Genomic DNA, 288,358 nt, shown 5'->3' on the forward strand with positions numbered 1-288,358 from the left:
GCCATGCAGGCCATCACATCTGCCATGAACATCGAGACTCTCCTGGTTCTTCATTTTGAGTTCTCTGCATGATCTTCTGCAGCCACTTATTCCTCCACTTACTTAATTGTTCCCTGTCCAAGTGGGCAGATTGAATTTGCTCCTTAAACATGGCATCCCTAGTTCATTTTCACCCTTGGATTTGTGCTAGCCAGACAGTTGGAGGAGTCAGGGGAGCGTGCAGCCTATTAACTTCTGCATCTGCTGTAACAAAAAGTGAAGGGAAGACTTTACAGGAGATAAACAGTTGAGCATAAAACCCAGTCTCTTAGCATAAAGGAAGGTCTATCTAAAGAGAATGGGGTTGTGTTATATACCAGGCTACAGTTATGCTTTTAATAACCCACTATGAAGCAGGTACACCACAAAGATCTTAAGGGAAGAACTGTTCTCGGTTGGTGGCAGACATGGTAAAGGACACACCTGGGCTTGAGCCTGCAGTAGCAAGGGTCCAAGTGTGGCAGCAAGGCAGAGCATGGGCTCACATAGTGACCATCTATTCAGCATCACATGTTTGCTGGAAGAGTGCAACTTTCCCTACCTGCAGGAGCATGTGTGTGGGAGAGGGCGGAGGTTCAGGTATGGTGAAAGGTCAGGGGCTCAAGCCAGGCTTCATTAGGAATGAGTAAATGGAGGTTTATTGTTGAGGCATCAGTTAATAGCTTCACCTGTTTCATCCAGGTTGCCATGCACAATATTGGTCTTCTCTGAATCACACCAAGTGATAAGGAACAGACACAGACTGTATATGTCCAGAAACCTAGAACTTACGTCTCAATGTTTTGTGCTGCAGTGACACCAGACAACTTACACTTGGCTTGACATAGAAAGGTGCCCTACTGTGTAGGACAGAATAAGATAGGCCTGCTCAGAAACCTTGTGAGAAGGATGAAAGAGTTACACAATAACAGAATTATGGAGACATATGGGGATGATTCCTGCTCCATTTCCAAAAATGTTAACAAGATGTTTTGGTTAGCCCCCCACTATGTAGGCAGAGTGGCTGCCACAGATCACACTCAATTGCCTTACCCCACTTTTAGTATGAACTCCCCAGTAGAGCCCCTGATATCAAGGCCAGGCAGCCAGATGTTCTGGGAGTTATAAAAAGTTCCTGGCTTTCAGTGAGATTGATTGCCCTGCTAGCCTGCTGACCGTTCTCGTCTTTCTCCTCCTCTTCTTCATCCACGCTGTTCTCCACTCTGCTGCCTGAGGCTGCTTGAGAAGTGTCTTGGGAGGAATCCACAGATTGGCTTGGGAAGCTGGCCATGTCCTCCTCCTCCCTCCCCACCTTAGGACCCAATGCATCTGTTCATAGAAGTGGTATGTTCGCAGCAATGACCCAGACTATCTGTTTGCTTCCTTGTTTTCTGGTGTGCCTGACTCAGCTCTTTTATTTTCATGCAGCACTGCTGGGTGTCCCTGGCATATTCTTTATCTTCCATGTCTTATGTGATCTTTGTATAGATATCTGTGTTTCTTTTGCTGCTTAATAGATCTCTCTGAACAGATTCCTCTCCCCACACAGCAATCAAGCCCAGGATCTCCTGCACACTCCATGCTGATGCTCATTTGCAATGCTAGCATTCATGGTCAGGTGTGTTACTGAGATGTACTACCTTCTCTGAGGTATGCTCACCACGCTGGCCACACAGGAAATGAAATTCAAATTTTCCCAGGGCTTTACCTGTGAACCTGGAGAGCAGCAGAGTTGAAGGACCAGGCCAAAACAATCACAGTGGGGGATTGTGGACCACCTCCCGGAGGTCATGTCCTGTTTCTTAGACAAAGTATATATTGCACTGGAGCTACATGAGTTACACTAGCCATTGATTGAGTTTCATATGCCACTGGAGCTGATTATTTCCACCTTTTAATTCCTGAAGACCTGATATTCAGATGTGTTTAGTGCCCCCGATTCCATTGACTTCCACTGGCACTGCCTTCTGACTAATCAAATAGCTTGTGTCATAACTCTCTTGGAAAAAGTCCTCTTTGCAAATGTTACCAAAGCCATTTACATAAACATGAGAAGGGTAAAAACCCTTACCAAATACAAACTTACAAAGTAATTCTAGCAAGCTGTTGCCAGGAATAGATACAATGATGGAAAAACTTCATGTCAGGGTGATTAAGCACTGGAATAAATTACCCAGAGAGGTTATGGGATCTCCATCATTAGAGATTTTAAAGAGCATATTAGACAAACACCTGTCAGGGATGGTCTAGATGTTGCTTGGTCCTGCCATGAGTGCAGGGGTCTGGACTTGATGCCCTTTCAAGGCTCTTTCCAATTCTATTATTCTGTGATTCTAAGAAATGTGAATCAATAGATAAAGTTTGGGTTACCTCAAGACCTGATCCTAGAAATTTTCATTTTTACTCTTTTCTCATCCTTTGTATGCTTGTACTGATCAGAGTTCTACCAAGGATTAATAGGCTTTATTATAAACCTCAACACCAACGTAGCTAAAGGCCTCAGTTCTTCCAAGGAGTACATCTGGGTGGGCCCACTGCAGCCACATAAAGCCTCCAGTCACCCGCACCATTTTCTTTGAAGTGTTGAGGAATAGAGCTATACTATGTCTTATGTCCATTGACGGAGCCATTTAGATGAGTTTACTAGACATAGGAAAATGAAACGGCGATTTAAATAATCGCTGCTTCATTTACATCAAAATGGCCGCCGCACTGTGCCGATCAGCTGTTTGGCGGCACAGTGGGGCAGTCTGGATGCGCCGCAGTCGACAAGGGAAGCCTTTGTCAACCACTCTGGTAAACTTCATTTCACGAGGCATAATGGAGCAGTCGACAAAGGCTTCCCTTGTTGACTGTGGCATGTCCAGACTGCCCCACTGTGCTGCCAAACAGCTGATCGGCACAGCGCAGCAGCCATTTTGATGTAAATGAAGCGGCGATTATTTAAATCTCCGCTTCATAATCCTATGTCTAGTAAACTTATCTATATGGCTCCATTGACAGAGCCATGTAGTCTAGACATACCCATATTGTGAAATAGATAAATATTTAGATTTTAAGCCATCTGAGCAGAGACTACTTTTTATGTTCTATGTCTATACAAAACTTAACATATTTGTATTCCTTGTCTTTGGCTAACGTTTCTAGATTATAAAAATCCACATAGGATAAAACATGGCTACATTCAGATTGCTGTAGGAAATGTATCTTCTGCATATCCTTCCTTTAAAAAATGTTATATTGTTTTCACAACATTTTTGCTTTCTTTATTTTAGTTGGTTTGTTTTGCAGAAAAAGATTTTTTTAAAACTTTAGCTGGACTATGTTTATTATTTGCCAAAGCAGTTTAAACATGGCTGCCTTGAACACCTTGGAAAATTGTCATTAAAATTTCAAAAACTCAGAATATTTCAACCAGTTGTAATGAAAGGATATAGGATTTGACCTTACACCCATCGAAGTCAATTGCAAAGAGTTTCACTCACTAAAAAAGGACTGATCTTTTAACCAGTCTAAATCAGGCTTTCCAGTTCCTATCTCATAGAGGTGAATAAGATAACTTTGTAGTTCACAGAGGTGAATTTGACGAGGTGACAGGTTGGGACTTTTTTTTTTCTTTCTAGTTGATATTAATTTTGTTCTGTAAGGAGATTTTCTATGGAGATGACTTTACACAGCCTTCTTTATTTTCAGGTACCTTTGAGTTTGACTTGAAACTAACAAACTGAATTTGAGTGCTAGAAATTATTTAAATTCAATGTGTTACAATTTCTTTGTTCCTTTTCTCCCCCTAAACAAATGGTTAATTCATACAATAATATGTCACTGATATAATTAGTTAGTATCACTAATAATTGTTGGCAATAACGCTATTATTATTAATTGCCAAAAATATATCTATAGCCATACAAAAATAGAACTAGCTTAAAAATACCATTAGGCCTGTGTCAGAGTCCTGATCAAATGAGCTTAATTATGACTTCCAGATAAGAAACTGCCATTAATCTCAGAGGGGTAGCCATGTTAGTCTGTCTCAGCAAAAACAACCAGGACTGCACAGCATCTGACAAAGTGGGTTTTACCCATGAAAGCATATGCCCAAATAAATCTATTAGTCCTTAGGGTGCCACAGAACTCCTCATTGTTAAGTCATTAAATTATCACCAATAAGAGAGTTTCAGTCATTGTCTGATAATAAATCACTGCTAACAACAGCAAGGAAATCAAAGTTTAAACTGCTAATCCTTTTGAGGTTTCTGATGAGCACCAGTTCTACTAATGTTTTGCATCTATTTATATTGCACTCAGAACCCCCAGATGGCCTCTGCTTATCTACAGCTGTAGATAATTTATGTTTTCTGGTGTGTCACCTCACTGTGGTAGTTATTATCAGGAATGAAGGGGGTTTAGGATATCTGATCCACTGAATGCTAATCCTCTGGAGATTACTGCACATAAGCATGTTTTCTTCCTTGATTTACTTTTGTTTATTTGGAACTGGAGACTGTAGGATTGCACTTTGAGACAACTGATTAGTCCAGTTAACAAAATGATCATTTAATTTTTACTTTTGTCTCTTTTGAAAGTAACTCATGTATAAAATATTTTAATTCAAAAGGCTAGAATTTCTATTTGAATATCAACTATTAAATGAACTTGTAAAAACTTTTATTCTCTTGCAAATGCTGATCTTAAAAGGATCTTCTTTTAGGCCCCTTTACCGCAAAGCCCTGAAGCCCTTGTGTAACTTGAAGCATGTGAGTGGTTCCATTAACTTCAGTGGAACTATTCTTGTGCTTAAATTTATGCACAACTTTCGTGCTTTGCTAGAACATACCCTGACAATGATGGGTTTCTCTCTGATGCATTCTTTATTTAGGTTCCTATGTTGATCTTTAACACTGAAATATGAACCTTGACTCAGAATTTCATTAAATAAGCTTTTCCATTCCCTAATACTTTTATGACATCTTATCTTTTAGAATTTGATGAGGTTGTTTGGCTTGAAATTAAATGTTTTTCTTTTTAGTGTTATAGACCATTCTAGATGAATAACTACCACCTCTATAAAATTCACATGCCTATTAGCATAATATAATGAAAGATTGAACTGCAAGTTTATACTGCTGCTGAAGATAAGTGGACTAACCAAATAGACGTGAAGATGTCTATTTACTTTTTTGCACTCTTTCTAAAATTCAGTAGTTAGATTGGATGAGATCAGACAAACTGACGGGATTGATTAGTAATTAACCAAAAGGTCTAATAGTAGCTGTTGGTGCCCATTATTGAGATATAATAGTGGTTGATAAGGAAAGCTGAAAAATTAACTTGACCTTGAGATTTCATTACATTAAATAGTATCAGATATTTTTATATGGTTGAATTCTTTCCCAAGTGCATTTCTTTTGGCAGCCACAATGGAAAAGAAAAATGTCTGACTTTTAGAATTTTGCTCTGGGAATATCTCCTCATAAAAATATATCTGAGTATGCTTACTCTATGATTTTATGGATCTTCTCCAGAGATAGGAAAGAAAAAAAATCCAGAAGATGTATTGAGATATAGAATGACAAGAAGGCAGATTATATTTCTTTGTGCTCATTTTTGCTCCAGGATTCCAGAAAACTACCTCCTCATCCATAATTAATATAAGGTTTTGGTGTAATTGCAAAGAATGAGTAATTCCCTTACTCATGCCAATGGTGTTTTCTACTATAATGGCCTATTGACTTGAAAGGAACAATGGGAGCAGAAAGGCATTTTTAAAAAAACAGAAAAGTATTGGAACATAGCCTTTGATAAAAAATGTCAAAAAAAAAAAGGAAAAAGAAAAAAGGAAAAAAGGAAAAAAAATAAAGCATGAGCATTTAACAGGCATGTAGCCAAAACTATAGTTGCTGGACTCAAATCAGAATAGAATTTAAATCAGCTTAGTCTGAGTTTGGTCTTCATTGAAATACAGGTTGACCCTCTCTATTCCAGTGCCCTGGGGACCTGCCTGATGCCGAACCAGAGAATTTGCCAAAGCGTGGGAGGTCAATATCGTCTAGCAGTATTCCAACACTTCCATTGCCTGCTGGGCTCTTAGAAGACATTGGGAAATTAGAGCTAAATAACAGCACAGAAGAGTGAGAGCTAGGACTGGTGGATGTAAACAAACTTTATGGGACCAGGGAAACTTGTCTATACCCATGATAAGTGGACATCTAGCTGAAATCATGCTGGACCACAGATGTTGCAGAACCAGAGAGTGATGTACTAGAGAGGTTCAACCTATACAAGCAATGGTTTGTAAGCATTCTATGTCTCGCTGTCAAATCTATTGCAAATTATACCTGATTTGTAAAAATATTTCAATTATACATACCCTCAGCACTACATAGGTGCATTTCAAAATCTTGTAAAATAAAAGGACTACTAGATAACTACAAACAGTTTGAAAGCTGCCGTTCAGAAGAAAATGTTGAGGTTGAACTTTGTTTATTTGAATGCATTAATTAGAAATCAAGGTTGACCATTGCACAATTCTAAAGATTAAGTGAGTTACTAAACAATGAACCTAAAGAAAATTAGACTTGTATTTTGTGTTAAATGCACTGTTTAAATATGAAGCTATACATCCCAAATACTGTTTTATACTCGACTTTAGCATATTTAGCATATAATATTTGTTCTTTCCTTCCTCCAATTGTATTCTGTTGTAAAATAAACAGGTTCAGAGACATGATTTTTAAGGAGTGAAGGAGGATTATCTTGTTGGAAAAGATGAAAAAAAAGAGGATTTGATTCATGACAGTTCTCATTCTTCTGACATTACAAAAGGCAGGAGAACAAAGTAGTCTGACAGCTCAAGGAGAGATCAAACACAAAGATGTGGCTATTGTATTTTATATATAGCTGTGTTGTCTCATCCTCTTCTGGTTGGTCATCATAAAATAAACTTACTGCTTCTGCCCATTGGGAATTATTATTCTTTTAGTTCAAGTGGTAGAGCCTTGGTTTTTTGGTTGTTATGTTATTAAGTTCTTTTACCACTGATGATGCAGGAAATTGTTACAAGTAGGAAATATTATTACAGTAGATTTAGTAAACCCAACCACCTGATATTGATATGTGCATCAGCACCCTCTCCTGCACTGTTTCAGATGTGGTTTGTTGCTGACAAATGTAGCAGGATTTGATATAATTCAAAGGGATCTTATGTTATGTTCAGTACGGTTAAAGGTACATCTGCTCCTTCATAGGGCTGTGCTAATTCAGACTACCTTAGGTTTTAAACCTGCTCCTCCCCCATCTTTCTTATTTGTAGTTCAATCATTTTTCTTCTTGAGCTGAGAAAGGTCAATAGGGTTTCCCCTGCTGGTGTATCTCTTCTTATATGAGAAGACACAGGAAACAAGCCTTCATTCTTGCTAGGATTCATTCTGGTTAGCTGGAAGAGAGGGAAGCCTTGCCCCTCCTCCCCACGATCCCAAGACTTCTGGACCCAGCCCCTTAATTTAAGAGTCCCCAGACACTAATTATTATCATGTGACCCCTTCCTCTTCCAGCTACTGCTTCTGCCACACCTTAAGACTTCATGTGTTTCAAAATTTTTGGACTGAGGTAACCTGCCCCTTCCAGACTTTCTCATCCTCTGTTTTAAAAGGCAAATATGCCCTATTAGAGATACTTAAAAGCAGACTGCTAAGTAGCAACTTCTTGCAATGCTCTCTGAGCCCTGGTCTACACTAGGGAGTTATTTTGAAATTACTCCCCTTATTTTAAAATAACAAGCTGAGCGTCCACACTACCAAGCCCATTATTTTGAAATAATAACTCTTGCTTCCCATGAGGAATAACTTTCATTTTGAAATAGTTATTTAGAAATAGCGGTAGTGTGGATGTTCCACTGCTGCTATTTCAAAATAACTACTCCCCAGAGTCATTTCAGAGTAATTACTCCCCAGTGCTTCCTGGGGCTCTAAGTCAAGGTGGTGCACCCACATTAAGGGAGCCTGACTCTGACTAATTTCAAGGCTTCCCTGTAGTGTGGACACACTATTTTGATTTTGTTATTTTGGGAGTTATTCTTTCAAAATAATTCAGTACAGGCAGTCCCCGGGTTTCATGAATCCGACTTTCATTGGATCCCTACTTACAAACGGGGTGAGGCAACTCCGCACTAGCTGCTTCCCCCCAGCAGACCAGGGAGACGCGAAGCTAGCACCCCGCCTCCAGCAGACCAGGGAAACGCGGAGCGGCTTTTCTCAGCAGACACCTCAGCTTGAGAATAAAGGACTGAGGGAAGTGAGGTGGAGAATAAAACTGAGCTCTGGAGAAATGTTTGGCTAGAGTTTCCCCTACAATATGTACCAGTTCCAACTTACATACAAATTCAACTTAAGAACAAACCTACAGTCCCTATCTTGTATGTAACCCGGGGACTGCCTGTAGTCCAGATATGCCCTGATTGATACCAGAGCTAAAATGAAGAGACAGATTGAAAGAATCCTTATGTAATAGTTTGTGATTATGTTACAGTTGAAGTCAAGAATAAGGAGGGGAAAAGGCTTTCATGATAGTTCATGCAGCCATCCACTACTTTTTTCAAGGACCTTTTTGGGAAAATAAAGAAAATCTTTCAGCATGTATCTGAATAGAGTGACAGTGGTTCTCTCTCTAATATTATCAAAATAATGATAGTAAAATACTCTTTCTATATTTGAACTACTTATCTTGTATGTTCCTGATATATGAGTGAGATAAATGTATCTGAGCAGGAGTAATTAGAACTGTTATCAGTGAGTAGCAGATTAACTACCACATTATTTATTAGTGAGGAAATTAGGCTGTACAGGGCCAGCTTTTGTTCACAAAAACTGCATTTTTCCTCCTGTTTGGTTTAGCAGCATATTTATTTGAAGTTTGACTTGTTTTCTAGATTTTAGTCTCACTTCCTTTGTGCATTACACAACCAAAGACGTAAGAGTGGACTCATAGATAAGAACTATTTTCCCACATGGGAAGAAGAAGAAATAAATCTCAGCATAAGGAGCAATAATGGGCTTTGCAAGTTAGGCACTAAACTGGAATACAGGAGACCAGAGTTCAGTTTAGCTCTACCACAGACTTCCTGTGTAACTTTAGGTATGTCATTTAGTCTCTCTGTTCCTCATATGTAAAATGGGGCTATTACTTCCCTACCACAGAAGGGCACTATGAGGATGAATTCTGAGCTTCACAGATTTTATGGCCTTGTCTGACTTCCTCTATAACATAAGTCATAGATTTTCATGCAGTCAGTACTGTAGAAAGCCCAATCACCTTTGTACTTGTCTAAAGCATATCTTTCAGAAAATCATCTATTCATTCAGTAATATTGTAAGGAACTTGGCATCTATGATAATAGGGACCATAGAAAAAGATGGGGTATGTCTACACTACCCCGCTAGTTCGAACTAGCGGGGTAATGTATGCATACCGCACTTGCTAATGAAGCCCGGGATTTGAATTTCCCGGGCTTCATTAGCATAAGCGGGGAGCCGCCATTTTTAAATCCCCGCTGCTTCGAACCCCGTGTAGCGCGGCTACACGGGGCTCGAACTAGGTAGTTCGGACTAGGGTCCTATTCCGAACTACCGGTACTCCTCGTGAAACGAGGTGTACCGGTAGTTCGGAATAGGCACCCTAGTCCGAACTACCTAGTTCGAGCCCCGTGTAGCCGCGCTACACGGGGTTCGAAGCAGCGGGGATTTAAAAATGGCGGCTCCCCGCTTATGCTAATGAAGCCCGGGAAATTCAAATCCCGGGCTTCATTAGCAAGTGCGGTATGCATACATTACCCTCCTAGTTCGAACTAGGAGGGTAGTGTAGACATACCCATGCTTCAAAATTTTAGATCATATCAAATTAGTAGGCATTAAAATAAGGAGTCGTGATTGTCCTACCTCTGAACTTCCTTGTACTGTTTTCTGAACTTGTTGGTGCTGGCCACCGCCAGAAACAGGATACTGAACTAGATAGACCATATATCTGATCCAATCTGGCAATTTTTGCATTCCTAAAACTCATTTAGTCTCTGGTTATTGTTTATAAAATTTATGGTCAAACTGACTTTTCATGGAATTTAGTACTATAGGTGATGTTTTCAAAAATATAAATCTACATATCATTGGTTCTAAATTTTCACAGAATACTTGGCAAGTCTCTGACAGGTTAAATATTCTAAAAATTCAGACTAAATTTTCTGCAGGAGGCCTGTTGGCTCTGGCTGTTGGAATAAAATTATGAAACAAATAGTATTGCATTATTTATGCATGGGAATAGTAGCTTCAATACTGGATCACAGAAGGTTTGAAATACTGTTAGCCAAACTAATACTAATTGTGGTTGAAAAAGGTGAATCCTCTTCTGGAGTTCCACAGTTGATCAAGTATCTGATAAAACATAAAGATATCCTTGAGAATGGTTTTGAAATCCTGTCTCAAAACAGCCATCTCAATTTGTTTTCTGGATATCCCAGCTTCGTTATAATACCTAACCACTGGCTAAAATTTCATATGTAATGTTAACAAAGTGTATGTGGGTTGGGTGGAACCACGCCTTCTGTTTTCAGTGGTGCAGAAATATACATGTGTTTATAAGTGTATGTACGAGAGCATGTATATGTTGCAATTAAGCAAGGCCACGACAGTCAAAAGTAATTAGCGATTTTGGGTAATATATTTTTGAATGCTTACTTTGTGGTACCTTGAAGAAGCCTAATTTCCAAGGATTTCATAAAAAGACATAGCCCTTTAAAGAGTCTCAGGTTGGACATCCAAATATGGAGACACCCATAATTGCTAGTCACTTTTGGAAACCATGGCCCGAATGCATATTCCAGGAAATATAAGAAGAGACTTATTTGTTTTTGTAATCCTAGAGGAAAACAATTATTTACTTCAGATATTGAATCACTTCATCAAATCCACATTCTGGTAATCAAACAGTGAATTGAGAATGATGTTCATCTTTCAGTGACAGAGATACATTTCAGACCACAGTTGTAGGCTAGGCTATTTGGAATCTTATTCACTCAAAACACAGAAACTTGATACTAAGGTACATAAATATCAACTTTATTGATCATTCTTCTACTGCACAAAGTTCCAAAGTTCACATTCAATACACATAAGAGACAGACAAATTGATTCAAGTCTTCTTTATTTTGAGTCTCTCTCATTCTCTTTCTCTCCCCCGTATCTTTATACTTGCATTTTTGCTGCACTATTTATTTGTACCACATTTAAAAGTTGGGTGAGCTATATCAAGAAGAAAAACAAAATGCAGTAGCAGCATTCAAACTGAGACAATACATTCCTATAATAAACTGAGGAGATACAAGATTGTACTGAATGTCAGACTTACCCACACTTAAGCATTTATATCTATACACTTAAAAGATAATTCACAGTTTAAAAAAAGGAAGGCACATGGCTGTTTAATGACCTGTTAGTCTGCAGGGTCATCAGTTTTTTGCACATTACTTTGCAGAGTTCAGGTGAATTCAAACAATGAATATAGCTATTTGTAGTGTAGTGAAACAGACCAGAATTCATAATGCTTCGTCTAGCAAAGTCTAAGATCTCCCATGACAGCTAGTCCTCTTTTGTTACTAGGCAGTGAAGTTGTTGCAGTTCTTGAAATATAATTTTTGTAACTAAGGGGAAATAAACCTACTACTACATTTCTTGTTTTACCTTTTAGTCTTAATAAAGGAAAGGGTTTCTCTTCACTGCTCACACCAAATATCCAAGACACAGCTCAGTAAACTCAGAATGTCAGTCACCATCCACTTATGTTCCCCACTTTGTATTTTAAATACTGCATGGACTCTTATTTCCTGGATGGAATTATGCACTTTCAGGGTTTTTTATGTGGTAACTAGGTTAGCTGGGTATATTTAACTTGGAGTGAACAATTAGGTCTTGGACAATTACTACTGTGGTATTTCAGAGTAAATAAGATATTGGACTAAGCTGATTTGCCAGGTCAAGGTTCAACTGTGTTTTCACCGTTTTTTATAGGTTAACTAACAAGGACTTTCCAAGAGAAAATAGAATGGTGTTCATCTATTAGGATAAGATGGGCAAACATGTGACAAATTTCTTGCAATTGCTGAGTGCAAATATTGATAGACTTTGATCTCTTCAATTTTCCTCTTTTGTGTTGTATTGCACTATATTCTAGGCCCATTAAAATCAATGGAGAAACATTAACTGCAGTGCAAGTCAGATAAGGCTATTAGTATGAATATAGCTGAACAGTACAAAAATATATTTATGAGGAAAGATAACATGTTTTTCAATGGCATTCTCTTCCCATGGCATGGACTATCGTATGATGGATCTACATAAACATAAAACTTCTACCCACAATTCAACATTCCCAGTGAAGTCTTGTGTCCATTGAAGTCTCTAGGAATTTTGTCACTGACTCACCTCTTCCTTGGGTCACTTAGATTTCTCATCTTAAAAATAGTAGATAATTATATTTACTCGCTTAACCTCAGAAGAGAATTGAGGATTAATTCAGTAATATCTGTAGATTTTCAGTTAATATCTGTAGCGTTTGATCATATACAGTGCTGCATACATGGTAAACAATATCACTATACGTTAAACTAAGTAAAGTGGGTTCCTTCATTACTTGTTCTGAGATCTCCTTAATTAATTAATTATGCAGCTGTTCTACAGCATGTGTTGTTACCAAAGAATCTCTGATAACACTTTCAAGTAGGAAAACTCTGCACTTAAACATGGGAGTAGAAATCCTAGGTCTACTGATGTCAATTTCAAAATTCTATTGACTTCAATGGACATAGAACTTCACTGGGAATGTTGAATTGTGGGTAAGGACTACAAAAGGTGGTAGAAGTTTTATGTTTATGCAGATCCATCATACTACAGGAAAAGGATGCCATTGAAAAGCACATTATCTTTCCTCATGCATATATTTTTGTACTGTTCAGCTATATTTAGACTAATAGCCTTATCTGACTCGCACTGCAGTTAATGTTTCTCCATTGATTTTAATGGGCCTAGATTTAGTGCAATGCAACACAGAAAAAGAAAACTGAAGAGATCAAAGTCTACCATGGGGCTCAGTGGAGGCAACATTATACATTTCTTGTCTAAATATAATTGGCAGAAATGTTCAAAATGTAATATTTCCTTATGCTAGTTCTGTTATTACAAGCATTGTTGTTATAAAGCAGATATGTTAATAGGTTCCTGTCAAGTCTATAATATTATTAACTGCATTATTGTGACATGTTATGACATTTCCTTGTCATCTTTTTTTCCAGGATATAAAGACTGTAATGTCCTTTTGGGTTTCTGTGAATTGTAAGAGACAGGAATTTGCTAAGGTAGATTTTGCAAAATAAGTCCTCTCCATATGGTTTAACTCAAATACCCTTGCTTGTTTCAATAATACCTTTTTGGAATGCCTCATTACAAAGGAGGTGGTCTCTGTCTAGGGGCCTGGTCTTACAGCACTACTGGGTGCTGTGCATACTCTCTGAGGGCATGTTGTACACAGCAGGGCTAAAGCCAAAATAAGCTACGCAACCTGAGCTATGTCAATTGGGGTATGTCTACACTACCCTAGTTCGAACTAGGGGGGTAATGTATGCATACCGAACTTGCTAATGAAGCCCGGGATTTGAATTTCCCGGGCTTCATTAGCATAAAGGCGGTGCCGCCATTTTTAAAAGCCGGCTAGTGCGAACCCCATGCCGCGCGGCTACACGCGGCACGGACTAGATAGTTCGGATTAGGCTTCCTAATCCGAACTATCTGTACACCTCGTTCCACGAGGCATACAGATAGTTCGGATTAGAAGTCTAATCCGAACTATCGAGTCCGTGCTGCGTGTAGCCGCGCGGCACGGGGTTTGCACTAGCCGGCTTTTAAAAATGGCGGCGCCGGCTTTATGCTAATGAAGCCCGGGAAATTCAAATCCCGGGCTTCATTAGCAAGTTCGGTATGCATACATTACCCCCCTAGTTCGAACTAGGGGGGTAGTGTAGACATACCCTTGCATAGCTTAAGCTGAAATAGCTTATTTTGGCTTTTGGCACTGTCTACTACACAGCAGGATGTCCAAATTAGAGAACTCTTCCTCCAAATTCCCTTACTCCTCATACAATGAAGGTTACAGGAGTCAGAGTAAAAGGTTAACATTATTTTGACATTATGTCGAAATAACTGCGTGTAGTGTAGATGTGGACTATGGTATTTTGGAATAATGTCAGTTATTCTGAAATAACACTGTTGAATAGATGTATTTACTGTGTATTAGCTTCAGTTCCTGAATAGTTTGAAGGTATTTGTCCCTTCATGAATCTCACTGCTAGACTCACACCCTGAAGTGACAAGAACTTAGACAACAGTGCTAAAGTTCAATCTGCAGGGGATAAAAAGTGTTCTTGGCAGCTGCTGCTATCAGGGACTCCAATAAGCTACCATTTTATGACACCTGAAACAAATGATAGAGAAACATAGTTATTCAGGGGTCAGAGGGTGATATAATTTCAGCCATTTTTCACCTGTTATCCCCAATCTGTAAATACTGAGTCCTATCTGAATTGAGGTTCAGCCACCCAGTCTTTATCTAAATGCTAATGTTCATTATACAGTGGGTAAGTTGTTCTACTCCTAGAAGATATGTATGTTTAAAGATGGGCATCATATGCATGAACAAACACGGCAACCTGTAATTCTCCTTCAGTCACCATCTATACACTGAACAAGAGGAATGAGTGGGAGAAAAGAGCAGCTGCCCAGTACGACCTTCTCGAAATACTGAGGAATAAAAGAATGGAGCTATGCATTTGACCTCACTGTCCCCTGCTATGGTCCACAGGAGCATAAACACTTTGAAGTTGATATCAAAGAAATCTGTGACAGCTACTGCAGTCATCATGGACACACATCTAACAGTGGAAATAGATCTTTAACCACCCATCCAGGGCAGTTTCCCTATTATTAAAACAATTTGACTTGGGACAAAGATGTGAAGATTCCCAATGTCTCATTTTCCCCACCCAAAACTTGTGACTTGAGATGGGAAGGTAGCAAAGAAATGATCTGTGACAGTAAGTATTTCATTGCGCAAAGATCTAAGAAATGCTCCTGTAAGAGGCTGGCTATTTGCCTTTCCCCATGAAGACATTGACCATATACTTCCCAGCACCCACCATCTTAGAGTGGGAGATAGCTCCTTGATAATTCCGGAAAAGAACACATTAAAAAAGCATGGGCAGGATTGGGTGGGCTTGACTGTTATGGGCTCACTCACTTTTCCCCATGGACCTCAGAAGGCTTATCTTCTAAGTAGAGCTTGGCAAAAACTGTTCTGACAGAAGAGTTTTCTGTAGGAAAAGGCTGATTTGATTAAATCAAAGTGTTCTGTGAGAGAGTATAGTTTTCAACAGGAAATGATCAAAAACATTTGCATACAGTTAAAATGTTTCATTAGGATATTATTATTTTTGACTTGTTATAACTTACTTAATTCTGACTATACTGGGTCATACCAATGGTCCATCTCGCTCAATATCTTGTCTTCCAAGAGTGGCCAGTATCAGGTGCTTCAAAGAAAATAAACAGAATGGGGCAATCGTCAAGTGACTCATCCAGTCAGCCACCTCTGTTAGTGAAAGGATTAGGGACACCCAGAGCATCGTATTGCATCCCTGATCATCTTGGATAATAAGTTCAGGAAGCATAGGTCCATCAAAGGTTATCTCATTCTGAATCCAGTTATAGTCTTCAAAACATTGCTTGACAATAGGTTCCACAGGTGCATTGTGAAATACTTTCATTTGTTTGTTTAAACCTGCTGCCTATTGATTTAATTTGATGATCCCTGATTGTGTTATGGAAAGGGGGTAAATAACAGTTCATTTTTCACTTTCACCATGACAGTCTTGATTTTATAGACCCCTATCATATGTTTTCTCTGTTACAAGGTGAATAATCCCAGTCTCTCATATAGAAGCTGTTCCATGCTCAGTCTAGTTTTAGTTGCTTTTCTGTCTCTCTACCTTTTCTATTTCTATTGCATCTTTTTGAGATGGGGCAACCAGAGCTGAAAGAAGTATTCAAGATGTGGGTATGAAATGGCTTTATATAGTATCATTTAAATATTTACTGCTTTTCTAGATATTCCTTTCCAAATAGTTATTAACATTGTTAGCTTTTTTACTCTTGCTGAATATTGAGTGGATGTTTTCAGAGAACTATACAAAATGACTGCAAGATCTCTCCCATGAGAGAGAACAGCTAATTTAGACTCTATCATTTTGTATGGATACTTGGAATTATGTTTTCCAATGTATATTTATTTGCTTTTATCAATGTTACATTTCATTGCCATTTTGTTGCTTAGTCACCCAGTTTTCTGATATCCCTTTGTAGTTCTTCAAGGTCTGCTCTGGACATAAATATTTGGAGTATATTTGTATTTTCAGAAAACTTTGCCATCTCACCTTTTCATGGACATTTTTAAAATATATTGAACCACATTCATCCCAGTACAGATCATTGGAGGGGGAAGGGGCACTGTTATCTCTCTCTCTCCATTCTGGAAATTATTTAATCCTTTGTGTCCTCTCTTGTAATGATTTGCAGATCCCTAAGAAGACCTTTATTCGTATCCCATGACTGCTTAGTTTAACAACTTTTGGAGAAGGATCTAATCAAGACTTTCTGAAAGTCCACTGTATCACCCTGGTCCACCTATTTGGTCACCACCTCAAAAATTATATGGATTCCTGAGGCATGATTTCCCAGTTGTGGAAATTATAAATGAATTATTTGCTTTACTCTTCACTTCAGATGATGTGAGGGAGATTCCTATGCCTGAATCATGGTCGGTCTTACTATTATTATATAATCATCTATTGGACCAGATACTTCATTTAGGACTAAATCACAATTTAACTTTCCCCTTGTGTATTCCAGAGCTAGCTGCTCCAAGAAGCAGTCATTAAGGGTGCCTAGAAATTTTATTTCTTTATCATGTCCAGTCAATATGGAGATCACTGAAATTCTTTATTATTATTCTCTATTATTATAAATTCTCTATTATTATTGAGCCTTCTGTTTTTGTAGCCTCTTTAATCCCCATGAGCATTACCTACTCACCATTACCATTTTGGTCAGGTGATCTGTGCTATTTTCCTACTGCTACATTCCCATTATTCAGACATGGTATTTTTATCCACAGAGTTCCTATGGTACAATTTGATTCATTTAAAGTAATTATATTTAACTTTATAGCTTCTTTAACATAGAGTGCTACTCCACCACCAACACAATCTGTTTTGTCATTTCTATAGATTTTGTACCCTGGTATTACAGTATCTTATTGTTTATCATTCCACCAACTTCCTGTGATGCCTATTATGCCAATATCTTCATTTAATGCCAGGAAGTCTAGCTCACCCATCTTAATGTTTAGACTTGGTAGCATGCGTCTACAATAACATATAAAATGTGTCCCTTTTATTTGTCTGCCTTCATATGATATAATTGAATAAGTCTCTCTTTTTTTTTCATTTGGCTGTTTCTCTTCAGTTCCTACCTGTACTTTAACAACTTCTCTCCTCTTTATTAGGATTTAGAGAAACCTTGTTAATAAATTCTTCACTACGGGACATCTCTGTCCAAACCATGTGCTCCTTTTCACCTTTAGGCTTTCAGCCCTTAAATTCTTATATGATCTTTTTAATTACTGTATACATGTCGGCAATCTGGTTCCGTTTTGGTTTAGACAGAGCTCATCCTTTCTGTTTAGGCTCCTTTTCTCTCCAAAAGGTTCCCCACTACTTAATAAACTTACATCCCTCCTTCTTAAATCGTTATCTCATCCACTCATTGAGATCCTGCAGTTCTACCTGTTTCACTGGCCATGCACATGGAACTAGAAGCACTTCAGAAAATTCTACCATGGAGGTCCTGGACTTGAATCTCTTGTTAGCCTGAATTTGGCCTTCAGGACCCTCTCCTATCTTTGCCAACACCATTAGAACCAACATATACATACATATGACCACCAGCTTCTTCCCAGCACTGCACATAAATCTGTCTAGATGTCTTGAGGTATGCAGCCTTTGCACTTAGCAGGCAATTCACCACGCAATTCTCCCAGTGCTCATAAATCCAACTATCTTCAATTCTATTCCTATTGTTGTCTCTTCCTAATAACAGGGTTTCCCTCCTTTCAACTTTAGTGTCAGAGACTACCTTGACATCATCTGGAAGGAGGGCCCTAAGGCTATGTCTAGACTATGCTTTATTTTTGAAAGAGAATATGCAAATTCCATGGGAATTTGTATATCTTCTTTCAATCTCACTTTCCAAAAGCGAAAGTAGTCTGGATGCATTTTTTCGGGAAAAAAACATTTTTTTGAAAAACCGAGTAAGCCTCAATTTTAAAGGAAAAGCATTTTTTTAAAAAAAGTTTTTCCCCCCAAAAAAATCGCATCCAGACTACTTTCACTTTCAAAAGACCCGCTTTTGAAAGTGAGATCGGAAGAAGATATGCCAATTCCACAGGAATTGGCATATCCTCTTTCAAAAATAAAGGGTAGTTTAGACATACCCTAACTAAGGAATCATTTCTTTCCACTCCAGTTTGATGTTCTCCTTCCCTGAGTCTTTCTTCCACAATACAGACACTCTCAGGGTATGTCTACACTACCCCCCTAGTTCGAACTAGGGGGGGTAATGTAGTCATACGGAGTTGCAAATGAAGCCTGGGATTTGAATTTCCCGGGCTTCATTTGCATAAAGCCGGCCGGCGCCATTTTTAAATGCTGGCTAGGTCGGACCCCGTGCCGCGCGGCTACATGCGGCATGGACTAGCTAGTTCGGATTAGGCTTCCTATCTGAACTAGCTGTACGCCTCGTGGAATGAAGTGTACAGCTAGTTCGGATTAGGAAGCCTAATCCGAACTAGCTAGTCCGTGCCACGTGTAGCCGCGCGGCCCAGGGTCCGACCTAGCCGGCATTTAAAAATGGCGCCGGCCGGCTTTATGCAAATGAAGCCCGGGAAATTCAAATCCCGGGCTTCATTTGCAACTCTGTATGACTACATTACCCCCCCAGTTCGAACTAGGGGGTAGTGTAGATATACCCTCAGACTGGGTTTGGAAAGTGTCATCTATGTTCCTCCATCTCCCATAGCTCCTCCAGTTCACCGCTCTAGTCTCAGGAGCCCATACTCGGTCTCTGAGGGATATGAGCTGCCTGCCTCAAATGCACAACATATCAGGGGATCCATATTGAGGTTTCTCAATTAGGGAGAACCACAAAGAATGGGTCAGATAGCCCTCAAAGGAACCTTATAGAAACCTAGCATTGGGCTTCCACCCAGACACCCATGTCATATAGGAAAATTCTACCAATCCCAAAGGATCAGACACATCATCTCTCAAATTAATGAAAATGTCAGATGTTATGCAAATACACACTTATAGCCAATACTTATTAACTAACCAGTGTTTATTATAAATGAAAAGAGAGTATTGGTTGAAAGATCAGTATACATACAGATATGAGAGCAGTTCTGAGATCAGATTCATAGCAGACATGGTGAGCTTTGTAAATTAATGTTGTTCTAGAAATAGTCTATATGTTATAGCCCAATGTTCATATTCAGGATGCACCAGATGGGACTAGAGATCTCAAGCTTACAACTCAAGTTTCTCCTGCATAAAGAATGAAGCAGATCTGAGATGAAAGAATTGAGTCTCAAGAGTTCTCTAGCAGACTTTTGACCATATAGTCTTGGTTAAACAATAGGTTTTTGTTGTAACCTATTTCATAAACGTCATCCATAATCAATGGATTCACATAAAGTAGTTTATCCATTAAGCAGCTTATCACAAACTTCATAGAGACATAGAAAACTACAGTATCTCACTCAAGCTTCATCTAAATGTTAACATTCACTTTTGATCTCTGAATCAATAGCTATAGAAGTAGACAGAAACTCTTTACTTGGCTAACAGCTAACAAGATACGTAAACTTGTTAGCTAACAGCTAACAAGATATGTAAATTAGTGTCATCCCTAAATCTCTGGTTTGTATCTCGGGTTTGTATTTCAAAGTTCTATCTTTTACATACTTTTCTAACATATCTCTAAAGGTTGAATATGGGTCTGTCAGCCTATGAACTGCTTAAACCTTTCCAGCCATGTGTCTCTCACACACACATGTGTGCACCACCTATCAACAAAGCAGGTAATCTGCTATATCTAGTGCAATAAACTGGATAGCCCCTGCTCTGCTGCTGGAATTCTGCCTGTATTCTTTTTTACTCCCCTACTTTTTATTTGGTTGGTTGAGGTTTTTTTGGGGGGGGAGGGGGGGCGGAGGCGGAGAAGAGCTTTAGGCCCACATTTAGGGAATGTTTACTAGATGTATCCAGCTCTCATGTTCCCTCTATAAACTGCCCTCTTTGCTAGCTCTTCTGGTGGCTTAGAAGCTGGCTTTCTTAACCTCCTGTTCTCTTTGAGTAGGCGCACCCTTTGGTTAACAGTTAATGATTCTTGAAGGTGTTAGGGAACAAAGCTTTATTAAGAAGCTCTCTGCCTTGCCTAGCAGACTTCTAGGCTCAGCACACAGACTACCAGACAGACCACAGTATATACTATTGACAAGCAGCAAGTCCACAAAAGCAGACCGCCAACTAACCCCAGTCAATACATCATCAAATCAAAAAAATTCAACATATAAACAAAATGTTTCAGTAAGGGCATTTGGTGCTTCCAAAATTAAATATTTCAGAACTGCAGCAAATTTCACAGTATGTTTCAGAAATTCACCTTTTCATTCTGATTTGGGCAGAAAGGGAATTTTGAAATGCTAGAACCTTCCTCCAAGCAGATTCTGTTGTCCAGCAGCCAGCTCTTTTTGTAAATAACCTCAGTGACTTCACTTACACTGTTTGCAAGACTAATATGAGCAGAATATGATCTACGTGTTTGTTGCAGGAGTAGCAGCCGGGCATGAATTCGTGCATTGCACAACAGACCCCCCCACTTGCTACCCACCTGTTCATGTGGGAGCTGCCTACAAACACTAATCCAGGAGCTTCCCCTCTCCCTTCCAATTTGCAACCAACATGAAAGGAGTAACTAAACAGAATGAGTCCCAGTGACAGCCTTAAAAAACCAGTCCATTGCATCTTTTCTCTCTGTCATCAGCAGGGGATCACACCTTTCACAGGCGCTGACTTCCTGTCTAGCAAGGAGATGCTCAATCCCCCATTCTGCCCCCAACCTCCCTTCTCTTCCTCCCCACTCTGCCTCTATCCCACCTCTTCTACACCTTTTTCAAGCCCCCACTATGCCCCGAGTCCTGCCCCACTCCATCCCTTCCCCATAGCACGCCCTGTCCATGTTCTTCCCTCACCTTCCTGAAGCCTTATGCACACTTCAAAACAGCTGTTTGCAGCAGCTGTTAGGGAAGGAGAGGGGAGAGCTTGACTGCCTATGAATACTGAATACCCACTAATTTTTCTCTATGGGTGCTACAGGACTGTGCCCCTTATCTGCTCTCTTTGGCATCATTTTCTGTCATCATTTTATCTCTATTTGGGCTGTCAACTCTAGAAATGGATTTTTTTTTCATGTTGTGCAATGCACCTGGCATGCTTTTGGGTGCTGTCAAATAAATAATAATAGATATGATACTGGCAGCCTGGCAGACTGCTGATGTCAGGAAGAAGTAAGAGCAAATTACATTATTTTTGCCATTCCCATGCACATATCTCCACTCACCAATTTTGGTAAATCAACCACAATTTTCTTTAAAAGTTCTCATTGATTTACTGGATAAATATTGCTCCCCACAGATCCCCAAATAATTGATGCTAATATTTATATATTGTATATTACATGAGACTTTAATGAGTCATATGGCTGAAATCTCACATGACACTTTGAACATTTGAAGAAAAGGATATCTATCCAGTTAGGAATGTTTTTCAAGTGTGTATTTAATAAAAAATGCAATAAAATTAGTCTATTTTACCATCCTCCTTGCTTTTATGTAGTTGAACACTTTTATCGTGTCTTTTCTCAATCTTTAATTCTCCAGACTAAAAAGAAACTCATATTCTTCAATCTTTCCTCATGGGTCATGTTTTCTAGACCTTTAATAAATTTTGTTGCTTTTCTATGGACTTTATCCATGAGTCACATGGCTGAAATCTCATATGACACTTTGAACATTTGAAGTAAAGGATATATATCAAGATAGTAATGTTTTTCAAACATGTATCTCATAAAAATGGGATAAAATTTGTCTGTAAACTGTGTAGTAGCTACACTAGACCACACTTTAAAACACACATACACTATAGGCAGTTAGTAGTACACATTTGCCAAAATGATGGAATCTCAATTTTCGTGATGACGTGGTCAGAAATTCATAGTATCACTGAAGAGTGCTATCAAAAACCTTAACAGACTGACTTGTCTTGTTACATGATATTACATACTGAGAACTTTTTAAATGGCTTATTTTGCCAAAAGAAACAAAGCCCAAAAAAGAAGCTGATTTTATTCTGCTTCTAGTGACAGGTCAGCCATATGAAATCTTTAAAACAATATAGCTCAAGGAGAGATGGATTCAGGCCAGAATTTAATAAAAAAATTATACATATGGTTAGCAATCCTCTAACTAAATTATTTGCAAATTCCTGGGAGAAAAGCAATTTATTACAGACTTGAGACGAGCCAATGTAACACTAATACTAAAGAAAAATAAACCAGCAAAGGAATGTCCTCCACTTCCCCCTTCATCATCCCAACCAATGTGCTTAGGATTTTTTCCAAAGTATTGGTTGTCATTCTGGCTCACAGATTAGAAGATGATTTAAGGGTGTGAATCAAAGGGAAGATCTTCATTCAAGAAAAGAAAAGAATATTATTAATATATTATAACATGCCATACATCTCAATCAGCAGACTGGACAAACGGAAGCAGATGTTTCATTAAAAGTTTAGAAGAGAATGAATAGCCATATATGTCTGAGATTCAGCAACAGCCGTAGGAAGTGATCTGAGGAAGAGAGAACTTTTATGTACCCAGGTGCCATAATTTCAACTAATTGTACATTAGAAGGTTGTAGTTAAGATAAATTTCTCTTCTGTTATTTGTTGTGAACCTGCCCTTGAAATACTGGCAATATAGAGAATGAATTGGAAGAAAGTGTGGCAAAGAAATCATAATCACAACATTGCCCCTGACAGTGAAGCTTTCTACTTATTCTGAAGGCAAATGAGTTACTCCCTGAATTAGTAAAGATGATTGATGAATAAATTTATTCGCGAAAAGAGTAAATGAGGTACCCAGATTCCACAATGCTGGCCACAGGTACCAGAACAAAATGAAAAAAGTAATACCACTTTCTTTGAAATAAATGGAAACCACATTGTTAGGGAAATAGCAAAGGAAATCTAAAGATGTACAAAAGCAGAGATGAAAAAGAAGAACAGCTGTACACGATATTACTTGTCTTGTATATATCTCTATTCTTCCGCTGTTGTGGGGGGATATTTGAATTTGAATAAGGTTGCCCTCCCTCAGGGCCTCATTTCTCCTACTGTTTGATACTTCATTACCCTCCTGAATTTGTAACACCAAGGTCTGTTTACTTGAAAACAGCTAACAACACATGCATAAGATGAAGGCTTCACTACAAGAGCAGAAATTTGAATAAGAAAAATAATTTTGATTTTAAGCAAAATTGAGGGGGGAAGAATGTGAATTAAAGACACTTCTCCATGTATGAGACTGAACAAATACATCTACTTTCTCATGTGTTTACAGTGAAAAAGATCCTCTTTAATGATCACACACTTGCACAATTAAAAAAGACAGGACTATGCAGCACTATAAAGACTAACAAGGTGGTTTATTAGGTGATGAGCTTTCGTGGGCCAGACCCACTTCCTCAGATCAAATTGTGGAAAAAAATTGGCATGACCATATATACCAAAGGGATACAATCAAAAAAAAGTGAACACATGTCAAATTGACAAATCAGATTTTAGAACAGAGGAGGGGTAAGGGGGGGAGGTTAGTGTCTATGAGATAATGATATTAGGGGTGATAATTGGGGTGATTATCTCATAGACACTAACCTCCCCCCCCCCACACTCCTGTTCTGTTCTAAAATCTGATTAGTCAATTTTACATGTGTTCACTTTTGTTTGATTGTATCCCTTTGGTATATATGGTCATGCCAATTTACTTCCACAATTTGATCTGAGAAAGTGGGTCTCACCCACAAAACTCATCACCTAATAAACCATCTTGTTACTCTTTAAAGTGCTGCATAGTCCTGTCTTTTGTTTCAGCAAGACCAGACTGACACGGCTACATCTCTACTACAATTAAAAAAGTCTTTTATCTTGCTGCAGACATAGCTTAATGATAGAGCTGTGATATCACATATCTACTGCATAGTCCTGTCTTTTTTAAATTTACGGGAGAGAAGTTTGGGATACATTTCTTGAGGCAGTGCAGTACTAGCAGAGTAACCAAAGGGCAAATAAGTTACAAATCCAAGTGATACTGAAGAAGTCTTCTGAATTATGAACTCTAGACAAAAACAGCCTTCTGCCAGTTCTAAACATGTCTCTGATGGACTGGCGAAAGAAGATCAATTTCCTTTTTTTTTCTTGGCAAGGAAACTTAATTAAAAATTCCCTAAAAATTCCGAGTAGATTATATACTTCTAAGGCACAGTGAAAAATGTAGCCACTTGCCAAACATGTTTATGTTGAGCTTTTTGATTATGGGTGTACAAAAAGTATGTCCTTCCCAACCCCAAATATGGAGATCATTTGAATCCTGAGCATGTCAACAAGATTCAATAGTCAGACACCTGAAACAGAATTCTCTGTTGTAACTCAGACCCATTTAGTGTCCCATTGCCAACATTAGGAATTTCTGCTACTAAAGAATGCAAATGGGCAACATACCTTTGTTGACAGTGTCTTTATACCTTTCTTCCCATACACACTTAATAAACTCAGCCTTGCAGCCAGTTAGGATTTTTGCCCCCACTGCTCCCTGTGGAAGGCTGTTGCAAAACTTCATTCCTCTAATGGCTAGAAAACATCTAATTTCAATCCTAAAATTGTTGCTGGTCAGTTTATATCTGTTTGTGCTTGTGTCAACATTGGCATTTACTTTCCCTTTATCCTCTCTGATATTTATCCTTCAGCCTTTGTAGGCTAAACAGGACAAGTTCCTTGAGTGTCCTCTCATGTGGTAGGTTTTCCAGTCATCTAGTCATCCTAATAACTATTCTTTGTACCTATTCCAGTCTGAATTCATCTTTCATAAATATGGGAAATCTGAATTGCTCATGAGAGCTTGTCAGTACTTTGTACAATGGTAATATTACTTCCCTATCTCTACCAGAAATACCTCACCTAAAGCATCCCATGTCTACATTAGCCTTTTTCACAGCCATCTACTAACTGTAACGGCTCACAAATAAACAAACCCTGAATTATTAAATTATAGTGTGATCTTTTTTGTGCAACCTGAAATTTACACCCCGATTTTGTATTTCCCCTCACATGTATAATATATTCTAAACTAGACAACAAAGTCAGTGGGGGCATGGAGTGGACACAGAGTTTATACAGTAGGATTCCATTACGGCCAGAAATTCTGGACTTTTTGGGACAGGATGCATTCTGTGGAATGTATGTGGGTGGGGTAGGGCCATCGGCTCTGTTGTTGTACTCTGGATCTTGTACAGGCAGTCCCCGGGTTACGCAGATCTGACTTATGTCGGATCCGTACTTACGAATGGGGCTTTTCTCGCCCCGGAGGACGCGGGTGGCAGGACTGCCCAGACGCTCCGCGGTCCCGCTGTCCGCGTCCTCCGGGGCGAGAAAAGCTGCTCCGCGTCTCCCTGGTCTGCTGGCCTCCCCTCTCCCCCCAGCAGACCAGGGAGACGCAGAGCAAAGCAGCGGAGGACCCGGGCTAGCTGCGCCCCCCCCCCCCCCAGCAGAACAAGGAGACGCGGCACTAGCTGCCCCCACCCCAGCAGAACAGGGAGACGCGGGCGGTGGGACCGAGATGCGCCGTGGTCCCGCCGCCCGGGTCCTCCGCGTCTCCCTGGTCTGCTGGGGGACCCCCCCAGCTGACCAGGGAGATGCAGAGCAAAGCCGCGGAGGACCCGGGCGGTGGGACCGTGGTGAATCTGGGCGGTCCCCCCACCCGGGTCCTCCACGGCTTTGCTCCTCCTCCCTGAGGGCCCCCCCTCCCAGCAGACCAGGGAGACGCGGAGGACCCGGGCAGCGGGACCGCGGCGTGTCTCGGTCCCGCCACCCGCATCTCCCTGTTCTGATGGGGGGGGAGAGGGGCGCAGCTAGTGCGCCCCCCCCCCCCAGCAGACCAGGCTTTTCTCGGGACGCCTGTGGTAGAGCAGCTGGGGCGCTACCGGTTGGTCCCGCAGCGCCGCTTTCGGCGCTACTGGACCAACCTGGCAGCACCCCAGCTGCTCTGCTCCAGGCATCCCCAAGTCAGCTGCTGCTGAAACTGAGCAGCCGCTTCCTGGAATCAGTCGCTGATCAGTTTCAGCAGTAGCTGACTTGAGGACGCCTGGGGTTCTTAAGTTGAATCTGTATGTAAGTCGGAACTGGCGTCCAGATTCAGCCGCTGTTGAAACTGATCAGCGGCTGATTCCAGGAAGCCCGGGGCAGAGCAACTCTGCCTGGGGCTTCCTGTAGTCAGCCGCTGGTCAGTTTCAGCAGCGGCTGAATCTGGACCCCACTTCCAACTTACATACAGATTCAACTTAAGAACAAACCTATAGTCCCTATCTTGTACGTAACCCGGGGACTGCCTGTACCTAGAAATGGGAATTCAGCTACTGGGCAGAAAAAACCTTCATGGAATGGCTCTGCACTTTGAATGGGAGGATTCCACTGGCTACAACCCCCATTCATCTGCACCATATGGAGCCCAGTGAGATGGGATGAGGACTTTGACTCAAAAAAAGGACAATGGATATTATATTAAATGTGACAATAATTAAAAATTAAAACAAGACAGAAATCAGGGAGAGGGGGGATAACCAAAAAACAGGAGATGGAAAAGGATTAATGCTAACTAATATAAACCTTGCTCAGGAAAAAAATACTGAGATGGTTTAATTCTACTTGAGGGATATCACACAAGTATACATAATAACACTTCCCTTATATCTAAAGTTAAACTCTGTGAATTTAGAAATAGAAAAATCCGCCTTAAGCAGCATACACCTCTTTGAACACGGAAGAGAAAATATCCAACTGTCTAGGATTTTCAGTTTAAATTATTTTGTAATATCTAGCTTAAACAATTCTCCAGGTTTACATGATTCTATTCCAACTTATTGCTATTAAGAAGAGTACTGGATTCGTTGCTGACTTAATTCATAATGATTTGCTTCTATGTTTTGCATAGTTATTAGACCATTTTGATCTCCATAGCATATGGGCTTTTCTATAGATATCTTCAAGCTAAAAAATAATTTTAGTGCAAACTGATTTTTCGTCAGAAAATAATTCAGAAAGAGATAACAGAGGGAGAGAACTAGTTTCCATAGTTTTCATTAATCCAGATACATATTATGAAATCATAAGTAATAGGTTTATGATACTAGTGCAGGCCTAGGGGAAAAGAATTAGAAGGATCCCCCCCACACACTCTACAAATGTGGTGTTCGGTAAAGTATAAAAATTAAAGCATTTTAGATAAAAAACCACCACCCATGATGTCTGTCTTTCTTCATTTCAGCACTAAGTAACGTGAGATTGTTTTGATTTTGTGTTAAACAGTAAAATTTTCAGATTGAGTGTTATTTCTAAAGGTGTCATACTATCTCATCCTATCAGGACTATTATTGCTATATGATTTCATTTATGTTCATTGTTGTTTTAACTATTCAATATCCACCTGTTCCCATCATTGTCTACTCATGTTGCCAATCTACTAACTATTACTGCTACTTGTTAGGACTATACCATCTTTCCCTTCCTTGACAGACAGACACACATAGTATTTTCAAGAAAAGGATGATGGACATGTAAAGGGGGCCAAGTAGTAATATACCCCTTGTCCAGAGATGGACATCACACTGAAGAAACCAGTCAGGTCTGAGAGGGGCCAGAGCTGGTACCAAAAAAAAAATCTCTTTTCAGGGTAACAGTGGAATTAACTCCACCACAACTGAAAGTTTCTATGATCAACAGATAGCAATTAGCAAATATATCCTGCTTGGTGATGATAGCATTCTTTATTCTGATCAGTGAACTCCTCTTTCTGGTCATGGTACTGCCATTCTGTTCAGCAACCTGTGACCCCTGCAGGCTATCAGCCTGCCTCAGTGGAAATTCTGTGCTTGACCTTCCAAACAAGTCAATATAGGGTGAGTAGGTGCCCAATTTTTCTGGAAAATCCAGTTGGAACGGGGACCTGACAGATTTACAGACCAGACCCCAAAAGTCTGTTTACTGTGAGCATGGAGGCAGGGAGGTACTGGCCCATCATCACCAGCTCCAGCTCCTACTTAACCAAGACTGCTTTCTAACTCCATGGAGTGACTACAGCTCCCAGCCCCAGCTATGTACCCAAGTCCCTCCTGAGCTGGGCAGTGGAAGGTGTAAAGGGAAAAGCAGTGAGTGATAGGGAGAGTTAATGGAAATTAAAAAATATTAATGCCATAGTGAGCAGCAATACTATTTCCCATCACCATGGCTCCTACTCCTAGCCATAGGTTGTTCTAAGTAATGCCAGTCATGTCACCTAGGGAAAAGGAGGACCAGAGAGTGGTACAAAGAGTTTATAGTCCTGCTTATGGAGCCCAATAAAAATATTCCAAAGCACATAGTATTGATTCAGCAGGAGAGACATATTCAGTTTGTTGGCCATGGTCTCTTTCATTTTCCTTAGAGGAGAACTTGAATTTAAACTCAGTGGGCTAACATTCACAGAGAGTGGTGCCATGTGCCTCAGCTGTGTCTGAGGAGATACTCACTCCAGCTCTTTCACATGCAACCTCAACTGCAGTCATGGCTGCAACTGATCACCACTGATGAAACCTAGCTGGCAAATGAACAGAATCTGTGTATTGTGGATAAACACTCTCTAAGCTAGTTCCATGGCCCCCTAGTCACGGCATTTGAGTGCCACGTGACCTTTATTTGTACAATACCTCTGTGAGGTAGGGAAGTGATAAAATCCCCATTTTACATACTGGAAACTGAGGCACGGAGAAGCTAAGTGACTTGCCCAAAGCCAGCCAGTCAGTAATAGAGCAAAAAACTGAACCCAGCTTTCTCAAGTTGTAAGATGATCAGCTATCCTTGGACGTGGGTCACTGATTGGCAGTAGTTGCTTTGTTGGTGAACCAGGAGTTTGGTGTCTTGAGCCAGTGAAACTTGCCTTCTGATAGACTTAGCTCCAAAGACAGCTTGGAGATAGCCCTGTAATTAGCAAATGGAAGCCAGCAGAATAGTAGGATGAATAAATACTAGTTTCCTAAGTAATACATAGGAATGCTGATCATTAAAATAATCATGAATTTCTTTCTTCTTTGTTTACATATCTATTCTCTCCAGGCTAAATCTTGATCCCATTAAAAAAAAAACAGCAAAACTCCTGTTGAGTTCTATAGGCGACATATTTTGTGCTATGTATTAGACCGGGTCTTTGGGACAGTGACCCTGTCTTAATGTAATACGTAAAGTCAAATCTATATTTATTATTCTAAATAGAACAATAAGGAGTCCTGTGACACTTTAAAGACTAAGGGTATGTCTACACTACAGCACTAATTCAAACTAACTTAATTCGAATTAATTAATTCGAACTAAGCTAATTCGAACTAGTGCATCTAGACCTAAAAACTAATTCGAATTAGCGTTTTGCTAATTCGAAATAGCATGTCCACATTGAGTGGACCCTGAACCGGAGTTAAGGCTGGCCGGAACCAGTGCCAACAGGGCATCAGGTTAGGACTTAGTGTGGAGCTGCTGCCTCAGGCTAGCCTGTGCTTAAAGGGACCCGACCCCCACCCCGGACAGACAGTTCTCGGGGTTCCCCGCTTGCTTGTCTACCTCGATGAGGGACAGCAAAGCTTTCCTCACTTGGAGTGCCCTGAGTGCCCACACTCGGCACATCACAGCACTCAGCCATCAGCCCAGCAGCACTTGCTGCAGGCTGCCATTCGGCGGGGTCAATTGGGGGCTGTCAGGATCCAGGAGGCCCTGCAGGAGAGCTTCCACCCTGAGGAGCCCACAGAGCCACCCCAGTCCTCCCCATCGGGGGCTCATGCCCCATTGCCCCATTCCTCCCTCACCTCCTTCCACTTACCCCTCCCTAGCTCCCCTTCCTGATGTAAAAAATAAAGACACGTGTGTTCAAAAATAGAAACTCTCTTTATTTAACAAAACTGGGATGGGGGTGTAAACCTCTGGGGAGACTGGGAAAAGGAGGTGGGAGAGGGGAAAAGAGAGGGTGGGAGAGGGGAGGGGGAAACCTGTGAGGAAGGAGCTGGAAAGGGGAAGCCAGGGGGAGAAGGAGGAGGGGAAGTATAAAACTATGGTACGCCATATCTTCCATACTGTGTACAGATGTGGTCTCCTCACCTCAAAAAAGATATTTTGGCCTTGGAAAGGGTTCAGAAAATGACAACTACAATGATTAGCAGTTTGGAACAGGTCCTATATGAAGAGAGGCTAAAGAGACTGGGACTTTTCATCTTAGAAAAGAGGAGACTGAGGGGGAGATATGATAGAGGTCTATAAAATCATGAGTGGTGTGGAGCGGGTGAATAAAGAAAAGTTCTTCATTAGTTCCCATAATAGAAGGACTAGAGGACACCAAATGAAATGAATGGAGAGCAGGTTTAAAAGTAATAAGCAAAAGTTCTTCTTCACACAGCACATAGTCAACCTGTGGAACTCCTTGCCACAGGAGGCTGTGAAGGATAGAACTATAACAGAGTTTAAAGAGAAGTTAGATAAATTCATGGAGGTTGGGTCCATGGAGTGCTATTAGCCAGGGGGTAGGAACAGTGTCCCTGGCCTCTGTTTGTGGAAGGCTGGAGATGGATGGCATGAGACAAATCGCTTGGTCATTGTTTTTGGTCCATCCTCTCCGGGGTACCTGGTGCTGGCCACTGTCAGCAGACAGGCTACTGGGCTAGATGGACCTGTGGTCTGACCCAGTACAACCATTCCTATGTTCTTATGTTCTAAGCTCAGGGCTCAGGGTCGGGGGTCTCACTGGACCAACTTGATTTTCATGCCAACCTGCTCCTGGGGTCGCATGTGGCCTTTGTTGGCCAGGCTGGCAGCTATCCTGCCCTAGATGGCCGCATTCCTGTGCCTAGTGCAGAGGTTGTGGACGTTGGAGGCCTCCCCACAAACCTCGATGAGGTCCACAATCTCCGCACTAGACCAGGTGGGCACTCACCTCTTGCGAGCCGCCAGCCTGGTCCTGGGAAGAGGCGGAGGTCTGGGCGGCAGCGAGTGGCTGGCTCATGCTGTGCCAGGTCCAGGGTCTGCTGGCTGTGTGCTGGCAGGCTTGCAACTGGCACAAGCACTGTAGCCAGACCGTGTCCCTTTAAGGGCTCCGGGGCCGGGAGGGGGGCTGAAAATTTTGCCTGGTTTGGCCCAGAGTGGCCACCAGTGCAACCTGGGAAGGACTAACCTCCAACTAGTTCGAATTAAGTGGCTACACAGCCCTTAATTCAAACTACTTAATTCGAACTAGGCATTAGTCCTGTAGAATGAGGTTTACCTAGTTCGAATTAAGCACTTCGCCAGTTCGAATTAAGTTCGAACTAGCGGTTTGTATGTGTAACGCCTATGAAAGTTAATTCGAACTAAGGGCTGTTAGTTCGAATTAACTTTGTAGTGTAGATATACCCTAAGAGATTTATTTGGGCATAAGCTTTTGTCAAAACCACTTCACCAGGTGAATGAAAGCTTATTCCTACATAAATCTGTAGGCTATGTATACACAGCAGCATTATTTCGGAATAACTCATGTTATTCCAAAATAACAAAGAGTGTGTCTACATTGCAAGCCATTATTTTGAAATAAAGGCAAGCTGGATGACTTCTTACTCTGACTCCTGTAACCCTTATTTCATGAGGAATAAGGGAAGTTGAAGGAAGACTGTTCTTCCTTCAACTTCCTGCTATGTAAACGGCGACAAAAGTTGAATTAAGCTATTTTGACTTCAGCTACCCAAATGATATAGCTCACGTTGCGTAGCTTAATTCGACTTTTGCCATGCTGTGTAGACGTATCCTTAGTCTTTAAGGTGCCACAGGACTCCTCGTTGTTTTCATAGATACAGACTACTACAGCCACCATTCTGAAGTCTGAATAAATATATTTGCTTCAGAGCATTAGAAATTACTTAAGTGTGCTCATCATGGGTATGTCTACACTACCCCGCTAGTTCGAACTAGCGGGGTAATGTAGGCATACCGCACTTGCAAATGAAGCCCGGGATTTGAATTTCCCGGGCTTCATTTGCATAAGCGGGGAGCCGCCATTTTTAAAACCCCGCTGGTTCAAACCCCGTGCAGCGCGGCTACACGGGGCTCGAACTAGGTAGTTCGGACTAGGCTTCCTATTCCGAACTACCGGTACACCTCCTGGTGTAGGAAGCCTAGTCCGAACTACCTAGTTCGAGCCCCGTGTAGCCGCGCTGCACGGGGTTCGAACCAGCGGGGTTTTAAAAATGGTGGCTCCCCGCTTATGCAAATGAAGCCCGGGAAGTTCAAATCCCGGGCTTCATTTGCAAGTGCGGTATGCCTACATTACCCTGCTAGTTCGAACTAGGAGGGTAGTGTAGACATACCCCATGTAACAAACATACACACTGATTATTTTATTGTTGACTAACTGGGTATCTCACAGATGTGCAACTAGATTAAAATATAAGAGAGCTCTGATATCCTGCTTTAATATCAGTGTGTCAGGCAGACTTTTGGATGTAACACAAGCAATAGAATCACCACCAGGGCCGTGTCCACACTCAGGGGTTCTTTCGAAAAAAGTACCCTTTTTTCGAAAGAACTTCCCCTGCGTCCAGACTCAAGCCGCGTTCTTTCGAAATTAAATCGAAAGAACGCGGCTTTTCTTTCGACGGCGGTAAACCTCGTTTCACGAGGAAGAACGCCTTTTTCGAGGGAGATCCATCGAAAGAACGTGAGTCTGGACGGGGGGAGCCCTTTCTTTCGAAAGAATTGGCCTCCAGGAACAAGCCCTGGTGGACAATCTGGGCCATGGGTTGCACGTCTGTGGTTCCTGGCTGCAGCCATTCCTTAAAGGGACAGGCGCACCCTCACAGCCACTTGTTGCAGACAAGGAGCCAGAGCACACGGCGACCTTGCTGCAGCATGTCACAGCCCCAAGAGCGTCCTGGCCCTTCCTCCGAGCCTTCTGGGGACCCAGACAAGGGCTCCAAGCGCCGGGCACCATCCTGGTCCGGCGCAGAGATCAAGAGCCTGCTGGAGCTGTGGGGAGAGGAGGAGGCCTTACAGGCCCTCAAAAGCCGGCGGCGAAATGCCGACATTTATGGCCGCATGGCTGAAGCCCTGGCCCAGAAGGGCCACTACCCCCGCACCCAGGACCAGGTGCGCTCCAAAGTGAAGGAGCTGCGGCAGGGCTACGCCAAAGCCAGGGAGGAGAGCTCCCGGTCTGGGGCAGCCCCCCACTACTGCCCCTACTACCCCGAGCTGGACCAGATCCTGGGTGGCAGTGCAGAAGCACGCACACCACGAAGGTTCGTGCAGTCCGGACTGGCAGACCCGGTGGTGGACGCTCCAGAGCGGGAGCTACAGCACTCTGGAGACGGGGACATGGGCCCAGAGGAGGAGGACACCGAGGAGACGGCAACCCTCACCCTGGAGCCAGTGACCCAGACCTCTGAGGCCTCCCAGGCGTCATCTGGCGCGGGAGAGGAAGCAGCAGGTGAGTACAGTGAGGTTGTGTCACACCCGGGGGGGGGGAGGTAGGTGGGTGGGTGCACAGTGGGTGATGCACAAGGGAAACCTGTCATGCTCAGGCTGATGCCCAGGTCACACACACACACACACACACACACACACAGTGTGACCTTCAGAATGTGTGCTTCCCCTGTCTCAAGGGAGAGGGCATGCCCTTTTGGACAGCTGTTGCACACATGACTGATTGTGATAGAAATGTAGCCGTGTCACTCTGATCTGAAGAAGTGGGTCTGGCCCTGGAAAGCTCATCCCCTAATAAACCATCCTGTTAGTATTGTAAGTGCTACAGAGTCCAGTTTATAGGACTGATTGTGTCTTCTTCTTTTCCTCCACAGCCGGACCAGCCGTGGAAGAGGGCCGCAGCACCCCAGCCCCACCTCCATCTCCATCTCCACCTCAGAGACATGGGAGCCGCAGACACAGGCGTGTCTACGCCGACATCCTCCGGCAGCACGTCGAGGCTGTGCAGGAGCAGAATGCCATCCTGCTACGGAGGGCGGAGGCAGAGGAGCGGTGGCGTGATCGGCTCATGAATGAGCTGGTCCTGCAGCGCACGGTGCTGTACGCCACCCTGAGGGAGGTCAGCGGCTTGCCTGCTGCTGTGCCAGGTCCTGCTCCTCCAGCACCCCATGACCCCACCCCACCAAACCCCCCTTCCACAACAGCAGCCCTTTCCCCCCTTGGACCTCCCTCTCCCCCAGCCCCCCCAGCTCCCCAGCCCCTCTCTCCCCCTGGCCCTCCTCTCCCCCAGGCTTCCACGTCCCAAGAGCCCCCCAGCAGCCAGCCAACCGACAGGTACATCACCCGATCCCGTAGCCGGGGAGCACCCCAAACACGAGGCCCAGGCAGGAAAGGGAAATCTGCCAAGCCCCGTTCAACCTGATCCCCTTCCCCCCTCCAGGTTTCCAGTCCCCTTCCCCCCTCCAGGTTTCAATGACCCCCATCACCCCACTTATTAAGCACACACAAAGGGTTAAAGGAACTGTTTGTTTATTGTATATAGTTTGGCAACAACAAAAATGAAAAAAATTTTTGTTCTTTTGCCACATTGTTGGATAATATGTACAAAATTTTAAATAAGTAAAGAGAACATTTTATTTTGAAACACACCCTGGTGTAAGTGATGTGTCCAAACTGGGTCAGGAGATGGGTTGTGGAGGGAAGCTTCTATTGGGGGCCAGGGCCCAGTCCCCAGGCAGAAGCCCCTCAGTGCACTCAGTGGCCTCCACTGGAGAATTGCTCCCGGAGGGCCTCCCGGATGCCAACTGCAGACCGGTGAGCCTGGCGGATGGCAGCTGTCCGGGGCTGGGCAAAGAGCCTCTCCTGGCCATCAGCAGCTCTCCCCCACCCTGGTAGGAAGGCCTCCCCTTTCCTCTCCACGAGGTTATGGAGGACGCAACACGCGGCCACCACCTCGGGGATGTTGGTCTCCCCCATGTCGAGGCGTGTGAGCAAGCACCGGAATCTGCCCTTTAAACGTCCAAACGCACATTCCACCTGGTTGCGAGCCCGGTTAAGGCGAGCATTAAACTGCTCCTTGCTCACATCCAGGTGGCCGGTGTAGGGCTTCATCAGCCACGGCATCAGGGGATAGGCGGCATCGGCCACTATGCACACCGGCATGTGCACATCCCCAACCGCAAACTGGCGATGGGGGAAAAGTGTTCCTGCCTGAAGCCTCCGGTACAGGTACGAGTTTCTGAAGATGCGGGCATCGTGTGCCCGCCCTGACCACCCAACACAAATGTCTGAAAACTGTCCACGATGGTCGACCAGGGCCTGGAGGACCATAGAAAAGTAGCCCTTTCGATTGATGAATTGGGCTGCTCGATGGGGCGGTGCACGGATGGCAATGTGTGTCCCATCGAGCGCTCCTCCGCAATTGGGGAAGCCGAGGGCAGCAAAGCCGGCCATGACGCTGTCCAGATCCGGTAGACAGATGAGCCTGTTGAGCAGCTCCGAATTGATGGCCCTCACCACCTGCAGAACGAGACAGACAACAAAGTGTTAGAAGGGGTGCCTTATGTCTTAGGAGGAGAACCCACCGCCCACCTTCCCTCTCAAACAGCCCGGGAATCCCCTCCTCAGAACCCCCCCCCCCACAATTCAGGGTGAGTGGAGGAGCTCCCTCCCACTCCCACTCCCACTCCACTTGGCCCTTCCTGACAGTCTCCCTTCCCCCCACCCCAAACTGTGACTGTCCCCAGACATTGACTTACCTCCATCAAGACGGCCCCGACAGTAGATCTCCCCACGCCAAATTGGTGTCCCACGGAGCGGTAGCTGTCGGGGGTTGCCAGCTTCCAGAGGGCAATGGCGACCCTCTTTTCCAGGGGGATGGCGGGCCGCAGGTGGGTGTCTTGCCGTTGCAGAGCAGGGGCGAGCCAGGTACAGAGCTCCTGGAAAGTGGTCTTTCTCATGCGGAAGTTCCGTAGCCAGTCTTGGTCATCCCAGATCTCCATCACGAGCCGGTCCCACCATTCAGAGCTGGTGTCAAACCTCCAAACACGCCTGTCCACGAAAAAGTTCGGAGGCAAGGGCAGTGTGGCTGCTGGACGGGGGAACCCCTCGTCCCTCTGGTCTGGGTCCAGCTCGGGAAGGAGCCTCATGATTGTCTCACGAAGATGCAGCAACAGCTGCAGTATGGTGGTGTGGGGCCATCGCCTGCCCAGGGGCAGCTCTGGCTCCATGCCACAAATAAGGGTCTGCAAGCAGAAAAACCTCAAAAGAAAAAAGCTGCTGGGGTGTCCCAGGAAGCTGAGCACTCCAAACAAGCACTGCAATGCCTTGCAAAATTCCTCAAGGGACAGCAAAGGCAGCTGCAGGAGCAGAGCAACGGGTGTTCAGGAGTGTCCCTCTCACCACGCGTCTCTGCAAAGGGCAGGCAGGCAGCACCCGGAAGGAAATGCTGCCCCCATGCCCTGGCAGAAGCAGTTCCGGGTGGCTTTCAATTTCGAAAGAGCGTCCGGCAGTCTGGACGCTCTTTTTCGAAATAGCGGATCGATCTTTCGATCCGCGCATTGTAGTCTAGACGCGCTCTTTCGAAAGAGCCTCTTTCGAAAGATGCTTTCGAAAGAGGCTCTTTCGAAAGAAGCCTGCAGTCTAGACATAGCCCAGGTGTGACTATGTTAACCACATTTTAGATATTACTTATTAATTAGAAACACTTATATTTCTACAATCAGGTGCTCAGTTAAATTTACCCCAGGCAGTCCTGCATTTACCAGTCCTGATTTAGCTTCTCCTAACTAGAAGTTGTAGAAGTTGTAGAAGTTGTTTTTGTCTCTTCATCCAATATGCATTTGGCTGACTGGACTAGGTTGGCATAGCCATATCTCCTCTTCTTCATTCTTTGTCTATGATGACTTTGATTGACTCCTCCTTTACTAGGGTTGTTTCCTGGTCTAATCAAGTATAATCAAGAGTTCACTTTGCCCAATTTGCATACCATCAGTGTTGAAATCTGCTATCATTATACAAGTCAAAGAAATCCATTCTAGACTCCTCAGAGAGGAAATATCATCATACTTCACATTTTACTTTCATGCCTTTAATGTAACATTTTCCTTTCATGTCTTTTTCAAGTCTGCTTCAATGGACTATGTATCACCAGTTGCTTTCCCATCTGTCTCAATTTAGTTTCTTTGACAAATTCCAATCTGGCCTTCAGAAAAATCACAGTATTAAAACACTCCACTCAAGGTTATTAGCCATATTTTATTAAATATGAGAATTTAAAAATAAATCCTGATGCTTCTTGACCTCCCTGAAAGCCTGTGAAACATTACACTATAGAACTCCCTGCCTTCAGAGTCACATATTCTAAACATCTTCACATTTCCACTCATTTTCTGGTTCCAGTCAAATGCAGGACAAGGTTTTCCTTTTTAATGCGTTTCATGATCTTATTGCACATAACCTACAAGGTCTCAGTCTCATAAACTTCAAATAGTGTCCTTCACTCTCATACTTTGCACCATTTATCTGTCCTAAACACCCTCCCATGGTTTCATGGATATCATACATTGGTCCTTAGATTATGGAAGCCTGTGTCTTTACACAGCATTCTAAACCTTTCCAGACCCCTTTCAGGAATCTGATTTGTTTTGTATAGCTCCATATTTCACCTCCCTTTAAAACAACCTGCTTACAAAAATCAGACATAAAAATACAAAAGTGTCACAGTATATTACTGAAGAATGTCTCTCATTTTTACCATACAATTATAAATGAAATGACATTTAAATATTGTAGTTATATTTCAGTGTATAGAGCAGTATATATGAGGCATTGTATGACATTTTAGTTTGGACAGATTTTTCCACTGCTTTTTATGTAGCCTGTTGTAAAACAAGGCAAATAGCCAGATGAACTGATGTACCTCCTAGATGACCTGGTTAAGAGCTACTGCCTTAACAAGTGGAAGCTTTCCAACCTTAACAAAAATTTAAATATAATCTTTAAAACAAAACAAAACAAAACGAAACAAAACCCAAAAGCTGTCTAGCTTGCTTTCTGTTTCCCCTCAGCTCTAGGGTACAATTCATTTTTATATGTTTTAATCTGATATGTTATGCTTCAGTAATTATGCACGTTTTGCAAAGCACTTTATAGAATGCATTACCAATGATGAGAGAAGAACCCAATAGTGTTTTGGGTTTCATGACATTCATGGTAGCTTTTATTTGTCATACTTTCTGAACATTTACCAACCACTTTCCCCCCCGGTAAGACACTGTTTTTCAAGGGAAATTTAATTTAAAACTGTATATTCCTAAGTAGATGGAAGGCTGCATTATGCAAGTAATAAAGATTATTGCTTGAAAGTAATTGTTGGCCAGCCTCTGATTCTTAGGGGAATAATGGGGAAAATATGCTGCTGCCCAGAATTTGTGTTTTACGGGAACTAAAATGAGACTAAAAGAGCTTGGCTTGTCTAGCCTAGTAAAATGATGGCTGAGAAGGGATATGACTGCTCCCTATAAATACATCAAAGGGGTAAACACCAAGGAGGGAGAAGAGATATTTAAGCTTAAGTATAATGTTGGCATAAGAAGAAATAGGCATGATCTGTCCATGAATAAATTTAGGTTGAAAATTTAAACAAGGTTTTGAACTCTCAGAGGAGTTTGGTTTTGGAATAGTCTTTCAATTGTTGTAGAGGCAAATAAACCTACTCATTTTTGCTTGAAATATTACAAACAGGATTTATGACCAGGTTGCCTGTGATACCAAGGGCCTGGACTTAATAACCTCCTAGCCCTCTGCTCCTAACTGAAAGCTCAGACATTCCGAGTTGTCTCCTAAACCTAGACTCTACCATCTTCAGGCAGCTACCAAATCTGATAAAAAAAACACTTTTTCTGTCACTGTGTATCAGTATTATTTAATTCATCCACAATAACCTTCCCAGGCCTATCACCTGAAATGTGGTATTACTGCAGCCTTGATATGGTTGCTAGAGTTGTGGTTAAGCAAGTATTTGCATTATACATTTCACAGACTGGAACTTCTAAACTTGTCCTGGGAACTGTTCTTTTCCCCTACTCTGCTCTATTACAGTAATTCTGAAATAGAAAAACCCTAGACATTTGTGAAGAGTTATATCACCAATTACTCTAGAAAAGGTATCGTTGGCTTACAAAAAACATACATAAAATGTTAGAGATTAAAGCCTACATTTAAGTGAAATGATGAAGGGCATATTCTTATTTGGGTCAGGAGCATCATGCTCCATATCTAGAGACAATGATCCAATGATAAGTAACCATTTTGTTCCTTAGAGGTAGATAGCCTTTTGAGACTTGCCCTGGGCTATTGTAAGTCTTTATCACTTCTAATTATGGCCTATGTGTAAACATTTCTTCCTTCCGGAGAGATTTAAATGGCCATGCCAGGGCTTCAGTTAAGCATGATTTTATCCAAACAATAACGACCATATATGGCCAAATATCCTCTTCACTAAGGTGATATGTAAATGAATATAGAACGGCAATTTACCAATGAGCCAGCTGGGTCTTTCATTGGAACATCAACAGAAGTAGAGCATTAATTAATATCATACTTAAGAGTTGTGGTTAGATGATCCATTGCATGTTGTTGGAAGAGGAAAAAACCTCCAGTGACAAATGTGTTTTAATAAAATCTGGAAGATATCGTGATGGAAAAGCTTATTTAGTTATAAAACCAAAATTTGAATCATTGGGAAAAATACCTTTCTAGCAGTCAAACGTGAAAACACGGAAAAATTCTAATCTGATTTAGGCCCTGTGGACTTCAGTGTCGTAGGATAGGTGTAAGGTTAGAATTTAATCCAAGTAATTTGCTTTATTATCTAACCAATCTGAATCCTCATTCTTTTCATTTCTTCTTATTACATTCTTCTCTAAATGCTTGTGTCTCAAAACATTTTAATCTTTTTCTGCCATTGTTTTCCTTGCCTGGTTCCATATCTTCTTTGAATATAGAAAACTGAAAGCTACATTATAATGTTGATTCTATGCCAGTTAAAAATTGGATATGCATACTTAGGCTCCTAATTGCAATAGTGTTATAGACAAATAGATAGACTAGGTATCTGAATATTGATTGTGCTTTGAAGATCAGTCCTACCCCTTTCAAAGACATAAGAATATATAGCAACTTTAAGGCAGTCAAGATATATAGATGAACAGTCAATGTTATATCAGCTACTCAAAGTGGGTATAACTGTAATGGGGAAAGATAAGGTAGACATAATCAATGTTATGAGCTTCATTTTAAAATTTCATTGCCTAAAGTTAAGATTACAAACCTGCATTGATGGCTTCATGCTGCCCAGCAATTCTGAGGTGTGCAGAATGGCCCTTAACTCTTATTTAAAAAGAATAGCATTGCATCTTGCATGACTGAACCCTTAAACCCCCAAATTTTCAAAAGTGGGGCTTGAAGTTCCATTCCTAAATCCATAGTTAGGTGCCTAAGTGGCTTGATATGGAATAATTGATCATCCTACAGCTTCTAGACTGAGGCCGCAGTATAGCAAGCACATAATCACATTAACCCTTGTTCAGCAAAACATTTAAGGTGCATCTACACAGCAGCCTTACCTCAAAATAAGTTACACAATTGGCACTATGCCAATTTTTGATATAATAGGTTTGCTCTTAAGACATGGAATAGCTATTTCGGGATACTGCAGATATCCTGAAATAGCTCCACTGTGTAGACGTAGCCTTTGATATGTATTTAAGGTGAAGTATGCTTTCAAGTCCCAAGAAGAGTTTATAAAATGAAGCACGTGATTATGTTTTGTTAGTAAAACACTGGCTGTTGGAAGAGGCTCAACACTTTTGAAAGTCAGAACACTTATGTAGAAGTACTTCTTATGTAGGGCTTGTTTAGGTAGCAATGATTACAAATGTGTATCTTGATGCAATAGCCTTTGGTGAAAGAGCAAAGGGGTACTCTGATATGATACCCTCCATCCTGTGTGTCTGTTGAACACATTTTGTATTGGTGTTTGCTTGATTTTCCTTTTAAAGAGGGCTTGTCCACATCTCCCATGACATGTGTATATTTACAACTGGGGCTTTCAAAAGGGCCAGTGGATGTTACGAACCAAAATGCCACTGCAATACAATGGGGTGTCCTGCAGATTGGAGGCAGATAGGCAAAGAGGGCAACTATATCAGGGCCTGGAGATTCAAAAGGGAGGGTCTCCCATCCATTGCTGCAGCTTCTGTGGCAGCAGAGGCATTCAGAGCTCCAGACCCTTTAAATTGCTGCTGGGGCCCTAGGTAGCACACTCAGGGCAGCTCTGAGAGCTGGCGGGGCATGGCAGGATCTGGGCAGTGCTGAGGGCTGACTCTCCCTGGCCCTGATCCTTCCAAGCATATGGAGCTGGCTTCCGCCACCTTGCCCACAGGTCCAGCAACTCTGTCAGTTGCACTGGGGTATGTTAGGCCCCTTTGAAAAGTCCAGACTAAGTTTCTTCCTATGGAGTTAGTGTCAAGATTTTCAAAATTGGCTTCCTACACCTAGCCCTGGTCTACACTAGAATGGGCAGGTTGGTTTAAGTTACACCACCCAGCTAAACAAAATGCGTCACTGGATTTGACTTACCTTAAGCTGAGCTGTCACAGCATCTACACACACTCCCGTTGGCTTCCTTTATTCCTCACAGAATGAGGAGTACAGGATGCCACTGGGGGTTGCCCTCAATGTTCGATTTGGGGGTCTACCCTAAATCCACAAAATCGAATGCTAGAAGATCAACCTCTGGAGTGTCAATCTTCTTCATAGTGTAGACATGCCCTTAAATTTCCATTTGCTAACTTAAATGCCTGAGAGTTTGGATATATTTGTTTGAAAATCCTTTTTGTTTGAGATCCTTTTTGTCTAATATTAATTTTTAGTTAATGAACTATAAAAAAAGCCTGTTGATTTGTGTATATGCAAATAATTCATTTTTTTCTGAGTTGGTAATCTAATAGGAAATATAATCTTTACCACTCTTTCTTACAGCCAAGCCAGGCCAGAAAGTATGCTTCTCAACATACTGCAAAATTTTGTGAACTGTATAAATCATCATATACTGACACTGAAAAATAATCCTTGGTCACCAATGTGTTATAGTTCCAAAAATATATTTACAGTCTATTACAAAGATTACAAATGGAAGTGTCTATGTAACAGGATTATGCTAATTAAAAGCTTTTTACAGATTTTCTTCAACAAAGGCAGAGGATGAAAAAAATTGGTATAATCAAACTGATTTTACTAATCAAACAAATAAATAAAATGGCAAATGTAACACTGTAGAGTGATCAAAAAAGGTGTGTGGGGGGAGAGGAATGATCCTTTTGAGATTTCGGCATCTGTCTTTGGTCCTAAATGTGGGAAAACACATTATGTAGCACTGAAAATACATGTTCTTTTGTGATGCTCTGCAAGTAAAATAGAAAAATATAGTGCATTTTCAATGTATTCAGAGCTCACTACACAGAAATGTGTGTACAAAACAAGACAGTATAAATAAAATGTACAAGTTTTACAAAGGAACATTTACAGGGTTTTTTTTGTGGATGCCCACATTATCAAACAAGACCAATTTATGACTGATCCCTGGGATCTTTCTCTATCAAAATCAATAGAAGCAGCCCAACTCTCTTTGGAAGTTCAGCATTTCACTGAAGGGGTAGTTCACAATTTTCATAATTTTTGAAAGCATTTCTTCTGTGATGAATATACATTCCTGCAATAGCTATAGCCACACTTTCTTATTGCTTATGGTAGTTTAACATTTTAGTTAAATAAGGTAGATAGATAAATAAAAATGGCGTAAAGTTATTTAATTGAGCAAGTACTTTTGTGCTCAAGTTCCCAAATGAATGAGTGTGTGTATTGCGTTTGTACTGAGAGAAGTGAAAGCTAATAAAAAAAACCTGCGAAAAGTCTGAACTGCCCCTTGCTTCATGCTCTACAGTTCTTATATAAAAGGTAAACCCTTATTCTCTCAGCTGGCTAGCATTCAACTGAAATGCATTTAAAATATATGCCAGCCATTTCTTTCATATTTGCTAATGCGGAGCATTAAAAAAACATGATGTGCTCAGATTAAAATAGTTAGGTAACATTGGAGAACTGCATCTGACTTCCGAGGCACTGCTATTATCATCCACTCTATGAAATGCCTCAGTAGGTTTACAGTTCTGGAATTACTTTGTAGAAAATCTCACCTTAAATCTAGTCCATTAAAATCATCTTGCAAACAATTTGTTAAAATTGCCTATGACTACTTAGGGGTCATTATTGCTTTTTTTCCTTTTTTTCCTTTAAAAGATAATATATGTTTAACCTTAAAAAATTCTTTAAAAAATATCAGAGCTCTTAGCAACTTGCATTTTCCTGACTCCCTGCCAGTTAGCAAACCATGTCAATACAGTGTTGATTTAACTAAATAAAATGGCACACACACACACACAAAAGGATACCAATGTTTGGACATACATATGTTGCTCAGTTATGCTTCTTACATTTCTAAAACCTCTAGTAACCTTTCCGAGGTACCCAGTGTAGTAATGTGTCATAGAATTAGCCCTAGAAAGGTCCAGAGATATAAACATCATACTAAAAGAACATCTTTATGAAGAATAAACACAAAATGATTAAAAAAAATCTTAAATCAAGATTTAAGGAAAATATTTTGCTGAATTTAACAATATCATGATTTTATCTGACAAATATATTCTTTTTTAAATTCTTTATGTACATTTTAAAAAGTCTATTAGATAAAAAGGAGGTTAGAGAGCTCAAGGTGTTTGTATGTGTTTCAGGTAGTACTTTGTTTTATTGTTACTGCAGTTTTCCTTGCCATCAGTGGTGGATTCCATTTCCCTTTTAGAAACTTCTGGTGGCACTTAGGAGTTCAAGTCTATAGGTGCTTCTAGTAGATCTTCTCTTCATTGCAGGAAGGACCCAGGAGATCAAATGTCTTCTAGCAGCACTTCATGTATACTGAAGGCCAGCACTATTCTCTCAGTCTGTCACCTCCCTCATAAGGGAGAAATTGTCTATCACACTTGGATGCCAGTGCCATGTAAATGTAGCATTTGTGCTCTCATAGTCTGAATGCTGCTCATTATTTTCTTTTGATGACCCACCAACGTGATACCTAAACACATAACATCACTGGGAAAGATAAACGTGGACAGCATTATTTAATGCAGAGTGCGCTTGTCTGGAATAAAGCTGTCATTTAAAACTGAATAGTCCTCGGAGTGCCTATGTTTGAATAGAACAAAACTATTCTAAAGCCTTATATCAATACTGTGAACAGTGCATAAAACACTACTTACTTTTCATCAGAAATGTGCATACTGTACATGTTTCCCTAGTGTTATGCATGAGGCAAAATTACTTTACATCTCACGTGCAAAATGGTAGCTATGAAGAAAACTCAAGTGTAGGAGAACACATACAGTCCGAGATGCTTTCAAGATAAAGTCACTGTATAAAGGAAAAATCACTGTGACACACTGTCCTCTTTAGAGACATGCATGGAGGAATCTTCTGCACACAGTTCTATTCTTCCCATTTGTTAAGTGGAAAGTTGGGTGGAGCTGTCTCCATACACCATCCCCATTACATTCTCACTTGCAGAAGGCTCTCTGGGAAGAGGCTGGAATGGGCAGGATTAAAGGTGAGGGTGATGATTTTCATATAAATTAAAAACATTTGTACTACTCAGGTGGACCAAAAATTTGAATACTGGCCATATTTGGGAAGATGAAAATTCCCCTTTTAGGGGGAGTTCTGAGCTGACCTAGCCAGCTTCCAAGCCTTCCAACTCCTCAGCCCTGTAAGGGAGGAAAAGGCGTTTGTTTGTTCCTGTTTCACTGATGTCCTCCATCAATTTTCAGTTGGCAGAAATGCTCTAGAATGACTGCTACCAGCCAGGTCAGGTTAGCAATGCTTCTGGGCTGCTCTAAACTACACTAATGGTGCAGGACAGAGAATCAGGAAGCCACAAATTGCTCCGTGGACTCACTCTTCTGTGCTGAGTAAAACTTGGGCTAGGGCAGAATCTGGCCTTGTGAATTGAGCTTGTACTTGGCCCAGTATTTTGTAGTTTAATATAATTTGTCTTTTACCTAGAAGGTTGCTAAACGTAGGTCAAACATGCCCAGTGCCAACTTACTCAATAGTCATCCTGGCTACTGATTCAAGTGAGTTGTAGCCGGCTGCTGTGAAATTATCCTTATATCTTTCCATCTTAATAGCTTGTAACCATTCTCCTACAGAGCAGAACGTGGTGAAATCGGGAGTGTTCTGGTCCAGAAGAGGGCTAATTGGTCTGGGCAGAAGAAAAGAGTAAAGTAAATTGTTTCCAAAAATAATAAAATATAAGGAAGAATTTGGCAGAGTCAGAAAGGGTGGAGGTATTCACAGTTCCTAAGGAGTGAAAAATAATCGGGTCAAATATGCAGTGTCACTTGATATTTTAATTGCTCTGCATGGCTAGCAAGAGTATTTTGCAGTTTACAAAAACTATCTCCTAAGCATATTGTTAAGCATGACAACAGTTCATTTAAGAATTAAATAAACCTGGTGGGGTACTGGTCTCTACTGGAAAATCAACATTAATCTTTATTATTAATATTACAGTAGCGACAAATAAGATAGGGACCCACTGTCCTGGGCATTGTGCAGACCCCACCCCAAACTGCTTGTGACTCAAATATATAAATGATGAAGGAAACAGAGAAAGATACAGTGACTTTCCTAAGGAGACATACAAGGTCAGTGCCAGAGCTGGGGACTGACTGCCTGTCTCTTAATTCTGGGCATTAGCCACAGAGCCACAAGGAATTTGTGACTGAGTAACTCCTGGGAGCTGGCAAGTTATAAGAACAAAACACTGAGTCAGACCACGACATTACATGAGATTAAATGGTTTAATGGCATTAAAAAAGAGTTGCCATGGTTTAAAAAGACAGAGAGAGAGAGAAAGAGAGAGAGAGAGATATCACTCTGTAGGTCAGTACAAAAAAGTTGACTATATAGACACTGATGATTTCAGCTATTTAAATCTGAAGTAGCATCGTGATGTAGTTACTGGGTTCTTGACACACAAAGGATTTCAGGGAAGGGCGTCGCAAAGTTATTATAGAGGGTATTGCAGTACTGATAACCTTACTCCTGTATTGTTGCTGGTGGTGGCCCTGGTGGTATGGTATTGCCACTCTTACTTCTGCACTGCTGCCCACAGAGCTGGGGCTTCAGTAAGCAGTTGCCACTCTTCTGGCTGCCCAGATCTTAAGGCAGCAGCACAGAAGAAAGGATGGCAATACCTGTAAAATGTACACTTGTACATTGAATCACAGGAGAGATTCAAGTACTGCCCATCTGGGGTGGGTCTACACAACACCCTTACCTCGAAATAAGCTATGCAATTTGCGCTACACTTATTTCAATGTTATTTCAAAATAAGGCGCTATTCTGAAACAGCCCTTACTCATCATACAATGAGGTTTACAGGGACATTGGAATAGTGAGCTCATTATATTTTGATATAACAGGCTTGCTCTTAAAATGCAGAATAGTTATTTCAGGGTACTCAAAATAGCTCTGCTGTGTAGGCATAGTGCTGATTAGCAGGGCTCCCATAGCTGGTGGTGCACAATTGCACATGCCGCCATGTATATAAATGTTTTATTCTGCACATGGATGGAAAAGAGGGACAACTGATCATTATGACCCCCCCACAACTCCCTTCTGGGACAGGACCTCCAATTTGAGAAATGCTGGTCTCTCCCCATGACATCTATATATCAGAGAGTAAAAACACACAAAAGACCAGATTTCACAGAGGAGTGGGGGGAGGAACAAGATTTTTCAGTCCATGATGCATTTTTTCATGGCTATAAATTTGGTAGGCAGTCTTTTTCTTACTTTGCTTTTGTAAATGTTGATTATTACTGGTGGAAATACTTTGTCATCTGTTTGTGTGTGAGCATGGTGGAATCAAAGTTTCCCAACATTTTACTGTTAAAAATCTAATTCTTCTAAGCTTAACAGTATTATTACTATTATGTATATTGCAGCAGTGCACAGAGGCCAGGACCCCATCATGCAGCCACAGCTATGAGAACGGTCCCCTCCCTGAGGAATTTATAGTCTCAACAGACAAGATAAAGAGTGATAGTTTGCCAACAGGAGTATTAGTGGCAAGATTTCTCTCTCTTTTATTTGGCATTTTTGTTTTAGTTAAGTCATTTTTGGGTGGATTTTATTTTTACTGAATGGCATGTAGGACAGGAATGGGGAAAGGTGGGGAGGGAAGGAACAAAAGGGAAGGAAGGAAAAGAGTAGCCCAGTGAGCAGCTGGAGGGAGCTGGAGCCAGCAGCTAATCAGAACACATCCAGAATCAATATCTGTTCAGAGAATCATAAACCATCACTGACAGTTTTCTTACCTACTGCAAGTTCCCAGAGGGGTTTTCAAACTATTTGGGTTCCGAATCATTTTGTCCAGAATACCAACTATCTGCTCAAACTTTGGCCTTTCACCACGTTCCTTTTGCCAACAGTCCAGCATGAGCTGGTGAAGACCTGCTGGGCAATCCATGGGTGCTGGCAAACGATAGCCTTCTTCAATTGCTTTTATAACCTAATGGCCAGAACAAGAGGATTTCATCAAGGCAGAAAAATTTAGGGAATGAATTTTAATAACTGTGGAAAAAAATCAAGCAACTAAATTAAGCAGTCAAAGCATTATGAAAGTAGAGTCTGTTGTTTTAACACTAGCATTCTTGTTTTCATAAAATACCCTTGATTTTTATCTTCCATGATTATTAAACATATTATTCTATGGTGTGCAGAACATGGTTGCATTACCCAGTCAAATCAGCAGCAGGGAGCAACAATTACATTCACCTAGGGTGCAATAGATAAATGGGTAGATGGAAATATTCTAGAAAGCAATATAATTTGCCCAAAGGCCTTTGAGAGAGAGTATGCAGTAGAAGCACTGAGTTGTAAATGGATATACTTTGTGCATTGGTCTACAAAATCCGAAAAGCCCATAGACTTAAAAAAAAATCAGAAAATATTTAATGGACAGGAATTATCAGGACAAAGCATTTGTATTTTATTCCCATCCATGTTGTTAGAAGTAAACAAGCAAAATATGTCTGAATACAATGTGATATGGAGAAGTGAGGCCTGGCTGAGTGGTATCTTAATGTAACAGTCTAAAGCAAGGTCAGACTTAATATGAGAAGGTGGCACATGGTGATATGAGTGAGGACAATGTCTGAAGCAAAAATTACACACACTGTTAGACTCTCTCAGCCAAGTGCATTTGGATTTAACAGAGATAGAAATGGTTAAAGAAAAATTACTATGGCTATGAACCTTGTGGGCAGGATAAGAAAGCATGTCAGGAAGCAATGCAGATAAGAAAGGCTTGTAAGAAAGGACTAAAACACTGTTCATGGGAGATTTCAAGCACACTGACATTGACTGACATAACTGTATTAGAATTGCTAAGGAAGGGTGTTGATTCTTGAAGGGCAGTACACAGGACTGTTTTCTCTCAGTTTGCAGAGAAACCAAGATCAGTTCTGCGCTTAACCCTATGAAATAAATCTGCCATGATATGTAAAGGTTGGTGAATAGTCAGGGCTTAGTGAACATAATTACTTCAGATACAAAATACTCCATGGGATGTGTGAGAAAAAGCAAGAGAACTGGGTTGCAGAATGAAAAGCAACTGCAAAGATTGAAGAATGAACTTCAGTAAGTTGGTTGGAATCAATGGTTGTATCAGAATCTTCCAGAGGGGGGGAAAAGTCTCATAAAACTTGGTCTAGTGGAAATGGCCCTCATCTGAGAAGTATTCAATATATTGCTCTGCCACACACTTCCTTTCTGGCACTGTGGAAGTCACCCGCTCTCTGTCTGCTTCTGTAAAATAGTAAGTGGTACTTCCCTACCTCACAAGGGTGTTGTGAGAATAAACACATTAAAACTGAAATGCTCAGCCCCTTGTGTAATGGGATCTACATTAGTGACTAAAGACAGACAGTGATGAAGAATTGTCAGAGATAGTACAAGAGCCACACAAATAACAAGGGGGGGGGGGGAATACAAACAAGGAAAATATTTTAAAGAGTAAAATGCAAGATCAATTAAGTAAGGTTCAAAGGGAAACTCCTCACATTTAAAAGCAATAAACAATTCAAAATGAAAAAATAGCACTATTCTGATGTGCTGAAGAATGAATATAGGAATTACAAACACATCTCAAAATCTTTTTTTTTTAAATCTCATTATAAAAATGCAAGCTTTAGGTAAGGCTTGTAGAGACAATCAGTGAATAAAAATAATGCCTCCAGTATCATTAAAGGGATTTTAAACTGACAAGACACCTAGGAATGATAACATCCATCCAAGAGCTTTAAAGGAAGTGACAAATGAAATGAGAGGCACATTAGTAGGTATTTTTACATGCTCAGTGTGTTCTGGAGAGATCCCAGAAGATAGGAAGTGACTATGATAATGACATTATTTTTAGAAAGCCCTTAGGGATGATGCAGGACCAGTTTCTTTAGCATCTGCTGTGAGTAAACAAGTCTGAAGGATCAGATTGGGCAACAGAAAAGAATAGATCTGGCTACAGCCAAGAACGTGGGATTTGGGAAGAGTGACTTCCAAAAGATTAAACATGCTGTCTGTTCATATTCAAGATTCATGGAACCAAACTGAAGGTTAATAGCTAAAATTTTTAGCACCTTTGATACTTTTAAAATATTACTAATATCTAAGGGAGAAAAGAGCAGTTCTAAACTAGATAACAAGTGGTAAATAAAATAAATGAAGGGATTCTCCCCCCTATAAACTGTAGGATTACAGTTTATAGAAAAAATGAAGCTGATTGAATACAGCAAGGATTCATGCTAGTAGCACAGTTTTGTATCACTTACATTTGGCTCAATTATCTCTTCTTCCATTTCTGTGGTTTGCCCAGAAATGGAGAGGCCATTATTTCTTTTAGATACCTTTGTTGTTTCCTAAATTCCCGAGGCCTTGCCTATTCCTAACGTAAGTTAGAGCAGCTCTGGATCTGTTCCAGTGCATGCGCTGGCTGTAGATAAAGAGCTACTAGCTCTGGGGACAGACCTGTGTTAATTGGGTACTGCGATGCTTTGTTTGCTGTATCAGGTCACTGCCAGTGACACTCCTTTGTTAAAAATGCCACACCAGTAACTGAAGGAAAAACATCCATTTGCAGGGCTACGTCCTGTCCTGTGTGAAACACAAACATCGAGAAAAGGAAGTGTAGTGAACTCCTCCTTTCACATAAGTACAGGGACCTTATGGACACACACACAAAAGCTCTAATAGTTACCAGAGAAGTAGTTGAGCTAGTTAGTGACTGTTTGCCAGTTTTGGCAGCAAGTGTTAGGAACGCATGGACACTTGCACCTACAGAAAAGGCAATAAGCAAGGTTCTGTGTCACTCACCCTGAGCCATCCTGCTCTGCAACTGCAGGATTGCTCTTGGGTTTAATGTTCAGCTAATTCTCATCAGCTCTGTATGGATGTTTCTGCTGAGAGCAGGAATGTGCTTAGACAGTCACAATGGTATCACTATGCTCACATCTATCTGAAGGCACTTGAAAGGTTACTATAGGATAAAATAGTATAGTAGAAGATTAAAAAAAAAAAACCCACGCTTCAAACTCAGCAAACTCAATGAGGCAATTACAGCATGGCCTTCATCCACATTCAGTTGTAAGCAAAAAATGATGCATTTAAATTTACAGACCGCTGACAGTGCCTCCGAGTCTGGTAGAGACACATTTAAGTGTTGTCACTTGTGTCTCCAATTAATTGCAACAAATTCATTGTGGATAATTAGAGGCAGTTTTTAAATTTTGCGATGGGTCAGTCTCCAGGGTTAGTTTGTGTGTGTGAGCATGCGTGTGTTCATTCTAGGGCACACCTGCATATCACAATACACATGAATGTTTGAAATTATTTAGCAGGAATTTATAAATCCTTAATCTATATGCTAATTGGATATTACTTGTAGTTTTATTTCTTTTGTCATAATAAGGATTTGAGATTAGTGTTTTTATGAACAAGGATAATTTACATGATTCTCTCAGCTGTTTACAACACAAGAAGATAAATTAAAAACATTTCCAAAATTAAGCAAGGGGATATTGGATTTTTTTTTCAGTTTCAATGTTTTCCTTTATTCTTCCCTGAAAGATAGGTAAGCTTTCCCTTAGAGGCATCTTATATTCCTGTCAGACCCCTTTTATGTTTGACTTGAGTACAGAAGGAAGGTGTCAAAAGAAATGAAACTCTACTGGGCATCAAGAGAATGTAAAATATTTCTCTTTCTTTGCCCCAAGGACTTGTTTGCCCATATTTTGACAGTCCATGAAATCTTTGACACTGAGACCTGTCAAATATTAACAGCTTTGCACTCTGCCAACCTGACTCATCATTTACACTTTTATATTCTTTTCATTTAAAACTCTGATGTTGAACTTTCGATTACAAAAAAAGAACTCAAAATGAGACTCTTTCTGGTATGTATTTATGTGTGTAGTTCATAGGAACAAATATCCTTGGAAGAAATTCAGGATTAATACTATTCTATGCTATTACTGATGACTTGCTGCTTTAGGTCATATTTTATGCAAACAAGAATATTTCAAAAATATAGTGACATTGATAGAGAGTGTCACTATCTGCTGCTTTTGACTTTGTATAACTTTTTCATTTGACTAACCATAATTATGAATTCAAGAAACTAAGATTTCTTATTTGACTGAAAACTTGTCATTCTTACAAAACATTATATAATAAAAAAAATGTTTTTTTTGGTTATATTATTTTGAAGCCCCCAACCTGTTTGATAATCATGATATAACCTTAAAACCTATGCTTGTGTCAAAGAAGTTTTAGTGTTGTTGGCTAAATAATCCTCTATTTAATTTTTCACTTTATAAAACTCCAGGAATATTTTTACAAAAATTATTCCACGTTAAAGCAAAATTACGTGTGGAAACAAAAACATTGATATGAACATTTATTTATATATATATATGCACATGCATACAATCATGCAAATAAAGCATCTGTATAGCTTACATCTTGATTTGACATGTCCCAATAAGGCCGCTCTCCATAAGACATTACTTCCCACATAACTATTCCATAACTCCATACGTCACTTGCTGATGTAAATTTGCGATACTGAATAGCTTCTGGAGCAGTCCATCGTACTGGAATTTTCCCACCCTATTGAAAAAAATTGTTTACAAATAATATTTCCATAATGGTTTTTTTAGTAGCATTTTACAATTATTTCCATTATTTGTAGCACAAAAATGATGCAATTCTCAACTGTTGACCAATGTTGGAATTTTCAGAGGAGTTTAAACATAATCTGATTCTCAAGGAACTAGGTGTTCAAATCCCACGGAAAAACCTTAAGGCTCCTTTGAAATCCACATCTGATCACATAGGGCCAGATTGTCATTAGTCGTAATGTGGAATAAATGCTAACATTAGTCCCCTGTGCATTCCCTCTGGATTGTTATTCCACTGACAGACCAGGCTGCATGAGGCATCTACTGTCTACACTGTAAACGAGGCAGATGCAGATAGAGAGGATGGGAAGGGGAGTAGGCTGGGGAAAAGAGCAGAGGAGTAACCCGTGCCCTATGAACAGCTATGGCAAAATAATACCACCCAGGAATAAGGGAAGATCTAGGAGAGTAATTGTTACCCCTCATGTAAGAATAGCAGCAATGTTTCAGTCATGTCTTACATTAGTTAGCTTTCAAGCGAGATTAATTCCACTCTGAAAAAGTAGTAGCCCTGGATTTCCGTGTAAATCCTTTGAGTGAGCTCAAAAAGGAGTTACACATTTTATAAATCAATCATCCGTATTTATTCATTCACGGAAAAAAATATGACACACTAAAACCAGCAAAGACTTGCAAGAATTCTCCCCACTAGGTGATAGTTATTAGACATTTAGGCTGTGTCTACACTGGCCCCTTCTTCGGAATAGCCATGCTAATTTAGAACTTTGGAATAGGGAAATTTGCGGGGGAATTGAATATCCCCCGGGGGATTTAAATAAACATGGCCGCCGCTTTTTTTCCGGCTTGGGGAAAAGCCGGAAAAGAGCGTCCAGACTGGCGTGATCCTCCGGAATAAAGCCCTATTCCGGAGGATCTCTTATTTCTACTTGAAAGTAGGAATAAAGCCCTATTCCGGAGGATCTCTTATTCCTACTTGAAAGTAGGAATAAGAGATCCTCCGGAATAGGGCTTTATTCCGGAGGATCGCGCCAGTCTGGACGCTCTTTTCCGGCTTTTCCCCAAGCCGGAAAAAACGCGGTGGCCATGTTTATTTAAATCCCACGGGGGATATTTAAATCCCCCGCGCATTTCCCTATTCCAAAGTTCTAAATTAGCATGGCTATTCCTGAAGAAGGGGCCTGTGTAGACGTAGCCTTACTGAAATTATTTTAAACCAGATTCCTGAAGATGACTTGTGCCACTCTTGGACTACTAAACAGCTTCCAGCCATTAATGTATTTCCCTTAACTGTGTTTTCAAGATGCTATTGCCTGGTTGTAGTAAGATCTCCTATCCACTGAGAAATAGTGTCAAATGTCTATGTTTCTTACTGTAGTGGTGTAGACAGCTTCTGGATCATCTTCTATAACTCTAGACAGGCCAAAGTCTGACACTTTACAAACAAGGTTGCTGTTGACAAGAATATTGCGTGCTGCTAGGTCCCTGTGTACATATCCCATATCAGCCAAATATCTCATTCCGGCAGCAATTCCTCTCAACATTCCCACTAGCTGAATGACTGTAAATTGCCCATCATGTTTCTGAAGGGAAGACAGGAGCAACACACTTGTTAATGAAGTTGAGGGAATAAAAGAAAATCAGATTTGCACACTTTCTTCACTCTAGTTACTTATTATCCCAAAGGCAATGCATCATGGGACAAAGCTACATATTTTAAACAAAATTATTTTAACCACAAAGCAGGATACAAGGTTGAAAAAGGCCTGAATAGCCAAACTTTTAAAATTAATGGAACTTGTTAAAAGTTACAAAATTCTAATTAACTTGTGACACTACAAGTTTAAAAAAAATCCAAAAACTTCATATAGCATTGTTTGTAGCTTGCCCCTATATTTTATGTTTTTCATTTTTTACACTGATCAATAGATATAAAAAAGAAACTGTATAACACTTTTGGGACCAAGACCTCTGTTTATTGTAAACAATGAAGGTTTATTTACAGCATATAATTTATCAAGGAAACATAATCTTTCTGTTTTCTCTACAGTCTTGCAAGTTGTTCTGCATTTTCTGGCTTGTATACATGGAATGCTAAAATGGTAAAGACATTGCTTGGCAGTTCTGAGCACTCAGCAAATTCTAAATTGTTATAAAATATTTTTTTTCTTTTTCCTCCATTCTTTTCTGAGGTACTACTGTACTTTTAAGAATTACTGTGCAGTGACGTCAATCATGCTAAAAATAATAACTGCTATTCTAAACAGCCATGTTTTCACATGTCAGGGCTTCAGCTATCGTGGTATTAACCTCCATCTACGACAGTAATCAAAACCACGATTTCTGCACCACATTGAATCACTTAAATGCCAAGGAATGTATCAGTTTAATCCCATCTGGTCTTCTAATTCCTAATCTGATTCTGGTGGGACAATTTAAAGATCTATTGGTGTCAACCATGTTCACATTTCAGACTGAGCAAAAGTTTTACTATGCTAAATTGGTAAAACATATTGTATTTTGAAGCACGGCACATATTTCCCCTTAGGTACTCACCCTAAGAAAGGCATCGAGGGCCCCATTCTCCATGTATTCTATTACAATCATGACTGGTTTCCCTAAAAGAAAAGAAGGGACATTTTGTTTGAGAAACTATGAACTGAACTGAGTGCCTTTTTTCTGACAAAACATGTTGTTCCTATGAAAGGGCTGAATAGTTGTGACATAAATAAACTTGAAGTCTCCAGCACTGTTACTGAGCTCTAAATCCTGAAATGTCTGCATGGAGCATGGTCATGATTCGCAAAATTAAACGGTACAAATCAAAATGTCAGTGTGTCCTCCTGACTCCTGCTGTGTGACTCGGACTGGGAGAAAATGACACTTCAGATAATAGGAAAGGACATAAGAAACCTTATCTTTTGGCATGGTCTTTTAGGATAACTGAAACTAGAAAAATAGTGTATTTCAAAGCACTTGATCTTTTAATCAAGTGTGCATCTTAATTTTTTCCTCAGGTTGCAGCATAAAGTGAGTATTGTTTTAGTTAGTTACGCCTCAGGACAAAATCCATTAAAAGTATGCATTTCTAATTTGCATCTCTGACCAGGGATAAATTACAGCAATTTCTATCAGTTACTTTATTGCCTGAATGAGGCATCTAGCCACTTCTTACCTCTGGTAACAACCCCTTCTAAATGAACAACATTGGGATGGTCAAATTGTCCCATGATGCTTGCTTCACACAGGAAATCTCTCCTTTGTTTTTCTGTATAACCAACTTTCAGGGTTTTTATGGCTACTGAAACATCTCGCTTGCCTGGAAGTTTCAGACGTCCACTGCACACTTCACCAAACTCTCCTAAAATAAAGCAGATTGACTATAAATGACACTTCAGATATAGAATATACACATATAATATACTCGCTGGGGCCCTGGTTCAACATGGTACATAAGTACATGCCTAAATTTAATCCCATGAATAGTCACATGGATTTTGACTGGACTACTTAAGAGCTTAAAGTTAGGTATATGTATATGTTCTTTAATGAATCAGGACCCAACCAACAAACACTTTTATGTCAGCCTCCACCTACCCCTAATATTTATGTCTTTACAAAACTATTTTATTTTACTTTACATTTAATTAAAGAATACTGATATTTTACAAAGGATGTTGGATTTCCCTGATTTTTTTTAGGCCTGATTTTTAACTCATACTTGTTTTTGGCTTGCTTTATACTGGTGTGAGGTCAGAATCAGACAGTAAACAATTGTCAAAAACAGAATAATCACATTGAGGTTTATGAAATGCATGATATTAATTTAATTGTTCAATGAACTGGGTAAATTTTCTCTCCCATGCCCCAACATCAAAACCATCCTAATGAAAGTTTCATAGAAACTAAAATGCTTTGATTAAATTATGGGAATGTCTATATGTTCCAAACAGCTCTTCCAACCCTGCACAACAGAGAGACAAACTCACATCGTAAAACAGCATAGGCTGGCAAAGTCCAAATGCATTCACAAACATTGCTTGTCCACTCATTCTGATTGCTAAAGTTGGCCATCTGGCATAGGCATTCAAGGCTATGCCCATAGATGCTCCCAAAAGGTACTCACAGCCGAGCATCTACTGGCTCAGCATATTATCAGGGAAATGGGTAGAAATAAAAGGCTGTAATGTAGAACAAAGACTCAGCACAATGGCACCAACCCCAGCGTATAACAGGTGGCCTCAGCAGAATGGAAATGACAAAGTTAGCAAGAAAAATCACATCATCCTTGTGAAAAAAATGAAACACAGGCTCACACCCCAACATATCCAAGACAGGCTCAGTATCCCTTTCCACCATAATAACTGAGGCACACATTGAGAATTCTATGCTGCTTTTTTCTGACTGTCCCTAGCAGACATTTCATATTCTTCTTTGGTCTGTAGTACAGCAGTTCCATTTTGTCTCTCTCTGCCTGCTGTAAGCACAGTATACTGTCCCTTCCATTCTTACTAGCCAATCTTAATCCATTTATTTGGAGCGTAGCTAAACCCAGCAAAAATGACACTTGCACTTTACAACTCTGCTTCCAACTTACATGCTCCAGTTTTGCATACTGAAAACAAACTGATCTTGCACATGTGTCTATTTCAGCCTTAAATTCTACCACATTTACATGTGATGTTTTTCAGGGTTTTACTCAAAGTGACTTGACAAATAGTATTTCAGTCTAATCAAAAGAGAAGCACATGCGCCTTTTACTCTAAACTGTTGATATGGTAGTCTCTCAACTCAACAATTCATTAGCAAATCAAGAGAGACCCAATTTTACTGATTTTACTGTGCCAATCCAGAACTGAAAACATAAAGAGAAATGCTGTACTGAAAGAGAGATTTTTTTGTTCCAGTATCAGCCTAAATGTTGCTTAGTTAGGCAAGACTAATGAAGTGCTGTCTTGGCACAGCAGCATATAAATCCACCCCCGTGAGTGGCAATAGCTATGCTGGCTGGAGAAGCCCTCCCACTGACCTAGGGCTGACCATATAGGCGCTTAGGTCAATGTAACTTTCGGCACATGGGTTAGTTACCTCATTCACCTACCAGAGTGAGCTAAGTTATACAAAAGTAAATGGTAGTGTAGACCTGACCTAACAACCTGAGACTGGGTTGATGCCTTTACTCATTCTGAGTAGCAGCATACAGCAAAAAGTTGTACTAATTTAAAAAGGGCTACACTTGAAGTAAGGTAACATTCATAATGAGTAAGGGCCTTTAAAATAAGCAACATGATTCTGAGAGTAGAACATTAGCTAATTCTAAGCGCTGCCATTTATTTTTATAACCTAAAACTAAATATTTGTAGAGATTTTTTTAAAATATACATAATTTACAGTGCTTGACAAACCACAGTAGGGTGATTTATAAAGTATCCTAACAATACTTGATAAAAAAGAACAGGAAGGCAAAGGAATGTTTCCTCCAGGAATCCAAAATATTTGATATTTTTCTTACCCATGGAAACTTAATTTCACAACATGGCCCAATGCAATAAAAATGTCACATATCTCGTTAATGCAAACAAACGAAACTGCTTTTTTAGAGTATGAATACCACACTGCTTAAGTAGGTGGTAGAGAGTTCAAGAAGAAGAAAAGTATTGTAATGCCAGTACAATTATAATCTAGCACGAGAGGTAAAACAAGAATATTTTTGTACCAATAATATATACATATATTTAAAAAAGCAGAATGACAACAAAAAGTTTTAAAGGAGAATTCTTTTCTATTAATATACAAGACCTCACTAGACTATATATTACAGGCTGTGTCCTCTTTTCTGAATGCCCAGAAGTCAAGGGAACTACTTCTGTGATTAATTAAGCAGTATTTACACTTAACATCAAACCTCTTTACTTCAACAATGAGCAACAGGTAACAACATTACAGTACTGTTTTTCAAGAATGTTTGCAACTTTTTAAAATGGTTCTGGAATTAGAAGCATGCAAGCTTTTAATGCCACACAAGTCTCTTTTTTAATATTTATTTTTCACATTTTACAAGGAAGCATAAGCTTCATCGCTCTATCTTCTCTGGTAAATGCAAAAAAGTTCTATACTTGAAGTATAATTATTTGCCTGTCATTATGATGTATGAGTTTTGATCCCAGCTAAATGGAACAGTAGAATTCAGAAGCCACAAGCAGCCTTACCTGCTCCAATCACACGCTCAATTTTAATACAAGAGGCATCCAGCTCCTTGGCAAATTGATGGACAGCTCTATTTGGGTCTTCGTAGGTTTCAGGGTCAATGTAGGTTTTGGTGCCTGGAAATTTAACTGTAATGATGTAAGAAAGCATGACTGTGATGAAGCAAAGCACTTATTGTGCAGTCAGCCCAGGAATTTCATTATGCAGAATGCTCCGTGGAACACAGGACCTGTTTCCTTACCATCTGTATCAAAGCAGCTTTAAGAGGCAACGTTAGTCTGAAGCATCATCAGTAAGTTTCCTTACACAAGTGTATAAACATTTACCATAAGAAACTATATCTCTCTAGAAGTGTAAAGTCTTTTATGAAAGCCATGAATATTCAAGTAGTTCTCAATGGGTGATATGTAATCAGGGATTAAAATAAGAGAGAACAGGGAGGAATATAAGAACATAAGACCGGCCATACTGGGTCATACTAAAGGTCCAGTCTACCAACAGTGGCCAATGCCAGATGCCCCAGAGGGAGGGAACACAACAGGTAACCATCACATAATCCCTCTCCTGCCATCCATTTCCAGACCAACAGAGGCTAAAAACACCATTCCCATCTAACGTCCATCAATAGCCATTGATGGACCCTAACCTCTATGAATTTATCTAGCTCTTTTTTGAACCCTGTTAAAATCCTAGTCTTCACATCCTCTGGCAATGAGTTTCACAGGTTGACTGTGTGCTGCATGAAGGAAAACTTTCTTTTGTTTCTTTTAAACCTGCTATCTATTAATTTCATCTGGTGACCCCTAGTTCTTATATTATGTGAACAAGTAAATAACTTTTCCCACACCAGTTTATGATTACAGAAACTAACCATAATTTCATAGCCACATCAGAATGCTGCCTATATTCCTGAATTGATGTGCAGGGAAACATTAGGAAAGTCCTTACTTTCTGTGGGCTATCCACCTCAGTGGAAGAAGTACAGAATGAGTGAGTCTAATTCTGTGAAATACTCCCCTTCCTGAACAAGAGAGTAAGTGGCCTCTCCCTATGCACCAACTATCCCAGTTGAGGAAGTGGAGTACACCAGTTATATGGCTGATGCAGTTTGCTTCCTTCCTGGATCAGAGTAGGAAACTAAGGGACCAACACCATTACATGTCACCTTATGTTTGAGACTTGTGGTAAAGCCAAAGTAAGTCTGAATGTCCATACTGAATAGCTGTTAAGCAAATTATTGTTATTGAAGATATTTGGATCCTAAACATTACAATCAGGTGTTGCAAATCCACCTATTTAAGATGATATAATAAATGTTATCTATATGAAATTAAGGAAGAATGTTCTTCAAAAAATTGCTGAATTGTTGAGGTGTAGGAATTGGATCAGAAGTAAATATAAAAGTCAAGATAATTTAAGGGTGCTATACAACCTCTTCATTATTTGTAAATCTATTGTGTATTTTGAAATGTAAATAACAATAGCTCAGTTAGTAGTATGTGTTTGTTTCAAATAAAATCATTAAAATCACATACTGGGAAAAAAACTAGAGAGAGTCAGTTTGAAGAGCCAAAAGAATACACCAAATTGCAGTAGAAATTATTTAAGATTTCACCTATAAGTTAATTTTAGATATAGGCTATATTTTAATAGATTTATTTCTAATCATAATGACAATGTTTCCCATTTCTGAGCAGATAAACAGTTATTTGTTATTTAAATGAACAAGAAGATCAGAGAAAGAAAGAAGAAAACAATAGGTTAAACTCATATATTGTGCTTTCAGGCAGGCAGATGGAGAATGAGCCATCCTCTTGTGTCTGTGATAAGGGCCTGGATTGGAGGTAACCTTGTGAATCTCAAATGGGGCTCTGATGGTTCTTTATTCAAGCTGTCATAAAACATTTTGACAGGCCAAAGCTATCTTGGCATACCAACGTGAAATAGTGCTGGCGTGGATTCGAACACATTGTTAGAAGAAAATGGTAGGAGGAAAGAAAATGTAAATTGGAATTGCTTGACAAAACTCCTCCATTGTGCTTATATCTTTAAATGTAGCACTTGGGGCCATGGAAAGTTGAGGGGAATTGAAATAAAAGATTGGACATTCTATTAAATGCCATGCTCTAAAAGCTAGTTAAATGGTTGCTTTCAAGTCACTGTGAAAATTGAATCTGTGTCTTAGCACATAAGAAAATTGTCTGGATGCTAAAGGAACAAAAGGACACCAAATTGTAAATAGCTGGTGACCACAGTGTTGTATTTCATATAACTGGGGATAAAGTTGTAAAATCATATTATATACCAAACTTCCCATCAAAAACATTAAAAAGTAGCTTGGTAAAAGAGTAATTTATAATATTTCATGCTACAGTATAAATAAAGGTAATGTAGGTTTACTGTTCTGACAGATTTTTCAGTTACTGGAGAACTAGATTTAAAGAAAGAAAGGAAGAAAGAGACTTTCCTGGCCAGCTGCTGAATATTAAGCACGAGCTTCCCTTATAAACCTATTTAATCTCAACATGATCATTCATAATTTATATTGGGGAAAGGAATTTTCTAGCTGGCATATTCACTTTGTCTTCATAGGCAAATAAAAGAAAATGCAATTGATTTCTTTCCAACTAGATAACAAAAAGAAGTGGATCTTTTGGAGATGTATAAAACCTATATTGTAAATGAAAAGAGGCAATTTTCAAATCTGTCACCCTCCAGAGTAGCTGCATTTAAACAGCAGCAGATTTCTGATGCATTTTTTAAAAATAAGATAGAGTGCAGACTGTGTGATAATTAATCCTTTTCCCATTTCTGTTTTTCACTTCTTATGTACAATATAATAGGTAGTCTAAGTCTGTAATGATGTCACCATTCAATTTAATACACTCTGCACATAAATGAAATGACTTAAGGTAGTGATACATCCAAAACTTAAGAGTCCTGGCTGATCTAATTTTGTTAGGCTAAAAAGGTCAGACGGAAATCTTGAAACAACTTTGACATGAGTCTTGGCTAGCTTTACTAATTTAAAGAGTTCTGCATTAAGGAGATGCTAAAAAGTAAGCTATAAATGCATAATCCACTATATGATATCAGACTCTGATAAACTACCAACACAATAATTTTAACACAAAGCAATACAAGATTAAAAATTAATTTTTATAAGCTGTCATTTGTAAGAATTAACCTATGGCTTTAGTTAGCGCTGAAGATAATTGGTGGCACGGTAAGAATCAAAAGCGTGCTCTATTAATATTTAAATTATAATGTATGAGAAGGTGCTGGCATAGTCGACAATTTGTTTGCCATTGCAAGTTACAAATTTGAGCTGGGTAAGAAATTGTTTTCCTAAATTGTAACAAAAAGGCAAAATTGTAATTAAAAATTATGAATGGAAAATAATAAAAGACAGCTTTTTTTCAGTTGTAACATTTTGTTTCAATTTTGATCATTATTTAGATGTCGAATTTATTTCTACTACATTTAGGTTATTTTTAAAAAATTAAATTGACTCCTACACTGGAATTTTTTTTAAAAACTAGAAAATGTTGAAACAAAGCATTTGGAAAATGTCTACACTTTTTCAGATTTTTTTTAGTTGAGAAATTATTAGAAACAACTATGAAAAGCTTTGGTTTTGATAAACTGGTATTTTCTGATGGAAATGTTTTTTAATTGAAAGATTCCTGAAGCCGCTACTGAAAAGCAATTATGCTTGGAGCATTTTTGAGTGCTAATTTTTCAACTATGTAAGTAACTCACTTTAGAAGTTGGGAATGACAGATGATCCTTCTTTTCACATTATTTTATTTCTTATGAATATATTATCTACACAGTGATAATATATTGTCAGTGATGCAAAAGTTCACAGTAGCAAAAACAGTTTTTGACCAGAATTGTTGGGGTGAAAAAGTGACCTTTACTTTCTTAATCAGAAGCTTGCCTTAGGGAATGCTCTTACAGCCCCTTGGCCAAGGACCTATCATTACAGCATCTCCAGGGGGATCATTAAGATTGTGTGAAACAATTATTCAAAAGAAAAATAGAAGTGGGAACAACAGTATATCACACAAATGTACAGAAATAAAATGTATGGCATGAACAATGTTGATTTTAATGTCTCCTTTTTTGTGTAGGTCATTATATTTTTATGGTTTTTAACTTCACACTTGCTGTTTACACAGTATTTCAGATTTATTATAGTCCGTTCTTTATAGGAATGTTGTTTTGGTATTGTCTATATTCCAATACTGCCAGTCTAAATGCCTTATAATTGGACTAGGAATTCCTGAGAGTAGGGGGGAAAAAGCAAAACACTTACAATGAAAGTAAAGTTCTTCATCCCCTTCTTGATCAGCTTTGCTATAGCCACAGTGCCTGAAAAATATAAAATAAAATAGGTCAGTTTGACAGGAAAATAATGATTTACTTCCTCATATTTAAAGGTCGACCAGACTGGAATTTTGGAAGTTAGCAGCCTAACTCCAGAAGGCATTTTAAAACTATCCCAGCAGTAATTCTTTCAACAACAGAGTTGAAAACAAAACATGAACAGTTCTAAATAAAAGGCTTTTGTATCTAATAATTGCTGGGAAGGGTCCTAAAGGCTTAACAAACAAAATTGCAGTCCTAATTAGAAACTTTCTGTGATGCTCTGAGCAAACTAGCCTTAAGATTAAAGAGTCTGAAAAAGGAGTGGCAAGGCTGGTATTTTTGACAGGATGTTTCACTTAAATTTACTTCTCTGCCTCTTGTCTCCAAATCCAAGTGCTATTTGAATGGCTGAATAGGTAAAATGTCAAGCTTCTCCACATGTGAACAATTCAACAGAACTGTAAAGAGACTAGAGAAGCTGCAAATATTTAGAATACACCCAGTATAAGACAAAAAAATAATTTCTTAAGCTAATAGAGTCCTTCTAAATGTAAAATGAGTGGGCTAATTTGTCACCCTAGAATGGAATTTAAATCTAAATTGTCCATATTAGATTATGCATTGCTTTTGTTTCCATTTACAGATTCTAAGATAGAAGCTGGGATAATTCCAAGGAATCTACAACACTGAGGCCAGAAATGCCTACAGTACCTTCGTCCAATGATGAATCCGAACACCATGAAGACCAGTATGATGGTGCCTGCCACAGCAACCACAGCTATGATAATGACAGGATTCTGCTCGCTAGAAACCGCTGTGGCTACAAACAGAGCAAAGTGCTACAGATTAACTTGAATGTATATTGTATAAAGGAACTGCAAAAGGTTAAATAAACCCTCATAAATCACAGACAAATAGTTTACCTCTTCTGTAACCTGAAACTTTGGGCAGACATTAAATGTTAATGATAATGTTTGTCTAAAGAAAGGCATCTATCCTAAGTTCACCAGAAATTGTAGGTGAGTTAATGAGTATCTACGGAGCCTTATGAGTAAGACTGTTTTACTTGAAAGCACACAATAACTATTTCCTGGATTGTACCCAACCTAAAGGAGTCCCATGTGCACGAACTTCTGAATCGTGTTTTTGTTCCTTGCTGATCATTTTCATGACTATCATTATTGTCACTATTATTTAACATTTGCTTCCAGATGCACCACCATGCTAAGTGTTTTCCAAATGTAAGAGAAAGCACAGTCCTTGCTTCAAAGGATTTACCTTCCAAGAAATCTACACATAATTCCATTTGTTTGTACTCAGTGACTCTGCTATTGTTAATATATATATATATATATATATATATATATATATATATATATATATATATATATATATAAATATATATATATATATATAAGTAATGTAAAGGGAGGATATAAATACGCTGCTTGGGGGACCTTTATGTTTGAAAAATATATATAGCTAGCTCATCAGATACTGTTCAGATGTTCAGAAAGGATAAACCAAGAAAGCTCCACTGAAGTCAATGGAGCTGGCTGGTTTACCCCACTGAGGTTATGGCCCATAAAGGTTAGGATGAAGAAACAGACATCAGGCAGTGTTATTGAAAAAACATTTTAGAAGCAAGTCATTTGGAGGCAGTGGAAGAATCAAAGCAAGAATGTGTGGCAATGACTCATTAAATAAACCTGAGGTGGTACTTTAATATGATTAAGACTTGTGCTGTTAAATAAATAAGAATGGCTGGAGCAAGGGTCATGTGAATTCCACAGGTCTCGGGACATGGCCTCAAAATCAGATTCCTGTTCCACAATTCATAGGGTCCCCGAGAAACAAAACCCACCAATTTCTTTGCTGTTTTGCAGTAGGCAAGCCAATCACCATGATTCTTCTGCTTCTTCAAGTGAGCAATACCAGTTGCTTTTAAAAGGAGATGCAAGAATCCACTCAATATGCAGTTATGGAATAAACTGCCAATAAAGGAACTTTCTTCCTAACTTACTTAAGTTTGAAGAATATTTATTCCCTGTAACAGGAGAATCCAACTCCCCTTTCTGAACTGTATTTTTCAAACTTCCTAGCTGATATAATGGTGTAAAGATCTAATTCATATAAATGACTGCTCTTTAAGCTGGAGCACATGAAACATCTGCTGCACAATGAGGAACTTTTAAAGAAAGGCAATTGGTCCTCATGGTGAGAGCACTGCTTTGGAATTCTGTTAACCTGGGTTCTCTTCCTGGCTCTACAACTGCCCCATTGGTTGAGTCTTAGCAAGTCACTTTTGGTCAGTGGGCTTCACTATTCCCATCTGGAAAATGAGAATGATGACACTAACCTCATTTGGAAAGCAGTACTGGCAAAAAGGCCTCAGTATGGACAAGGTGTTATTAAAGGTGGTCATGGATAACTATGATTCGGATTAGCTTTGACTAGCCAAAGAGTTTAATAGCTATACAGATATCTGACGAGCTTCTCTTCTTCTGGACAATGGGAATATATGGAGATGGACTCAAAAGTCTAACCAATAATTATGAAGTCATTATATATGTGAGACACTCCCTGATATGAAGTGGGTAGCATTTCCTATCAAAGCCCCATAATTTTTAAAATGTTAATTTTAGACCAAATAGATCTCACTTGGCATGTGTGTGAAGTAATTAACTCATTCCAAACTAGATTTGTATGCTTAGAGGAATAATTGATTCTGATTCCAGATTAGCATGTGCATACCCGCACACGCACACACACATACATATTCACACAAAGCAGAATCATGTGTAAGAAGGGTTTCAAGCAGGTTTCCCACAAAAATATTTTTTGACACTCAAGTCCTCCAGTGTATACATGCCCATCTAAAAAAAGATATTTCTATCTAATGCTCTGTCTGTGGTGAAGGATCCCTCAAACAGTGGGTCGTCTGATAAAATCAGGAAGGGTTTTAGTTCTACTTTACAGATGTTTGCACACGTTCACAAATATTTTGTTTTTCCCTCCTCAAAATGTTATTAAAAATATCAATATATCCTGTTTAAAAATTTTTCAACCAGCTTGCTACATACTTCTATTTGAATTCAAGAATACAATTCAGGAGCACAACGTATTTCATAAACTTACTGGAATAAATAGTGTGCATGAACCTCTTCAGAACCAATAGATGCAAATGATTTAACCCATCTTTCAAATAAATCCAACTAATCATAAAACAAAATGATCATTTGAGGGACATCATTTGGATTTAAAACACTCCCTAGGCGACTTTTGTCTCTATAAATCAAGGAATGAATTACAATGATTCATATACTTTGATCTCTGACATACAGAATACACATCTTACTATATAAAAAGTCTTCCACTGCCAATAATCTTAAAGTCCTTTTATATAACTGTATACATCACAAAAAAAGTGTGTGTTTATATAGATGGTCACTTTTTCCTAATACTGAACTGCTATCTTCTGGAGATGAAGATAATATCTGTTTTGATGAGTACAGTACCAATACTCATGTGACTTTGGGATATAAAGTAAAAACATTTCAAACTCAATGGAAAATTTAGGTGGGCAAAATATATGTATTCGTCTGAATTTGGATGCTGAATGCCCATCTATTACCACCACGATTTTAATGTCACAATGTCATTATGAGATTTGATCTTTTTGGTTGGTTCCAAAAACTAGATCTAGAAATCATATGGGAGAAGGAATCATCAGCAGTAGAGTGGGTAGGGTGACCAGATATCAAGTGTGAAAAATCAGGGACACTTTTTTGGGGGGAAGCATGTATAATTGTCTATATAGGAAATACTGGGACGTCCTGACAATGGTCCATCCACAATATTACAGACCACTGGTGTGCTTCTCTCTGATGGGAGTGAATCACATACAACATTATCTACTCAGCTCTCTGAGGCATTGTGAATTTTCTTGAGAGGTGTCCCTTCTAAATGTTCCCCAAACTTCAATTAAATTAAATTATTAATTAAAGTCACAGGCTACGTCTACACTGGCCCCTTTTCCGAAAGGGGCATGTTAATTTCACAGGTCGTAATAGGGAAATCCGCGGGGGATTTAAATATCCCCCGCGGCATTTAAATAAAAATGTCCGCCGCTTTTTTCCGGCTTTTAGAAAAGCCGGAAAAGAGCGTCTACACTGGCCCCGATCCTCCGAATAAGATCCTACTTCGAATAAGATCCTACTTCGAAGTAGGAATAAGATCCTCCGGAAAAGGGCTTTTTTTCCGGAGGATCGGGGCCAGTGTAGACGCTCTTTTCCGGCTTTTCTAAAAGCCGGAAAAAAGCGGCGGATATTTTTATTTAAATGCCGCGGGGGATATTTAAATCCCCCGCGGATTTCCCTATTACGACCTGTGAAATTAACATGCCCCTTTCGGAAAAGGGGCCAGTGTAGACGAGCCCACAGAGTTTAAAGCCAGAAGGGACCACTAGATCATCTATGGCCTTTCTGTACATCACAGGTCATGAAGACCAAGGGGCAACCACACACTATACCTAACATGAAACAAAATGAAATTAAATCAAAGTGTTACAATACACAGGAGATTAGACTGTTCTGTTTACAGAGAGGGAAGAGGAGAGATTAAGGAACACCATGCTCAAGGCTTCCACAATGGTAGGGAAATTATTAGATATACCCAGATAATCCTTGCCAGTGATCCGCATGCACACACTGAAGGGAAAGGTCATTGTTAAATCTAACTTGGGGATAATTCCTTCCCCAGCCTATGTATGGCAAACAGTAAGACCCAGATCATGTGAGCAAGAACCTGCTAGCCAAGCACCCGAAAGAAATAAAATGCTCAATGCCACTTCAGATCACTGGTCTACTTCCCTCCCAGTGTTCCATGTTCACCTATGGCTATCCCTGGTATTTCACAGAAAGGAGATAAATAAACCCTAAATATATTTGGGGAGAAAAAATTCCTTGCTGACTGGTGCTGGTGGCTGTCTGAAACTCTACAGCATGTATAATTGTCTTGAGGTCCCTCTTGAGGTCCCTTCCAGTCCTATTATTCTATGATTCTATGAGCTTTAGGAATATGAGACATGAACTAGAAATAATGTAAGGCCAGTAGTATAAATGCATGTGACAAATGTGTATTCAGTGTAAATAACTAATATTAAAAATATCCTCCACTGTACTTTATTAAAACCATATAGAGAAGAGAAGATGCTTAAACTTGATGAGAAAAAGAGCGAACTGAATCCAGAGGCATTTCTGTCATTGTGAAAACCATGTTTTTTTAACTGAGGAATGAGGCAACTTATGTGGAATGTCACAAAAGAAAGCTACTATGTGTCACGCTCTGCCTACACTAACTTCAAAATTTTGCAGTGCATACTGTATTGCTAGACTGTCTGTAATTTTCCATTATAAGTATCCTGAATGGGGTACATAAAAGCCTATACAATATTTAGACAATTGTATTTCCAGGTCTGTGAGATGTTGGCATACACAATGATACTGGGAGATCCTGTCAAAAATGTATAGCATAGATAATTTTAGGAATAATCTCAGTGGCAGTGTCTAGACTGCATCCCTTTTCTATAAAAGGGATGCAAATTAGACACATCGCAATTTCAAATGAAGCGGGGATTTAAATCCTCCCTGCTTCGTTTGCATAAACATGGCTGCCACTTTTTCTGGCTCGGAGCTTTGCCGGAAAAAAGCGCCAGTCTAGACGGGGATCTTTCGGAAAATAAAGCCTTTTCCGAAAGATCCCTTATTCCTTTTTTTTTTTTTTTTAAGAAAAAGGCTTTATTTTCCGAAAGATCCCCATCTAGACTGGCGCTTTTTTCTGGCAAAGCTCCGAGCCGAAAAAAAGCGGCAGCCATGTTTATGCAAATGAAGCGAGGGGGATTTAAATCCCCGCTTCATTTGCAATTGCGATGTGTCTAATTTGCATCCCTTTTACGGAAAAGGGATGCAGTCTAGACACAGCCAGTGAGTATTTTGATCTACAATCTGGACAATAAACATGGAGACCCTCTTTATGCTTGGTCAGCCAAAATGAAACAGATTACAGATAATAAACTATAGACACTGATCATTAGAACTCTGAAACCAAGGTGATGGGTGCCTAAAACAGAGAGAATCATAAATAAGGACTAAACATTGACTTTATTTGCCAGAAATCTATTCAAAGCAAAATCTGTCAACAGGCTGGCTAAAATGAAAAGAACAGGATGTGCTATAATTTGGACTGAAATTCATTTCCACAGTCTGCCGTTTTTTTCAAATCAAGATCAGGAGCAAGACCTAACAATGAACTTCCTCTGTCGCATGGCTGTAATATGTGAATACAATTAAAGTCAGGAACTGAATGTGTATCTTGGGATGGAAATTCTACAAAAAGTCTAAAGAAATACCACATTTAGCATACAAAATATTCATGGCCTTTTCACTTTGTAAGCAATGGTAGGGCTACATATTCTGGCTCCGCATCAGGCTGAGCTGTTTGGCACAGAGGTCTGCCTGAAGCAGATAACCCCAAACAGGAAAGCCTTTACTACAGAGGCTGCAGAGTTGTGGACCTGCTAGGTAGGTAGTTCGTATAAGGGATTTCACTGTTTCTAGAGCTCATTGGCTAACATTCTCAGGCTCTTCATCCTTTTGCTTCCTTTCCCATTTGGTCCCACAAAGCGTGCACAGACTGCATGTCTTCACCATATGTAGTTATGTGGTAGTGAAGAGTTAGGGGGAAAAGAAGGCTATATGCATCTTAGAAAACAATTAAATGACCTGGCAAAGAGTGTGTTTGTAGAGGCACATTCTTTTTTCACACTCCTATTATTGGAAACTCCTATAGGGTCCTCCCTTGTTCCATCAGTCCCCTTTTATGTGAGAATTTTATGAGAGGGCATAAGGTAGCATTTGGACCATACATGTCTTCTCTCTATAGAACGAAGCCATCAGACAGGGGTAACCAATTGTTTACAATTCTTCCCCGGCTGAGTATAGTACTATAGTTAGTAGGGCTGTGGTAAAACTCAGTAGCTTATTACCTGTACCAAACTACAATTTAGTAATTCATGTCTTGACAACGTTTAAGATTTCATCCACAAAAAAATACAAATTTGGTACCAACTCAATCCTTTCTAGTTCAGATAACACTGTAGCATATTATTTTTTCTACCAAAAATGTTAATTGTCTTCAAATGCAAATACATTTACCTGTGGCTTCCTCTAGTGTGGCAACATCTAGTCTGGGACTATAATTTCCATAACCAGCAGCAGTAAAAGCACGAATTTGGAAAACATACACTGTTCCTGGTTTCAAGTTATTAATGGAAGCTGAAGTAGACTTGGTTTTTACTGTTGAATAGGTCCTCTCCCTTTGATCCTAGAAAAAATAAGTCAAAGAATGAAATTATATTTATAGGTTAGATTTTATTATAGTAGCACACAAGCAACTGACAACTTAGTCCTGGTAGTTTATTTCAATTTGCTGTGTTTTTTCCCCCATATAAAGAATGTAGTACACTCTGTGGAGCATTTCAACATAGTGTCATTTCATTGAGGGGTTCTTAAAATGACATAAAATGTAAATGGGAAGCACATGCTGTTTAGTCATAAAAATACAGAGATAAAATGACTGCCTTTGTGCCTCATTTCCTCAGATTTTGATGTGTGAATGATATGATTGTCAGTGAACTCCAAAGATGTTCTCTTTTGGTTGAAGAACAATATTAAAATGGTATCATAACAATTCAGCTCCTGCATTTAACAAAATCAATTTCTCTTATTGTTCCACCGAAAATAGGTTTTAGCCTGAATCCTTTTTTCAGACAACTCCCACTGTCTCAAAAGATATAGGAAGCTCTCTTTCTTCATTAGAGCAATGCTACTTACTTTCCTTTCTACATATTTCTGTTTCCAAAAACAGTATACCAGGTATTGGGCCAAACACTGATCCTTGACTACATTTTAACTCAGATTTCACTCAGGCAGATTCAAATTAATTCTACTGCATAAGGTAAAACAGATGAAAAACGGAATAGGGAATTCAGGATCTGAACCAGAAAAAAATATAACATAAATAGCAATATCTATACATAATCATTCACTTTTTAAATGCTACATAAGCTGAAACAGAAATGACAAACAAATTCAGATGGCATCCGATACAAGGCATTTGTTTGGCCAAATTTTCTTTCTGTGTAGATATGGGCGGCTCTGTTGATTTCAATGGCATTTTGCCCAGTTAAACCAGTGGAGAATTCTGTCCACTGTGTTTCAATGTAATAGCTAAGCTCTTTTTCTGAAATATAGCATTTCATATGATGTGTCAGATTTCTTGTATCAGATGTGATAATGCCTTCTCCCATGGTTTGTCCACTCTGTCTTTTGAGTGAACATGTCAGTTAGTATAGAAATATTTTTCATATCTTCCCCAAGAGAGAACGAGTCATTTTATAAGCAAAAAGGATTGCGTATGTGGAGAGAAAAGGGGATAAAAGGAAGGAGAAGGAAGCAGAAATACAAGGTAATGGCAATAGTTCTGTAACTCTAGCACAGTAAACATCAGTAGAACACTAGAAGTTTGGGTTCAAATAGATAAATTAATCTTATTTGATCTATGCCAACCTCTAGTATTAGAAGGGAAAAGAGGGCTAAAAATCTCAGAAGAACAGACTTGTCTGAGGGGTAGCCATGTTAGTCTGTATCTGCAAAAACAACAAGAAGTCATGTGGCACATTAAAGACTAACAGATTTTAATCTTGAAGCTTCAGGGAGTAGACGAGTTAGTCTGTACAGGATAAACTTAAAAAACAACAAATGGTCTGGTAGCACTTTATAGACTAACAAAACATGTTGTATCATGCGCTTTTGTGGGCATAGCTCACTTCTTCAGATGACCGGAGTTTTGAGTTTAGGATGTACAGACCCAAAATAAATAGGGGAGAAGGGAAAGGGAGGAAGGAAAAAACCCTCAAGATTTTGAATATGTTAGGCTTTAAGGTGCCACAGAACTCTCTCTCTTTCTCTTTTTTTTTAAGACTCGTGAGATTTCTGAACATTTCAGAACCCCAGAAACTTTTGATAACAGTTTGGTTCCAAAACAAGGTGAAAACTCAGGAAGGTTTTTTTTTTTTTTAAGGATGTACATTGTGCAACTCTTTCTGTAAAAAAAACCCAAAACAACCATTTCACAATTAAAATACGTAAGGGCATGTACATGAGCAGTCCCACTGAATTCAAAAGACTACTCATAGAGGCAAAGTTTAGTTTCTGAGAAAACATTTGTAAGATCAGTGCTTTAGTCTTGAGTTTAAGGATGTTAAGAGGCGGGTCATTGACTAATCATGTAGTCGATACAATTTGTATCACTACACAAGTAGTCAATAAGGGTAGGTGCCAGTCCAGGAGCTACCTCCGTTGCGGCTCTGAAGTTTAAATGTAGTAAGAGCCAGGCACTCAGCTGGGACAGAGCTGGGAATGCTGTAGCTTTGCTCTCTCTACATCTAAAATGCAGAGCTGCAGCAGTCCCAGACCAGAGTGAGCTGGGCTTTCTCAGTCCCAACTTGCACTGGTGTCCAGCAGTCCCTGTCCATTAGGGGTCTCAACAGGGACTAGCCTCTGCCCAGCGCAGGTCCAACACGGGCAGAGGCTGCTTCACAGCAGCCTCTCCTACCCCCAATTCCACTGCTCCCTCTGATATAGGCAGAGGCGTGGGGGGGGGGGGGTGGCAGGCAGATTTTAAGCTGGCTCTCCCCAGCAATGGTTCCTGTCCCGCCCCCAACCCTGTTGCTGCCTCTGATACAGAGGCAGTGGAGGCGGGGGGAGAGAGAGTAGTTGAGTAGTTGACTACCTGGTAAGCCTAAACTTATTGGGTAGTCGACTACTTGTCTACTCGCTTACATCCCTACTTGAATTTTCATTCGTTTGATTTTAATTGATGCCTGGCAGATATTTCCATCATAGCAGTGTTTTAATATATTGATTACGAATATCCTATTATCACAGCTCACTAAAACAAAATAAATATATCAAATAAATAACAAAAATCATATTCTCATAAGTCTTACTCAAAAAAGCTAAATGTTTTGTGATTTTATCCAGCATTTTCACTGTCTTACAAATACAATGATGATTTTTATAGACGAAAAACTATTTTGTATATGTAAAAATGGCCTTTATTTGCAAAAAAAAAAAAAAGTACTGTTAGCCATTGCTAAGCATGTGAAGACTTGTAATTTATTCCAGAGTAGAATTTCGCTATTTTGTGTGCATGAACATAATGAATTAACTTGTAGAAACAATCATATTTCTATTGCAAGATATAAAAATCGAGATATGCAGCTCTGACAAGTGTTGTAATAAGAGTAATTAAACCATTTAATTCAGAGATATGATCATTCATCTCTCTATATTTTTAATCTTTCTAATTCATGTAAAAATCCATCAGAAATTTGTGTTATTCAGGAGAGAAAACTAGATGAGACTTTTGAAAATGGATAAAATCTGTTCTGAATTTACCTAATTGTATGTTACCTAGAAACTTGACATACTCAGCTCTGAAATAAATATAATCACTGGCTTGGCCATGGAGTTAAAATACATCTTTCAACAGCGATCATGAAAGGACTCCATTCTTTTGTTTATCCTTTATTATATCTTAATTCAGCCTTTTAAAATAAGTTTTATAGCACTAATTAGTATCTTGCATGTATAGGGCATATTTCACTCTAGAAGATTCAAACTTAAAAAAAAAAGCCCCAGGTTGTGGATGAATTCTTGGACTCACTGGTGTCAATGACAAAACAACCATTAACTTGAATGAGACCAGGATTTCACTCTACATATACAAAGATAACTTCACTCACCGTGGAAATGCAATCCCCCACTACCAACACATTATCAAAAGCTTCTAGTGGGGCAAATGAAAAATAATGTATCCAATTGAAATTTCAGGGAAAACAGATGAAAACTGAAGACATCAGTTGTAACTTGCCCAACTCTGGAAAAGCGACACAGGACATTTTATGACCACAAATGATCAGGAACTTTATGTCTGATCTCAACAGCATACTTGCAACAGCCTAGAAGTATTAAATACAAGGGATAAGAGGTCACAAGTCTCTTGCAAAAACATTCACATCTCTGCTTATTGTAGTCCTATAAAAATGGGCAAGATCGTGTATGCTATCGAGTGGATGTTTTCATTTGTGTAATATACAAATACAATATACAGTACCCATGATGATAATAAACTAATGGGATAGGAAGATGGTTATTAAAAATCAACTACAGCCTGAAATGACACCAAGAGATAATATCTGGTGTAATTATCACGGCATTAACATTTGCCCATGGAAGAATGGGATGACATGATGCAAATAGCACACCACTATGCATTTCACCTGCACTTACTTTCTCGTAATACTTGATTTCATATTCAGTGATGACTCCATTAGGATGTTCTGGTTCCTGCCAGGAAAGCTCCACGCTCCTTTGTAGTACTCTCTCTTTCATTACTTCACTAACTTGCGAGGGAGCTGTTTGGACGAGACGCGTCAATAAACAATGAGCAAATTTGCTGGATGTCTCGAATCAAATGTCACTGCCAATCAGTCCCATGCTGTGATGCTTTCATTAACGTAAAGGAAAGCACCTTTTCATAGCTCACAATTCAAAAGTTAATGAATATTCAAGCAGGACCTTATTACTGTTCATAAACTATAATACAAATCTAAATTAAAACGCAAACAGCAACAAGATAGCATTGTTCAAGCTACTGCAAAACTGGAATTGATCGGATCAGAATGACAATTAAGCAAATGAATTCTAATTAAGCCAGGAAAGTAAGTTTTCAGATTGATCTCCTGTGGCAAACTAGGAGTACAAATATTTATTAAACGTGTTTTGACAAATTTAAAAAAAAATCAAAATGAAGAGAAAGAAAGATAAAGACTATCATACCAGGGCTAATTTCAAATGGATGCTTCTAGATCTAGTTCAAACAATTACCAGCAATATTCTTTTACCCATTTGCTTTGTATTGAACCTTACATAGTAAAGATTGCAAACCTGTTTCAATTATAAAACTTTTTTTCCCCACTCACTCAAATCTTCCTGAGACATTCCTTTTGGGTGAAATTTTCAAGTCTTAATCTCAATGCTTGGTGAAAGTTTGACAAATTAATTAATACAGCATGTTCTTGTGGGGGTTGGGGAGAAAGAGGTAAAACAAAGGAAAACAAACCCCGTTCCAACCTTTCCCGCAAAAGCAAAAAACAAAACATAACAAAACCCAGCCAACAAAAGCTATACCCTATGTTTTTCCCTCCTGCATGATTCTTTTGATGCACATACCACAAAAAACAGGTGAATTCTGGAACTTCAAGCATGGTGTGCAAAGAGTATGACAGCAGCGTCTCATTTAAAAATATATTGATCAGATAAAGTGATCGTTAAGTTATAAAGTGATTGAATAGGTTAGTGCACAAGTCATTTTGATTTTTCTTAATAGGGATCCAAGTTCTGGGTAAAACGAATAATTTTCTAATGCTAATCCTTTCTAATGCTACTGAATGGTGACAGATTTTCATTTTTATTATTGAGTGGATCTAGTGAAACCATCTTTCCAAGGGGCATTTCCAAAGATGAGGAAAGGACAAGAAAAAAGTAAATTACAACATGGAACAGAAAATGACCCAAATATAAGCATTGTGCAAATGTGAGTTGTATAACATGTATAACCTGTTTGGTTATAACCTCTTGTCCTATGGAAAGAATTCCATAGAAGAATTCTGAGCTAGACAGGAATACTCATGAATTGTGATACCCTTCCAAAGGAGTGCATTTAAGGCTTTTTGTTTTTAGAAGATCCTCATGAAACCCATCTGCTGCCCAGTTGAAGTGATAAATGTATCATGAAATGCACAAAACTCAACCCTTATAAATGACTGCTTAATATCAGCATCAGGAGAAAATCATGAGTGACAAAATATTGTGGATTCCATGATTCAAACGGTCTTTGAAAAAGTTCTCCTCCATTTTGTGAGAGTCTGTAAATCATAACTCATCAGTTTGGGGGGAAAAAAGTGAGACTTTTTTTCAGAGATGCAGATCATGCATCATGTCACACTGTGGTGGCTGTATCTCATCTAAGACAAATAATCGGCCTGGTGACAGATTTAGGCTCTATCCAGAAGGAACCCAAAAACAGTCTGGGGCCTTTTGCTGCAGCTAGTGAGTGAATTCTGTTTTACTTTACCTAATTTGAACCAATTCCAATATTAAGCATTTTTCTCCTCTTCATTTAAAAAATATGTGTAATATTTATTTAAATGCAAAATTAAATGCTGTACAAATAACATGAAAATATGTGCAGCGTGGCCAAGTTAATGTTGCTCTAAGAAACTCAATTTCTGCATTCCCCAACCTCTTTTTATTTTAATTGTGCATTAGTATACCTTTTAAAATGTAACCTATTTATGTTTCATTAGAGAATCCTGGGAAACAAAGGATTCAATCCATGCCTGATAATTTTCATTATGACCTATTATGTCATTAGTCAACAAATCAAAGTTGAAGTCCCCTAACATAGGCTGCTGAACTGATAACATCTTATAACTGTATCATACAAACTTCCTGGTTTAGTAGAAGCATTCCAAATTCAAAATCAAGTTCTCTCTCTCTCTCTCTCTCTCTCTCTCACTCTCTTTCTCTCTCCATGCTTGGAGTATTTTCACTCTAATTAGTGGCATATACTCCTTTGGTAGCTAAGACTCTGGAATGCAGCAAACCAATTTACTCTGTCTAATTTTCTTTATGATGATTAACCAGTTGTCTTCTTTGTCTAAATGAGTAGCAACAGCATGTTGGTTGAATTTCAGAGGGGGAATTGTGTTTCATGTATCATATTCTGTTTCACGCAGTAAAACATTTTCAGTCTGTTAATTTAAAACTTTAGATGTCCAAAACTGTTAATGTCAACTTAATCTAATACAATTATGCATTACTGAGGCCATCTGAAATTGTTTCCAATGTTCACTCCCTTTGGTTTTCATCCTATTTACTTTTTATATTTTTAACCAAGGAACACTTTGGGATTAGTTAACCTTGCTTATCTAGGATATTGTGGAATAGTGTGAACTATGCATGGCTCCCACTTAACCCCTGCACAAAGCATACAACAACAAAGGACTATTTAATCTTTTCCTATGAAGAAAACAAATTAAGAGGAGGAAAATTTGACTGTTTTGCAAATCTTCCAAATTATATTGTAGATGTGCAAAACTACTTTGAGTTCTTAATTGGCAGCTCCTTCCAAAATTGATTTGATTTAAAAGTAAAGTAAAATATTTTTCCTAGTTAAAGGGAACACTGTTCTGTGTATTAATGCTAACAAAGGCCACAGTCAGTAATTCCCTTGGTGTAAGGTGGCTCGAGGTTGGTGTAGGTGACCCTAAGACACATTTTAGCTGGCTTGAAGCCTCTGGTGGGAGAAGAAGAGGAGCAATGTTGGCAAGAGATTGATTGTGACCCAAGTGTTCTACTCTGGCTATTTGGACAAGCAGATCAGTTCATGGGTGCCTCTGCGAAACTACTGGGAGTTGAAGCAATAAGGTAGATTGCTCCAACTTTACCGGTTGAATTGTGGAACCAGTGCTCAGACACAGAGGTGACTTTATGCCACTTTTACCATGCCTCCTGGGCTGCATTTTCTGAGGTTCTTATAAGAGGTGCAGCTCTGTATTTTTTTTTTCATTAGAATTTCTCTCTATGGTAAGCTTACCCTAGTCTCTGTCTCTCATAATACTGCTTTGTATCATATTTTCATTGATGTTTTCCTCTGACTTTTCTGATCCTTACATCCATGTCAGCCACCTCCCCACAGGTTTCTTGAAGGTCATGAGCATACTTAATAAATCATTAGAATTATTGAATCTATAATGTTTTTGTGAGTTCAAAAAAAATCCAACCATGTTAATCCATTCCATAAAAGGAACCAGTAGAGCTAAAAAACAGCATAAAAAATCATCCCATAAACAGCCTTAAACAACAACAAAAGCAAAACTAGAATTATGGCTACATTGCTAAAGAAATGCTGCTGTATTTCTCCATTCCAGTAAACTGGTAGCTGTGGAAGGATCTATAGCAAAGATGCTTGAGGTAGAGACAGTTCTGACAGCATTCCCAGTCAGCTATGAACCTGATGGGGAAGGAGGGTTATATTCATTCTTCAGCTCCCCCTGCACCAGTGCTCCCAAGAGATACCATTTCTCAGAATCCAACTAATTATTTCTATGATGTGCTCTGCTGGGGAACACGGTCTTCAGAACACTCTCTGCTACCAACTTCCTTTCTGACGTTCCTCACCTCCCATTTCCTTCCTTCACACTGACACAACAACCTGTGCCTCATACACTCACAGCCAACCAGAGCTGACAGGTGGATGTCCTTACACATGCTGCAGAAGAATGCACTGCTAGCATGACAGGCACTCTGCCTACCCTTTCCCCTTTTCTAAGTGCTTCAAATATACCATTCAGCACAAGAAAAAATTGATTTTTCACCAGGTTTCAACATCGTGGCCATAAAGAAATATAACTCTGCTGGGCTTTACTGATAAAGCCTTCAAGTTTTATGGATTTCAAGCTGGTCATCATTTTTAGATCAGGTTGTAGAGTAAATTAAAATGGAAGTGTCAAAAGGAACAGGATATTCCAAGGAAATACTTTGCTATGAAGAGAACATTGTATTTGGTAGCGCAATATGTTACGTCCACCTCCCTAAACCAACCACATCACACATTATTAATAATATATATGAGTACTTAGATAAAAAAACTGCAATGACAGTGTTAGAAATGAATCCTTTTTACCGAACTTTTTGAACACTTTTCAAACCCACTCCTTGACCATGTCTTTAACCTATATCCTGAGCTAAATAAATGTACTTAAGTCTCCACAGTTCTCAGTCCTAGAATTTTCCTCAATACAGTGTGATAACATTTCCAAAGTACAGTGACGGATGTGAAATGAAATGCTTTCCTCTTTGTATTAACTTGAGACCAGAATGGAAAAAAAAGTGACAGCTGAAAAACTAAAAGTATGGGAAGCTGGAGTTTGCTGTATATCAGCAAGTAAGGCACTTTTAGCACAAAATCATCTGAAATGCAGTTTTCATAAAAATATTCAGCAAAAGAGAGCTACTCAGCCATTTCTCCAAGATTTGTTAGACTTAAAAGTTCCATACATCAAGGCAGTGCAATTACATCCAGCAACATCTGTCATGGAAACTTTTCATTTGATGTGCTTTGTGAGAAATCTGTCTTGAAATAACATTTCCAAGCAGAACATATTCATGTAGAAGTGGTATTTGCATTAAGGAAAATTGCTCAAATCCTTAAGGAATGAGAGGCTCAATACTGCAGTCCTAAATTAGGCACACACACACAAAATATCCCATTGAACTGATGACAGTAAACACTGCAAGACTGGGGGATCCCTATTATACAATGATAGCAGAACAATGGATGCAAACGGTGTTTTCTCATTAACTATCAGTGTTGCCATAGTAATATTATGTCCAGTAAGAGAACAGGGTTGACTGTTTACTTATTTTTCATATATCTCTTTATTTTATAAAAAGACATGGCAATTAGGACTTGATTCTATACTCTGAAATCAGTAACAAAGCTCCCATTTACTTTAATGGTACAGCATCCTAACAGCATTTATAGCGTGGCTTTTGGCCTTGTAATTTGTTGCCTCTCCAAAATATGCTGCAATTATTCAGTAGATTTTTCATAATGCAGTGTTCAGATCTAGTTTTATATCACTGTAAATATTTATTGTAGGGTACAATAAAATTACATGAACTACTAGCAACATTTTTCCATAAGGGTATACTGTATCAATTAACAATGCTTTCAGCATTCAGGTTTACCTCCTAAAAAGTGCAAATAATAAATGGAATTACTAGTCATTCCATTAACTATATTTATTTAAATAATGTCTCCTTCAACTATATATTGTCTATTTTCTCTGAAGATTATAGTAGCCTACAATTGCTCTAAATTTACTTCCATTTTAACTGAGCTTAGTATATGGCTCATTATGTACAGTACATGCAAAAGTCTACATAGAAAGACACCAAAATAGGAAAATATTAGCACTAGTCTATTATCAGCCCTTATGTGGCTGTTCAAGGAGGTAATAAAATCTCTCTGTTTCTCTATTATCAGTCCTGCGTAAGGGCGGAAGCAAATTACTCTTCCCCCTGGTGTAACTAGGGAGTTTGGGGAGATGGTGCAGCTCCACACAATATCTTATACTAGACCATCACAATTTAACCCAGAAAGTGTATGTTGGTACTGACTTCAATAGAGTCTCTCTGGGTTTACACAGGCATAGCTAAAATCAAATCTTGCCCCATATCTTTGTATACATTTGCTGGTGTAAATATTTCCCTTAATTGTTTACTGCAGCATTATTTGTGGAGCATTTTTGGGAACAAAGTCTGTGCTGTGTGATGGAATGGATACTCAGCTTCTGATAGTGATCTGGTCTACCTCTCTTTCTAAGGGAATTTGGCTGTTCTGAAACATTTGTGTATATTCATTATTGCACTAAGGTGCCAAAATTATAAAGTAGTACATACAAAAATGGCAGAAGAAACCATGACAGCTTTTGAAGTGAATATTTTAAAGTTGAGACAAAAATGTACAACAATAGCTTTTGTTACAGTGTATATCTTTGGCCCTCAGTTAAGTCTCCACAGGACAAAGCAGCCTGTGATAAAAGGTTATTGAGTACCACTGTATTATGCCATTAGTACCTATTGCTCTGGATCAATGACAGAGAAATTCCCCACTGTGATTACAAGCTGCAGCATACAGAAACATATCCAAATAAATCAGTTATTTTACACTAACAACATCCTACAGAGAAGCCACTTTAACTTCCCCTCTGACACACTTTTGCTTTCTGGCTCATAAATATAACACTGTGTGCTTACAATGCTCTGTAAACTGTGGGTAGAAAGGCAACCAGCTCCCTGAATCACTTGGGAATTTTTAAGTAGTGATGGTAAAAGGCAACAAACTCAAGTAATAGCTGACTGCACGACTCCATTACAGCTTCTTTTCATTGTTTTTGTGGTTGAAAAGCTCCTAAATTACCTGCTGATCTATGGGGAGCAACAGTAACAATGGCTGTTTGAATACCTCTGCAAATCAATTAAGGAAAACCAGGAGTCAGAAAAGGATTTAAAGGAATCTACATTCTGATCAGCTGGCTTTGATTCACTCCCACCGAACATATTGAATATTCACACTGTTCTTACTAAAATTATGCAGTTTAAAATTTGCCAGTAATACACTTATTTAGTATTGAATGCAGGGCCAGATTAAGACCTTTAGAGGCCCTAACCACTGAAAAGATTATGGTGCCCCCCATATGTAATTCAAAATAAAAACAATACTATATAATAAAATAAAATTTTATTTTTCGAAATGACACAAAACTTACATGTATGCTGAAATTAAAATAGCTTCTTTCTAGATTTTCTGATTGCAAAATTCTGGATAAGTTCATTGAAGCTGACCCGACGAAGCATGTCTGCTTCCATACACAATAGGGAAAGTGAATCAAGTCTGTCCTGACACATTGTTGTTCTCTGAGGGTATGTCTACACTACAATGTTAGTTCGAACTAACGGACGTTAGTTCGAACTAACATTCATAGGCGCTACACTAGCGCTCCGCTAGTTCGAATTTAAATCGAACTAGCGGAGCGCTTAGTTCGAACTAGGAAAACCTCATTTTACGAGGATGGTGTGTAGCCCCTTAATTCGAACTAGTGGGAGGCTAGCCCTCCCCGGGTTTCCCTGGTGGCCACTCTGGCCAACACCAGGGAAACTCGTATGCCCCCCTCCCGGCCCCGGACCCCTTAAAGGGGCACGGGCTGGCTACGGTGCCCGTGCCAGGTGCAAGCCTGCCAGCACCCAGCCAGCAGACCCTGCACCTGGCACGGCACAGAGCCACCCACCTGATGTCCCCCAGCCCACCCCCTCTTCCCGAGACCAGGCTGGCGGCTCTCGGGAGCTTGCCCGGGACCGCAAGAGGGGGCACCTTCCTGGGCTAGTGCGGACATCGTGGACCTTGTCCACGATCTCCGCACTAGGCACAGGAAAGTGGCCGGCTAGGGCAGGAGAGCTGCCAGCCTGGCCACCCAGGAGCAGGAGTGCATGAAAATCAATGGGGTCCACTGAGACCCCTGACCCTGAGCCCTGAGCTTACAATGGCCGTCCTGGGTCAGACCAAAGGTCCATCTAGCCCAGTAGCCTGTCTGCTGACAGCGGCCAACCCTAGGGACCCTGGAGGGGATGGACCGAAGACAGTGACCAAGCCATTTGTCTCGTGCCATCCCTCTCCAGCCTTCCACAATCCTTGGGCAGGGACACCACTCCTACCCCCTGGCTAATACCACTCATGGACCCAACCTCCATGACTTGATCTCACTTCCCTTTAAACTCTGTTCTAGTTGTAGCCTTCACAGCCTCCTGCAGCAAGGAGTTCCACAGGTTAACTATTTGCTTTGTCAAGAACAACTTTCTCTTACTAGTTTCAAGCCTGCTACCCAGTCCTTTCCTTTGGTGTCCTCTAGTCCTTCTTTATGGGAACTCATGAAGAACTTTTCTGTATGCACCCTCTCCACCCAACCCCTGCTTTTAGAGACCTCTATCCTGTCCCCCCTCCTTCTCCTCTTTTCTAAGCTGAGAAGTCCCAGTCTCTGTAGCCTCTCTTCATCTGGGACCTGTTCCCAACCCCTGATCATGTTAGTTGCCCTCCCCTCTCCCAGCCTTTCTCTTCCCCTCTCCCACCTCCTTTTCCCAGTCTCCCCCAGTTTTGTTCAATAAAGACAGATTTCATTTTTGACCACAATTGTCCTTTATTTTGTACATCAAGAAAAGGGGCTAGGGAAGGGTAAGTGGAAGGAAGTGAGGGGGAAATGGGGTACGAGCCCCCAATGGGGAGGACTGGGCTGGCTCTGCGGGCTTCTGGGGATGGAAGCTCTCCTGCAGCCCCCCAATTGTCCCCTCTCCCCAGTTGGCAGCCTGCGGCAAGTGCAGCCGGGCTGATGGCCGAGTGCTGTGATGTGCCCAGTGTGGGCACTCCGGGCACTCCAAGCCAGGACTGGTTTTCAAGTGGGGCACCCCTGAGAACTGTCTGTCCGGGGTGGGGGTCGGGTCCCTTTAAGCACAGCCCTCGGCTAGCCTGAGACAGCATCTCCACGCTCTAAGTCCTCCTCTGATGCCCTGCCGGCACTGCTTCCGGCCATCCTTAACCCCGGTTCAGGGTCCACTTAATGTGGACATGCTAGTTCGAATTAGCAAAACGCTAATTCAAACTAGTTTTTAGTTCTAGACGCGTTAGTTCGAATTAGCTTAGTTCGAATTAACTAATTCGAACTAAGTTAGTTCGAATTAGCGCTGTAGTGTAGACGTACCCTGAGGGTTTTTTATTCTTTTCATATGAGAAAAAGAGCGTTCTGCGGAGTTCTGATTTTTTCCCATGATGACTACTTTGAAGCTCTTTTTGAAATATCAAATATCAAATTAAAAAAAAATCTCATGTTTTTTGGTTCCCCTGCTTTTCTGGTGCCCTAAGCACGTGCTTAGTCTGCCTATTGGGTAATCCAGCCCTGACTGGATGTGAAATAATGTGTTATTGCTGATGTGTTCAGAATAATTAAAGAGTTCATTGATAATTCATATGATCAAACTTTGTAAGTCAGCCTTGGCATCTATTGTGTGAGCCATCTACAGACACAACATTGTGGGGTGAAAACAAATAAGGACAAAAGAACAAAAAAATGCAACTTGCAAAAAAGACTAAGTCAAAACCAAAACCAGTTTATGAAGATAAGGGTTGAATATTTCTCTGTCATGTTTCTCTGGCCAGAAGTTGCTCCAAAATCTGTTGTATGAACTCCTGTTTCTTTTGCCTGACATCTGGCACAAATATTATTGTCATCTGTGTGTTCTATTTCTCTCAAAACTGCTGACATGGATATCGGTCAGCACCCAACTGATGCAGAGTTGCGTAACAAGTGACAATATAAGTTCCCAAGGCATCCACAATTTTTGCTTCCCAAATGAGTTTTGACATGTCAGGCAGAAAGCTGATTCTTACAAATGTGTTAGAATAATAAACTAGCCTTATAAGTAACACAGAGAAGCTTTTGTTCTCTGGTAGTGTTTGTTTTCTTCCACAGAAGAAATATTTTATATTAATTATGCTTTTTATTTTTGTTCTGAATTTTTAAGATTCGGCTCCTATGTGGATGCTTCTAAAAGCAAAACAGCTGGTTCTGGAAAAAAAAAACACCTGACTTACAGGTACTGAAATGTATAAAAAACTTCCAAAGACAGACACATTGTTTTCCTGGTGGGCTACTCATCTACTTTATGTTTTCTTTCTCTTGCTATTCATCTCCAGTAACAAGTGTCAATTATGGACAAAAGATTAATGGGAATGAAAAACAAAGCACACTTTACAAATCATTTCCTGTGGAAGTGGACAGGTGTAATGACAGAGACTGTTTACTGTAATTGAATTTCTTGCTCTACTCAGTCGCAAGAAGATGTCAACTTCAAGGATATTCGTTATGGAAAAAAAATCTCTTAATATATGCTGGTTTTTACTGTACAGTTGGTAAAAAAGTAAACTATACAGTAAAAAAGTCATTCAACCTTAACTTGTCCACAAACAAGAATTATATTTTCTGCAGTGAAATATGAAGACTGATGAATAAAAACAATGTTTCAGAGGCCTGCACACTGGCATGATTATGTTAATTGCAGTAGGATGTCTAAGCGATACTTGAACAAATTCCAGTCGCAGGAAAAAAAAACCCATATTTTGTTTCAGACACAGCCAACAAAACCCCAGAGATGAGTGCCACTGAAAAAAAATCACTGATCAAATATTAACCGCAAAATGTATAAATATTCCATGAAGATGTCAATGGAAAACAATTAGTCCCTTGCCAGAAGTTGGATGAAATCATTACATAAAACGACATAATTGTGTGCTTGGATAAAAAAAATAATTCTTTGCTAGCACTTTAAAACGTGTACCATTTCTATTTCATCCTTCCAAATTCACATGAAACACATTATAATAGTAATGCTAACAGCACATTTATACAAGCATAGTAGGCTGCAATCCCAGAGACTGCTGTTGAGAATTCCCAGAACAGAGGGCTTACAAATACATATTATGGACTGATTCGCCTCTCCTTTATAAATCACAAGTAACACTACTGAACATAATGAACCTACACAGCTATAAAACTGGTGTAAATGAAGCCAGACCATGAACTCCTTGCTGTCGAAAGACGCAAAGTTAATCATAACAGTAGTTCATTAATGGAAGGGAAATTACTGTTTTAAGTAATTGCTCACTAGTGTGACTAAGGTGATCAGCATCTGTCCTTATGTCTATGAATGTACAAACTTCCTGCCCACTGACACAAATTCCATTTGATACAATATTACTCTGATGTATCCCTAAAGCAAAACATTAAATGAAAGTCATTTCAGGCATGAGATTCTTTCTTCCATAAACTACTCCATAAATTAGATCAGGCAAACCAAGACAGAAAATGTATTTTTAATCTCTATTTATAAACAGAAAAATAGATATTTCAGAGAGAATAGATATATTCCCTATTAAAGTCATACCCAAAAGATATGCTGAAGTTTATTATTCTTACAAATAATGTTCAACAAATTATACTGATTTAAAAAAAACACGTTTCCAGGGTTTATGTAACATAGCAGGGGCTAGTTTACGTAGTCCTAAATACACTAGGAAGGGATTTCCAAAGCATACCAATGTTTTGTGCAATAATAGATCCGTATTAATGTTGTTAAGGAGCACAAGGGCTAGTTTTACATTAGGAGATAGGCGTGTGATTCCAGTCTACATACATGTTCCTCATCGAACTCTCCTGAGGACCAACAGCAGTGTAGCCAATGTTGCATGGGCAAGGGCTGCATGGCTTAGCTGTTCTAAGTATGTACCCAGTGGTTTCAGGTGGATTTGTACTGGGCACAGCTTTGTTATGCTACTATTTATACTTGAGATAGCTGTATGAGAGTTAGTGTGAGCATGTGCACAAGAGCTGAGAATCACAACCCTAGTTTCAAATAGCATTGCATTGAAGCACGTTAGGAAATCTTTAGTGCATTGTTTTTCAAACTTTTTTTCTTATGACCCAGTTGAAGAAAATTGTTGATGGCTGTGACCCAACATAATTTGATTAAGTGTGGGCTCCAGAGTGCAGCTGAGAATAAGGGGGTGGAGGGACAAGGCTTTGGCATGAAGGACGTACCACAAGTGGCTTCAGGTCAGCGGCACAGCAGTGGTGCTAAGGCAGGTTTCTTGCCTGTCCTGGCACCACAGACTATGCTGCACCTCACAAGCAGCCAGCAGCAGGTTCCCAGCTAGTGGGAGTGCGGACATAATGCTCAGGGCAGGAGCATTGCACGCAGCCCTGTGAGCCCTCACCTAGGAGCTTGCCACTTCTGGGTTGCAGCACACAGTCTGCAGTGCCAGGACAGGCAGGAAGCCAGCCTTAGCACCCCAGTGATCACCCTGCAGCAAAGGAAACCATTGACTGCCATTCTGCGACCCAGTATTGGGTCTCTGCTATTCAGTTTCTGCTTATAACACAAGTTAACACATGGACTTGCATGATGTTGTAAAAGCATGTATGACCGGTACATGAAATCAATCATGAAGTGAAAAACAAATGATTTTAGGGTGCTAGGAAATTGTCAAATTGTTACCCACCTCTTATTGGTTACATTTCCCTATGCACTACTGTCGCATATCATGGATTTAAGAGGAACCTAAATATGTTGCCCTAGTTAAGATTTTTGTGTAATTAGCCAAAGTTGCTGTTGATATACATTACACAGTGTCAATTGTGCAAATTATAAATCAATTTCCTTTTTTGATTAGTTCCACACTTATTAGAGAGAGATTCTGATCTCACATCAATTATTTACTAGTTCAGTTACATTGATTTTAACTAAGTTATTCTTCATTTATATCACTGTAAACAAGAGCAGATTCTGGCCCTCAAAGTGAAATAATGCTTTATTGCACATATGCATTTTTTAAATTAATGAAATATGAAGCATTTCTAAGCCATTAAAAAATGTATTATTGCAACTGATCATGAACCTGGCTGCATCACTAATCAGCTAGCCTCTCATTTTTCACAAGCAGATTAAAATGTCCTTGTGAAAGGTATGATTATGTTATTATTCTGTAAGTAGTTTTGTCTACAACCTTTACCTATTATCTAGAATTCCCTGCCCTCTTTTAGAAGACTTTTTTCTATGTAGACTGTATAGTTTTCCAATTACCAGCTTCTCACACAAAGAGGCCCCTAGGCTACAAAACTGTAGTATTTCTAAATCTACAAAAATGTATTATATAAGGTTGTTTCTCCCAGTTATAGAAACAAATAATATTTAATGCTTCCATAATTCTCATCCATAGATCTCAATATGCTCAACACATTTAACAGAAGTAGAAGCAAGAAAGAATAAGTGTCTTTTGTCAAGGTCACACAGTAACTCATAGTAACCCAGTGCTCTTTGGGATCACACTGCAATGGAAATCCTTTTTTTCTACACCAATGGAAGTGTGATCATGCCCTGTATCATAATTCATGCACAAACATGGGTAGACTTAAAGTTGCATGGTCAACTTTAACTTTTAGCAACTCAACTTGAATTTAAAGTACTGAAGTTCAAGTTTTCAATGTTGCTCTTTGTATGAAATGGAAAAATTAATTATTTATGGTTCCCATTGCAACACAAACTGGCAACAAATATAGCATGTTAATTCTTTTCACTTGGATACATATGTAAAAATCTCTGCTTAGAATGTTGCGATGCTAAATAATGTTCTTCTCCATCTATTCCATTTACATGATAAAAATTTTCATTGACTCATTAACTCAGGGTGCAGTGTTCTACTGAGGCCATCTTTATCTTTTTCATAAATCCTGATGAATTCAGAGAGAGACATTCAGCCACTCACTGAAAGCTTCATTGCATACAAGCATCAAACATAATAAAAGCAGCAAAAGAATTCACTTTCTATTCCAGTGATGTAAAATATAACTTATAATGATAAGGACAAATCTTGTTGTAAATCTGGATTTCCCCCCTCTTCCTCCTCCCCCATTTTCTTCCTTTCCTAAGTGAATTAAGAGTTTTGTAAAAGGTGCATCTAGAATCTGATAACACTGGAACTTGAAGCAGTTTGTTCAAAAATAAAACAGGTACTTCCTGGGTAACAACAAAGAAAGCTTGTTACAAATAGGATGTGGCTACTTTGCTTGAAATATCTGCAGAACTTCTTTCCAGCACAGTCCAAAGTGGCCACAGAACATCTGGAAATCCAGCAAGGAATGGGAGGAAGACAGCAAACAAAAGTGCTGGTACCTCTTTGTGGCAGGCAGATGTCCATTGAAGATACTTGTTATGGAAGAGATGCGGTTATTGACAGAGTAGATTGGAAAAGAATTGAAGAGATATCACTCTTTAAGTGAGCTCTGGAAGTGTGGTTCTAGGCTCCCACTTCTGGTACAGCGTGGAGCCAAATTCCCTCCTCTTCTAGGCCCCTTAAACCTTTTAAGCAGTCAGGGAGACAGGTGCCCATAATGGGTTGACAGGGACCAGGCTGGGGATTGTGTGGAAATGATTAAGAATGTAATAACCACCTGCACTGTTCAATTTATTATAAGGTACTCTCAGCTATTTTAAGTGAATAATATGGCCCAATTAAACCACATCTATTGCCTCCTATCTTCCAAAGTAGATGGACAATGTCACTTTATTAATTCGTCACTGAAAACTCCATCTACATCTTGTCTCTCTGAGGTCTGTTGAAACAACTGGCATCGAGGGTTGTCAGGTGTCTGGTATTGACAGTCCAGTATTTTTGCCTCCTGTCTTGTAAAAAAAATCAGAAAATGCTGGACACTTAAAATGACCAGTATTTTCTGATTTTTTTTCCCTGCCAGGAGGTGAAAATACCAAACACCTGGAAAAAACACTCAGCAACCGGGCCCAGCTCCCGGTCCCCTCCCGGACCTCCTCCCAGCCCCCCCTCTGACCTTCCCCCAAAATCCCTACGTACCTGGTTTCGCAGAGGAGTTCTCTTCCGGCACAGAAAAAAAGATGGCCACCATAAAAAAAAAAAGCCGCAAAGGTCTTAAAGCAGTCATGCATACATGCATGGAAAAAGGTCTCCCCCTTTTTTTCTCAACAGTGTTTTTTTTTGGGGGGGAGGAAAGGGGTGTTCAGTATTTTTGGTTTAATCATCTGGCAACCCTACTGGCATCTCTTATACTCAAAATCAATCAAGCCCTGGAAAACTATTCCATAGGAATTTTAAAAATATGTATGATAGTATTGTGATTACTGTAGCTGTATGTGATATAATGCAAAAAAAGCAAATAATTAGCATATCTAGAGCACATTATCAATTAATATAGGTTAAATTGCAGTCACTGTCCTTACTCACAGAGTACTAATGTTTACCAGAGGAACCTTGCCTGTGACTCAAAAGTTTAACAAGTCAATCTTGTACAAACATGATAAATAAATGACGTCTTTAAATTCTAAAGTTACATAATGGAATTTCTTTTGAAGAGCTGGCAGTTCATGGAGGGTTAGCAAACTGTCCCTGCAGGCACTGGTAACATTCAGCAGCATGTAATACAGTATTCACTTGAAGCAGATCTGACTCATTCTGTTGGCCTAAACATCACGTTTAGTATTAACAATTTTTACAATCTGTTTTATAAATACTGCCTTGTTTTCCTTTCCAAAGCCGACTTCTCCTTCACTTTGTTGTGAACATTTTTGCTTGTCATCTTCATCTGTGACAGCTTGATGGTTATTACCTTAAGACATTGCAGGTGTTCTTTAGTGCTTTTCAGAGAACAATCTAATTACCTAAATAATTTAACACATTAACAGAGCATTAATTTCAAGGGTTATCCAAAAAGGAATAAAGTCCCCAGGGTGAAAGCATCAATAAAAAATGTGCATACTAGTGTATTTAAAATTCTTTTAAAATGGCAGTAATAATTTTTAAAAGATGAAATAAATAATGTAATTAATATCACTTTAATACTATGTATGGTATTGAGACAGATAAAAAAATTGAGCAAATTAAGAGTCTACTTATTGTTGAAATGAACAATCCAGATTGCTTGACTGTCACTAATTATCCATGTTGTGGCATATTTTCAGGAATGCTGTTTATGATTAGAGAAGCACCCTTTGTGCCACTCATTCTCATTAAAAGAGTAAATCTGTTTTTCTCCTTCCCAAGACATGGAACTGTGATGGAAGAGAGGTTCATTTAAAATAAGAACTGAATTCATAGCTTCGAGTTTAAAATTTCACTAGGGACCCAATGCTGATTACTGAGAGTTATCCCATGTACTTCAATGGCAGTTGTATGTAGATATGAATCCTCCCCCATCTTCAGAAATATGCAGACAAGATAGAAGAAGATTTTGACATAGCTCTTCCTTTTTCACTTCCATTTTCTGTCACTCTCCAATAGGATACTTTTGAATTCCTTGCAGTTTTGTAAGTTCCTCCCAGTTTTGTAAGTTCCTCCCGGAAATTCAATTGTAGGCATTATTTCTAGCCACCTCTCTATGGGTCTTGACCCATTCGCACATGCTCATATGCATGTTTCACTCTGACAGTATGTCTACACTACCACCCTAGTTCGAACTAGGGTGGTTAAAGTAGTCATACGAACTTGCAAATGAAGCCCGGGATTTGAATTTCCCGGGCTTCATTTGCATGTTGCCGGGCGCCGCCATTTTTAAATGTCCGCTAGTTCGGACTCCGTGCTACACACGGCACGAACTAGATAGTTCGGACTAGGCTTCCTATTCCGAACTATCTAGTTCGTGCCACGTGTAGCCGCGGGCACGGAGTCTGCACTAGCGGACATTTAAAAATGGCGGCACCCGGCAACATGCAAATGAAGCCCGGGAAATTCAAATCCCGGGCTTCATTTGCAAGTTTGTATGACTACATTAACCACCCTAGTTTGAACTAGGGTGGTAGTGTAGACATACTCTGAGGTATAACAGAGTAAGTGGGATTTTATCTGGGTGACAATTGGGCCCAACCAAGAGGCTGAATCCCATCAACACCATGACACGATTTGAGAACAAAGGTTTTAGGCTTCTCCCCCTCTTGAGAATTTGTTAAGATGGGAAAAGAGTTTGAGTTCCTGTTCCTCCTGCTCTACTAAGGTACCTTTAGAATGAAAACAGATCTTTGCCTTAAGCTGCACTATTACAAGGGCAAGAGGAGGCCCAACCTACAATGAGACAGAGAAGTGGAAAAGTCTAGTCCTGGTTCTCCTCCAGTCCCACAGCAGGAGAGAAGAGCCATGAGAAAAGTGAGAGAAGAGGCTAGAATTCAAACCAAATGAGAATAGGTAGCCAGAGCTGTGAGGCAGGTCATTACGGAGAGAGTTTCCAAAAGGGACTACTTTGCACCTTAGTCAAAACTGAACTCTATTGTTGTTTTTCAACCACTCTCACTTGTAGTCCTCATTTCCCTTTAAAAACTCACTACATTCCTCAAAGCCTGGGAACCATTTTTTCAGTAACTGTAATATCATTCTAAGCCAAGCCATAAGATGTTCTAGGATAGGGCAGTGTTTCTCAACCTTATTGATATCAGGGATCAGCTTGATGCCTTCCTCAACTGTGTCAGGGAGATCTCAGGGACCGGCACTGGTCCAGAGACTGACTGTTGAGACACATGGGCAGGGGGATATCTGCCAGCCTTCCAGAAGGAAAATGAAGATGGTGTATATTGGTGAAAAGGAGGCAGGCTCTGAGGCAGGAGTGTCTGCCAAGCACTGAAAAACAAATTCTGGTCTTTTAATCACTGGAATCAGCCAACCTAGCCTTAAACCATAGATTGAAAAGGCTGAATTGCACATATGGTATGAAATGATAATCCTAAAAAATTGAATTCTGTATCCCTTCTTGCTTTTCAGTCTGTCCCTTTTCTCAGTTTGAAAAAGAAAATGTGATAAGATCCAGCATAAAGCAAAGTCTCAAAGGCTTTCTTTTGTCCCAAATTAGAATTCTATAATTTTCAAGATTTGAAAGCAGCTCATTTAATTTGTTCTCTATAACCATTCTTCTCTCTTTGTGACATATACATTTATTTATTGATTTGGACACTACCTTTATTTTAAACTTTTTACATTACTTTGCTTTTGTATAGAATAAATTAACTAAGGATCAGGATGTTTTTTAACTCAAACTTCCAGCACAATGGAGCTAATACAATGTGCTTCCATATAAGACATATGGCCTGACCCTTTTTTATGTTTACTTTTCATTTAGTTTGTTATCCAATCTCATTCACTGAAATGTCAACCATGCATGCAACTTGGTTCTTCTGCTCTATTTTGTATTGCTGCCCAGCATAAGTAATCACAGCTACTAATGACATGTGCTTTCATGACAAAGAAAATGGTGTAAAACTAATAATCTTTTTAGACCTTACATCCTTGTAGAGATAATGACAAATTAGTTTATTGGTAAGGGTTGCCTGACTTTTCTATTGCCAAGGCTTTGATTTCAGCAATTAACAAGAGAATATCTGTGCTCCCGACAGCCTGGGAAACATCACTAGCTTTCTGAGGTGGAATATGGTGTGATGTTGCACAGTAGGGACAGTCCTTACAAAAATCCTTGATAGGATATGCTCCATCCCACTCATGTAGTGCCAATTAGGTATACCTGCAGAGCATGCTCTACCTAAATGGGGGAAGTTTATAAAGATGAAGGTGGCCACAGCACAGTGGGGAGAGGGTAAATTTGCTCAATTTAAGGATCCCTGAAGTCAGGGGGGCCCAGCCCAAGTCAGTGACCAGCCTTTTGCGCATCCACTAGCTTCGTTTAGGACAAACACACATTGCAACCCAAAGAGAGGCTATGGATGCCTGATCTCTATCAGTGCCCTAGAGCTGGACCTGAGGAAAAACCTTTGGGATTGGAAATAAATGGACTAAGAAAGGACTGAGGAGTGAGTTCAGCTGCCAAAGAGAATAGTGAGGGGTTCCAGAAGGGACCCAAGTATAAGAGATGTACAGAGATAATTGACAAGCCTAGGCTGAGACCTGACCAACAACAGAATTTCCTTCTATTTTAATATCTATTATGTACAAGAATTTTAATCCTTATAAAACTTCTTTGAAGTTTACCAGCCTACAAAAAAACCATCTACTCACCCACCCTCATCAGGATGCTGATACAGGTTGAACCTCCCAAATCCATGATTCTCTGGTTTAGCAACATCTGTAGTCCAGCAGGGCCATGGATGGTACTGTACCAAAGTGCCCCGGAGCAACACAGGGGGTGGGGAATCCCGGCTGGGCCAGGCAGAATCTGAGGAGCCACCGGCCTGGCCAGGAAACCTCAGTATCAATGGGGCAAGATGGTAGCTGGGGTGCCCGTGGCATCAGTAGGGCCAGGTGGCAGCCTGGGAGCTCCCGCTCTGCCTGGGGAATCCCCAGCATTAGTGGGGCCATGTGGTCAGGGGTCCCCAGCCTGCGACACTGCCTGTGGCTGGGTGGCTGTGGCCAGGAATCCTGGCAAACCCCCAGTGGCAATGGGATCAGGGTGACTGGGCAGTCTCTGCCTGGCTGAAGTGGGGCTGGCAGCCCCGGCCAGGGAACCCATGCAATTCCCAGCATCAGCAGGGCAGGGCAGCCAGGCAGCTCAGGCTGGGAAAATGCTGTTGGTAGCAGGGCCGGATGCACCGGAGGCACCAGCCAGGATCCCTGGGGAACACCCTGTGGCAGCAGGACTGGTAGCAACCAAGCGGTCCCCGAACCCTGGTAGACCCTGGGGCAGCAGGTGGGTAGCAAGGTGCGGAGCTCCTGCTGGGCCAGCTTTAGTGGGGTCATCAGCAGGGCAGGAGCCCTAGGGGAGAGGAGCCTAGGAGCAGGGCAGTCAGCAGGGGAGTACTGAACTCCCCTGATCTGACAAACTCTTTGGTCCAAGATAGCTCAGGTCCCAAGGGTGCTGGACCAGGAAAGTCCAACCTGAAATACAACACAGTGAACTGTTTTGTTTCCAGGTCAAAGAAAATATTTCCCTGGGACAAAGGGGCTGGTAGAATTTTTCAGTACTGAAGTATAATTTCAGTCCTACTATCAAAACTTCATGAAGAAATTTTAAATTGTCCCTTCCAGAAATAAGTGAAGGAGAAAACTCTGGAACAATTACTCACCATGTTGCTCTGGTTAAGAGCTGTGTTTGCTGAAATACCAGCATCAACCCAGCAATTTATTGTGGAGAAAGGCACAAAAAACTTGACTGTGGACTTCAATCTCTCTTTCAAATGGTTCTCTCTTATGGAACAGCATAAAGAGAGATGGTCAATCCATATCTCAGAGTTTTAAAAAGGACATTCATGTGACTGAACCTGGAGAAAACAAACTGTAAGGATTATAATCTGGCATCGACTTCTGCAACCTTGCCTCTAAAAGTCCATTCAAAATGCAGATGGATCTTTGTCCTGAGAATGACATCCCTCTCTGTCGCCAGAGCCATGTAGATTAGTTTACTAGACATACCCAAATGAAGCGGCGATTTAAATAACCGCCGCTTCATTTCAATTAAAATGGCTGCTGCGCTGAGCCTATCAGCTGTTTGTCGGCTCAGCGTGCTAGTCTGGATGCTCCGCGGTCGACATCAAAGGCATTTGTCGACCGCCTGGGTAAACCTCATCCCACGAGGCATAACGGGGCGGTCAACAAATGCCTTTGATGTCAACCGCGGAGCATCCAGACTAGCGCGCTGAGCTGACAAACAGCTGATTGGCTCAGCGAGGCAGTCATTTTAATTGAAATGAAGCGGCAGTTATTTAAATCGCTGCTTCATTTGGGTATGTCTAGTAAACTAATCTACATGGCTCTGGCGACAGAGCCATGTAGTCTAGACATACACTTAGTGTCCCTTCACTGGTTTCCCCTTTTCCAACCTTAGAAATAAATAATACTCATCTTTATCTCAGTGATTAAAGACTCTACTTAAACTTCCTTGACAGTACTTAAAGAAATTCTCATAACTACAAAAAGGTAACTACAAAAAGTAGTCTATGTTAACCATTCCATTTTTACCCTCAATCGTCACACAAGATTATTCCGCTTATTTCCTGTAGAGACACAGTCCTGCTCCCACTGAGATCAGTGGGAGTTTTGCCAAATAGTGATGAGAGATCTCAGATATCTGTGTGGTGACTGTGTAAATAGCATCTGGTGAGGGCAACCATAATTACCTTTATTATTCAAAATAATAAGTCACTGCCTTTGATTCTGTATGAATTGGATGCCCTGGGGAGTAAGGGAAAGTGGTTTGGGATGTGGTCACGCCTGTTTACTTTTGGATGGCTAGGTTGAATAAGAGACCCTTCCTGTACTCTTCCCTTTCACATTGTACAGATTTAAAGCAGACCCTCAGCTGGTGTAAATAACTCCATTAAATATTGCAGATTATGAATACATCTATGTTAATTAATGTGTGTGAGAGTGTCCTGTTTTAAGTACAGAAGCCAAACTGTGGTCTCTGTTATACTAGTACAACTCCACTGACATAATAATTGAGACAAAAATATACTCCATCCCATGCTATGATTAAGAGATTTTTTCTTCATTATAATTTCAATTGTAATGCTATAATCCATTTATTTTTAATATAATCCAAATTTGCATCTTTAACAATATCTATGATACATACATATGCTAAAATGTTAAAATACTCTGTGAAAGGAACAGAGCTACATTAATGTATCTGTATGCTCTATACCCACTTAAAACAGTCAATTGCTAAATTTAAAAAAAAATACTCAACCAAAAGCTGTAAGCACTTTACTAATATCTGATTTTTATACAATAGAATAATTATTCTATATAATAGAATGCCTAAAAAGTCTTTATAAATACTCCTATTTCAATATTCCCTGTTTTAACCAAAAATAGAGATACAAGCAATATGTCAGTGCATTTTTTGTAATAAGCTTGTTTGTGAAAAGAATTAGAATAATTGTTCTGAGAATACGTATCTGGTAATTATTACTGCTCATACTATCCAGAAATCTCAAAATAGGTCAATAATCTAAAGAGTTAACAGCACAGAATTTTGTAGAAAAGGCAAGCATATTTCTGTATTCTAGTCTATGATGATGTTATCCCCGGAGCTGCTAAATGCATCAGTTTAAATCCTGCAGTGGAATGATGTTTTCACTTCCCAAATTCTATGTGGACATGTTAAATCAAATGTTTCTGACCCATAATGCTTCACATCACAGATGTGGTAATATAGGTAATCAGGGCTGGTTTAAGGAAACCAGTGGTTACCTAGAAAGCCAATGATTGGGACTGCCTACAGCAAAGTCTAAAATGTGTGACACTTTCACTATCTCGCCTGAAGGGATCCAATACCATGGAAGAGGATAAGAAAGGAGGCAATATGTACTTAATGACAGGATGGAGATTTCTTCTTAATATGATGGAAAGAAAACTGGGGAACTTGTGATGTGCCCCAGACAGTGCCATAATGGAGGCACATATCAGAATTACTTATAGAGCTTATCTTCCCCATGTAAGTAAGACATCAGCACTTGAATATGGAATCTTACAAAAGCCCGGCATAATACAAATAACATATATCTAATAAATAAAAATAAAGGATGCCTAATCATGAACTTAGATTCTATCTCTCTGCAAGACTAGCAGTGTTATCTGATCTGTCCTTGCAGATGTGTGATATTTTAATTGGAAATTCAAACATAATGTGAAGAAGTTGCTTTGTACACACATTTCCATGGACTGAAAGAGGCACATTCAAAGAAGATTAAGTATCAGACTTAAACACATCTATTTATGTTTCACTTGTTTTCAGCTCTTTTTCCCACTTCCTCAATTTATCAAAGGCAATCGGGCTGAAACAAGACAGCCTAAATTTCTTCCTATCTTCTTTAGCAGGGCTTTAGCCTGCTGTGCAGTCCCCAGTAAAATCTTGGATATACTATTCATTTTCCATAGTAAGTGACCATAAATACTTGATTATGACTATCCTGAAGAAACCCAGTAGGAGATTATGATGTAAAGCACGTACATAAAAATACCTGAAATACTTGTAGATGGAGTATAGAAAAATAATAATTAATAGTCAGCTGAAATTAATTCCAATACATATTTGCTCTACTAAATTTTACAGGAATCCCAGTGAAAGATTCCTTAAAACTGGCATGCCTTTGGGATAAATCTGCCAAACATTTGCTTTTGGTATAAATTGGCAAAACAGCCATGTAACAAAACCATACTAGTATACTTCCTTGACTTAATCTATCACCAGCAAAAACAGGTGTCCAGTAACACAGGTGATAACCTAGAACCAAATATGGGTCTGATTATTATTATTAATGATTATTTTTTTCTACAAGTTGGACCTCCCTGGTTCAGCACCCATGGGACCCGACCAGTCCCAGACAAAGGTGTTTGCCATACTGGGTGAGCACTAGCTCCTCTTCCCCCTCCCCCTCCCGCTAGGCTCATCTCCCTGGCTGCCAGGCTCCAGAGGTCCTGCCAGACCTGTGGGTCCTACTGGGCTCTCAGCAGGTTCCACTGGGCTCCAGCAACCTCTTCCACTGGGGCTTTCTGGTCTGGCAACAGCTATTGTCTTATATGTAGAGTTATGAATTCCATATGTATGATGTTACTACAACATGTTTAAGAACAGCTTAGCCTAGGTAAAGGTGATGAACAGGTCTGTCCCAACCAAAGGAATGCTGCTTCATCTCACTTTTTATATACTAGTCATAAACAATGCCATCAAGCCAAACTTGAAGGAGTTATCCTGATCTTCAACTGAAGAAACAGAGAATTAACATGGCTCTTACACCCTAGTGGGACAGAGGAGACTAAGTCCTCAGGAAGCCCTTCTAGTCCGTAAAACAAAGACATCATTTTCAGAATATAAGAAATAGAGACAGTCTCCAACTGGATCCTTTGCCTTGGGAGATAAAGGAACCAAGGAACTCGGTCTCTGTAATGTGTCGAGGGTAGGCTGGATAGCAAATGCTGGAAAGATCACTGTGGATGATAGAAACTCTCTTGAATGAAATGTATCTTGCTAGATTAAGGCTTAGTCTTTTAGATGTATTTTTGCTTTGAATGTTGTAACCATTTCTACCTTTATCCCCTTCATTTGGTATAATTAAGCCATGTTCTTTTGTTAAGAAACGTGTTTTAGTTTCATAATAAATCATCAGTGCTATGTAAATTCAGTCAAAGTGTGTGTGTGTGTGTGTGTGTGTGTGTGTGTGTGTGTGTGTGTGTGTGTGTGTAAATCTGACAGCCTAGAGTGTTTTCCTGTCTCTAGAAAGGCAGCAAATTTAGTATTTTCTCTGGGAGGGTACTGTCAGAGGGAATGGTCCTTGCAGTCAGATGATTGTGGGGTAAATGCGGAGCAGGAAGAATACTAAGGCCATCCTGCAAGGAGTAACCAGACTGGACAAAGCCAGGGTGAGGCTTGAGATGTGCTGGGTCAGAGCTCTGGAATGAAGGTGCACGGCAGATGTTACAAGGCAGATGGTGACCAAACCTCTTACTGGTCTGGGTGAGCTGGAAAACAACATAATTGTTCCCTCCTGCAGTGATCCTGATTTGGCCCAGAAGCATAGGTCAAGACTAGGTTCCCTGCATTTTCTACCCTACTACATCCCCTACCCAGGCAGTGCATAAGTAAGCACATAGAATCATAGAATACTAGGACTGGAAGGGACCTCGAGAGGTCATCGAGTCCAGTCCCCTGCCCTCATGACAGGACCAAGTACTGTCTAGACCATCCCTTACAGACATTTATCTAACCTACTCTTAAATATCTCCAGAGATGGAGATTCCACAACCTCCCTGGGCAATTTATTCCAGTGTTTGACTACCCTGACAGTTAGGAACTTTTCCTAATGTCCAATCTAAACCTCCCTTGCTGCAGTTTAAGCCCATTGCTTCTTGTTCTATCCTCAGAGGCCAAGATGAACAAGTTTTCTCCCTCCTCCTTATGACACTCTTTTAGATACCTGAAAACTACTATCATGCCCCCCTCAATCTTCTCTTTTCTAAACTAAATAAACCCAATTCTTTCCACCTTCCTTCATAGGTCATGTTCTCTAGACCTTTAATCATTTTTGTTGCTCTGCTCTGGACCCTCTCCAGTTTCTCCACATCTTTCTTGAAATGTGGTGCCCAGAACTGGACACAATACTCCAACTGAGGCTTAACCGGTGCAGAGTAGAGCAGAAGAATGACTTCTCGTGTCTTGCTCACAACACACCTGTTAATACATCCCAGAATCATGTTTGCTTTTCTTGCAACAGCATCACACTGTTGACTCATATGTAGCTTGTGGTCCACTAGTGGACTAAATGCCCAAGACACAGCTAGCCTCTATGGTGGGAAGTGTCAACAATATGTGATTCTTTCCTTTATTCTCTCATGTAAGTCACAATATACCCTTAGAAAATACAGTTTGCTATAAATTAACAGAGTATTCCCCTGTCTTCACTTCAGTGTCACACATGAATTTTCACATTTCCATTATTTCTTCTAGCCCCATAAGTAATACTATAAGGGAGGGGAGTCTGGTGTAATGTACATTTTGAGCACAGTATAATCATTAAAACAAACTGAAACACATTATGACCATATTATGTTTGCCCTGTGCTCCTTCCCTAGGATCACAATAACCAACTAGAGCAAATAGAGGAGAATTATGATTTAGGCTGATTGCTGTGAAACTAGTCAGTTTAGACTAGTTTTCTGGTGCCCGTCTTCAATGAGATCATATTATCTATCATGTTGATTTATGTACTTTGAGATGAAGGGAAGGAATGAGAGGATATGAAAAGAGGAAGAGGACATTATTCCCATGAAAATATTGTAACCCTCTACTTAGATCTTGAATTTCAATATTACTTTCTTATGAATATGGATGGCTGAGCTTTTCTATAGGCTCTCATTCCATGCTGTATAAAAGAACAGCATGAGACAGAAGTCTTCTAATTGCATTGTTTTAAGAGACAGATGAGAAAACACCACTGGAGGCACAGAAAAACTGAAAGGGTCCTACTAAGACAATGTATTCTTTCTCTCCTGTGAAATAGTCACCCTTTTGAAGCCTTTGAGGCTTAATCACTACTGAGTGATGTGCTACTTGATAACTCAAAGCTCCATCTCAGGATCTAACCAAACTGAACTTTTATTGCTTCTGAAAACTACAACCTATTCCTCAATGGCTTGCTGAACTGAGCTCACACAGTTCCTTCATCACCTGCTCTGGCAAGTGCAAGAGGTTTCAATAAACCCAACGAAAGACCTGTCAAAGGATAGCCCTTTATTAACAGCATGCTTTAGAAAGAAAAATGTGGCTTCCAATGCCTCTCAAACTAAATCAAAACTAATTCCGCCTTTAAAAAGAAAGCTGCAGCAAAGCTCACAGTTTGTGGAATACTGAACTATGGATTAATCAAGCCTAATCCACAATAAATTCAGGATGTGATCCACTTCAGCATCATCAATGAAATCTGTTTGAATGCTACTTTACAAATCAGTCATTCTTTAACAGGATGAAGGTTGGCAAGATCCGTTCCCCACCTCCTTTCAGGAACAGATTACATTTAGAAAAATTAATATTTTCTGAAATTTTTCAATATGCTAAAAACACAGGCTGCTCAGAAAAGCAGTGTTAGCTCTTCATTTCAACAAATGAAGTGAGAGCAGAAGAACATGAAAAGAGGGTGACATTTACACTCACTTTCTCTCCTAGAAAACACAATTTTCTGCACAAATATTCTTTTGTTATTTCTATTGAAATGCTAATTCTGAAACACAAAAATAATTAAAAAATCAAAAGTAATACTAAAGTAATGTTTAACCATTACTACTTAAAGCAGTGATGCTTTCTATTTGCAGCACACTTGGCCAAATTCATCTGTGATAAAATTCTGGGTTACTCTAGGAAAGAATTCAGATGTTGTGTCTACTCAGACAATTTACCTGTACAAAATAATTACTCAAATGCAAGTGCCATCTGTTTTTCAGGGCATGGAAGTGCAGGAGAAAATGAATTTTCAGACAGTGGCTAGATTAAATACGCATAACTACACTGTTCAGCTCATTATTTAAGCATATGCTTAACTTAGATGTTTTGCTAAATAGTTCTTCTTGCTGTTTTTGAGCTAAATAAGTGTTTGATATTTAATTATCTATTTCAAATATACCCCATCAGAATCCCAAACTCATGACAATTAAAAGAATTACTATAAAAATGTATCTGGCAGACTGAAGATATTAATGGTCAAGAGTATGTTCTGACAAACTGCATTGACTTGTTTACCTCTGATTTATCCATTTTTAAAGGAGTCAAATTATATTCAGATCATCAGTAGAATTACTCTACATCTATATAGGAATCTCCAGCAAACTAAACATCCAAAATTAATGGATGCTTTTGATCTCGAGCTCTCTCTAAAGATACAGATAGGCACCAAGTGGAGTTTTCAAAAATGCACAGGCATTTAATTACTTTGAATTTTTTTAAATACCTATCCTTAGGTGCCTAAATACGTTTACAAACATGGCTTTTGGCACTGTAGTTTCAGGTCTGTAAATTGGGGATAATAAAATCATTTTCATACAACAGGGATGTCAAGAAAATAAATTCATTAACATTTGTAAAAAAAGATTACACTGATGAGGCTGCATGAACATTTCAAATGTTCAGTTATAAAGCAAACGAACAAAAGGAAAAAGGAAAACTTAGAATTGTATTTATAGCAAAAAGTTTGACATAATGCAAACATTCTGAAAAGAAATCATGCTGTTCCATCCCTTAAATCACTATATTTAAATAGGAATGAGAGACAAATGAGGTTCAAAGCAAACATGTTTGATTTTGAGTGCAGCTCTCTGAAATTTCAGAATGACATATTCAGCATATTATTGGATGTCGTAGAATCATATAATACTAGGACTGGAAGGGACCTCGAGAGGTCATCGAGTCCAGTCCCCTGCCCTCATGGCAGGACCAAATACTGTCTAGACCATCCCTGATAGACATTTATCTAACCTACTCTTAAATATCTCCACAGATGGAGATTCCACAACCTCCCTGGGCAATTTATTCCAGTGTTTGACTACCCTGACAGTTAGGAACTTTTTCCTAATGTCCAACCTAAACCTCCCTTGCTGCATTTTAAGTCCATTGCTTCTTGTTCTATCCCCAGAGGCCAAGATGAACAAGTTTTCTCCCTCCTCCTTATGACACCCTGTCAAATTAGTTTTTAATGATACTTATGTTCTTGTTATCAATGAAGAAGTTAATTGTAGAAACCTATTGTGCTCTTTGATAAGAAATGGCTTATAAATTTAGGATATGAGATGATAAGAGAAACAGGTCAATTTTAATGTTAAACATAAAACAATGAAACAAAATAACAGAGTCGCCCCACCACAATCTTCTGGGCTGTCAACGTCCTGAACTCAGCAGGACTCATGCAGGTTCACTCACTGCCTGTGATGGATGCATGTTACTCAAGCAGCCCACTATTAGGGTCATGTGTGTCTGTGCACCACATGTTCCATGGGAGAGGCTCAGCACTCTGCCTTTGCCTGCTGCACAATCCTTTGCAGCTCCCATTGGCCAGAAGCCAGCCAACGGGAGCTGCCTGGACTGTGCTTGCAGTGCAGGCAGCACACAGAGGCTCCCCTCAGAGGCACGTGAAAGAGACACACATGACACCAGCAGTGGGATGCTTTGAGTGGCATGCGGCTGTGGCAGGCAGGAAACAAGCCTGCACAAGGGTCCCATTGGGCTGCTGGTCAGGAGCCACCTAAGGTGAGCACCTGGAAGACCATTCCCTCCCCCCTTGCCCACCCTTATTCCCTGCCCCATGTCCCACCCTCTTCCTGAACCCAAACCCTCTGCTCCCTTTCCTGATCCAGGTCCCACCCCAACCCTCTACACTCGTCTCTCCTAGACAGAATACTCTCCTATATCTATATCCTGTTCGGGACCCTGCATCTACAGCTGCACCCCAATCCCCCACTCTAGGTCAAAACCACCTCCTTAACTTATACTTCTTCCTGGACCTGAAATCCCCTTCTGCACCCCAATTCCTTAACCTGATCTCTCTTCTGCACCAAACCTCCATTCCAGACTCTGGATCTCTTCCATTAACATCATAGAAGAGGTCCAGACCACTTACCCTGTTCTTAGAGTTGCCCCCTCATCAACTTATTGCCCACCCCGTCATACATTCTCTTGATTCCAGCAGTGGGAGCTTTAAAGGAAAAAGACCCGCTAAATATTGGGAGACTCACAGTAATAGTGCAGATGTTATCAACTCTCACTACCATTTTTGAAAGCACAAACAGTTGTTCTGTCTGGCAACTTTAACCAGAGTTTTTCACACTAACCAAGGCTTTGGAAGGACTTTTTTGCATTTTGAACAGCTAGAAATGGGAGGACTCGGTTCCAAACCTCAAGTTTACAGGATCTTTCAAAAAAGCCTACTGTTTTCGAAAGAACCACATCTAGACCATGGTTTGACTTTCGAAATAGTGCTTGATCGAAAGAGTGCCATGACACAATTATGCAAATGAAGCATGGAATATTTAAATCCCTGCTTTATTTGTACTTTCGAAGTGCCTCATTTACATCCCTTTGTCGACTGAGGGGTGTAATCTAGATGTAGCCTCAGGGTCATCATTGTCTGCCCTCAGCCTTGTGCTGATCTTCTGGAACAACTACAGGTTGACCCTCTCTAGTCCAGCACCCTCAGGAACTGACTGGTGCCAGGTCAGAGAGTATGCCAAACAACGGGAGGCTAATATTGACTAGCAGCATTACCAACAATCCTCCTGCTTCCTGGGCTCTTAGAAGACACTTAAGTGTAAATTAGAGCTAAATAACAGCATAAAACACTGAGAGCCAAGACTGGTGGCTGTACACAAACTTTATGGTACCACAGGAAACTTGGTCACATTTATGATAAGTGGACAGCCAGCTAACTAAAACCATGCTGGACTATGGATGTTGCTGGACCAGAGAGTGCCAGACTAGGGAAGTTCACCTAATTAAATCACATTTCATTAGTTAACCAGTTAAACAGGGGAGCTGTAGCTCATCTGGAGTAGCCTTCACCACAGACTGTAATCCAGACCCCACCAGTTAACTGTAACCGGTACACGTCACCTGTTAAGGGTGATGCTTACCGAGTAACCATTCATATCCCTAACCTGTATTATCTTTTCACTTAGAAAAGTCATATATATTGTGTATGACAACCCAGTGTGCCAACACAGCAACACAGTAGAAAGCAAGTTGCAAATGATGGCCACAGACTGTTATGAAATCACCCCAATATACAACAGTGCATAGGGGAGGGAATCAGCATTCATTAGCTCAAAGGATATTTAAACACTTTCCAGCAATAAGATGATTAGGCCTCAGCACACGGCACAAGGAAACACAATTAAAATCTCTTAAAAGACTTATTTAGTTCATGAAATGTAAAAAATGTGCACTCCACTTTGTGACTTGTCTATAGCAGCTTTCTGCATGATATTTAAAAGGAGGTAAACAAGACTTTTAAAGTGACATTGAGTTGAATCTGGAAGACAAAGATAAGTTAAACAGTAGAACTAAAATAAATGCAAACTACTCAGAAGGACCAAGCTTACTAAAACACCTTTAAATCTGGCAGTCTCCCAAGCTGCAGCCAATTATATTATAAATCAGCCCCTGATTTACCTTTATATGCCAGTGAAAACTGTGAAGGCAGCAATGCACATTAATTCCGGCCTGCACATGACCATCTCTTCTATGTTAAAAAAAAGGGCAGAATTAGCCTCCAATAATGGAGGATATAGACACTAGAGTGATGTCAAGGCTTGATCAATAAGGGTACGTCTAGACTACAGGGTTTTGTCAACAGAAGTTTTGTCGACAAAGAGCCGCTTTGTCGACATAACAGTGTGGATGCAAAGGACAGTGTAGATGCAATAACGCCTTCTATCGACAGAACTCTGTTGATAAACGGTGTTATTCCTCGTAGAATGAGGTTTACAATCATCGACAAAACTGCTGAGTTTTGTCAATGTTATGTCGACATAACTCAAAGGCAGTGTGGATGCAGGAATAGTTTTGTCAACAAAAGTCTACTTTTGTCGACAAAACCCTGTAGTCTAGACACACCCTAAGAGAAAGACTGGTGGATTTTACAAGAAGTATATCTAAAAATTAAGTTAGGGTTTTTAATTTGTAGAGCTTTCTCTTTTTTCACTCACATATTCATTAGGATGATCCACACAGACTGGATTACTCATTGGCATCATGACAATACCCCATAATGGTGGTAGATCACACATGTCTCTAAAAGTAAAATAAATTGAGTCATATGTTTTAGCTAAATTCCTGGAATCCTTTGAAATGTAATGATTTTTATGCAAAGTCCTTTTTTCTTAGAACATATGTATATTAATTTATTTACGTATGGCTTATTACATTTTAATCTTCAACTCCTAATCCTAACAAATGGATTATGAAGGGCCTTTTTTATTGTGTGTCTGTTTATAATGGTTAAGCTTTCCACCACACCAGAGCATCTTTCTTACCTACAATCATAGATTACAAACTATTAAGTGAAATACAAGCTTTGTCCTAATTGGAATAATTCTTATCTTTACCACACACTGCAATTTAAAATACTCTTTCTTCTGATCTCTTATAGTAATAGCCACATCTTGCAGGAAAGATATGACTCTAAATCTCAACATTTTGCTATATATTTTGACTTGAGTATTCACCACCAGCTGTTAGTGCAAAGCTGCATCTGGATTTAACCCAAGATCCATCTGCTGATTTCAACTTGACGTACATTGCAAGCTGCCATTAAAATAAAATAGGAGATGCATCCTGAGAGTGGAGAATAAATATTTTTTCGCACCTGCATGTTTTTTATTGCTCAACACTGGCTTATTAAATGCTAATTTTCATTGGAAAAGAGAAATGAGTGTATTTTAATATACTGCAGTTTTTAGTGGAGGTGCTTACTGAGCAAACCCAGTAGTGAATTTTTTTCTTCTTGAAAAGAGCCTTCTGGAAGGTGAATCTTACATAACTTTGATACGTACTGTGGCTGGAGACCACTTATATAGGCTTGGTGTAAAGGAACATGACCATTAGGACATATAGCATTTTAGTGCAAGTTCGTTACACAGGAGAGAAACATAACTCTCTCTACTTTATTATGATATTTACATTGTGGAACATGTAATCTAAAGGTGCTAGGTCAGCAATATATTTTTTCCTATTTTCTGAAAAAAACAGTCTGATCAAAAACTAAAAAATAAAAATGTGGGATATTCCTTTTCATTTAGCCATAATGTGCTAAATTACACAAGCATTAGTTGAAAATATAATTTGGCTGAGTTTGTATTTAAAGCTTGCTTATTTGTGCTAATGTTTCGTGCTCTGGAGCAGGCATGGCCCAACCCAATTAGCGAAGCTCAGAGACCACATTAAAAAGCTAAAAGGCAAGATAAGAAAAAGCTTCCTGAACCAAACGTTATAAAAAGAATCCAGATTTCCACTACATAAGAATCTCATTTTTAAAGAATTCCATGTGTTTCTGAATACAAGTAACTGGCTTCATGCTCTGTAAAAAGAGTAGAAGTTTGAACATTTGCTATATAGACATTGAATCAAAAATACCATGGCTGTTTACATGATAAAGTATCTCACTACCATTTGTCTTGTATAACTGTAACTTTAATGTATGCAATTTGCTATACTGTTGGATGAGTATGATGGATGCATGGTCCTTAAAAGGGACACTTTCAGTTTTAATTATTTCAAGCTAATTATTAATTTCTGATAGAGAAATAGCATTACTGAACCTTTTCAGTTTTTACATGTTTATACGGGTTTTCCTACTGCCTTGCACATGTTTTTTATAAAGGGAATTTTCAACAATGGAAAATCAAAAGCCCAAATCTCACAGATGCTTAACTTTTTAGAGGGCTGTCAAGGTGTCACCCTCCCAACCCTAGACTATTTCAGGGTCTAAAGAAGCCCCAAGTGTAAGTTTGATAGCTTTGCAGTCTAAGTAATAGCAGCCTCCCAGGGCTGGCCTATAATCTGCAGTGCAGTCTTGAATCTCCCCAGTACTGTACCAAACTTTCTTCAGCATGCTCCCTGACACTCTGGCTTCCAAGGAATCTGTAGAGGGCAGCCTTCTAGAATGCTTGGATTGGGGCTTTTATGACCCTTTATATGCTGCTCTGACCTTTCCCAGCATGAAGGGCCATATCACAGAATCCTAGTGTTGGAAGAGATCTCAGGAGGTTATCAAGTCCAACTCGCTGCCCAAAGGAGGACCAATCCCAACTAAATCATCCCAGTCAGGGCTTTGTCAAGCTGGGACATAAAAACCTCTAGGGATGGCTACCACTTCCCTAGGTAACCAATTCCAGTGCTTCACCACCCTCCTATTAAAATAGTTTTTCCTAATATCCAACTCTAGACTGCCACCACTGACTGTAGATATGTTAGTTGTCCCACTGACTTTAATGAGATTACTCACACACTTAAAACTAAATTGATGCATTAATTTAAGAAGGAGGGTGGCAAAATTGACTGTACAAGGGAATTGTGAAACTGAAATATACGTAGTTCTGTCAAGAAGTTGAAAAATAGAGAAAAATGCCTTTTACATTTACTTATCTCTCTGGCACTAACCAAAAACTAAGTCTTGTCAGACCCAGCTCTGCCTGCCCCTTTGTATTGAGTATATAACACAATCAGCTTCTGGTTTCCAATTTTTGGTATTGAGGGCATCCATTTTAATGTCACATTCATGATACCGAAAGTTTACTCCATCAACAAAGAGCAGAAGTATTTCAACTCCATCATTTACAATGTTGCCATTTCGGATGGCCAGACAGGCACTTGTCTTTGCTACCTATACTTTGGCAACAAGTGGAAGGAGTACATTCTGGAATTTCAGGTGTCAAAAGGAGGGGAATTAGCACAGCCATCTACAGCTAACGTAGCCAACTGTAGCTCTGGAGCCAAATGCGACTCTTCTGAAGTTAATATTGATCTCCTTGCATAGGTGCCAATGCCAGGGTTGGAGCTACAGGTGCTAACTTTGCAATGTACTGGAAGGTGCTTATTGCTCAATCCCAGGCACCACCTCTTTCCCCAAGGGCCCCACTCCTTCCCCAAAGCTTGCTGTGCCCTTGCTCCTACCCCCTTGCCTCCAGAGTATCCCACATGAGGCAAAACAGTTGATTGCAGGAGGTGTGAGAATGAGGGTATTGATTAGTGTGCCTGCCAGTGGATGGGCGGTCCTGGGAGAGATCACGGGGTGATGGCTCTTTAGTAATGTGCATTGGTAAATACTGTTTCCTTCTCAGGCTCACGTTGGCTACCCGTGGTCTACAGGATCAAGTATAAGAGGGACAAATCTGAGTTGCAATACATAACTCCTTCAATACAGGAATTATAAAGCAGTGACCTATATAAAATAGCATTATGGAATACAATCCCGTACCATTTCAACATTCTAGAATATTGTACCTAATTGAAACCAGGAAAAACCTGTCAGAAATTTCTTCTACACATCTTATTTTTGCAGAGGACCCAAAATCACACAGAAAGATAATTTTGTCTGAAAGAAAGCATGTATGCTTGATTTGGTCATCTTTAGTACAGTATTATTCCTGTCACTCTGTCAAAGTCAGTGATCCAAATTCAGATCAATAAATGGATGTAAATTTGGCTCAAATAGTTGTATCCACTTTTGCATGTAATTTGCGTTTACCTGGGGTAAATAAACATGGGGTTTTTGTTACTTGTATGTCTTAAGTTTGTCTTAAGCTTTAGTTGCACAGGCAATTTATAACAAAGTTTTCCATTCATGTACTTGGCCTCTATTAGATTATATGGTCTCCTGGACAAAAACTCTTATTATATATATGTAAAATACCTGGCACAACAGGGCATCGATTTTGGTGGAGGCCCTTAAGCACTATTATAATAGTGTTACTAATGATTGTAATTTACAATTGTTCAGTTCTTATTCCTTCCTGGTCACAAATCCTCTCTCAAGCTCCATTAGAATAATTTGCTGTATAATAAAATGACCATGCTGGTAAACATAAACTACTCAGATTGTGTATTCTGCCTGCAAAAATATATATGGTAATTAAACATTTGCAGATGCATGTCATTTATCATTTTAAGCCTTAAACTTCAGTGCACTCATGATTAGAATCCAAATGCCATCAGCTATTTATTAAGATATAGCTAGAATAAGTATCTTACTATTTTATTTCATATATTTTTCATTTTTAAAATGTAAAACTTATCCAAATTAAAACTATTCATCTAAATCTGGAGTACGGAAAATTAAAGAATTTTACTCCTAACAGATCAAATTAAGTATTATCTCAGCTTCCAGTCACTGCTGCTCTTTAGCATCTTTTAGCTTGATATCAGTTTTGGATACAGCTAAATGCCAGCTACCCTGATAAACATGTACACTACCAGCTGTAGCTCCATCTGCTCTGCTAAACATTTTCACACCAAATCTGCTGGGGTGGGGAGAAAAAAAACCCACACACTGCTACTGGAGTTAGTTAGTTACAACAAAATATTAAACTCTTCTCTCCAGGTGGCTTTTAAGTTTTCTGCTCCTATGATGAACATATTTAGCAAAGGCCAACAACTATTTATGTATTGATAATAGCCAGCCTTAAACTCTCAAAATTCAAGGAACTATATAAAGGGAAGAACTTACTGCAAGAATGAGCAGGTGTGCAAATGAAGAACTCCAGAACAGATTAAACATTTTCAGGCTGTCTCTTTTTAGGCCTCAAGCATACATATACACACTTGGTTAACTTTATTAACATGAAAAATTTTGTTGACTTTAATGTACAAATCTCAGCAGTGAAGTTAGCCAAGTGCAGGTTAAGTGTTTGTAGGATTGCGGTCTAAACCACAAGTCCTAGTCTCTTTTGGCACTTGTAAATTATATTTAACTGTGCAAAGAAATTCACTGATAAAAAAGTCCACTTTTCCTTTTCCCTAGACAAAGCAAAAAAGACAGTTACCTAAAATAACAGGTGTTTTTAGAGCTGTGTTGCTCATGACCATTGTACATTAGGTGTGTGTGCTTGCCACATATACCTGTCATGGACATTTTTCCCTTAGTTTTACCCAGGGAGACCCGAGGTCTTGTAGCACCTCCATGGCATGGTTTAAGGGTGCCGGTGGTTCCCCCTATTATCAGTGCCTTCTTCCCGGAAACTCTTGCAATGGAGAAGGGGGATGGGTCATGGAATGGACATAAGCAACATCTCTCAAAGAACACCAGTATAGCTTTTCTTTTTCAAATGATCGCTCATCTCCATTAGATGACTCCAAATAGTACCCACAGAGGTGGGAAGGATATCACGGCCACACTGATTGCAGCACAGCTCTGCCAAACCCAGCGTCATCTCTGGTCTCCTGAACTTATGATAACCTGATCTTGGCCCTCCTTAATCTGTACTTGACCAGGCTTATAAGAGAGATCGGTGGGAATGCATATGTCAGACTCTCAGACTACAACAAGAGAAAGGCATCTGAGAGGGAACTCCTGCTTAGTTCCCACTGGAGGCAAAACCAATGACATTTCTATTTTGCCTGGTGCTCAACAGGAAATCCCTGCCCCTGGAAAATGGCGTGGGTCACCTCCAGATGGAGTGACTGCTTGTAGTGCTCCTAATCTAAATACGCCAGGCACCTTTTGTGCAGTTCTCTAAGAGGTATGCACAGACACCCTAGACATAGTCTAAAGCCTGGGGATCAGGGCATGCCCCATCCTCAGGCGAAGTGCTGTCCAGGATAGTAGAAAATACAAACAACTGCTCTAAGAACTGAGAGAACTATATACATTAAAAAGAAACTGCATCACAGAGAAGAACAAACCCCACAAAACACGTACCATTGGGGTAAAATTTTGCACTCTCCCTGCCTCACGTAGACCTTGGTGATATGCTCTACAAAGTATCAAATCTACATCAAAGCGTATTAAGTGCCTTTTAGAAAGCATCAGGGTCTACACTGGGAAATTAAAGCACGCTACAATGTACACAATTCTGGTAAGCACCAGATAGAGAAGCCTTCAGAGATGTTTAGATCATCAGAAAAGTAGAGTTCTGCTTGAAGGTTTGTGTGTTTTATCCTGTGACTCACCCAAGTCTACTTTTTATATCCAGACTAAAACACATTTAGCAAAGTGACAGATAGATAAAGGACCTTTAGCAAAAATATTATCCTGTGAGATTAAAACTGATTGTCTGAAGATACAGAATTACCACACTGGAATTAAATTCTTATTGCTGTAATGTTTGTTAGATTACAGTTATTCAAGACAGAAAGACATACATGTTGACTCCTTAACGATTAAGTGCTGAGGAGGCAATTACAAAGAATCTAAGTTGCTATCTCACTCAGAGTCCCAGATATAACCTAACAATGTACATTAGGCACTTAGGGGAACCATGTGCACATACTCTCTCCGCCACCTTTCAGATTCTGAGTTTTGTCCAAGTAGAGAACCTCCAATAGACTCCTTCAGCAAAAGTGTACAGATTGAATCATGTATGAACTTCGGTAACAGAGAAACTGAAGACAAATATCACGAATAGTTTCTATAGGACAGAATTGACTACAGATTGGTTTTCAAATTCTTCCCTGAGAACCCAATATCTCTGCAACAGCAATATGATTAATACAGCAAAAGCTCTGTTAGGGTATGTCTACACTACCCCGCTCCCAGAGAATTGGTATTCCATTGGTTAAGTAGAACTCATAGGTAACCAGAATATTTGGTTAACCTCCATACTCCCAACTTACTCTGTAAGGGTATGTCTACACTACCCCGCTAGTTCGAACTAGGGGGGTAATGAAGGCATACCACACTTGCAAATGAAGCCCGGGATTTGAATTTCCCGGGCTTCATTTGCATAAGCGGGGAGCCATCATTTTTAAAACCCCGCTGGTTCGAACCCCGTGCAGCGCAGCTACATGGGGCTCGAACTAGGTAGTTCGAACTAGGATTCCTATTCTGAACTACCGGTGTACCTAGTTCGAGTCCCGTGTAGCCGCGCTGCACGGGGTTCGAACCAGCGGGGTTTTAAAAATGGCGGCTCCCCGCTTATGCAAATGAAGCCCGGGAAATTCAAATCCCGGGCTTCATTTGCAAGTGCGGTATGCCTACATTACCCTCCTAGTTCGAACTAGGAGGGTAGTGTAGACATACCCTTACAGAGTAAGTTGGGAGTATGGAGGTTAACCAAATATTCTGGTTACCTATGAGTTATACTTAACCAATGGAATACCAATTCTCTGGGAGCATGTCTACACTAGCCCCCTAGTTTGAAATGGGGAGGCTAATGCAGGCATTCGAAGTTGCAAAGGAAGCCCGGGATTTAAATATCCCGGGCTTTATTTGCATCTTCCCGTCCGAGCGCCATTTTTAAATCCCCTTAGTCCGAATTAACTGCCCACGGCTACACGCGGTAGTCAAACGTTAACTCGAACTAAGTCCTTAGTTTGAGTTAACAACTGTTACACCTCGTGTACATGAGGTGTAACAGTTAACTCAAACTAAGGACTTAGTTCGAGTTAACATTTGACTGCTGCGTGTAGCCGCGGGCAGTTAGTGCGGACTAAGGGGATTTAAAAATGGCGCCCAGATGGGAAGATTCAAATAAAGCCCGGGATATTTAAATCCCAGGCTTCCTTTGCAACTTCGAATGCCTACATTAGCCTCCCCATTTCAAACTAGAGGGCTAGTGTAGACATACCCTAGTAATTTATCTAATGACACTACATATCACTATGAATAGCACATAGCATTGTATTCATACAGCACTAAAGTACACTTAACATTAAAAGTGCAATGAACATAATTTAATCTTTCTTTGATGATTCAGAAGGCACTTCAGGATCTTCCATGCTTTAAGAGTCATCATTATCAACATTATCATTGTAGATGTAGAAAGTGTAGGAGCTTGGGCTGAATCTGTAAGGCCCCTATGACACACACTGGAAGCTGCTTTCTTGAATAAATCCCTGATTTCAGCTTGTTTACTTGTCTTCTGCCTCTTTTACATAAAAGAATACAGAATATGCAATTGCATAATATGTTGGGCAGAATACAAAGTCCCAGTTAGACTGAAGATTTGTATTGGAAGTTTCCAAAAATGTTGGATAACTGAACTTTCTGGTGAAGTAAGTGACTGATAACACAGTTTTCACTGTGTTATCAGTCACTCAAGCGAAATCCATTCTTCCTCTGTTTAAATTGTTGAATTATAATATATAATAATGTTAAAGATAATGTGTAAGGCATATGAAGGAAAGCCCAAGTTCTCATATGTGGCTTCTAAATTTGAGTTCTCAATTTCTGTGCCTAAAAGCCCAATTTTCATATATTTTAATCACCTACAACTTCAAGTCCCATTACTGAAGAAAATCAGGCCTTAGATATCAATATCTGGCACTGAAAAAATGAAACATCCACATTACCAGGCCAAATTTTAAAACCTTAGCTTAGATACTTTATTTTCCATCAGATGTTCTATATCCACAGCTTTCTGGATCTTCCAGCAGAAGTTCAGTACCATAGATCAACGATTTGCTCCTCTTACAATGGGATTGAAAGCTTCCTCACTTCAGTACCTAAATACGATGGACGAACAACAACAACATTCCCAGTATACTTCTTGTTCCATTGCCCCATACACTGCTAAGTCCTTGCTTTTCAGATATGAGATATGGTAACATTAGTAGCACTGACATACACTCCCCTTTAAAAAGTCATTAGACCTGAACAGCACATAAGACTGTACTATTAGTATTTATACCAAGAAGCTCTAACAGTAAGACGTTCCTGAGCACTATACAAGTAATGCCAACCCTATTAAAAACACATTAATAAGACAAACTCCACATTCAGACTTGTAAAATTCCCTTCTATGATTAAAGGGAGGAACCCATTATTGGTTTAATGAAACCCTTAAAGAAAGTTCAAAAATAAAGTCATTTAACGCTTGCCTAGATATGAAGTAATGCTTTCTAGATATTTCTTTTTACTGATTCCTAAAATAATCCAAGAACTTTCCTTTCTATATATTGCTCTAAAAGGCCTGTCTAGGAAAAAGGAAGACAGACTAGAGTCTGATGTATATTTCATATCAACAATGCAGAATTTGCATATCTTTAAAGGTTAACAAATGTAACATTCATCAAAACAAACTGGGAAAAATATTGTGATTCTTGTTCTGAATTTGTGCTGGGATTTGAAAACAAGGGAAACATATTTTATAGGTTTTGACATCCATATTAAACAGCAACTTAAACTCCCAACATTGTTGAAAACTATGTATAAATAGCCTTAATGTGATAAGTGTCTTTCTTTCTTTATATACAGTTCACTTGCAGTGGTAGGATACCTACACAGTTTTATTTAGACTGTTTTCTTCCTTTGCTTCCTATGTTCATCCTTTTAAAATACATTGTCTCTAATAGCGCATGTCCCATCTTTCTATGTAACTTGAAAATAGCATCTTATTAGAACGAGTGAATATTTGTGAAATTGGAAAATGGTAATGAGATATTTTCACAAATTTGTAGCAGTTAAAAGTTCTTGACATCTGCTGGATATCCAGTGAGCTTTCTAAAATGAGAGGAGGATGGAATTGAGCACAGTGCAATGAGGGGACAATGGTCTAGTGGTTAGGGCAATAACTCGGGACCCAGGTTCAAGACTCTGGTCTGCCCTTGACTTTCCGTGTAACTTTAGACAATCACCTAGTTTCTGTACCTCAGTTCTCCTTCTGTTAAATAGGAATAATTGCATTTCACTACCTCACAAGGATTTTGTCAGAATAAATACACTAGAAATTGTGAGGTGCTCCATAAAGTATGTTAAACAGATTGTCAGCAGTGCTGGTGTCCTGTTACAATTAGTAACCTGACTCATCTCAGCAGACAGGCCCAAAATGGAGCATGCCTGAGGATTAAGTATCCAAACTGGTGGAATCACACACGTGAAAATACAGAGAAGTTTGTATCAGTCCCCAGGTTGGCTCTATTCTGCATGAGCTCAATTCTCCTGAGTTCTGAAACCTTGATAATTCAGAGGAAATAATTTTATATTTGTAATTCCCCCCAAAACATAAGCATTAGCTTTTCTCATTTATCACACTAATGTGCAGTATTACTGACATTAATGATAAAACCATGTTTATGTTTGTAGTTGAAAAATTCCCTTCAATATTTTTTTTTAAATTCTAGCTCCAAACAACAAAACAACAATATCTCATGTCACAAAATTGTGAAGCATTTCATCAAAATCATATGAGTCTGAGCCTCTTCTATTTTATTTTTATCATAGCTAATCTCTACAGTCATTAAACTATATTAAATTTACACCAACAATATTTTGAGCCCTACTGTGTTATATATATATATACACACTGTTTAAAAGTAGGTATATATCTAGAAAGTAAACTGTAGTTATATATATACACACAGAAAGTAAAAAGTAAACAGGGGTTTTGTGCACTGAGAACATTTGAGTGGCAGCCAAGTTACTTCCAAAATTTGCTGCAGAAGATTGGAATGTGAGAGGCACAGACAGACAATCATCTACATAAAAACTAAATATTTCATCCAGTGTTAACACTTACATTTAAATTACTCTGGCTTAGTAAAACGGATTTGTAATTACTAATGCATTTGCTATAAATGGCTAGCACTAATCTGGCACCAGTTTAAATAAATTTAAAATTGTATATTTGAGCACATTTACTGTGCAATTAATTTTGCTACACCTCAATGTAATAATCTATAATTTTGTGTAGGAAACTTATGACTAGATTTTTAAACACTAGCCTGCATTTCAGTTCAATCTGTGGATTCAAGCAACTGTAGGCAGTTTTATGTCCACAATTTAGTGAGTACAATCAAATAATTACTAATCTAACTGGCATAGTATGCGCCTGCAATATCATGAGCACAAAAATGAAGACCTTGTAAAGCTGATCTGAAAGTGTTTGACTAAAGCATTCTTTGGTATTTTTAACATATTCAATTTCCTCTATATGCCCAAATCAGAATGACTGGATCCTAACAAATAATACTGATAACACTATCAAATAAAACAGAGTAAGGTACCTTTTGTGTAGTTGAATATATTTTGGAAGTTTTTTTTTTAATTTAAAACTCCTATCACCTGATCACAACCTACCAGTTTCAAGGTTGAAAGAGTAATGCAAATTCACCTGACTCCCCAATGATCGAGGAAGAATTTACATATTTTTACCTTCACTAGCACTGCTCTAGTGCCAAGCACATTGTTCTGCACTGTCATGATGCATGATTTGTATTTAGAAATCTGACAGTTTAAGAATGCATCATAGCATTACATTAAGCTGAATATATTTCTCTGCTGCAAAGAAAATAAAGAGGTCTCCATTAACAAAATAACGACTTTGCTCCATCTTCTCCCTTGTCTTGTGAAACCGGTATAAAAATGTTGTACTTACCACACTGGTAAAATACTATTTCCTTCATTTCCAATGGTAGGTGGAAATTTTCACTTTTCATTTAATATACACTCTAACTGCATTCATATGCTATATTGAATCCAGTAGTTCATCTTCATACTAGGAAAGTCAAATTTTTCTTCCCTCACTCACTGCTTATTGGTAACCCTCTCAATAAAGATGTATGAAAAGCTATACTCTATTTGAAACTGCAAAGCAATTTACCATTTGCTCCAACAGTCTGTCTTTTACTCTCATCTCTCCTCTCCCCAAGACATAAAGAATTAGGGGTTTTTTCGTGCACACCATGATTTCTTAAGCAAAACTTAATGATGTTTTTAACATAATGGTTAGTTGCATATGTACAGCCTGACTTTGCCACATCTTAGTAAAAGGAAAATTATAAAATTGTGCCCAAAATTTGCATTCTTGATTAATTAAACTAATTCTTAATTTAGGCCTAAGTGCAGCAAAAGCTATGCTTAAAGAGGTGAATATAACTGGTTCGCTTGATAATGGTGACCATGACATAATTACATTTAATATCACTGTGGCAGGGAAAACTCCACAACAGTCCAACACTGAGGCACTTAATTTCAGGAAGAGGGACTGTACAAAAAGGGAAAAGTTAGCAGAACAGAAATTAAAAAAGTACAGTGACAAAAGTGAAATCCTTACAAGCTGTAGGGAAACTTTTCACAGACACCATCAGAGGTTCAACACAAATGTATGCCCCCAAATTAACAAAAAAAGTAACAGATCTACAAAAGTGCCATATTGGCTACACAACAAAGTAAATGAAGCAGTAAGAGACAAAAAGGCTTCCTTTATAATGTGGAAGTTAAATCCTATTGAGGAAATATAAAAGAAGCATAAACTCTAGCAAATTAACTGCAAAAATACAATTAAGATAAAAAAAATAAAAAGAATTTGATGAACAGCTACTCAAATATTCAAAAAGTAAGAAAACATTTAAGTACTGTACATCAGATGCAGAAAGCTCACTAAACAACAGTAACATCAAGGAGATAAGACCATTGCAGAGAAACTGAATGAATTCTTTGAATCTATCTTCAGGGCTGAGGACGTTAAGTGAGATTCCCAAACATGAGTGATATTTTGTAGACGACAAATCTGAGAAACTATTTCTCATTGAGGTATCAAAAGAGGATGTTTTGGAATAAACCGATAAACAAAATAGTACTAAGTCACCAGAACTAAAATGGTATTCAACCAAGAGTTGTGAAGGAACTCAGATGTAAAATTGCAGAACTAACAACTGTGATCTGTAACCTAGACTTCAAATTAGCTTCTGTACCAAATGACTACAAGACAGTTAAGGTGAGGCCAACTTTTAAAAGGGGCTCTAGAGGTGATCCAGGAAATCACAGGCCAGTAAGCCTCACTCCAGTACTGAGCAAACTGGTTGAAACTACAGTAAAGAACAAAACTGTCAGATGAAAAAAACGTTGGAGAGAGTCAAAATGATTCTCATAAAGGGAATTCATACCTCCCCATGCTACTAGAATTCTTTAAGGGCATCAATATGTACATGGAGAAAGGGAATTGTAGTGTACTTAGATTTTCAAAAAAAGCCTTTGACAAGGCTGATAAGCAAAATAAGCTCTCATGGGATAAGAGGGAAGTTCCTCTTCCCATAACACAAGGACTAGGGATCACCAAATGAAATGAATAGCAGCAGGTTTAAAATAAATGAAAGGAAGCATTTCTTCACACAATGCACAATCTGTGAAACTTTACCAGAGAATGTTGTGAAAGCCAAGACTGTAAAGAGCACAGAAAAGAACTGGATAAAATCATGGAGAGTAAGTCCACCAATGGCTATTAGCCATGATGAGCAGAGATGATGTTCCTAGCCTCTGTTAGTCAGAAGCTGGGAATGGGAGATAGGGGATGGAACACTTTATGATTACCTGTTTTGTTCAGTCAGAAGGTTAGATGGATCTTTGATCTGACCTAGTATAGCCGTTATGTTTTTAATCATTGGAGCTGGTATTTCACAACCTGCCTCATTTTATCAGAGTAGTAGATATAAAGTTGAGGGACCTTACATTAACTAGGACAGAAGGTATTGATAGTATATACCATATCCTTGAAAAACCCCTTCAGTTTTAAAGACTTTGCAAATCAGCAGAAAGGGGATATGCATGTTATATCTGATTTTTAGGAATATCTGCACCTTTCCATGCAAAAGAAACAGCAACTTTTTTTTTTAGGGGAGTGAAACATGTAAGTTCACTTCAATGTGGCTAGTCATGTGATTTTAGTACATTAGGTGAACTATTAACCACAAGCTAAGAAGCACTTAAATAAAGTGCCTAGAAAGAATGGAGGAGAATATCAATATTTCAATTTTAATACACAGATTTTTCCCTTGGGAAACAGACCTAGAACAGTATAAAAATGATGAAACTGATTAATGATTAAAAACAAAGTTTGCATCATTTCAAAATGGTCACACACAAGATTATTTGGTAAGTGAATGTATTTAAAACAGCAACATAACACTTTAGGGTTAAATTTCATTGAGACTCTGGACTGCAAGCAGAGAACTGATTTCAGGTTGGAAGAGGAGTGCATATATATGGGCTGTGGTAATCCTCTTTCCAGGCTTTAGTGGGTAGCAAAGCTACTCTGCATTCTACCACAATTTTCAGGCCTTAGACAGTTGTGGAGATACTGACCCAACACTGCTCCAAAATTTAGCATGGTAGCGTTCAGGATACCTCCATTAAAGTTCTCTACAGCAGGTAGGGGCAATATTCAGGACCTTCTGAGGTTTTAGGAAGAGAGCAAAAGGCAGGATTTACATGTAATTGACTATGGGGAGGACAAAAGTTAGAACAAAACCCACAAGTGCTCAATATTATTTTATCAACTATATATTTGGGAGAGTTTATCTGCCCACCTGCCTGGTCAAGAACTCTTCACCAAATTCAGTATACCACTTCCTCTTATCATAACTTAAAGCAAGGTCAGGGTTTTGTTCTGTCAAGAAAATGAGCTGTGCCTGGAATGGTATTGCTTCTCAAAAAGCCATACAGAATGCACCTCTCCCCCTCCCCCCCAGGCACAGCTTGAGGCTCCCAACACACCTTTTAGAGAGGACAGGTGGGTCTGAAGCTCTTCCTCAGAGTATCCTTGCACTATGCGTAGGTTCAAAATTATACACAGCCCATCCCTTCAGTGGATCCTTCTCAAACTTTATTTTAAGCCTGCCTACTTCATACGCAGGGCTCTGGAAAATGGGTAATATGTTGGGTATGTGGAAAAAATGAGTGTGCATGTGCACAAATTTGTTCTTTCCAGATGAAATATAGCATTAAAAAATCAGTCTGTCACTAGCTGTAATTGCTAAGAGAGATGGAAATTATGGAATGTGGGGAGAGAGAAATAAGAGAGGTGGGGGAGCTATGATTATTTTTAGCTTTTCCTTGTTATGTTCAGTTAAGTGAAATGGTTTGGTTTTAATGGTTCACTAAGTAATTATTACAATCTATGGTTTAAATGTAATAGGACAATAGTCAATTTTAATTCTCTGCTTTAGACATATAACTCTCTTTGTTAATTGGAATGACAGAAACTAGGATGGATAGAGTACAATGTGAGCAACTTAAAATAAAATATTATATTTAAAGACTGTTCTGCTAAAGGGCCAAACCAAAAACATATAGCAGAAAAACATCCATGTTTTATCTATAGCACAACACATCAGCATAAGATTTTCCAGTTACTACCTCCATCTAGAGCAGGGTGGCTAACCTGTGGCTCTTGAGGTGCATGAAGATCTTTGCTCGTAGAAATGTGGCTCTTATTAGGGTTACCGTATGTCCAGTTTTTCCTGGATGTGTCCTCGTTTTCCCACATTAAATTGCTGTCTGACCAGCTTTTTTAAAACACAAAAAAGTCCATGATTTGGGAAGGGGATGGTGGCACTTGCTTTCAAGGGTATGTTTGATTGTCTTTCAGAGCCTGGGCAGTTCACGGCCACTCTGTGCAAGCACCCGAGCGCTTGGAGGGAAAAGCGTGTGGCTATGGAGGCAGCTCCAGTGAGACACAGGGTGTTAATAAACAAATCTGGGGCTCCCTCGCTCTGGGGGAAGGGTGGGTGCATTGGGTTAGAGCGGGGAAGCTGTGGTGCCTGGCTCTGGGAGAGGAGGAGGGCATTGGGTTAAGAGCAGGGAGGCTGGAGGTGCCTTAAGGTTATAGATATATAAATATAAATATATAATACATGCCTTATAGATCTATAGATATAAAAAATAAATATATAATATGCGGCTCTTTGCACTACTATCCACAGCTATTTTGGCTCTTCGTCTCTAACTGGTTGGCCACCCCTGATCTAGAGGCATCATCTTCAGAGATGACAAGGTTCCTCATGCCATGACCATCTAATCTTTGCTTTCTGTGTTGGGACTGCTACAAGTACCAGTTATGACAATGTTCCTAGGCCACAAAATGAACTGAGATCTTCATTTGATTTTACATAATTGTTTTGGTTACTTCCTCATTGGATTGGATTTGAACTGGAGACCTAGTGGTGAAAGTTTCTGACTATGTAGTTCAATACCAAGCCTGTATTATTTAGTCAGAATGTTTGTTTTAAGGCTTCAAAATTATGTAATGTGGGTTAAACAATCAGAAAGGCAATCTTATCCCTTTGCCCCGCCCCAAAACAATGGATTCAATTGCAATTTTTCAGACATTAGCTAAAATTAAATCTTGATAAAATGAAAAAAAAATGAAAAGAGAATATTCTGATTGGACGAGAGACAATCAACTGATGTACATAACAAAGTCTTGAAAGCAAAATTTAAAATATTTATTCTAAAAGTTAAATGGGGGAGAGGGGAGAGGATGGTGGACAAAAAGCATTACAAGTTTCATTGCAGTTCTGTTAAATTCCCTTTAGAATAAACCCTTTAAAACATAAAGTTGCTAATACGCCTGCTACAACTGATTTAAAAAACTGCTATTAAGAACTGACCATTCACCTCAGAAATCTCCACATTTCCCAAATATAGCTCTAAATCAGTCCAAAATTTAGAGACTTCTGACCATAAGCTCTATGACCCACTGGAAACCTTGAACTCTAGAGAGGTTTGGAACTGGATATGAGCTAAGGGACTTGCATCACTCTAGTTAAAATATGAGCACAATTGGATTCCTTTTAATTAAAACTCATATCACATCATATTCTTTTTCCAAGTGGAAAAATAAACAGCTTTAGAAGCCCTAAGAAGTTTTTCAGAAGAGGGATATAGAATTTCCCCCATTAGACACCTAAACACAAGGTTTTAATTGTACTCTTTTATTTATTGATTTTTACCCTTCAGGGTTGTATTTTCTCTAAAGCTTCCCACATTCTGTAGCTCTCTTGCACTTGAGTACTTAGCTATTATTTCTATATGGTAGTAAATAATATATAAGAACAATCATCTCTACCAGAGATGTAAATTCATTTGCTGGTTAAATGGCACAATGTTTCTTAACTCTATTTTTCATCCCATAGAGCAGTGAAATGCGAAATTAAACAACTGCAATTCCTAATCTCATAGTGGTAGGGAAAAATATTAATATGACCACTGAACGCGCCAATTCTACAAAGTAGCCCTTTGGCTATGCTATGAACTCAATACATTATTCAAGGACCAAAAATTATTATTTTCATGCCTAGTTTCACTGTCTGCTGACTGCTACTTGAAAGAGTGCATGGCTCTTGGGATTTTGCTATTTTAATAATTTGTGCTTTAGTCAGTATCTGCTATAGTGTCTTTAACATCTGTAAACTCAAAGATTTGATAGCATCACCACAGCAATCAAATTACAACAGTGCAAAGCAAAGGAAAAAACTTACAGGACAAATTGTAAAGAAAATTTGGAGCACCCAAAATGTGTTTCATGGCCTGTTTGGTTTAACAGGCCCAATGCCCATTCAAGCACACAATTCAGAAGGTCTGCCTGACTGCAATAAAGGCTGAAATTGGATACTTGGTGAGATTAATTACCTAGATAGGGCATGATAATGCAAGTCAAATGGGAATGTAATTAAAGTGCACCTTCCATGAAAATTATTCATTGCTGATGGATCAGGTGACAGATAAATCAAAAGGCATTTTAAAAAAAATGCTACAGGTTAACCTGAGGCAGGCCTTTCCTCTTTAGAGGCTACAGTAACTGCAGACATTGAATTCAATTCACGCTGTCTTGCTTTCATCATAGTATTATAAGACAAAAGGATAGATTGTAATGTTACCTCAGAGAAAAAGAAACCAATAGAAAAGTTATCAGGATTGTTCCTGCAAACAAAAAGGTCAAGTAGAGTGGAACCAGTTGGCTGGCAGCTTTCAGATTAGTATATCTGTCTACTTTTGTGCCAGAATGGGGGATTGCAACCATAAAAGAAGTCAAGTGATGAATTAATAAGTTGACAAGTCCCTGGGGTACAATCTTTACAGATGAAAGACATGCTGTCATAATCAAACAGAGTTATAAATTAGGCAAATCAAATGGCACAAGTAGTAGCTCACATTTTACTATTTACTAAGTCTTCCAAAATTTGTCATTAACACTTTAGCATCAATACATGTATTTACAGTCCAGGAAAAAAACAATAAAAGAAAGATGTTTTACAATAACAGAGCAGGTGATATTTCCCAAAGGGATATTCATTCTGAAGATCACTGCCTTTTACGTTTTTAAAGCCTGGCATGCCAGAAGCTTCTCTTCGGGACATACTGAGGAAGCAGGACATATAGAAATAAATGGATTTTTAGAATGAAGAAGGAATAAAAGATTTGGCCTCCGTTTGGTCATAAAGTTAGGGTTTATGCAAATCCATAAATATTCATAATGTCCATGACTCAAACAGGACTACTGACATGAATAAGAACTCCAAAATCTCTTTTTATGCTCATTTAGAACAAAAAAATAGTAGTCTGATTTTAGATTTAATATCCGATGGTCAAAGAGTACTGGACTAAGCAGCCCAGCTGTTAACAGCGGTTTCCCACACTTATAAAAATTATTTTCCTATTGACTGGTATTGCATAATTACTTTTTTACATTGTCTAAGATTACTATAACAGTACAATTAAATTCTGTTATGACAATAAGATTAATCATGTGAGTAAAGCAAATAGGATTGTGGCCCAGTCTATGCAACTTTCATAATAAATAATAACCACTACCACTGTCGCCATAAGAGATTTGGTCCAAAGCCCATGGAAAACAATGGAAAGATTGCCATTGACATTAATAAAAATTTTCCAGGCAACATTCCTGAAACAGCAAGTTACTTCATTACATCTGCAAAACGTATATTCAAGATCTATATCTATATGATAAATTCAGAGATTTGAAGAAAGCATTATTGCATATTTAGCAAATAAGTATTTTCTGTTTTAAAAGGAGAACTCTGGGCCTTTTAGTTTAATTCCCATGCTATTTATTTTCCCTTCTCATACAAAATGGAGAGATTATATATATATAAATCCTTATATATATAAGGAATGTAACTTTTGGTAACAAATGAATATTTTGTTCCTGTTACATGGTGTAACAAAGTTTAAGCTAGCCTGAAATTTAATCTATAGTTCAAAATTCAACTTTTTAATATCTGAGTTAGGAATATAAAATCCTGTTTAATTGGTTAACCAGTTAACCAATTAAAGGGGGAACAAGCAGAAGGACCGTTCCAGCTCAGCTGGTGTGGTCCTCCTTGCTGCCGCTGGGCTAGGATCAGGCACATGCACCCCTGCCACATGCAGGGGCTGCACTGTCCAGGCCAGGCCTCAAAGGTAAGGGCTGCTCCAGTTCCCACTGGTAAACCTTAAGCAGTAAGTCTCACCCGTTAGTGTTTAACAAATGAACATTCACATCCCTAATCTGAGTTTGTCAAAAAGTTTTGAAGTTACAAGACAAGAGAAGAGAAATGGATGTGAATGATTAACTGGTAATCCTCACCAGTTTACAGAATCAAATGAGATCATTTGATTTGGAATCAAAACATTTCCAAATAAAATTGTTTTCAAAAAGCTTTGAAGTTTCAGGAGAAGAGAAAGCTAACAACTTCAGTCATTTGGATTTTTTTAAATTTAACTTTGAAATCATTTTTGGTTCAATAAATCAGTGTACCAAAATGTATCTGTCATAGGATAATCAGTTAAGTATGCAATACTGTATGCAGTTATCTATCTTCTTAATGGTTATTGATTACAATAAAAAAAAAGTTGTCACTCTAAAGGCTTCTAATGAGAGATTATTTTTACACCTCTCTGGAAATGTTTTCACTTATAGCTAGATCCCAACAAAGCTCTTAAGGAAACATTTTTTATGTCAGATACCAAGCTCCCATCTAGAGAACTGTCCAAAATTTAGTCAGATAGACTCTGCAATTAAAATTCATTTGTCCGTTTCATCCTTGGCTCTGAGAAAATAATGAAACATCTACAAAACAAGACAGTAGTTCACAGAAGATGACTTAGTGACTTCCAAGGTGGAACGCTTAATTCTGCTTTGGTTTTTTCCCCTTTCTGTGTTGAAGATTAACATAAATAGATCTACATATAGCCCATCAATTTCTTAGTCTGTTTAAATGACACTATTTCGGATATGAGAGATATCAAGAGTGAAAAACAATGAAGAATGAGGGCCTGATTCCTTTCCCACTGAAAGCAATGGGCATTTTTCTAGTGTCTTCAATGGGAGCAGGATTAGGCCTAAAAGAGTCATACAGAAAACATGATAGATTGCATCTATCTAGTCTGGGATGATTTTAGTTTGCTGGATGACCACTTATTATGGGTGTGGCCAAGTTTCCCGTGGTCCCATGAAGTTTGTTTACAGCCACCTGTCCTAGCTCTCTGTGTTCTGAGCTGTTATTTAGCTCTAATTTACTCCTAAATTTCTTTTAAGAGCCCAGTAATCAGGGGAAGTGTTGGTAATGCTGCTAGACAATATTGACCTGCTATGGTTTCAGTGACTCTCTGATTTTGCACCAATCGTGTCCCATAGGTGACAGACTAGAGAAGTTCAACTTTAAAAGAGAAATGCTTCTGTTAATCATTAAATGGAAAGACTCAGTTGTCACGCTGACCTGCAGTGGCTCAAGAGCATGAGTGGCAACCTGAGAGCAGACTATTAAGAACCAGGGAACTAACGGCTGTGAGTTCTATAGTTCAATTTCACCAACCAGTCACCAAGTGTAAGCTCCTCAGGCACTATATCTGCCTTATCATGGAGTTTCTGACAGTCCCATTGGGTTCTACATCCATCTGTACACCCAGGTAAGCTTTCCTTTGTGATACACGGTCCCTGACCTGAACACTGATGTGATTTTTAGTGTTAAATTAAAAAAAATAGTTGTAGACCAGTTTTTAATTCATGAGTGGGGGGAAGCTGACAGGTATGGAAGAGCATATGGTTTAGATAGGTCCTATGGGGACAGTCATTAATGGAGATTCTCCATATCCCTGTAAGGAAGAGAGAAGGAAAATGATCAGGGCTCAACAAACAATGTAATCTACTCTCTGTGGTGAGTAGATTACACCCTGGAAGAGCCAGCGCAGAGCACAGAACCGTGCAGCTGGCGAGCCCTGAAAATGATAAAATACAAACAGGATCAGATGAGAAAAAGTCAAATGAAAAAGAGTGCCATTCAATCACATCATTTAAAGGCAAACAGCTAAAATGTGACAAGTTTTTAAAGTGCTTATATGCCAATGCTAGAAGCCTAAATAATAAGGGTGACCTAGAGGGCCTCTTATTAAATGATATTAATATAATAGGCATCACAGAAACTTGGTGGAATTAATATAATCATTTGGATACAGTAACACCAGAGTACAAAACATTTCAGAAGGATTAAACAGGTCATACTTCTGCGTGAGTGGCGCTGTATGTGAAAGAAAGCATAGAATCAAACGAGATAAAAATCTTAGATGAACCAAACTATATCATAGACTCGCTACAGTAATTCCATGCGTCAATAATAAGAATATAGCATTAGGAATATATTGCCAACCACCTGACCAGGATAGTGATAATAACTATGAAAGTGTTCTGGGAGATGAGAGTGGTTACTATAATAATATTAAAAAATTAATGGGGGATTTCACTCATCCCCATATTGACTGGGTACTTGTCACCTCAGGCCAAAGTTTCTTGACACCGTCAGTGACCTCCTCTTGGAGCAGCTGGCCCAGGAACTCAACAGGAGGAGAGGCAATTCTTGATTTAGTCCTAAGTAGAACACAGGATCTGGTGCAACAGGTGGATCACTTGGTAATAATGACCATAATATATCTTAATTTAATTTAACATGCCCGTAGCAGGAAAAATGCCACAGCAGCACAACCCTGAAGAATTTAATTTCAGAAGAGGTATTAGACAAAACTGTGAATGTTACACTAAAATGAGGAGGCATAATGCCAAAAGCCAAATCTCTGCAAGCTAAATGGTAATTTTTAAAGGCACCATGACAGAAATTCAATGTATGCCCAAAATTTAAAGGTGACACCGTGGCTAAACAAAGTAAAAAAGCTATGAGGCTAAAGGCATCATTTAGAAAGTAAAAGTTAAAACTTTGGGTATGTCTACACTACATTGCTCTGTCGACGGAGCCATGTAGATGACCTTTGTAGACATAGGAAAATGAAGCGGCAATTTAAATAATCGCCACTTCATTTAAATTAAAATGGCTGCCACGCTGTGTTGATCAGCTGTTTATCGGCACAGTGCTGTAGTCTGGACACTCTGCGATCCACATCAAAGGCATTTGTCGACCTCCCCGGTAAACCTCATCCCACAAGGCATACCGGGGAGGTCGACAAATGCCTTTCATGTCAACGGCAGAGCGTCCAGACTACAGCGCTGTGCCGACAAACAGCTGATCAGCACAGCGTGGCAGCCATTTTAATTTAAATGAAGCGGTGATTATTTAAATTGCCGCTTCATTTTCCTATGCTCCGTCAACAGAGCCATGTAGTGTAGACATACCCTTAGTGAAAAAAACCGACAGGAGTATAAACTCTAGCAAAAGAAGTACAAAAACAGTATTAGGAAGGCCAAAGAAGAATTTGAAGAACAGCTACCCAAAAGCTCACATAGAAAGAGCAAAAGAAAAAAAGAGTACATCAGAAGCAGGATACTTCTAAAATAATCAGTGGGCCATTGGACAATCAACATGCTAAAGGAGCATTCATGGATGATAAAGCTATTGAGAAGAAGCTACATGAATTCTTTGCATCAGCTTTCATGGCTAAGGATGTGAGGGAGATTCCCAAACCTGAGTCATTATTTGTATGGACACATCTGAGAAAGTGTCCCAGGCTGAGATGTCATCAGGTGACATTTTGGAACTAATTCAGAATCGAACAGTAATATGCCACTGGAACCAGATGGCATTCACCCAAGAATTCTGAAGGAACTCAAATGTGAAATTGCAGATTATATGGTCTGTAAGCTATCCTTTAAACCAGCTTCTTTTGCAAATTACTAGAAGATGGTTTATGTGATGCCAATTTTTTAAAAGGGCTTCAGAGTTGATCCCTGCAATTAAAGGCCAATCAGCCTGACTTCAGTAACAGACAAAGTGGTAAAAGCTATAGGGAAGAAAAATACTGTCAGACAGAGATGAACATAAATTGTTGGGGAAGAGTCAACATGCTTTTTGTAAAGGGAAATCATGGCTCACCAATCTACTAGAAATCTTTTAGGGGGTCTACATGAATATTCACAATGGGAATCTAAGATTTTCAGAAAGCCTTTGAGAAGGTCCTTATCAAGGGCTGTTAAGCAAAGTAAGCGGGAAGGGCTTCTCATGGACTGATAAAAGATTAAAAGATAAGAAATAAAGAGTAACTATAAATGGTCAGTTTTCAGAATGGAAAGAGGTAAATAGTAGTGTTCCCCGGGAGTGTGTAGAGGGACCACTGCTATTCAATACGTTTATAAATTATTTGGAAAACAGGGTAAACAATGAGGTGACAAAATTTGCAGAGGATACAAAACTGCTCAACATAGGCAAATCCCAGGTATACTGCAAAGAAGTACAGAAGTGTATTTCAAAATGGCAGATGAAATTTCATGTTGATAAATGCAAAGTAATTCACATTGGAACACATAATTCCAACTACATGTATAAAATGATGGGGCTAAATTAGCTGTTACCATTCAAGAGAGATATCTTGAAGTCTTTGTTGATAGTTCTCTGAAAACATCTACTCAATGTGCAGTGGCAGCTAAAAAAGCAAACAGAAGATTGGGAATCATTAAGAAAGGGATAGATAATAAGACAAAATATCATATTGCCCCTATATAAATCCATAGCTATACCAACATTTTTATTTCTCCATGCAGATGTGTTTTCCCCATCTCAAAAAAGATATATTGAAATTAGAAAAAGTTTGGAAAAGGGCAACAAAAATGAAAAGGGGTCTGGAAAGACTTTTGTATGAGGAGAGATGAATAAGACTGAGATTTTTCAGCTTTGAGGAGAGACAAATGGGAGAGATGATGGAGGCCTATAAAATCATGACTGGTGTACACAAGGAAATGCTATTTACTCCTTCTCATAGGGCAAGTCCGGCCCCGGGGATTCCATCCCGCCCCAGCCCTGTCCCCACCCCTCTCCTCTCTCCTGTGTAGTTGTGTACTGCATGGCTAGTAGTCATACTCACATAGGCTATGTCTACACTGGCCCCTTTTCCGGAAGGGGCATGTAAATTTCACCTATCATAGTAGGGAAATCCGCGGGGGATTTAAATATCCCCCGCGGCATTTAAATAAAAATGTCTGCCGCTTTTTTTCCGGCTTTTAAAAAAGCCGGAAAAGAGCGTCTACACTGGCCCCGATCCTCCGGAAAAAGCGCTCTTTTCCGGAGGCTCTTATTCCTACTTCAAAGGCTACCAGACATAGTAAAATGAAGCGGCGATTTAAATAATCGCCGCCTCATTTAAATTTACATGGCTGCCGCGCTGAACCGACAAACAGCTGATTAGCTGGATAATCTGGACGCGCGGGTGGCGACATCAAAGGTATTTGTCGACCACCCGGGTAAACCTCATCCCAGGAGGCTTACCTGGGTGGTCGACAAATACCTTTGATGTCGACACCCACACGTCCAGACTATCGCGCTGATCCGACAAACAGATGATCAGCTGTTTGTCGGCTCAGCGCGGCAGCCATGTAAATTTAAATGAGGCGGCGATTATTTAAATCGCTGCTTCATTTTACTATGTCTGGTAGCCTAATCTACTTGCCTCTGGCGACAGAGGCATGTAGTCTAGACGTACCCTCAGCTATGGGAGGGATTCACCTGCAAGACTCATCCTAATGTAGGGAGAGCAGGATAAGGTAAAACAAGGTATTTTATCCTCTAAAGTTCCACTCTAGTCTGTCTGGAGTTGAGACCTTCCTTCTCAAACAGGACATAACACCTTCTGCTGGAGACCAGCATTCCATCTGAATAAAACTCTCCTGTCTGGTGATCTACATAGTAACAGACTTACCATGTAAATGCTCAAATATTACCTTACAACATGAGATTCAAATGTTGTGAGACTAATGCATGAAGCAACTCATAAGAACTCAATTAAGTCTAAACACTATTTATAACTCTAATGCTTACCTTAGCGATACCCACGCAATGGGGAAAATAAATGATCTCCAAAAAGAAGTTAGAACAAATATTCCTAGGCTTACAATAATTTGAATTTTTTTTTTTTTTTTTACTACTTAGGACCAAACAGCCAGGTAGGAGTTGGCCATTAATAGTTCAAATCAATTTCCTTTGTTGTCTCCTGACTTATTGCTGAGAAGCTTGACATATTCTTAACTTGAATATTTATAAAGTACCTTAGGCAGCTCAACAGAAAGGAAACCTTATAATACAGAATTTTACTAAGGGCCTAAGCATATAGTACAATTGATCTTACAATATCAGCACCTTCTATACAGCTCTTTAATAAGATTAAAAACGTCCTAGAATTTCAACTTCACTTGGGGTTTGTCAACACAGCCCAAGGATGTCAACAGCACTGCACTGCACAGCGAATAGATCGCTACACACCCAAGGACTGAACTGTTACTTCTCTCTCTAGATGCTGCAGATGCAAACCGAAGGTTCCTGGAATATTTTGACAGTCATCTTCAAACCAGACCACATTTATATAAACCTTTTTGTCCATTCTAACTGCATCTAACGGGGGAGTTACAGCAGAGTTTTGGCACACTTGTCACACGTGTGTCGTCCTTTCTGTACAGCAGAGTGAACACAGCCTCAGGGGATGTCTACACTGCAGAGTTTTTCTGGAAAAACATCAGTTTTCCTTGAAAAACTACACTTACGTCCAAACTGCAATTTCGTTCTTTTGACAGAAAGTCGAAAGAACGCAGGGGTTTTTCTAACAGCTGTAAACCTCTTTGTAAAGGATGAAGCCTTTTTCCAAAAGAGCTCTTTCAGAAAAAGGTGCATGTGGACGGGGAAGAGTGGTTTATTTTTCCAAAAGTAGAGACCTCCAGGAAAAAGCACAGGTGCCATGGTGGCCACTCCGTCCACAGTAATTACAACTTAAATGCGAGATAGCGTCCAATTAATGTGAATGCTATCTTTAGGAAATGCAGATTTTTCTATGCACTTTTGCTGTGTGGATGCTCTCTTTCAAAACGTTCTTCCAGAAGAACTCTTCCGGAAAAGCTTCTTCTGAAAAATGCCTGCAGTCTAGACGTAGCCTCAGATTACACATAGCAATTTAACATTAACATTAAGATTGTTTAATAAATATATGCTACAATCTGTAGTTGTGATGGCTGTCTAGACGCTGAGGACCCCATTTATCTCTATTGATAGAATTTTTATATTTTTAATCCATACAGTGCAATTTGTTCTGCTCTTTAACATACTACAGTAGACTTCCGATAATCCAGAACCTATGGGACCTACGTGGTGCCAGATTATCAAATATGCCGGACTATCAGGAGGTACTATAAACTGGTTATATATATACTGTATAGATTACAAACTGTATATAAAGTGTTCTTAACCCTTTTTATTGTACATACTGTATACAGTATACTGTAATATTTTAGGGTTTTTAAGCCTGTTTTCCCTTTTTAATCAGTTCAGCTGCTGCCGCTGTTACCTTGTGACTCATTTTTTGCTGATGCTCACTCACTAGGCTCTTGCCATTTTGATGCCGGACTATCAGGAGTGCCAGACTATTGGATGCCGGACTATTGGAGTTTTACTGTACTGTTGCTTGTGTGTAAAACTGAGGCCCATAGTCCAGTCCTGCAAGATCTAAGTCTCATAATCCTTATCCACTCAAGTAATCCATTGACTTCATTAAGGATTAGTCAGCCTTATGTAAGAAAGGGTTTGCAAGATCAATCTCTTAATTGTCATGACAGCTTTGCATGAGGCAAATGTTTTCAGTGGCATCTAACATGGCTATAGTCTTCCTTAACTGAAAAAAAGACTTTCTCCAACTATGGAATTTTGTATCCTATGGCACATATATGAGATTCTTCTTTTTGGAAAGCTCAGAGTAGCTCACATAAAACTTAAAAGTATCTAGTGCTCATGGTCAGTATTTTTGCTCATTCAAGTTTATGCAGGTATTATTAGACCAGGTGCCATCAATACTATTTTTCACAAAGTAGTGTTGTCTTATTCTACAGAATTCAGAGGGACATGACGAGGCTGCCATTCAGAGGCTTCATTCTTTTTTCCTGGAGAGATCTCAGTGGACAGTTGTGGATAATTACTCCTCTTCCTAAAGAGCAATCAAGTGCTACGGAGTGTCATTCGGTCACCCTCTCATATTCAAAATATATACGGGGTCAGTATTGTGTTCATAAAGAGCCACAATCTACATCTACACAGATTCCGCGTGTTAAGAGCAAGTCCATTACATCAAAATATAATGGGCTTGCTAGTCCCATGTCTCTGTAAACGTCATTGCACAAGCGATAAAGGACATTTCAAAATAGCACCTTATTTCAAAATGTGGCACTGTGTAGCACAAAATTTCAAAATAAGCTTTTTGAAATACCTTACAATTTGAGCTATGTAAATTGAGTAGCTTATTTTGAGAAAAGGGGGCTGCATAGATACACCCACAGAGTGTAGTCTTATCAATATGTTGAGGACACCCAACTGTATCTCTCTGTCTTCCTCCAATTTCCACAACATGTTTCAGGGTCTCAGTCAATATCTAGCTGGGGTGTAGACAGATAGCTAATTGAACCTTAATGAAACAAGATCAAGGTGATGAAAGGTGGAGAAGCAATCAGTTCCTAGCAGAGGTAATATCGGACCCTTTAATCCAGGAAATGTGCAGACATTGGTTGCCACAGTTTTCAACTAACGGATGATTGTAGACCCCCAACTACTGTTAGATAAGCATGCTACTCTAGGAATCAGATCAGCTTTCCTTGACTGGAGGCTGGGACATTTTATTTAAGATGGGGAACTAGCTAACATTATCCATTCCTTTCTCCTTCAAGAACAGACTCTTCAATGTACTCTAGAGACCCAAGTAAGATAAGAATGTGACTGCTTTCATAGGGTACGTCTACACAGCAACATTATTTCAAAATAACTAATGTTATTTCGAAATAACTAAATCCTTGTCTACACAGCAGGAAGTTATTTCAAAATAATGTTGAAAAGCTGTTAAGCTGGAGGACTTCTGACTCCGACTCCTGTAACACTCATTGTACAAGGAGTAAGGGAAGTCGGAGGAAGAGTGTTCTATTTCAAAATAAGTGTTGTGTAGATGCTCCCAATTTTGAAATAAGCTATTTCGAAATAAGCTGCATAATTGCCGTAGCTCAATTTGCGTAGCTTATTTTGAGTTAAGCCCTGATGTATACATGCACCCTTTGGGTATGTCTAGACTACATGGCTCTGTCGTCAGAGCCATGTAGATTAGTTTACTAGACATACCCAAATGAAGCGGCGATTTAAATAATCGCCGCTTCATTTAAATGTAAATGGCTGCCGTGCTGAGCCAATCAGCTGTTTGTCGGCTCAGCGTGCTAGTCTGGAAGTTCCGCGGTCGACATTAAAGGCATTTGTCAACTGCCCCGGTAAACCTCATCCCACGAGGTATAACAGGGCAGTCGACAAATGCCTTTGATGTCGACCGCAGAGCGTCCAGACTAGAACACTGAGCCGACAAACAACTGATAGGCTCAGTGCGGCAGCCATTTTAATTTAAATGAAGCGGTGATTATTTAAATCGTCGCTTCATTTGGGTATGTCTAATAAACTAATCTACATGACTCTGGTGACAGAGCCATGTAGTCTAGACATACCCTTAGTGAGCAGAGTCCCTCTCTGCGAGTGCTTGACACTAGCATTCTGGGATTCCTGCCTATTAATTCGCAAAGGTGTTAGTTTCGATCTATAAAAACCCTAAGTGGGCTGCCTTTTGGAGAGCTTGCCAGACAGATGCTCTAAATAGATCACCCTCATTTTACAACAGAGGAGGCCCCAAGAAAGCATTCTTGGTGAGGACCCCAAATCTTGAGAGCCTGCTCCAGATGTTGGTTCAAGTTAGCCTGAACCTGATAATTTTAAAACGGCTTTGTTTTGTGGGTTGATCTCTCAGTCTTAATGGCTTACTGTAAAGGTACATAAATTGTAGTTGATGGTACATTGCAATTTGGTGCATTTGAATCAGTCAGACAATAGCAGGATTTCCATGCTGTTATCATCAGCATGATTTAGTTGACTTGTGTTCACATGCGGGTGCAGTTATGTAACACTTATCTCAGACAAATGTCTCTGCTCTTGCTCTTCTCTAGTCTGTTGTAGTTAATGACCAAATATTGTTAAAAATTGGGACACTAATTATCTGCTGTCAACATGCTATGGATAATTAAGAATTGCTCACAGTGAAGCCATACTAATTGTTTCTCACAGGTCTCCTTCTCCTGTCCTTGTGTCCTCAACCAGGCAAGCAGCTACAGGTTTGTACAAAAATCTCTCTCACGTACATTGTCAGAGAACATACATCATTCTTTCTGGCTCATCCCCAATTAATTTTGCTGGCTGGCAGCAATTATCTCTCCCTTTGTGACTGACCTCCTGGTAAATGAAGTGCAGGATGACTGAATAATTTTTTCCTGTGAATTTTACTACTCTATTGAACCTTGTTGGCCGCCCACTAAAGAACACAGTGAACTTAAGTCATAATGTATTTGAAATTGAAACAATGCAGAAAATGTATTTTAGCGATTGTAATTGACAGCTTTAAAAGTTCAAATCTTGATAACATTCTCTCATTTATCCTATTACTTCTATCAGTTGATTAAACTGTTAATGATCCTCCTGGATCAATGTCTTTTGCTTGTAGCTATAATTTACTGCATTGGTGGATCAGTACAGATGTTTTTATAGTTGTCTTTGCATCGTTCCACTAGCTCGCTTGTCTACATCAAATTTGCTTTCATTCATCACTAATGAAGCAATGAAGATAATCAGCATCTAGTATCTTAAAATTAAATACTGAATACAGGATAACAGTTTTATTGTACTCAATTTTCAGCTTCCCATCATGGCTTTCTTAAATTGCCCACAGATTTTGCCCTAGAAATAGAACCAATGATATATTGTGACATTATTAGTGAGAATTTGAAATAGAAATGTAAATTTATATACAAACAGTTTAGCTAAAAAACCCTACACTATCCAATAGGAATGTAATAGTGTAACCGTTTAAACGATTACATAATGGTTATATGTCAGCTCCCAGCCCTTCTCCCGGGGAGCTGGCTGCTGCCCATGGGGCTGAGCCCACAGCATGGGGCAGCAGTCAGCTCCCTAGGAGCAGGGCTGAGAGCCAAGGCACTGGCTCCTAGGGAGCTGTCTGTCCGCTCCCTATCAGCCAGTTTTATATTGAACATCTTTATATTGTAGAGCCCACAGCGTCTAACTGCTAAGATGTTTTAATGGTTACCTAATTAACTGCTTTTTTAACACCCCAACTATCCAATTGATGTTTGGTGTTGAGTCTGATGGCCTTCAGTGTCTTCGACACTGGTTCTTTGAATCCAAAAGCAGCAGATTATCTAATCTTAATTTATTCTCTTTTTTTCTCCTATAGTGCCCATCACTAAGTGCTCATGGGAGCAGAGGAGGAGGAAATGATGATCTAGTCCTTATGCCTTAAGAAAATATTGAGTATCTTTTTCAAAATGAATATATATATTTTCACTTCTGGAACCCTTGCCAAAATCTTTTCTTCCACGAAGTTGCCACTTCAGCAAAAAGAACTTAATCTTAAGGAATGGCAGCACTGTTACAGTTATTGCTGTTATGAATCATTTGTAATACGGTAGTGTTAATCAGGAATAGACCCCCACTGTATCTCTTGCTATAAGCAGACTTGGATCTGTTTAAGAACTTAGATGATGGGACTGAACATAATTACTAAAGCGTTTACTGAACCTCTCTTTAAGAAAGCACTCAACCCAAAGCACCCTCAATCCATTGCTTCATTGCACATTTGGCCTACAAAGCATGCCAGCTGTGACAAATTAATCACAGCAGGCATCCAACTATTAAACAGGCATCTATGTGAGGAATTCATCCTTCCTGTAACTTGTAGGCATAGTGTTCTCCCATAACTGAACAAGGTGTTCTGGACAAACTAAGCAGAAGGTCTGAGAGGGTATTCATTTGCAAGTTCGAATGCCTACATTAGCCACCCTAGTTTGAACTAGGGTGGCAGTGTAGATATACCCTCATTTAAGCTTAGTATAAAAACTCCTTATCCCTACGTGAACCAGCTTTTCTGTATACACAGGCTTTCCTAGAAGCCATTACAGTACACTGTCTCTATCTTCACATTGTTCATTATATAGAAATGTTACATTTAAATAAATTTTAATTCACTACACAGGAGCTCAATTAGATTTTCAGATACAAGAGCACTTATGCATTTGCAGTAATATATTTCAGCAGTAATGTCCATTTGCTTATCTAAGAGTGCCTGCGAACCTCTACTTTTTTAAAAAAAACCTCCATCTATTCTGTAACACCAAAGATATGATGTAAACCTATAAAACTCAGAACATTCTAGGTCAAAATATCTTACTCGGCTTTTCATCCTTAACTACTTTTCTCAAAATTCTGCTCTTAATATGCAAAAAAATCCGTGAATCAATGGTATTCTAAATTTGCCAGTATCTATGAAATCCTACTAATGTTGAATTACGCTAATTTAAATACTAACACAAACCAAAATATCTGTATATTGATAATACTTTAATTTCCCATCTATTGTCCCACTGACAAATTTCAAAATACTTTGCAAATCCTGAGAAGTGAATCCTTACAACTAATGATAGGTTAATTATTATTATTTGCATTTTAATTCTGAATAAACAGAAGCAAAGAAGGTAAATCTATATACTCATACCACACAGGAAGTCTATGGCAGGGCTCAGAATACCATCCAAATCTGTTATCTCCTAACCCTCTATTTTCTCCACTACACCATTTCCTCTCAATAATTAGGTGTACATATAATTACTGGAATGCATTAACTAATATGTATATGTCCTATAGAATGTCAACATTTTCAGAAAAATGACTTCTGTAGCTCATGACCATTGATATATCATTTATTTACATAATGAAGGTGTACACATGTGCAAAACAGTCTAAGCTAGTAACAGAGTCATTGCTTGAGCCTCTGATTTAGGCTATGGCGTTGGGCGTCTACTTGGATTGCTCTATCCCCGCATCCCCAATGGTTAATTGCATCCTAAAGGAGGCAAGCAGAAAACAGGTGGGGTTAACTTTGTTCCCTGAAACATTAGCCTGTGGAGCTGCTAGCTTCTTACAAAGGAGACAGTGAAATGAACATCATAACACGGGCTGTGTCTAGACTGGCCAGTTTTTCCGGAAAATCAGCCACTTTTCTGGAAAAACTTGCGAGCTGTCTACACTGGCCGCTTGAATTTCTGCAAAAGCACTGAGGATCTCATGTAAGATTGTCAGTGTTCTTGCGGAAATACTATGCTGCTTCCATTCGAGAAAAAGTCCTTTTGTGCAAAACTTTTGTGCAAAAGGGCCAGTGTAGACAGCTCAGATTTGTTTTCCGCAAAAAAGCCCCGATCGCGAAAATGGCGATCGGGGCTTTTTTGTGGAAAAGCGCGTCTAGATTGGCATGGATGCTTTTCCACAAAAAGTGCTTTTGCAGAAAAGCGTCCGTGCCAATCTAGATGCTCTGTTCCGAAAATGCTTTTAACGGAAAACTTTTTCGTTAAAAGCATTTCTTGAAAATCATTCCAGTCTAGACGTAGTCATGGTGTATTAGTGGGTGTGCTGGCTTTTCCACTGCAGAGATGCAGAAAACTTTCTGGGTGGGGTAGCCCTTCAGTGACCCAAATGCAAGCTTGCTCTGATTTAGCACAACCACTTTGGCACATTAGATTGTGCTTTTTATCTACCAGTTTCCACTATTAGCATGTGGTCCCTGATCCTGTGTTTCATGAGCGTCTGCCTTGGTTTTGTTCATTTCTCTGTGGTGATACAGACTTTTACAGAACTCAGAATTAATGTGAGTTGTTGACAAATTTACCAACTACCTGATTTAAAGGGCTAATATGATTTTTCCCAGCAAAAGTAAGGAGACTACACACAGATACAAAAAAATCCAACAGATCCATAAGTTTGAGGCTTCGGGAAAAAAAGATTGTGGCAGGCATGAAATAGCAACAGTGCATCAAAATGTAGAAACTGGTGTAAGGCTCAACAACAGAAATAGCTGATCATCTGTAATTTAAGATGTATTACATCAATCAATAATGCACGAAGACTCCAAATAGCAATAATATCAACTCAGGCATATCCTCTTTCACACAACCTGATGGTCTATATATTAATAAAGATTTTGGTCCTGACCCAGAAGCATAGAAAATGGCCAGATACTTGAACTCATTTTCACAGCTGACCACTTTGTGTATTAGAAGAAGACTGAAAATAACATAGCTACTTCCTAAATCAGTGAGCAACTCATACATTAACTTGAAGGAACCATCCAAAATTGTGCTAACATTTGGTTCAGAGCCTCATCGAAGTAGAATTTACTGGTACATGCAGCTGCTTCCATCACCCACTAGTTAAATTTTCAAAGTACCTTCATGCTTTCTCCTAGGCTCAGATTTGGGAAGAATGTCCCCAAATCTAATGAACGTTCCTCCTTCAAAACCCTCCTGAAAACACTCCTTTTTCCAAAACACCTACAAAAAAACTTGACAAAAGGCTGCTAGTGTAATAAGACCATGGTCTATCAGGCTGACCAGAACAGGTTGGATCTCGCTGATCCAGCACCCTTAGGATCCAACTGGTCCTGAATGAGAGGATTTGCCAGAAAAAGGGAGGTCCCTCCCCTCCTGGCCGGTGTTGCCACTGGGTTCAGGCTCCAGCCTGCCGGGGCGCACTAGATGGTACCAGTTCTGCCGCTGCCAGAGTCAGAGCGCCATGGCAGGAGCTCCATATCCTGGGCAGAACTTCGAAGCCACCTGACTCCACAGCTCTCTGGCTCCACAACTGGGGCTGGAGCTGCGCAGTCATGGGCCGGGGCAGAGTTTCCTGGCTGCTGCTGAGGCTGAAACTCCCCAGCCACTGGAGCCAGAATGGGGCCAGGCTGGAGCTCCATGGTTGCCGCTGGGGCCGGAGCGCCCCACTGTACCGCACAGTCCCCCTCCCCACCCCACAGGACTCCCGGCTGAGTTGCCGGTGCCCCCTGTGGCATTCCTGACCTGCCACCAGACCTCCCTGTTCCTGGGCTCTGTGTTCCAGGAACATCCGTGGTCTAGGTGGGCCACCGTGCACCACGGATGTTGCTGGACCAGGGAGTCCTGGTTAAGGGAGGTACAATCTGTATTTTCATTGTTTTCTTGTACTCCTGCATCCCTAGCTATTTGTCTTATCTTAAACTTAGATTGTTAGCTCTTTGAGGTAAGGACCAATTTTTCCTTCTGTGTTTATATAGCACCTGGACACAATGGAGGTGAGCTCTTAGGTGCAACAGTAATATAATCAGTAAATAAATAGTCTTTGAGACAGTCCATGGCAGAGTGATGATCAACACGCTCTTTTGCCTGCAACAGAGCTGGCATAATTCACTTTTGGAAACACCCCAAAAGGGAGCTAACGGGATTCACTGAAGATGTGCCACAACTTACCTGCCTTATGGAGAATATCATAACATATCTTCAGATCTCCTGCTTACACTCCCTTGACCACCTAATTTATCCATTCCGTAGTCTCTCCATAGAGTCATCTTTTGCCTATACTAACAAAGTTAATATGCAATGACAAGACAAAGCAGTTGAGTATGAAATCTGACTGCCCATAGTTAAATTTACTTAAGTCACGGTCCAGGACAAAGCCATTTTTTTTCCCAGAATGAAATCACTGCTCAATATTAGCATTGAACTGTCCATCAGCAAGCCAATCCTCTTTTACAAATGCTGCTTCTGCGCATCCTACACACCATCTTGTGACATTCATTAACATATTTGGAGAGGAAGGAGGAATGATGGTACAAAGAAAGTGAAAACTAGCTTCAGTGCACAAGACTGAACATCTAACAGGCACACTGCCAGGTCTGATTATCTCTGTTTCACATTGCTTTTCGATTGTGTACCTGGCAACACAGACATTCAGCTGCTAATTTATAAGCCAATCTCTTACTTCCCATAAATTGGTTAGAGTAGCCCATTATTTTTAAATGTAATATACTCTGTGCCAGAGATACTTGCCATGTTCTTTTAAATTACTGTGGCTCTAAAAACCTGTCAGGTTTGAGCTAGCCAAATTATAGAAAAGGTTTTTTGAAAAAAAAAAGCCAATATTTCACCAAAGTATCTAATTTTGACTAAGCTCTCCTGAAGTTTAGAGAAGTAAAGAGCTGTGATCAGTAGCATGTAGTAAGATGTGATATAAAGTGAGAACTTCTGTTCTAATCTATTCCTTATTTTTATCCAACACTGTAGTGTCAGTGCCTGGTAGCCAATACATTAAGGCTTAAACTCTCTACTTACTGAAGTGAATGACAGAACTTCCCTCAAATGGTACAGTATCAGACTAAGGATGTTAAATATTGACTAACTGACCAATTGAATAGTCGATGCATTTTGCACTGACTATTCGATTAATTGATAGGGCGATTCCGCTTTTGAAGTGTTGTAACAATCCCAGGCTGCACACGGCATTTCAAAGTGGCAGCACTGCATGGAACCCAGGGTCTGGCCCCAGGCTTCAAGTGGTACAACCACTTTGAAGTACTTGCTCCTCTTCCCCCCCTCCTCCCGCCCACCTCGCTGCCTCTTTCTGATAGAGGCAGCAAGCAGGGGGGGAGCAACTAGTCGATTAGCATGTCGACTATCCGATAAGTATTTGCTTATTGGATAGTTGACTAGTCCTTCACATCCTTGTATCACACCCTAAGTTACGTGACTAGCATCTTCCCGTCTATGTTTCTTTCCTACCTCTGAGGCTACATCTACACTATAGCCTGGATCAATGCCCTGAGTTCAATGCATCAGTAGTTGATTCAGCAGGTCTAGGTGAGATCTGCCAAACTGACTGCACATCACTGTCCAGTCGACCTTGTTACTCTACCCTGAGGGTGTGTCTAGACTACATGCCTCCTTCGACGGAGGCATGTAGATTAGCCAGATCGGAAGAGGGAAATGAAGCCGCGATTAAAATAATCGCGGCTTCATTTAAATTTAAATGGCTGCCCCGATCTGCCGATCAGCTGTTTGTCGGCAGATCGGGGGAGTCTGGACGCGATGCCCCGACAAAGAAGCCTTTCTTCATCGACACAGGTAAGCCTGGTTTCACGAGGCTTACCTGTGTCGATGAAGAAAGGCTTCTTTGTCGGGGCATCGCGTCCAGACTCCCCCGATCTGCCGACAAACAGCTGATCGGCAGATCGGGGCAGCCATTTAAATTTAAATGAAGCCGCGATTATTTTAATCGCGGCTTCATTTCCCTCTTCCGATCTGGCTAATCTACATGCCTCCGTCGAAGGAGGCATGTAGTCTAGACACACCCTCAATGGGTAAAGTAAGGGAAATCAATGGGAGAGTTTCATAGCTGGAGTCAGATAGCTTAAGTGATTTTTCTGTTGTAGTGTAGATGTAGCCTTAATTAGGAATATTCCTATATTCACCCATCTTATAGTCTCTCTATCACAATAGTAAAACACATTTAAATGCCATGTTTTGCTGCAAACTTTCAAGAACATAATCTTTGCTCTTTCCGAATTTGATTTTTAAAGTATTAAACATGGAAATCATATATTTTGACCACTATATTTTACTATAACTGAAATTTTAGAGGATTGATTACTATGCTTCAAATGGTTTTAAAAAATCTTAATATAATATTGAGGATGGAGTCTATGATAATGCCCTACCTAGTATTTCTTTAATCTTGTGGCTCTTCTACTAAAATGATACTTACCATAATCAATGAAAAAAACTCCTTCACCATATCTGATGGTCTTTGTTTCAGAACAAGGAACTTTTATTCTGTCTCTACCCATAGCCTTAATTAAAGCATAAAACCAGCTCTAACCTGTCAAATGCCTGTAATATTAATCTAACAAAGTGATTTGAAATCAATGTGTATTTATTTCAGTGGAAATAACTGATCTATTATTTTTTTAAATTAAAACCTAGAGAAAAGGCATAATGGTAAAGATAACTTCAATGGGCTAATAATTTTTTACAGCATTACTTGTACTTCAAGTAAAGCAACATGCCTGCCCTTTGGATACCTTATAGGGGTATACATAATGTTAAAAGTAAATCAAAATAAACAAGACCTTGGATGTTATTTTAATGAACAGAGGTAGCAGTGGCTTTCTAACTCTCTCTCTAAACATCAAACACAAAGGTAGCCCAGAATATAAGCGTAAGTACATGTACATTTCTGATTCCTACAGCTTCAGACCTGTTTAATGGATGTTTCCTTGAACACAATCTGAAGCTTTATTTTTTAAATAATTTCATATTTTTTAGTGATAATGACCCCAACTCTGCAAACACTTACATACAGGTTGGACCTCCCTTGTCCAGCACAGTCGGGACCTGACCGGTCCTGAATGAGAGAATTTGCTGGACCCACAAGCCCCATTGCCTCCTGCTGGCAGAATGCCCCAGCAAGCACCCTGCCTCATCTTCCTCTCCCTCCCCAACCTGGCTGTGCTCTCTGGGCAGCACAAGCTCCGGCTCCTGCCACAGGGATGGGGCCCCATGCATCCGGGGGCAGCCATGAGGCTCCAGCTTCAGCCCCGTGCGCCAACAGGTTGCTACAGGACTCCAACCTAGCTGATGAGGGGCTCTAGCCCCGTGCTCTAGAGGGATTTTGCAGAGGAGCTCTGGCCCCATACGTGCACTCCAGCGGGCTGCGCTGGGGCTCTGACCCAGCCCCTTGCTCTAGGAGGCTGCTGCGGGACTCTGGTTCTGGACTGCTGCGAGGCTCAACTCCAGCCCTATGCTTCCAGGGTCTGCCACGGTGTCCTGGATCCGTGCTCCTGCGGGTGCCAGGAAACGCTGGCACCACGCCAACCTGTGCTTCCGGGGGACTCTTGCCTGTCCCTGCACTGCCGCCAGGCTCTGGTCCTGGTCCTGCGCTGCCCCCAACTGGGTTATCGACCCTGTTGCCCTGGCTCGGCTGTCCCTCCTGCCCTTACCCTCCTGGGCATTCTGGTCCGGGGCATCTCTTGTCCTGCCAGAAAAGGGATATTGCTGGACTAGAGAGTGCTAGTTTTTGGAAGTACAACCTGTACAATCTGAACTTCATAAGTATATGAGGCATTTGAAAGCACAACTACATACTAAGGGCATGTCTAGACTACCCTTGGCTTCCGAAAGAAGATATGCAAATTAGGCACAAGGGGGGGCGGAGTCAGTGCTGGGGGAGACCTGCTCCTGCCTGTTCCCCCCAACTGCCTCTATACTGGCTCCCACTTTCACACCCCGTCCATGCTGCTGCCTCTCTATCAGAAATAGCAGTGTGGAGTGGGTGGGGGCAGGCTGATCCAGTGATCATGGGGAGCCAGCTTTTAAGCCAGCTCCTCACAGTCACTGGCTCCCGCTCCCCCCCTTGCTGCCTCTGATACGGGGATGAGAGTGCATGTAGTCGACAAGGTTAACCAATAAACCCAGGGTTATCAGTTAATTGTGTTGCTGTCTACATGTTGATATCCCTAGAAGAAAAGTTGAAGGGGACTGGACAGGATGGATGGTGAAAAGGAGAGGGGGAAAGGTGTGGACAACAATTATGGCAAGTGCCATCAGAAACCAGGAGAGAAGAGGATGGGAGAAGCAAGAGGCAGCGAAGGAGACATGGCTTAGATACCTTTGGTGAGGGAGACTGCAGAAATACCTAAGAATGCTAGAAACAGTTTATGGCCCATACCCTTACAAGAAGAATATTTTCTATACAATTTAATTTTTTAAATCCATTTATTTCTTCTTGTCTTATATCAAATAACCAACTCATGATTGTATTGTAAGTTGTGATATTTTGGTTTTTTTTTCTTAAAGTCCCAGCTCTTACAATCATAATCAAATCACAATCTCAGTTTTCATTTAAAAGTGTGTGTGTGTGTGGAGGGGGGGGGGGCAGGTTGGGAGAGATTTCTAGCCTGAATGATTGCAGAGAAATGTTTGAAAACATCAATCCTGAAAGCTCACAAATTAAAAGTCAAATAAAAAGATCTTGAGTTTATTTTTAAAAATCTCACGAATTTCAAGCTCATCTCATGGAAGGGGAGTAAACGCATAGATTTTTAAATGCTTTCTGTTGGCAACATGGAATGGCTTTGGAACAATACTACTGGGTGGCTTTCACTTGTTGAGACAGAACAAGCACACGGCAGGTAATTCCTGACATCGTCAAGGAGCTACTGCATGGAGTTGGGAAGGCGACTAAAATTCCAGCATTTTATTTATTGCTTCTGCTTGTAACTAAAAATACTCAGGAAACACTGATGGATCACTCTGTAAGAAAGAATACAGAATAAGGCAGTTAAAAAAAAACCTCCAACACTGAGAATGATCCAGATTGGTAAAAAATGTGATGTCTGCTTAAATATATAATTACCTTAACTGATATTTCCAATTAGGTGAGCTAGAATTATCAATGATGTTAATAGTGGGGTGTCAGTGCCAAAGTAGTCTAAGTTGCACACCTGATAAATATCAAGTTAGCACAAAAGGAGTTTAACACCTTGTAGTCTTGAGGGTGCTATATGGGGAGAATAGGGAATCTGAAACGGGATGTTTGTTATCAGTCAGAAAGGCAACACTCAAGGAGTGCAAAAAAGTGAACTTCCACTAACACCAAGGCCAGCTGTGGTATAGAAAGTCCTAAAGGAATTAAGGATAGTGTAAGACAAAAGAGCTCACCAACCCTACTGTAATTTTCAATTGAACACCTCCTCAAAAAATGAGGAGTAACATTAGTTCGGACTAAGGGCTTTAGTCCGAACTAATGCGTCCCGGCGCGCACTTCCTGGTTCGAATCAGCTGTGATTCGAACTAGCGCGCCGGTGAGATCATGTTAATGGAGCGCGGGATATTTAAATCCCCGCTTCATTAACTAGTTCGATTGTCTCCATTTACATCCCTAATTCGAACTAGGGTTGCAGTGTAGACATACCCACACATATGTATTATGAGCTCTGTGACCCTGGAATGCCATTTATCCACTTACCTACTTAATCCACTAATATTTCTTTCACAAATATAAATTTGATCTTAAACATCTAGCTACCTTATGTCAACCAACTTGGCATCCCTTTCTCTCACATGTTCTCTTTGTCCCATTAGAATCCCATTATAGAGATTAATGAGCAGAAAATATTCTGTAACCCTATTCCTATATAAATAATGTCATGTTACCATTACACAGTTTGACTTTAACCCCAAGACAGCCATTCATTGGGCCTAAGAACAAAAAGATCTTACTGTAAGTATCCATGAACGTAGTGTGCCCACTTATTACATGTAGCCACCTAACGGGACAACACAATAGAAAGTGCAAAAGGTTTAGTCATACACACATTTACACACACATAAATCAATATGGGCATACAAAAAACCCATTTTTCCAAGGAGGATAGAACAGTAACAATCATAAATAAAAGCTGCGTGAATGCTACTTTACTTGGCTATAAATAAACCTACCATTTTTCTTTCTCCAAGGTAAAAAATAAAATAGGAGCACAGATGCATTATAATCTCCCTTGAGCAACCAGTCTCTCCATTTTTAATTATACCTATCAGTCGGTCCCATATAAAATACATCCCCCTCTTAATCAGAAAAATCCGTATTATGCACCAAAATATTTTGCCACAAAATAATATAAATGAGAACATTCTATTTTCTGAATACATTTTTGTTGAAAAATATAAGGAAGCTAGTCTTTTCTTGCGAAAGATTTCTGTAGTTGAGACAGAAAAAATACATTTAATCTATTTTGCACTTTGCATTAGAAGATCTCAAAGTGCTTTCTAATGAAGGGTAAGTATTATTTCCATTTTGCAGACAGGACAACTGCAGTGAAGAAGTTGAAGACAACATTTTCAAAACCAGACTCTAAATATGGACATGTCCCTATTTGATTGACCAACCAAAAATATCTAGCTCTTGATTTCCTGAAGTGATGAGCATCTGAAATTTCAATTGAATTCAGGCCCTTCGTACCACAATTTGAGATTTCAAAATCACTGGACACTTGAAAATGTTGGCTTAAGTGACATGTTCAAGATTATAAAACAAGCCATAGCATTCTCGTTTTCTAAAAAAAGAATCCAGGTCTCTCGAGTCCTGCACTCTTACAAATTTTACCCAGGGACATGGTAGATTTTCCATCACTTACAGGCTTGAAAATTAAATTAAAACTGGATTTCTTTCTGGATTTATTACAGATGTTATGAGCTTGATTCAGGAATCATTTGAAGTAATTATATAGCCTGTGTTATGCAGGATATCAGACTAGATGATCATAATGGTCCCCTCTGACCATAAAAATCTATAAATCCATGACTATGAAAATACTAGTACATGTGCTAGGAACAATCCTATATTGACAGAGAGATATAGCAGATGGTCTAATAGTTCTTTTCCCTTCTCAGCTATAAATTCAGCCACTGAACCACACTTCCCCTTTCATATTTAGCATGCCTCTGGATCATCCAGGTACATATAAAGCAAGGGTCAGCAACCATCAGCATATGGCTGATTAGGGTAATCTGCTGGTGGGCTATGAGATTTTATTTATGTTGACCATCCACAGGCACTGCCCCCCGCAGCTCCCAGGGGCCATGGTTTGATGTTCCTGATCAATGGGAGCTGCAGGACATGGTGCAGGCCACAGGGGCCTAAAGGCAATAAAACAAAGTAGCGTGTCAAGATGGGAGAACTTTTGGAATGTTATTAGTCTACATTTACAAACCCAAAATAAAGGCCAAAAGATGAATGAATGCAGAAACAAACTGCCTACAGGCAAGAACTGAGCTATATTGGTAAAGCAATGTGGAGACAGTTGAATTAACCTGACAAAGCCAAAATTTGAGGACTGTGATTCACAGAACCCAGAACTATCACAGAATTTCAGCTTCAGGTAAATTTATAGCAATTTTTTGTTTAAAAGATTTCATTTTACATGTTCAAGGCTTATTATTTTCTTATTTATCTTCACAGACCCATACACAGCCCGTGACTTCAATTCACTATGGAGACCAAAGTAGGTAGACTATGATTCAATTCACAGAAAAGCATAAATATCTTCACTAAAAATAATCAGATTATGACAATTAACAGAAAGTGCTAAAAAGACACGCAAAATGAGAAATAGTTTAAAATATAACAATATTTCTTAAACGAGTCTATATACATTCATTTCCAATTTGCCACATGGAATTCTTTCAGAAACCCAGAAAATGCAATTAATGTGATAGTTCAACTTCCGCTTAAACCTCAGGTGGTTAGTTTCCTAGCAGAGTTACTGCACGCTCGCAAGATGATGTCACAAAGTAAAGTACAGTAGTCGCAAGGCCATTTTTATCAACAAGCAATTTATCATTTCACTATCCTCCTGCTATATTTCCTCCTTTTTTTTAAACACTCCACATGCAGCATATCCCTTTGGCAATATGGTAGTTTGATTTTATTTTCCCTGACATTTCACCTGTCAGATTATGATAAATATAATAAGTAAAGAATTGTCACATGGTCACTGAATCTCATCATCAAATACCTGGACCTATTAAATAAATTGGAAATGTAATCTTGAGGGAAGACATGAATGCTCAAAACACTTAGGGTGTGTCTAGACTACATGCCTCCTTCGACGGAGGCATGTAGATTAGCGAGATCGGAAGAGGGAAATGAAGCCGCGATTAAAATAATCGCGGCTTCATTTAAATTTAAATGGCTGCCCCGATCTGCCGATCAGCTGTTTGTCGGCAGATCGGGGGAGTCTGGACGCGATGCCCCGACAAAGAAGCCTTTCTTCATCGACACAGGTAAACCTGGTTTCACGAGGCTTACCTGTGTCGATGAAGAAAGGCTTCTTTGTCGGGGCATCGCGTCCAGACTCCCCCAATCTGCCGACAAACAGCTGATCGGCAGATCGGGGCAGCCATTTAAATTTAAATGAAGCCGCGATTATTTTAATCGCGGCTTCATTTCCCTCTTCCGATCTGGCTAATCTACATGCCTCCGTCGACGGAGGCATGGAGTCTGGACACAGCCTTAGACACTAAAGTTGTCTTCCTGGCACCCATGATATTCATATAGATTAAAAATAGTAAGAAAGGGAGCCTGAGTAGAACTTTGCTTCACACTGTGTTTTTCTTCAGCTCCTTGTGGCATTAATGCCAGAGTAGTGGGAGAGATATTATTTTTTGTACAGAGCCAAGATAATCTATGTACAAGAATGAAGATAAATACATTCTGCAAAACTATTTGCCAAAAGAAATTATGTCAAGAAAAGGTAGCAGGTTATGTTATGATAATTAGGTGCTAATTAGGTGGAAAAGTGAAAAGATTCATGAGCTGGAATTCATCAAACCTAACCCTGACCAACTGCACCTTCACTTTGCAAGAAGTGGGTCTGCCCCACGAAAGCTCATCACCTAATAAACTATCTTGTTAGTCTTTAAAGTGCTACATGACTGCTTTTTTTTGTTTTACCAAGATCAGGCTAATATGGCTTTCACTCTGTGACTATGCACTTTGCAAGTTCACAGTCTCTCTCCCTCTCACAATGAGTCATGAAAGCTTACCTGCTTGGCCAGTGGTAATACTGACTGCTGCAAAGAGCCTCTGGGAACGGCTCAAGTCAGATACCCCATTTACAGCTTCCACTTCAAAAGTGTAATTAGCATGAGCCAGAAGGTCCAGGACAGTGACATAGTTATCTACTAATCCAGTTTGCTGGGGCATATATCCAATGTTACTCCCACAGGGAACACATTCACCCTGCTCCCAGCTGCACCTCTTGCACAAAATGCGGTAGGTCACATCATTTCTTCCCCCATTGTCAGCCGGAGGGCTCCACTCCAAACTCACGGTAGTCTGGTTGATATTGAAGATGAGGTTTTGTGGTGCAGATGGAGGTCCTTTGTAACATACAAAAAAGATAACATAAATACATGAAATCAGTATGGGACATTTAGCCATTACTGAGGCTTAAACTAGATGAAGCATTTTTCTTCACATAAACATTTCATTACATTTACTACAAAGTTACATAAAAGCCTCCTTGACCTCACTTGGCAAGAAGCTTTATTTATTTTCCATTAAGGAATCAGGATAACAATTGTCTGTGTATTTACTGCAACTGACTTTAGCTGTTTCTCTTCTGTGCAATTAAAAGATCAGTTAACACACTTCAGAAGTTAACTCTTACAGCATTTTTAGTAGAAGGTCTTTACCCCCCATCCCTTTTAAACAAACACCACAGAATGCATTTAGACATTCCTTAATCAGCTCAGATATGATTTACAACAGTATTTGGCTACAGCTTTGGATTTTGGAAATTTTCATTACCTGAACCATCAATCTGTGTAGGACTGTGTATTTGCAGATGGAATGTTAATCCAGATCCCATTACATTTCAATCCAAGTCCAAATTCACACAGGTTACTTTTCATTTTGCATTCCATTCATTTTTCTGTATCATCACATTAGGCACACAGTCTGTGACAATTTTTAGACTGTAGGAAAACTATACTTTCATTCTTTCCGTTGAAAATAGTTATGTATTTACGCACTATCTTCTCTTTCCCAAGGATATATCAGACAAACATGAAATTATGTTCAGTGTACAATTTCCCACTGCAGTTCAATTTCATTTATCAGTTTCATTTATTACTTTGCAAACACACCAAAGGCCAATAGTAAGTACTAGTGAGAACAAACAACACATGGCTGTACCCAGTTGGTTAAGCAATATCCTTCACTATTAAATTCATGACTGACTCACTTGTGCACGCAACGTATGGTGGATCAGAAGGTGCTCTATAATAGCTATCATCACAATCACATCGGGAAGAACCTTCCTTGTCAGAGAAACTGTGAGCAGGACAGCGGGAGCACTGTAGATCTTGTGAAGATGATTTGTAGAATCCACGGCCACATGCTAAGGAAGAAAAATTAAAAAATCAGATATGCATCTGCATGCTCATCTACTCTTCTTTCTCCTCCATCTCAGTTATAGGTAATATACACTTCCCTGGCATTGATATTGTCTATGTCAAATTATTTTAGCAAAAGTGAAGTATTGCACTCGCAACTACATCATGAAAAAATGTATTTTTCCTCATCTTGACATAACTGAAATGGAAATACACACTATAATTGCACCATCTGCTGGTGGCAGGATATTTTGACTATGAAGACCAAAGAAAAGTGACAACTAGGATCCAATTCTCCACTTGGACATGACCCCTCTAAGCCAATGATAAATGTTGACCAGAAATGTATCTAAGGGAATGATGCTCCCCTGGATAAGTTAACTCAGCAAAAGTTGAAATACATTGAATGTGTAACTAGCATACAATGAACATAATGGCTGCTTTCAGTATCAGTACTTGTGTTAGATGCACAAAATGAGCCTGTGATGGGGTGCGTTGCCTTGTACTGGCCCTTTATGGGTTAAAACCCAACCCTAGAGAGGGCTGGAGCTGTGAAGCCAGCAGCTGAGGCTGTGGAGCCAGCAGCTGGGGCAGAGACAGCCAATTAAGGCCCATCTGGGCTATATAAATAAGGGTTCCTAAAAGGGTGGAAACAGACCCACTCCTGCTCTAGCAGGGGAGCAGGAAGGACCTGGCTGCCAGGGAAGCTGGAGGCTTCCAGAGACAGAGCAGTGCTAGGAAAAGGCAGCCAGAGCTGGGTCCACCGTGAAGTTATAATATTTGTTTGCTTGTTTACTGTACTAGCTATTAAACAATGATTTTCAAATATTTTCTCCAGCGCCAACATTTATTTTCTCTTAAGCAGAAGACAATGCAAGTTCTTGCTTACAGAGCAAACACATTTGAAAACTTACCAGAATGTGAATAATGGATACATATTTAACTTTTATTTTAGTTAGTTACTAGGTAGAAAATCAACCTGCACCGACCGTTAGGCGGGATTATTTTCTGTGTGATCCTCCTTGTCACCAAACCTGATGGAATGTTCCAAATGAAGGATGGCTACATCGTTTCAAACAAAGGGAAATGCTACCAATGGCAAACACATTATGACCTTGTTTCACCTTTGGAGAAGAAGGTTAAAGGGGCACACTTGATAATATAGCAACCATTGTCAATAGAAAGCACGCCAGAGTACAGAATTCTTCTAGAAGCTTCTGATAAAACTCAGGCTCTTTCAAATGCACAACTTCATTCAAGTTCTGTTCTCCAATAAATCAGGCAACCACAGCAAATACAAATTAACCCTCTAAATCACTGCTTGTGTGTGAAAAATGTATTGTGGGTCAAACTTAATATAAGGTGTGAAAATCTTTGCAAGCAAAAGCCAGTTAAATAGGCCTTTATACATATGCAGAGAAAGCATTTCCTCTAATAACAATTGCATTTGACTGGTGAGGCTGTCTCACAAGCAGGTATGGAGATATTCAAATATACAGATATTTAAAAGATGTGGTTTTGGAGATGAGCTACTGCAGTCATGGGCATAGTATAAAAACACTGGGCCTCATCCAAAGTCCATTAGAATCAATGAAAAAAAAAGTCAGACGGACCTCAGTGGGCTTTCGACTGGGTGCATTGTAGTTTAGTAGCCATACTGTTCTAATTATTATGTATGAGTACTATTCCTTTCTAATTATAGGTGGTGTCTAGACTACACCTCTCTGTCAACAGAGAGATGTAGATTAGGCACGTCAAAGTTGCTAATGAGGCAAGGATTTAAATATCCCGTGCTTCATTAGCATGAACATGGCTGCCGCTTTTTTTTTTAAATGGAGCTTTTTTCTAGACATAGTTCTGTTGAAAATAATCCCTTTTTCGAGAGATCCTGTAAACCTCATTTTTTGAGGAATACATGATTTTTTGAAAAAGGGTTTATTTTCGACAGACTGCCGTTTTTTCTGAAAAAGCTCAGTTTCAAAAAAAGTGGCGGCCATGTTTATGCTAATAAAGTGCACGATATTTAAATCCCTGCCTCATTAGCAACTTCAACGTGCCTAATCTACATCTCTCTGTCGACAGAGAGATGTAGTGTATGCTTACCTCTACAGGTCACATTTTCCTCATTTGGACTGGTAAAATCCCTTATTTCTCTGGTTTATTGCAGATAAAAGATGAAAAAAAATCTCATCTGATTTTATTTTCAATTTTGCTAAAGAAAAAGCATGTTCAAAAGACAATAATAATATTTTTGGAGTTTGTTGTGTTTTAAAAGTAGGGGTTGCAAGCCAAAGTATATGCTTGGCTTCAATGAAGTTGCATTGCTTTACCTCAAAAGAGAATTTAGCTGAATGTTTGGAAAATATGTTCTCTTTGATGGATAGTATCACATCAACATAACATAGAATTATGCCAAATATCTCACCACTAAAAAAAACCCAAACATCTAACAAGAAAGCCTTAGTATGTGTTCATCAGTGTGTTTTGGAACAAACGTTTGGGTAAACTTGACCTGTTGATTTTACAGATGAGGAGTTCAAATTAATGCAGAATTAGCCTTTTTCATTCTCCTTCAAGATCATTCCAAGATTTCCAGGTCAAGGGTGAAGAGCACTGACACTAACCTATTTTGTAAACATGAACTATAAACGAATATCAATGAATTAAACTTTCATCTATTACTTCAGAACTCTCCATTAAGATCCAGACAACTGACTAAATAATAAATTTCATGTTTTGTCTTAGCTAGACAAGTTCCTCAGAAGATGAGGAAAGCACTGGACAAACACACTGCATCTTTCAGCATGCAACCCTCTGCAGAGCAAAGAGCAACTTGAAAGGCACAGATGCCTACTGTGAATCCAGTCTGTCCCTCTCAGCAGGGAACATTACAAAGCAAAGATGCCAAAAGAAAATAGAGATTTCAGACAGAAACAACAAAACACACCGAAAACCCCTTTACATTTTTTTTCCTGATGGCTTGATCTAGACATTTATATGCTCAGTCACTTGTTATTTAAAGTAAGTGTGCATTTCTTATTTTACTTCAAAGGATTTGAACGTCTCCTACTAGTCTAAGTGAAAGCTCTTTATTCTTGTGCAGTGCATACCAGAGGCAGCAGGATCAGACACTCATTGTTTATCATGCTTCTATCTCCATCATCTTTAGTTCTAATAAGAGGCCCATGTGATGGCATTTAATTACTATTCTTTTAACTTAAGCACCCCATAAATATAGAGTAACATTATTCCTGCAATGCAATCCTTAACAGCCTCAAAAAGGTGCTTTGAGCTGATTCTACCACATAAAGTCTAATAGCAAATTGTTATCGGTATCACACACAGAAAGGTTTAAAGAAATTTTTAAAGGGATATGTTAAAGGCACCACACATCATATTAAAAGGGGCAGTGCTCCTCTTTTTTTCTGGTGGAATTAAAGAAATATTTGCTTATTGCTATTTTTTTCCTTTCTGAACTTTATTTTATTTTAAAATATGAGCGGGTTTCTGGTCTTTTAAAGCGGGGGTTGGGAGCCTTTTTCCTCTCTGGGGCCATTGACCGGAAGAAAAAAAAATTAGTTGCAGGCCACACACAGTCGCACAAGAGATGGAGGATATGACAGCTCAGGGCTTTCCCGTGGGTTATTAGTGTTGCCAGTTTTCCCAATTGAATGAATTGGACACCATTGCCACAAATGCTGTCCAGTTGGGAAAGCTGGCAACACTATAGTTGAGATGTGGCCAAAAAATGAGAGTTTTAGGGAGGCAAGAGGATGCTCCAGGCTAGGGCAGAGGGTTGGGGCATGGGGTAGGGGTGCTGACTGGGGTTATGGGCATGGGATGATGGGTTTGATGTGAAATAGAGGGCTCAGGGCAAGAGGCTGGGGTGGAACTGTGGGCTCTGGGTGAGTGTTAGGGTGCTGGAAGAAGCTCAGGGCTGGGTCACAGATAGGGGGTGGCAGGCTATGGGAAGCTGTTAAGAGTCCGAGAAGGGGCTCTGGGCTGGGGTAAGGGATTGCAGTGTAGCAGGGGGTGCGGGACACTTATCTCCAGCAGCTCCTGGATTCAGAAGTGGCTGGCACATGTCCCTTTGACCTCTAAGGTGGAGAGACAGATGCTCCATGCATTGCCCTTGCCTAGGGTTGCCAGGTGTCCAGTATTGACCCGGACAGTCCTGTATTTTGGCTCCTGTCCGGTAAAAAAAAATTCAGAAAATACCAGACACCTAAAACGTCTGGTATTTTCTGATTTTTTTCTCAGGCCAGGGGTTGAAAATACCAGACTGTCCGGGTCAATACCGGACAGCTGCCAACCCTACAATTGCTCCTCAATTGTCAAAATTATTATAATTACTATAATCTCTATATAACATTTTAAAGGTTGTGGAACTAGAACACTTGTCTTTGTCACCAACAAAAGTTAGTTCTATAAAAAGATATTACCTCACTCAACTTGTGTTTTCATTAATGATATCCATAGACCAGTCTATATATTAAAAATATATAGTACTCTACTTTTGTAACAGCTGCATTGTTGCTACGGTTGAGGTAATAGTCTCAGTTTAACCTGCTCTTAATCATGCTACTCAATATTTTGATGCTTTGCCTAGGTAGCAAGTAGCTTTGTTTTAAAATGTCAGATTTTGCATATCTGGTGGTCCTAAGCAGGAAAAAAGACAATTTGCCTTGTTTGAAAAAAGAACAAACATTAGTCATCATTAAATGTGGTATGTGGTGCATGACGAGCAAAACAACAAAGTTATTGTTCATGCAACATTAGCACCTAGAAGCCCCATGAAAGTTCAAGGGCCCCGTTTATACTAGGCACTGTACAAATACACAGGAAAAGACAATCTGGGTATGTCTATATTGCATTCCTCTTTCGAGAGAGGAATGCAAATGCAGACGAATGAAACTGCAAATAAAGTGTGGATCTGAATTTCCCACACTTCATTTGCATAATCGCGTCCAGCCAATATTTCAAAATAAAAAACGCTGTCTAGATGCGGTTATTTCGAAAGAAGGGTTTTCTTTCGAAAAAAGCCTTAAACTTCATTTTATAAGGAGTAAGGGTTATTTCAAAATGTGTCTAGACAGTGTTTCTTTTTTCGAAATAGGGTATTTCGAAATAGCGGCCGGACGCGATTATGCAATTGAAGCATGGGAAATTCAAATCTGCACTTCATTTGCAATTTTGCTCGGCTGCATTTGCATTCCTCTCTCAAAAGAGGAATGCAGTGTAGATATACCTTCTGTATCCTGAAGAGAAATAACGGAAAATGCTTGAAAGAGGGAAACAAATAGTGTTGCCAAACATCTAGTTCTGACCAGAATGTTCAGTCAAAAAGGGGCCTGGGCTATTAAAAGTCCATTCAATGGCAAGCCAAATAAGTGCAGCCAGGACCCCTCAGTCTGAACCCTCTCCTGCACCCCCAATTCCCTGCTTCTGCCTGAAATCCCCTCCCACATCCAAACTCCATCCCACATACCTAACCCTGAGCTCCTTTCTGCACCTCAAACTGCTCACCCTTGGTCCTAACCCATAGCCCACAACCCCAGCCAGAGCTCTCAACTCCTCCCACAGCTTGACCCCCTTTCACAGCCTGGAGTCCTCTCCTATACCCAGAACCCCTCATTTCTCACCCCAGCTGAAGCTTTCAGCCCCCTGTATCAGCCCAGAGCCCTTACCCGCACCCTCAATCCTTTATTTCTTGCCTCACCCTGAGCACTCAACTTCTCTCCCCCTTCCCCAAAACTCTACCCCAGCCCAGAGCCCCTCTTCCACATCCTGCACTCCTCATCCCTGGCCTCACCCATAGTTCCCACCCACAGCTGAGGTCCTCACCCCAGAATTGATGTGTCCTGAGGCCCTGTCCACTGTACCCACTTGCAGTATTTCTGAGTATTTAGTAGTGCCCATATTTTAGCCATCAGTAATTCTCACTGAATTTATAACTGGGAGGTTTGGGAGAGGCATAGGGTGAGGTTAAGACTACCCTAAGCAAGTTTATTCTCTAAAACACTGCAGGAGAGCACTGTTCAGCATCACTGGCCACCTAAGACAGAACCCCTATTGCACGTTTCAGCCTGTAACTGTTAAATCAAATGGTAATACAAACGCAAATAGTGATATTAAAGATGCATAACAGTGCATTTTGGGATGAATAATGTATGAAAGTCACAGTAAATTGTAATTGAAAGGGCAGCTTTGTGAAGCCGTTGCACTCCTCATATGAGCTTGTTTAACATTAAACACTAAACAAAGTGCCATCCACTGGGGGGTTCAGTTACTGGGGCATATGGGGTGCTGCCTATTCAGAAAAGCAAAAGAGAAAACAAAAGCACAGTGGAATAAATTGACCTGCACCCAATTCTGTGTGTTTTACACTGCTGTTAATTGAATAGAATAGCTCTTCCACAGATGTAGGCTGTGTTGGCCAGGCATCTGAATCCATACTGCCTGAATAACAGTAAGTGCACATTCTAGGGTGGAGGCTCCAAACCAATAGGAGCAAAAGTGTTTTGCTGAACAGCAAAGAAGCTGCAGCAAGCTCCCAAACAGCACTTATGAAAGTGACCTAAAATAACGAATGCATAAAAATTATTGTTTTTATTATTTAAATATTTATATTACAAAATCAGGGCTCCCTTGTGCAACATGCAATAAATACAGAGAGGAAGACAGAGTCTAGCTACGTCACAGCTCTTCACATAAAATCTGTCTCAGCCTCACTAGTATGGGCATCCCAGCCTTGTGTATTTCTATGAGATAGCCTTGCCTGCTCCTAAGAGCAAATTCTCCCACCTCCTCCACAAGTGGAAAGAATCCTCCAGCAAAGAAGCTGGTGGTGTGAGTTCAGGGAAGAATTCACACAAGAGACAGACACTCCTTGGCCTGCATAGCTAAAGTCTGCCACTGAATAGGGTTCTGATAATTTATATTTAAACTGTTCTTATTCTGATAAACTTTAGATGTGCTGTAACATTCTGTTTTCTGTTCATATGTGGAGCCATATAATGAAAGACCCGTATGTATACATGATAAAGCCAGTGAAGGTTGCTTAAGTAACCTTTTTTGGTTTAGCATTAGTCAGTTGTTTGGTTTTTTCTTGTACCCTGAAAAGTTATTTTTAACATCTGTATGATAAGGTGCATGGAATGGAAAGGTGACATTGGCAAAATATGGTGTTCTCTCTCATATATACATAATGTGACAACATGGCCAGGCATGTTCCAAAGACAATATCTTTACGAGCCTTTCAGAGCTTGCTGCATGGAAATATGAATGCTAAAAACCCTTCAATAATTTGAAGGGTATTATCCCCAGACATTGAATTCCACTCCCACATCTGGCACAGAATATTGCATTGGCAGAGGCAATGGTAACCTTGGGTCCTGGTTATGATTGTATATGATGTACAAAAATGGCAGCTCCTTTGCAGTGAGCTCTGCCCAAGCTTCAGCCACTTGAGGTTTCTGAATAATTTCTCTTTTCAATCTTTGTATATATGAGGAAGAGTTTTCCAATAAATTCTACATTAAGGAAAGCAAGAGATATGGAAAGCAGTCTGTGGCATTTTGGAGTCCCACCTGTGGGAAACAGAGGACAAAGGAGAGTGATGTATATATTTTTTGATGCAACTTTAATACCTTTTCAATATAAAAACTGTGAAAAGCAAGAATGGGCTTTTTTTGTGCAAGAATATGTGTGTCTGAACTTAAATTGAGAGAATATGGGGAAAAAAGATTAGTAATAAATCTTGTTCAGATAACAGGAAGAAAGATGGCAAGTTGGACTGAGGTTAATGATACATTCATACAAGAGAATTATTTGTTATAAAGAAATGAGGAGAGATTAGGGAAAGCAGATTAGAGATAAAAATTGCTACTGCACAAGTTCAAGAATCAAAGGGCATGCAACTATTCTTTCTACTATTTTTGGCATGGCGGACGCTTTATTGAACACGATTTTTTTATCATAAGTTCTCAGTCTGCATGAAAAATAAGAAAATAGTATGTTGCATGCTGCAAAGGACACATTAGTTTGTCATCAATATATAACACTGGCAGTCAGTTTAAGGAAACAAATATACTTTGTGTTATTAGAATAAGAGAGCTCATTCAATAATTCTTGATATGTTTAATTGATCCTGCTATCACATGCACATCATATCGACATAAATGTTTTATACATAGTGCATATTAAAAGGAATGTTAAAAAAATATAGTAGTTTCTACTCTAAGAAGTTAATCATCCAAAGGTGACAACAAGCTGACCATGGTGAAGAGGAGGTTTGAACTGGTAGCAATTTGCTTCTGAATGTGCAGAGAAAAATCCTGGGTCCACTGAATTCAATGACAAGACTCCAACTGGCTTCAATGAGGCCAGGATTTTCACCCTTTGCCTTCTCCTCCTGTAATTTTTTTTCTTTAAAATTTATCAATAGGGATTCTCATTTACCTTTTAGTTTTGCTCTGTTCAGTGATTATTTTCCATTGGCAGTGTCCAGATTTGTTTTGTTTTGATGTGGACACACTGAACATAAACATCCGTTCATCAAATAATGCAAACCAAATCACAAAACCGCTTTCTAAGCCGGTAGACATTAGGGGTAATTCAGCTAACCTTTTCTTGTAGAGATTATGTGTATGTTAGGGGTTTGTGCAGATGTTTCCTGGCTGAAGTTATGCAGCTGCAAGAAGTTTATTATAAAACATAAAATGGATTGCTCTGTAATTGTAACTCTCTGGGGTTCTAATACGTTTTAAATTTAACATACAAATATATTCAGGATGAAGATGGATATTGCTACAATATTACAGGTGGACACTTTAGCAACTGCAGAAAAAGATTGGTCTTTTTACACTGGAGCGCTCAAATATTTGTATCATATTAATATCTACGGCTCTATAATTCAGAACTGAAAGCACAGCTTGCAGAAACAGTACTCCCACTGCTAGTGTTGCTGACCTCATCTAGGATGGACAGGTCCAAAATCTTTCTTTTAATCCTATTGACAGTGCCTCAGTGGGAGTAATTACAACAGTCAGCCTCAAATCCAGACCTCCTGTCACTGATACATTATGATTTTTCACAATGAAAACGAACAGCAGACTGGGAACAGCAGATGAAAACGACATGGTGTAATATGATTATTTTAAGATTTGTGAGACCCCTTCTGTATTAACCTGCTGCAAACACATGACAATTTGGCACAGAACATATGAGATTTGTAATTATAGTACATGGGCAGTAAATGCGGTTATAAACAGAAGTTTTTAAAAGAAAAAGTTTCACTCTTTTACAACACAGACTTGACTAGCAGATCATAACACTAAACACTGGTAGTTTTAGAGTCAGTCTATTTGCATAGTTTACGTAAATGAAAGCAGATCATCCTATAATGATTCTCAAATGCACTGTTCTGTGCTAAGGAAGGAGGGAAGGGCTGGGAACAAATCCAGCAGCAAAGGGAGACTTTATAATCCCAGATCCCTTTTTCCAATAATTCATCTGCGTGTTCTAGTCATGACTAAGTTAGACAGTGTAAATTACTTTTATAGTCAGAGATGGCATCTGTTATGCCTTCTATGGCACCTAATATAGAAAGTTTTATAAGGATCCCAGACTGTGGTATTTCATTTATCTAACTACTATATAATGATAAATGTCTAGCTGAAAAGAAGATGTTTATTTTATCTTGGAAATGTTTTTTTAACTGCAATAGTGTCTAAAGATTATGTATGTTTCAATCAAAGAATTATGTTGTATAGTTTAGCCAGAGTAAACATAAGACTTTTAATGGTGCATCAGCAATAGTGTGAATGACATATCTAAATAGGTCTGTCCTGTGACTGCATACCATCACTAGCACAGTATTTGCTAGTGCCTGTCAAGAATAGCCCTGATTTGATACTCACCTTCCAAGCCTAATAAACCCATGTAGTCAAAAACCTTCCTAATGTCATCACTGAGAATGTTCACATAATGCTGTTTGCACAAATCAATTTTGTTCAGTTTTAGACTTGTTATTTTCGGGGAGGGGGGGTAGATTAAATGAAAATTCTTTCTTCCTACAAATCATCTTAAATATAAGAGGTTCCTTCTGATACATTTTAAGTTTCAAGCAATGTAGCAAGATGCCAGATCATTTATTTAACTTCTCCAGGTGCAAAGAAATCCAGTAGTTGCTCCCTTATGGAAAAGTCTCGAACATTCAAGATACTCACGGGAATGCTTGAAGTTCAGTGCATACTAAATGCTTTGCTGGATTATGGCCACAGAACTAGGGATGTTACATATTGGTTTATTGAATAGTCGATTAACCTCATGAATTCTTATCAGTTACTTGACTATTGTATAGTCCCTGGGGGTGGGGCCACCAGCCAGTGCGCTCCAACCCCACTCCCGGGGAGCCAACTTCCACTCTGTGCTGCTGCCTCTGTATCAGCAGCTCCTGTCCGGGGGAAGGGTCTGAGCTCCCAGACCCAGCGCAAGCCAGAACTGAGCCAGGCTGCCTGCTCCTAATACTTTAAATGCAGAGCCGCAGCAGAGGTAGGTCCCAGACCCAACACAAACTGGGACTGAGCTGGGCCACTGGCCAACCTGCTAAAAAATTTACTGGAGGGGGGAGGGAGAGGGAGTCTATAGCATTAACTGATATGCTTTTGCGTATTGTTAATCGACTACACTATTACATCCCTACACAAAACTCAAGTAACCTTACAGAATCATACCTATAAAAGTGACTAAAAGTTCAGAGAGTTTTTCCAGTTCCTCCCAGAAATTTATTTTTCCCTGCTGGAATCCACTGAAGATTCTATGGTAAACTAAAGAATTAGGAATACTGATATTACAAATGTGGAAAAAAATAGGATTAAGATGGGGAAATGTGTAGGCTTTTTTAAGAACCTAGTTAAGTAAAAACCGTGGTGTAAAATTACTATTGTTAATAATTTAACATACCTATTCTTTCAAAAGGTTGAGCTGGTAAAAATGTTTTACATTTAGATTCTTCTTCAAAATTATTTTTGACTCGGTTAGAAATTCTAATGACAAAAAAGTATATTTTGACCTGTATTTTTTTGAAATGTTTCAAGCAGAAAATTTAGTCAAAGCTTCCTCATAAAAAGAGGAAAATATTTTAAGCAAGGCTTTTATTTTATTTGTTTTTACTCAGCTCTAATAATAACCGGCTTGAGTCATAAAAGTAGTAAACCAACAAAAATGGGGAAACTAATACTCTAATCAAAGACAAGAATTCTTTGTATTCCAGAGAGGAGAGAAGTTTTTTTAAAAAAAACCACCAAGCCCCCCCTTTCCTCCAAAAAAAAAAAAAATCTTTACAAGTCGCCCCTATGCAAAACACTCATTTTGGAATTGCGTAGACTAGGATAAACAGGATTTTTCTTTTTTCAATAAAACATATTAGATAGCACATTGTAATTATCAGCTTCTAAAGCTTTCATATAGATGAGCCACATTGTACTTTAATATGTGCTGCTAAGTACAACATGTTCCGTGTTGGAATTTTAGAATCAATTAGTTGAACATGCTAACTAACATGTTCTAATAGCAACCCTGTATTCTATGGGTGGAATTCATAACACATGGATACAAGCTCTAAGCAGGGAGAGCACGGATTATCGGAGAAGGAAAATTCATCCCCCGACCCAACATTCGAATATAGAACTACAGCGCCAGCCCAGCCAGAGAAAGTGAATTCCACCTACCAGAACCTGAGTCATTCATTTGGAGATCATTTTGCTTCCACACTTGCTCAGAGGCCTTATCCATGGGGAAAAAATGAGTGAAGTAGGGGAAATGATGTACTCAAACTCTCCCCTCCCAACTTTTTCTTGGTCATTCTATTTCAGCCCCTGAGCCAATCTTCTCCTTGCTGAAGGATCTCTGATTCCATGGAAGGCTCTTCAAAGGGATACAGAGCAGCATGGATAGTGCCTCCATGAACAAAAGGGCAATAGCCATCATCAGTTCACTTCAAGGGAACTATTATCCCTCAGATGATTATTATGCTCTCACTGTTAAGTTTCATGATTATATAACACAAACAATTAGGGTATGTCTACACAGCAGGGCTAAAGTCAAATTAAGCTATGCAATTGATGTAGCTGAAGTTGCATATCTGAAGTCAAAATAGCTTAATTCAGCTATTGGCACTATCTAAACAGCAGAAAGAACACTCTTCCTTCAACTTCCTTTACTCCTCATGAAATGAGGGTTACCATGAGTCAGAGTAAGAAGTCTTCCAGCTTGACAATATTTCAAAATAAAGGCTTGTAGTGTAGATACACATGTTCGTTATTCCAAAATAACATTCCTGTGTAGATGTACCCCGACAGACTAGTTAGCCATGCTAGTTCTAAATCACTAAATATTGTTATAACAAAACAAAAGTTAGCTACACATACTCAAACTTTCAATACAAATACAACAACATTTTCTAAATATAATCATAAAAGGTTTATGCTGAAAAAAATTCACAGACTTGGTTCAGTATATTATTCTGGGATTGTATCTAGAAACTGCTACAAGAGCAAACAAAAGAGGCAACAGAATTACCAGTGAGGAAATCAATACATTGAAATAGCTGATGAAAATAATCTTTTCATCATGGTTTAGATGAGCAAACTTACTTGAAGCTTCCCTATGAGAACTATCCACAAGACAGCTGCAATTTGTGCTCTTTTTTCCAAATTCCATTGCAATTTAACCTCCAACTCGATCAAAATCAGTGGAACTCTGTGCAGACACAAATATCTGCCTACACAAAGGAGTTTGTCCATAACCAAAACATGTTCAGGGGCTTAGACAGCAAGCAGCTTAGGAAAGGACTGTGTCTGCCTTTATGTCCTACACTGCGCCAAGCATACTGCCAGATCTCAATAAGCTATAGTAAGTAATAAGGTTCAATTTTCTGAAAAAATGAAGAAAGCGATAAAACTGATAGCCGTTCAGTCTGTTATAATCAGCAACAAAAGATCCATATATTTCAAGGCCAGAAAGGACCACTGTGATCCTGTAGTCTGATCTGCATAATATATGGCACAGAATTTCACCCAGATGGCTTTAAAATATTTCCATGGAAGGAAGAATGTTCAGGTAAAACATATAGCAAGAGCTGAAAGTATAGGCTACCAGTGATACATTCTTCTCAGCAATTGTTTTCTTAACACTAAATGCTCAGTTCAAAACCAAACAGGCTGTGCTGATACTGCCCCATTCTTGTTACATAGCCGAAGCTGCTCCCGATTTAAGAGGAACTTCTGCTTTCGTGACTATTACTAGTTCAGGCATTCTGCTGCCATCAAATATTTCCTCCCTTTCCCAGGGCTGGAGTCACACACTTTAAGGACCAATGCCTGTGGCAACTAAATGCATGAGAATGATGTTAAAAGAACACAGTGAACAGATGGAAGGTTTCTCCTTATCTGATTGGCTTTAGAAGAGCCATGCAGTTTAAAGTAGCTTTCAAAATGATGTCAGCCTGTGACAACACCCAAAATATTGTGTCTACCTTCTTCATCCGTCTGAACAACGAAGTCTGTGGCTGGGTCTTCCATATTCCTATAATCAGATCATAATATCCAAATATCAAAGACAGCCTGCATTATCCCTGCTTCCAGTGGGGGGGGGGAGGATTTGTGAGAGAGAGTGTGGCATTGGTCGAGGGTAAATCCATGACATTCTTTTTATGGAACTTCTTCCAAATTCTTCTGTCAAGGGAGGTATTCAGATGCCCTGTGACTCCATTCTATCTGTCCACTGCAGTTGTTCTTTGGTTCCCCATTAGTACAGCTCTGACAGAGCAGCAGCCTCTGGAACAATTTTTGCAAAGGGAGGCTCCATTCCTCAGAGTAGTGCTTTCAAGAGTCAATGTAAAACCTGTGAGCACATTTTCCCAGACTTAGGGGAAAGAACATTGTTAGTACTCCCATCACTCCCCAAATTTGGCCTCATTCTTTTCAGTTCTGGAATCCCATCCCTGAAGGACCTGAGCTTGGTGTCTCAGGGCTATTGACCTCCTTATTCCAATGCAAAGCACAACATGCATCATGGGTGCTAGAACAAGAGTTACAGTCACACTCCCTGGTTTAAGGTGGAATCCATTATATACAAGGTTTACAGTAGGGATGTTAAAATGTGTTTAATTGTGTAAACATGTAACTGCTGAAATTTTCAGCGGTTACATGTTTATAGGCAGAGAGGGAGGGGAAGCAGGAGCTGGTGCTTGCAGGAAGCTGGCTTTTAAGCCTGTCCCCTGCCCCACCCCCATGCTGTTGCCTCTTGAGAGGCAGCAGCAGGGGTGGAGGCAGCAGCTCTGTGGGAGCCATCTCCCTGCAGGTACCAGTTCCCACCTGCTGGGGGGGAGGAGTGATGGCTGTGTGTAACCATGAGGGTTAACCAATGAGCCCAAGCTCATCTGTTAATCATGTACTTAGGTACATATTAACATCCCTAGTTTACAGATGGAGTCAATGGCTCTTAGCATCCTCACTATAAAATTATTCCATCACACCTGACATTCATGCATAGATCTCTGGAGGATAAATCTCTACATTCTGCTTCAGTGCATGAAATCTCTATCAAAGATTGAATGATGGAGTTCTTGAGAAAATTTCTTTTTAGGATAAACTATTTAGTTTTTAAAACACAGAACGTAGATTTTTCTAAAACAAAAGGATTGACACAATCTATTAGAATTGGATTTTAATGTAGTTATAGCAATGCTTAATGAGGAGTCAGCAAGAAACACATCTGGAGGAGTTATTTCATAAAGTAAAACTGCAGCAGACATCTCTATAGGCTTTCCAATTGAAATGTAATTAAAATAATTTAATATCAGATTTTTGTTTCCTTTGGATACTGACCTACTGGTAGTGTTTCAGGCCTTGATCCAGCAGAACATCCCTGAGGGAGTCCAAGCTGTCCCCCATAATGCCATAACTACACTGCAGGCCAACCTTACAAGAGAAAGGTCAGCCTGTTGTGACAAGGAAAAGCAAAACAGACCATCCTCTGCATCTCTGTGCTGGGAAATGGAGGACCTGTTTTAGGCCTCAATCATGCAAATACTTATTCGTGTGCTTAACTTTAAAAAGTATGTAGCTTTCCACTGACTTCAGTAAGCAGTCACATGGCTAAGTTAAGGAATCACATAAGCATTTGTAGAACTGATGTTTTATGGAGGAACATTTATGTAAAAAAGTTCCCTTTACTCCATCACTAGGTCTGGCCACCACGTTTGGTCGAGAAAAAAAAGCCCCCTTTTAAGATCAGAGCAGGCATTGCCCTTTTAAGGTGGTCATATTGAAGGCGGCCATTTTGAAGTCTGCACGGGATACCACGACTCCAGCTCTGTCTCTTTCAGACAGAAACACGCTGCCCCTTTCAGAGCCGTGAGCCACAATTTTTGAAGAACCGCTGGACTAGGGGGTATGGGAAAAGAAATTAAAAAAAACTTTTTCAAAACATGGGTCCACTCCCAATCCCACTGAAGCCATTGGGACTTTTGCCACTGTATTCAGAACCTTCATCAGTTATATTCCTAATATAATCAAAATTTAATAAAATCTTATCTGATGTAATCTAAAGTTTCAGAAGAGATAAAAACAAATCCAACATCCCAGAATTTCACGAAGAAGGACATTATCATGGTAATGTACTAGAGTGAAAAGGAATTAGAATAAAATGTGACCAGATCTATTTTTCCGGAACAACTTGCAAACCTTTTCAACAAGACTGTGATAATAAAAAGAGTGATAACCCTAGATTTATTTGCTGAACGTTTTCATGAGGGTAACTTCCCAGAATTTCATAATTCTCCAGATTCAAACAGTAAAGGGAGAGGCACAATACTGTGAAATGAAGCTGCCTCTGCTAATTGCACACCGTGATCACAACTGTGTCAAATAGCTGATAACATATCAAACCTGCCCAGCTGATCCTGAGGATATGGAAATGTCACTTCACACTAAGCAGCTCAGAGAAAGTAGGAGGGATAGCAAGGCAGTTCAAAGACAGCACCCATCTCAAATGATACAGAACATGTAGAGAAAAAGCAGACAGCAGATTGTGAAAACAGAACAATCACAGATGGAGGGCAGGTGGGTGGGTCAAACAAGGTTTTTTTTAAAAAAACTGGTTTATTTTCATACTTAGGACTCCCTGTTGTGCAAGTGTACAACAAAGTACTGATAAGAAAATGTATTTGTAAATGCGTTTGAACAAACAAAATCTCTTATAGTCAAGGGGAGCTTAGTTGTATATAATTAAGGGATAATGTGCATGGTTGAAGAGTATGAAGCAACACATGGCTTTTGCAAGTGATTAAACACCAATGCAAAGCAGAGGAGATGGATGCCAGAAAAAGCATTTTAGTGCCAGCATGGCTTCCTCTGAAATGGCAGACTTTTTTCTATTATACAAGACAAAAGGTTATTCACTGAACCCACAAAATATTTTCAATCAAGAAAAAGTTCTAAATTGCTGTTTAATCAAGGTTTTTAACAAGGTCACTGTCCAAGTAAGACTACAGGAAATATATTTTTCCCAGGGGAATCCCTAAAACAAAGGAGTAGGGGAGAATAAAGTAAGAAAAAATAGCAAATTAAGGATTTTAGGTGCATTCATTTTTGAGCATAAATAAAACTTCTCTGAAATTTCCTGTAATCTTTCTTTTGACATCATTGGGACTGTAGCTTTGTACTCCTCTGAAACTAAAAATGCCTAATTACACTCTCCCTTTCACTATGCTATTTTTAAGGCTCTAACAAATGATGCAGAACATCGATAACCTTAGGCACGTGAGGAGTTCAACTGGAGTTGGGACTATTCATTCGTTGTGTGTGATCATGACTGGAGCTCCAAATGGGTCTGCCCATATGGGTAAAGTAAATTGGGCCATACAGGTCTGTTCCAAGCCCGCAGAAGTCAATACGAGTCTGTCTTCAGTGGGCTTTAGATTGAGCCATGTGATAGTGCATCCAAAGAACTATTTGAACGTCATTTATTGATTTTACTTGGTAATTGAACTTATAAAACACAGTCTACCTCAGTGGCAGACAATAAGTGGTACAGGGGCCAAATGTGGTTCGCTAGGTTTCTCACAGCTCCCATTGGCTGGGAACAGGAAATTGTGGTCAATGGAAGCTGTGAGCAGGCAGGTAAATAAAGTACCTGGTAGCCTGCCAGCAGCTAATCCTGGTGAACTACTTTCAGACCATAGTCAGCTTATTTCCCACTCCCAATCTACATTGTGTAGTGTGCTATGGAAAGCTTTCCTTTAAATAGATCCAATACATTTACCATATTTTAGTGTTAGACTTAAAACTCTGAAAACTCTACAGTTTCTATATTTGAGCCTCCTGCTTCATGCCGGCATCAGAAAACAGAGGAGAAAGCATTCAAAAGATGCTGCAGTGAGGTGAAGAAACCTGAGTTCTGAATTTGGGGGAGGACCCTTTACGTTGTCATACTACATCTTTTATTTTTGATTGCCAAACTAATTCATAACTTTAACACATTTGAGCATGGTTCAGAGCCCTGTTTATCAATAACTGGCACCCCATACAAGTTCCTTTTGAAAAAATAATTACTCAGCCACTCCATGTCACTGGTTTGAGACAAGAATTCTTATCAATTTTGATTTCTTAGCTCATAACAGGTATTATTTGGTTCACACTGTCACAAACAAGCAAAAAAAAATCACAAAATAAAAAAATTGTTTTAAGTCAGATACAGAAAGCTCTCCATTTGACCTAACATATAAATGGGCTAACGTCTGCCCTCAAATCATGAGGACGTTATCCCCGAAAGACTTACTCTTGTAACTCTTGGAAGTTCCATAGCATAATTATGGCAGAACTTAGATTTTCCCTCTTAAATCTTTCACTCTGAAGGGACAATCAACAGGAATCATTTTCACACTGGTCTCTCAAGGAAGAGGCTAGACCACACTGGGAAACAGCGATGGGCATGCCTGGAGGTATGTGGACAGGATGTGACCTGCAGAGTTTAGCAGAAGGCCCTGCTGCCTCTCTGTGCCACACCAAATATATGACCCAAAACATAGTTGGGTGTGAATCAGAACACTGGATTAATTGGTAATTTGCTTTCATTTTCAGAGACTGTATTGAGTGTGCTTGACCTTAAATTAAGGATTTTATGTGTGTGGTTATATTAAGGAAGAACTAAATCTATATGGAATAATGTATGTGCCACAGCTTAAAATATGTAGAATTTTGGGGAGTTTTTGGTCTTTATGATCTTTTGCAGTAATTACATATTCAGAAAGCAAAAATCAGAAATTGAGTAATAAATCACACAGAAGGGGTTAAATAAAACACATAAAATATTACTACAGAAAACAGCCAATAAAAATAACATCAGAGAGACAACTAAGTACTAAAAGAACTGAGTATCCTTTAACTAGCTCTTATCAAAAAGAGTGAAATGATTCGTGGCATCAAAATTAAGTAAACTTTAAAAAGATACTGTAGGAAATAACAGCCCAAGATATTATTGATATTCAGAGAGCAAGTATTTATCAAGGATTTCAAATACCTGAATCCTGTTCTTCACTTTCAAGAAATGAGTTATTAAAATGAAAAATGAAAAAAAAGACATTGCATTACAGTGTTATATAATGACGTATCATTTTTAATTAACTAAAATTAGTGGAAAGTGATACTAAGGACCGGAAAGTCACAAAAAAGAATTCAATGATAATTTTCTATATGGATTGTAAATAATTTTATAGAAAGCTGGAAAACTGAAATTTAAGAATGTCTTTGTTTCCAGACCTCACTCATCTGATATTTGTTGTGCAATTTTGAGAAAATGATTGTTAGTTTTACTAACAGTGGACATGTTATACAAATTAGAAATTGTTGGGTGTGTTTTGTTTGAAGATGCATTTATTTTTTCAAAAATCTATTTATTAAATCTCCTGGAATTCCCAGAACCAAGTACTTCTATATACTTTTAAAAAAATCAAAAACTGCTTTATATTGAAGGTAACTCAAATTAGTATGAACACGTTCCTATTAAGACTTCAACATATGAATAACTAAGTACACAGGTGCCATTGGCATCAACAGGACTATTTTATGTGCCTAAAGTGAAAACCAGTCTTGGCTGATTAATATTTTCTTTAGGACTCCTAACCTTAGCCCCCTTTATTTTATTTAACACACAACAGTAAAACCCAGCAAAATATCAAAATGCACTGCTATTTTACTTTGTACTAGGATGCTCTATTCTGGTCTTTTATTTTTAAACTAGTAAGTGACAGGAACAGGTAAGTAATTGATATGAAGCCAAGAGTAGTTAAGCATTGCCAGTTATTACTGGCCTTGCAAAACATCAGGTTTCCAAGGCTTTATCATTATTTTACTACTAGCCAATTAGCCCATCATAAGACGGGATTTTCAGGTCTTCTCTCCTGTGCTCTCTCGCTCTGTCTCTCTGTCTCTCTCTCTCTCTCTCTCTCTCTCTCCTCCTACTGCTTCCCCCCCCCCCCAGCTCTCCTCCTCCTCCTGCCTCTCTCTCCCCTCCGTCTCTTCCCGCCCCCCTTACCCTTACCCTTCCTTCCTGCCCTGGCGCTTGGCTGAATGCTGCCTGCTCAGCCGGGCTGCCGCGAGGGAGGGGGGCAGGGAAGTGATGTACACGGCCAGGGGGCAGGGCCATGTACGTCACCGCTCTCCCTTTCCCTCCCACCCCGGGGGAGCCCAAATGGCCCGACTGAAGGGCGCAGCACTCAGCTGAGTGCTACAGTGGGAGGGGAAGGGGGGCGGTGACATACAGGGCCAGGGGGCGTGGCCGTGTATGTCAGCGTTACAGACTCACAGACAATGAGCTACTATATATATGATTACACTTTTTAATAATTAAAGCACTTTAAGGGTATGTCTAGATGGCGGCACTATTTCGGGAGATGTCTGGTATCCCAAAGTAATGTTTTCTGCCTCTTAGCAACAAGCCTGTTATTTTGAAATATATTTGAAATAACAGGCTTGCTATTCCGACGTTCCAGTAAATCTCATTCCGCGAGACTTAAGGGACTTGTCAGAATAGTGGTCTATTTCAAAATTTGGCACTTTGTAGACAGTGCCAAATTCTGAAATAGACTCTCTTGAAATAAGCTACACAATTTGCGTAGCTCAAATTGAGTAGCTTATTTTGAGCTATGTGGCACTATATAGACATACCCTGATTTCCCCCATTGTATTTTTCCTTTAAATTGTGAGACATCACACATATGAAATCACAGTTGCAACAGCAACATATTGGATTCTGCCATCATGCCTAAGAGGCATAGCAAGCAGTAACCATGGACAATGCTAGAATCCCTGATTAACAGTTCACCATCTCATTCTGTGAGGCTGCCAGCTCTTCTGTCTAACCATTAACTCTGCTGTTCAAATCACAGAGCATTTTTGTGTTTATTTTTGCTGCCCAATAAGACATCCAAGTTGAACATGGTGTTTGACCTGCAGCATTTATTTTTTATATATAATGGCTGATAAGTAAAATAGAAACACCTGGCTAGTTGTAACAGAGATGAAAGATTAAAAAGGAATACCAAACTCACCTACAACCTTAAGCACACAAAGACAGCCTCATCCTGTAAACTCTTACATGCTTGACAACAATGAGATTTTTCTCATGAATAACTCTACTAAAGTGTATTTTCAAGATCAGGCCCAAATATGTACACAAGTGCATGAGAGTTGTTTTTCAACCACTTTTAATTCTTAAAGAGACATTAGTCTTGCTGCTGCTCTACAAATTGCCTCCTACATTTCTATTGGTGCCCAAAGCTCCAAATGCATGTCTGCTAAAATCTCCAGGCCTGCCTCCTCGCATGCACTAGCACTCCAGGGCATGCCACACCACACAAAGTGCGTAATCAGAAAAAAAAATCTGTCATAAGTCTGAAAACAAGACAGCATAAAGTAAATGGAATGTAATAAAGTAGCACTGGGGAATCCTGTACTGATTGGATCTGTTTTCATATTAAATTCATTGACACAAGCACCATATACTTGAATTATGCTGCTCCAGAATGCCCCAGCTATACACACAGTTTGCATGCAAGGGTCTAGTCTAGGCATTTGACTTTTTCCAAGATGAGGTTTCCACAGCATTGCTTAGCAGCTTGTCCTACTGTCTAACTGTTCTTATCATCCCCTCTCCCCAAAACCTAACATAAATGGTTTCTACTGAAATGTAGTCACATAACATCTTTATTTATTGCTTCTGATAGGTGAGAATAAATCATCCCTCTTCTCTTTGTAACACTCCGTAACAATTAACTTCTAAAATGATATAAAGGGGGTAGGATGCAAGGGTGTCTATTTAGATCAGGAAGAAGCAGAATAGAAGGACAGGTGAAGAGAAAGCCAACTTCAGGAAAGATGAGGCTGAGATTTATGCTGCCTTATTGGTTTTGGTTTACTGATAAAGCCAGGGTCTTTTTAGCTCAGGGTCTTTGTGCTTTGCTAAATCTTGGGAAGGAACCTAGCCCATATATATGTAACCCACATGCCTATGGGGTGTGGTTCACTATCCCATGTAGTGGCACCTAGACCACTTACAGCAAAATATAAGAATACGTGAAATCTAGAGCCTAAGGCCCCAAGCTAAAAGCCAGCTGGCTTCATAGCGCATGTTGTAGTGGCTTGGTGACCAAACTCCAGTGGTCCCAAGTTCAGTTCTGCCTGTAGGCAGTTCTTTTCACTATGCATACAATGTTTTACATACTACCCCAGTTAAATTCAGGAGATAAGAGTTCTACTGAAGGTTGTACAGCCCATACAGCAGCAATAGGCAACCTGGCCTAGTGAGTGGCTGCACGCTTGGCCCTCAGTCATTTCAATGGGCTGCAAGACTGTTGTAACCAAGATGGTCTCCCAGAATAAGAGGGTATGCAAAGGCAGTTTTTAGCAAGACTTAGAATTTGTGGGATGTTCTGATTGAACAGTAGCAGCGCTTTGATTGGATTCAGAGGGAGTGAATGGATTTCACAGTCAATGTTGTGTGCAGTCTGCACACACTTTACTTCATGCGGTCTTGCTTTACATGGATATTACGTTAATGCTACTGGTAGGGGGGAAATATGCAGAGGGAAACTAGTGGAATCTGGCAAACCTATGCATGGACCACAGTAAAAAAATGTGTCATGGGCCACACATATAACCCCGATAAGCCTCACGTGGCCCACTGCCATACATTATTTTCTTTGCACTGCTTTGAGCTGACCCATTTACAGTTTGTGTCAGTTAAGCTTTTTGAGGATAACCTTAAGTTCGCGTATATTAAATTACACGATACACAGACATTCCTAATATTGTGGTGAAGTAAAGGATAAGTAACTTTATTTATAAAGATAATATACTCCTTCATTAATCTTAAATATTTCCATTTTCTCCTTAACCATAATTTAACTACCAGGATCTCAAAGTGCATTACAGTTGTCTTTACTTCCTACTCTTTGAAGGTGTCTAACAAGTTTCTCTAATGAGCTACTGCTGTTGAGCTAAGTGGGTTCTCTCTCAAATACTCAATTTCTTTGAATAAAATGACCACAATAAATTTAATCTGTTCCTTCTTGCTTCTCCTTCTATCAGTGGAGCTTCTAGTAATGGTTTCAAAGATAACTTTTGACTTCCAACTCTTCCTCAGACTCTTCCTCCGACTCTTCCTCAGACTGACCAGATGGCATTTAGGGTCACGGAATAAGTATGACACTTATTCCTCTATTTCCCATGATTGCCTTCATTCAGATCCCTATCCTTCAGGGTGACGAGTAGGTTCAGTTCTCATGGAAGGCAATATAGTTGATCAGAAACTATTTTTTTCAATATATTATCGAAGATGCAGCACACTTATCTAAAAAATAGGGTTGCACTTTCATCCTCCCTGCTGCAATTGGCTTGATACAAGGCACGCCCTTTTAAAGTGTCACGCAAATGAACAAAAGCAAAGGAAGTTGTACTGCTGACTTTAAAGATACAGATACATATATTTATTTAAGCATGCAGGAAGAGAAAGCAAAAAAACACCCAACCTGGAAGCAGCAGAGAATCTGTCCCATGAACAGGTAGAAATTTGACTCAAATTTTTGTCTAATTGTAATCATTACTGGGGCAACTATTTTACTTGGACAAATTGTAAATACAGGCATTGTTTGATTCCCTCAGAGTATGTCTACATAGAAGGGCTAAAGCTGCAATAAGCACACACTGGCCACAAGTAGAGAGGCAATTCTTGATTTAGTCCTAAGCGGAATGCAGGATCTGGTCCAAGAGTTAAATATAACTGGACTGCTTGGAAATAGTGACCATAATGTAATAAAATTTAACGTCCCTGTGGTGGGAAAAACACCTCAACAGTCCAACACTGTGGCATTTAATTTCAGAAAGGGGAACTATACAAAAATGAGAAGTTTAGTTAAAAAGATTAAAAAGCACAGTGACAAAAGTAAAATTCCTAAAAGCTGGACATCATAATAGAGGCCCAACTTAAACATATACCCAAAATTAAAAAACATAGTAAGAAAGCCAAGAAATTGTCACTGTGGCTTAACAACCAAGTAAAAGAAACAGTGAGGGATAATAAAGACATCTTTTAAAAAGTGTAAGTCAAATTCTAGTAAGGAAAACAGAAAGGAGCATAAACTTTGTTGAATTAAGGGTAAAAATATAATAAGAAAAGCCAAAAAGGTGTTTGAAGAAAAGCTAGCCAAAACCTCAAAAAGCAATAGTTTTTTAAGTACACCAGAAGCAGGAAGCCAGCTAAACAACCAGTGGGGCAACTGGATGATCAAGATGCTAAAGGAGCACTCAAAGATGATAAGGTAATTGCAGAGAAACTAAATGAATTCTTTGCTTCAGTCTTCATGGCTGAGGATGTTAGGGAGATTCCCAAACTATAGGTAGCAGATTTAAAACAAACAAAAGGAAGTTTTCTCTTCATGAAGCACAAAGCCAACCTGTGGAACTCCTTGACTTAGGATTTTGTGAAGACTAGGACTTTAACTCAAAAAGAGGCAGATAAATTCACGGAGGTTAGGTCCATCAGTGCTATTAGCCAGGATGGGTAGGAATGGTGTCCCTAGCCTCTGTTTGTTTGGAAATGGATGACAGTAGAGGGATCACATGATGATTACATGTTGTGTTTACTCCCTCTGGGTCATCTGGCATTGGCCACTGTTGGTCTACTGGGCTAGATGGACCTTTGGTCTGGTCCAGTATGACCATTCTTATGTAACTTCAGCTACGTCAGTAGCGTAGCTTAAGTCAAAATAGTTTGTCAAAATAGCCTACACAGCAGGAAGTCCAAGGCAAAGCATTCTTCCTCTGACTTCCCTTACTCCTCTTAAAATAAGGGTTACAGGAGTTGGAGTAAGAAGTCCTCCAGCTCTCCATTATGTCAAAATAACTGCTTGTAGTGTAGACGTGGACCATGTTATTTTGGAATAACATCAATTATTCCAAAATAACACTGCTATGTAGATGTACCAAGAGCTATATGAGGCAGCTTTCCAACCTCAAATCTCCTTTTCTTTATTTACTGTAAAGATGCCATTGCTAGCTAAATTTACTACAGATGTTTGGTAAGATTTACACAAGTAGCATCCTGCTTTAGCAATATAAACTGACTTGCCTGGGAGAACTGTCCTTTTATGCTAATGGCTCTAAAGCAGACAACAGATACTGTGAAAGCTGCAGCTGCCTCTTCTGCTGCTGCTAACATTGTAAGGCAATAAGGTCCAGTGAGCAGGCATGGGACCAGGAGACAAAAGTCTTAGGTTATTTTCCTGGTAATTTCAAGGGACTCCAATTTTCTCATTCATATAATAGATGCTGATATATTTTAAAATAAGTATGTGCATTTCTCTTTGTTTAACTCACCTGTTCCAATCAATAGAACAATCTTCCAAGATTATAAGTGCCTTTGACACCCAACAACTTCAGTAAAGAGATGAGAGCATCAGCACCACAAAATAAATAATAAACATCTCATTCTCTTATATAGATGTCCAAGTGCTTTACAAGGAAGGACAATATCATCCTTATTTTCACAGATAAAGAAACTGAGGTACATGGCGGCAAAGTGACTTGACCAAGGTCCTTCTGCAAACCCACTACAGGATGAAGAATAGAATCCCTCCTCTGAGTCCCAATCAGTGCTATAGCAGAATATTTTCTTCTGCAGTTACATAATGCTGTAAGTAATTGTGGCTGTCCTTCAAAAATTCACAATGGTATCAACACTTGTGACAAATGCAGCAGCTTTCATAGATCAGATGCATACAAATTAGTGCCATAGGCATAATCAGATCACATTTGACACACTTCTCCCACACGAGTCAATAAGATTAGGTTACTCTGTCCACTGATTGCTGATGGAGGATTCCTTTGAGTTGATAAGTACTGTTTGAAGTTATCTAGCCATATGTTAAAATCAGAGCTCATGAATTACTTTCTCCAAATTATGTGATAAACATGCACTGTGACTTGGTAATTTTTTGTTAAGGAATAGAGTGCACTCAAAATAATATGCCTACATAGAAATAAAGAAAAATAAACTTAAGTATGGTATTATCCATACAGGCTAAATAATGGCGAATAAAATGTGAATGTTGAATTAAGATCTTCCCACACACCCTCTTTCTAATTTCCAATATTCAGAGTCACAATGTCAACCAAAGTCAGAAGCAATGGAATTCCAGAAAGCACTACAACCATTATTAGGATGGTCTGTTCCAAGTACTTATTAGACTAAAATAAATCTTGATGTCTATGTGACTTATTACAGTGAAATTAAATGAGAACAAATAGTCAAAATGTATATCTAGAGCTTTTATCTCTAGCTCAGTGAAAGTCAGTCACTGAAACATTCTGGCATACAGTAACCATCAATGAGTTCTGTAACCTTTAGGAATATAAACTGTGTTAGTGTTTTCTGTTTGCATACTTCATTAATCTTTATAACAGATAAAACCAATCAGTGATGAATTCTTCAGTATTTCATAACAGTACTGAATTTATCAATATTTCATAACATTTATGATTGCCAGTCTTCAAGGATTGTCCTGGAGTCTCCTGAAATTGTAGATTAATCTTTGATTTAAGGATATTGTGCTCATGGTGAAATCTCCAGGAATACGTTCAATAACAATTGGCAACCATACTTACACTTCACTTAATTTTTTCCCTAAAAATACTACATGCAGTTTAAATGTTCTAAAATGTTCAAGGCAGAACTAAAAGCAGAATGAGTAAGCAAGCAAGCAAGCAAGACAAATCGTATACAGCTAGTAATAGTGTTAAAACATGTGGTTCCCCTTTATAACTGCATGCATTGTAAAGGCACAGAAGCTCTATGTTCACACCAAATCAATCCTCCATTTACTTCTAGACATTTTAATCTGTTTCCTTAAAAGGACAGGTGCTGATAAAGATTTGAAACAGAGCCTGAATTAAGAAAATGACAGGAAGAAAGGATCCCTGCTGCTGGTAAATGGCACTCTCACTGGGATTGCATTTCTTGAATATTCTCCTTCAAGGAGAAGAGCATATCAGTTTTTACACTTCAGCCAGAGAAAGCGATAGACTGAAATTAGAGCTGCTAGAAGCAAACAGGTACTATGAAATCTAAAGAAACACGGCACAGAGACCTTTAAAAGGGAGAAGGGGATAAAATTCTCTTTATCCTTATAAAATCGGCACATTATTCCAACTGAGCTAACAGGCTTAAGCGTAATGCAAGTTACAAGGAAGCTGAAGACAAATGTTTCATTCAGAAGTCCGTCATTCTCAACCAATAACTTTCTGCACAGAAGCATAGTAAAATCACGTCTCTTATTAAGTTCGCTTCTCTTGTTACAATAGAAGATGCTTTTAAGAAATAGTTCATTAATGTATCATCAAGTGCTCTATGCAATGTTTTTAGCTACAAAATTCAACTTGGCAAAGTAGCTTCTATTCTAACTCTTTAAAATGTCTTTCAAAAAGTTGACAATTTTCCTTTTCACTTTGTCATTATCCATTAAGGAGCTGCTGACTCACCAAAATTCTTAAAAAAAACACTTGTGTGTCATGGACTTCTCTCTCTCTCTCCCCATTTAAATTGTATGGTGTCACAAAACACATTTACCTAGAACAAGCTTTACTGTGTTCTCATGTCTTGCTGATATTTCTTACTTGCATAAATGATTATGTGGTAAACAGAATATTCAAAATCAAATCCTAGCCCAACTGCACTCATTGGGGCCAGAATTTCACCTATTTACTTCAGCTAAGAAATAATCAGGTGGAACTGAGTACCAAAGATCCAGTTTTCATGCAAATATTTCTACCAGTTCTCTAACAACTAAATCCAATAGTTTTGTCATTGATTTCTATGGGAACACAGGGAAACCAACCACCAAATTAAATAGTGGTAGAAATAAATGTACATGCACAAAAACATGGGAGCGCACATGAAGAAATATTTATGTACAAGGGAATATTTTTCAAACTTTCCATAAGTAACTAGTAGATATTTAAAGTGAACTAAACATCTTCTTTGGTACCATCTCTGTAACTTTAGCAATGTCCTAATTTCCCAAAGAGGCAAATTAAGTGGTGTCACTCAGTATAAATGTGAAAGTTACTTAATGTTCTTGCTCTGCAAATCAACTCCTATTTGAATTATTACGGACACTTTGCTGTTGAGGTATCAACCTTGAATCCAGGAACTGGATTAAGGATTGTATGGTGGATGGAAAAAGGGGAAAGGCAAATGCTGCTGCGTTTTTTAAGCATTTCACATCGTTTTGTAGATTGGCAGGGAAGTGTGTTTTATCAGTCTTTCAGATTCAAAATATTGAGTTAAAGTTACAAAATGTACATCATATGCCATCTATTTAGAATGAGAAAGTGGGTGAGGTAATATCTTTCACTGTACCAACTTCTGTTAGTGAGAGACAAGCTTTTGAGCTGCACAAAGCTATTTGTCAGATCTGAGAAAGATTCTAATGTGTCACATCTACATAAAAGATGGAACAGATAGTTTTTTATAAGAAGCACATAAAAAGAGGGTGGGGCTTATGGGGTTACAGAGTTCTGTAATAAGCCATAAATCCAGTGTCTTTATTAAGACTATGATCTTTAGTGCTTAGCAAAGTTATGAATTTAGGCTCCTGGGTTCATCTTTTGATAGTGCTGGCAGGTCTCCTTTGAGGAGGATTAATAGGTCAGATGCAAAGCAATCACTTTGTGAAAAGTATTGCACACAGGTGATAGGGCATTTTTGTCTTATTTTCCTGTGTTAGCTTATTTAACAGAATAGTGACAGTCAGGTTTCACCCACATAGTTACTATTGGGGCATTTAGTGCACTGGATGAAGTATACATCTTGTGACAGGCATGTGAAGGACCTATGGCTCTTGAAAGATGTGTGGTGGGAGTCATGGTTGCAGGAGTAATATGGCTGCAGGTTTTCCAGCTGCTTTGGCCTGATTTGAGTGGGTATGTCCAGTTGTATAGGAAGCTTGCTTCTAATGGTGAGCTTGGAGAGGTTGGGAGGTTGTCTGAAGGTAAGAAGAGGAGATTCAAGAAAGATTACTTTCAGAAGGGGGACCTATCAAGTATGCGTTGGAGTTCGATGTTACCTACCACACAACAGAACCTATACAGGGTAACAGCTAAGGGACTTTTATTAGGGATGATAACAAGCATGTAATTCATTCATTGTGTAGTCAACAAATTTTGTTGACTGCATGATTATTTGATAAGGATTAGCACTGCAAGCACTCAGTCCCAACTTGTGCCTGTTCTAACAGTTACCCCACTACGGCTCTACAAGGAAAGCATTATTGCAGAGCTGCATTGGGGGTAGCTCCTGGGACCTGGCGCAAGCCTGGACTGAGCTAGGCTGCCTGCCAGCTGGCTCCTAAATGACTTTCCCTGCGGAGCCGCAACGGGGGTTGCTCCCAGGATCCTGCACGAGCCAGGACTGACCCAGGCTGCTGGCCAGCCCTCTAATACATTTACTGGCCAAGCTTCGATGGAAAGGGGGTGTGTGTCAGCAGTTCCATTAACTGTTAAGCTTTCACTTATCAGTTAATCTTTTAATTTACTACACTATTACATCCATAGCTTTTACTTTTGTATTGAATCAGGATCTCTCTGGGTATTTGAATGGTCCATTTTATGATGCCATCTCCTCCTCTAATGGATTGTTCTTGTTTCGTGAAGGTGGTTATGAATGTTTTAAGGTGTGTATCCTGAACTTCCTCTCACAGCATATTCTGTGATATCTGAGAGCCTGGCTGCAGGTAACAAATGTATTGGTGTTTATGGGGTGGCTATTGTATCCGCGAAAGTAGACATGGTGGTCTGTGGTATTCTGGTATTTAGCTATGCGTAGGGTTTCATTGTTGAAGGTGATTGGAATGTCCTGGAAGTTGATGATGGTATGGGAGAGTTTTAGAGAGTGTTTAATGTTCAGAGAGTGTTTAATCACAGATGGTGATTGCTGAAATTGTAGTGGAAATCTGAGTGATTTTAAGTCATCTGTCCAGAAAGGACAAGAATATCATTCATGCATCTCAAGTATATCATTAGTTTTGTGGTGCATTTTATCCAGACAACACTGCATATTATCTAATTAGCACTTACCTTAGAATTTTAGCAACACAAAAAAAAATAGTCAAAATGTCAAATAAAAAGCCAACATCTACACTGTTTTTAATCTGTTCTTGCCAATATTGCTCATTTATCACAGAGAATTAGTGTAGTGCTGACCCAAGAATACAACTTTGTGGAAATGCACAATAGTAAGATAATAATAGTTCTGAATGCTATTAATACACAGTGGTGTGAATAAACACATCTATGCAGTTTTAATTAATTTATATTGAGATACTTCTGGGCAGCCCCAAGGATACTCTTGCTGACAGGCACTATTCACAAATGCAATCTATTATTTGTTATTAATAAATAAATCAAATTTCTTCCCCTTCCACCTCTGAAGCACACAATAAGCAATTAAAAATGGGGAGAGGGGGAGAAATGAGTCCACATAAAACAAGAACTACCTTCCTTATCAATCAAAAATATAATACCACAATACATTAGTTACTTTCCCCCTCCAGGGCATGAACATTCCTCTTGGAATCTCAAAAGGCCATAGTAGGTACACAGAGTTAGTCCAACCTAGACCTCACAAAAACTACTGACCCCTGCCTAGTAATAGTGCAGTCATCGAGACATTCCTATCATGGGATGTGCTAATGTGACCACTTTGCCTTTTCTCTTCTTGGTTTCCCCGGTCCTCCTCATCTTTTCCTTGTAGTCTTTCTGCCCAACTCCATAGACTCCTATCTGTTTACTGAGGCATACACACTGCTGTCCTCATCTTTCAATCTGAATACTTCCCTGTGCTCTAGGAGTCAGTCTGAGCAGATGACTTAGCATCCCACATGACAGGGATGCAATCATTGTCCTATGACAGACATCTCCTCCTACATTCTATGGGAATACAATAATGCTGGAAACCCATTTTCGGTCCAGCTCTTAGAGTAGTTCCTACACAGAAAATGCTCATCTGTCACATCAACACACACACTTGAGAACTTTGGCACAAAGTAGCAGCCTCATTCTTGTATGATTTATACCAATGAAAATTTGGAATAATCTGCTGAATTTAGGAGTTAGTGTTGTAAAAGTGATATGAGATCAGAATCAAATCATGTGTCACTGTCACCAAGGGGAAACAACTGACAGACACTAACACAGAGAGAGAGAGAGCGCACATGCACCCTGTATAGAGGAATGAAACAGAGAAGCATTAGCCAGATCCCCAAAAAATCATGAAATTGTCTTAAGTCATGAGATTTTTAAAATAATTATCATAGGATTCTTTTTCTTTGCCCTCTGGTTTAGAAACCTCTGCGATATATTCAGGTCACATTTTCCAGATTTGCTCATTAACCAGAAATGAAAGGTGAGATTAATGGGCCCAGTAACACAGGGTATTTAAAGAAAAAAAAAAGAAAACACACTCAGCATCATCAGAGCTGTGATAAAATTTTGCAATTTGGCAACACTGTTCTTTGATGAGTGAGTAACACTCAGCCCTGGTATGAATGGATACAGAATCACATTTAGCTAAGCGGCAAATGGAGAGCTGGGAGTTATAATACATGACATATCTGCCTACCACCCTCATCTTATCCACTGCTCCATGGAGATTCAGTGTGGTATGTGGTGGCACCCTTATAAAGCATGTCAAATGTTAGAATGAAGCACAAGTTTATATCCAGCTTGGATTTCCAGGAAACATAAGAAAACAACAAGAAAGCTGTCAACATATAGTGCTAGATCTGCACAGTGCAAGTGTAGTGGTGTACACATAAAAGAAGATGTGTAGGTCAGGAAGAGAAGAGGGGATGTAAAAAAAACTAGGGATGTAAAATCCAGTGCAGAGAAATATTCCTAATTCTGAACCCAACTTGAGGCCACACATAACCTCAGTTTACATGAGACAGGAATGCAACTATCATGTGCTCCCTTATGTTTACCATAGAAGGATTTGAATGGTCATGCTTTTATGTATAGGAATGTGCCATTTCGCTTGTCTATTTGGGATGTTCAGCACACAATGCTTAAAGTGTGGTTCTATCCTAAAAATGAACTCTAAAAATGGTATTATGTGGATCCATGTTTATTAGGGTTGCCAGATGGTTTCAGCAAAAATAGTGGACACACTTGACATTACATCATAATCTACATTACATCTTATTTAAAAAATACTGGACATTTATATTTTCTCATTTATATTTTTTTTCAATTTATTTTCCAAACAGAAAGCCCAAATACTGGACTCTCCAGTTCAAAATCAGACACCTGGCAACCCTAATGTTAATAGTCCTTCAGTGATTTCTGTATCAACTGCACTCAGTTTGCAAGTAAAGATGTATTTTTCTAGCTACCAGCCATGCAAACTCTATCCTGACGTCTGGACGGTGGAAGCCAAACTGGTTACTTTCCATCTCAGGCATCATGAAGTTTTTGCAAGCTAAACTATGCCCTTAATTATATTATGCAATCCCACTCTAGAATAGAATTATATTATGCAATCCCACTCTGCCATGCATTTGTCTTCATCAGGTTTTCACTGGATATATATAACCCACTGGAAGTCAGTATACAGGGCTGTGTCTAGACTGGCCAGTTTTTCCAGAAAATCAGCCGCTTTTCCTGAAAAACTTGCCAGCTGTCTACACTGGCCACTTGAATTTCCTCAAAAGCACTGACTTCCTACTGTAAGAAATCAGTGCTTTTTGCGGAAATACAATGCTGCTCCCGTTCGGGCAAAAGTCCCTTTTGCGCTAAACTTTTGCGCAAAAGGGCCAGTGTAGACAGCTGAGATTTGTTTTCCGCAAAAAAGCCTCGATCGTGAAAATAGCGATCGGGGCTTTTTTGCGCAAAAGCGCGTCTAGATTGGCCATGGACACATTTCCGCAAAAAGTGCTTTTGTGGAAAAGGGTCCGTGCCAATCCAGACGCGCTTTTCTGAAAATGCTTTTAACGGAAAACTTTTCCGTTAAAAGCATTTCCGGAAAGTCATGCCAGTCTAGATGTAGCCCAGTGGTATTGGTGATTATCAGATACAATAGCATCCTCAGCTCAATCTTCCTGAAATATGTTGGTTGTGTAGGGCTAAAAGCATTAAAAAGTAGCAAGATAGTAAGCAGGACTGACTATGAATACCCAACTGGAACTAGGGTTGCTAGGTGTTAAGTACTGACCTGGACAGTCCGGTATTTTCTTCTCCTGTCCAATAAAAAAACAAGATGGCCTCCAGTAAAAAGCCTAAAGACCTGAGCATGGGGAAGCCATGCCTTCCCTGGGTCTTAGTGCTCAACGTCTCATCTTCCTATCCCTATTCTGACTCTGCATGCACTTAAAGGCGCCATGCTGTATTAATGCTGTATTATTTTATTTATTTATTTATTTATTTATTTATTGCTTAATAACTCTTGGGGTTCTTTTTTTTCTCAAAAACTGTGGTCTCCCCCCTTCTTCCCCCTTGTAGTAAAAACTAAATGTGCTTCTTCCCCTCCATTGCTTAAGCTTGAAACAGCACGTATCATTTAGCTGATTGCGCATGCCTTAGAAGCTGCTAGACTTTCTGCTAGATCTTTCTATATGAGGGAACTAAGTAAACTTGCAGTAACCAATCACGTTGCGACATGCTGGCCAGAAAGTATGTAGAATCCATAAAAGTTTCATCTCGGGCGCTGCCCGTGGTCAACCTTGCTTTGAGCGCAGAGCTCCTTTGTCGACCTTGTTTGCAAACAATAAATGGAGTTGAACCCAGCCTGAAAGTGTGACTCTCTTCTTGAGGCAAATTGGACTAGCCTCCAAGGGACAAAACTAGCAATTTATGCAATACCCCTCAACAGAATTTTTTCCCCGACAGGGTGTTTTTGTTTTGTTTTGGGGTTTTTTTTGGGGGGGGGGCGATGTTTGGTATTTTTTATTAAACCATCTGGCAACCCTGAATGGAACACATCTAATCAGTAAGCTGGAACTATTTTTACACAGGAATTTCAGAGAAGAAATCTCAAGATTTTATGAGGATTTGCACAATAATTGGTATCTTTCTTAACGTGCAGCTATAAGCAGGTATATAGACACTGCATTTGCAGCTAGAATGGGTACAAACAGAATACTAGGTGCAGCTCAGGAAAGTAGAGTTCCCTACATGCCTGAACCACCAGGGTAAATATCCTACACAGCTCTCTGCAAGTCCAAGCAGTGCACGGCCCATCTACACTATTTTTAGCAGTGCAAGGCTCTGGCAACAGACAAGGAGTTTCCTAAACCACATTTGAGCAAGAAGGCCAGTAGCTGCACTGTGGGCCTGCTCCCATTCTGTTAACTGCTGTATAAATTATGGTTGATGCACACAGCCCACACAGCACAGTTAGGTAGGTCCTCATACTTTCTTACTTCACTGTAAGTGTTGCAATAAGGTTCATAAGTGAGCCCTTTATTGTCAAGTTTAGCTCTCTAGTTCTGCCTTTGTACCTTAAGATAACAGTGATTCCTGGTGGTGTGGTTTTTTTAAGAGAGAGAAAGAGAGAGGGAGAGAGAGACCAACAAAGACCTATTTTCTGATAACTACAGTGTACTTTGGAAATGGGGGACAGTTCAACTAAGCCTGCCCCTGTTCCCACTGACTTCAGAAGAAGGTTAAGGTTCCATTCTGATTTTCTTGGGTTCATTTTACCAATTTGTTACTTACCAAAACCAAAGATACGTCTAAGAATCTTTCAAATAAGTGTATTCCCTAAACAGTGTCTTCCTGTGGCTAATCCCGGGCATGGAACGTCAGCATAATGGATATTACCATGGTTGAAGTATAGGTTTATTACAATATGAACACAAAGAAAGAGCCCTTTAACCAACTGGAGGCATTATGCTGCCCTAGCACTTGAAACAAAGTGGACTGTTTCATTAATGTGAGGATTAAATAATATCTAAGATTCAACCAGACTCTTTTTGCAAGCCTTTTTTCAAATACTGTTTTGATGTTTATTCTTTATAAATGTAATAATCTGTAGATGTGCTGAAGACTGCATGATACACATTCAAAATCTTGTCTAGAACTCAAGAGAACAAAGCAATTTTCATGCCTAATTCCTTACTTCTCATCCGCACTGGATGTAACTGTCAAAGTCACATCTATGCTGACAATGCAATTCAGAATGAACTCAGATCCATACAGATCTTTTCTACAGAGCCTCAGAGATAGGAGGTGAACATTACCCATTATTCTGAGCAACAAAAGTGGACCAAAGCCTGCCACTGAAGTCTTTACCCCCTACAGGCCAGATTAATCCTAGTAAAATCATTCTAGCTCCCCAAAAGAATGTTACATCACCAGTCCTGGTATGCTCTTTTGCCCAGCTTCCTTCTCCACAGGAACAGCAGGACAGAGTGACAATGTTAAACCAGCTGTTGGGTACTATCAGGCTTATTTCTCCCTTCAAACAAGAACAAAGAAAACAGCCATCTCCTCCGACACCCACAGTTCACTATTGGCCTAATGAATCTTCCACTGACATTTAGTACAAAGAAGCTGTCTTCTGTCTTTTTAAGGGGAAAAAAACAAACAGAAAGGTACATTAAATCAAACATTTTCAATTTACATTATTTTTGGATCACTTACTCTGTTCCTTGCCTATAGAAAACTAAGATTTGGACACTTTCAACTAAAACAGGACTCATATTCAATATCAAAACTGAGAAACAAATCAACTTCCCACTAGTTTAATTCAGAAAACACACATTTTTCTGCTGCAAAGCAAAATATAGCCTTGTATCAGAAATATTAAAGAAAATACCAGTTCCCCAGTTAACCATTTTGTAAGCAATTGGCAAAACTGTAAGAGTTCTGATATGGTTTTGGCATGCCACACCTTCCCCAGGATGAACCTGACCAAGGAACAGAATGTCAGAATTGATCCAGAAGCCAGTGGATTTAGGAAATCAAGAGCTAGACCAGAATCTGGATATTGCCTGCATTAAAAAATATCTATTTTTTAAAGGTCTAGTTGATAGTAATTTGCTTTTTTAGCAGTTCTACGTCTTGATCCAAAACCTAACAATGAAAAGATTGCCATTGTCTTCACTTGGGTTGGGATGAGGCCCCCATTGCATAGTTCTAAGGCTGATTACATTTCAGCAATTCTTGTTCTTCTCCGGATAACTTGAGACTAATAATACTGTATTGTCTCATCAAAAACCAATGTGAAAAATGTCTTGTTTTAATTCATTCGTCTGTACAAATTGATCTTGATGATGACTCCAGAATTATCAGTCCGAAATTGGAAGTGGACCTTTCAATTATTTGCTCTGAGACAGACTGTATGTGTCTTAGTCTGCAGGTAACTATCCAAAAGCTAATTCAACACAATGTTTCATATTAAACAAAACTGGTCAGTGACTTGAAAAATCCAGAAACATGGTCAGACTCACTTTTTTAAAAGTCCCTTCTAATCTGAGTTAATATCAAGCAAAACCAGTATAATAGATATATAGATGATCAGAGGCTGTCTAACTAAATCTGTAATTACAGGAAACAGGTTCACAGCTTTCATAGACACAAATAAACAAAACTAATGAGATGAACAAAACCAATACATAGCTTCCAAAAAATTCTAGGACTATTTACTTTCAAATCTAATATGAGTGATGCCAATCAGATTCAGATCTGTTCTGGCAATTGTCATGATAAACTATCAAATAGCCACCAATCCCTGTGACTACCGTATTCATTTCAACTATTAACCGAATCATTCCCAAAAACATCACCTCTCTGGATTGTTTCTCTACAGATACTGGTATGGGTTATAGCCCAAACACTGATAGTCATCATTTCACAGAACTTTCAAAAACATGGATACTCATTGCATAGTCACAGATAATTCTGCTACGTATTGCTGCTTTCTGTTCATGGCAGGGGTGGAGGGATTGCAGCTGTGCAAAGTTTGCTGGTGGATACATCTGGACATACTAGATTAAATAATGACTGCTCATCCCGAAGCCATACTTTGCTACCACAAACTGTGATCTCATAATCTCTTATAAACTAACCATGCTTGGCATAAAACAGCACATAGCTGGCATACCTCCAGAAAGACTAAAGGGGGTGCATAAGTATTTAAGTTAGATAAGGTAGTTTTCACCTCTAGTGCTAGGTGCTTATTCATAAAAGCACTTAAGCACAAGTGCTTCCTTGAATCAGGGCCGTACACTGCTGTGTAGCACAGTTGTGCTTTAAAACTAGCTTCAGTTTTTCATTTTCATTCTCCAATTTATGTTATACAGAGATGCAGTTAGCAAGTTAGTAAGTGAGGTGTTTGGGGATCCATTTAGAGGAAACGTACTATATAAATATGGTTATCTCCATAATAATCAACACTCAGGAGTACAGATTCAAAAACGACAGTTTATACACTCTGCTTCCAGTGGCTCTTCGTTGACTAATATTTTACTGAAATATAAATACTTCTATGCTTATGCTGGTATTTTTCTCTTAAATATGTTTTTTTAGCAAATCAAGATTGTGAAAATTGCTGGGATTTCTATAAATTAAAATACTTTTAGATCAACAAGGTTTGTTCATGATAATCAGTAGCAAAGACAAAAAAAGATTTTAGTGATTCCTTTTAACAAGGTCTCTCAAAAACACTTTGTCTTGTTTTAAAATACTATACTTTCTTGGACTTATTTTATAGTCAAACGCTATAATGTTCACTATAGTCTGAACATTTAGCTCATTGGGTTGTGAAAAAAGTTCCCTTGGCTCACATTATCTTCAAAAACTACTTTAATTTCCTACTCAGTTTAGGGATGTTATACGATTAACCAGTAAGGATAAGGCCCTTGCCCGACAACCAGCCATCGCAGGTCAGAGCACCCTGGTTACTGAGGATCTGGTGGGCCAGATGGTAGAACCCTAGGGCTACAGCAAGTCTGGGTGGCAGGTAAGGAAGCAGGACCTAGGTTAAAACAGTTAATTGGTTAAACCATAGCACTTAGCCGGTTAATCATTTTAACATCCCTAATTTGATTGTCAATATGCATTCAGCTTTGCTCACTGGCCTCTACATTTCTTACCCAAATAAGCTAAGTTACCTCTTTACAGACTCAGAGTAAGATATGACTCAGAATCTAAAAATGTAACTGACTTGATTTAAGGCCAAAAAGACATATGTGATTATTATGGGACTCAGTTAAAATATGAGATGACTAAACAATATCTATTTATTTACTTTCTCAGCAAAAACAAAACAGAACAAAAAAAAACCCACAACCTGCCAACATTTGCTTTTTGACGTGTCAGATAACATTATTTCCAAAATGTCATCAAGGGCCTTCCTTGGCTATGCATAAGGTCAGTGAATATTAACTTCATTTACACTCGGCTAAGAATTGGCTGGGTCAACAATAGAGGTTTAGATTCTCTGCTGAGCAGGGTTAGAAACTGACAAAAAGCTGCCACAGAGGAAGATGGATGATCATACTAGCTGACCCTATTCCTTCCTAAGTGTCACAGTTTCGGCCTCCTTTCTCTCTCCATAACAAAAGACCCTCTCTGAGCTTCCCAGTGGTCTTCAGCTTTATTGGTGCTAACAGGTCCAGACATTTTCATCGATTGGTTTCTATGCCTCTTAAACACAAGAGCTTGCCCTTTTTGGCTAGCCAAACCTTGGCACAGATGTCTTTTTCTGTAATTGCTTCTCTTCTGTCTGTTGGGAAGGATGCAATCGGACAGGCGAACATCATGTCAACACAGAAAATGTTTCACCATTTATCTCAGTTTCCCAATGGCATTTTAAGGAAAGTGATATGTAGTTTGCCTGGAGAGTTTAACCCTTTCATATCCCAAAGTGCTGATAAGCTGAGAAACAGACAGTTGAAATTTTTCAGCCCATCAGGGAACAATATCTGTCTTGATATCAGACATAATGGCAAGATAAAATTAATTTCGCTGACAGAATACACCAAAAATAAAAAGAATTGCTATTAAATTCTTGGCCATATGTACAGAAATCTGTCATCTGAATGGAATTCTATTTATATTATCTGCAGTCAAACTGAAAGGCTATAAATGTGTAAGTTAGAACAGGGGTTTTTTTGGTTTTGGTTTTTTTATTAACCTGTGGAACTTGTGACACAAATAGTTTTGAGGCTAAGAGCTTGGTAGAAATCACAAATAGAGAGTTAAGCATGTAGCTGAATGGGACTCTCCACACTTAGATAGGGTAAACAAAAATTAGACATTTAACTTTCTACAATACCATAGTTTCAGAGGGGTAGCTGTGTTAATCTGTAACTGAATTTTTTTTTAAAAACAACGAATAGTCCTGCAGTACCTTAGAGACTAACAAAGAATGTAGATGGTGGTATGAACTTTCATGGGCAGTTATTGGCAAAATACAAGAACATTAAAAAAAAGAGTTCAAGAGAATGCTTCAGGAAGGAGAAAAGATTTACAGGATTCTTGCACATTCTTCTGAATCAAACACAGATAGCCACTGCCACAGAAAAGATAATGGACCATATGCCTCACTGGTGTGAGGCAATACCTATTATACACGATGTGGAAAAAGCCTCTCACAAAAGCTTACACATAATTTCCCCAGATTCTGGGCTGTGCTATATTTGTTTTATCCTTCGCTGATGGTGCAAAATATCCCTACAAACAATTTAGCCAGCCATAGGAAAACTGATCCTCCAGTGCTGTAGGGCAAACGTGACCAGCCCTATGCTATTCCCACCAGGACCAACATAGGTGCCTAACCAAGAGCAATGAAGAATAGCCATATATATCAATCTCATACCCTTGGGGTATGTCTACACTACCCTCCTAGTTCGAACTAGGAGGGTAATGTAGGCATACCGCACTTGCAAATGAAGCCCGGGATTTGAATTTCCCGGGCTTCATTTGCATAAGCGGGGAGCCGACATTTTTAAATCCCCGCTGGTTCGAACCCCGTGCAGCGCGGCTACACGGGGCTCGAACTAGGTAGTTCGGACTAGGTTCCTAGTCCGAACTACCGTTACTCCTCGTGAAATGAGGTGTACCGGTAGTTCGGAATAGGCAACCTAGTCCGAACTACCTAGTTCGAGCCCCGTGTAGCCGTGCTGCACGGGGTTCGAACCAGCGGGGATTTAAAAATGGCGGCTCCCCGCTTATGCAAATGAAGCCCGGGAAATTCAAATCCCAGGCTTCATTTGCAAGTGCGGTATGCCTACATTACCCCGCTAGTTCGAACTAGCGGGGTAGTGTAGACATACCCTCAATGTGATATGCAGTTGGCACAGAGTCTCCTGGCCACAGCTGAGAACCTGGGTTATTACTAAGGTTACTTTTTAGTCATGAGTATTTTTAGTAAAAGTCATGAAAAAGTCCTGATCAATAAAAAAAAAATCATGGCCCATGACCTGTCCAACCATGGCTTGTACCATATACTCCTAACTAAATCTTGGGTGCTCTGGAGCAGAGAGTGGGACCTGTGGACCCATAGGGGGGAGTGTGTGGCCTGAGACTGCCACTACTGCTGCTGGGGGGTAGGGTGGACATGGTGTCCCCGTAGCAGCCAGTGTGGCTGCCTGTGTGTGGCACCCAGGCCAGCCATGCCAGCAGCTGCAGAAGTCACAGAAGTGCAGGAAATCGTGACCTCTGTGGCAGACTTGCAAGCATATTATATCTCATATTAAACTATTTCAGTGATAGATTCACCAAATAGTTAAAAGTATGGCTAGTCAAACATTTTTCATTTGAACTGATTTTTAACTCAAAATTTGTTTTTTTATGAAGCGCTTCTTTCCCCAAAAAGTAAAACCCTGAATGCTCAAAAACTAAACATTTTAATTGAAATATGTTGATTGGGCTCTGATATAATTAGGCATGATGGTCAAATGGTTAGGACATTTGCCTAAATATGTTCTTTCAGGCAATTACCTGCTTTGCCATGGACTTTCTGTGTAACTTCGGGTAAGTCACTTAGCCCTTCTGTGCCTCTGTTCTCCATCTATAAAATGGAGATAATAGTGTTTCCCTATTTCACAAGGCAGTTGTGAGGATAAATACTCAGAAAAAGCTATAAAGTGCTTTGAGGTCTAGGGATGAAGAGAGTGCTAGATAAGAAAAGCATTTGTATAGTTGCCACTAGAAGACTTACCTGGAGTTGCTTGGGCCTTTCAGGGCAGGAGATTGGGAGTGTGGATGGTGCAGGAGGCAGGTCATGGGGTTGTGAGGAGGGGGGGCTCAGGAGATGGTGTAGGGAAACTCTGTTTGTCCCCAAGCTGGGAGGGCTGCACATCCTGCCCTCCTGCTTCTCCCCAGTCCCAGCCTCAGCAGTGATGGGGTAGGGGACACAGTCTCCTCTGGGAGAAGGGACTGTGGCTGCACTGCCTGTCCCCAACGGTGCTCCCAGGAGGGCCACAACGGTGGGACTTTCGCACCCTCATCTACCTTCTCCCCAGGTTCAATGCTGCAACCAAGGGGGAGAGGTTTACAGCAATGGGGCCACTTACCAGAGCCAGTGGCCAGCAATATGGTGAGCCCCAGACTCACCTGGCTACTCTTCCTTGTGCAGCCATCCCCCTGTGGTCACTCTACAAGACAGCTGTCCCTCATGCTCACTTCCTCCTGTGGTCATTATAGAGCATAAGTGTCCTTCTGATCAGCTCCTCCCTCTCCATGTTATGGAAAACAATGAATTTTCAGGCATATCCCATTGTCCTGCCACAACCAAACCCTGGCCTTGATTTAAGTTAGGATAAGAGGAAGCTGCATACCACATTTTTGATGGTCATAGCTCTTACCATTTAGGAGGAGTTCTTGAACAAATAGACTCAGACGGACTCATGGACAGACAGGTAGGCAGATGTACAATTTCTCTAAAAGTATATTCTCTCTCTCTCTCTCTATATATATATATATACACACACACGCCAACTATAAAGACAGATCCTGGCCTGGAAAGGTGAATGGAACCCTGAGGCACTTAAATTACCACTCTGCTGAGATACCTCAGTGGCATTTCCAAATCAAATTATTTCATTTTTCTGCTGAAATATTTTGCTTTTTTGCCAAAAGAAAAGTTTAAGTGTCCCACGGAAAACCCTATTTTCCCCCAACTACCTCCAGTTAAAATGAAGTTTCCCTCTATCCCAGAACCAACAGAAAAAGAAATCTGTTCTCAGCTCCAGTCACAAATTTAATACAGATGTTCTGTGAATGACAGCATGCATAAATACATATGAAACTAGCACCAGAAATACTGCAATACATCCATTTGTTTAGAATTTGATGTTTATTGCACATAACATACTGCACCTTAAAATACAGGATGTTTGTGAGTTTATGCCAACACTGATGCTTGTTGGTAATCACTTAAAAAAAAAGGCCACCACACTACTTCAAGGAAAATCACATTGATAAGAAATTCTACATTTTTAGGAGGCTAATCTTGCAGCCTATTTTCAAGGTAACTGAAAAGGGGAGTTTTACTTCTGTAAGGACAGTGAGTTTGGGAACTTGCTCTTTATCCTAACAGATGGTTCTGACATGGGGCCAATTCCTGTTCTCTTTACTTGCACATGTGGTCCCATGAGACTAATTACTTTTATGTCTAACACAAGCAGCATTTTGCCCAAGGGAAAATAAGCAGGTTTGTATTTAAAAGGAAATGAGAGAGAAAGGAGTTTGTGGTCCCCTACTCTACTCCAAGAGCTAGGGGAAAGAGAATTTGTGCCCAAGAAGGCAGAAATGCCTCTGTAGTTAACTCCGCCCAACCATGTGGAAAGCTTGAAGGGTTTCTCCTTCCACCTATCTAGAGCAAGCAGAGAGGAAGCAGACTGCGGAAAGGGAGACTAATTCAGTCATTCAAGCCTGAAGCTATGGTAACTTCCCATAGAAATGCCAACAGGAGATAACAGTGGACAAGAGGGTCCAGCAATGCAGAGACCCTGAGCAGAGGTGGAGGCACTGGCTCTTCATAAGGACAGGCCTGGCCCCTCAGTGGAATCAGAGAGCCATCAGCTGACCATTGTAGTTAAGTTCTGGAATAGGATTCTAGGGAAGCTTGTGGAATGGTCATCACTGGACATTTCCAAAAACAGGTTAGACAAACCCCTTTCAGGAATGTTCTAGTTATACTTAGTCCTGCCTCAGCACAGGGCGCTAGATTTAACAATCCTTTGAGGTCCCTTCCAGCTCTACATTTTAAAAATTTGATAAGCACTCAAGGCTGGGGAGTTTTTAATTGAGGATCTGTTCCTCCAGGTAATCATGGGGGAAATCCTTAGTGAAAGGGATTCCCCTCCTTCCTCACCCCATCTTAATGAATAGCCCACTTTCTGTTTAAACTTGTTCACATAATACAAGTCAAATATGATCACTCTGCGGGTGTGTCTAGACTACAGAGTTTTGTCGACAAAAGTGGACTTTTGTCGACAAAACTATACCTGCGTCTACAATACCGCTGAGTTCTGTCGACATAACGTCGACAGAACTCAGCAGTTTTGTCGACGCTGGTAAACCTCATTTTACGAGGCATAACGCCTTCTGTCAACAGAGTTCTGTCGACAGAAGGTGTTATTGAATATAGAGTTGTGTCTAGACTACAGGGTTTTGTCGACAAAGCAGCTTGCTTTGTCGACAGAACTGAATGTAGTCTAGACGCTCTTTGTCGACAGAAGCTTTGTCGACAGTATCTGTCGACAAAACTTCTGTCGACAAAACCCTGTAGTCTAGACGTACCCTGCAAGTGGACTTTAAGTGTTAAGATGCAGGAAAATGCTAATAATAAAACTTTGTGCCTACTCATTTTGCCACAGCTTCAACTCACTCACTGTACGTCTGCAAAAGGGACTAAATGGATGGAAGGTGCCCCCTGACAGTTGTACATAGCAAACAATATCACAGGCTGCAGCACTGGTCCTCCATCAAGCCATTGTCCCCAATCATGCACAAGTGCAGGAGGTAGTAGTGAGAAGTGTACGACGCTTATGTTGTCCCCTTCTACACCAGACAGCACAGGTGAGCCAGCATATACGGGAAGTAACCTGTGCCAGGTATACGACTATGGCAAACTCTACTTCCCCCTTGGAACAGGAAACCAGAGTTGAAACCAGAGACCAAAATGCCGTCAATGTGCTTCCCCCAGAGTAGACAGTTGACCATAATGCCACAATGCCCTTTATCTTAGTTTTGAGGCAACACACTATATAGGCCTTTATAATACTTAGTTACTGAATTAGATGAGTAAAAACACAAGCTCATTTTTGCATTATTTGGAAGACTGAAAGCTTTGCTGAAATACTGGATAGTGTAATATCACCATGTGAACGCTTCCATTTCGGCATTATTCATTAATGTTGTACTTGGTTGGTTTCCTTCAATCCCCCGGAGAGAATTAATCATCTTTAGGTATGTATATAAAATGCACATTATAAAACAGCATTCTCTTCCCCCCCAAAAAAGATGTGTCAAGTTGAATGATTAAGCACCAGATTCCCCCTCAGACACTCAGCTCACGGCAAGAAGCAGCAGGAATACAATTCACCCACATTTACCAGATCAAACTAGACACTTTCCTTAATTGATGACAATGCTATTAGAAAACTAAAGGTTTACCTTATCAATCATGTGACTCTCAGATACTCTGGGTTGCTTTAGAAGGAAAGGGGAGCCCAAGCAAAGAGTCTTTTTGTGTCTGTAGAGCCTAGCTACAGTGAGTTTTGTGTGTGCAAATGACCTAAGCGGCCTGTTTGTGCTTATTCTCAGAGCATGTCCATCAATCAATGTCAGTATTCACCCAGACCACATTTTGACTGGCAACTGGCAGTCAGCTATCTAGTGAATGTTAATGAATAATGAATAGCCTTGTCATTGCTTAAATATACATACATCTCTTCAAACTATGTGCTTAAATTCCACCATTTTAATCAGGGAAAATTTAGATTGTGTTTTCATCTACATGATGTTTTAGGAGAAAGGAAAAAAGAAAAATCTGAGTTAAAAGATTCATATTTAATTTGAAGTATTGTGAACATGAATGCTTTTTATTTTCCAACAAGGCAATCCTTGTCTCAGCTTCTGTTATACAAGCTTAAATCTCAGACTTGTGAATATGCATTTTTTCTAACACACACTGCTGCATTTCTGCATTTCTGTACTTATGACAGGAAATCTTTAAACTAAAGATCAGAAGGAAGTATGTCACTCCTCCCCCTCACTCCAAAAACACGTTAGAAAGACGTTATTATTCCACTCTTCCTCATTTCTTGTCATAATTCTCTACCAAGCTCACTGACAAGTTTATTTTTTTGTAACATTAGGCCAGTCAAAGATAAACAGATTTATTTTAATTGACACATTGAAACAACTGACAGGCCACAATCTTTGGGAGGCCAAAAAGTTTTCCCTTTTTATTTCAGCCAATGACATCTTTATACAACTAATGAAAGGCAAAAGTAAATGGAATGAAAAGCCATATTCATGGTCTGTAGAGAGAATATTATGCTCACGGTCAAGACAATATTTTCTATCTTCCTTATTATTTTAAATATAAATGTTACTTTTGGTCTCCCAAGAGATGGCAGGTTGAGTCTTGCTAAAAATGTTATGGGTGACTTAATTAGCAGCTGACAGTATGGAATGGTGGGATTTGCTGCCAGTTAAAATGCCAATGTCACTTTCTAAGTCTTGAAAAAAACCTAACAATTCCCTCTAGTTCCAAAAGCATCCAGGCATAATTTTTATTTTCCTTTGTACACATACAGAAACCATAAAAGTAAGTATGTTAACTCAGAAAATTTCCTAGTTACAGTACACTCAATGTGAAAAAAACACCAGTATTTACTTCTGCCCAGGAGTGAGATGCACAATGAGAACATACAGCCAATATAGCTTGTCAAAATAAAACAAGTACAAATAGTGAAAGTTGTCCAATTATATGTTGTTGATATTTTGAAACCTGAAAAATTATGATCAGTTCTAACATCCAACTTCAATTAAAAGGTCGAATGTGCATCAATAAAAAGACGCTCACTGGTTTCAATGGACTTTGGAGCATATTCTAATACAATTCATCGGCAATGAAGAAAGAAGCATTAAAACAAGCCAGAGAGCATATGAAAGCCTTGCAAAGAAGAGAGACAATCTTTTAAGAAATACTTGAGGAAATCCAGTTAGGAATAAGTATTGTTAACAATTACACACATGTACAAATGGTGTGTTAGATGGACAACTTGAAAACATCAGCTTTAAATGCATTTAGTGCCAGATTTTTAAATGATTTAAGCAATTAAAGATGAAGACAGACACAAACTGGGATTTTCAAAAGAGTCTAGGTAAATAACTTCCATCAACTTCTGTGTCTTTAGATATGTAAATACCTCGCCAAGGCCTTTTCTCGTTTTGCGCTGCACCTTCCCCCAGCACAATTTCTCAGCTTCTGAGAGCAGCAAAGATTGTGCTGATGTGGGGTCAGTGCACAAAATCTCCCCTCACAGCACCCGTTCTCCACTCCTCCCACCGGACACAGGGGAAGAATATCCCAAGTGGCCTTCCATCCAAGAAAAACAGAAAATACCGGACATGTAAAATGACACGTAAAATTTTTTTTTTTTTTTTTATCGGGCAGGGGCCGCAAATACCGGACGGTCTGGGCCAATGTCAGACACCTGGCAACCCTAACCCCCTCCTTCATCCAAACTCCCTCTCAGGACCCCACACCTCCTATGCCCCGGTGCCCCACCCTGAGCTCTCTTCTGCACTCAACTTTCCTCCCAGACGCTGCTCCCTTTCCAATAGAAAGATGTGGCCCTTGACCACTTACCAAAATAAAAAATTATTGGCCACCCTGATCTAGATGGTGCTTGGTCCTGCTGTGCAGGGGACTGGAATTGATAATCTCTTAAGATCCCTTCCAGTTCTAGTATTCTGTGATTTAAACATGATACTGCTTCAACCGAAATTAATGGGAAATTTGTCATTGACTTTGATGGAACAGGATTGGGCCCATCATTCTACTGCTAAAGATTTGTAAGATTGGGTGTTATATATTCAAAACTGGGTCACATAATCCAATGGCACTGAAAAGAAAAATCGTTAGCATGTTACATATATGGAAAAAAGAATTGCATTGGAAATATTTTAGGATTGCTTTTTTAAAAATCTCCCTAAAATCATGCAAGCAAGTAAAAATTTCACAATGTTAACTGAGTGCACAATTTCAAAAAGCAATTTTTGAAAATCTGATCATTACATTTACTCAATGCTTGGCATACCACCTTATGTTCCCGGTGATATTCACAGTAATGTTCTGTGTAAAATCAAAAAATTAACAAAAACCTAGTTCTCATCTAGCATTCTAGACTAAATATGAAACACCAGAAACATAACTGCTAACTATAAAAACTGGCAGTAATCTATTCATTCAATATGGCTGATGCTATCTTTGCCATAGATCTGCTATTATCTAAGAGGGTCATATGAAACTACAGTAAACTTCCAATAATCCAGCATCTGTAGGATGGGCTGCCGGATTATCAAATATGCCGGAGTACCAGAAGAGGGACTATGAAGGGTCTGGGGGAGGGTGTCGGCGGAGAACTGCGCAGCATGGGAGAGGGCAGCGCTGCGGGACCAACCCGGCAGCACCCAAGTCAGCCGCTGCTGAAACTGACCAGCAGCGGACTTGGGGAAGCTGGAGGCAGAGGAGCTCCAATTGTTCGGCTGGCTGGAGCACTTATGGATTCCAGTTGGTGCTGGACTATCAGGAGTGCCGGACCACTGGATGCCGTACAATTGGAGTTTTACTGTATAAGCTAAGAATCAGCAGTAGAGGGTTACTACAGCTGAAATGGACGTGAAACAAAGAAATTCAATATTAAGATCAAGTCCCACAAAAATTTTTGTATGTGTCGTACTTGACCCTCATAAAGTGTTCCAAGGAAATAAATAGGGCTACCCAAACAAATGCACAAAGGCTTCTAAAGTATAATAATTGAGTACTCTTCTGATTTGACTTACACCAGTTTTATATTTTTTTGCCTTTAGTAGGACTGCCCCAATTTAGTCCATTAGAAGATTTAGAACCAAAGACAGAAGTTGTTACTGTCTGAGGAAAATTATTCCTCAAAGATGTAATAAATTATCTCCATGAGGAAATTATCATGCCAAGAAGCCATGAGTGTGTTTTCCCAACTGTTTGTCATTTGTTCAAAGTATTGGGCAACACTTTTCTGTTACAAAGGTTCAAGGAGAGTCCCAAGTTGCTGCTGGTGGAAAGGTTTAAAAAATGCTTTTCTGCCCTGCCAAAGAATCCCCTTTAAGCACCAGGCAGATTTTGAGAAGAAAAGTTCTAAGAGCACATTTTCCACTAAAAACTACAACAGAAAGGAAGAGGAAGAAAAAGAGGGTCTCTCTCTCTCTCACATACTTTTTCAGTAAATAATTTTACCACTTTTAGGGACTAAATCCTTTCAATGATAGTTATGGATAATTAAAAGAGTTTGAAATGCGAGGGAATGAAAGCTCCTGAATGAGGTTTAAACTTTAATGATTTGTGAGCTGTTAAACTATCAGTGAAATTCTAAGTGTACGTTAAACTCAGAACAACATAGCCATGTAAATCTCTCTATGCAATAAGGCGTATATTTATAGTGGTGAAAATAATTAACCATTGGAAGAATTTACCATCACTGACAATTTTAAAATCCAGGTAGCTTTTTTTTCCCTAAGAGACATTTTGTAGGAATTATTTGGAGAAGTTCTATGGCTTGTGTTATACTGGTGGCCAGATTAGATGGTCATGAAGTAGTCCCTTCTGGCTTAGAATCCATTAATGTTATTTCCACCATTATTGCACCTGCTCAAAGTCAAAGGAGAATCTGTATAGTTCACTCATTGGGAAGGAAAACCTTGCAAACAGCAGGTCACTTCAGGGAATTAAATGACAGGTAATACTGAATTAAATAGGAGCTGGCCATTGTTTCTTGGGTTTGATGAAAAACCCACACATTTCACAACACATTTTAGTGACAACTTACAATTAAAAAGATGAAGTTTCTCCAATGACATGAGGGATTGGCTCATGTTCTATGCACCCTGGAACTGATGTTTTGTTCTTAATTCTGCTTACAACAAAACTTAGTCTGATTAAAAAGTATATTTAAAAATGTATAAGTTATAATGTAAAACAAAATTACTCATTTAAAAAGAGCCACTGAAATATTTCAGTAAGTGAATCCACTTAAATTCCAGTTTGCTTTTTGCAGACAAAATAGTTTAAAATATTTCAATTCATAGTCTTTCAGGTTTAGTGAATATATATTCACATTTCTAGGAGTATTTTAGGAGTTTTAAATCAAGTAAACTACCACTGCAGTACAGGGCTTGCAGAATGGAGGGAAAACATTAAAATCATATATTAGTAATGCTAAAAGTGAGGGAGCAATAACTGATTTTTTTTTACTCTAAAAATCTTTAGTAGTAATAAATACACTAGCAACTACAGGCCCATATAAAGATCAAAGAAAGAACAACTTTCATGATTTCTCAGGTAATAAGAACCAGGTATTCTTAGAATGCCTGAACTAATCAATACTAATGAATTGACCAGCTGGGACAAAGTGAGAACATGATTTCATGTCATACACTGTTAAAGCTCTGAGGTTATGTCTATACTGCGACCCTAGATCGAACTAGGGTGGCTAATGTAGGCATTCAAACTTGCAAATGAAGCCCGGGATTTAAATACCGTCATTTTTAAATGCCCCGTAGTTCGAACTACCTGCCTGCAGCTACACACGGCACGGACTAGGTAGTTCGAATTAAAGCTCCTAATTCGAACTACCCTTATTCCTCCTGCAAAGGTGCTGTATGTAGAGCTGTATGAATAACCGCTTTTAGTTGAATTGGTTGAACAAAAAATAAGGGGGAGTGGTATGGTTTAGTACCGACTTACACATACATTTTTTGGCAAACTAAAATTTCAGATGGAAATAAAATCCTTTGTTTCATTTTTGAGTTTTTAAATCTTCTTAAAAATAAAAGTCAGTTGTTTTAAATAAAAATGCCAATCAGTTGTTTTAAATAAAACAACCAACCAAACCTTGATTTTTTTCAGTGTTTTCTCCATTTTTTGTAAATTCAGCACAAGTTCACAAAATATTTCATTTTCCCCAAATATGCATTTTCAGAGAAGTTTCAGATGCAAAATTTTGCTGAACTTGACATTGCTGCATATATCATATACAGAGCACTAAAACAACCTATTTGTAAAGTTTCAGTCCTGGTCTACACTAGGGTGTTATTTCAAAATAGCTGCCCTTAGGCTGAATTTATAAGTGGAGCATCCACATTACCACTTATTTCAAAATCTGTACTACTGCTTTCCTTGAAAAATAACACTAATTTTGAAATCCTTATTTTAAAATAGCAGTACTGTGGATGCTCTGGTGCCATTATTTCTAAATTACTACTCGCCAGAGTATATCAAAGTAATTACTCTCCAGTGCTTCCTGGGGCTCTATGTCGAGGTAGTGTATCCACATTAACAGAGCCTGCCTCAGACTAATTTTGAAGCTTCCCCATAGTGGAGACACACTATTTCAATTTTGTAAAATCAAGAGTTATTAAGTCAAATTTAGGTATTTCGAAATAATTTCCTAGTGTAGACATTCCCTCAGAAGATTAGCCACATTAGTCTTTAACTTTAAAAACAACAAATAGTCCTATGGCATCTTAGAGATATATTAATCTCTAAGGGTATGTCTACACTACCCTCCTAGTTCGAACTAGGAGGGTAATGTATGCATACCGCACTTGCTAATGAAGCCCGGGATTTGAATTTCCCGGGCTTCATTAGCATAAGCGGGGAGCCGCCATTTTTAAATCCCCGCTGCTTCGAACCCCGTGTAGCGCGGCTACACGGGGCTCGAACTAGGTAGTTCGGACTAGGGTCCTATTCCGAACTACCGTTACTCCTCGTTTCACGAGGAGTAACGGTAGTTCGGAATAGGCACCCTAGTCCGAACTACCTAGTTCGAGCCCCGTGTAGCCGCGCTACACGGGGTTCGAAGCAGCGGGGATTTAAAAATGGCGGCTCCCCGCTTATGCTAATGAAGCCCGGGAAATTCAAATCCCGGGCTTCATTAGCAAGTGCGGTATGCATACATTACCCCGCTAGTTCGAACTAGCGGGGTAATGTATGCATACCGAACGTGCAAATGAAGCCCGGGATTTGAATTTCCCGGGCTTCATTTGCATAAGCCGGCCGGTGCCATTTTTAAATGCCAGCTTGTTCGAACCCCGTGCCGCGCAGCTACACGCGGCACGGGCTAGATAGTTCGAACTAGCAAGCCATTCCGAACTATCTGTACACCTCGTTCCACCTTGTGGAACGAGGTGTACCGGTAGTTCAGAATAGGAAGCCTAGTCCGAACTACCTAGTTCAAGCCCCGTGTAGCCGCGCTGCACGGGGTTCAAACCAGCGGGGTTTTAAAAATGGCGGTTCCCCGCTTATGCAAATGAAGCCCGGGAAATTCAAATCCCGGGCTTCATTTGCAAGTGCGGTATGCCTACATTACCCTCCTAGTTCGAACTAGCGGGGTAGTGTAGACATACCCTGAGGGTATGTCTACACAGCAAAGTTATTTCGAAATAACAGCCATTATTTAGAAATAACTTCACTAGCGTCTATACAAAACAACCGCTATATTGAAATTAATTTGAAGTAGCAGAGGGATTATTTTGAAATTGGTAAACCTCATTACACAAGGAATAGCATCAATTTTGAAATTCCTATTTTGAAATAAGTGCTGTATAGACACTTATTTTGAAATAGGGGGCCCCCCAGCCCTTCCCAGGGTGCCCTGATGGCCACTGTGGCCACAACACCTGGGGTTACTGAGAAGGCAGGTCTGCTGCAAGGAGCACAGTGTGCAGGAAGACCTCCGGCTGCGGCAGGAGAGCTTGCAGGAGCTGCTTAACCAGGGCCATGCAATCTGTGACCACCTGCAAACCCTGGTGCAGAGATTGGTGCCTGCTGCCGCTCCAGCTCCTGCAGCCTCCCCAGCTATCGCTCCTCCTCCCACTCCTGCTCCCCCTCCCGCTTCTTCCTCCCCCTATCCCCACCCACTCAACCCTCCATACCTGCTCCCCCCCCCCCCCCCGGGGACGCTGAGGCTCCTGCACCCGCAGTGCTGGGAGACAGGTTGGCCAGCAAGACCCCCAACTCTGAGCTTCTCCTCCCCTTCCTCCTCTTGCCTCCCCCTTCCAGCTCCCTCCTCCCAGGTTTCCCCCCTCCCCTCTCCCACCTTCATTCCCCCGACACCCCAGTTATGTTCAATAAAGAGAGTTTGTTTTTGGAAACGCATGTGTTTTTACTTGACATCAGGAAGGCAGATTAGGGAGGGGGAAGTGGAAGGACATGAGGGTGGAATAAAGCACAAGGCCCCAGTGGGGCATGCCAGGGAGACTTCACTCTTCCGCTGCCTGGAAGCTGTCCTGCAGGGTCTCCCGGATACCGACAGTCCCCCGATGGGCCTCCCAGGTGGCAGCCATAGGGGGCTGTGCATACAGGCCAGCCAAGTGCTCGGCCTCTGCCATCCAGACTGGCAGGAAAGCCACCCCCTTCTGTTTACACAAATTGTACAGCACATAGCACGCTGTCACTACGTGCAGAATATTCTGCTCAGAGAGGTCCAGGCAGGTGAGGAGGCATCTAAAACGGGCCTTCTGACAGCTGAAGGCACCCTCTACCATGATGCGGGCCCTGCTGAGCCTGGTATTAAAGGCCTGTCAGGAGGGGTTGAAGTGTCCCATGTAGGGCTTCATGAGCCAGGGCTGTAGGGGGTAGGCTGCATCCCCCACCAGGCACACAGGCATGTCCACGTCCCCAACCCTGATGTGGTGCTCAGGGAAGAAGGTCCCGGCGTGCAGCCTCTGGCACACGGAGGAGTTGTGTGCTTTATCGGACCAGCCCACATTGATGTCCACGAACTGGCCCCGGTGGTCAGACACAGCCTGCAGGATGACCAAAAAGTATCCTTTCCAGTTTATGTACAGGGCGGCCTAGTGTTCCAGGGCACGGATGGGGATGCGCGTCTCATGGATTGCCCCCCCGCAGTTAGGGAAGCCCAGGTCTCCAAATCCGTCGATCACCGGGTCCAAATCAGTGAGGCAGATGACTCTGTGGAGCAGCACTCTATTGATGGCCTTGACCACCTGCAGAGGGACACACAAAACCGAGAGTCACTGGGGTGCCAGGGTGGCTGAGAGTGCTCCTTCCCTGCCACTGCCTCACGCCCCCACTTCCCAGGAGCAACCCCCGTTGCAATCCTGGCCACCACGAGCAGTCTGTAGTGCGGCTGGGACAGAACAAACCCTCCCGGAGAGGGGACTTGAACCACCTCCCCCCTTTTTCCTAGGGCAGCCCATCCCCTCCTTTTCCCTAGGGCACCACCCCTCCTCCTGGCACAGTGGCTGGAGACTGCCATACCTGCATGGGCACTGCTCTGACGGTGGATTTCCCCACGTCGAACTGGCTCCCCACGGATCGGTAACTATCCGGCGTGGAGAGCTTCCAGAGGGTGATGGACACACACTTGTGGAGGGGAATGGCGAGCCTCATGTGCATGTCCCGTCGCCGCAGAGCAGGGGAAAGCCACTCTCAGAGCTCGAGGAAGGTGTCCTTCTTCATCTTGAAGTTCTGGGTCCACGGTTGGTCTCCACAGCGCTCCAGGACGATGTGGTCCCACTAGTCGCTGCTGATGTCCAGACGCCACATGCGGTAGGGCACGCTGGCGTCCAGGCACTGCTGCTGCTCCTCCACGTCCCTCAGGGGGGTCCAGAAGTGGGCCTGGGGGTTGGGCTGCAGCAATTGCTGCCAGGCTTGCAGCAAGACATCCAAAATGAACACTAGAGTGCCCAGGGGCAGCTCTGGCTCCATGGTGCCAAGTGCTGTGGTGTCCTGAGTCAGGGCAACCAAAGCAAGCAGAGACAAAAATGCTTTGCTGTCCCTCAGCGAGGTAGGCAAGCAAGCAGGGAAAGCTGAGAACTGGCTGTCCGGGGGGGAGGAGGTCCCTTTAAGCATGTTGAAGCATTGCTTCAATAAGCACAAGCCTCAGATAGACTCAGGCAGCAGCCACACAAAGCAACTACTGACCTGATGCCCTGCTGGAACCGGTTTCAGCTGGCCTTACATGCAATTCAGTGTCTACTCAGTGGGGACACGCTATTTCGAAATAGCAAAATGCTATTTTGAAATGCATTTTGTGTGTAGACGTGTTATTTCGAAATAACTTATTTCAAAATAACTATTTTGAAATAAGATATTTTGAAATAACGCTGTAGTGTAGATGTACCCTTCTAGCAGTAGCCCAATCCTGCAAAAAACTGTGCATGGAACTTCTGTTGTGTCAAATACTGTACCAGTGTGAGCCCATTTCTCCAATAAATATCACCTCCTGCCTCTTTTCTTTATTGTTGCAACAAAATCCTATTACTCTCCCACAGCTCCATCTTTATTTCATGAATAATTTACCCACATTTATACATTTATCAGCTCTTGGATATCCAAGTGATAGAGGCCTTATATGTACATGCCCCCCAACTCTCCTAAGAACACAAAAAGTAGTACTATCTGCTCCCCACTCTTCTGTAGTCTCTCTGATCCTTCTTCAGTTCCCTCCTGGCTTGCAGTTCCTTCTAACCTAGGGGTCTCAAACTTAATTGCACTGCAGTCCCCTTCTGACAACAAGAACTACTACAAGATCCCACAGTGGGAGAAAAATCAAAGCCTGAGTCTGCCTGAGCTCCAATGCTCTGGTTGGCGCAAAGCCCAAGCCCAAGCCCCACCATCCCAGAAAGGGGGCCAGAGCAATGGGCTCAAATTGCAGCAAGAGAGATTTAGTGTAGACATTAGGGAAAACTTCCTGTAAGGATGGTTATGCACTGGAATTATTTGCCTAGGGAGGCTGTGGAATCTTCATCACTGGAGATTTTAAAGAGCAATTTAGGCAAACACCTGTCAGGGAGGATCTTTCTAGATGGTGCTTGACCTTGCCATCAGTGCAGAGGACTGGACTGGGGGACCTGTCAAGGGTTCTTCCAGTTCTATGAGTCTCCCATCAAGTGACTCCACAAATGACAGCCAGAGCACTCTGGGAAAGAAAAACAACCAGTATCCTTTTACCTTTTAGCAACTGAAAGGGAAAGGAACTTCAAATTTGGAGACACTTTCTAGCCAGAGAAGAGTATAAAATTACGATGTCCCTAAAAAGCATCTTCAGAAAAGCCTGTGGAAACCCTAGCTCCCTTTTGAACAGCTGGGATAGCAGGGGTTTAGAGACCTATACTTCTCATCTTTCAGCAAACAGGCATCAGCAACACTTTTCAAACGCTGCCTAAATTCTTCAAACCGATATCCACAGAGACAGCCACCACTGAAGGCGAGTCACATCTAGGAACCAAACTACTAATTGTTTAACAGTGCATAGAAATATTACAGATAAACTTTAATAAAAAAGAAAAATAATATGGGCAGAATCTGCCATATCCAGTTTTTTTCTGCGTGCAGAAAGGAGGAAGATCATTAGAGAGCAACTACCAGATTAAGGATGTTAAGAGGCGGGTAACTGACTAATTGTGTAGTCGATACAATTTGTATTGACCACACGATTAGTGGATAAGGGAAGGAGCTCAGCCCCGACTCGCACCAGTCCAGGAGCAACCCCCACTGCAGCTCTGCAGTTGAAATGTAGTACAAGCTGGGTGCACAGGCCGCCCAGCCCCAACTAATTTAAATACCAGAGGCACAGCAGGGGTAGGTCCCAGACTGACACGAGCTGGGACGGAGCCAAGAATGCTGCAGCTCTGTATTTTAAATGTAGTAAGACCTGCCTGACCCTTACTACATTTGAAATGCAGAACCGCAGTGGTACTGGACCAGAATGAGCCGGGACTAAGCCGGGCTTGTTCAGTCCTGGCTCATGCTGGACCCAACAGCCCCTGTCCGTGGTCAGCACCAGCCACCGGGAACAGAGGCTGCTCTGGACAGCAGCCTCTGTCTGCGGTGGCCAGGGCTGCCACGAACAGAGACTGTTGCCAGAGCAGCCTCTGCCTGTGATGAGCCTGGGCTCACTGCAAGCAGAGGCTGCTTTGCAGCAGCCTCCCCTACTCCCTGATAGAGGCAGCAGTGCGGTGGGTGGGGGAGGCGGACAGATGGCACCATGGAGAAAGTGCCGGAGGGAACCAGGTTTTAAAGCTGACTCCCCCCAGCACTGGCTCCTCTTTCCCCTTTCCCCTTGCTGCTCTGATAGAGAGGCAGCGGAGGGTGGGGGAGTGGAGAAGCTTAGTAATCGCTGACTACCGGATAAATCTCTCCTACATCCCTATACCAGATTGTCTGTGCTCTGCCTTAGCTACATTTTGCTTAGTGTCATACTACACACTGGTGAGGTGAGCTAATGCATTGTGGTCCAAGCATACCCCCTCTCCACACTGAAATGCCCCACCTAGTACAGCCCTGTACAGGGAAGTACAGGGAAGGAGACAAAGTCCATATTGGCTCTACTCCAGCAAGAGACTTGAAGGTGCGTTTGGCTCTGTATGATACTTCTCAGCAGTGCAAAGGAAGACAAGTAGGGCAAACTGAATCAGCACAGAATGTAGGTAGATAAGAGATAATTATCCTCAAACTATAGGTTAGCTACAACTCTTGAGATAAGATACCCTATGGCAGTGGTTTTCAAACTATGGTTTCAGGCTCTGGATCTTGTTGCTTCAGGGTGATCAGTGAGGATCTAAGACAGGCTTCAGGCCTATCCTGGCACCACAAACTGTGCTGCACCCCAGAAGCGGCCAGCAGCAGGCTGGCTCCTAGGTGAGGAAGGGGAGAAAGAACACACAGGGTTCCGCACACTGCTCCTGGCCCTGAGTACTAGTTCCACACTCCCATTGGCTGGGAAACTGCTGCTGGCTGCTTCTGGAGTGCAGCATGTTCTAGAGGGCCAGGAGTTGCAGGAAGCCTGCCTTAGCACCCTCCCTATACCGCGGATCGGGCCCCACTCCTGGGGAGTTTTGTATCAGAGGCAGCAGCGTGAGATGGCAGGCGGGAGCCAGTCTCTCAGTGGAGCCAGTTTAAAAACTAGCTTCCTGTGCAGACCAGATCCTGCCTGCTGCCCCGCACTGCTGCCTCTGATACCGAGGTAACAGTGCAGGGTGCCAGCAGCCCCTGGCCATGGAGGGTCTGAGCCCTCCGCAGACAAAGGCATCCTCTGATACAGAGGCAGCAAGGGGGAAGGAAATAGGAGTCAGTGCTGGGGGGAAGCTAACTTAAAAGCCAGTTCCTCCCAGCACCATTTCTGCGGTGCTGCCTGCCCCCTGCCAGCCCCCTCCTGCGCTGCTGCCTTTGTCAGAGGCAGCAGCTCTGGGGGGGAGGAGGATCAGGAGGGTCCACGGAGCTGGCACATGAGGGGAACCTGCTTAAAAGCCAGCTCCCTGAATGTACTGGCTCCAGCCTGCCCCCTCACCCTCCATGCTGCTGCTGTCTCTCTCTCAGGGTATGTCTACACTACCCCCCTACTTCGAACTAGGGGGGTAATGTATGCATACCAAACTTGCTAATGAAGCCCGGGATTTGAATTTCCCGGGCTTCATTTGCATAAAGCCGGCCGGCGCCATTTTTAAATGCCGGCAGTTCGATCCCCGTGCCGCGCGGCTACACGCGGCTACACGCGGCACGGAGTAGCTAGTTCGGATTAGGCTTCTATTCCGAACTAGCTGTACTCCTCGTGGAATGCGTGTAGTCGACAAGATTAACTGATAAACCCAGGCTTATTGGTTATTTGTGTAGTCAACTCTATGTGGACATCCTTACTGAGAACACCCTTTACTATAGGAGCCTTGGACCATTATTGGCAATTTCCTGTGTGCTCTAATCTAGCCTCAGAGACTGCAACTCCCATGATGCCTTGGGAAAAAGCATAGTGATAGAGATGCAGCTGTGTTAGTCTGGTCTTGCTGAAACAAAATACAGGACTATGCAGCATTTTAAAGACTAACAAGATGGTTTATTAGGTGATGAGCTTTCGTGGGCCAGAAATTGGCCAATTTTCTTCCACAATTTAATCTGAGGAAGTGGGTCTGGCCCACGAAAGCTCATCACCTAATAAATCATCTTGTTAGTCTTTAAAGTGCTGCATAGTCCTGTCTTTTGTTTTGGAAAAAGAAGGGAGATTTATCTCTTCCAGGCAGTGCAGAGAGAGCAGGATGGGGGCTTCATTCTGAGAAACTGCTTGTGTAGAGTTCTGTCTTTACCAGGAGCTGCGGCTGAAAGCCTGCTGGGGCTTTGATCAAGCAAGGAGCTTCAGGGATGACTGGTGTCTTCCCTTGGACCTTGGGAGAGATTTGGTTGCTGTGCCTAGTGCTCACTGAGAAGGACCCACAGGAAACAAACTGACCGTTTAGAAAAGTGCTTATAAGGGACGGAGCACAGCAAAGAGCCAGTGAGTCTGATTCTGAAGAGAAGCAGAGTGATCTCAGTGAAACAGGACCCAGAGCTGCTGGCAATTGGTGGAGCCAGTGCACAACTTCAGGGGTGTTGTGCAGCTTGTTGCCTTGGCTGGACTGATTCACAGAACCTGTGGAGCGCAGTCTGCCACTGTGGATCTTCAGGCACAGCCACTCAAGTGTCTGGGACTCTGGAATCCAAAGAAGCGTACATTCTTGAGCGGAGGAAATGGTGGCAGGGTAAGTGCCAATTGCGTAAGTTTCATTTATTACAGAAACCTGTATTTGTTAATTGATTTTATTCAACTGCACAGTGTGGATTTAAATTGGGAGTGATATTTAATCATAGTCTATTAAACCCTGTTTAAGTTGTTAAGTAAAGGTGTGTTAAATCTAGTTTAAATATATTAAATGTATATTTATATTTGGTATTTTTTTATTTAGATCCATGCAATAGATTATTCTTAGTATTATAATGGTTTATCCAGGAGGCTTCCAAGGCACACATATGGAGTGTGTACAGGGTCCAGTCAGGTGGAGGCACCAACAATTGTGAATTCCTTTAAGACTAAGAGACTGCAGCATAGAACTGGGTAGAGAATTCCCACCTACTCAACATCACCACTGGGATACTCAAACTCCTTTGATGTTGGCAACATCAGACCCCCAGACACACAGGAGAAAAGAGGGGTTACATGTCAAATATAATACATCTCAGAGGCTGGACTTCTCTGTCAGATCACATTTACTAGCACCATAAGCTTATGTCCTAGAAGAAATCAGTAGTTACTGTAGTAGTTTGTGACATGTTGCTGCACAGAATATAAAATGCAGCTAAAAAAAAAAATCAGTCATGTATGCTTCACTTTAGGGGCATGCATTCCACAACAAGCTGTAGCACACTCATTTCGGTGGTAAGCAAATATTATTCTGTTGTGTTCTACTAATATGCAAAGTATTGCAAAACATTTAAAAAGTAAACTACACCTTTCTGGTTTAAACCAGAAATCTGAATTTTCAAATTAATTGTCATATATATTTTTTTCAGTTTCATTCATGTTGAGAGGTGTTTCCTACATTCTGAAATATCATACTTCTGCTCGGGAGTAAATGGGTACAGTTTCTCTTTAAATAATGTGAAACATATGGAAAATACATAATACTTGAACTTTTCATAGAGTTCCCCTCCTTCCTTGCAAACCACAGTCATTGAAATATTGTCCCAAATGTGGCCCTTGCATAGGCAAAATAGGTGAAATTCCCACTGCACTGGTCAAAGACTATGTGAGAATTGCAAGAATGGGCCCCATAGGCAGTTAGCTCCTGAGTGCTAACATTTCCATTCATTTTTACAGCAGCAGAAACACTGTGTCTGTGGATGTTTAGGGGGCTCACCATTAGGGATGTGAAAAGTTAACTAGTAACCAGTGGGGCTGGAGCTGCTCCCTGCCTGCCATTGGCAGGAAACTGCTCCAGCCCCTCAGGGGGCCTCCGTAGACAAGGGCTGCTCCAGCAACCAGAGAAGCCTCTATCAGTGGGGAGACCAGGCTCCCGCAGGCAGGGTTGCCTCAGCATCTGGAGCACCCTCTGGAGCACCATCTGCCCTGCTGTGGACAGAGGTTGCTCAGGGAGAGAAGAGGAAGAAGCAGGTAACCAGCCCCTGCACAGGGCTGGGAGTGGGAGTTCTGAGGGCTCCTTCAGCTGAACTGGAGGGGAATGGTCCCCCCCCCCCCCCCCAGACAGTTCATAGAATCACAGAACAGTAGGACTGGAAGGGACTCGAGAGGTCATCAAGCCCAGTCTCCTGCCCTCACGGCAGGACCAAGCATCATCTAGATCATGGGTTCCCAAACTGGGGGGCGTGAAGAAATTCTGGGCAGGGGAGGGGACCCAGCCTCCCCCTTCAAGTTTTGTTGCCCTGTTCAGTTCCTTTTTTCCTTTTTCTTTTTTTCTTTTTTTTTTTTTTGCTCAACACGTTTTGCTGCTATTGGGGGGGGGTGTTATTGGGAGGGGGAGAGGCGTGAGGGTTATTTAAAAATCAAAAAGTTTGGGAACCACTGATCTAGATCATCCCTGACAGATGTCTATCCAACCTACTCTTATATATGTCCAGTAATGGCGACTGTAAAACCTTCCTATTCCATTGCTTATCCACCCAGACAGTTAGGAAAAATTTTCCTAATATCTGATCTAAATCTTCCTTACTGCAATTTAAGCCCATTGCTTCTTGTCCTATCCTCAGCAGCCAAGGAGAACAATTTTTCTCCCTCCTCCGTGTAAAACCCTTTTAAATTCTTTAAAACAGCTAACATGTCCCCTTTCCGTCTTTTCTTTTTTTAAACTAAACAAGCCCAATTCTTTCAGTTTTCCCTCATATTTTATGTTCTCTAGACCTTTAATAATTTTCTTTGGATCTTCTCCATCTTTCTTGAAATGTGGTGCCCAGAACTGGACACAATACTACAATTGAGACCTAATCAGCACAGAGTAGAGCGGGAGAATGACTTATATCCTGCTCACAACAACCCTATTAATGCATCCTAGAATCATGTTTGCTTTTTTTGCAGTGTCACACTGTTAACTCATATTTTGAGTGTGGTCCAATATGACCCCTAGATTCCTTTCTGCAGTATTCCTTCCTAGACAAAATGGGAAGTGACCGTTTGTGTGAAACTGATTGTTCCTTCCTAAATAGAGTACTTTCCATTTGTCCTTCATCCTGTTTACCTCAGATCATTTCTCCAGTTTATCCAGATCACTTTGAATTTTGACCCTATCCTCAAAGCATTTGCAACCCCTCCCAGCTTTGTATCATCTGCAAACTTAATGGCTGCATCTAGACTGGCAAGTTTTTCCGCAAAAGCAGCTGCTTTTGTGGAAAAATTTGCCAGCTGTCTACACCATCCGCTTGAATTTCCGCAAGAACACTGACGATCTCATGTAAGATTGTCAGTGTTCTTGCGGAAATACTATGCTGCTCCCGTTCAGGCAAAAGCCCTCTTGCACAAAAGCATTTGCGCAAGAGGGCCAGTGTAGACAACATGGTATTGTTTTGCGCAAAAAAAACCCGATTGCGAAAATGGCGATTGGGGCTTTCTTGCGCAAAACTGCGTCTAGATTGGCACGGATGCTTTTCTGCAAAAAGTGCTTGGCATGTAGCAAATGGAGAGTCTTGGGATATAAGCAGCTTTTTTAGTACTACCAAGCCCCTTCCATTTCACCCAGCAATTATGTCTTGCCTTACACTAGGACTATAAATTCTTTGGGAGCAGAGACAGCACAGATGTATAATAAAAAACTGTACTTAGCACAATGTAGCCCTAAGTTGGTTTATGCATCTAGGTGCTATTGAAATGCAAAATTTGAGTAATTCAATATACATCCAAATTAAGGGCATTTACATATGGATCCACATTTTAACAATCTCGAGATAAAACACAAGGAGAAAACTAATGCTCAATTCCAGTATTCAATCTCTGAATGTTTTTGATAAGTGCTTGAAGTTATTACAATTTTCAAAGTATTTGTTTACATAATACGAATATCCTCTACCAAAAAATATTGGGAATGAAATGTATCCACATTCAATTAAAAGATAAATCTTACTTCTTAAGCTCCTGCAAATACTTACTCATAAGGAATGCCATTAAAGACAAAAAGGACAACTTTTTCAACCAGTGTAACTCAAATGAGCTATCATAATTCCTGGTAAGATGCTGGCTAACACATCTCTGTTATAGTCTATGCTCTCATGAAGCATCTTCCCTTGCCTACAAACACAGTCAACTAATGCATCTTCAGATATGTTAACCTTCATCTTAACAGGGTTCTCAATTGTGTTAATTTAACTCCACTGAGCTACCAGGATTGAAAAATATTCATATATCTTTTTTACCAATCAAGACAGGATTTTACGTCCACTGCTTACTAGTATGAGTAGTCCCAAGGAAGTCAATGCACAATGCCTGGTACTATGTTTGTGCAGCACTGAGCCCTTAAGAGGAACCATAAAAGCTTTGAATTAAGGAAGCATGCACCAACTTGTTTCTGCCTGATCTGTCACAAAGCTTGACAGTAACAGATAGCCAGTTGCATTAGTGTCAATGTTCAGATAAGTTTCTTTCAATATCTGTCACAAAAAACAGTGACTGTGTCAGCTATATTATCAGTCACTATAGAGTTGATCATACTTAATAACACCTTCAAGTATCACAGACTGCAACTACTATAGAACCAGACCGTTTTGACTTCAAGCTGGTAAGAGCATTCATTTCATGAGTGGCTGCATTCCACCCTCTTTCCCACTCATACATTAACTTGCCTCCATATGGAGCCAGAGTTTGTTTTTGAACTCTTAACAAGATCACTGAAAGGAAAAGGGGAGAAATCCTATCAATGTGCTTCTGGACTGTTTCCAGAGTTGTGTAGTCTCTTAACAATTGCTCTGGAAGCAGGCCAAAAATGGGCAATGTTCTTGCAAATGAACACAGTGCAATACTCTAATACACGTTATCGTTTAATTCCTTTGTCAACATCACTGTGGTTAGAAATTAAGAAGCCTTTTCAATAAACAATTGATATGAATTCCAGTTACCAAACACGGATTCCCTTGCCCACTCCCTTTACCCCAGCTTTCCCTTTGGCTGGGCACTCTCTCTCCTTTACTCAAAGTCAAAGAACATTAATATTATAAGTATAGACCTATCAAGTTCACATCAAGTGTGAATTAACTAAGATGCTTCAAAAAGAAACAAGTGTGTCACTAGGGAAAACCTTTTAAAATTTCAGAAAATGCTTTGATGGGGGTGGAATGATTTTAATACTTTTAACAGAGCCTAGACACAGAGTATTGAACTAATCTGTGTGAGCAGTTTTTCACATTATAATTCTTAATGAGATCATTCGCCACACTGTCGAAACTCAGTCCTTTCCCTCACACTGCTGAAAGAGATGTGTAGTGCTGGAAAGGTCCCAGACTAACTCCACACACTCCAACTATGTACTGAATCTTCCCTTGTAAACCCTTGCTGAAGACAATGATGTGAGCTTCCTGAAGACTAAGGATTCAACGTGAGACACAGCTTGCTCTCTTCGTTTCAGTATGAGCCAAATCCTTCAGCACTTTCCAATACTTACACATGCAAAAACTCTTATTACACTCATTGTTTGCAGAGTTTAGTCTTATATAACCCCCCAATAAGTTAGTTGTGATACTCCCTTAATTCTTTAATGTCTGTATTGGTTTTACTGTTTGGTGTTTTCTCACTTTCAGATTTATTTATTTTTCCTGCAGCATTACAAACAAAGCAAGTATGCTTCTATCATACACTATAAGGAAAGTATGATCATTTGAAATATCTTGAACACAGAAACTGATATGCTATTACTCAGTATGCAAAGTACCTTCCTAGTACTATCTAGAACTTTTTTTTTTTTGTTAAAAGTGGAACACCCCAGTTTTGCCACAGTTATGTTCAGTATTACTTTCATACCGAAGAAGCTCTGTTAAAGTCAGTGGGGACACTACGGCTATGTCTACACTTGCAGCTTCTTGTGCGAGAAATATGCAAATGAGGCTAAGCGTGGAATATCGCTGAGCCTCATTTGCATACCTAATGAGCTGCCATTTTTGCAGAAGAGGCTCTTGTGCCAGAAGGAGCTGTTTACACTGGCCCTTCTTGTGCAAGAAAACCCCTCTTGAGCAATGCCGTTATTCCTAAAAGTAATCAGCGTAGCAGCATTGCACAAGAAGGTTTTTCTTGTGCAAGAAGGAGCAGTGTAGACAGCTCCTTCTGCTGCAAGAGCCTCTTCTGCAAAAATTGCAGCTCATTAGGTATGCAAATGAGGCTCAGCGATATTCCACGCGCACCCTCGTTTGCATATTTCTCATGCAAAAAGTCGCGAGTGTAGATATAGCCTAGCCGAAGATTAAGTATATGAACACTGATGACAGAATCAAGGCCTAAAGAGATTGTTTTCAAAAAGCAAGTTACTTTGAGATTTTTATTCAGTAGCCAGGTCAAAAATAATCCTGTGTGTTACTGTTAACTGTAACTGCTTTCCTAACACTGCCAGGTGTGCTATATGTTAAAATTGCAAAGTAAAAAAGCTTCGCATAGTTATGAAGTTACTGATAATTTAACTAGTCCCAATGTGATCAATAAAGATCCCAAAAGTTTTATTTTTAAGATTCTAGCTGAATTAATGTTTATTTGGTGTATCTTCTATACAGTAATAAATATGCTTCAGCACAAATTCCATGTACCCTGAACTTTATATTCCTTGGAATATTACATCACAAAGCATGGAAAAACAAAAAATAGTTTATATAATGTGGACAAATGATAATATTAATAAGGTCTTCTTGGCAAGATATTATTTGCTCAATAGTATTACATATAATGTGGACACATGATAATGTTAGTAAGGTCTTCTTAGCAAGATATAATCTGCTCTATAGCATTACAGAGAACTACAGGGCATGTCATCCTTACCTTATTTCTATGTGACGTGTAATTCCTGCAATTCTATTTGCACTGAATTGTGCTCTGAATTGCCGATTTGCATTTTCAGAATACAAAACATGCAACTGTTGACTTCCATCCTAAAAAAGCTGATTTATTTATGTTAGTGTGAATATAGATTCAGATGCTCCAAGTATTAGTATTAACATATTTTTATGCAAAGACAAAAACAAGTGTTCTATATTCACAACTGCTATTGTAGGATATTACTACAAGTGTTTACTTTTATTATTAAAAGTGTAGGTTTACTCACGTTCACAAGTGTCTCCTTTTTGCTGGTACCCAGCTTTGCAGATACACTTTCCAATAGGAACTAACCATTCTCCTTCTGCACTACAATGCATCCTAGGAGAGTTATCAGCCTCCTCTTCTGCGCTGCTCACACAAGTGCCTCGTACCTCAACTAGAGAGGAAAACTCTGAGCCAGTCACTGTATCTGGAAAAATAGCTAAGTTCTCAATAATAGACCAGCATTTCTTGTAGTAGACTTTGACAGAAACCAAAGCAATGCAGGCACCTACATCTTGAAATGCAAGATAAAATCCTTTCTTGGACAAAGGTCCAATTTCTCTCACCTCTGTGTTAAGTTTCATTTTTCTCTCTCCAAGGTCACCTTGGGTAAAACTTTCATCTGCTGCAATAGTGTCTATTTTTACGTATTGATTTTCTCGGATATTCCTGCCAGTGTCGTAGTCTGTTTCATAATAATACAAGTTAAAAGTTTCTTTACATGTCCCCAGTACTCCAGGAAGACTGTTACAATCCCTCAGAGTGAATTTCAGTTCTACAAAAATCCTTTGAGCATTGCCTTTTGCAATCCAGTTAGTCCGTAGCCAGTTATTTTGGTTAGGTTCCATGACCTGGCATACCTGGTATGTTCGTATAGGAGTGTAATTTTCATCCAGTCCACTAATTTCTTCCCACTAAAATAGCAACAAATAGTTATTAATACAAAATAGCACTTTGCTATGATACTAAATCCATACATATATAAATATATAAAAATACTGTGACACGGATCTAGTCTTCCTTCTTTGTAAACAGTGAAGCCTCATAAAAATATTGTAGTATTTTTAAAATGCAAATATTTTGTCCAGGAAAAGCACAAATTGAAGGTGCTAACAGCTCTCTGAGCAGTATTCTTCCTGTCTCAGCAATCTATCTATTGACTTTGATCTTTATCTGCTTAGGTTTAAGTACCCACTCTCCAGATACTTAATGATGCCCTGTTCCCCCATACACCCCACCACCCTTCCTCTTTCCTTTCTCTTCCTCTCTCCTATTTATTTCCAGTTTTCATATCCCCTACTCATAACTCTACATGTTTTGTTAGTCTATAAAGTGTTGTTTTTTTCTGTAACAGACTAACTCGGCTACTCTCTGAAGCTCACAAATTGTAATGGTGTTTTAATTTGTGTCCCCTGTATTTTAGCATGTAAATAACCTTCAAAATACATTATTCATGTTACAGCAGTTCTCAGTTATGTTGATTATAAGTTCTAAAAAGTATTGTACAATAAATACTCAAATACTGATTATAATTGGGGTTCAGTCCTATGTCATCTTACATCAATCAGAATTATAGGTAAGCAAGGAATGAAGAAGGTGATCAATGATGTGCTGCTAGAAACAAATCTACAACTAACAAAGAAGTCTTAGAACCGGAAAGCCCTTAATCTTGCTGTCCTTGCATACCTAAACCTCACTTGACACTTTTTGGTGCACAAGCAATGTGCCCGGAATCTTTATTAATCACTGGAATCTGCATTTGAAATTACTTTTACACATCAATTTATGGCTCTTATGTAATCACCATCACATATTGCAGGGAAAACAATAAACTAAAAATGAAAGGAAAAAAGATCACAAAGATGACATACCTATCTGTTTTATCATTGTATGAATTTAGGGACACTTAGGTCCCATTTTAAAGCTACAGACCTGATCCTACAAACCCCTACTTATATGAATAGTCCCACAGACTAATGGAAAAAAATCTTACCTCACTACAAACATTTTAAGTCGATGACATCACACATTTGAGTAAGGGCTAATCATTTGAATAAAAAAATTCAAGTTCAGGGCCTTCCCTTTTTTCACTTTTCAGTCACCACAGTATCTGGGTGCTAAAATAGTTTATGTAAAATAATTGTGTTGTCTCTATGAATTTGGAATCGAATCCCAGACCTTCTGAAGTCAACATCAAAACTCTCACCGACATCAATTGGGCTATGTTTAGACCCTTATTCCAGATTTACCCAGGTAAAATTAAGAGCAGAATCTGGCATTTACACCTTTTGTAAATGAACTGCAGTGCACAGTTCATAGAAAAAATTACAACTTAAAATGGGAATCTTTTAAAGAGTTCAGTAAGTTAAAGGCTGTCAAATAGCATAGCCTACTAGAGTACAATCCCTTCAAGCACTCAGACTGTTTCAACAAACCATGTAACCACATGCATAATGTTGAGCACATGAGCAGTTTCACTGATGTTAAGCATGTGCTCTGTTAGATTGGCTACAGCACACAGCACCTGTCAGAATCAAACATCTACAGAATGTCCTGTCACTGGTAATCATGAAGGGAAGGCAAACAGTAACAGATATTTCTTTCCCAGACCAAAAGTCACGTAGTACGTAATACTTCATGAACCTACTTGACAGCAAATGAGATTGTTTAATATTGCTCTACTACTCCAAGAAAAGTAAATGTTGATGAACTGATGCTGGAAGATATTACCACAAAATACATTATGGCTGAAAGTGTTGAAATCCGCAGAAGTTGTAAATATCAAAATACATTTCAAAGTACTTCAGTTACTATAGATATGGTAACACATCTGGTACTAACTTACTGTAAAATATTATAAAATGCCTTTGTAGTTAACAAATGATTACATATTAAAATTTAATACTCTCTTAGAAAGGAAGAAAGCTTGTCTTCATTATACATTTAGTAGATTTTAACTACCAAGATTATTTTTCCTATATGCTCTAGTAGAGATAAGGTTGGAAATAAACAAACAAACAAATAAAATAGGCATTAGCACAGTACAAAAACAGTTTACAAAAAGGAAGTTGACTTTAAGCAAGCTTGTCTAGACTGCAAGCTTCTTATGGAAGAAACTTTTCCAGAAGAGATCTTCCAGAAAAGTTTCTTTTGAAAGAGAGCATCCAGACAGGAAAAGCGCATTGAAAAAGCTATCTGCTTTTTCGAAAGATGGTGATTGGATGTTATCTCACATTTAAGTTATGATTACTATGTACGGAGTGGCCACCAGGGCCACCTGTGCTTTTTCCTGGAGGCTTCTTCTTTCGAAAAAAAAACTTTCTTCCCCATCCACACATGCCTTTTTCCAAAAGAGCTCTTTTGGAAAAAGGCTTCTTCCATGTATAAAGAGGTTTACTGCTATCAGAAAAACCCCTGCGTTCTTTCGACTTTCTGTTGAAATAACACAATTGCAGTATGGACGTAAGTGTAGTTTTTCCTGGAAAAACGGCTGTTTTTCTAGAAAAACTCTGCAGTGTAGAGAGAGTCACTCTGCTGCTCTCATTCTCAGTTTCATTTTGAGCATTTTATATTTTAACTCAAGTAAGCAGTTTTGCCATCATAATCGAGATTCTGCTTCTCAGATATTCCCAAGTTACAACAGTGTTACACCTTTGAAGTCAATTGAGTTACCCTAACATATCCAAAAAGCAAAATACAGACTACTGAAATCTGCAATCCTCTGCATCTCTTTTTGTCCTGCCCCTCCACCCTAAAAAAAACCATCCCCGCAGAACAATTATACAAATACAAACCTCTACATTGGGTAGAGTAACACAAATCAAAAGAGACGGCAATTGTGCTTGTTAAGATTCAACAGCCCCAATGTAATTAAATGTTAGGGGTGCTCAGATTACTTCTTTGTATGGAAAAAAAATCCAGTAGAGATAAACTCTTATGCTAACACCCATCATCTCATCTTCCCCGTCTTTCTAAAACCACAGAGAAGATCAGGACAGTTCAAATATTTCTTTTTGGTTTATCTGAAAAAAAAATCAGTAGTCATAGGATTCATATTCCCTCCCCTGGGTTATAGATACTTTGGAGCATAACTATATTTGTCCACCATATTTGAAAACTACTGCTTAGAAAATCTCTCTATTTCTCTGCATCCCACTGTTATGAGTGAAATACATATTGCATACCTACACTCTATTACATACTATTTCCTTAGTTATTTCAAACATATTTTGATGCTACTCAGGGCCAGAGAGTATATTTGTCACTGAAATTTAACTTGCATATGATGATGTATTGGTTTATCTTTATGAAGAGAAAGTACTCTCCTCAATTTGTGCATGCTTCCATGGTATTTGTGCTGGATGGAGGAGAATTAAAGGCAGCTGAATTTAACAAAAAATAATACCAAATTTTTAATTTCAAACACCATTAATACATTGTAATTTGTTGTTAATGTATAAGAAAATACTTTTTAGCTATCTTTACTTCATTTGACTGTTATTTTGAATTCTCAAAATTCCTTTGAATCCATATGATGACAAAGTCACCTTTTTACCATTTGTACATTATTAGCCTACTATGTTTCCACCTTTCATCCTCAAATACATTGGCAAAGTTCACACTTTCATTACCTCCAGGCTAAACTACTGCAATTTTCTTCTAACTAATCTTTCAGACACCTCTATTAAAAAGCTTCAATCAATGCAAAATGCTAATGCCAAAGTTATTATCTATCTTAAGCGTTCAGCTCACATTACATACTTTTTCAAGTCTTCAGACTCATTTCCAGTTTGTGCTTGTATTGATTTTACGATCTTGCTTTTAAACTAAGACACTTTCAGATTTTCATTCTTCTAATTTAAAGGATTTGTTACACTTTTATATCCCCATTCATACATCATGCTTTTCTGGCTCCAAATTTCTTAATGTACTCAAGATTAAGAGCCTGATCCCGCAAGCTCTTATTCATTTGAATAGCCCCAACAAAGTCTGTGAGGTGGCTTCCAGGAGTAAGAGCTACGGACATGACTTCAGATTTGTAGTTCTAATGTAAAAGCAATCAGGCATACTCTTCCCTTTTGAAATATTCTTCCTCAAGACATGAGGGATGTGATTTTTTAATTAAGAGCTGAAGACACAGCTTTTTTGATAACTTTAATAGACAAAAATGGCAATTAGCATAGGATATATTTGTATAATGATATATTTGTATGTTGACGAGTTTTCATAGGACATCTTGGAATACATTTGATCTAAAAAGTTATTGAAGTATGTAATCCAAGCCACAAAATTTGGACCTTCAATCAGATTACAATCTCCTCAAAGTCTGGAGATGATCAGATCTGGATTTTGATTTAGACCTATCTCCAATACAGATGTTTATATTTCAGAAAATGTCATACTACACTATTCAATTACAACAAATATACTGTGTATAAATTTCTTGTCACTTTTCATTTGGAAAACATCAAATAATATGTTCTCGGGCAGTTTCTATATTCAAATATATTTGTTGTCTTACAGTGCTTCTAAAAAGAGAGAGAAAAGAAAAAATATATTTAAAATAGTGTCACAAGTACACAAAGCCTTTTAATATACCACAAAGGATTACACTACAAAGAGTAAAGCTAATAAAGGGGTTTAAGTGAGTTACTGAATAGACATTTCCTTGTAATTAGCTTGCTATTGTACACTGTAACTTGAGGTATGCTTCTTTTCACAACAGACACTTAAGAGCTGTAAACACTCACTATGATTAGTGAGGGAAATTTGGGAAATACCAGCCTGTTTAAAACATTTGTCTAGATGAGACACCTGGCAATGTTTGGAGGATTTTTTTTTTTTTTTAGTACTTACCCCATTGGGAGGAAAGGAAATCCACTCCAACTCTGTCTGTTGTGCTTTAGAGTCCAGCAATATTACTGCAAGAGAAAAAGTATCTGCTATATTCTAAGGAAATAATTTAAAATTTAAAATAATAAAAAAAAACTAAATAAAAAACATTGTGATAAAAGTCAGCAAGAATGTATATAAACTATTTATTTTATCATTCAATGTTGTTAACTAAAGGAATATATCATGTATATTCACCAACTATATGCATGTTTGTAATTTTAAAACTTTTCATAAATATTTAAGGTAAGATATTCATTTTTTAATAAGCAGAATGCTTAATTCTTAATATTTGACTGCATATTTGTCTATGCCTTACATATTTATACTTACCAACTTATTATTTAAGTGTCATAAAAATTCTAAGATTTAATGGAAAATATCTGTTCCTCTCACTCCTTCTTACAAATGATATTCCCCATTAAAATTCAGACTTCAAAAAAAATCACCAATACTTGAACATTGACCAAACTGATTTGGACACTTTTGGACACTGTATCTTGCTTGGATTCACACTCAGAAATCAAGGGGAGTGCGCAAGAATGGATGGTCCCTTAACATTTGTGAGACTGTTAATTTAAACAAATAAATATAAGACAAATAAGGTTCTACAAAATAAGGCTTTGTACTTACGTAACATTTGCATTTTCAAAGCACTGTACATGCATATTAGTAAGAATTAATTATTATATTTTCATATTTGTATACATATCCAATGAGACTTCTACAAGAAGTTCTGATACACAAAGCTGTTAATTAGATGTGACTTGCTGGTAAAAATGTTTAATGCAGACTTCTCAATCTTTGTCCAGTAAGATTAACTCAAATTCATCCATTAATCTCAATCCATTAAATCAAAATATAAAATGTTCACTTTATTATATATTGAGGGAAATCATATTTGGTTGACTATGAGCATGAGATTATGTTGAATTAAAGTAATAAATTCTGAATATATTATTGCATATTTTCGCAGCATTTCTAAATAGCACTTACATTAATTAACCTTGAAATTTCAAATCAACTGTAGGAAGTAACTTGTTAAATTGTATTTTAAAAAATAATCTTGTAAACTGCAAAGACATAAATCCCAATGTTATCTCTGTCCATACATGCTATCTTTTTAAATCAAAAAGTCATTTATTGTTTGACAAGTAAATGCTCTATTTTAACAAAAGAGAAGCACATTGCAATTTCAGATCACAGCATACATTTGAATTATATAAACGTATTACATGTCTGACAAAACTAGATGTAAAAGGCTACATAAATAGTTACATATAATTCTGCTTTAATTCTTTAACTTCATTAACTTTTTGTTCTGTTGAGCAATACTTTGGTTGACAGCCTGAGTTATAATAGTATTTTAAAACATTATTAGAAGAACCACAACACATTTTTACATAAAGTTTTGTGCTGAAACTATAAAAATAATAACTTTCATTTCTGTATGTCAATATGTATTTGAGCTAGACAATTAATTTCTGAAACAAGAGAATAACCATCTTGTCTTCTTAATTAATTCATCCAACTATCTAAGGAGGTTTAGCTAGTAATACCACCTAAAGAAGAGTTGGTGGTATCTGTGTTTACTTCTTAATTGAGGACAATCCCAGTAAGCTAAAAATTTAGGTACAGTTCATATTTAACCCTTTCATCTTCATGTCCATGCAATATTTGATGCTGTATTCTAGCAGTAATGCACATGAAAAGCCAGCACCACAGAGATGACCTTTACATAAATCATGTGTTGTACTCCTCACTGCACTAAAAGTTATTGGGAAGTATCTTTCCTAATTGCACTTTGTACAATGCTTTGAATTGGTAAAATGTTATATGGGATGCTCATTTTTAGGGGCTGGCTTCTTTTCTTTTCTTTTCTTTTCTTTTCTTTTCTTTTCTTTTCTTTATCAAAATTTATGTGGGTGCCAGACTTTTTTATTATGGTTAGAGTGTGGCCCTATTCTGAAATAGACACTTTTCCCAAGAGGTGTGAAACACTCCCCATCTACTTCCCAAGCACCTCTGAAGTTCTTCTATGCAATGAGCAGGAGCTGAGGTCACGTCTATATTTCGGAACTTCTTACTGGAGAAACTAACTGCCCAGTTTTAAAGACAGTCAAGTCTGCCTGGTTCACTGCGCTAGAGCGGACACAAGACAGAGCTGGAGAGAGAGAGAGAGAGAAAGTTGCTGGGGAAGTCAATGGGAGGCTTTTTAAATCCGTCCTGAATCTCACTCACTCTGTTTCTCACTCACTCACTAACACACACACACTCACAGCCCCTTGCGCTTGACTTACGCGCCCAGCCAGAGGGACGCGCGGATTGCGGAGAGCCAAGGGCAGCCTCCAAGCTGCCGACAAGTCCTCGGTACCTCTGACCCACGCGTGTTCTCCGGGGAGCTGAGATCGCCCCATAAACCATCCGCGGGCCCTCACCTCAGGGCCGAGGTTAAAATGCCGCCCAACAGGACATCTCCGTGCCCAACTCACGGGTGCAGTAGTGGCCCCCTTCAAGTCAATGGCAAAGGCGCCCTTGTCTTCAACGGGGCCAGGGGATCCCCTTTCCCCAGCCGCGGGTTTTAGGATGGAAGCTGCCTTCCCGAGCCCAGCAGCCGCAGCCTCCGCGAGGCAGGAGGGAGCTGGGTCAAACGTGCTCTTTAACCTGCGAATCACCGCGCCGCGCTTCCAATCGATGCCTGGAAGGGAGCGGGACTCACCCCCCAGCAGAAGCCAGCGCGCACCCCAACACCGGGCCCGCGTCTCCAGTCCCCCCACGCTTAGGATCGGGCTGTTAAAACAAACCCGATCCCTTTATCCTAACCCAGCCTGGCTGCGTAACCTCTGCCCTGCAACCCCCTGTCTGCTGGTGACCCCACGCCGTCACCTTCTCTGCCTATTGATCCAGCCCCAGTAGGGAAAACTTTGGGACTTCGCTAGTTTCCGACGGCGCCTGCACAGGGATGGGTTCTCTCCCCACCGGAGTCGGGGAGGGGCCGGGGGGCAAGGAAAGTTACTTTGCGCCGGTTTCCGAGCCCGCAGCAGGTTACCAGCCGACATCCCTGCCGGGTGCGTCCCCTCCTCCTGCCAGCTCAGCCGCGGCACAGCCCACCGGCTGCTTGCCGGGCGCTAGAAGCAGGGATACAAACTCAAGGTGTACGCGGGACGCTGGCCTGGCGAGCAGAAAGCCACAGCTCCTAGGACTCTCCCCACGTAGCCTGCGCAAAGCCGGCAGCTTCCCCGCCCTCCCTGCCTGCCTGCACTTCGCTCCCGCTCACCTCCCCTATTCAGCCTCCCTCGCCCTTCCAGGGGTTACTTTATTAGTCCATTGGAAAGTTTATCTGAAGAGACTTAAAAAATGCCGCCCAAGAAGATCCTTTGAGCCGTCCCCCCACCCTTAACTGAAAGAAAGCTGATTTCTAACGCTCCAGCTACAGGTTCAGAAAGATGCTTTCCCTTATGCCCATGGTTTCTACAAGAATACTTACACATTTGGGAGAAGAGAGGGGGGAACCCCAACCCTTCTCTTCCCAAAGATGGAAACCCCATTAGCAGAGTTGAAGGACTTAGCATTTTTGGATCCTCATCCCTCCCATACGAAAAGAAATACCCGGGCTGACTTTCTGCATTGATTTGAATGGTAACCGCAGACAGAAAACTGCCTGTCCTCTCTTTTTAATAAGAAATGGGATGCGAGTGTGTTTATGTAAAAATGCAATGTGGGAATGATGAGATTTCTTGAGCGCTGTTTGAGATAAGCGGATGGAACGAAAATCTCTATAGACATCTAGCCAGGGGTGTCTACAGATGACTAGATAATACCCAATATGTATTGACCTACAACTAGAATGCATGCATATATCCCTACAATACATTTAATGGTACCCCACCATGATCCATGCCACATCGTTCCGCGTAGCGTCTCAGTGCCAGCGGCTTCAGAGACCTGCAGGCCCGTCGCAGCAGGCAACGGAGAAGTGGACTTTATTAGCTAGCTTATCACTACCTGGGGCACGAACCAAGTCCCCCAACCCCTTTGGGGCGCGTCCACAGTCTTGGAACTCCACTGCAGTCCTGGCTTGTGACACTCGGGTTGCCTGCGCCTGGCAAACTACAGTAGATTTAACTGAAGGGGGGGCGTATCCGCACCTTTAATAGCAGTATTAACAGCAGTGCCATTAACAATTCTATAGACAGTATCCCCTGCATGCTCCCCCACCCCAGTATATCCGCTCCTCCGCCGAGCCATGTCTTTGCATCGAGTGCAATGCCTCACAACCCCAATTCCTTAAAGGAAATGCAGTTTGTCCTGATCTCTCACACACTGCCCGGGGGAGGAGGGAGATGCCTCTCCCCACCCCAGCAAGAAGCTGATTAAGGGGGAACATGCCGTTTGCAATAGACCCTGCAATAAAAAACCACTGAGCTGGGTGCGCAAGGAAGTAAATAACCCCAAACTTTGTTTTCTGCATCACCTTACCTTCTTTTGCAGCCTGTGCCTCCCCCGTGTGTGCAAAGCGAAACAGCCAGACAGAGCATATAATAATCCAAGAAGGGAGCCTAGTTTGAAAAACCATCATGCAGGAGCAGGATCTTTTTTATATTTACGGTACGACCGCTGCTGCTGCTGCTGCTGCCGCCGCTTGGTGGGGATTAAAGGGTTTGCTCTGCTGTGTATTTTATGTTGCCTTTGCATGGAGCTCTCTCTCCCCTGGCTGCCTGTTCCTCTTGCCTATTCCTTAGCGCGCACCGTATTTGCTGCCTGCGAGTCCCCGACTGCAGCCTGGACTCGAGCTCCACACTCCAATAATATCAATTGGGGGCGGAGGGAGGAGGCGGGACCGGAGCCTGGAGAGCGAGCCGTCCTTCACAGTGACTGGCAGCCGCAGCCGGCCTAAGAGGAGCGGCAGGCTAGACCTGGGAGGCTGAACTGAGGAACGAACCGCCCCGGCAGTGGAAGGTGGGGCCGGCGGCGCTGTCCAATGAGCGGGGAAAGGTGTCAGATTGCCGCTGGCACAGAGTTCCCCGCCGGTTGAGCGTGTAGCCGGGGTGCGAGTGTGGAGGGGGTATGGCAGGGTTGGGAGCAGCGCGCCGGGCAGGCTGCTTACGTCTGGGGATTGCAATACACCGGGGACAACAGCAGTGGTTTAAAAAAAGACGACAGCTCTCAGGAGCCTAAAGGAGACTGGCTGCTCACAAGCTCCAGTCCCTGGCGATTGTGATCGTTGCTCTAAGTCAAGTGATTCACTCTCCAGCCACTGCCTCTTCAGACCCTCTCTTGCCTGCTAACTTTGTTAATTATCTTTCCAGCAGTACCTCCCCTTCCTCTTCCCCCCCCCCCCTCCCCCGTCCAAATCACACCCACCCACCACTAAATTAGTCCCCAAGAGTGGGCACTGCTCGGAGTGGCTGATGAACGCAGTTTTACGGATCACTGTGAAATAGCAGGTCTGCAGGAGTTTTAAACAAGCTCCGGCCAACGAAGCGGGAAAAGATAGGAAACCACCACACGACGGGATCAGTTTTAAAACCCCATTCGAAAGCGGCATCTATGCCACGATGAGCATCGCTAAAGATAAGGCGAAGGTTTCTGGAGAAAGATCTGGACAAGTCGAAACCACTCATCACATTATTCCGGCTTGATTGTTTTTGTTTTCTTCCCTCTCCCTTCCCCCGCCGAACCTCTGAAAGAATCTTTTGCAAGTACATGTTCCTGTCTCTGTGATGCCACCCATAACACAGAGCATGTTAATACTTTGCAACTGAAGCTCAGAACTTATTTAATTTCTTAAAACGAGTCTGTAAAAATATTTTAAACATAACACTAACATTTTATTTCTCTACTTTCCCAACACTGTGAAGAGACCAGTTAATGACAACATAAATCAGGTTGCTGTTAGACTTTTTTCCCCGATCGGGTGTAATCCAAAACGAGGAGTAATCCAATAACAATGAGATAATAAGAAAAAGAAAGAAATTTGTTAAATCTTCTTTTGACAAAGTTCATCCTCACTGACCTGGCGACTGATTTTCAGCAGAAGTTCCACCCTCCTCACTTATATGTCTTGGTTTTTAATTGGGAAATCAAACTAAAATTTTGTTCCTAAAATGAAGTTTTAAAGAGTGGGGCGGGGGGCGGGGGGGGGAGGGGGGAAGGATAGAATGAAAGGAAAAATAGAAGTGTTACTGATGACAGTAATGGGGGTATTATCATGGATGGCCTTTGCCTGAATGGAATACACAATCTAAGTTTGTCAACAACTTCCAGATGCATAGATGTGCTGTACAGGAAAATGAAATTTCCACTCTTCAGCTGGGTTTAACTATTATGTTATAGGGACCTGCAGTGAGTTATCTTCTCCTTTCCTCTTCTCTTAAATTCTTGGCTTGCTATTTTTGATTGTGCAATGTATATGTTCCACAGATTTATTTTATATTACAGTATTTGTATATAATTATATAAAATAGCTTGGTTGTACCTTTTAAAAGGACATAAAGTATAAACTGAACAACATTACTTCGTGGAAGCAGATAATTATAAAGAAACACGGGGAACATAACCAATTCAGTGCCAAGATTATATGATAATTCAAAACAATCCTATAAATTGTGACACTTGAATTGGAAAATGGTATATTATAAATACAAATTTAAAATGTGAGTTCTTTGTAAGATCCTTGGAGTAGATAAAAAAAATTAGAATTAAGAAGATATCATATAGACAGCTTTGTCTGATAAGCAACTTCCAAGATGGAATAGATCTTCCAGTCTTTCAGTACTCTCCCAGTGGGCTCATCGTTATGTCTGAGAATGGCATGAAATAGCACATGAAGTTTACAGTATTCTTTCCATCTACTAAATAACTAATATTCAGTGATAAGAGTCTGAATACTTTTCTATTAAATTCAAAAAATTCTTGAACAAAGCATTTTTAGCTTTTGTGGATACTAATATTAGCATGGTAACATGCTTTCTAGTGCTGTCTCACACTTGTAAAGAGAGAGAAAAAAAGAGACAGAGAGAGAATTTGTTAGTACATTTTTAAAAGGCTTTTTTTAAAAAAAATCCATATATACAGGTATTTTGTAATTTCCCCGTAGGTTTCCACAGGTAAACTTGATTTTCCTATAGAACCAAAATGTCTACACACTATAACTGTAATAAGTCAGATAGAAAAACGTCCTTAACCTAGATAGTTTTCTACAGTTTCCTAGCATTAATGAGTGGTAATATTACAATTCAGAATCACTAAGTATAAAGATGATTTTCACTATACAGCATTTGTAAAAAAGAAAATAACTTTATATGGATTGCAGTTGTGACTAGGGTGCTGGACCAGTTTGTACAGTGAGGATGCTGAGAGCCATTGAAACAAATTGTAAGCTCTGTATATGATGGAATCCAGTTCAAGCCAGGGGAGCTGTAGCCCTCCAGTACCCTATGTCCAGTATGTATAGTTGGGACTAGGGTTGGCTAAGAATAGAAAGAATAAGAACTAGGTAAATTCATGGAGGTTAGGTCCATTAATGTCTATTAGCCAGGATGGGTAGGAATGGTGTCCCTAGCCTCTGTTTGACAGAGGCTGGAAATAGATGACAGGAGAGGGATCCCGTGATGATTACGTGTTCTGTTCACACCCTCTGGGTCATCTGGCATTGACCACTGTTGGAAGACAGGATACTGAGCTAGATGGACTTTTGTTCTGACCCAGTATAGCTGTTTTTATGTTCTTATGTAATAGAAAATATAAGGGTTTTTTTTTTCAAGAGGAAAGCTAGGATAGTGGACAATAAAGAGATATATGCTTGCATTGAGTACAATGGTACGACAAACACTTATAACCTGCAATATATAAATATTCTAATTTTTCTATATTTCATACATTATGTTAATTGTTTGAACATAAAATCCTTCAAAATTTAGCAACAAATAATGTATATTTATTTTCACATACAAACACAAATTAAGTTACTGAACTTCTTTAAAAAAACACACACTTATTTTTTCCTCAGCAACATTTTCAAATTGATCTGCCTGCCTGACCATCAGAAGCTGGGCTAAAACTGGCAGCTTTGCAAAATCCTTTACACATTTTTAGGTAACTACTGTATCCTAAAGACAGTAGTGGATTTTGCCCCCACAGTTAAGATTAAGGAACTATAAAATTCAATAGTAAACATCCTAAAACTCTCCTGTTGTTCTTTCACTCTTCTATGGTCATATAGATAGAAAAGAAAAGCAGTCCTCTAATTAATTCAGATTTTATCACAAGGAGGAATATTTGAAATATACATAGGAGTTGAAGTACTTTTCAATTAATTTGATTTTTCCTTCTCTCCTGACTCTTGATACCATTTCTTAATACTTTCTTTTATTTCATAAGGTGGTACAAAGTTACTTTGTGTCATCCTGCTGTGTGATTGCTATTTACCTTCCATGAGCAAGAACAGATTATAAAAGAAGAAATATTACTTACAAGTAAACTGAAATACCCGAGGGGATGGACAATAACCATCAATTTTCACATACAAATCCCTGAGAAAAAAGCAACTGGAAATTCTTTTCAGTTCAATATGTTACAACTCAAATACCATCAAATTAAATGGTTAACTGCAATAGTGACATCAAAAGGCTGTTTTTCTAAGATAATCCTTTTTGCTGATTGAAAATTTACATTTACTAGGCCAGATTCTGCTCTCAGTTAAACAAGTGTGAATCTAAAGTAATTTGCTGATGCTGACTGAGTTACAGGGGTTGACACAAGTGTACCGATAATACAGTTTGGACCATTGTTCAATGAATTAGCCCTTTAGCAAATGTGAAAATGCATGTTTGTCATAATTTATTATGAATTAAAAAAGGAGCTACGTAAGAAAAAATGGGTCAAATTCTGTGCTTGTACAGGTTTACACTGGAGGAAAAACTTTATTTGCAAATAGATTCAAAAATCAGTTTACGCACAGCTTCCCTCTCAGCTGATTTTGAACATGTTTTGTTTCCTATTGTTTACAGAGATAAACCAAGTTCAAAACTATGGTTATAAAGAAGTTCAAGAATAGCCTTAGGCATGGATTATGAAAATTATTTTGAATGTAGACACATCCACACCAGCCACTATCCACAAAACCAGTTCCAGGAGCTTTTTTGAAACAGTAAGTGAAAGTAGAAATCAGTCTCAATTAACAGAAATGATAGAAAACTACTTACATAATGCATTTATACATACTGGCAGAATTTTTCTACCCTAAACAAAATATTTATCTTTATCCAAATGTAAAATGTAAGTACCATACACAAACAAGGTAACTCCTTAACATTTACCTTTTAAAATTCAGTGGCATTTGTAAACTAAATCTAGTCCAGAGGTACATTTTTTTAGAGTCTCAATTTCAGATCCTTTGGCAGTTTCTACAAGTCAAAATTGTTCCATTAAGAAAGTCAGCATTGCTTGTTCCTTAAAAGAGAATTGGTGTGGCTGGTCTCATAAATATATTTTCATACAAAATAGCCTAATGATTTTTGGTACAATTTCCAAATGAAATTTTAACACAAATTCAGAAATAATCCTGCAAAAGCTTCAGACTGTACAAGATCGAGTATCTGAAAATGTGATAGACATAGAATTTTGTCAAATTTTCTCTTAGTAGGTTTCCAAAAGGTAGTGTGTCCTAAAACCCAGATAGTGTGTCCTAAAACCTAAAATCCATATATAATTTCGACAGAACCCAGCAGTTTTGTCGACGACAGTAAACCTCGTTTTATGAGGAATAACACCTTTGTCGACAGAGTTCTGCTGACAAAAGGTAAGTGTGGACACGGGAAAGAATTTATGTCCACAATAAAGGCCTCCAGGAAGAAGCCCTGGTGGACACTCCTGCCACAGCTTTCAACTCCATTGTTCCTGCCTGTAGCCATCTTTAAAAGGCACAGGCACCCAGGATTAGCATTCTGGCAGCAAGCCAGCTCCAGCCAGGACCCTGACGGCGTAGCTCTTCCCGGTAGGGCCGCTTGGAGCCATGTCCCAGGGACAAGCCCCCCCAAGACCTCCCTGGCCCTTCTAGGGACACATCCCCACAGGAAGTCAGGGGCACCTTCCTGGTCTGGGCCCAAGATAAAAGCTCTCTTGGAGCTCTGATCCAAGGAGGAGGTTCTTCAGGCCCCACAGTCCAGGTGGAAGAACGCTGATATCTACGCCAGAATGGCTGATGGCCTGGCAAGGAAAGGCCACCTTAGACCAGGTCAGAGCCAAGGTCAAGGAGCTGTGGCAGGGGCACTTTAGGGCCTGTGAGTGTAGTTCCCGCTCTGGGGAAATGGCACACTATTGTGCCTATTACGAGGACCTGGACTGGATCATAGAATCATAGAATCATAAAACCATAGAGCTGGAAGAGACCTCAGAAGGTCATCAATTCCAGCCTGCTGACCTAGGCAGGACCAATCCCAACTAAATCAACCAAGCCAGGGCTTTGTCAAGCCGAGACTTAAAAATCTCTATGGATGGAGACACCGCTACTTTCCTAGGTAACCCATTCCAGTGCTTCACCACCCCCCTAGTGAAATAGTTTTTCCTAATATCCAACCTAGACCTCCCCCACTGTAATTTGAGACCATTGCTCCTTGTTCTGCCATCTGTCACTACTGAGAACAGCCTCTCTCCATCCTCTTTGGAACCTCCCTTCAGGAAGTTGAAGGCTGCTATCAAATCCCCCCCCCACTCTTTGCTTCTGTAGACTAAACAGACCCAACTCCCTCAGCCTCTCCTAGTAGGTCATATGCTCCAGTCCCCTAATCATTTTGGTTGCCCTCCACTGGACCCTCTCCAATGCATCCACATCCTTTTTGTAGTGGGGGGCCCAGAACTGGACATAATACTCCAGATGTGGCCTCACCAGAGCCAAATAAAGGGGAATAATGACATCTCTGGATCTGTTGGCAATGCTTCTCTTAATTCAACCTAATATGCCATTAGTCTTCTTGGCTACAAGGGCACACTGTTGATTCATATCCAGCTTCTCATCCACTGTAACCCACAGGTCCTTTTCTGCAGAACTACTACGTAGCTGGTTGGTCCCCAGCCTGTAACAATGCTTGGGATTCTTTCGTCCCAAGTGCAGGGGAACCCTGCCTCCCGAGAGGGTTGTGGAGTCTGGCTTGGAAACCCCTGTGCAGCAGCGGCCGCAACTCCAGGGTGAGACCCCAGCAGAGGACCAGTAGCTCCAAGAGGAGGAAGACACCACCAGGAACACAGTGACTGAGCCAGGAGCCAGATACCCACATTCAGGAGACTCCCAGACAACTTCGGACACCGGGGAGGGAACATCAGGTGAGTGCTGTGAGGGTGCAACACACACAGGGCAGGGCAGATGGGAGCAAGGTGGATGGTATAGTGCTCTGACATGTCATGCTGATCACAGCCTGGGAGTGGGGGCACACACATGGCTGACCTCAGGGAGGGCCGTCCTATCCCTGCACCCGCATGGCTGTGAGGCACCACCTGCTGCTGCAGGCAGTGATGCCAGGTGCAAGCATGGGTTGGGGACGCTGGGATTGCCACACAGCTTCAGGCCTCTCAGCAACCTGTGGGAACCCCAACTGTGGCTTGCCACTTGTCTGTGCTGCTTGGCCATGGAGTGTGTGTGAGGGGGTCAGGATGGTGGCTTGCACACATTCTGGGATCCAGGGAGGCCATGGCTGCTGGCCAGGCCATACCTTGCCTTACTGAGACGCACATGAGCATCCTCTGACCCTAGGACAGGCACTGACTGCTGAGAAGGAGGAGGGCATGCCCTCTTGGGGAAAGTGTGAGCATGCATGACTGATGACATTTCCCTCTTGTTCTCCATTGCTGGATCAGCTGACCAGGAGGGGAGCGCCACACCTACCCCATCACCCAGATGGCTGCAAGGAACTCGTCGGCACTGGCGCACATATTTGGACCTGGTGCACCAGAACATCTCAGTCTGCAAGGGATGCAGGATGCAATGAACTGGAGGATGGAGGCAGAGGCAGAGTGACTCAGGCGCTTGCTGGATGAGTTTGTCCAGCAGCGCACTGAGATCTGCACTGCTATCCGGGAGGCTATGGCCTTTCCTGGTCCTGTGCCTGGTTCTGCTCCTCCTGCTCAGCCTGTCCCCCCTAGTCCCTGCCCCCCGCTCAGCCCCTGCCATCCCAGACTCAGGTACAGCCCCACCTCCTGTACAGCCCCCTACTGTCCCAGCCTGCATGTGCGGCCGTCTGCGAGAAGTCCTCCGTAGCCAAATACCAGGGGCTCTTCATCAAGGCAGCCCACTCAGCCTTGAGCCTCCCTCCCCCCTTCCAGGTTGACATTCCCCCTTCCCACCTGTGAGAGTCACTGAGGGAAGCACTTTACTTTGTTTACAAACACTTTATTTTTCTGAACAAAAGAGTATTTTAGTTTTTCAAAAAAGCAACAGTGAAATAAACTGTAAACATTTTTTCACCAACACCTGTCTCAGTTGTCAGTGTGTGATGAATGCGTATAATGTGTGACTGTGGGGCTGGGAGGGGTTTTGGGGAAGAAGGCATTAGGGGCATGGGGCAATACCACAATTAGAAGGCCCTGGGGAGAATTGCTCCCTCAGGGCTTCTCGAATGTGCACTACCAGCTGGTGGGCTTGCTGCATGGCAGCTGTCCAGGGCTGCTCAAAGCACCTCCCCTCCACATCAACCCGTGTCCCCCATGCAGTGAGGAAGGCCTCCTCTTTCCTCTCCACTAGGTTGTGCAGCACACAGCATGCAGCAACCACATTGAGGATGTTGTGTTTCCCCATGTCCAGCCAAGTGAGCAGGCATCTAAATCTGCCCTTCAGACGGCCAAAGGTACACACCACCTGGAAGTGAGCCCAATTCAGGCAGGAGTTAAAGAGTTCCCTGCTCGCACCCAGGTGTCTAGTGAATGGCTTCATGAGCCAGGGCATAAGGGGATACACTGTGTCGGCCACGATGCACGTAGGCATCTGCACATCTCTGAGGGTATGTCTACACTACCACCCTAGTTCGAACTAGGGTGGTTAATGTAGGCAACTGAAGTTGCAAATGAAGCCTGGGATTTAAATATCCCGGGATTCATTTGCATTTTACCGGGCGCCGCCGTTTTTAAAGCCCCGGTAGTTCGGACTCTGTGCCTGCGGCTTCACGCGGCACGGAGTAGGTAGTTCGAATTAGGCTTTCTAATTCGAACTACCATTACACCTCGTTCCACAAGGAGTAACAGTAGTTCGAATTAGAAAGCCTAATTCGAACTACCTACTCCGTGCCGCGTGTAGCCGTGGGCACGGAGTCCGAACTACTGGGGCTTTAAAAATGGTGGCGCCCGGTAAGATGCAAATGAAGCCCGGGATATTTAAATCCCGGGCTTCATTTGCAACTTCAATTGCCTACATTAACCACCCTAGTTCGAACTAGGGTGGTAGTGTAGACATACCCTGACTTCATAGTTTCTCTCCGGAAAGAATACCCCAGCCTGCAGCCTTCGGTACAGGTATGAGTTCTGGAATATTCGGGCATCGTGTGCCCGGCCTGACCACCTGACACAAATGTCTGTGAATTGTCCCCAGTGGTCAACTAGGGCCTGTAGCACCAGCGAAAAGTAGCCCTTTCTGTAATTATACTGTGCTGCTCAATGGGGTGGTGCGTGGATCGGGATGTGAGTCCCATCAATTGTTCCACCGCCATTTGGAAAACCCAGCCCTGGAAATCCAGCCAAGATGGTATCCAAGTCTCCGAGGTGGATAATCCTGTGAACCAGCTCTGAGTTGATGGCCAACACCACCTGCAGAAAGGGACAAATACAAACATACATAATAGGACATTAGAGGAGTTACATGAGCTGATGAGCGGCAATACCCCACCCCTCCCCTCCCAGATCCCAAGAGCCCCCCCTCAGACAACCCCCCCGTACCCCTCACACCCCTGCAGGGTGAGGCCAGGCAGGGTTCTACCACTCCCACCCATCCCCCATTACCTGTGCCCAGTCCTGACTGTCCCCCTTATCCGCCCGCCCCGTCCCCATGGACTGTCCCCTGAGAGTGACTTATCTCTATGAAGAAGGCTACGACAGTAGACCTCCTCCTGCCAAACTGATGTCCCACAGAGCAGTAGCTGTCGGGGGTGGCCAGCTTCCACAGATCAATAGCAACGTGCTTCTCCAGGGGGATGGCGGCAGCAAGCAGGTGTCCTGGTGTTGCAGGGTAGGGGCAAGTCAGGCACAGAGCTCCTAGAAAGTAGACTTTCACATGTGGAAGTTTCGGAGCCACTGGTCGTTGTCCCACTGCTGCATAACAAGCCGGTCCCACCAGTCAGAACTGGTGTCCAGCCTCCAAACTCGCCTCTCCAGGAATAAGTTTGGAGGCAAGGGCAGAAGGGCTGCAGCCTAAGGGTATTTCTAGACTACATGCCTTTGTCAGCAGAGGCATATAGGCTAGGCTACCCGACATAGTCAATGAAGCGGAGATTTAAATAATCCCCGCTTCATTAAAATAAACATGGCTGCTGTGCTGTGCCAGATCAGCTGATCGTTGGCACAGTGCGGCGGCCATGTTTATTTTAATGAAGCGGGGATTATTTAAATCTCTGCTTCATTGACTATGTTGGGTAGCCTAATCTACATGCCTCTACCAACAGAGGCATGTAGTCTAGACATACCCAGAGTGAGGGGCTCAAAGCTGGGCTCTGAATCCAGCTCTGCCACAAACATCATGATGGTCTCATGAAGATGCAGCAGAACTTCCAGCATCACAGTGTGGGGCCATTGCCTGCCCAAGGGCAGCTCAGGCTTCTTGGACAAAAACACAGTGCAAAGCACAAAACCAAACCTGAAAATAAACTGCTGTGGTGTCCGAGGAAACAAGGCAACCAGAACAAGTACTTCAGCAACTTTGCTTTCCCTCTAGGAAGTAGGCAAGCCAGAAGCAGGAGTAGAGCAACGGCTGTCCAGGAGGATCCCTTTAAACACGCGTCTCTGCAAAGAGCATGCAGCAGCGCTTGGAATTGAAGGCTGCCTCTGTGACTTGCCAGAAGCAGTTCCAGGTGCCTTCTTTTGTCAACAGAGCTTCTGGCAGTCTGGACACTCTTTTTCAACAGAGGCTTTGTCGACAGTATCTGTCGACAAATCCTCTGTCAAAAAAAGCCTGTAGTCTAGACGTCCCCTGACAGTCTTACCATATTTAAGGTATTTATCCCTACAATACCCCTGTGTGGGAGGGAAGTACTATCATTTCCCATCTTATAGACGGGGACTGGAAGCACAGAGGCATTAGGTGATAAGCAAAAGCTTATCAGACAGTTGACTAGTCCCTTGACTAGTCGCTTCCCCCCCACTTGCTGCCTTTATCAGAGGCAGCAAGGGGGAGAGGGGCAGGAGTCAGTTCCCTCCAGCACCGTCTCCATGGGGGGCAGAGGAGGCATGGGGGTAGTTGGGACAGGGCATGATCTGGGAATCAGCTGATTCCCAGCTCTCTCCGAGTCCCAGACGCTGTACCTCTGCTTTTTTAAATGTATTAAGAGCCTTAGTAAATTTTAAAATCAGAAGTGCATTGGGGGGAACTCACATGAGCCGAGACAGCTGACTCCCAGCTCGCGTCAGGTCACTCAGATGCGCTTCAGCTGTTTTACATTTAAGGCTGGTGTATAGCGGGGAGAGAGGGTGTCCTGGTGCGAGCTGGGAATCAGCTGGCCTGGCTTGCTCCAGGTCCCCACTGCTGTGCTTCAGCCTTTAAAATGTACTAAGAACCAGCAGGCTCTTAATTCATTTAAAAAGCATAGCCACAAGGGGGTTAGCTCCCAAGACCGCCAACCCCACTGCATCTCCCCCACTTATCGACTAATTGATGGAAAATCCATCGACTAGTCAATTAATTGATTAAACTAAATTTAAGATCCAAATTTCTTCTGAAAAAGTGCATATTCCACCAGTCACCGGAGACAGTTGTAAGGACTTGCACAGTATATGTGTATTACATGTACATACAAGTTTTTTGCTTACTATGTTGCTTTTTGAGATTTTATGTAGTTTTATCTTATATATTGGTAAGCTTCATTTTTTGTCTTTTGGAAAGATTTTTTAAAATCAAACGTTGCAATCCCATCTATCACACTTTCAAGCCAAATTATCACACAAAGGGGAAAATATAAAGAAAAAAAAAACCTCTCTCTGTGACTCTGAACATAGTTGTCCATGAAACACTGACTTCTCCACCCAGGAATGAACATTTAGATCCTGTGCTAGCTTTCACTTAGTCAACATTCTTTCAGGATTTCAAGCCCTCTCTTCTGATAATCTACTGTAAACTTTCTTGCGCAAGAATGGGCTTGTAGTGTGGACGCTCCGCAAGTTTTTGCGCAAGAATGGCCGTTCTTGAGCAAGACGTGTGCAGTATAGTCATAGCCCTCCTGCGGTGGACAATATGAAGATCCTAATGATAGGATCAATGATAGGGGCGGTTGTGCGTGGGGATACTGGTTAGGTGATCTGAGTGAGTATGGGAAGGTGAGTGTGCGTGAAAAGAAGGTGGATGGAGTATTTTGGCTTCACTGTGTTTGTGTGGTCAGTAAGTGGATGTGCTGTTAATGAATATTGGTGCTAGGGAAAGGGTTAATTAATGGGCATTTGGGGAAAGTGAGGTTGATGAGGACATATGGTGATAATTTTTTTTCTTCCAGTGATTGGTTATTAAGGAAGAGGCTAATCAATGTGTGTTTGGGGAGTGGGGAGCAAGGATAGATGGGTCTGCTCTGAATGATATGGTGTGTGTGTTAGGCTATGGTACTCCAGTGTACAGACTCCAGATCTTTAGTAGGAATGTCTGAAACATTTCAAAAATTGACATTTAGATGATTTTTCTAGTCAAAACTGGAAAGACAGAAGGAGACAATGTTTAGTAGAGGTGGCATTCTTTTTCAACCATCATCACAATCTCTACATCCAATGAATCTTCACCTTCTCCCTTCCAAGATACTTTAACTCCACTTACCTGTGTCTTCTTCAAGGCAATTTGCTCGCTAACTTTCCACACCTGTCAGCCAGCTGAGTCATTGAAAAGTTTTAGAACTAATTTTACTATTTTCATAATATGTATAAGCTTTGCATACTTAAAGTTAACTGCCTCCTCTGCCTCTCATCACTCGCCTCTTCCTCCTCAATGTTGTGTCAGCCCTAAGTTAAAATAAACCCTCCCCTCTCTATCCTAGGAATGTTGTTGTTTGTGCATGAGCTAACCCAAGGAAAATTTTCTGCTACCTAACTCCCTCTTTCTCCTCCTCCAGATCACACCTAGAAGCCCTGAAGTCTTCATCCCTGCACACAATCAGTTGTTTCCCCCCACAAAAATCAGTTTTCTCCCCTGCCAGAAAATCTTATCTTTCTCTCCCACACTTTCAGTAGATAGTGTGAGTTCAGAAGGGATGCGTATGTAGTCTGACCTTCAGTACACCACAGACTACCCACACCACCTAGTAGCTGCATATTAAACTCAACAATCAAAACTAGATCAATGTATTACAGCTCACAGGAGACTAAACCGTTATGTGCCACAGTCAGAGAATGGGAGAAAAGGAGGTACATCAGGGTTCCAGCAACAGCTGAAAAATGGTAGTGATTACTTGGTAAATGGTAATGGTAAAAGGATAACTTTTAGATAATCCCACCCTGTTATCCTTACACCATACTTCAGGGAAACCCCACAGCACTGCCAATCTCAGATGGGGAAAAATGTCTTCTCCACTTCATGTAGGGCCATCAAGTAGTCTAACAAATACACATTATCTAATTTAACATGCCCATTTGTGATGTTTCTTCTTAAACCCAGGTAACGGTTGACATATTGTCGCAAACCATGATATTTTATATCCTATACATTTTACTGTAAGTGCTGTAACTGCGGAATTTATCCTGTGGCTGAGTTCTATGTATTAGTTACACAATATTTTTAAAAAGGTATTTTCTTTTATTGATTTTAAATTTGCTCACTCTAACTTCATTGTGTGACTTCTTGTCTCCCTTTTGTGTATTATGACAAAGGGCAATAGAAACACTTGACTGACTTTATCTACGTTATTCATTATTTTCTGTACCTCAGTCTTGTCACCTCTTATGTTTCTTCTCTAAGGGCCAGATTTTAACATTATTATTCAGTCAATATTTTACTCCACGAGTAGTTCCTTTGAGCTCAGTGGCGGAGTGGAGGGAGGAATACCCATCAATCTGAACAAAAAAGTGACAGAATCCAACCCTAAGTAGAACATTCAGAATCATTTTTTTAAAGTCCCCTCAGATATAACACACATAATTTTCATATCGCTTTTCTATTTTAGATATATCCTTTCTGAGAAGGGGATAACTGAAATCACATGGTAGTTAAGGTGAGGATGCACCCTGAGTTTCTGAATTCATATATTATGTTTTTTATATTATTCAATATGACTTTTTTAATACAACCCAATGCCTTTTCTGTTCGTTTATCAGTGATGGCACACTGAGCAGTGGTCTCTGAGCTATAATGGTTTTTACAGTGATGTCTAGATCTTTCTTCTGAGTGGTTGCAATATAGGTAAAGCCTATCAATGTGTCTGAGTAGTTCGCATTTTTCTTCTCAATTGCATAAACTTGCAGTTTTCTACAGTGAGTTTATCTATCATCGGGTTGCTAGGCTGTCCAGCTTTGTTGAGGCTTTCTGAGATCTTCACAATCTTTTCTAAATTAAACTACCATAAATAATCTTGTGTTATTGGCAAATTTTTCAACTTCATTGTCCACTCCTTTTGAGATACAGTAATTACTAAACATATTAAAGAATGTTCGACATATTTTACTTTGGAATACCTGATAATTTACCTGCTTCTGTGATTAAATTTACTGTTTATTAATACTTTTTATTTCCCATCTCTTACCTAGTTTGCAGTTTGACAGAACATTAGCTGTCAGCCTGCAATAATTCAGTTTCCTTAAAAGTCTCCTTTGAAGGACTCACTGTTTCATTTTGTGTTGAATTTGTTCTCTCTTTTTAAATATGACCATAAACAGTCAGATGAAATGCAACCACAAATATGAATTAATATAATCTGAACTGTGTGATTTAAATCTACCGAAGCAGGTAACTTGGAATTAAGATACCATGGAGTAAATTGCAGTATTTTGTTCATTTATTATGTTATGTTGGAGACCAAACTGTTGGACAAACTTAACCACTGTGCTATAATCATTGTCCTAACAGTAGGAAATATATTTGAAACCTAACTGAGCTTCCACTATTTTTCCTACCTTTTAATCTTGTTTTAACATAGTTTTACACCTCAATGGATCTATCAAGAACACTTCACTAGACATTAGTTTTCTGAATACTTAGCACAAAAGCCTAGACTACACTGTCCCCTATCCAATGTTTTCCCCCTAATCATCCCATTGGAGGGGGGTATGAATTTGTTTCTCCTGAAACAGGCACAAGGTTCATGCTGAATGTTTTCATACAGAAGGCCAAGGGTGAGATTCTATGCTGTGTCTCCTAAAGGCACAAGGCTTTCAGCCACCTCTGTGTTCATCTGATCCTTGGCTGCACTGGGGCTGGGAAGCCACTGGAAGCCTGTTTGAATTAAAGCAGTCTCATGGGAATGTCCTGAGGGCACCAGCACTGACAACAATCTCAGATTATTAAAGCTCTGCCCTGACATACCCTTCCCATCCCAACCATGTCCTTTTTGCAGAGAAAGATTTGTGATAGGATACTTCAAAGACTGTTTTCCATAGCGCCTGCATTAGGAGATTGCTAGGCAAAACTAGGACTTCTAGGGCCTTTGGTGTGTCTCCAGGCCTTGTGTCCTTCCATACAGGCAGATGAAGCATGATTAAGGCTAGAGTAGAAGAGTTTGACCAGGCTCTGCAAATTAACATATTTGGTCTCATTCCTTCTTGTGGAAATCAGTACTTTTTTAAAAGTCTGTACTGCCTCTACCTCACCTTTACCTTCCTGTGATGATCAAAGACTGAAAGGGGAGAGTGCTTCATCAGAAACTGGAGAACCCAATATCTTATCCTTATAGAAAAAAATACCGAAGCATATCTGCTTAGGGCATCATCTTTCAGTGTGTGTATAACATGCAAAGTACATGCACAACTCTCACCAACAGTTTATAATAATCTAGTATATATTTGAGAGAGTTTGTCTGTGAGTCTGTCAGTTCAAGAACTACTCCTAAATGGTAAGAGCTAAGACCATCAAATCTGATATTCAGCCTCCTCATATTATAACTTAAAGCAAGGTAAGGGTTTGGTTATGCCAGGAAAATAAGAAGTGCCTAGAATGGGATTGTTTCTTCACTATCATTTTATGAGATGCAATCACCAGGCAGTTGAAAGGGACTGGCTGGGAGTGCCCCCCTCCCCTGCACCCATCCAACACTGCCCCAGCCCCAAACCTCCCACCGTCCCAGACACCCTTTAGGGAGGGTGGAGGGAGCTGAAGCTTCTCTCCCCTCAATTCATATAGGAACACAAATGACTGTTCCATTTTGTCAGGGAGCGAGGGGAAAGTGCAGTTTTCTGCATTCCTCACTCTAACTAGGGAGCACAGGGGATGGACTCACCTGGACCTGCCCCACCTGGGCAATATGTACCCTCCCCCAGCTGTACCCACTGATGCTTTTCACTTGGCTCCAAGCAGGGCCGGCCCGAGCCCTTTTGGCGCCCTGGGCCCCAGCACGCGGCGCCGCCCCATGGCACATGGCGCATGCACGGGCCAGCCAGGGCTGCTGGTGCGCAGCCCGGGGCCCGCCCCCAGGGTGCATGGCGCATGTGCTGCCCAGCCCAGCCCAGCCAGCGCTGCTGGCACATGTACTGGGCCATGGAGGGCCCTGCAGCTGGGGCGGGGGGGAAAGTCGCTGCTGGCCGGCGCTGTGGGGCCGGCACTGCAGGAGCCAGGCTCATGGTGCCTGATGGCAGCTGTAAGGGATGCCGCACACCCCTTATAGCTGCCATCAGGTGCCCCCTATCGGTTGGTGTTCCGGACAGCTGCTCGGCCCCCCCTTGTCTCAGTCCAGCCCTGGCTCCAAGCTGTGGTGGTGAGAGAGGACTGGAGTAGTCATCTTTCCTCAGGGCAGCCTGAATACTTTTCCCAGGGCAAAGATTTCAATTAAGCATGTGAATTATCATTTTATTTTAAAAAATAACTGAGTTAAGGCGAAGAGAAACCTTGGGTGAAACTTTTAGTTTTATATAAAGGACTGGAGCTTCTTAATACAACTGAAGATCTTGATCTGGACTAACAGGCATCCATACCTATGTCTGTTAGGGTATGTCTACACAGCAAAGTTACTTAGAAATAACAGCCCTTATTTTGAAATAACTTTCCTAGTGTCTACACAGCCAAACTGCTATTTTGAAATTAAATCGAAATAGTGGAGGGCTTATTTCAAAACTGGCAAACCTCATTCCACGAGGAATAGCACCAATTTTGAAATTGCTATTTTGAAATAAGTGCTATGTAGATGCTTATTTCGAAATAGGGTGCCTCCAGCCCTTCCCAGGGTGCCCTGCTGGCCACAACGAGGAGAACTCCAACACCCCCTCCCCCTCGGAGCCCTTAAAGGAATAGAGTCTGGCCACAGTGCCCGTGCCAGCTCCAAGGCTGCCAGCCCAGAGCCAGCAATCACTGCCCCTGACCCTGACCCAGTGGCCCCAAAACATGAGCCATCAAGCCACTGGCAGTCAGCCCTCCACTGCTCCCCAGGAGCCTGCCAGGTCCCAGAGAAGGCAGGTGCCCTCCTGGTCCAGGGCGGAGATCGTGGACCTTATTCAGGTTTGGGGGTGATGCCCTCAACATCCATGATCTCCTCACTAGATGGAGGAACATGGCCATCTATGGCAGGATAGCTGCCAGCCTGGCCAGCAAATGTCACATGTGAACCCAGGAGCAGGTTCACATGAAAATCAAGTTGGTCCCGTGAGACCCCCAAACCTGAGCCCTGTGCTTTCCTTCCCCCTTCTTCCCCTTGCTTCCCCCTTCCAGCTCCCTCCTTCCAGTTTTCCCCCTCCCCTCTCCCACCTCCTTTCCCCAGTCGCACCAGAGTTTATTCCTCGCCCCCAGTTTTCTTAAATAAAGAGAGTTTGTGTTCATGAAAGTATATGTATTTTATTTTACATCAGGAAGGCGGGTTAGAGAGGGGTAAGTGGAAGGACATGAGGGAGGAATGAGGCACAAGCCCCAAGTGGGGCAGACCAGGGATGCTCTTAGTGCTCCTCAGGGTGGAAGCTCTCCTGCAGGGCCTCCTGGATACAGACTGCCCCCTGATGGACTTCCCAGATGGCAGTCTGCAGAAAGTGCAGCCAAGTTTGCAGCAACAGGTCCACGAGAAGTACCAGATTGCCCTGAGTAAGGACAACCAGAGCATGCAGAGACAAAATGCTTTTCTGTCCCTCATTGAGGTAGGCAAGCAAGCAACAAAATCTGAGAACCAGATGTCCAGGGCGGGGTTCCTTTAAGCGCAGACCTCAGATAGCCTCAGGCAGTGGCCACACAAAGTAACTCCTGACTCGATGCCCTGCTGGAACTGGTTCCAACCAACCTTAAATGCAATTCAACGTCCACTCAGTGTGGATGTGCTATTTCAAAATAGCAAAATGCTATTTCGAAATGCATTTTGTGTGTAGTAGCGTTATTTCAAAATAAGCTATTTCGAAATAACTATTTCAATATTAGATATTTCAAAATAATGCTGTAATGTAGACATACCCCTAGATGCATATTGGGAAAATCTAGATTTCAGTTATGGAAAGTTGCACATTAAAATTATCTTTGGCTATATATGGTGTAACTGGTTATATGAGGAACTTACATATAGTGAAGCTACAAACACAACCATATACATATAAGGAGCCAGATTTTTAGTAGTGTAAATAGGCTTAACCCAGTGGAACATGTGATTATCCTAGATTTTGAGTATTTGCCTAGTTGGGTAACAGTAATTTCATCCTATTCTAACCGACTGAAATGCAACACATTTTAAGTTATACTGCCTCTACAGCAGTGGTCCCCAACCATTTGAGGTTGCTGGGTGCCAAGGGGCGTGGCCGTTCGCCCGCTGGGCGCCAGAGGGCGGGGACACTTGCGTGCCCGGGGACGGCCCCCCCATATCAGTGTGCCCAGGGTGGGGCCCCCCCCATAGCTGCATGCCCGGGGCCGGTGCCCCCTCTAAGGGCCACATGCCCGGGGCTGGCGCACCCCCAAAGCACCGCGCGCCCGGAGTTGGCGCTCCCCCCCAAGTGCCATGCGCCTGGGGCCGGTGCTCCCCCCCTCCAAAGCACCGCGCGCCTGGGGCTAGCGCCCCTTCCAAATGCCGCACACCCAGGGCCGGCACGCCTCCCCTCCCCCCCCAAGCACCATGCGCCCGGGGCCGGCTCCGGCACCAGCACCGGCACCATGCATGCGCCACGTGCCCAGGGCCAGGCCAGCCCCGAGCACTTGGTGGGCGCACACAAATGCCCCCGTGGGCGCCATGGCACCCGCGGGCACTGTGTTGGGGACCACTGCTCTACAGCCGTGTGAGTTACTGCTATCGAAGCCCCACAAAGGGGAATATGTTCAGGACGAATCCAATATCTTTTTTTGATAAGTCCCCCAAACATGTGCTGCATGTTCCACGACACCTTTCATTTTGGACTTACATTTCAGTATTACAGGATCAAAGTCAACAAAAGATTTACATGCATATGTAACCCCCACACCTTCTGGGTGTGGTTTACTGTCTCAACTAGTGACTCTTATACCACTTACAGAGGGTATCCAGCCCTAGCTAATAGTAAGCTGCCTTTTAGCTCATGTGGTAGAGGTTCATGCACTAATCTCCTAGGCTGCAGGTTCCACTGTTGGCGGTAACAAATACATGTTATAGTACTGGGAGTTGGTCATAGAACTACAGACCCTTAGCTAAGGTAACTAAATCTCCTTCTCTGTATGTCCAATGAGTAAGCACTGAGGACCAGAGCCTTAGCAGGTGTATCTCAGCATAACTACACTGGAATCATGCTGATATTTACCAGCTGAGAAAAATAATACTTAGCTCTTATGTAGTGTTTTTCATCAGTAAATCTTAATGTGTGTTACAAAGGAGGTAAGTACTATTATCTCCATTTTACAGGTGGGCAAACTGAAGCACAGGGAGGGGAAGTTATCCAAGGTCACCCAGAAGCAGAGCTAGAAATTGAGCACTGGTCTTGTGAATTCCAGGCATTATCCTATCCAGTCAGATTTTTTATCTTTTGTTTTTTATCTTGAGATTTGCTAGTTCTGTACACTTACTCAAATCCGTTAAAAGTAAGTACAAATTAGTTGGTTTTGAATATTACTTGTCATATGCAACTTTACATAGAATAGGTGATGCTCCATCTACATATACCAGTGGAGTTCATACAAATGCTATAACAATTGCTGTTTTTTTTTAAATTAACGTGTTTAGGGTTTAATAGTTATGTCTCTCTGGAATGCAGATATGCATGGTCGCTAGGGATGTTAAGATGTGTTTATTTTGGTAAATGTGTACCCACTGGAGCTTCCCGTGGATACAAATTTACATGCTGGTGGGGGGAGGCAGCTCTGCAGGAGCCGGTACACACAGGGAGCCAGCTTTCAAGCTGGCTCCCCAAGCATATTGGCTCCTGCCTGCCTTCGCCATGCTGATACCTCTATAACAGAGCAGCAGCACAGGAGTGCAGACAACTCCCTGTAGCATCAGTTCCCACCTGTGCCCAATACACTGCTGCCTGTGATAGAGAGGCAGCAGTGCTGGGAGGGGGTGAGTTGCATGTAACAGTGAAGTTTAACTGAGGAGCCCAGGCTCAATGGTTAACCATTTACACAGTCCCATCCCCATAACCCCACATATCTGACTACTTCTAGAGTTGCACCTGCAAGTGGGTATCCTTTTTAAATTGAATCCAGTATAATTAAGGCTAGTTTAGAAAGACAGTGATAATTCAGCAGTGCTTTGCTGAGCTGCATTAAGCTGTTCGTCTAAATGGAAAGAATTTAATTAGTTCACATCAAAGTTACACCACCTTCAGTGGTAGGTAAAATTGATGTGTAGCAATATGAGTTGGATCAACATGAACCTACATAAAGTGTAGAAATAGAGCCTTAGATGGGATACTTAATGCAGCTCAGAGAGGTAAATCCCAAACCATTATAACACATGAAGAGAAGTAAATGAAGGAAAACTGAATGATTAAATGCTTTCATCTGGAAATTTTTGTTGCAGTATCCAGAAACTCTACACTTTCTCCTAATTCATCATACTTTTTGTTTATTACTAATACATTAATGTGCTGATGGAAAGAATTCATTACCCTTTCTGCACACTTCACTAGTTGCAGGTCATTTATTAATCTGTGTTATTTGGTAAGACTAAAAGCAGCTGTAATTACATTGTTAAATATTGATTAATAAGCAACCCACATCACTAAAATATAAAACAAGCAAAATACAAATTATTTGACAGATTTAGCAAAAAAATTCAGAGTTACTCTGGAAATAAAGAAATCTGTAACTTCATCAATATTCATTTTTTGTAAGATCCCATTTGCTTCTGCAGCTGCATCTCCAAACACCTTTTGGAAACAGATTAACCAACAAATTTGATTATGCTAGAGTAAACTATCTGTACTCCCAAAGTGGTATTAATGTACTAAGAGTAGCATGTAGAATGGAAAGCTTTTCTAAATGGTCTTCAGCTAACCAATCAATTTTTTGCATTCTTATTTTAATCATGCAATTAAGCATGCCACCATTTTGAGTCTAGGTATATTTTACAGATTAAAATGTTGTAGCTGGTGGAAACACATCACAAAAATGTTCTGAAGTTTCTAGCTACAGTTTTTGCAGATTTTCAGAAACATCAGTTTGATTGAAGTGGAACATAGCAAATTATTACATGTCAGAAAATTGGATTATCATTAGGGATAAACAAGCAGAATGCCTCTGACATTTAATAAAATTGGAGCAACTTATTTTTATGATACGGCACTATAAGAATTTAAAGTAGAAGGAGATGCTTTAGAAAAGATGTTTAAGGCAGACCTCAATTAATAATAGATGGCATACATCTTATTACAGTAACACTAGAGCTAAGGATATGTCAGTATTTCCATTTCAAACCTATGTTTTAGGAGTTTATAAATGGGCCATAACAATTAAAGTTATATTGAAATTTAATATTCATAGTTTATGATGCAAACTGTTCCTCCTCCCCAGAAAAAATAACTGAAAAACATCTTTGTTGCCTTTTATTAAACTAATACACTGCAGAGAGAACTGACAGTTAAATGGCTGATCAAGGATCTGAAACCTGCCACTCCAAATGCCTGACCTTAAGTCTAGTCCTAGGATATCTTCCTACCTCTAGGATTCACAGGGCCTTGAAACAGAATCTCTACCATCTCTGCAGATGTGAAGGTAGGAGGTGAACTGGTTCCGTTTTCTGTTATTCAGTGAGTTGCTGCTTTGCATTTGTGGCTGCCACCTTGTGCTCAAGAATTTAAACTTCCCTATTTAAAAAAAAATCATCATATTTATAAATGCACCCAAAAAGCTGTTTGTCACTCTCCCAGCTGACATGGTGCAGGTGTACTCTCAGGCTTTTGTCATCTGCCATGAGGAGGAATCAGAACTTCCAAATGATTATGAGCAGGACCAGACCCTGTGGTCCAGCTTCAAGATCAAAGCCCTATAATTCAGAAGATTATCTGGCATAACCTAGCACTCTCTGCCAGGATGCCTTAGGAAGCTGTACAGCTGAGTGGTGGGAGGCAGGTTAACATGTAATACCATGGATATTGGAATGAAAAATTGTTTAGATTGTATTTTGTTAAATGGTGGCCAGAATGATGCTTGAAGTTTATCAAGAGGAGGAACTTAGTCTCAGGAGAGGAAAAAATCAGCTTGGATTTCAGGCATTATGCCACTTGAATGGAAACCAGAGTGGGACATCCAGTTTCATTATCCTTGTGGATCACTTTATCAAATTCCTCATTGGCTTACTCTCAAGGACATTCTTGCCAGGTCAATTAAATAAACCTTCTGGCTCTACTTTGTCCTGTTCCATGGCTACGTGCATGTTCAACGTGCTACTGGTACAAGACACCCCGGGTATGTCTACACTACCACCCTAGTTCGAACTAGGGTGGTAATGCAGGCAATCGGAGTTGCAAATGTAGCCCGGGATTTGAATTTCCCGGGCTTCATTTGCATCTCGCCGGGCGCCGCCATTTTTAAATGTCCGCTAGTGCGGACTCTGTGCCGCGCGGCTACACGCGGCACCGAGTCCGCACTAGCGGACATTTAAAAATGGCGGCGCCCGGCGAGATGCAAATGAAGCCCGGGAAATTCAAATCCCGGGCTTCATTTGCAACTCCGATTGCCTACATTACCACCCTAGTTCGAACTTGGGTGGTAGTGTAGACATACCCCCCCTTGAACATTTGTGATTCAAAAGAACTGTGTTTTTCAGCAGACACAAGATAAAGATTCAGGTCTGCAAAGCAACTGGTTTTGTGAATGAACCACCCAAACACTAATAATCGTGCAGAGGGCCTTATCAGAAAATGGCCTTTCTGCCTGCCCAGTCTGACTTGTGAGCATAAAAATAACTTAATGGTAGCATATGCATGCACCTTATTTCTTGATGTTCACCAGGCATGGATGGACCATAAACACAATCCTGGATCTTGAACCTGGAGCAGAAAAGAGCAACCCTTTTCTGATCACGAAGAGGCAGGAAATGAATAGGTGATAAGAGGAAAGTGGAACTTCTCAGGGAGCATATAGAATGAAATATTAAAATATAATCTTTTGAAGTAGTGTAAAGGAACTTCATATAGGAAGAGAAAATGGAGGCTCTAAAAAATAAACATTCATAGTGCTCAGAAAACTATATCCAACTCTATTCTCTTCAATCAGTAAAATCTGATAAGTATCACAAGATTGAAAGCTTGTTTTTTGATGAACAACTTCTGTTGTTTAAAAATAAGTGTTTAGATGACTGTATTATAGATAACATTATTATTGTTATGCTGAAAGTTATGAATTTTATAATCTTTCCATAAGCTACTGGATATGAATGGCAAAACACATGATCTCTCATCCCCACTTCTGTTTTGGAGACTTAGTATTAGAGAGAGCTACATACTATAACTCAGTCTGATGACATGATAAACTTGGATTATATGTACAGAATAGGATGCAGAGAATAAAGATTTAAAACTTTCTATTTTGTTCTGAAATAAGACTTTGAAACTATGACATTCTTCCTATTCTCTCCTACAAATGGAGGGCAAACTGTGTCATTGAACTGAAATTTCTTCTTATTCGCTAGTTAATTCCTTGCAATATTTTCTTTATACACCATCTATCTTCCTGGAAAATTTGCACTAAGGATACTGGAACCAAACTGAAAATATAAAAGTAATCTCGGATGAGAAAAAATAGTACACTTTCAGGTAATATGAGGATTCAAATTGTTAAATTATTGATTGCAGAAAAAAGGGCCCAACAAACATAGAGAAAACTATTTAATATACTTTCATTAACAAATATTCTCTTTTCTTAAAGCCATTTTAACATTTTGATTGTTTTAACTGAAATAAAATTTGTGATAAAAGGCTCCTACTGTTAGATATAACTCAAAATTGGAAAGATTGTTTGGTTTCAATTACCAATAAATGCATTTTGTATTTTTGCAGAAAATGAAAAGCAAAGCTGATGCAATAGTATTGTCCCTAAATCCTCTTCCATTCATATTTTCATTGACATATGTTCTAATCCCAGTTGAATATGATATGTGGGATTTATAATATTGTGTTGACAACCAATTGCTATTTCTGGAAATGCTTGTCAATCTCAGAAGTTACACACAGTTATTCATAATAAGTGTTTATTCCCTGTATGTTGTTATTCTTTTGTTTCAATCAAATAGGCAAGAGTAGAATCAATACCATGTGATTTAGATGACCAACTGCTTAGCATCGATATTGACTAGCTGAGCTGAGTAGCTCATTAGCAACCCGTAGCCTGAAAATTATTTATTCAAACTATTTAGTGAGTAGTAACAAATACAAAAACAGTCAATGATCCACTAAGCAAAAGCAGGTCTAAATTTGTATGGAATATTGTTAACCAATAGTTTGAGCTTGCTCTAGCAAGGAATAATTGTTGCACTGTGCTCCAACTAAACAGTGTAGATGGAGTAACGCCTCTTCTTCAGTATAAAAGGAAAGGTAAAGTAGGGTAACTCTTCACTGCTGAGTGAAATCTAATTAGCTGCAATTGAGTTATCCTCCTGAGTTAGTCTAGCTTGAATGAGAGCAGTCACACTATGAAATAACACATGGGCTATGTCTATATTACAGGGTTTTTGCACAAAACAGCCATTTTTACGCAAAAACCCATGGAGTGTCCACACCTCAAGCACGTTTTTGCGCAAGAAAATCTAGTCAATCAACAGAACAGCGGGCTTTTTGCAGTGTAAGTATACCTCCGTATATGAGGCATAACTCCTTTTTTTGTGCAAGAGTTCTTGCGCAAAACGGTGTGTGTGGATGCTCAACAGGGATTTCTTGCATGAAAAGAGCCTATCAGAAAAAGCACAGGTGCTCTGATGGCCATTCTGTGAATTGCCATCCGAACTTTCTTGCGCAAGAGCATCTATGCAATGTGGATGCTCTCTTGTTCAAAAGCACATAGCTTTTGTGATGTTCTTTTGAGGTGTGGATGCACTTTTGCACAAGAAGTTTTTGCGGAACATCTCATCCGCAAAAAGCTTCTTGCACAAAAACCCTGCAGTGTAGACAAAGCCATGCATTCTGCCATTCACACTGGTGCTTCATTCCCTTCCTGTAGGGGGCTAAGACTTCTGAGGGCACATCCTATGTTCTTAGTGCTGCAGTAAATGGAGCCACTCTGTTGATACTATCCCAGTATATTGTGGAAGAATTTCTGGGCACATGGGTGAAATTATGGGAAAGCACTGAAGAACTAGAGGTATTTGAATGAGAGCCAAGAGTGGAGAGCAGACTGGGTCTGGGTTGCTCTGCTTCCTGCTGCTGTTAGTGAGGTTAAGCTGCCTCTCTGACCTGCTCCTGCCCCCTGCAGCTCTGGATCTGCCTCTCTCCCCCCCCCAGCTCCTACACCTGAGTGTAGCTTCCCCTATGGTGGGGGGAGCTGCATAGATCACCAAAGCTTCTAGGGACAGTCCTGCTTAAAAGGTCCCTTGATTTGGAGCTGGAACAGTGGGTGGGACTGAGTCCCCTCAATGAGCCACTAGGGGAGAATGACTGCTCTAAGAAAAGGAATTATAATTGTGGCAGTCCAGGGAAGGGAGCTGAGGGCAGCAAATTGAGTACAAGATGGGTGCCTCAGAATGAAAGCTGATCTTACTGAAGGCTCAAGTCAAAGCAAGGAGTCCTCAGGAAAGAACTGCTGCTCAATTCCAGAGCTGGAGCCTTGCAACCTATCCAGACCAGGTGAGGACACCATCATGAGCCTGTAGGACTTATTAAAGACTGAGCCCAGGGAGGACTGTACAGAAGCACACTAGCCAAGGATACTGCAATGGGCTTTGGTGAATTGTTTAAGAAGACCGAGCCCATTGGATATTGGAGGACATTTTGGATGTTATATCCCTTAAGGGATTTGTTTGTTTGCACATGGACTGTTACTCGGCTGGAAGGCTCAGTCACTGAAGACCGGCCTGACAAACATTGCAACATTATCATGTGATCACACTTGTATATGTGTGCAGCTTTCTTTTAAAATCAATTACATTGTTGGCTGCCTGAAATCCTATTGGAAGGCTGCTCCATAACCTCAGGTCTCTAAGTAGCTTTAAGTCACATTGGTTTCAATAGGCTTATCCTTATGCTTAATATCAGCACATCCTTAAGAACCTTGCTGAATTAAGGCTTCAGTGATTGGATGAGTTGCTGAAAAATACAGCCGTGTTCACTATGGGTCTGGATGTGGATGTGGATGGGGCAGTTGTAGAAAAAGGGCTCTTTGGGAGTCTGTAGTAGCTTGAACTGCCCAAGATAATTTTAAATAGTGTGTGAAGAGCTATGCCATCAAGACAATAGCATATAAGCACAAGAAAGTTGGCAATATATTTATGTCTATATGTTTTTACTATATATTTGAGTTGTCTGTGAGTGAGCTTGTCTGTTCCAAGAACTCCTACTCAACAGTAAGAGCTGGGGCCACCAAATGTGATATGCAGCTTCTTCTTACCATAACTTAAAGCAAGGTAAAGATTTGGTTGTGTGTGCATGTGGGAAACTGAAGGTTCCCCACCATGCATATGGGGACACGCACAACCATATAGAAGAGAGACAATCACCAAGCAGGTGAAAAGCACCAAGCACTGCCCCCATCCAAGATTGCCTCAGCCTTAAGCCACCCACCTTTAAGATATTCTTTCAGGAGGACAGGGGTGCTGCAGCTCCCCCCCCCCCTCACACACACACACACACACACACACACACACACACACACACACACACACACATTTGTATGGGAACATTGCTGGCTGTTCCCCTTCATCAGGGAGTGAGTTTGCTTCATTCCTCACTCTGGCTGGGGAGCAGAGAGGGCAGATGAACCCTGACCTCTCCTACCCTGGGACCATGCACCCCTCTCAGGCTATGCAAGCTGGAGCTCCATCAGCCATGGAGGGTGCTTCTCACTTGGCCCCAAAATGCTGTGGTGAGAGCAAGCAGGGGTAGTCCTCTCTCCCTGGGGCAGCCTGCATACTGAACTCCCTCATTGCTCTGTGGTGGGGCAGGGAATAATTTAAATGAGGAAAAGCTAAAATTAATTGAGGACCTACAAGAGGGGTGGGCAAGAAACCATGAACAGGCTGATGCAGCCCATGGGCCGCTCCCCTAGGACTCTCCAGCACAGAGTAGCCAGCCTCTTCAGAGCAGCCCCTCACCACTTTAACTGGCTGTCTGTTCCCTGTGGTGCTCTGCTTTGGGCACTGGGGCGGGGGAGGCTTGGGAGAAACATTAAGGGTTGGTTCCACAAATTGACATGGTGACCTCTCTGGTACAAAGGGATTTAGATGCTTAATTGCCACTTCAGGTGCCTACATCCAGTAGGAACATCCTCAAAATCCCTGCTTTGCTTTCCCATTAACCATATAGGTCTGTGGGTTTGAACAAAGCTCCCTCGGGCCAGATGCTCAGCCTTTAATACATGTCTAAACCTTGGTAGGTCCCTCAAACTAGGCTTTCCCCCAGCTATCTTGCATGCTGGGCCTGATTCAATAGGTTTGCACACTTATCCTGCACAAAATACAGCCACGGTGGTTACAGCCACCTCTCTCATATATCCAATAGCCCACTGGTTAGAATATTCATCTGAAAGCTGAGAGGCCTGAGTTATTGGGTCTAAAGTAGATGCAGAGGGCCCTGCACCACCACCATCTCCTCCTTTGTTTTCCATGAGAAAAGGCTGACCTGGCTTAAGCATCTAACTACAGGAGAGGATTCATAGCTGTGAATCCAGAATAAAGAGAAAGGTTTCCTTCCAGCCCAGAAGTAGATGACTAACTGTATTTAAGGGATGTAGTTTAGGCCTCACCCCTTTCTTTGGTATATCCTGTAAGCTAGTTTAAGCAGAGCTCCCTGCTCAGAATGCTGGGTTTTCTGGATCCCATTCTTAGGTGCCTCATTCTTCCCATGCACTGGATACAAAGCCCATGTGTCCAACTCAAGGGTGTGGAGTCTGCTGAGCAGCAGGGTGCCTAAAATTAGGTGCTGCAATGCTGAGTCTAACTTCCTTTTTATGCATCTAGCTCTAAGATAGATTATATATACACACACACGTTTTGTTAACATGATAAATATGTTTTGAATAGTCTGAACTTGCCTTACCTCATTAATATGTGACAGGGCCTAGATACACTTTGAGTCATAACTCTATACGTAAATGCTGGGTGTCATAAATACATTATAGTTTTATTAACAATCTTAGAGATTTAGAATAGTGCTTCATAAGAGATCAATACAGCAATATGATTAACCTCCTTATGTTATCTTCTTTGTGTGAGGAAAAGACAGTCCAAGAGCTACATGTTAGTGAATATCAAAATGACTAATTGGCAGGCACGATGATGATTATCCTAGGTGTTTATTTTTATTCTGTTTTATTAGGGCTTCCATTGTTGGTAGAATGCTGTTAACTCTTTTGTTTAGGAACTCTTACTTTTAAGCAGGCTTGTGGGAGTTGCCTTTCATATTTTTTAGCAGTAGATTTACTTGCCCAGTACATATAGCTGATGAAAGAGAAACTGGTGATCCATAAAAGACCAGGCTGTGGGGATCCTCATTAATCTTCCAATAGTTTTTGCTGTCAACCCTCTTTAAAGTTCCTTTCCTTGTAAAGTTCCTTTACAATACAAGAAGCACTCTCGCCTTCCACTAAGCTATGACTTCCAGCCAAATCCCAACAAAAGCTTACACTCCCTTTGAAATAGTTTTAGCTTCAGCTGTGCCATTGGCCAGGGTTCTTAACTATGAAAGGAGAAGTGTTGTTTGATTAACTGGATATTATAAAGAAAAAAAAAAGCCAGAGGAAAATACAACTTTCCAAGTTTTCTTGTTATTTGCTGACAGCAATGTGATTATTTCTTTGGTTGCTAAGGTAAGTGGTATGTAAAAAAATATAGAGAGAGTAAGTTTGTCTTTAATAAGGAAGAGTGTGGCACCTTAAAGAGTAACAAATTTATTTGGGCGTAAGCTTTTGTGGGCTGGAACTCAGAATTCCACACTCTTTGTTAGTCATTAAGGTGCCACAGGTCTTCTTTTTTGATGAAACAGACTAAACTAAAGAAGACTATTGCCCATGAAATTGTGAAAACTAATATTATTGGTAGTGTTGGACTGAAGTAGGATCCTTAGGACTTTAGGCCATGGGCCTGGAGTAAAGAAGGCATTCTGAATTTGGGAATGCTGAGTACTAATGGTCATTCAACAGTAGCTCATGCCCAGGAGCTTTTTTTTCCTCTGCTGAATATGCTAACCATGGCTCACCTCTATCTGCCTGGTAGTACTGCCCAAAAATTTCAGAAGGAGGGCCTAACAGTGTTTCAGAACCGCCTGCACTACTCCTGCCCATGTAAAGAAGCTACAGGAAAGCACTAAATGCACCTCCTCCACAATCAACTGGCATGAAGGATAATGAGGTTTCAAGAACCCGATAGCTCTCAAGGAAATGAGACAGAAATTGCCACAATGACCCTATCACCACCTCCACAGAAGTAGAAAGGGAAGCATTTTTTGAGGAGGGAAGAATGGATGCAGGAAAGATAATATCTTGTACCTATTGTTTCAGGAGTTGAAACTTGGCCAGAGACGACACCTGGTTGTTAATCTTTCTGCTTTCTACATATTACCAAGAAGATGGGCATTATAAAAATACCACAGTGAATTTCGCTATGTAACAACATGGACAATGAGAGGAGGGGGTCCATTCTCCATCCCTTCAAATATTTAGGAAGGAATAGTTCTCTCCCACCCCTCCACCTCCCAGTAATTAGGAAAATGGCAGTCTCGGGCAGGTGACATTTGGATGATAATGTGGGAGTAATTCCTAGTCAGTGTGTTGCACACATTGCACTAAGGAGATGACAATTAAAGCAAACATATAACACTGCTAAACTGGTATGAGATTGTATCCATGCTCAAAAGGGAGTGGAGTCAATGTTTAGAGAGACATTCTGGGATGGTGAGGGAACCGAGAGGTAAAATGCTATCGGGTAGGATTCTTGAAATATTTGAATCTGGGCAAATGTAACTTTAATTCATTCCTAGTACCTGATAATATTAAATAGGTTCAGTCATAAAAACTATGCCATAATGTCCAAGACATTTTAAAATAAGATTGTATAATAAAACAAATATCACAATCAAATGTTCAAACTCATAATTGATTAACACAGTAAACATTTTTCAACAAAGAATATACTACTTGCAGATACTTAAGTGGTTTATTACATTTATTTTTCCCCAGGAATATTTTGACAAAATTCGTTTGTATAAAAGATTGATTTCTGCTCTAGTTGTTATTTGTACAAAACTTGACCTATGAAAGTTAGGGATGATTTCACATTTAATTCAAGATGGAATAAAAAGCCCAATGTATCAATAAAGTTGTTGGCCATGCAAGTTGTAAAAGGCCACAGAAGATGGCTTGGTGGCAGGATGACCTATTCAGAGTATAGGTCAACCTAAAACAGATGGTTACTCCCCAAGAAAACCTGCAACAGTGAGTCTCAGAACTGCCTGAGGGTAAAAAGAATAATGGAAATGAGTTCACCTCTTCCTGTACTTAAATCTCTATTCTTGGAATCACCTGTCCTCTGGCCTGGGTGCCCATCCCAAGAAAGCTCTTTCAGTGCTCTCCTGTGTCGCTATATGCATGTGCATCTGAAAAGGAAACGGCAGCTTGTTGTCTTAGGAAAAAAATAAAAGAAAAACTGATCTGGGAGATAGGGTTATGGAAATTTGTAAACAATATAGCACAACAGGGCCCCAATTTTTTTCTGGATGTCCTTCCTTGTAATAATAGAATAAACAAGACCAGAGAATATTAATTTTTATTGCTGTATTGCCTAGGAGCCCCAGTCTTGGACCATGGCCCAATTGTGGTAGGGGTTGCACAAATTAAAAGAAAAAGTCCCTTCTCCTAATTGCAAGATCAGCACTTGCAGTCTAATAGAAGAGTTAACAGATGGAGGCAGATAGAGGGTACAAAGAAACAATGAGACAATATTTCTCAGCATGACAGTTGTATCAGTATGCCGCAGCCTAACCATTATCAAATACTTTGCATCATGGAAAAGAAGAAGTTTAGAGAGGGATTTGAAGGAGGATAATATGTTGTTCCATAATATCTGGCAAGCTATTGTCAAGCAAGGGAAAAAGGCACATGTTTGAAAATTGGGCAATGGAGGCTGGCCCCTTAGCCATCGGGAGCCCAGAATGGACATCTTTATAGAAAATGAGAGATAACAGGTTGGGTGAGGATAGGCCATAAAGAGATGTGAAAGTGAAGACAAGCAATTTATATTTGATTTAGTAGAGATGAGGAGCCAGTTGAGAGATGTAATGGGCAAAGAGGTGGACTAGAAGAGTGATCTCTGCAGCAATATTCAGAAACGGTAAGAGTAAGGCAAGACTGCATTTGTTGAGGCCAGAAATAAGGGTGTTACAATAATCAAGAAGGGAGAAGAGAGCCTGGATGAGAATTTTAGCTGTATAGATGGAAAGGCCATGTATTAGAAATGTTATGTGGAAAGAATCAGCAGGATGTGAAGTCCAGATGTGAAGACTAAAAGAGGTGCTTGAGTCAAAGATAATACAGGCAGTCCCCGGGTTAAGTACAAGATAGGGACTGTAGGTTTGTTCTTAAGTTGAATTTGTATGTAAGTCGGAACTGGTACATATTTGGGGGGGGAGGGGTCGGGGAGCTGGAGTTAGGTGGAAAAGACCCTGATTCTCATACAACTTCCTTATTCTAAGAAAAACACATACTGTTTTGATATGAAGGTTTTTTTGGTTGATATTGTAATTAAAAATTGATCATAAGTTTCAATGTTTCATGCTATATCCAAATCTTCCTTTTGGGGTACCTGAAAGATCCCAGTTATTCATTTAATAGTCAGAATATTTGTTTTTTATAACTAAAATAAATTTATTCAATGCATATTACTGTTCCAAATAGAATTTGCTACAGATGGTTCAGTGAAATGGGTATTAAGTGTAATCAATAGTCATTGGAGAGCACAGTGAAATACTGATACAATCAAAGCTGTTGTTGTATTCTGCTCAGCAGAAAATGGAAATCCCTTCCTGTGAAGTGTGTGTGTGTGAATTTATCCACAGGATTAATTTTAAAGAAAAATTCTGTGTTGGGAACAGGAGTTTAGTCACAGGTGGGTCCTCATTGTCCACTCACCCACTTTGCAACCAGACCCATCCCCTCGGGGCTTACCCTGCTCCGCTCCAGCCAGAGTGTGGGGTTGGGGCTTATCCCCTCTTCCCTTCTGCCCTGCTCCTCCCCATTCTTGCCCACCCACACCACTGGGTAATTTTTCAGTTTCACCTCTGCAAGGCTGGAAGGGACTTGTTAATTTCACGTGACGCTAACAAAATACTTGCAGCTATAGTGCTGAAGAGGGAAAGAGCTGTTGCTCCCAAGGTGGGGACTGTAACACAATGGGTCTCTCTGCCTGCTGCTCCTGCTGTTCCCTAGGAAATTAATTTTTCCGCTCTGGGGTGCCCCCTTTTGGCTGGTGTCTTCTTCCCCCCAGCAGACCCGCGTCCTCCGCGGAGAGAAAAGTCACTCCGCGTTTCCCTGGTCCGCTGGGGGGGGGGGGAAGCGCTAGCTCCGCATCTCCCTGGTCTGCTGGGGGGAAGCGCCCCCCACGCCGCCAGAGGCGGTGACAGTGGGGGAGGCACCCCGCACTAGCTGCGCCCCCCCCGTGTGTAACTAGGGATCTGACGTAAGTTGGATTGATGTAACCCAGGGACTGCCTGTACCCAGTTTATGGGCCAGAGTAGCAGGCAGGATGCTGATGTTGACCTGGATCACCTAGATCAATTGGTCTTCAGCTATCGTTAAGATTGTGCCAATCACAACATGTCCACCATTCTTCTTGCACTCTTGCTTTTCTTCTCCACATTCATCCAAAACATTTAACAATGTCATCTTCCCATCTTCTTGGAGGCCGACTGGGTGGTCTTTTCCGTTCTCGCAGGTACCACGCAGTAATAATTGCGGTCCACCTATTGTCCGTGAGCTGTGTTGTGTGGCCTGCCATCACATTTTGTTATGTCTGCTTTCCATAATAATATCTTTCACACCGCTGAGTTCTCTGATAATTTCATTTGGAATACGATCCAGAAGGGAAATTCCCAGCATAGCTTGCTCCATTGCCCTTTCAACTGCCAATGGACTCTGCTCTTCTCTCTTTGTCAGTGCCCACATTTCACTGTCATACAACATGGCTGGCAGCACTGTTGAATTGAAGATATTTGTACGTGTGTTCTTATCGATTTTTCCTTTGACTACATCCTTGATGGAATTGAATGCACACTCTTTCGCGAGAGTTCTCCATTCAGGTCTTGGCGCATATTAACTTCTTGGCCCAAATATATGTACTGTTCCACCTCTTCGATTTCTTCTCTTGTTATCATTATTTGGGCTTTTTGTAAGACGCATGATTACATGTATTTCGTTTTGCAGTGGTTCATTTTCAGACCGACCTGACTGCTTTTCTTGTCAAGTCTTTGTAGCATGCTCTGTAATTGGTTGGTGCTTTCAGCAATTAATACTCTGTCATCCACGAATCTGAGATGAGATAATCGTTCTCCATTTATGTTGACACCACTCCTCCAATTGATCTTGTTCAGAACCATTTCGAGGCATGCAGTGAATAGTTTCAGAGAAATCGTATCTCCTTGCTTCACGCCTTTCTCAATTGGAATACGGAGGGGAGTTTCGAGGAGAGTAATATCTGTTGTACATCCAGTATTCGCTTCCTTCAACAAATTGATGTATTGCGTGTTAATGCCCTACTCTGCGAGCGCCTTAATATTACGTTGAACTCGACGATATCAAAGGCCTTTTCATAGTTGACAAAAGCAATGCACAGTGGAAGTTTGTATTCCCTCGCTCTTTAAAGGAGCTGGCTAAGGGTAAATATATGGTCGATCGTGCTGAAATTTCTTTGAAACCCTGCCTGCTCTCTTGGTTGTTGTTCATCCAAGCTCTGTGAAAGTCAGTTTGTTATCACCTTTGTAAAGAGCTTGTAAATATGAGAGAGTAGTCATATAGGGTGGTAATTCTTAAGATTTTCTCAATCGCCCTTCTTGTGCAGCAAGATGATATTCAACGCCTTCCAGCTTGATGGTATTTTTCCTTCTTCAAGATATTGACTGAATCTTAAAGTGAGGGCCTTCCAAACTTTTTCGCGTCCTGCAGAAATCATTTCTGACATTATTTCATCTTTGCCAGGAGCTTTTCCCTTCTTCATCTGGTATAGTGCATTTCGGATTTCGCTGATGATTATTGGGGGGACACGTTCTTCTGACTCCTGGGGTGTTGGGAGAGGAACATTGATTCTTGATTTGAATAGTTCTGTATAGAAGTCCTTATAGACCTCCTCCATCCCTGCTCTGTCGATTACTGTCTCTCTATCCTTGTTCTTCAATGCTGTTACACTCAGTCTATACTGCGTCAATTCCCGCTTGCGTGTTCTGAAGCTTTTGTGTGATTCAGCTGTTTTGAGAAGTTTTTCTTTCCAGAAGTTTTCAAAGTCATCCTTCAACTTTTGCCGTATAAGCTTGCATAGAATGGAGTACTAGATATTGTTATCCGAGCTCCTTTTCATGTTTCTCCACTTCTCCAGCAGGCTTTTTGTTTCCTTCAAGATTCTTCCCTTCACCGCCTTCAACTTTTCAATTTCAGCTGCTTTTAAGCAATATATCAGCTTGTCAGCAAAGATACTGTAGTCCTCATCACACTTTTCCATCTGGCTCTAGTGAAACCCAGAAATTGCTTTCTTCAGCTTTGCTTCATCGAATGTCTTCAGCTGCTGTTTCCTATTTGCCATCTGTAATGCCTTCTTTTCCACCACGAAGTTGAAAATCAACTTCGCTCTAAGCAAGCAATGGTCACTGCTAATGTTAAAAGGATGCACCATAGAGACGTCTTGAATGATGCTCCTTTTATTGACTAAAATATAGTCAATTTCATTCTTGTTTTTCATGTTTATTGTGATCCACATCCACCTTTTTGTGATCTTCTTTTTATATCAGGTGTTTGCCACGTACAGTTCTTTCATTTCTGCCATCACTACTAACCTTTCTCCTCTTTCATTTCTTTCACCAGTGCCATATCTCCCTATGAACTTTTCGACAGCTTTCCCTCAACCAAACTTGGTGTTAAAGTCTCCTATCGTGACAGTGTAAGTGGATTTTTGCGTGAGGGCTCTTTCGAGCTCTCGGTAGAATTCTTCCACTTCTTCGTCCTCACTTGCACTTGTGGGGCATAGGCCTGGATTACCTTGAAGGTAGTCTTTGACTCCATCTGAAGATGAAGCACATCCAATACGTGATGATATTAACTGGCATGATATAACTTTCAAAGACCAGTCCCTAGTGATGATAAATCCAACTCCCACAACGTTTCTAGCACTGTGTCCCTTTCTGAGCCTTACAGTGCTTCCATCCTTCCAGTTGACTTCCAACTCCTTCTTTTGTCGGGTTTCGCAGACACCGAGGATGTCGCATATTATCCTTTTCTTTTCCTCCATGAGATGGTTTAATGTTTAATCCCTTGCCAGTGACCTACAATTGTAAGTACACACAGCAAGCGTTGTCCTTTTCCATGTTGACCTAGCAACCTTTTTCATGTTGACCTAGTTTTGTCAGCCTCTCATCACTCAATTTCCACTCTGCCACTGTAGAATGGTTCAATGACACTCAGGGGACTGAAACCCATTTACACGTGTTGTTTTAGCCATTGATTTCAAGCCATCCCACTGGCTAGGTGGGCAGGTGTATGTACCTCCTCAAACTTAGCTAACCTCCAACCTCTAAGGATAGGGAAAAACTGAGAGAGCAATCCCCTCCCTGGGTTGGATAGTCTGACACCTTTGTAGCATGGTTAGACCTATCAGGGCATATGCCCCACTACCATAGCTGTCAGACGGCCAGGGTCACCTCTGCAACACGATGACGTGTTGAGGTAGGATTTTGCAGTGGGCTGGTGCTGACATTGATCAAAAAGGGAGGAGATGGGGGAGATTAAGACCTCTATTTTAGCCCTATGGAGTATGAGATGATGAAGATATTCTAGACAACTGGCTAAACATCCTCAATGAGATGTGAAAGAGGCAGGGTAAGATTTTAATTTGGATAGGAGGAGAAGGTCAGGAGAGAGAAGTAGATCTGTGAGTCCTCATTACAGAGCCAGTAGCTGAATTTCTTTGGGCATGAGATAGCCCAGAGATAAGGTGTAGAGGCAGAAGAGAAAGGAACCAAGGTCAGAACTCTAGTGGAATTCTCCATAAGGTTGGAGCTCCCTCTAAAGAACATACTGAAAAATGGAAGTGGTAGGAGCACCAGAGAAGAGGGTCACACAAGCTACTGGAGGACAAGATTTCAAGGGGAAAAAAAAGCATGATGAGCCATGTTAAAGGCATCTGTCAGGTCAGGGAAGATGAGGATAAGGTTACTGGCTCTGAGTCTTGGGTAGGAAGAGGTCATTAGAAACTCCAGCGAGAGCAGTTTCAGTGGAATTGAAAGCATGTAAGTCAAATTGGAGAGGGTCTTACAATAGAATTGGAGGAAAGGAACTCCAGACAACAATTGCAAACAGAGTGTTCAGTGAGCTTAGAGACAGAAGAGAAATAGGGTTACAGTTAGAGAGGCAAATGAAGTCATGGTGGGTGGGTATTTTTAAGGTGAGAGATTAAAACGTGATTATATTGTGAGAGGAACACCTCTCCAAGAAGCAGTGGCTTGATCAGAAGAATTCAGTTAACCTCACACTTTCTATACCAGGGGGTTAGGTCCACTTAACTGTATCTCTGAGGTGTGGATTTTTCTATGTCTCTGGGGTGTAGACCAGCCATTAGTCATCAGTCCTCAACTGATGGGGGCACAAGTGAGGGGAGCCATTTGTGGCCGCTTGCTACTGTGGCTAATTTGGTCCCTATTATGTTACAGCTGCTCTAAAACATACCTCACCGATGTCGTAATAATTGGACCTACATGTTCACTCTGTGATGTTAGCTGTAAAAAGTGAATGAAGGTTTATACAAACAAAAAAGGCCCTACTGATATAAGTTATGACTGCCACCCCCACCACCTCCTGAGACTTTCATGATTTTAGTCCTGAGGAAACCATGAAGGAGAGAGGTGCCCAGATGACATTGGCACTGTTGGCTCTAGCTAACTCCTAACAAACCCATGGGATGTGAGATTTTGTCTCCTCCTCCATCCCCATCCCCATGTATCTTTTTCATTCTCTACCTTATTTCTTCTCTTTTCTTTCTTCATTTTCCTCCAACAATAATCTGTTTGTGGCCAAGGCTGTATACTTTGCAACACTGCTGTGTGCCTGTAACCAGAAATGCAATGCTGTAAACAGTCTAATGATGGTACTAGTTTGCCAGGTCTCACAGAACATGTGCTGTGTCTCTGTGTTTCCATCAGAGAGGCTACAAGTGAGAGTCCACACCAAAGACAGAAGCTGCATTTTCTGTGTGTTATTCTTCTCTCCTCTTTTGTGGTGTTCATCTTGGTTCATCTTCTAAGAAATGGGACTGGACTTTAACAACAGCAGCAACAAAGACAGTCCAAGCTCATTTTAACTAGCTTATTTTTTCCTCAGAAATGATAGTTATTACCATCCTTAATACCATCCAAGATGACATGCCTCTAGTTTTGAAGATACATTTCCTAATCTGTTGTCTATAGCCATGCCCTAAGATACAACTGGATTTACTCCAGTCCACAGGCAGAGACAAACAACTACAGGATCTGTATCAAGTATTCTTAAAACTAAAATACCCATCTGAAGAAGTGAAATAAAAAAACAGATTGACAGAGCCAGACAAGTACATCAGCTTCTACAAGATCAAGTGCCTGCAATGCCCCTCTACCATGTATATTGGCCAAACTGGACAGTGTCTATGACAAAGGATTAATGGATATTCAAATCAGATATTCAAAAAGGTAACTCACAGAAACCTGTTGGGGAATATTTTAATTGGCCCTGGACACTCATTAATGGATCACAGAGTTGCCAGCTTGAAAGGGAAACTGCAGAACTTAATTTCATTTACAAGTTTGATACCTGCAATAGAGGTTTAAACAAAAACCTTAACTGGATTACCCACTACATTCCATATCCTAATGACATAAAAAGCTAAGTAGGTACTTAAGAGTACTTAGAATCCACTCTATCAACTTCATTTAGCATTGTCACTCTAATTGACAATTTTCCCATTTTTTCCTTCTCTTTCCCTCCCAATCCCCTCTCTTTCTCTACTATTTATTTTGCAACCTGGATCCCTTAACTCCATTCATCTGAAGAAGTGGGTTGTGCCCAGGAAAGCTCATGATACCATCTACATTTTTTTTTTTACATTTTTTTAGTCTACATTTTTTTAGTCTCTAAGATGCTGCAGGATGATTTGTTGTTTTTTAAGTTTTTATCTAAGACACTGTCATATAAGAAGGTTATTCCTTTAAAAAAATCTTTCCATATGGAGATAAAGGGAACAATGGTAAAATATAAATTATTAGCACATTTACCTGGTATTGTTCGGGTCCTTAATTCAGCTAAGGGGAAATAAAAGGAAAATGTGCATGCTTTATTTAAATGTTTGTATTATTCAAAAATACAGACTCAGGGCTGGCGACTCTGTGTGTGTGTGTGTGTGTGTGTGTGTGTGTGTGTGTGTGTGTGTAGGGAGAGTGAGGAGGCTGACATCCCCCACACTTGAGATGTATATAAGGTCTACTTGCTCTTCCTTTTCCTGTCCCTATTAGGGAGCAAGATTCAAGTTCACAACCTGTCTGCCCCTAGGCTTCCCAGACAGAGTCAGGAATGAAGCAAACTGTTCACTTTCCCCTCACTCTCTGGTCCCTGTACAAATTGGGGGGAGGGGCTTCACTCTCTCATCTCTAAACGGTGCCTGGGATGGGAGGCTCAGAATTGCAACAGCCCCAGATGGAAGAGGATGCCTCCAGCCAACCCTTTTCACCTGCCTGGTGATTCTGTCTCTTTTCTGTTTGGTTTTATGAGAAGCAATCTTATTCCAGCCACATCCCATTTCCCTTGCACAACCAAACCCTGACCTTGCTTTAAGTTATGATAAGAGGAAGCTATATACCGAATTTGTGGTCCTAATTCTTACCATTTAGGAGGAATTATTGAACACCCAAATGGATAGACAGACAAATTCTCTAAAATATATAGTAATTTAAATAAGCCTTACCTGTAAAATACTTCAACTATTTTTCTTTCTTGTCTGTATCTTTAATGAAAGGTTAAAGATGTTAAGTGATGTTTTTGAGATGGTACTAAGCAGGCTGAGGTATACCAAACACCAAACTTTGTTAGAAACTGTTTAATGTTAGACAGTGACTGGGTTATGTTAACGCCTTTGACACTTTGGGCTCATCTAAATTAATACATTCGCTACATTTTTATAGAGTCATCCCTTGCTATACACTACTTACATCTTCTCTTCACAGCCTCATTTCCCTGTACAACCCCTGTATCAAGGCTGCAGAGGGAGGAGCTTACTGTGGCTGCTTTACTTGAGCTGGGGATTCATAGCATGGGAACTGCTTTCCAGCCCCTGTGCTTCACTCCAATCCTAAACCCTGCTCTGAACCCTAAATTCTGAGTTCCTCTGCTCTGAGTTTAAAGTGGGCCTTTGGTGTAAATTTTTAGCAGAGGTGCAGCAAATTAGATCAGCCACATTTGGCTTTTTAAAAAAAATTGTTATTTCTTTGGTGCATTTGAAAATGCACTTTAATGTAACTTTACACTCAATTCTTTGTAATGTCTTTCTTTTATCTCAGAATGTAAAGGCCATGTTGGTTTTCATGGTTTTTAGGCTTCTTCAGATGAACCATTTTGTTTAATATCAAGCAGATATTTTTCCTGATCTCAGTTTCAGGAGTGGTTATGGCACATACCATGACTTTGTATGCACAATAAAATGCAATGGTTATGGTGGATTTGCATAATCTAATGCAGAGTGAAACTCCTTTATGGAAGGCAGTTATTGAGCAAACTCAGTAGATACTTTTCCAGCATTTCCATCTTTTATGTTTTATAAATACAAAGAACAATCTCTACTATTATTCCTCTCCATCCTAATGGTAATTGCCCCTACAAACAGGGACTTGCTGTGCTGTAATAAACAGTACAGGTTGCATAGTATGAATCTGCAATACTTTATGCATAGTAAACACACCAGTAGAAAACAGAGATTGAGCAGTAGTTGCCTTAAAACATCAACATCTTGTCCAATTTAAATTGCCTAAACAGATTATTCTACATTACAAGCTAATTGCCTGCAAAATTTTATTATAAAAATCACAGCTGCTTTGAGGGCTGGTGTTTTTTTACATTGATTTGGAAGACAAAAGAAAGCATCTGAAGCATACATATTTGGCTTTCCTTTTACTTGAGTCTGCAGAATCAAAGTATTTTCAAAATACTGAAAGTGGGAGGGGAGGCGGGGAGCAGTGACCTCTGTATCAAAGCCTTATGTCCAGAATTCAGTAGGGGTCCTTGCAACAGTGAGAAGTAGGGATGTAATGTTATTGTAGCTATGTGGTTCCTGGGATATTAGAGAAACAAGGTAGGTGAGGCAATGCCTTTTATAAATACAAACAGCAATCTCTACTCATTAAAATTTGGTTTAATAAAAATATTACCTCGCTCACTGATGAATAGATGATATTACAATGATTACTGAAGAATATACCTTTCTTTAAGACCACAAAATCAGAATGAGTGCTTGGGACAAGATTTATACTAGATATTAATTAAAGATAATCATTGGTTATCACACACATAAGCTGTGTCTAGACTGGGCAGTTTTTCCGGAAAATCAGCCGCTTTTCCGGAAAATCTTGCCAGCTGTCTACACTGGCTGCTTGAATTTCCGCAAAAGCACTGACTTCCTACTGTAAAAAATCAGTGCTTCTTGCGGAAATACTATTCTGCTCCGTTCAGGCAAAAGTCCCTTTTGCTCAAAGCTTTTAACTCTTTAAAGTGACCCCTACAGTTTATGATTAAGTGTTGTGAAAACTTCTTGAAAATTATTAAAGCAGCTATTGACAATAATTTCGGCATATGCATTTGAATCTTAGAGGGTTTACTTTTCAATCTATGTATAAGACATTTATACAAGCACTCCTGTTACTAATCTTGTCATTTGCAAAATAATAGCTGTGATGTAAATATGTGGCTTAGCCATTAGCTATGTATGGGTATGTCTACACTACCCTCCTAGTTCGAACTAGGAGGGTAATGTAGGCATACCGCACTTGCAAATGAAGCCCGGGATTTGAATTTCCCGGGCTTCATTTGCATAAGCGGGGAGCCGCCATTTTTAAAACCCCGCTAGTTTGAACCCCGTGCAGCGCGGCTACACGGGGCACGAACTAGGTAGTTCGAACAGTTTTATCCTATGAAGCTGAGCGCCGAGAGTTCCTAGTTCGTACTCTAGTAGACATACCCTATGTAGTGTAGACATACCCTATGTGAGTACCTGAATTCCATTATACCTCTTTAGAAATGTAAAAATGTACTTTACAAATTAATTCATATTTATTCCAATAGTACTGGACTGGCCATGTCAGTAAGAGAAAATGCTTTATTGCAATTTCCATAGATAAGTGCACACAGAAGACTGAATGTTTTCCTTCTATCTTTATGTAATCCAGAGGCAGTGAGCCCACTGAGAATGGGCAAGTCAAGAATGCTCTACCTTGGCTAAGAGCTAGTAGTTGGCTTTTGCCTCATGAGGCTGTGGCTCCTCAGTTCAATCCCATCTGCTGATGACACAGGTCTAAGTGCCTTATTAGGGTCAGATCTTCGAAACATTTACTTTAAATGTGACGACTGCACCAAATAAAAATTGCTCATGTACTCATGAATTTGCAGGACTAGGTCTTTATATAGTATAGCCAAACCTTTCTTTCTGTGGTGTTTGTGTCTTACATGAAGGGGTTTCTTTGTAAAACCAGCAACTCTCAGTACATTTTGAGATAAAATCAACATGAATGATCAGTAAGAATTTGTTCTGTTTCACAGTTTTTTGGTGGGAGAAGTTTTACTGGAACCTTTGTGAATTGGAATTATTTTTTCCTTTCTAGTTTGCTCACAGAGTTGCAGTTAGGCACCTGAATTTACCTAAATGCAATTAGGTTTTTTTCTAATTATCCTTCGGACTTAAATTTTTTACTTCTAACACACAACTTTTGTATTTTGGTGACTAAAAACATGTTTACAGTTTTAAGTGATAAATAACTTTTTTTCTCCTGAAAGTGATAAAGGTTGAAACTCTCTGGTTTGGGATCTCTGGACCAGCAATATCCATGGACCAGAAGAGCCCAGCCACTGTCTGCTACAGGCTGGCAGCAGAGTGCAGCGGACCAGGAGCACAACCCAGCTGCCCCAGGGACTGGAGCACACACTGGCAGGGCGCCACAGAGGGCTAGGAGTGGGGGCTGTCAGTTAGAAGGGGAGCTGATCAGGAGACTGGCATCCAAGGAAGAACTCTGATCTCCCCTGGTCTGGCAAACTCCCTTGTTTGGGACCTGTCAGGCCCCACGGTACCAGATCATGGAGGTCCAACCAGTAGTGTGCTCCGACAGTGCAAATATTAACAGAGTGACTTTACATTGTTAATCATATACAGTGCTCAAAAATACATTTTGTGGGTTTTAAGTTTACCAGGAGTTGGCAAATCACTCAGTAAAGTTATCAAATGAAGCTGTCTAGGCAGTCAAGTCTACCTCTCAGTCTATGCTACTGAATAGTGCCATTGGCTTATGGAAATGTCAATGCTTCTGTCATCTACTCCCAAACAGGCAGAGCTGTGAACTAAGATAAAAAGAAAACAAGGGGGAAATAGATTTTTTTCTCATATAGCTCACCAAATGCAATGTGCAATAAACATAATATTAATATTGATAAAATAAGATTTTCAAACAAAATTCTGAGACTGAGATAAACTTTTCAAGAGTATGTTTTATTGATTTAAAAATCCCAATTTTTTCTATGACTTGTATTAGAAACATAAACATCCACCAAAACATTAAACATACAAAGATACAGTTTGATCCTATTAAACTGAGCGCCGAGAGTTCCCCCGGAGTGGTCTTTGCTATGAAAGTTTATTGGGATACATGTAAAAACTGTGTGGTAAATATTGTTAACCACATTGAATGAAAACTTTCCTTCTCCTTTGTCGTTAAATTAGATACTTTTGTTTTATTAAAAGAGAAATATCCAGTCAGCCCTCCAGGTCTCTGTTACACAGAGTTCTAAATGTATGTGTAAATGCTTTGGAGGAGAGAATTAAAATTCAAAATAATCTGGACAAACTGAAGAAATGGTCTGACATAAATAGAATGAGATTCAATAAGGATAAATGCAAAATATTCTATTTAGGAAGGAACAATCAGTTATACACAGTGGCTGCCTAGGAAGGAATACTTCAGAAAGGTATGTAGAGGTCATAGTGGACCATAAGCTAAATATGATTCATCAGTGTAACACTGTTGTGAAAAAAATGAACATCACTCTGAGCTATATCAGCAGAAGTGTAATAAGCAAGACACCATAAGTAATTCTTCCACTCTACTTTGCGTTGAGTAGGCCAAAGCCGGAGTATTGTGTCCAGTTCTGGATGCCACATTTTAAGACAGATGTGGACAAATTGAAGATTGTCCAGAGAAGATCAACAAAAATCATTAAGGTCTAGAAAACATGACTTATGGAAAAAGAGTGAAAGAACTGGATTTGGTTAGTCTGGAAAGGAGAAAACTGAAGGAGGACATGATAAGCATTTTCAAGTAGCTAAAAAGCTGTTCAAGAAGGAGGGAGAGGGATTCTTCTCCTTAACCTCTGATGATAGGACAAGAAGCAATGGCCTTAAATTGCAGAAAGGGAGGTTTAGACTGGACATTATTAAAAACTTCCTAACTATCAGGGTGGTTAAGCATCAATGTTTCCTCTAAACTGCAGGGCAGCATAGCTTCACAGATGATTAATCAGTCCCTCCCAGTCAGAAGCTCAGGGCTCCTTGAAGGGAGCTGACTAAGTGGGCGGGGCTGATTAATCAACTGTGAACCTGTGCTACCATGCAGTTTAGAGGGTACACTGTTAAGCACTGGAATAAATTGCCTAAGGAGGTTGTAGCATCTCTCTCATTGGAGACTTTCAAAAGTAGGTTAGACAAACACTTGTCAGGGATGATCTAAATAATACTTAGTCCTGCCATAAGTGCAAGAAAATATATTGGATGACATTTTGAGTCTCTGAGGCTATGCCTACACTGCACGCTTATTTCAAAACAACTCGTGTTATTTTGAAATAACAGAGTGCACGTCTACATAGCAAGTCCAATATTTCAAAATAATGGGCTTCTTACTCACTTCTGTAACCCTGTAGACAGTGCCAAAAGCCAAATTAAGGTATTTCGACTTCAGCTACGCAATTAATGTAGCTGAAGTTGCATATCTTAACTCGACTTTAGCCCACAGTATAGATGTTCCCTTACAGTCCTACGATCCTATGGAAGAAAGCATTGGGTAAACAAATAGCAATGGGGATTGTCATTGCTGAAGTATAGGAATTATGCTGGAGCAGGAGGGTTTATCGGTGAAGCACTGTTACACACCAACAATTCTCTGCTACCAGATGGCCCCTTGGGGCCTGGTACCAGCTGGCATAATTTTCAGCAGTTCCAGATCATTCTGCGCTAAGCCAGGACTAGTATGGAGTCACTCTGGGCACATCTACGCTGCACACTTATTTTGAAATAAGCTATTTTGGAATAGTTATTCAAAAATAGCTCATTTTGAAATAGTACATCTACACTGCAGAGAAGCTTAAAAATTACTCTGAGGCAGGCTTCCTTAATGTAGACATGCTATCTCAATTTAGAGCCCAGGAGGTACTGGGGAGGAATAACTTAGAATGGCCCTGGTGAGGGGCTATTTCAAAATAGCAGAGGTGGAGTGTCTACACACGCCTTATTTTGAAATAGCTATTTTGGAATAGGCTTTATTCTTCCTACAGATTTTGGAATAAGCCTCCCGTTATTTTGAAATGATTTCAAAATAATGGAATGGGTGTGTAGATGCTTGCATAGTTATTTCAGAATAATGGCCGTTGTTCCAAAATAACTTTGCTGTGTAGACATACCCTCTGAGAACTAGGAATCAGTAACTAGCTTCTTTCTGACCCACAATTCTCACCCCATTTTGCTGCACTCAATAAAGACTGCATGCAGCAACAAATTTGAACAGTTTCTCTACAAAAGCTGGTATCCTTAGCTGGTAAGAATTGGCCAAGTCAGTAGTGCAATAGCCTTTTATCATCTTCAATATGCAGGAATATTTATTAGACTTTTATGTTATTCAGTAAAGATGCAAATAACTGAGTTCATGTCCATCAGTCTGCACTATAATGGACTATGTAATCATTTGGTTCGGAAAAAAACCTATGATAAGTTACATAATCCTTTTCCCGATATGATTGTTTCCAATACAACTCTACTGCCCCTACTAAATGTATGTTTAGTTCAGCCTTGAATATCTGCACGATATTTCACTGGCAACTGTTTCCATTGCCACTTTTCATATGTAGCCTTTCCCTAAAGTGTTGGCTTAAGGTTTGTCCCTTTTACTTCTCAGAGGTTTGTGACCTTCTCCTCGTACAAGTTGGGTCCTGGCTTTGTGCCTCCACTCAGAATGATTCCTCTGTGCCAGAAACACAGTGGTCATGCGTCTTGGCAAAAAATCAATACTACAGGCTGGCAAGGAGCGTGAAACCCAGTTCATGGGAGACAATAAGGTAAATAAAACAAACTGCAGGAAAGGAATGACACATCAAAAATAACTAAAACAAAATGGGAGGAGCTTTATTGGGAACAGGATCTGGGGAAGGATAGATTCAGATTAAATAATAATTTAATAAATCTTACAATTAAAAGGCTCAGAAACTTCTCCAAAGCCTAACATATTGCCAATGCAGAATGTAGGCTGGGGTTAAATATTCTGAGATGAAGTGTTGTGCTGGCTGACTTAAAGAAAAGTCATCCAAATGTAGGGCAGAGGCCTCTCATACCTCCAATCAAGTTCATTGGTTCCCTCATCTGGAGTCCTCCTGGCTGTTCTTGGAAGGCAGTGCTGGGTCAGCTCTCTTTCTGAATGCTGATCCCTACAGTGCTGGAGCTGCCAAATGCAGATAAATTCTCATAGCGCTACAAAAAGTCTTTTCAGGAGGAGTCAATCAGCAGGGATTGTCTGAGATGCACAGACTGCAAATTTAAAATTATATTTCTTTGTGCAAAGTCAGGTTTGTTTTTGGCTTAGAGGACCGCAGAAGCCACAGCTGGGCTTTGTAGATCCTTTCTTTCTCCACTCCTGACTTCAGGATATATCAGAAGGCTCTAGAAGTCATCTTAGTTCTTTTGGCAGGGCCTCTTAAAGGCTCAGACCCCATTAGTTAGTAAATTCAGAGGGAACATGTGTGGTTAAACAAAGGTAAAGTTTTGCACAATACTTAGGTTAAACATTTCTATTAATAAAGCAACTTTTTGTTTAATAATGGTTAACATCAGGATTGGGAGGCATGTCCTATTTACAGCATCCATTTATGTAACAGTTAAATTTATTGGCTACGTCTACATTGGCATCCCTTTCCAGAAAAGGGATGCTAATGAGACGAGTCGGAATTGCAAATCCGCGGGGGATTTAAATATCCCCCGTGGCATTTGCATTTACATGGCTGCCGGAGAAAAGCGCCAGTCTAGATGCGATTCTCCGGAAAATAAGCCCTTTTCCGGAGGATTTCTTATTCCTACTTGAAAGCGGCAGCCATGTAAATGCAAATGCCGCGGGGGATATTTAAATCCCCCGCGGATTTGCAATTCCGACTTGTCTCATTAGCATCCCTTTTCCGGAAAGGGATGCCAATGTAGACGTAGCCATTGTGTCTGCACACTCAGAGGGTATGTGTACACTAGCTTGTTAGTTCGAGCTAGGTAGGCAAATGAGGGTGACCGGAGTTGCAAATGAAGTCCGGGATTTAAATATTCTGGGCTTCATTTGCATGTTCCCAGGTGCCGCCATTTTAAAATCCCCCTTAGTCCAAACTCTGTGCCCGCAGCTACACGCGTCATGGAGCAAGTAGTTCGAATTAGAGATCTACCTAGGGATCTACCTAGGGTTTTCTAATTCGAACTACCTACTCCATGGCGCATGTAGCCGCGGGCACGGAGTTCGGACTAAGGGGGATTTAAAAATGGCGGCACCCGGGAACATGAAAATGAAGCCTGGGATATTTAAATCCCGGGCTTCGTTTGCAACTCCGGTTGCCCTCATTTGCCTACTTAGCTTGAACTAACGAGCTAGTGTAGACATACCCAGATTTTCTCTACACAGAACATGCCTAACTTCTTTAGTCTTTCCACTAGGCTTAATAAAATGGATGCTTCCCTCTAATATCTTAGGGTATGTCTACACTACAAAGTTAATTTGAACTAACAACCGTTAGTTCGAATTAACTTTAATAGCGGCTACACATGCAAACCGCTAGTTCGAATTTAATTTAATTCGAACTAGAGGAGTGCTTAATTCGAACAAGGTAAACCTCATTCTACGAGGACTAACGCCTAGTACGAATTAAGTAGTTCGAATTAAGGGCAGTGTAGCCACTTAATTCAAACTAGTTGGAGGCTAGCCCTTCCCAGGTTGCCCTGGTGGCCACTCTGGGACAAACCAGGGAAACTTTTCTGCCCCCCTCTCGGCCCCGGAGCCCTTAAAGGGGCACGGTCTGGCTACAGTGCCCGTGCCAGTTGCAAGCCTGCCAGCACCCAGCTAGTAGACCCTGCACTTGGCACGGCATGAGCCAGCCACTCACTGCCACCCAGCCGTCCGCCTCTTCCCAGGACCAGGCTGGCGGCTCCCAGGAGCCTGCCTGGGGCCACAAGAGGTGGAAACCCTCCTAGTCTAGTTTGGAGGTCGTGGACCTCATCGAGGTTTGGGGGGAGGCCCCCAACATCCACGACCTCCGCACTAGGCACAGGAATGCGGCCGTCTAGGGCAGGATAGCTGCCAGCCTGGCCACCAAAGGCCACATGCGAACCCAGAAGCAGGTTGGCATGAAAATCAAGTTGGTCCAGTGAGACCCCCGACCCTGAGCCCTTAGCTTAGAACATAGGAACATAAGAATAGCCGTACTGGCTCAGACCAAAGGTCCATCTAGCCCAGTAGCCTGTCTGCCTACAGAGGCCACCACCAGGTACCCCGGAGGGGATGGACCAAAGACAATGACCAAGCGATTTGTCTCGTGCCATCCATCTCCAGCCTTCCACAAACAGAGGCCAGGGACAGCGTTCCTTCCTCCTGGCTAATAGCACTCCATGGACCCAACCTCCATTAATTTATCTAACTTCTCATTTAAACTCTGTTATAGTTCTAGCCTTCACAGCCTCCTGTGGCAAGGAGTTCTACAGGTTGACTATGTGCTGTGTGAAGAAGAACTTTCACTTATTAGTTTTAAAGCTTCTGTCCATTCATTTCATTTGGTGTCCTCTAGTCCTTCTATTATGGGAACTAATGAAGAACTTTTCTTTATTCACCCTCTCCACACCACTCATGATTTTATAGACCTCTATCATATCCCCCCTAAGTCTCCTCTTTTCTAAGCTGAAAAGTCCCAGTATCTTTAGCCTCTCTCATATGGGACCTATTCCAAACCCCTAATCATTGTAGTTGCCCTTTTCTGAACCCTTTCCAAGGCCAAAATATCTTTTTTGAGGTGAGGAGACCACATCTGTACACAGTACTGAAGATATGGCATACCATAGTTTTATACTTCCCCTCCTCCTTCTTCCCCTGGCTTCCCCCTTGCAGCTCCTTCCTCCCAGGTTTCCTCCTCCCCTCTCCCACCTCCTTTTCCCAGTCTCCACAGAGGTTAATCCCCTCCCCCAGTTTTGTTAAATAAAGAGAGTTTCTATTTTTGAACACGTGTCCTTTATTTTTTACATCAGGAAGGGAGGCTAGGGAGGGGTAAATGGAAGGAGGTGAGGGAGGAATGGGGCACTAGCCCCTGATGGGGAGGACTGGGATGGTTCTGCAGGCTCCTCGGAGTGGAAGCTCTCCTGCAGGGGCTCCTGGATCTGACAGCCCCCCAATTGACCTCCCCGGATGGCAGCCTCCGGCAAGTGCAGCCGGGCTGATGGCCGAGTGCTGTGATGTACCAAGTGTGGGCACTCAGGGCACTCCAAGACAGGACTGGTTTGCTGTCCCTCATCGAGGTAGACAAGCAAGCGGGGAACCCTGAGAACTGTCTGTCCGGGGTGGGGGTCGGGTCTCTTTAGGTACAGCCCTAGGCTAGCCTGAGGCAGCAGCTCCTTACTCTAAGTCCTAACCTGATGCCCTGACAGCATTGCTTCCGGCCACCCTTAACTTCGGTTCAGGGTCCACTCAATGTGGACATGCTATTTCGAATTAGCAAAATGCTAATTCAAATTAGTTTTTAGGTCTAGATGCACTAATTCAGATTATCTTAGTTCGAATTAACTAATTCAAATTAAGTTAGTTCGAATTAGTGCTGTAGTGTAGACATACCCTTAGTTTTTTCTATGTGCTTTCCTGTTGTGTCCAGAACTGAAAACAGTATTGCAACTGGAGATGCCATGTAATATATCATGACTGACCTGCTTTTTTTTTTTTTTAACATGATACTCCTTTAATTACAAGCCATTATAACATTATCTCTTTCTGGAATTGTGTCATATTATTGATTCATTTCATTTATCACCCTACCATGCACAGGTTCTCCACTATACTGCTAAATTAGGGTATGTCTACACTACAAAGTTAATTCGAACTAACGGACGTTAGTTCGAATTAACTTTGATAGGCGCTACACTAGCGCTCCACTAGTTCGAACTTAATTCGAACTAGGGGAGCGCTTAGTTCGAACTAGGTAAACCTCATTTTACGAGGACTAAGCCTAGTTCGAACTTACTAGTTCGAATTAAGGGGTGTGTAGCCCCTTAATTCGAACTAGTGGGAGGCTAGCCCTCCCCAGCTTTCCCTGGTGGCCACTTTGGCCAACACCAGGGAAACTCGTCTGCCCCCCTCCCGGCCCCGGACCCCTTAAAGGTGCACGGACTGGCTACGATGCCCGTGCCAGGTGCAAGCCTGCCAACACCCAGCTAGCAGACCCTGCACCTGGCACGGCTCGAGCCAGCCACCCGATGCCCCCCAGCCCTCCCCCTCTTCCCAGGACCAGGCTGGCGACTCCCGGGAGCTTGCCCTGGACCGCAAGAGGCGGGAACCCGCCTGGTCTAGTGTGGACATCATGGACCTCGTCCACGACCTCTGAACTAGGCACAGGAAAGGGGCCGTCTAGGGCAGGAGAGCTGCCAGCCTGGCCACCCAGGAGCAGGTGTGCATGAAAATCAACGGGGTCCACTGAGACCCCCGACTCTGAGCCCTGAGCTTACAATGGCCGTACTGGGTCAAACCAAAGGTCCATCTAGCCCAGTAGCCTATCTGCCGACAGCGGCCAACCCTAGGGACCCTGGAGGGGATGGACCGAAGACAATGACCAAGCCATTTGTCTCGTGCCATCCTCTCCAGCCTTCCACAAACTTTGGGCAGGGACACCACTCCTACCCCCTGGCTAATACCACTCCATGGACCCAACCTCCATCACTTTATCTCACTTCTCTTTAAGCTCTGTTCTAGTTCTAGCCTTCACAGCCTCCTGCAGCAAGGAGTTCCACAGGTTGACTCTTTGCTTTGTGAAGAGCAACTTTCTGTTACTAGTTTGAAGCCTGCTACCCATTCCTTTCCTTTGGTGTCCTCTAGTCCTTCTTTATGGGAACTAATGAAGAACTTTTCTGTATGCACCCTCTCCACCCCACTCATGCTTTTATAGACCTCTTTCCTATCCCCCCTCAGTCTCCTCTTTTCTAAACTGAAAAGTCCCAGTCTCTTTAGCCTCTCTTCATGTGGGACCTGTTCCAAACCTCTGATCATTTTAGTTGCCCTCCCCTCTCCCAGCCTCTCTCTTCCCCTCTCCCACCTCCTTTTCCCAGTCTCCCCCAGTTTTGTTCAATAAAGAGAGTTTCTATTTTTGACCAAACGTTTCCTTTATTTTGTACATCAGGAAGGGGGGCTAGGGAAGGGTAAGTGGAAGGAGGTGAGGGAGGAATGGGGTACGAGCCCCCGATGGGGAGGACTGGGCTGGCTCTGCGAGCTTCTGGGGGTGGAAGCTCTCCTGCAGCCCCCCAATTGCCCCCTCTTCCCAGATGGCAGCCTGCGGCAAGTGCAGCCGGTCTGATGGCCGAGTACAGTGAGGTGCCTAGTGTGGGTAGTCCGGGCAATCCAAGCCAGGACTGCTTTGCAAGCGGGGCACCCCTGAGAACTGTCTGTCCGGGGTGGGGGTCGGGTCCCTTTAAGCACAGCCCTCGGCTAGCCTGAGGCAGCAGCTCCACGCTCTAAGTCCTCATCTGATGCCCTGCCGGCACTGCTTCCGGCCATCCTTAACCCCGGTTCAGGGTCCACTTAATGTGGACATGCTAGTTAGAATTAGCAAAACACTAATTTGAACTAGTTTTTTAGTTTAGATGCGTTAGTTCGAATTAGCTTAGTTCGAATTAACTAATTCGAACTAAGTTAGTTCGAATTAGCACTGTAGTGTAGACATACCCTTAGGGAGTTCTCTCTCATTTTGTGTTTGAGAATTTGATTATTCCTTCTTATTTGAAACAGTTACTGGATAGTGTATTATTTATTTCAGTTACTTTCTCCAATTTATCATTATTGTTAATATTAATATATTAAGGTCCTGTCCAAAGTTCATAGTCATGTTAGACATCCCCTTGTGCTAAGTACTCCTTGGACATAAAGGTGAGCATAGTCCTTTTCCAAAAAGAGTTTGTAATTAATGAATATCAGCATTCAGAATAACCTTGTGTTTGTTTCTCTCCACTCACCAACTCCCACTGCTGTCTTCTCAGCATTGGATATATCTATTAGCATATTTCTCACTCCAGTCTCTTGGGCTATGTCTAGACTGCAAGCCTCTTTCGAAAGAGCAAGCCGCTTTTTCGAAAGAAAGCACCCAGTGAGTCTGGATGCTCTCTTTCGAAGAAGCCCTATTTACATTCAAGAACACCTTCTTTCGAAAGAAGCACTTTCGAAAGAAGGCGTTCTTCCTCGTGAAATGAGGTTTACCGCCGTCGAAAGAAAAGCCACGTTCTTTCGATTTAATTTCGAAAGAACGCGGCTGCAGTCTAGACGCAGGTGAAGTTTTTTCGGAAAAAGGCTACTTTTCCCGAAAAACCCCCTGAGTCTGGACACAGCCTAAGTCATTAATGAAAATATTGATTAATATTGGAGCCAGGATAAGTCCCAACTTATTATTTTCTGCCAACTTGATATTGACTCATTAATTACTGGAATAGGCGAATAGTTGGTATTGACTATATTGTTAGAGGAGTTTCATCTTTTTATGTTCACATACTATTAGTGAGCAGATCACATCTTTAAAAATATATTGTTCAACTATTCATATAGTAATGCCAGTGACTAATTCCTGGTCTGTGGCTTGTTTGCATGCAGTTCATTGTAAGTACTGAGTATTCAAAATTTGAAATCTGAGAGATTGGTCACTGTTCCATGGCGTCAGATAGACTGGCAGATAGTTTTGAATGGACAGATACCAGAGCCCAGTGAAGAGTTCTGTATCTTTGGAATGCTTTGAAAAATCCATGTCAACAATGAGCCACAATAATGTGCGCTGCTTATCTGTGTTGTGTTTTCTCATGCTATCACTTGGTTTGCATCAGTTTCCCAATACCTCTCCTTCCATCCCTGTCTCCCATGCTTCAAATAAATAAAAAGTATTTCATTCTCAAACATTGACTTTTATTGCACATCCATAACGTGAAAGACCAGAAAAACAATTTAATCTTGGACACATGATGTGATAAAATTAGGAGGACAGAAACCAAGTCAGCTTCTCTGTGAAAGCACAGATGTCCTGTCCACCAAAGGTCTTTGAATGGCCACCTTTACTTCATGGCCTCCTCTAGTGATGAGTAGAAGGGATACTTCACCTTCCCCCTTCCTCCATGCCTGCTGGAATTTTTGAGGCAGGCAGTTTGGAAGATGGTGATGTTTGCATGCCTTTATGAGGGGGGTCGAAAAATGACTCTAGTCGGAAGCTATATTTTGAAGCTCAAGCAGATGCCTCAACGGCTGCGTTTAGACTGGCAAGTTTTTCTGTAAAATCAGCTGCTTTTGCGGAAAAACTTACCAGCTGCCTACACTGGCCGCTTGAATTTCCACAAGAACACTGACTTCTTACTATCTGAAATCAGTGCTTCTTGCGGAAATACTATGCTACTCCTGTTTGGGCAAAAGTCCCTTTTGTGCAAAGCTTTTGTGCAAAAAGGCCAGTGTAGACAGCTCAGATTTGTTTTGCGCAAAAAAGCCCCAATAGCAAAAATGGCGATCGGGGCTTTTTTGCGGAAAAGCGCGTCTAGATTGGCACGGACACTTTCCCGCAAAAAGTGCTTTTGTGGAAAAGTGTCCGTTCCAATCTAGATGCTCTTTTCCGCAAATGCTTTTAACGAAAAAACTTTTGTAGAAAATCATGTCAGTCTAGACGTAGCCAACATGTCTGATTGGTCTTTTATAATTTGGAGCATCTTCTCATCCTGCGTGATATGTTTGTGCACCTGGGATGCTGTCCATAACTGTGTCCAGTTTTTCAGGCAATGAAATCCTCCAGTCTCTAAGCTCCATGTCAGCTGTCCCAGAGGCATTCATTGTCTAATTCAATATGTTGTCATGTGTTCTCTTTTTCTTCTAATCTGCAAAGGCCTCTCTGCTAGCACTCAGGGACAATGGACACCCATTTGCCTGTCAGCCATTCTCTACTTCCTCCTATTTTTGTCCAAAATGTCCTCCTCATTGTTGCCTGAGGTGGCCTAGGACTCACACTCCTGTGAGGTATCTGTGCTACATTTGGGAGTAAAAGTGGGGTTGCTTCCAAGAATTGCTCATTGTAGAAGTGACATGTCTGGGGTACAGAGTAACTGTTCATCTTCCTTGTCTTGTATGTCTTCCAAAGTTCTCTGATTTTCATGTGGCACTGCTGTGTGTCCCTGGTACACCCTTTATTCCCCATGGCCCACACAATCTTTTTGGAGATGTCTACATTTCTACATCTGAATCAGAGCTGTGTCTGCAAAGGTTCCTTTCCCACATACCACTGAAATCCATCACCTTCTGTATACTCCAGGCTAGAGTGCATTTGGAGCATTGAGTTGCCATGCTTTAAAGGGCTAGTGAGCGCTCCATGCTGATCAAACAGGAAACAGGAATTAAATATTTCCTGTTGAAAACAACCACCAGAGCACTCTTGGCCAAGTAGGACATCTCCAAGAGACCAGTTCAATTCAGTCAACTTCTACAACACTGCCTCTCTGTTGACCAAGGGCCACTGGTGAAGGGAAGCAGGAGGCACCAGTCACATAACCCCTCCACCCCCAGCCTGGGGAAGGGCCAAGAACCCCCCCCCATCCATGGCCCCACTTCTCCCACCCTTACTCTGACCTCTCCCCTGCTCTTTCCCACCTTTGCTCTGCCCCTGCCCTGCCTCTTCCTCCTCCCCCAAGCAAAGTAGCCCAGGGAACTAGTGGGACAAGGGGCCAGCAGCAGGGGTGACCCCCTCCCACACTCACAGGCAGTGGCTGGGCAGGTGTAGCAACATGGCTCCTGCTTGCTTTGCTCACCCAATTGCACCTCTCTGCTTCCCATGGGTGGGTCTCGTGGCAGTTTCATCTGAACAACACAGCCAGAAGAGTGGAGTGAGCTGGGGTTGTTTCTCTGCTTGCCCCACTACTGCCTGTGAGTGCGGAGGTGGGGATGAACCTCTGCTTCAGGCACCAGCTCCCTTTAGTTCTTTGACAGTTGTTGGCTGGCCCCCTGCCATTCCCTCCCTTGTGCTTGGGCACACATATCCCTTTGTGCCCCCATGCATCATTCATGCTCTTGACACATCAACATCAAATGCAGTGCTATGCCTCTCATGGAAGTGGAGTAATTAAATCATTGCACATGCGAGTTAGGTAGGCAGAAAGAAACTAGTAGTGTAGCTGCATACATTATTAGGAAGACATAAGACAGGTTCCATCAACTTAAGGTTGTAGTGTAGAGCAGTCCTCAATATTTTACTATTGCTATGTCTACATGCAGTGAAGACATTTCCTTTTTGCGCAAAACTCCCTTTTTTTGAGCAAAAAGAAAACATTCACACTGCTTGCTTTTGCACGGAAACCCCTTGTGCAAAAAAAGGCTCGAATAGATTATGAAGATGAAGCATGACAAAATGCTAATCAGTGCATAATTGGCATACTCTCTGCTGGCAAAAGCCGGCAATGTAGACAAAGCCTATTTCAGATCTATGGGTTCCTCCAGCTCATTGCAAGGGGTACAATGATGATAAAAGGACAGTCTGAATTACATTGATAACTTAATAGTTACAAGGTTGTCAGTGTGTGAATATATTTCCTTTCCCCTTCCAGAATATAACAGAAGGAAAGTGGGTTTACTAGAAGGAAATTATGATTATTGAAAAGAAAACCATACATCTGGAATAGATAACTAACTTCTGAATGTGTGTATTTAGGGTTTATTTTTATATATTTCTGCAAGATTCAGGTCATACACTACAATAATTTTCAAACTAAGCTACCTTAAATTTCTCACTTTAATGTAATCTGATGTACAAATCTTGTTATATGGTTCTTTTAATGTTATACAGGACGTTCTATGTTATTAGATCTTGACCAAGAAATATTTATGTAAAATGGCTCTGTGCCAATAATATGCCATTTAATAAAAAATCACTATGAACAGTTTAAAAGGTGTCTCTGTGTTTAATAATGACTATAACATTGGCTGTTCCTTTCTATAGCCAAGTTCCTGTCCAGCTTGAGGTGCTAAATAACAGAGTGAGATTAGTGGTCTCAGCTAGAACTGGAATTAAAGACCCATGAGAACTTCCATGTGGAAGGAGTAGTCCAACAGGAGATAGCAGATAGTTTAGCTTATGAATGAAGCGCTGAATATATAAAATGACCAAGATGCCATAATTAAGGGTGAGATGCTGAACATTCTTAACTGTCATTTAAATACAAATGGAAGTTGAAAATGATAAGCATTTCTCAAACACTTAAAGGATTGGGCCCAGAGAAAGGACATTATTGAATCCTCATTGACTACTGCACTGTCCTCATCCAAATTAAAAACAAACAAAATTCTAAATGCTGGAAATCTTCAGGCTCCACAATTATATAAGTTCTTTTTGAAGTCAATATGGGACTCCTTAGCTAAATAACAATTACTCACTTGCATAAGGCTTTGCATAAGCACTATACCATTCAAAAAGTGATCATCCACAGTGTCCAGAAGAGACAAAGGCAGAAAGACCATTTCTGCCCTCACAGCCTGATCCACATACTGTTAAAGTCAGTAACAGCTTTTCCAGCGACTTCAAAAAGTTTTGGATCAGACCCTTCCAAAATAATTCTCTAAAATATGTGTGTATTGAATCTCACAAGAATCCTAAATATTTTCTTAATGTTGGAGTATGTGGTATTTTTGAAGGCATGAGATCTGAAATAAATGATTGTTGCATAATTTGTGTACATTTTGTGTAAATATAATAAATAAAAGTCTTCCATTTTATATAGATTTCTAATAGGATTATGAATCCTTTAAACATAATGAATATTTCCAGTTTATCAATTCTACTTTGCCAGTTCACCTTGTTTTATAATTATTTGGAGAATTCATTTTTTATCTGTTTAAGTGAGTAAGCAAGGTGAAGTTCTACACTCAACTTGGTGATACTTTTCTGAATATCTATGTGAACTTGATAATGCATTTATATCTGGCAATTGTTTAACTGCTGCCAGGAGGGGTGGATGTGTGTGGGGTGGGAGCAGGGGATTGTAGAAGGAGATGAGAGGCTGAATTTCTTACTGTGCTGCCTTCCTGAATCATACTGGATCATAGGCGTGCACAGCACATTTCTTTAGGGTGTGCAACCAAAGAATTTTTTAAAATGTACTCTTTGACCCCCATTAGCCACGCCTCTGGAGGTAATACTTTCGGGGCAATATGGACACATGACCAGAAATAAAAGTTGTCATATGACCCCCCGCCCCCGGACTTTTCCCACCATCCTTTTACCAATAGGGATTAGTTTGGCCCTCAACAACACCCCCCCATGCAACTATCCTGCAATTGCATTAACCCAATGTGTGTGACTAACTCAGGGGGGTGGAGAGGCTGGGGGAAGTGTCCCCTCTAAGAGTTTCCTCCCATGAGCACAATAAATTTTGTGTTATGCACCAGTACTGAGTTTATAGCTTGTTTGGATGTGCCACTGTGGCATCCAAATTATTAATAAGTATCTTATAAACCTCTACCTTTCCCCTCTGCTGCCCTGTCTCCTCCCCTTGCTCCCCAAGGCCGTGTCCAGACTCAGGGGTTTTTTCGGGAAAAGTAGCCTTTTCCCGAAAAAACTTCCCCTGCGTCCAGACTCAAGCCGTGTTCTTTCGAAATTATTTCGAAAGAACGCGGCTTTTCTTTCGATGGCGGTAAACCTCGTTTCACGAGGAAGAACGCCTTCTTTCGAAAGTTCCTCTTTTGAAAGAAGGCGTTCTTCAATGTAAAGAGGCCGTCTTCGAAAGAGAGCATCCAGACTCGCTGGGTGCTCTCTTTCGAAAAAGCGGATTTCTCTTTCGAATGATCCGCCTGCAGTCTAGACGCGATCTTTCGAAAGAGGCTCTTTCGAAAGATGCTTTCGAAAGAGCCTCTTTCGAAAGAAGCCTGCAGTCTAGACATAGCCCAAGTGCCTGCTGCCCCCCTCCAACCTCTCACCCACCTCTGCTGTCCTGACTCCTGCCCTTCTCACTGCCTTCAGCCTTCCTGAGACCTGCCCCCCTTCACCAGCCCTTCTCTCCCCCGTGTGCCCACTCCTCCAGTAGCCCCACTCTGATCATGTGAGCTACCCATCCTCATCCCCTCTCCTAACACCTCTCTCTACACACCTTCCCTGCCTCTCTCCTTTAGTACTGGTCCCTCCCCTGCAGGTGTCTGCCCTTCTGCTTCATCCCTGCCTTCCTCATGCCCACCCTTTCTTTCAAGCCTTCTCCCAGCACGTCCCCTTCTCCCCTCTAGTCCCCAAAGCCCTTCCCCTCTCCTCTCCTAGCATCATCCTGTCCCCCCTCTCACTGACACTTTCCCTCCTGCCCTTTTCCTTGTTGTCTCCACTTGCCTCCCTGGCATTTGTCTCTCTCCTCCACTCTGTCCCTTGGTGCCGTCTCCTTTCTTCTCCTGACCTGCTCCTGTCCCCTCACCCTCAGCACAAGCCCCTTCCTCTCTGACTCTTTCCCCCTATTTTTCCCTCCTCCTCCAGCAGCCACCAGCTGGTCTGTAACAGAGTTCTAGGGTCACCCTGACTGTCACCCTTCTGGTGCTCCCCCTACTCTGTCTTTCTTAGGTTTCTCAGCCCCCTTCTGGGCCACAAACCCCCACCCCGCAGTCTCTGGTTCCCAAAGTTCCGGCAGTCTCCCTATCCCTTGGTGCCCGCACCGGGTTAAACTCTTAGGGTTGCCAGGTGTCTGGTTTTCTACCAGACAGTCCAGTTTTTGGGCTCTCTGTCTGGTAAAAAAAAAAAAATCCAGAAAGTACCCGACACGTGCAATGTCTGGTATTTCCTAGTTTTCCGGCTGGGCGCCAGACTGAAGCCTGCCAGCGCTGGGGGGAATGACTGGAAGGTGGGGTGCGATTGGCACTAGGAGCCTCTAGTGGGGGGGGCTGGCCAGGAGGAGGGGGAGGGGTGGGAAGCAGAGCTGGCGGGAGGTCAGAGGCTGCAGGGCTGGCCAGGAGGAAGGGGGGCCTGGGAAGAAGGAGGTGCAAGAAGCAGAGCTGAGGGCGGGGGTTGAGGAATGTGGGGTTGGCCTGGAGAAAGAGAGGTGATGGAAGAAAGGGGGGATGGGAAGCTGCTCTGGGGGGGCAAGGGCCAGCCACACTGCCCCGAGCCCCTTCTCCCCAGACCTGCCGTGCTGCCCCCGACCTCCCCCCCCCCCCGACCACAATCCTGCTGGAAAGGCATAACAAGTGGGGTTCCCCAGGGGTCTGTTTTGGGACTGGCTCTGTTCAATATCTTCATCAACGATTTAGATATTGGTATAGAAAGTACGCTTATTAAGTTTGCAGATCATACCAAGCTGGGAGGGGTTGTGACTAATCTGGAGGATAGGGTCATCATTCAAAATGACCTGGACAAATTGGAGAAATGGTCTGAGGTAAATAGGATGACGTTTAATAAAGACAAATGCAAAGTGCTCCACTGAGTAAGGAACAATCAATTTCATACATACAGAATGGGAAGCGACGGTCTGGGAAGGAGTACGGCAGAAAGGGATCTAGGGGTTATAGTGGACCACAAGTTGAATATGAGTCAGCAGTGTGATGCTGTTGCAAAGAAAGCAAACATGATTCTGGGATGCATTAACAGGTGTGTTGTGAGCAAGACACGAGAAGTCATTCTTCCGCTCTACTCTGTGCTGGTTAGGCCTCAATTGGAGTATTGTGTTCAGTTCTGGGCACTGCATTTCAAGAAAGATGTGGAGAAATTGGAGAGGGTCCAGAGAAGAGCAACAAGAATGATTAAAGGTCTAGAGAACATGACCTATGACGGAAGGCTGAAGGAACTGGGTTTATTTACTTTAGAAAAGAGAAAATTGAGGGGGCACATGATAGCAGTTTTCAGATATTAAAAAGGGTGTCATAAGGAGGAGGGAGAAAACTTGTTCATCTTGGCCTCTGAGGATAGAACAAGAAGCAATGGGCTTAAACTGCAGCAAGGGAGGTTTAGGTTGGACATTAGGAAAAAGTTCCTAACTGTCAGGGTGGTCAAACACTGGAATAAATTGTCCAGGGAGGTTGTGGAATCTCCATCTCTGGAGATATTTAAGAGTAAGTTAGATAAATGTCTATCAGGGATGGTCTAGACAGTATTTGGTCCTGCCATGAGGGCAGGGGACTGGACTCGATGACCTCTTGAGGTCCCTTCCAGTCCTAGTAGTCTATGATTTTATGATTCTCCTAGCAGGGCTTTTTCACATCATCATCCCAATACTTTTTATTCCCGTCCAAATCTCTTTGGCATTTTCTCCCCTTGGCTCAATTTCTCTTCAGCCACCTGAGGGAATGTCTACAGTACAGGACAAGGTCTAATTAAGATATGCAACTGCAGCTATGTTAATTGCATAGCTGAAGTTGAAGTTGCTTAACTCGGCTTTTGGCCCTGTCCACGCTGCAGGAAGTCAATGGGAGAACACTCTTCTTTCAACTTCCCTTACTCCTCGTGGAAGCAGACTGCATTTTGTGTATGCCTCTCACACCTGCTCGCTTCAGCAGCCAGGCATGCACGGAATGTAAGTACTTTCCCCTCACTCCCTGATAGACTGGGGAATGGGATGAAAAGCAAGCTGTGTCTTGGAGTGTACAGCTGCTGCCCCCCTCCCGTTCCCCAAACTCCACACTTGTATCCCTGACCTTTCTTTTTTTTGAAGAAGGAAAAGGCGAGATTCCTAATTTCCCAGTACTTGCTTCTAATACCTGATTTTAGAGTCACTATAATCAGGGCTCAACAAATAATGCAATCTACTCGCCCGTGGCAAGTAGATTGCAACCCAGAAGAGCCGGGTTCGGGCGATCTGCGCATGCACAGAAAGATCTGCGCATGCGCAGATCTCCTGACAGCGTGGTTCGGCGAGCCCTGACTATAATAGTCTGCCATAGCATGCTCCCATAAGTATAGATACTATCACATTTTAAGAATGCATGAATAGGGTGTGTGACAGTCATGTTATAGTGTACTCTCCAGGCTACTCCCATGATATATTTATATGTCACATATCAGACATAAAGAATAGTCTTCTCCAATTGCCTGACAAAAGTGAATGATTGTCAAGGCAGCATACAGCTTGTAATTCATGTGTAAGTGCTTATTTATATGATGACAGCAAATCTTTACATGCCCTCTCTCAGTGAGTGTCATTGACATGACATCATCAAGATTTGTGTTGGACTCGGTGTGCAGTGATTAACAAGACACCTGTGCAGTGTTTGGTGAATGTATCTCAACAGTGGTTGCAGCAGTGTGGTCAAAAATGTGTTCCTGTTGTGACATATCAGCACCTACTCTCAGAAGTGATATGTGTGACAATTACAGGATAGTAGCTGTGTTGTTTCCTCTCTAATCAACCCAGCAAGGAGACATTTCTCATGTGAACCACTTAGCCGTGTGCCCATGGCACACAATGCAGTGTCTTGTACAATGTTGGTGGTTACTTGTATATTATATAGATATGTCTGCGTGAAAAGTGACTCATTGATTCACTGTACACACGGACATTTTATTTTTCACATTTTTCATGCAGATCCAATAATCATATTCTGTCTGTTCCCATTTGTGAGCTACATACATTATTTTTCTAGTCTTAAAGCATTGGAGAGTCTTGTGGTATAAAACATACTATAGTCCCACCCCATGCTAGTTCTAGACTAAGTGGTCCCTTGAATTCTTATTTCAGAGAATTCTGGGAAGCTTTAATGAAGTAATATATTGTAAAGCTGTTTTGAGATTATTGGATAAAAAGTACAAAGTAGAAATGGTCCAGAATTAAATCACTAATTCTGAATCACCTCAAACTTGGGTAAGTTCAGCTCCATAAAATGGACTGTGTCAAGTTTAGATGTGAGGGGGAAGACTTCTAAATGGTGTAAATCATTGTTTCCTTTTTGAATCCAATGTACAT

General features: G+C 40.7%; 2 protein-coding genes across 5 annotated transcripts; one reads left to right on the top strand and one right to left on the bottom strand.

The window, feature by feature from the left end:
• Positions 1 to 33,126: 33,126 nt before the first annotated feature.
• On the top strand, positions 33,127 to 35,039 carry LOC149524657 (uncharacterized). Its single transcript, XM_089777190.1, has 2 exons — positions 33,127 to 34,071; positions 34,442 to 35,039. The coding sequence occupies exons 1-2, from the start codon at positions 33,384 to 33,386 to the stop codon at positions 34,987 to 34,989; spliced, it is 1,236 nt and encodes a 411-aa protein (XP_089633316.1). The 5' UTR covers positions 33,127 to 33,383; the 3' UTR covers positions 34,990 to 35,039.
• Positions 35,040 to 42,700: 7,661 nt separating this feature from the next.
• EPHA7 (EPH receptor A7) lies at positions 42,701 to 226,416 on the bottom strand. Of its 4 annotated transcripts, XM_075923902.2 has the most exons (18): positions 224,493 to 225,463; positions 222,603 to 223,770; positions 221,571 to 221,635; positions 215,959 to 216,628; positions 150,904 to 151,059; positions 149,702 to 150,037; positions 74,935 to 75,059; positions 70,735 to 70,903; positions 64,232 to 64,340; positions 63,468 to 63,523; positions 59,149 to 59,274; positions 56,115 to 56,300; positions 55,496 to 55,557; positions 54,313 to 54,522; positions 52,761 to 52,910; positions 48,065 to 48,258; positions 45,787 to 45,942; positions 42,701 to 44,777 (listed from the first exon to the last, which is right to left on the bottom strand). In XM_075923902.2, the coding sequence occupies exons 4-18, from the start codon at positions 216,560 to 216,562 to the stop codon at positions 44,663 to 44,665; spliced, it is 2,754 nt and encodes a 917-aa protein (XP_075780017.1). In that variant the 5' UTR covers positions 216,563 to 216,628; positions 221,571 to 221,635; positions 222,603 to 223,770; positions 224,493 to 225,463; the 3' UTR covers positions 42,701 to 44,662. The 4 variants fall into 4 exon arrangements, with proteins under 4 accessions (XP_075780017.1, XP_075780015.1, XP_075780014.1 ...); XM_075923900.2 differs by lacking the exons at positions 222,603 to 223,770; positions 224,493 to 225,463 and adding an exon at positions 226,086 to 226,416 and having other exon boundaries at positions 59,149 to 59,262; XM_075923899.2 differs by lacking the exons at positions 222,603 to 223,770; positions 224,493 to 225,463 and adding an exon at positions 226,086 to 226,415.
• Between the last annotated feature and the right edge of the window lie 61,942 nt (positions 226,417 to 288,358).

This window comes from Pelodiscus sinensis, chromosome 3 (genome assembly GCF_052426305.1).
Source record: "Pelodiscus sinensis isolate ZL-2025 chromosome 3, ASM5242630v1, whole genome shotgun sequence".
Taxonomy (NCBI): domain Eukaryota; kingdom Metazoa; phylum Chordata; order Testudines; family Trionychidae; genus Pelodiscus; species Pelodiscus sinensis.

Bases quoted from the DNA above. Each gene is read 5' to 3' on its own strand.
- LOC149524657 (XM_089777190.1), top strand. From the start codon at position 33,384: ATGGGTTGCACGTCTGTGGTTCCTGGCTGCAGCCATTCCTTAAAGGGA. The intron at 34,072-34,441 runs GTGAGTACAGTG...TTTCCTCCACAG, and splicing joins CGCGGGAGAGGAAGCAGCAG to CCGGACCAGCCGTGGAAGAG.
- EPHA7 (XM_075923899.2), bottom strand. From the start codon at position 226,185: ATGATGGTTTTTCAAACTAGGCTCCCTTCTTGGATTATTATATGCTCT. The intron at 75,060-149,701 runs GTAAGCTTTCAT...TCGTCCAAACAG, and splicing joins TATTACCACTGGCCAAGCAG to CTCCCTCGCAAGTTAGTGAA. The intron at 70,904-74,934 runs GTAAGTGCAGGT...TATTTTTTCTAG, and splicing joins AAATCAAGTATTACGAGAAA to GATCAAAGGGAGAGGACCTA.